At 32.5% G+C, this 227,417-nt stretch overlaps 27 protein-coding genes and 2 long non-coding RNA genes across 47 annotated transcripts; 10 read left to right on the top strand and 19 right to left on the bottom strand.

Moving 5' to 3' along the window:
* Positions 1-15,651: 15,651 nt before the first annotated feature.
* On the bottom strand, positions 15,652-18,244 carry LOC108450148 (uncharacterized). The gene is made up of 3 exons (XM_017747645.2): positions 17,682-18,244; positions 16,264-16,496; positions 15,652-16,052 (listed from the first exon to the last, which is right to left on the bottom strand). Exons 1-3 carry the CDS (start codon positions 18,150-18,152, stop codon positions 15,803-15,805), a joined length of 954 nt encoding a protein of 317 aa, XP_017603134.1. The 5' UTR covers positions 18,153-18,244; the 3' UTR covers positions 15,652-15,802.
* Positions 18,245-20,814: 2,570 nt separating this feature from the next.
* LOC108452435 (uncharacterized) lies at positions 20,815-23,800 on the bottom strand. The gene is made up of 3 exons (XM_017750226.2): positions 23,213-23,800; positions 21,741-21,982; positions 20,815-21,196 (listed from the first exon to the last, which is right to left on the bottom strand). Exons 1-3 carry the CDS (start codon positions 23,696-23,698, stop codon positions 20,947-20,949), a joined length of 978 nt encoding a protein of 325 aa, XP_017605715.1. The 5' UTR covers positions 23,699-23,800; the 3' UTR covers positions 20,815-20,946.
* Positions 23,801-25,241: 1,441 nt separating this feature from the next.
* Positions 25,242-27,871, bottom strand: LOC108450280 (uncharacterized). The gene is made up of 3 exons (XM_017747832.2): positions 27,257-27,871; positions 25,914-26,155; positions 25,242-25,767 (listed from the first exon to the last, which is right to left on the bottom strand). Exons 1-3 carry the CDS (start codon positions 27,731-27,733, stop codon positions 25,518-25,520), a joined length of 969 nt encoding a protein of 322 aa, XP_017603321.1. The 5' UTR covers positions 27,734-27,871; the 3' UTR covers positions 25,242-25,517.
* A 2,636-nt stretch (positions 27,872-30,507) lies between these two features.
* On the bottom strand, positions 30,508-35,983 carry LOC108450126 (cysteine desulfurase 1, chloroplastic). Its single transcript, XM_017747612.2, has 10 exons — positions 35,708-35,983; positions 35,482-35,615; positions 34,546-34,705; positions 34,244-34,430; positions 33,604-33,749; positions 33,455-33,527; positions 33,260-33,323; positions 32,187-32,286; positions 31,256-31,414; positions 30,508-30,995 (listed from the first exon to the last, which is right to left on the bottom strand). The coding sequence occupies exons 1-10, from the start codon at positions 35,891-35,893 to the stop codon at positions 30,825-30,827; spliced, it is 1,380 nt and encodes a 459-aa protein (XP_017603101.1). The 5' UTR covers positions 35,894-35,983; the 3' UTR covers positions 30,508-30,824.
* A 1,806-nt stretch (positions 35,984-37,789) lies between these two features.
* On the top strand, positions 37,790-41,273 carry LOC108453622 (uncharacterized). Its single transcript, XM_017751839.2, has 2 exons — positions 37,790-38,003; positions 39,219-41,273. Exon 2 carries the CDS (start codon positions 39,239-39,241, stop codon positions 41,195-41,197), a length of 1,959 nt encoding a protein of 652 aa, XP_017607328.1. The 5' UTR covers positions 37,790-38,003; positions 39,219-39,238; the 3' UTR covers positions 41,198-41,273.
* Positions 41,274-42,571: 1,298 nt separating this feature from the next.
* Positions 42,572-50,252, bottom strand: LOC108453778 (uncharacterized). Of its 3 annotated transcripts, XM_017752072.2 has the most exons (9): positions 49,778-50,248; positions 48,320-48,430; positions 47,640-48,242; positions 46,563-46,639; positions 44,969-45,385; positions 44,786-44,866; positions 44,598-44,692; positions 42,841-42,931; positions 42,572-42,745 (listed from the first exon to the last, which is right to left on the bottom strand). In XM_017752072.2, exons 1-8 carry the CDS (start codon positions 49,782-49,784, stop codon positions 42,862-42,864), a joined length of 1,461 nt encoding a protein of 486 aa, XP_017607561.1. In that variant the 5' UTR covers positions 49,785-50,248; the 3' UTR covers positions 42,572-42,745; positions 42,841-42,861. The 3 variants fall into 3 exon arrangements, with proteins under 3 accessions (XP_017607561.1, XP_017607560.1, XP_052880380.1); XM_017752071.2 differs by having other exon boundaries at positions 42,572-42,931; positions 49,778-50,245; XM_053024420.1 differs by lacking the exons at positions 42,572-42,745; positions 42,841-42,931 and adding an exon at positions 43,619-43,822 and having other exon boundaries at positions 49,778-50,252.
* A 2,426-nt stretch (positions 50,253-52,678) lies between these two features.
* On the bottom strand, positions 52,679-59,267 carry LOC108489902 (signal peptide peptidase-like). 5 transcript variants are annotated; one of them, XM_053024723.1, is made up of 12 exons: positions 59,034-59,254; positions 58,874-58,944; positions 57,845-57,960; positions 57,595-57,746; positions 57,401-57,486; positions 56,346-56,473; positions 55,729-55,779; positions 55,229-55,315; positions 55,024-55,093; positions 54,252-54,388; positions 54,034-54,086; positions 52,679-52,931 (listed from the first exon to the last, which is right to left on the bottom strand). In XM_053024723.1, exons 2-12 carry the CDS (start codon positions 58,911-58,913, stop codon positions 52,820-52,822), a joined length of 1,032 nt encoding a protein of 343 aa, XP_052880683.1. In that variant the 5' UTR covers positions 58,914-58,944; positions 59,034-59,254; the 3' UTR covers positions 52,679-52,819. The 5 variants fall into 5 exon arrangements, with proteins under 5 accessions (XP_052880683.1, XP_017650117.1, XP_052880684.1 ...); XM_017794628.2 differs by having other exon boundaries at positions 54,034-54,111; positions 59,034-59,250; XM_053024725.1 differs by having other exon boundaries at positions 52,858-53,407; positions 59,034-59,267.
* A 4,043-nt stretch (positions 59,268-63,310) lies between these two features.
* Positions 63,311-66,141, top strand: LOC108450084 (uncharacterized). Its single transcript, XM_017747534.2, has 4 exons — positions 63,311-63,644; positions 63,949-64,079; positions 65,133-65,237; positions 65,427-66,141. Exons 1-4 carry the CDS (start codon positions 63,573-63,575, stop codon positions 65,857-65,859), a joined length of 741 nt encoding a protein of 246 aa, XP_017603023.1. The 5' UTR covers positions 63,311-63,572; the 3' UTR covers positions 65,860-66,141.
* A 1,471-nt stretch (positions 66,142-67,612) lies between these two features.
* Positions 67,613-68,608, bottom strand: LOC108451220 (AT-hook motif nuclear-localized protein 17-like). The gene has a single exon (XM_017748937.1). The coding sequence runs from the start codon at positions 68,606-68,608 to the stop codon at positions 67,613-67,615; it is 996 nt and encodes a 331-aa protein (XP_017604426.1).
* Positions 68,609-76,055: 7,447 nt separating this feature from the next.
* On the top strand, positions 76,056-77,791 carry LOC108451221 (uncharacterized). The gene is made up of 3 exons (XM_017748938.2): positions 76,056-76,630; positions 77,053-77,285; positions 77,361-77,791. Exons 1-3 carry the CDS (start codon positions 76,160-76,162, stop codon positions 77,608-77,610), a joined length of 954 nt encoding a protein of 317 aa, XP_017604427.2. The 5' UTR covers positions 76,056-76,159; the 3' UTR covers positions 77,611-77,791.
* A 334-nt stretch (positions 77,792-78,125) lies between these two features.
* LOC108453047 (nonsense-mediated mRNA decay factor SMG7-like) lies at positions 78,126-84,669 on the bottom strand. 2 transcript variants are annotated; one of them, XM_017750933.2, is made up of 8 exons: positions 84,364-84,669; positions 83,224-83,328; positions 82,541-83,146; positions 82,286-82,408; positions 81,457-81,689; positions 79,433-81,375; positions 79,180-79,319; positions 78,126-78,863 (listed from the first exon to the last, which is right to left on the bottom strand). In XM_017750933.2, exons 2-6 carry the CDS (start codon positions 83,293-83,295, stop codon positions 79,443-79,445), a joined length of 2,967 nt encoding a protein of 988 aa, XP_017606422.1. In that variant the 5' UTR covers positions 83,296-83,328; positions 84,364-84,669; the 3' UTR covers positions 78,126-78,863; positions 79,180-79,319; positions 79,433-79,442. The 2 variants fall into 2 exon arrangements, with proteins under 2 accessions (XP_017606422.1, XP_017606423.1); XM_017750934.2 differs by having other exon boundaries at positions 83,224-83,280; positions 84,364-84,659.
* A 4,663-nt stretch (positions 84,670-89,332) lies between these two features.
* On the bottom strand, positions 89,333-102,811 carry LOC108453144 (rho GTPase-activating protein 7-like). Of its 7 annotated transcripts, none has more exons than XR_008277478.1 (22): positions 102,397-102,783; positions 101,009-101,045; positions 100,590-100,675; positions 98,713-98,783; positions 98,560-98,638; positions 98,253-98,397; positions 98,020-98,139; positions 97,023-97,100; positions 96,841-96,896; positions 96,693-96,762; positions 96,258-96,345; positions 95,861-96,104; positions 95,182-95,403; positions 93,729-94,076; positions 92,930-92,979; positions 92,582-92,642; positions 92,411-92,494; positions 91,907-92,190; positions 91,071-91,140; positions 90,341-90,547; positions 89,650-89,930; positions 89,333-89,527 (listed from the first exon to the last, which is right to left on the bottom strand). XR_008277478.1 is itself a non-coding variant. In XM_053024451.1 (22 exons), the coding sequence occupies exons 2-22, from the start codon at positions 102,448-102,450 to the stop codon at positions 89,742-89,744; spliced, it is 2,643 nt and encodes an 880-aa protein (XP_052880411.1). In that variant the 5' UTR covers positions 102,451-102,570; positions 102,650-102,785; the 3' UTR covers positions 89,333-89,741. The 7 variants fall into 7 exon arrangements, 5 of the variants coding, with proteins under 5 accessions (XP_052880411.1, XP_052880412.1, XP_017606573.1 ...); XR_001866510.2 differs by having other exon boundaries at positions 100,590-100,666; XM_053024451.1 differs by having other exon boundaries at positions 89,333-89,930; positions 102,397-102,570; positions 102,650-102,785.
* Positions 102,812-106,546: 3,735 nt separating this feature from the next.
* LOC108450762 (pentatricopeptide repeat-containing protein At1g62350) lies at positions 106,547-108,611 on the top strand. Of its 2 annotated transcripts, none has more exons than XM_053024736.1 (2): positions 106,547-107,082; positions 107,992-108,611. In XM_053024736.1, the coding sequence occupies exons 1-2, from the start codon at positions 106,753-106,755 to the stop codon at positions 108,406-108,408; spliced, it is 747 nt and encodes a 248-aa protein (XP_052880696.1). In that variant the 5' UTR covers positions 106,547-106,752; the 3' UTR covers positions 108,409-108,611. The 2 variants fall into 2 exon arrangements, with proteins under 2 accessions (XP_052880696.1, XP_017604012.2); XM_017748523.2 differs by having other exon boundaries at positions 106,547-107,100.
* Positions 108,612-110,295: 1,684 nt separating this feature from the next.
* On the top strand, positions 110,296-117,690 carry LOC108450817 (protein CLT1, chloroplastic-like). Its single transcript, XM_017748592.2, has 10 exons — positions 110,296-110,949; positions 113,570-113,715; positions 114,185-114,222; positions 114,713-114,828; positions 115,624-115,723; positions 115,801-115,836; positions 115,922-115,972; positions 116,368-116,494; positions 116,777-116,902; positions 117,102-117,690. The coding sequence occupies exons 1-10, from the start codon at positions 110,519-110,521 to the stop codon at positions 117,266-117,268; spliced, it is 1,338 nt and encodes a 445-aa protein (XP_017604081.1). The 5' UTR covers positions 110,296-110,518; the 3' UTR covers positions 117,269-117,690.
* A 703-nt stretch (positions 117,691-118,393) lies between these two features.
* On the bottom strand, positions 118,394-119,082 carry LOC108451834 (splicing factor 3B subunit 6-like protein). Its single transcript, XM_017749524.2, has one exon. The coding sequence runs from the start codon at positions 118,957-118,959 to the stop codon at positions 118,585-118,587; it is 375 nt and encodes a 124-aa protein (XP_017605013.1). The 5' UTR covers positions 118,960-119,082; the 3' UTR covers positions 118,394-118,584.
* A 985-nt stretch (positions 119,083-120,067) lies between these two features.
* LOC108451911 (calcium-dependent protein kinase 17-like) lies at positions 120,068-125,430 on the bottom strand. The gene is made up of 8 exons (XM_017749615.2): positions 124,600-125,430; positions 123,681-123,824; positions 122,488-122,640; positions 122,286-122,401; positions 121,822-121,989; positions 121,590-121,717; positions 121,160-121,259; positions 120,068-120,726 (listed from the first exon to the last, which is right to left on the bottom strand). The coding sequence occupies exons 1-8, from the start codon at positions 125,279-125,281 to the stop codon at positions 120,634-120,636; spliced, it is 1,584 nt and encodes a 527-aa protein (XP_017605104.2). The 5' UTR covers positions 125,282-125,430; the 3' UTR covers positions 120,068-120,633.
* A 2,069-nt stretch (positions 125,431-127,499) lies between these two features.
* Positions 127,500-132,495, bottom strand: LOC128286742 (uncharacterized). 2 transcript variants are annotated; one of them, XR_008277412.1, is made up of 3 exons: positions 132,327-132,495; positions 128,323-128,385; positions 127,500-127,928 (listed from the first exon to the last, which is right to left on the bottom strand). It is a non-coding gene; the product is annotated as an uncharacterized LOC128286742 (long non-coding RNA). The 2 variants fall into 2 exon arrangements; XR_008277413.1 differs by lacking the exon at positions 132,327-132,495 and adding an exon at positions 130,325-130,428.
* Positions 132,496-134,846: 2,351 nt separating this feature from the next.
* Positions 134,847-138,328, top strand: LOC108450326 (RNA-binding protein Y14-like). The gene is made up of 4 exons (XM_017747889.2): positions 134,847-135,186; positions 136,739-136,875; positions 137,257-137,408; positions 138,125-138,328. Exons 1-4 carry the CDS (start codon positions 134,919-134,921, stop codon positions 138,168-138,170), a joined length of 603 nt encoding a protein of 200 aa, XP_017603378.1. The 5' UTR covers positions 134,847-134,918; the 3' UTR covers positions 138,171-138,328.
* Positions 138,329-139,493: 1,165 nt separating this feature from the next.
* Positions 139,494-146,645, top strand: LOC108451223 (disease resistance protein At4g27190-like). The gene is made up of 5 exons (XM_017748941.2): positions 139,494-142,208; positions 142,608-143,048; positions 143,119-143,835; positions 143,947-144,777; positions 146,434-146,645. Exons 1-5 carry the CDS (start codon positions 139,494-139,496, stop codon positions 146,488-146,490), a joined length of 4,761 nt encoding a protein of 1,586 aa, XP_017604430.2. The 3' UTR covers positions 146,491-146,645.
* A 268-nt stretch (positions 146,646-146,913) lies between these two features.
* On the bottom strand, positions 146,914-150,329 carry LOC108450472 (mitochondrial fission 1 protein A-like). 2 transcript variants are annotated; one of them, XM_017748113.2, is made up of 5 exons: positions 150,132-150,319; positions 148,774-148,909; positions 148,516-148,637; positions 147,918-147,981; positions 146,914-147,244 (listed from the first exon to the last, which is right to left on the bottom strand). In XM_017748113.2, exons 1-5 carry the CDS (start codon positions 150,222-150,224, stop codon positions 147,159-147,161), a joined length of 501 nt encoding a protein of 166 aa, XP_017603602.1. In that variant the 5' UTR covers positions 150,225-150,319; the 3' UTR covers positions 146,914-147,158. The 2 variants fall into 2 exon arrangements, with proteins under 2 accessions (XP_017603602.1, XP_052879657.1); XM_053023697.1 differs by lacking the exon at positions 146,914-147,244 and adding an exon at positions 148,090-148,147 and having other exon boundaries at positions 147,938-147,981; positions 150,132-150,329.
* Positions 150,330-152,493: 2,164 nt separating this feature from the next.
* LOC108451224 (BURP domain protein RD22-like) lies at positions 152,494-154,293 on the bottom strand. The gene is made up of 2 exons (XM_017748942.2): positions 154,176-154,293; positions 152,494-153,426 (listed from the first exon to the last, which is right to left on the bottom strand). Exons 1-2 carry the CDS (start codon positions 154,291-154,293, stop codon positions 152,729-152,731), a joined length of 816 nt encoding a protein of 271 aa, XP_017604431.1. The 3' UTR covers positions 152,494-152,728.
* A 5,352-nt stretch (positions 154,294-159,645) lies between these two features.
* Positions 159,646-161,997, bottom strand: LOC108452136 (scarecrow-like protein 3). Its single transcript, XM_017749890.2, has one exon. It carries the CDS (start codon positions 161,266-161,268, stop codon positions 159,832-159,834), a length of 1,437 nt encoding a protein of 478 aa, XP_017605379.1. The 5' UTR covers positions 161,269-161,997; the 3' UTR covers positions 159,646-159,831.
* A 2,509-nt stretch (positions 161,998-164,506) lies between these two features.
* Positions 164,507-166,942, bottom strand: LOC108451225 (anaphase-promoting complex subunit 11). The gene is made up of 3 exons (XM_053024628.1): positions 166,851-166,942; positions 165,743-165,861; positions 164,507-164,733 (listed from the first exon to the last, which is right to left on the bottom strand). The coding sequence occupies exons 1-3, from the start codon at positions 166,940-166,942 to the stop codon at positions 164,618-164,620; spliced, it is 327 nt and encodes a 108-aa protein (XP_052880588.1). The 3' UTR covers positions 164,507-164,617.
* Positions 166,943-168,768: 1,826 nt separating this feature from the next.
* Positions 168,769-175,236, bottom strand: LOC108450615 (phytochromobilin:ferredoxin oxidoreductase, chloroplastic). 2 transcript variants are annotated; one of them, XM_017748318.2, is made up of 8 exons: positions 174,405-175,236; positions 172,934-173,050; positions 171,795-171,889; positions 170,793-170,886; positions 170,540-170,671; positions 170,307-170,411; positions 169,220-169,270; positions 168,769-169,131 (listed from the first exon to the last, which is right to left on the bottom strand). In XM_017748318.2, exons 1-8 carry the CDS (start codon positions 174,630-174,632, stop codon positions 168,943-168,945), a joined length of 1,011 nt encoding a protein of 336 aa, XP_017603807.1. In that variant the 5' UTR covers positions 174,633-175,236; the 3' UTR covers positions 168,769-168,942. The 2 variants fall into 2 exon arrangements, with proteins under 2 accessions (XP_017603807.1, XP_052879804.1); XM_053023844.1 differs by lacking the exon at positions 174,405-175,236 and adding an exon at positions 174,242-174,257.
* Positions 175,237-177,287: 2,051 nt separating this feature from the next.
* LOC128286602 (uncharacterized) lies at positions 177,288-179,873 on the bottom strand. Its single transcript, XR_008277215.1, has 2 exons — positions 179,792-179,873; positions 177,288-177,568 (listed from the first exon to the last, which is right to left on the bottom strand). It is a non-coding gene; the product is annotated as an uncharacterized LOC128286602 (long non-coding RNA).
* Positions 179,874-184,830: 4,957 nt separating this feature from the next.
* On the top strand, positions 184,831-199,121 carry LOC108453049 (protein CHROMATIN REMODELING 5). 2 transcript variants are annotated; one of them, XR_008277532.1, is made up of 32 exons: positions 184,831-185,205; positions 186,085-186,931; positions 187,126-187,193; positions 187,488-187,913; positions 188,306-188,530; positions 188,675-188,758; positions 189,585-189,644; positions 189,744-189,847; positions 190,015-190,066; positions 190,797-190,860; positions 191,038-191,131; positions 191,253-191,340; positions 191,422-191,556; positions 191,835-192,026; positions 192,122-192,189; positions 192,491-192,584; positions 192,690-192,814; positions 192,894-192,957; positions 193,189-193,401; positions 193,557-193,799; positions 193,897-194,007; positions 194,157-194,243; positions 194,430-194,609; positions 194,714-194,794; positions 194,937-195,182; positions 195,479-195,634; positions 195,745-195,922; positions 196,019-196,200; positions 196,456-196,809; positions 196,922-197,015; positions 197,151-197,963; positions 198,816-199,121. XR_008277532.1 is itself a non-coding variant. In XM_017750936.2 (31 exons), the coding sequence occupies exons 2-31, from the start codon at positions 186,184-186,186 to the stop codon at positions 197,657-197,659; spliced, it is 5,325 nt and encodes a 1,774-aa protein (XP_017606425.1). In that variant the 5' UTR covers positions 184,831-185,205; positions 186,085-186,183; the 3' UTR covers positions 197,660-198,211. The 2 variants fall into 2 exon arrangements, 1 of the variants encoding a protein (XP_017606425.1); XM_017750936.2 differs by lacking the exon at positions 198,816-199,121 and having other exon boundaries at positions 197,151-198,211.
* A 1,663-nt stretch (positions 199,122-200,784) lies between these two features.
* Positions 200,785-205,164, top strand: LOC108450676 (serine--glyoxylate aminotransferase). Its single transcript, XM_017748401.2, has 6 exons — positions 200,785-200,974; positions 201,109-201,367; positions 201,464-201,748; positions 202,434-202,800; positions 203,211-203,421; positions 204,891-205,164. The coding sequence occupies exons 2-6, from the start codon at positions 201,163-201,165 to the stop codon at positions 205,026-205,028; spliced, it is 1,206 nt and encodes a 401-aa protein (XP_017603890.1). The 5' UTR covers positions 200,785-200,974; positions 201,109-201,162; the 3' UTR covers positions 205,029-205,164.
* Positions 205,165-207,559: 2,395 nt separating this feature from the next.
* On the top strand, positions 207,560-217,517 carry LOC108453488 (nuclear cap-binding protein subunit 1). The gene is made up of 19 exons (XM_017751615.2): positions 207,560-207,922; positions 208,043-208,102; positions 208,968-209,024; positions 209,418-209,489; positions 209,612-209,674; positions 210,289-210,465; positions 210,947-211,072; positions 211,306-211,372; positions 211,646-211,845; positions 212,037-212,107; positions 212,731-212,815; positions 213,383-213,451; positions 213,548-213,666; positions 213,895-214,033; positions 214,260-214,763; positions 215,024-215,323; positions 215,845-216,023; positions 216,140-216,251; positions 217,034-217,517. The coding sequence occupies exons 1-19, from the start codon at positions 207,839-207,841 to the stop codon at positions 217,142-217,144; spliced, it is 2,595 nt and encodes an 864-aa protein (XP_017607104.1). The 5' UTR covers positions 207,560-207,838; the 3' UTR covers positions 217,145-217,517.
* A 2,230-nt stretch (positions 217,518-219,747) lies between these two features.
* On the bottom strand, positions 219,748-224,104 carry LOC108489843 (hexokinase-3-like). The gene is made up of 9 exons (XM_017794521.2): positions 223,371-224,104; positions 222,012-222,159; positions 221,743-221,916; positions 221,403-221,477; positions 220,888-221,043; positions 220,679-220,777; positions 220,472-220,599; positions 220,310-220,391; positions 219,748-220,235 (listed from the first exon to the last, which is right to left on the bottom strand). Exons 1-9 carry the CDS (start codon positions 223,640-223,642, stop codon positions 219,855-219,857), a joined length of 1,515 nt encoding a protein of 504 aa, XP_017650010.1. The 5' UTR covers positions 223,643-224,104; the 3' UTR covers positions 219,748-219,854.
* Positions 224,105-227,417: the final 3,313 nt, after the last annotated feature.

Genomic DNA, 227,417 nt, shown 5'->3' with positions numbered 1-227,417 from the left:
TACTCTACTGTAATTATGATGATATTCTTTATCTCCTCGATGTTAAGGTAGATAGGTATTTGTTCCGCGCCATGGCTCAATTTTGGAATTCCGCCTACAGTTGTTTTACTTTCGGAATGGTGGATCTAGCACCTACTGTCGAGGAATATACAGCCTTGCTTCGTTGTCCGAGGTTTCAAGTTGATAAGATTTATTCTAGAGCTGTCAATACCCAACCTTTGTAAAGAGGTTGATGAACATCACTGGGATGAGTGAACAGTGGGTTGAGGCTCGGATCCAATGAGAAAAGGCAATGGAAAGTGCATCCCCAGGAAAATTTGAGAGATCGATCCGACTCACCCCGACATGAAGAAAAGAGTTGATGTCTTCGCCTTGAGCATTTATGGTTTGGTTATTTTCCCTAAAGCGTTAAGGCATGTAGATGAAGCAGTCGCCGATCTATTTGACCGATTAGGTAAAGGTGTCACTCCAGTTCCTGCAATCCTGGCGGAGACTTTCAGATCTTTGAGTGTATGTCGGAGGTCAGGGGAAGGCAGATTTATTGGGTGTGCACAACTCTTGTTAGTATGGTTTCATAGCCACTTTTGGAGGGTAGAAAAGGCCTCTTACCGACCTTTTTTCGGAGATTACTCACCTTTGAAGGAGATAGTGACCATATCGAGAAAAGATGACATAATAGAGGAAAAATGGATGGCGATACTTCAAAATCTCCAAGAGGAGGATATCGAATGGAAGGCCCCTTGGATGGTTTCTGATGAGATTCTCTACCAATGTGGGAGTTATGATTGGGTCCCTTTGTTAGGGATTTGGGGAGCCGTTGGATACGCCCCTCTACTGGTATTGAGGCAATACAGATCAAGATAATTTATACCGATGACGCAGGGGCTAGCTCAGAGTGGGTTCTCATATGGGGAGAAAGACTTCAAGAAAAAGAGCCGTGAGATTTATAATGCCTGGAACCAAACTTGCCGAATAAAGGGAGTTGTTGTAAATCCAATGATAACTCCTAAATATAACGAATAGTGGAGTAGAAGGGTTAACGATAATATCCCGAGGCCAAATTTAGAAGAAGCTCGACCGATAGAGGAATATCTGCAAGTGGTTACCTCTGAATTGGAAATCATAAAGCAAGACTTCGAAAGGAAAACCTCGGAGTTAGAAAGGAAAATAGAGCAGTTAGAGGAGGAAAAAGTGTACTTAAAGCTGGATGTTGATGTTCAAAAATCCGAGGCTGAGAATTTGAATAAGAGAAAGAGAGAGGTTGAGGTGGACCTGGATAGTTTGAAGACTGATTACAAGCAACTGTATAGGTCAATGAGAAATGCTGGCTTGGGTAAAACACCTGAACAGTGGAGGCAAGAAATCCAAGAGGAAAAGGCTAGGGCTGATTGGTGGGAGGAAAAGTTCCATGATGCTCAAGCTCGGGAAGTCACTTGTAAAAAGAGTTTGATGATAGCCAGAATGAAAAATAGATGTTAAGAGCTCGGGTGGAAGAGTTAGAAACGGTACTACAGCAATATCAGAGCCGTAACTCAGTAATTGAATTAAGAGCTAGTCTAAGTAAGATCGAGAATTTGAAGGGGAAAGTAGAAGAACTTGAAGCTACACTTCAGAACTGTGAGAATCAAATTGAATTATTGGAAGCAAATAATGAGCAACTAGGGGAGCAACTTCACCGATCTCAGGATCAGGTCCGAGATAGGGATTACTTAATGGGTGAAGCTATAGCTCAGATACGAGAGGTAGCTGATCATTGACAGACTTTGGCGGTCCAAGCAGATGTGCTAGGAGTTAAATATGAGTTAGAATCAGATCGAGGCGAGAGTTAGCTTCGCTTCTTAGGAAAGTAAAAGCTTTGGGTGTTAGGGCAAGATCAGATATGTAATTCATTTTATGTAAAAGATTTTATTTTTCAGCGAAGTTTTCTAAATGAAATTGAATTCGAATCGACGTCTCCTTTTTGCATTTATGCCATGCATTTGCATCACATTGCATCGCATAACATCAAAGAACCTTATTAATTAGTGGCCATTTATCTAGTTACCCTGGAACACCGATACTACACACGAAGGAAGACAAAGGATATGGATCAGAGGTTTGAACAAATGCAAAAGGAGATGCAAGAGCAACTGCAGGCCCAGATGCAAGAGCAGCTGGCTAAGATCCAGCAGGAAATGAGAGACCAAATGCTGGAGTCCCAGAGAAACATGCTAGAATCACAAAATAGCATGATAAGCAAGCTGACACAGTTGTTTAAAGAAGGGTCTGACAAAGGAAAATGCCCTATGGTTGACACGAGAAATGATAATGAGGATTCCGCTTGTCCTACAAGTTTTGCGCTAGCAAACATGCAAACACAACCACCAAAGGTGTCTATTAATGTCCAACCTCTTTATCAAACTGGTACCTCGACTCCAGTAAACTTCTCAGCGGGATCGAGCACCAACCCTAAGGATAATCTAGCAAACCCCCAGGTCCCTAACTTCGACGACGCAGCAGAGTTGGAAAAAGAAAAAACAGAACTGCCCAAACAAATGGAGGACCAATAAATGGTTGGTGGAGAAGTTCAGGGCGTTTGAAAGTGTTGATAATTACTGCGGAATGGATGCCAGAGAGTTGAGTCTAGTCCTAGATTTGGTATTACCTCCCAAGTTCAAAATACCAGAATTTGAAAGATACAACGGAACTAGTTGCCATGAGGCTCACATCACGATGTTTTGTCGGAGAATGACGGGTCATGTCAATAATGATCAGTTGTTGATTCACCGTTTCGTGACGCTTTAGTGGTCATGCGCCAAATGGTACAATCAGTTGAGTCGTACCCAAGTTAAGTCATGGAAGGACCTAGCTCAGGCCTTCATGAAGCAGTACGGCCATATAACAGATATAGCACCGGACCGGATCACACTCCAGAATATAGAGAAGAAGCCAAGCGAAAGCTTTCGGCAGTATGCTCAGAGATGGAGAGAGGTCGCTACACAGGTCCAACCACCGTTGCTAGAAAAATAAACAACCATGCTCTTCATCAATACATTGAAGGCGCCTTTCATTACTCATATGTTAGGTAACGCAACCAAGAGCTTTGCAGACATAGTAATGTCTGGTGAAATGATAGAAAATACCATAAGATCAGGTAAGATAGAAGTCGGGGAGAACACGAGAAGGTCAGCCCCGAAGAAAAGAGATAATGAAGTAGGTAATGTGAGCTCAAGCCACGCAAAAATCGAATCGTTAATCGGTCAAGGCGATAGTCACAGCCAAGAGGCCTCACCAAGGCGGAGCCTAACATGAGATGAATCTAGAGAAGTTTCAATTTACTCCCATACCAAAGACATATAGGGAGTTGTACAAAAGTCTGTTTGATGCACATGTAGTGGCTCCTTTCCACTTAGAGTCGCTAACCCCATACCCTAAGTGGTACGATCTGAATGCTCGGTCTGAATACCACGCAGGATTACGGGCACTCGATAGAAAAGCGTACCTCATTCAAAAGGTGCGTGGAAAGGCTTATCAAAGCGGTGTTCTAAAATTTGATGATACACAGTGCAGAAATCCGTTGCCACCATCATCGATAAAGGGGTAAACGCGATAATTGAGAATGTGGGGAGGAAAGTCAAGTTGAATATCGCGGAGGTGAGAACCTCATTGAAGCTAGTTTGGAATGAGATGCAGAAGAGAGGTTTAGTCTCGCAAGGGTTGGGAGATAAAATCCAAGATACACGGAACTACTGTGAGTTCCATCATGAGAAAGATCACGAAATCCAGAATTGTATTGAGTTCAGAGCCCTAGTACAGGGTCTAATGGATAATAAGGAATTGGAGTTCTTTGAGTCTGTCGGAAAGGAGGATGTATGCTCTCTAGGAGGAGAGTCGAGTGAAGAGGGTTGCAGATCCAGCCGTCTAGTGATAATTATTTCGAAGCCCAGGGTTAGTGAAGTAGAAGCAAGGATTACACCAAGAGTTATAATCCAGAGGCCAACAGTTTCCCCTTATAAAGACAGCCATAGGATGCCTTGGAATTATAACTGTAGTATAGCAGTTTCAGAGAAGGAGGGTTCGATTAACACGCCAAACATAGAAGCCAAACCAGCAAAAGGGAAACTCGTCATGTTTAGGTAAGAAGCAGAGAAATCAGAACCACTAGTTAATGAGCCAGTAATGGAAAATAAAGCCAAGGAGTTCTTGAAGTTCCTAAGACACAGCGAGTATAATGTTGTGGAACAACTACACCAACAACCAGATCGCATATCGGTATTGGCTCTGCTGTTAAATTCGAAGGTCCACCGCAACGCATTGATGAAAGTGTTGAACGAAACCTATGTTGCGGATGACATTTCAGTTAACAAATTGGATCGTCTCGTCAGCAACATAAGCGCTGACAATTTCATCTCCTTCAGTGATGATGAGATACCACCAGGGGTAGGGGGTCTACTAAGGCTCTACATGTCACTACACGTTGCAAGGGGTATACGCTATCCGGAGTACTAGTTGATAATGGGTCCGCATTGAACGTGTTACCGTGGGTTACATTAAACCGTCTACCTATAGACAGTTCCCATATGAAGACGTGTCAGAACATAGTAAGAGCATTTGATGGCACAGAAAGGAAAGTAATGGGAAGGATAGAAGTACCTCTTCAGATTGGCCCAAACACGTACGAGGTAGATTTCCTCGTGATGGATATTAAGCCTTCCTATAACTATCTATTAGGAAGACCTTGGATTCATTCAGCTGGGGCAGTGCCATCCTCGCTGCACCAGAAGTTAAAGATGGTTACTGAGGGTCGGCTAATAACAATAAATGCGGAGGAAGACATTATTACGTCAGTTACCAGTGATGCACCCTACATAGAGAATGACAACGAAGCAGTTGAATGTTCATTTCGATCATTAGAGTTTGTAAACGCAATGTTTATAGCTGAAGGAAACAGGATTCTGATACCTAGGATATCAGGAGCTACGAAAATGAGCCTGCAGTTGACAGTTGGGAAAGGGGCGTTACCCGGCAGAGGACTCGGGAAGCACCTCCGTGGAGAAGTTAGAGTACCAGTCTTGGTTGGCAAGTGGGATCGCTTCGGTTTGGGATTCAGGCCAGATGCAAGTTAAGTGAAGAAAGAGTTCGAAAGGAAACAGGAACAGCGGAGAGCGAGATTGAGTAGGACAGAAGTCAGGTGGGAACCGATGAGCTTCCCCCATATTTCCCAAACATTTGTATCTGGAGGGTTTATTCATTCTGCACAAGAGAGGATAAAAGAAGGAATGGTCAGAGATGTGATGGGAATTTGGAGCGTCAACGCCACATTTGAAGAGGAAGCAATAGAAAAGAATTTATCAGGCATTTGCCTGTATGAGCCTGGGAGTGTTTTGAATAACTGGACTGTAGAAGAAATTCCTGTAATCTTTAGAGATAACACAGAGTAATATTCAAAACCCACTTGTTGTCTTTTAGCCTAGGGACAATAAGAATCTTTTGTGAAATAGGCTCATGTTTAAACATTATTATTTTCAATAAAAATGCATTTTCATATATCGGTTCGACCAATTATTCTTTCTTCCTTTTCATGTCATACACAATCATACCATACAAAGGAATTATTCATTTTGTTTTCTTTTGGTATTCTCTTATATTTATAATAGGCCCCCGGATGTCAACGTCATGAGTAATGCTGATACGAGCCCGGAATCTCCTTTTGAGCAAGATATGCGCTTTGAGGGATTTCAAGATTTTGAAGAGGACAAAGATCGTAGTTTATCTCTCGATTTGTTAAGGATGGTGGAGCGAGAAGATGAACAGATCCTGCCACACAAAGAGACTACTGAGATTGTGGCCCTAGAAGAGGGGAAGGAAGTTAAAATTGGCACTTGCGTTAACGAGAAAACAAGACAGAACCTCATTGAGCTGTTGCAAGAATTCAAGGACGTCTTTGCATGGTCATACCAGAATATGCCTGGTTTAAGTACCGATATCGCAATGCACCGTGTCCCTACAAAAAAGTAGTACAAGCCAGTTCAGCAGAAGCTCCGAAGGATGAGGTCCGATGTAGCAATGAAAATAAAGGAAGAAGTTAAGAAGCAATTTAATGCTGGGTTCCTACATGTGGTCAATTATTCAGAATGGGTGGCTAACGTCGTCCCTGTCCCTAAGAAGGATGGAAAAGTACGGATGTGTGTGGATTACAGAGATTTAAACAAGGCCAGCCCAAAGGATAACTTTCCATTGCCTCACATAGACACTCTAGTAGATAATACGGCAGGCTATTCACTGTTCTTCTTCATGGATGGGTTCTCTGGATACAATCAGATCAAGATGCATCCTGAAGATATGGAAAAAACCACGTTTATAACTTTATGGGGAACGTTTTGCTACAAGGTGATGCCCTTCGGGTTGAAGAATGCAGGAGCCACATACCAAAGAGCCATGGTAGCCTTATTCCATGACATGATGCACAAGAAAATTGAGGTCTACGTTGACGACATGATTGCAAAATCCCGAACTGAAGAGGAGCATGTGCGAGTGTTGAGGAAATTGTTCCTGAGGTTGAGAAAATTCCAATTAAAGCTTAATTCGTCAAAATGCACCTTCGGAGCTAGGTCTGGAAAGTTACTCGGCTTCGTAGTCAGTGAGAAGGGAATAGAAGTCGACCCCGATAAAGTCAAGGCTATCTGAGGCGCCGCCACGAACTCGTAAAGAAGTCCGAGGTTTTCTAGGAGACTAAACTACATCGCACGGTTTATTTCAAGAATCGACAGAGAAGTGTGACCCCATATTCATCTTCTTAAAAAGCACAATCTTGGGGTATGGGATGATGAATGCCAAAAAACCTTTGAAAAGGTTAAACAATATTTGTCTAGTCCCCCAGTGCTAACACCACCAAGCCCTGGTAGACCATTGATACTATACTTAATAGTATTTGATAATTCGATGGGGTGTGTGCTCGGCCAACACGATGAGACTGGGAGAAAAGAAAGAGAAATATATTACCTTAGTAAAAAATTTACTGAGTGTGAAATGAGGTATCCGCCAATTGAGAAGCTATGTTGTGCTTTGGTTTGGACAACACGAAAGTTGAGGCAATACATGTTGTACCATACAACTTGGCTAATCTCAAAGCTAGACCCTCTCAAATACATGATGGAGTCAACCGCTTTAAATGGAAAGATGGCCAGGTGGCAGATTCTGCTCTCCGAATTTGACATAGTCTATGTAAACCAAAAAGCTTTGGAGGATTATGAACCTTTGAATTTCAATTTCCCCAATGAAGATCTAATGTATGTAGCAATCGCTGAGGGGGACATGCCTGAAAATCATTCCTGGAAATTAAATTTTGACGAAGCATCAAATGCCGTTGAAAATGGAGTTAGGCGACTAATATCCCCAAATGGAGGTCATTATCCGTTCACTTGCAAGTGGATTTTGACCGCACAAATAACATGGCGAATCTGAGGCATGTATCATGGGAATTGAGGCATATAGGCCGTAAAATCAAAGTATTAGAAGTGTACGGAGACTCTGCATTGGTAATTTATCGCCTTAAAGGCGAGTGGGAAGCGAGAGATCCCAAATTGATCGATTCGAAAGTTAATCCTGGAGTTAATTGAAAAGTTTGATAATATTACCTTTCATTACCTCCCGAGACGAGAATCGGATGGTGACGCCTTGGCTACACTAGCTTCCATGGTCAAAGTAAATGAACAGGAGGATATGAAGCCAATTCAGATGAGTATTTGTGAGGCCCACTCACCTTGTAATGTTGATGAAGAGGAAGAGAGATGATCATCCTTGGTATCATGATATCTTACAATATGTAAAGAGCCGTGCGTATCCGGATAAAGCAACCGAAAATGATAAAAGAATATTGAGGAGGTTAGCGGTGACTATGTCCTGAGCGGTGAGGTTCTATATAAGAAGAGAAAGGATCGGTGTTGTTAAGATGTGTTGGTATGTTGAGGCAAAGAAAATTCTAGAGGAAGTCCATGATGGTGTCTGTGGGACACATGCCAATGGTTTCACAATGGCTCGACAAATCATGAGATTCGGATATTACTGGTCTACAATGGAAGGAGATTGCATCAATTACGCTAAGAAATTCCATAAGTGTCAAATTTATGGAGACAAGATCCATGTGCCTCCTTCACCCCTCCATGTTATGACTTCCCCATGGCCATTCTCAATGTGGGGCATGGACGTCATTGGGCCAATTTCGCCAAAGACTTCCAACGGACATCGATTTATTTTTGTGGTCATTGATTACTTTACCAAATGGGTAGAGGCCGCTTCGTACGCTAATGTCACAAAGTCGGCGGTCAGCAAGTTCTTGAAGAAGGAGATCATATGTCGTTATGGTATGCCAGAAAGAATTGTATCCGACAACGCGTTGAATCTGAACAACAGCGCAATAGCAGAAGTCTGCAGTTGGTTCAATATTAAACATCACAACTCATCACCATACCGCCCGAAAATGAATGGGGCGGTTGAGGCAGCTAATAAGAATATCAAGAAGATTGTGGGGAAGATGGCAGAGACTTACAAAGATTGGCATGAAAAGCTCCCATTTGCCCTTTATGCTTATCGGACATCTGTCAGAACTTTTACCGAGGCAACACCTTTCTCATTGGTTTATGGGATAGAGGCAGTTTTACCTATTGAGGTTGAAATCCCTTCTCTTCGAGTTTTATCAGAGTTGAAGTTAGACGAAGCAGAATGGATCCAATCTCGTTACGATCAACTAAACTTGATTGAAGAGAAGAGGCTAAAGGCTATTCGTCATGGCCAAATGTACCAAAAGAGAATGATGCGAGCCTACAACAAAAAAGTTCGCCCTAGGGTGTTCCATGAGGGAGACTTAGTATTGAAAAAGATTCTCCCTATGCAAAAAGATTTCAGGGGGGAAATGGATGCCAAATTGGGAAGGACCCTATGTGGTAAAAAAAGCTTTCTCTGGAGGGGCATTGGTACTAGCAGAGATGGATGGCAAGAGCTTGCCTAACCCGATAAATTCAAATTCTGTCAAAAGATATTTTACTTGAAGCACTCGAGGTGAAAACCCGTAAAGGGCGCCAAAAAAAAAAGAAAAAGAAAAAGGAGAGGCCAAGGCGAAAACCCGTAAAAGGGCGTCTTGAGACCAAAGGGGTTTTGAGTTGAAAACCCGCAAAGGGCAATTCAAATTTCGATCCAAATTGGGGCAAGCGGCAGTCTCACTACACTTGAATCGACAAAGAGGGGATAAGCTACATCTTGGGGCATCAACAAAATGCTATAGATCCTCTGAGCGCATGCCAAGTTTAAAAAGGTCCTCGGGGAGTTCGTACAGAGAAGCTCAAACTACGAAATCTGGGGGACCTATTCTGTTCCTTTTCATCTGTTTTTGTATCTCAAACAATGATTGCTTTCTTTGTTGATACATCTTTCGCAAATTTTGACTCGAATAAATTTCAGTTCTACCTATTATTATAATCTTCTTCAAGTATTTTTATTGAAATAATAATTAATAAACTAATAATACTCTCAAAAGAAGGTTTTGTTTATTATTCTGAAAGGTTTCTAAACAATACGAGAACCTGAAACAGGATAATTATTTAGAACTCACCAAGCTTAAAAGGGTTAGAAATGTGTGAGAAATAAGGGATTAACTGCATCTTCAAGTCCTCTTCTACCGAGTTGAACAATAAGGCATATGACAGGGATGTTACCTTAGTAAACAACGAGCGATGACAACCCAAAAATTAAAAATGGATCATTCTCATGACATTTTGCATTTTGTGCATTTAACATCCATAATACATGTAGTTAGGAACATTTGGTTCACATTAATCGTGGCATAAGCATGTCACTTTGCTACAGATGGATTCCTCAGTGGACAATGTAGCAGGATTACAGATATCATCAGCCTTATCTTCACTGAGCAGGAGTGGAGCAGGCTATAGACTAGATCTTATCTTCACTGACAGGAGTGGAGCAGATCAAATTTTGATGAATCTTATCTCCACGTACCGGCGATGGAGCAGATTCCAATCATCAGCCTTATCTTCACTGAGCAGGAGTGGAGCAGGCTAAACACCAGATCTTATCTTCACTGACAGTAGTGGAGCAGATCGAATTTTGATGAATTTTATCTCCACGTACCGGCGATGGAGCAGATTCCAATCATCACCCTTATCTTCACTGAGCAGGAGTGGAGCAGGCTAAATACTAGATCTTATCTTCACTGAGCAGGAGTGAAGCAGATCGAATTTTGATGAATCTTATCTTCGCTGAGCAGGAGCGGAGCAGATTCAAATTTTGGTCTCCCTATATCGGCAATGGAGCAGATTCATATCATCAGCCTTATCTTCACTGAGCAGAAGTGAAGCAGGCTAAATATATCAGATCTTATTTCCACTGAACAAAAGTGGAGCAGGTCAGATACAGCGGATCTTATCTTTGCCAAGCAAGAGCGGAGCAGATCAAATTTCGGCAAATCTCATTTATATGAAACAGCAAAGGAGCATTTTTGAAGCAATGAAGTGCGGTAGGCTGTGGCAAAGAACACAAGGCTCAGCCAACCCAAGCAAATTTGGTCCTCCTAAAATCTTTGCTCTATTCTCGTTACATGACAATGAGCAAAGAGGGGCAGCTGTAGGACCAAATGTAAAACAAACCCAAAGCCCAACAGATTACCCAAAACCTAACCCACATCTCTCACCCAATACACAAAACATAGAGCCAACCCAACACCCTAGCAATAGAAGGAAATCGGCAGCATAAGCTTGAGTCCAAGCAGAGTACGACGCGCGCCAAGCTTCCGAATCGTGCTCTACTTCATGCCACGCCCCACGCCTCGAGATATCTGCAAGGGCAAACAACGATGAAGATTTTCATTTTATTTCTAGGCTATAAAAGCCATTGAAAACATCAGTAATGGGGGTTCTTTTTTGGGGATTTTTTTCCTTCGATTTTTTCACAGACTACAGCAGAGAATACACATAAGCAAGTGATAGCAATAGAAGAGATCAAAAACTCGAAGGTTGTTTTTGATTCTTTCTCGTTCGCATTTTTCCTTTTTGTTTTTTCTTTACTTTGCAATTTGTTTTTAAAATAAAATCGAAGTAAGCTTACTGGTTCGCCGTGGATCGGCACTAGAGGCGATGGCATGGAAGTGCCGATGACCCTCCATTCTTGGCGCTCGGGTTGAAATCCTAGTAGAGATTTAGGTGGGGGTGTTATTTTCTTTTTCTAAAATGGCAGAGCAAATGAAGGGTGGGGTTTTGCTGAAGAAATGCCATTCAATGGCTTTTGTCTTTTAATTGGCAAATGAAAAGCACCGTTTGGTGCTAGACCCACACACTTTGATTCAAGATGGGGAATTTATGCGTTGAGCCCCCCCTTTGTGCCAGTGGTCAATTGGGCCCTATTTATGCTTTCTTTGATTATTTAAATTTATTCCTAGAACTTGCGTGTTATTCCAGTTTAGTCCACGTCTAGGTGAAGCGCTTTGGGACTTGGGAATTTGCATTTTTGGTTCCTTCTTGTTTGTGCGTATCTAGTTCAAGTCCTTGATTTTGTTTTAATAATTCAATTTGTTTAAAACTATCCTCTAGATTTCGTTTTTGTTTCGATGGAGGTTTTTTTTTTTTAAATTTTGTATGATTTTACATTTAAATAGCTCTTATGTGTTATTATACATATATAATTTATGATAAAATTAGCTCTGTGTCAAATAGATTATTGCTTTCATATTATTCTATATAAATGTTCTCTTTATATTTATTATATATATATATATATTTTTTCCTCTTAAATTTATTATACGTATCCCCCTTTTTGATTCATGTATAATTGGTTTCTTTGGGGATCTTATTTTGATTGTATATTTTGTTTGTTTTAAATACCTCCACGTTTTTCATATTATTTATTTTAATCTTTTATGCATATGTATTATTTTTTCCTTATTTTTATTTTGATACAGTTCAAGCTTTCATTCAAATTATTTACTTTGTAATATTTATTTTAAAATTCATTTGTACATTACTATATGATATATTATTTCTTTTATTTTTCCCAATTTATTTTTTTAAAATTCTTATATTTATTACCTATTTAAAATTTTCTTATAGTTTATATAGTTATATTTCCAAATTTTATTTTTCCTATTATTTATTTTATTTTATTTTATTTTAAAAACTTGTTATATTTTATTTGGGTGATTTATTTGAAACTTCTTTTAAAATTGATTTCTTATGCATTTCCCTATTATTTTACATTATTCATGAGATGTTATTGCCACGCGTTTTATTCCTTATGTTATCAAGCTATTTTTTTTTATAAAAATACATTTAATTTACTTATTACATTTCATTTGAAATTTTCAAAATAAAGGCAATGTTCGGTATTTAAAGAATTCGAAGAATCGAGCCCTAACGTACTGGGTTTCGCTTTCTTTGTTTGTTTTGAATATGCGAGTATCCTCTTAAGGCTAAAACGCACGTTTTAAAGGCAAGCTCACAATTGAGGGTCAAAAATGTTGTGTCCTAACGTACTGAATGTAATGTTTTACCTTGAGGTGAGATGGTCTTTAATACACATTTGACTTACCTAAATGTTTTAAAAGCCAATAAAAGGAGGATCGCGTTTTGAACTCTGTCCAAATCTTTAATTTTCGACATTAAGACACTTGATAATCAATCAAGTACCAATTTTGGGCGTGTCGAGGGTGCCAATCCTTCCTCGTACGTAACCGACTCCCGAGCCCAATTTCTCAAACTTAGCAGACCAAAAAGAATTATTGTTTTAATAGGCCCAAATGTTTTATTAAAACGATCGATTTTAAGGTGGCCCAATCTCACCTTGGAAAAGATTGGTGGCGACTCCCAATTTTCGTTTTCAAAAGTCGATTCCCATTTTCAAAAAAACGGTTTCGACGATAGTAATACAAAACGAAAATAATATACCACAATAATATATATAACCTAATACAACACACTCAAATGCAAAAATGCAAAACAAAATGAAAGTTAAAGAAAAATATGTATATATGTATAAGACAAATTTAAAAGGATGAACACATAATATATATGATATGAATTGTTAAACTAGAAACTTTTCGCAGAAACAAAATAGAGGTATACATGTGACCATTAAAATATATGTTATAGAATGAATATTTAAATCGAATAATATACTGAAGTGTTAAAAGAATATCGGTTTAAAATTGACAACTTATATATAATAAAGGAAAATTAAAAAAATGCAAAGGTAATACAAATATAATAATTTTAAGAACATATTAAATTTACAAATTATAGATATATATATATATATATATATATATATATATATAGATAAATAAATTTAGAATAAAAGGAATACGCATACAAAATTAAATTAGTTTTATCATAAGTTATATAATAGACTTAGAAGCATACTTATATACATGTACAAAGAAAACCATAGGTATAAAATGCATGACTTTATAGATTCAATATATATATACCAATGTTTTCATGTACGGATAATAATTCAAATAATGTATAAAACACGTAATTTACTATTAATCAACAAGTATGTATATATAAAAGGGTTATATGTATGAATAATATAGTGCTAATAATATATATAGAATAAAGTTAATTTTATTTTAAGGTATATATATATATATATATATATAAATATATATATATAATAACGCATAAAATATAGAATAATATATAAAAGGTGAAATTACAATTAATCGACTACAACGAATAAATAAATAAAATGATGCAAATGATACGATCAATATCAATAAACACGAATAATAAAGAAAACTATAAAAATGAATCTGAATAAAACCTAATTGAAATCAAATTAAAATAAGGAGGATAATTTACAAATAAAATAAACTGCTGGGATTAAAATAGGGACCTAGGAGAATGCACGAGTAACTAAGGAGGACCAAATGGGAAATAAACCCCTCCATCCAAAACGCACCGTTCGATCAGGGACCAAGATGAAACAATAATGAAATTCTGGGGGTGAAATTAAAAAAATAAAAAAAGAATGGGACCACATTGAAACTGGCCTCAAAAGCGGAGGGACTGAGGGCGCAAATAGACCCTCAGTCCAAAAACACGAGGATCCTAGGCGGTTTTCGGGTCGAAGTTCGGGTCAAGTGATTAAACGACGACGTTTTGGGTATTGAATGTTTGCCCCAAAACGACGTCGTACCAGGGTGCTATAAAAGTAAATTTTTTTTGAAAAAATATATTTCCTCCGAGTTTTAGAAAAAAAAAAGGAAAGGGGAGTTTTTTTCTTTCTGGGGAAAACCCAGAACTGGCCAAGGTGTCCGGTCACCTCCACCGTGGCTCCGTCGTGCCGGCCACCGTACACGGTGGCCGAAAATCACCACAAGGTAAATTTTTATTTTTTTTATTTTTTTTATATCTAATATATACATATTGTTTTTAGCAGGATAGAGTTGAAATATATAAACAAATTCGGAAAAGAAAAAAAAAGAAAAGAAAAATGAAAAGGAAAAAATATAGACCTTGATTCTGTCTTTTATTTCTTACTGCGATTTGAGTGAATATTTTGAGGCGTTTTGATGATGTTTCTTTTTGTATTTCAACGAAGACAAAATCCCCCCCAAAAAAAAACAATCCCATCTCTTAGGCTTTTATAAAGCTATTACATACATTTTTTATCATTTTCACTGTTGTTTGCGTGTCCATCTTGCAGGAGCAGTTGGGGCGGTGCTGAGTAGGTGGTGGCAAACGTCGGTTGTGGATGGGACAAGGGCAGACCTAGGTGCGGGGCACCTAGGGTTTCCTTTTGATTTTTTTTAATTGAAAAATTGTGGGCTTGGTGGGCTAAGTTTAGTTTTAAATTGGGCTTTAGGTTTGAGTTTATCTGTAATTGGGTTTAAGGGTTATAGAAATGGGTTTTGGGCTGGGCAAATTGGGCTTGTAACAACCAGAACATAATAAATGGACACTCCCAACACTGAAACCAAATCCTATTTTCTCCTCGGAACCGAATCAATCTCTAATGGCCTTTAAACCTCAATTTCTACATCTGTTTTTAATCCTTCATATTCTCTTCACTATCCTCGACGATCTGAGCTTAGACAGACGCGAAGCTGCAACCGGCTTTTGATTTGTAAACACCTAGGGTTAATTCGATAGTGCTACCCCCCAACGATTCTTCTCCACCACCTTCACTACAAACTCCGACACTCCTTCAAGAAGATGGGTATTTCTCTCCCTCTTAAATTCTTCTGTTGTCAAGAGATAAGCCACTTGATTTCCATATGACAAGTCTTTAATTCTTAAAATAGCTAAAATGGCACTCAAATCATAAAACAAAAAAAATAAAAATAAATTATTTATTAACCAAATTGATAAAACAAAAAGAATATAAAACCTCTTACTTTCATCAAATACAAGACAAAAAAAATGGTCGAAACTCATCGAAAAAAGCATCTACTCCTCCACATTACAAGTCTATGTTTTCTTTCTAAATTTAAAATTTAATCATTTTATTTTTAAAATTTAAAATATAAATTTAATTATTAACATCGTCCAAATTTATTATAATGTTTTTTAGTAATTTTTTAATTTCAAAATATTGCACCCATAAATTTAAAAAAATTTATTATGTTAATAATTCAACCTAAATATAAAAAAATAAAATTCAAAATTACTTCAAACATATTCTAACATTAATAATTCAGTCTTAACCATAAATCCCCTTCAGCACTTGGATCTTAGCCAAAGTGTTATTATTATTATTATTATTATTATTATTACACAAAAGACTTGAAATACATGGATTTATTTATTTATTTATTTCAAACAAACTGGGTAAAGAAGTCAGAAATGTATTTGTTGATCTCGTCTGGTTTCACCATGTTGATGAAATGGCCAACACCTTCCATCACCACCACTTGCTGCAGAGATGGCACATCTTCTTGGAACCCACCATTGTGAATGTAATCCTTGATACCAGGCATATGGTAAACCAAATCCTTATCACCCACAATGAACTTGGTTGGTGCTTTGATCTTACTACCCACCCATGGTTTCAATAGTTCCCAGTTTCTGCCATCAAAACAGTAACACCCATAAACAAGAGCCCCTATAGTTCTTTTACTAGAAAAAAAAGAGTTATAAATGCATAAATTCCAACCCAAAATCATTTTTTATAACTGATTTGATATATAAATATATTATTTGGTACACTAGCATTCAAAAATTCTCAATCCTATCTATGAATTGTACCAAATAATATATATCACACATATACATATACCTGTTAAAGTTTCTGTAGAAGTTGAGTGCACCAGTGTAGCCAGTTTTCTGGAAAACAGTGACATAGTAATTAGCTTCTTCCTCGGACAACCAAGAAGGCAATGTAATTGGTTCATCTAATGGACGTTTGAACAGTTTCCCTTTTGGCAAGAAAACTGGAAAATCAGTCAAAAGTTCCTTCTCAACTCTCTCCACTCCAATCTCTGCAAATTCAGCTTCTATTTCTCCAGGTTTCTGTAATATATACAAATAAATACATATATATATATATATATATCAATGAAACCCGGGATTTAAATTCGAAACCACAAAATAAAAACTCTGTATGTAACTTGTATGCTTGATAGTTCCACCTAAAGCTGACATCAAAGCTTACCAAACTTGAGATTTAAATTAAGATTGCGGATGCATACATCACAATTAGTTAAGATAAACATTAATTCTATAGCTCAAATAGTTAAGATGAAAAAATTAAGACTCTGTATCTAATTTGTATGTTTGATTATTTAGCTGAAGTGTAGAGTATATATATATATTTATAAAATAAAACCTTTCCAAATCTAATGCAAAATCAAATTGAAATCCGAGATTTAAATTACGATAACAAATGTTTAAAATTAAAAAAAAAAATAATTGATATCATAAAATAAAGACTTCATATGTAACTCGTATGCTTGATAATTCTACTTAAAGCTAACATAAAAGCTTACCAAACTCGGGATTTAAATTGGGATTGCCGATGCATACATCACAACTAATTAAGATCAACATTAATTCTATAACTAAAATAGTTAAAATGACAAAATAAATACTATATCATGTTTGATAATTTAGCTGAAATTTAGAGTATATATATACATATATAAATAAAACCTTTCCAAAACTAATACAAAATCGAATTGAAATTCCGGATTTAAATTACAATGTCAAATGTCAACATCATAGTTAGAAAAGTTGAAATTGCCAAAAAAGACAATACACTTTCTAATTTGTATGTTCGATCATATATATATATATATATACATGGAGAGATGCTGTTGCACGTTTTAGTAATTTTTATATGATTAATATTTTAATAATTTAATATTTTATATATATAAAATTTTAATTATTAAATATATATATACAATAAACAATATTTTATATTAATATGATAAAAATATTAAATTAATTTAAAATTTTACATAATAATTATAAATATTTTAATAAATTTTACTACTGAATCGATAAAATATGGATCATTAAAAGTTATGGAATGGTGTAAAGGGATCCCTCCCGTGTATAATAGCTTCAGAATTTAAATTATGGTCACAGAATCAGAAATCAAGATTAATTAAGATAAACATAGATTCCATAGCGAAAAAAATTCAAAATCATAAAATAAGATTTATGCATCTAATATGTTTGATAATAATTTACCTGAAATCTATATATGTAATGATCAGCACCATAATAAGATCTCCAGAAATCAACAGGCTTGATTTCCCGATGAGTCCTTAAAAACGGCACACTCAAATTCACCAATGCTTTCACTTTATCAGGCCTAAACAGACACAATAACCAAGCCATGTAAGCTCCCCAGTCATGCCCAACAACAAACACCTTGCCTACATCCGGATCCAATACGTCTATCAGCTCCACTAAATCGCCGACTATGTGGAAACAAGTGTAACTCTCGACTGAGTCGGGAGCATCCGAGTCGCCGTAGCCTCTCAAATCGGGAGCAACGGCTCGGTAACCCATAGAAGAAAAAGCGACGATTTGGTGACGCCATGAATACCAAAGCTCAGGGAAGCCATGGAGGAAAAGGATGACTGGGCCTTCACCTTTTTCAGCTATGTGAATGTTTATGCCATTCACTTGAACCAGTCGGTGCTCTATCCCTTCCATTTTTTCTCTCGATTATCTCGGACTTTGTTGATTTCTAGTAGTCTGAGTCTATAGCTTTTGAAGTACTAAAATGTAAACTATTTTTTATTTTTAGAGTAAATTACGGTACAATAGGACGAAAATAATATGATTATGGTTAAAATTTGTTTTGAGTCTCTATACTTTTTCGTATATTTAAAATTTAGTCCTTTTTACTTTTAATTTTTCAAAGAATTTTATTTCTCTATTTTTCATATTTCAGAATTAACTATTAGAATTCTTTTGTTAAATTTGTTAATGGGTGGGTTACTCACCCAAACTTGAAGACCCGCACAAAATATGAGAGAATTTGAACAAAAGTACGAAGCTCGAAAACTAGACTTAGGCAAAAAATAGCCCTGTTTAAAATATGAGTCAGGCTTGGGTACATGTATTCAGTTCATGAACATCTCTACGTGTCAAAAGTCAACTTGACGCCACCTCAGTCAATAAAATTCCTGTAATTTCCTTCTAATAAAAGATTGAATATATTATTAATATGATGGTGTTTTCGTCATTTGCTATTGGGTAAACTATCAAAATAGTAAATTTTGTTTATCTCAGATTACATTTTAGTTACTTACGTTATCGCATTGTAACATTTTAGTCACTAAGCCGTTAATTGTCGTTAACGGTATAACGATAAGCTGAAGCATCATTTCAAATGAAAATTTTAGGTTAATTTATACAATCGGTCTCCATATTTCTTCATTTTGAGCAATTTAATTTTTTTTCATATTCTTTTAACTTTCCTTTATTTTTCATTCTCTTCTGCTTCACCTTCTATTTTCCTCTCTTCTCCATTTCTTTTAACATAGTTTTTCTATATTTTCTATTTGTTAAAATTAGTCTCCATGCTTTTGTTTTTTGAACAATTTAATTTTTTCGAGTGAGGCGAGCTTATGAGCTAATTTTAACAAATAGAAAACATAAAAAAACTACGTTAAAAGAAATAGAGGAAAATAGAGGGAAAAGCATAAGAGAATGGGAAATAAATAAAAGAAAGAAAAGTTAAAAGAATATAAAAAAAAATTGCTCAAAATGAAAAAACATAAGGACCAATTGTAAAATGTAACCTAAATTTTTATTTGAAATTATTATTTAACGTGTCATGTCAACTTGTCATTACACCATTGACGACAATTAAAGACTCAGTGACTAAAATGTTACAACGCGGTAACATAAGTGATTAAAACGTAACATTTAAAACATAAATATCTAAACTGTAACCTAAGACAAATAAAAGTGACTATTTTAAAATTTTACCATTTATTATTTTCATATGGAAATATTTAAATAAAATAACTAAAAATGTAATGGGTAAGATTTAAACGCAAGCCTAATAATAGTATTTATAAGAAATCAATCACTTTACCTAACCCAATTACTGATTCATTTTTTTATAAATATAATTTTATTTTCTTTAACCCAAATCAACTTAGCAATTATTAAAATATTCTTTTATAAAATAAAAACATTATTATACAAATATTTTTATATTTTCAATTATGTAAAATAATATATATATACGATTTGAAATATTCAGATTCAACTCTTACCAAATTTAAAATAGTTGAATTTTTAAATTTATTTCATTAAATATGAACATATATTTTTATTTTTAATATATCTATCGAATGAATCCAATAACTAATTCTCCATATTCGTAAGTTTATTAAAAGTTAAATGCTAACCATGAAATTTTATGTATAATCACATAATTATAAATTATTTTTATGCATATTTTAAAGGAAAGTTGCATGTATAATTAAAATCCCACTATTACCCCTCCAAAATACAAGTAAAATCCCACCACTATTCATTTGTTAATATATAATGGGTTAATTTCATCAAACATCCTCGAATTATGATTTATCTTTTGAATCTATTTTAAATTAAAAAATTATGATTAAATCCTTAACATTTTAATATTGTATTAATCAGATCCTTTTATTTATTCACGGTTTTTATACCTATCAATGTAATGTTCGAAAATGATTTTGCTAAACATGGAAGGAAATTTAAGGAGTGACGAGTAGTCAAAGTTTATTAAGCAACGATAACTATTGAAAAAAAAAAGATAAATATCAATATTATACGTAAATTTTAATTTCAGTATAATTTTATATATGAAATTTTGATTTGATTTGATTTGACTATATTTTATACTAGGTTCAAGTCACACTTTACGTTTGCTCAAACTCAGTTCAGCTCAAAATATTAACCACTTTAAGTCTGTCCATTTTAAATATATATTTATATTTCTTTTTAATTTGATTTTTAATAATTGTATACGATTTTTTCAATTACTAAAATTTTATATTTAGAGACCTTAATATTCTTTTAATATTTACATTACAATATTATACTTTATTATTGTAGATTTACTTTTTACGTGTTATAAATTATATAATATATACAAATAACATAGTGTAACATATATTACAATCTTAGAAAACGGGTCAGACCAAGTCAAACTCAAGTCTTGAATGTTTGAACCCAAACCCGACTCATATTTTAAACATGCCTAATTTTTTTGCTTAAGTACATTTTTTAAGGTCTAATATTTTCCTCAAACCCTCTCAAATTCCAAACGAATCTTTAAACTACTAGCCCATGAATATGCCTAATTTGAAATAACAAATTCTTTCAATAATTCTAATCATTGCTCGAAATAAGTCTTAACATAAATTATTTCTATTATTGTGAAAGATAAAACACAACAACAAAGGTAAGACGTTTTTATTTTGACTAAATTTGATAATGTTATTTAATTTTAATTGAACTTGGAGAAGAAATCGAACAGTAATTGATTGATTTGATCAGGTATTTCTTCATTGATCCAATGAGAAACTCCATTGATGACAAGAGCTTCTTCAAGAAAGGGCACATTCCTTTTAAGCCCACCGTTGAGAATATAATCTTTGACACCAGGCATTGTATATACAAGATCATGGTCCCCCATTGCAAACTTTACAGGGACCTGGATCTGGCTTTTCCACCATGGTGCTAATAGTTCCCAGTCTCTATAACAAAACCAACCAAAAATAACTTAATTTAGTTAATTATAAAAAAAATACACACTGTAATGAATATGTATTTAATTGAAAATTTTTAACAGGCAATTAAATTTGTATTCCTAAATCTGAAATAAAGGATTGAATTTCAAATCTAGAAAAAGTAAAGGGACTTAGAGCGTATTTTAACTAACATGAAAAGCCCATAATTAATAATTGGGTAATCTACGTTAGTAGTCACCCAACTATGTTTTTTTTTCTTTTTGACCACTCAACTATGAAAAGTTACAAAATTGTCACATAATTATTCAATTTTGTCTTTTTTAATCTCCAGCTGATTAACCGTAAAAATTGAAACACCTAGAAATCCAAGATGGTTGGTTGACAAAAAAAGAAGAAGATAAATTTGAATAGTTGAGTGACTATTTTGTAACTTTTCATAGTTAGGAGACTAAAAAAGAAATTTACAAATAATTAGATAATCATTTTGTAACTTTTCATAATAAGTAACAAAAAATTTGTTAGGTGACTGGTAAAGGAAAGAAAAACATACGTATCTATGTTACGGTAATAATTGAGGGCACCGGTAATGCCAGTTTCCTGGAACTGGTTAGCATAGTAATCGGCATCTTGGTCCGACAACCATGGCGGCAAGTTAACTGGGCAATCTAGTGGATGCCCGAATAGATTTCCCTTTCGTAAATAAAGTGGGTCGGGTATTCGGTATGATAACAGCTCCAAAACCGCTCGTCTTAGACTAATCTCTGCAAATTCCGCTTCCATTTCTCCAGGTTCCTACACCAAATTTACTGTTATACCCTCTCGATTATAACTTGAAATCAAGAACTCGATCCAATAAACTTAAATTCAAGCTAGACCAAATTCAATTTCACATAAACAATTAACCATTCAAATTAGTCCAATCATAAACTCGAAAATCCAACCTAATTTAAAATTTGATTTGTCTATAGGTTGGGCTAATTCGCCCAAGTCCAAAAGTTCATTCGAAATTTGAAAGGGTTTTGGTAAAAATATTAATCCTGAAAAATGAGATTTGACAAAAAAACCCGTTTAAAATATAGGTCAAACTCGGAGTTTAACATTCAAGGCTTGAACTTGGCCTAACCTAACCCATTTTCAAATTTTCTAATATATTATGTTATATTATTCTTTTATATATTATATAATTTATAATAAAAAAGAATCTATATAATATTATAATGAAAATATTAAAAAATATTAATATATATATATATATAAATTTAATAAATGAATTATATATAAAATTATTAAATATTAAACTTAAAATAATATTAATAATTTTAATAATTTTTTAAAAAATATGAGCAGTCTAAAATGAGTTCGAGTTAGCCATTTTACAAATATAGATAGATTTGAGTAAAATATTAAAAAAATTATATAATTTTTATACATTTTCTGAATTTGTTATATTTAAAATTTTATTTAATTGCTAACTTGGCATCCACATGTATGTTCTTTTAACATAATTAATGATATTAACTTTTTCATCCGTTTTGGGGTGATTTGACAAATATCACAAATTTAATAGCTAAACTAAATGAAAAATTAGATGAAAGGTTAAAATAATTTTTTTTATAAAATTAGGGTTAAATAAGTTATTATGCTTTTTTTAGATGTGTAGAGGAATCACAAGCAAAATTTCATGTGTACAGTGAAACTACAACCAAAGTTTTATATGTACATTTAAGTTTTCAAAATATCAATATTGTATTAATTAAAATATTTCAGTTTTTAATTGTAAAATGAATGAATTAAAAAACTTAAAAATGAGAATTAAAAAACTCAAATTGCTCTTTAATTTAGTCTGGAGGAACTAATTTACTTATTTTTTTTTATAGAAGGGGTTAAATACAATTTGACATTTAGTTCAATGGTCTCCATGGTATTTTTACCGAAATTGATTGATTTTTTTTTTTAATTTTTAACAGAGATTTGGTTAATAATAATTAAAAATAAAAGGAAAAAAAGACGAAATATTCAAACCTGAAACCGGACGATATAATAATCCTTCCCAAGGAGAACTTCCAAAGTCTCGACCGGTTTAAACCGAGGATCGCAAGTAATAAACGGCGCACTCAAAGTGAACAAAGCTTTAACCCTGTCCGGCCTAAACAAGCACAAGAACCAAGCAATGATGGCACCCCAATCGTGTCCTACGACGAACACCTTATCCTCCTTCTCCGGCGGCGCCTCCATGTCCAGAAGTGCGATGAGGTCTCCCACCGCGTGGAAGCAAGTGTAATCGGCGACGCAATCCGGCGCATCGGTTCCACCGTAACCACGGAGGTCGGGCGCCAAAGCACGGTAGCCGAGGGCAGCTAAACCGTTTATCTGGTGGCGCCATGTATACCAGAGCTCAGGGAAGCCATGGATGAAGAGAATCAAAGGACCTTCCCCTTTCTCGGCTATGTGCATGTTGATGCCATTGACGCTCACTGTTTTATGTTGAATTCCCTCCATACTTTTCATCTCTTCTTCAATGTCTATCACTTTCTTAAGCTTAAGCTTAAGCTTTTCGTTATATATAATAATAAACCTAATGTTGTTTTAAATTGCGATATCAATGTTTTTTAAACCGTTTTTTTTTTTAAACAATAACAGTATAGATGTTGGCTTATGAAGGTTAATCCGAAAAGTGTATAGTGGAGTAAAAATATAAGTTTAGACAAAAAAAAATATAATTTGTTTAGAAAATAGGTCGGGCTTCTAATAAGAAATCTTTTGCATCGGCTCGTCCTGGCTCGAATTTGCAAAAATAAAAAAGAATCTACTATTTTCTTGTTTTTTTGCTACTTTTTTTTGTTATTTTTTCACTGTTTTGTCGTTATTTCACTATTATATTACTACTATTTTATTATTATTGTTTGAATATTATATCTCTTATTTTATTGTTAATTTTACTACTATTTTAGAGACATTTACTTATTAAGTTGTACCTATCTTAGTGTTATTAAAGTACAAAGTTTTTAAATTTATTTTAATTTGTTGGGAAATATTTATTTTAATTTTTTTAGTAATGTTGATGTATTATATATTTTAAAAAAAAAATTATAAAAAAATTAATACGAGTCGGGCCGAATTGGGTCCGAATTTTAGTATTTTTATCCAAGTCAGATTTAGACAAAATTTAAATCCAATTTTTTGATCTGGTCAAACCAAACCTGGGTCTATCTAAAGGTCTAAAATTTTTTCAAGACTCGATCCAACCAATGGACAGGTCTAAGTAAAATTGGTCAAGCCATCGATTCATCAATTCAAATTCAAATTAAAAATTTTAAAAATTTCAATTGAACGAACAATTTTTAATTTAATCGATTTAAAGTCATTTTCTAAATTAATACTCTAACCTATTCTTGATCTAACCGATCTAATCAAGATAAAACAACATTCACATATCATGCAGGAAAGGAGATTATGGTTATAGTTATGGTTATGGAACGGCCTGCTCCCTTGTCGACCCAAATGACATTGTCAAGCTACGCAACTGCATCAAGACGGTTACTTTTCGTCTTCAAAATGACAATCATTTACAGCAAATCAACAACACACGGGCAGAAGTTGCTGCTAATTGGTGGGTCTCACATGTTTTAGACAGTCCCATCATTTTATCACGTTATCTGAAATACTTTTCCTACCATCAAAATAATAAATATGATACATCGTAATCTCGATTTTATTGGTTTACCTCTTTCGTTCTTAATTTGTGTTAGTCATCAAACTATCTAAAATAAATAAATATTTATTAATTTTACTAACATAAACGTGTATTACCATATGAATCTATCACGTCATTTAAGCGGTTTATTTACATTGTATGAAATAAATTCTATTAAAATACTTTTACTTTCAACAAAAAATTAATAATTTTTGTTTAAAATAATAATAATTAAAACAGAAGTGTTTATGTTTATGAGTTAGGCAAAATTTAATATAATATTATTATATTTTATGCTTGTTTAAGTTTAATCTAATTCAATATATAAACTTAAAATTTTATTCAAGTTCATCTATATTTATAAATAACCATATTATATCTTATATAGAAGTAACAATATATTACAACCTTAATAAAAATTCAAACCTCGAAAGATCAAGCCTAAACTTGATTTATATTTTAAACAAAATAATATTTTTACCCAAACTTATTTTTATATCTAATATTTTTATTTTAATCCTCTCAAATTTCAAACGTGTTGGACTTAAAAATAAAAACAACAAAGGTACAACATGGTTTTTTTTTTTCTATTTTTACTAAATTTGATATTATTATTATTATTATTATTTAAATTTAATGGAACTTGGAGAAGAAGTCGAACAATAATTGATTGATTTGATCAGGTATTTCTTGGTGGATCCAATGAGAAACTCCATTGATGACAAGAGCTTCTTCAAGAAAGGGCACATCCCTTTTGAACCCACCATTGTGAATATAATCCTTCATACCAGGCATTGTATACACAAGATCAAGGTCCCCCATTGCAAACTTTACAGGTACCTTGATCTGGCTTTTCCACCATGGTGCAGATAGTTCCCAGTTTCTATAACAAAACCAATCAAAATGTGAAATAGGTAACACTATCATGGAGATCCTAAAAGAGGAGTTAGATTCCATTTTGTTCCTCAAATTAATCCCTACAAGTTGATTAAAAAGTAAACTGAAAAAAATAAAGAAAGAAAAACACACCGATCAAAGTTGCGGTAATAATTGAGGGCACCGGTGATGCCGGTTATTTGGAATTGGGTGGCATAGTAATCCGCGTCTTTCTCTGACAGCCATGGCGGCAAGTTAACCGGAGAATCTAGTGGATGCCCGAATAGATTTCCCTTTGGTAAATAAAGTGGGTCGGGTACCCGATACGATAACAGCTCCAAAACTGCTCGTCCTACACCAATCTCTGCAAACTCTGCTTCCATTACTCCAGGTTCCTGCACCAATGTAACACAGATCTCAATTTTAACCCAAATCTGAAAATTGAATACGTACGAACTCTAATATGAACTCGACTCAATTTAATTTGTCAATAAAAGGTTAATAATCTAAAGCAATGTAGTCAGTCCAACTCGGCACCGGTTGAAATTCCAGTTTGTGCCGCTAATTCTGATCACATCAATCAAAACATCCAAGAGCAAAGCTAAAAAATTAGCATAAATTTTTGAAACATCAAAGTGCAATTTTATTACTGTAACTAACTCGAAATTTCCTAAAATTTTAAAGATCTATGTTTTATAGTTAGGCCTTCCTTCATGACACCCATTATATTTTATTATTAATAATCTTTTATTAATTTATAAAAAGTAAAAAAAAAACCCAAACTCTTATATTTATATAATTTACTTTTTAAAAATATTTTTTTGATAATTTTTCGATCATGGTACTAATTCAGTAAAATATTTTTTATAATTATATATTTATAAATTTATGTAATAAATATATTATAAAATAATATACAAAATAAATGATAAAAGTTAAAATTTTTACTATTATGATATTTTGAACCATGTTAATTTATTATAAATTTTAATTTTTCGTAATTCAACCCATCAAGTTAATTGATTTTAATATATATTTCAAATTTTAAATATATTTATTATATAATATATGTAACATATAATATTAACAAAAACAAAAACCGACTTACTATTTGTTAATATTTTTAATTATTAAACTCGTCAAACTATCCATTCTCAGTTCGATCATTGATCTAGTTTCAATTAAATACATTATTAAAATTCATTTTTTTAAAAATTAAAAATATAAAATTTGGTTTAATTGTTGGCGCAATCAAATTTTATCTTGATTTATCCCGATTCAAAGTTCAATTAATTTCTTTCTCTAAATTAATATATTAATCAATTTTGATCAAATCAATCTAATCAAATTTTAACAATCTACTATAAAAATCAAAATTGATTTAGCAGATCCAACGGATTAATATTAAATATTAAAATATGAATTTTATCCATTAAATCAAAATTTAAATTTCTTTTAATAGAGTTTTGGTTAATAATAAAAAAAAAAATTCGAACCTGAAACCGGACGATGTAGTGATCCTTCCCATAGAAAGCTTTCCAAGTCTCGACCGGTTTAAACCGAGGATCATAAGGAATAAATGGCACACTCAAATTGAACAAAGCTTTAACCCGGTCCGGTCTAAACAAGCACAAGTACCAAGCAATGATGGCACCCCAATCGTGCCCAACGACAAACACCTTATCCTCCTTCTCCTGCGGCGCCACCGTGTCCAGAAGCGCGATGAGGTCTCCCACCAAGTGGCAGCAAGTGTAATCGGCGACGGAATCTGGTGCATCTGTTCCGCCGTAACCGCGGAGGTCGGGCGCCAAAGCACGGTAGCCGAGGGCGGCTAAACCGTTGATCTGGTTGCGCCATGAGTACCAGAGCTCAGGGAAGCCATGAAGGAAGAGAATCAATGGACCTTCCCCTTTCTCGGCTATGTGCATGTTGATTCCATTGACACTCACTGTTTTGTGTTGAATTCCTTCCATACTTTCTCTTTTCTTCAGTGTCTTATCACTTTCTTAAGCTTGACCTTTTTAACAATTCTACAATTATTTTTATTAATATGATTGTATTCTTAGGTATAAATTGGTTACACCAAAAATCTAAAATATCTAGAGACTTAATATGTAAATTTTCCATTTTGATTGAAAAGCTTTAAGGTGTCAAAATTACAGATTAATATAAGTGAATAAAATGTGTTTTTTAATAATTTACCTTAAATATTTTTGTTATATTTTTTTCAATATTTAAACAAAATTTAAAAAAGAAAGAAAATTAAATTAATCGGCATTCGGCAGCAATATGTATCCATCGTCAGCATTAAAATTGGAAATCAAAGTCCAACTTTGGTTCTATGATGCAATGAATCATTATCTATTTTCAGAATAAATTAAAATATGTGTAATAATTTAGATTTTTGTGTAGGGTCGGCAGAAGTAACGTGAAGATGTAAGAGACCTTTTCTTTGAACTTTGGTATTTATATTTTTCCAACTTTACTACTTCAACTTTATAATTATACTCAATTTGGTCTCTAATTAAAAAAATATAAATTTAAATTACTGCATTATCATACTCTTACAGAAATAGGTGCTAAATTAAAAAATATAAATATTAAAATAAATTTAATTATCAAGTTTTAAAACTAAAAGTTATTTTAATTTTTATATAATTATAAAGAAAATGTTTAATTTTTTTATATAAAATCAATAAAATCTTGTTACCGTCATATTTATCCTTAAAACATAATGAAGTAAACTAAAGTTTTATTTTATTATATAAGCTTTAATAAATATAAATTTTATATTGTTTAAAATAAATATAATTTATTAAATAACTATATTTTTAAACATAAATTAAAATTTATTTTTAAGTGAATGGATATTTTATTGATAGTTATTTATTCACAAATATAGAAAAATAACCCTTGTTAGTAATTTTAAGAGTAAATGACACATTTAACCTTACTTGATGAACATATTATAATCAAGATTTAACTTTTGGTATTATTTTACTACTTAGTGTCACTGATATTAAACTAAATAATTAGAATTTTATAAAATAAATAATATTTTAAAATAAATAAATATATTAAAAGTAATTAATAAAAATTAAATTAAAAATTTAGGTAAATGGCTATTTTCGATGAATGAGTGAGTTTTTCTTTTATAATAATAAATTGATATGTTTAAAATAAAGGAAAAAGACAGATTACAAACAATTATTGTACACCGTAATCGAAATTTGGTGTTTTATAGAAACACTTTGTCTTTATTTATTGATAAATCATAAAATTTACTGTTTATGTTCTTAAATGACGTCACATGATCAATTTTGTATAGATAGATTCCTATTTTTGGTTTATGAAGCGTGAAATCTACAACCACCGCTCACGGCAAATAAAGGGGCAGTGCAAACCATCGAGATGAAGCTAGAAATTTCCTTTTGAAGATGAAAAGTTATCATTTTTTTAGGTGGGAGAATAGTTTTCGAGTTTGGTATGGAAAAAATGAGTGTAAATTATACTCAAAGTTATTATATTATTAATAAGTTTATACTTTGGTCTTTTAAGTTTAAAAGATTATAAAATAGTCACTGAATTATTCGAAAGTTTTCAATTATGTTACTGGGTTGTTAGGTTATTTTAAAATTTCGATTAGCGAGCTTCAAGCGACAAATCGACAATCGGTATGGTGGATCAGTATCAATTGCCAAGTAGAACATACATTGGATCCAAGTCAATCTAACAGTTAGTGTCTAAGATCGACGAAGAAAGTTGTTTGGATATTAATTCGCAAATTCGTGACATTAGAAGCTGTTTTATAAGAAAAACAGAATTGTAAAAGAGAAGAGGAAAGACAGCTTTCAATTGGTGCAGGCAAAGCAAACAACCATACAACAATAATTTTAACAATCCAATAATTCAAATGAAAACTTTTGAATAATATAGGATTATTTTATAACTTTTTTAAATTAAATGATCAAAACGTAAATTTACTAATAAATTTAATGGTCTTTGATGCAATTTACTCTCAAATTTTTTAAGTGGGTGGGGGGAATAATTTCCAAGTTTAGTATGTAAAAAGAAAATAAATTTTAATGTAATTTTCCTAGAATATGAGCTTGTTGACTGACAGTGGGAATAAATTTGAAAGTTAAATTTTATCTTTGAGACAAAATAATCCTTTTTCATTATTTATTTATTATTTTTATTTTTAAACAATATCTTTTCATCACAAAATCATTTTATTTTAATTTATTTTAAATACTATCAAATTAGATTTTAAATTGTATTATAATTTAAATACCTATTAAATACTAAAATTTTAATTATATATTAATTTTTAAAAATAGATTAAATTTCATATTTATTAATAATAAACATAATGTTAAGACTTCATCTTAAGATCTCATTGAATGGAAATTTTAATTTATGCATTTAAAAGTTAAAAATTAAATAATCTTACTTTTTAAGCGAAAAAGAGCCCCAATAAAATAATTGAGACTTCATCTATACACCATGCAATCATACTAACTTCAGAAACAACGGAGTTTAAAATCGAACATGACCTTGTTTTTTACTAGATAAACAAACTTGATTGAGCAAACTCGAATAAATTTAATTTTTATCTCAATTCGAGCTTAAACTTCAAAAAATAAAATTCAATTGGTTTCAAACTCAGGTTTTGAGTCTAAACCAAGCTTCTAACTATTTGAACTCAACTCGAAAACAGAACACATAAACCAAGTTGGTTAGACTCTTCTTTCTTCTTGAAGTATCCATGTCAGACACTTAGACCCAACACATTTCTGAATTCCGAAAACGGATACGAGCAATTACATGAAAATCATGTCTGAGTAAACACATGACAAGAAAATGAAGGTGAATGTATAGTATTTGATTGCGGATATGTGTTGTGACCAACTTGTTACACGATATTTTGTCAAACACCAAAGAGACCAATCACTTATACATATGTTTCGATGAAGAAAATGAAGAAGGTGCTTGTCATAAGCTTTAATGTAGTAGTATACATAAATGGTCGACACAATCTCCTGCGGGAAACAACAAATTTTGCTACTTGAAAGAGTTAAAGAAGCTGACCGTATCATTGAGCGATTGGATGAAATTGTCGACATCTTCTTCCGTATTGTAGAAATGAAGGCTCGCACGTGCGCTTGCATTGACTCCTAGATGGTGATGGAGAGGCTGAGCACAATGATGACCTGATCTGATAGCCACTCCATGCTGAGAGTAAACAAAATAAGTTGCCATTCAACATAAAAACATCCCTTTTTGAAATCTATTCTATATAAGCTACAACTGGTTATCAAATTTGCATCCCAAAGGTTGGTTTGAGCCATAAATTCCGATCAGAGTTTCACGAATAGTTATTTGTCAATGTCAGTTTTCGAAACTAACCACAATGCCAAACCAAGCTTTAACGAATGGATAAGTGCGAAAAAAATAAATGTTATTACAGTGCTACTCCTTATTTATTATGCTACCTGTTGGTCTAGAAAAGTTGCAATATCTGTAGGATGAATATTCTCGATATTGAAAGAACAGAGAGCAGCACGGTGAACGTCATCAGAAGGTTTTGGACCGTAGATCCGAATATTTGCAACAGAACATAGTTTTTCATATAAATAATTGGCCAGCTCCATCTACAAAATAAAAATTGCACAGTAAGAATAAAAACGAAAATTATAGCTTATCAGAAAGTGTCTGTTAAATCGGTCTAGCCACTTGCTCCCCAAAATAAATTAATAAATATACTGCCGATCATATAGTGTATTGCGGCAATAACAAAGCTGTAAAATAAAAAACTCCTAGAACTTTACCACTTAAGATAAAAAACCTTATACCTTTACTACAGTCAAATAAGGCCTTAAACTTTAATTTATATCCAAATAAGCTCTTGACCTTTAATTTGTACCTGAAGAAGCCCTTAACCTTTAACTTAGACCTACATAAACCCTAGAACATGAATCAACCTTTCATTTGAAATAAGGGCTTAGTTGGGTATAAATAAAACGATAAGGACTAATTTAGGTACAATAAAAGTATAAGAGCTTATTTAAGAAATGTATTCAAAAAATTTTAGTATTTTAGCCTCTTAAACTGCTTTGGAATAATTATGAAGCAACAAGAAAGATTATAAAGGGAAGAATGTTTTCATACATTCCAAAGTCCAAACCATTCAAGGATATATATCAACCGCCATAGCATAACCTAATAATGGCTTCCTTAAGTATTTGTAACCAAATAATTTGTGCCAAGTTAATCCTTTGTAATTTATAAAGCCAACAAAAATGGTTGGCGTTTTATCCGTCCATGATGATTAATAAAGGAATCTAATACTTTAAACATAAACAAGTGGTTTTTACTTTATGAAGAAGGAACAGAAAGAACAAGCAGCAAAAAATAGCAACTCACCTCATAGTCATGAATCTTCTGCATGCCAATCCCAGACAAGTAATCAATTGCTGCCCCTAATCCAATAGCCTCACCGATTGCAGGTGTTCCAGCCTCAAATCTAATCCGATTGAAGAGCGAGAACAGAATGAGACATTATAGGAAACAAAATATTGAATATTCAGACTGACAATTACTTGAATGACATATGGCTTTAAAACAAACAAGAGGCAGTTCTTTTCAGCGGACTAAATTCTAAATTTATGGTCAAATGAAGCAGTTTGTGCAAGTGTGTATATGAATCTACCATTAGCAAGGTTCTGAAAACTGATTTTGCAGCAGCAACAGCGACATACAAATGAAGCATTCAACAAGTAAAGGCTGATTACTTTGTACTTCCACAGAAAACTATAGCTAATATCTAGAAATACTGAGAACTCCATTTTACGGAACTTTCTTTGACAACTGGCACAAACATGTGGAGTATACTTCTAATTGAAGGTAGCCACTATAGAATCAGTTAATAAGAGCCAATTTGCAGTTGTTAGGCCTTACTTTTACCAACAAGCTTGTATATTTATTTTCCATTTGCTGTTTTTTAATTTTTTTTCTGTCGAGTGTCTTGTCATTACTTTGTTGTTTTCTTTCTTTCTTTCAGTTAAGAAAAAATATTTCAATTGCTGAAATTTAGGGGAAAAAATGTTCACAAGTGAGATAAATTGCCAATAATTTACCAGTTGAAGCAGTCTACAAAGGGCTTATTACAATGAGGAAAGTAAAGAAAAAATTTCATGCAGTTAAAAGGGAGATTAACTTGGACCTTGTACTTATAAGCATCCCCCCCCCCCCAAAAAAAAAAAAAAAGTGGTTTATCCATGACATTGATCTTATCATATCTTTGTCCATGCTCAATGACATTCAATAATGTAGCAGCTTAATGAGAAAATAGGGATCATAGGACTCAAATTCTGCTATTCAAAAAGTCAACTTAATAAGACAAGCATAACTCAAACAAATTAAAAACTGAAAACGCTCCTCTCATCCTTGAACTCTTTATAAAAGCATACTTTTAGGATGAAGATAAGATCACTAACCTCGACGGGGGTTCTGCATATGTTGAATGATCTAAGAACACGTCAGAGATCATTTCTCCACCACCTAAAAGGAGAAAAATCATTACTAGGATCAGCTTTAAACTACTTCCATGACTCTTTCCCCAAGGATTCAGATACAAAAAACTGTTACAGATAAGACTTAAAACTATAAATGGAAAGAAAGCAACGGCATACCTAAGAATGGAGGCATGGTTAACAAGAGATTGCTCTTGCCAAATAAGAATCCAATGCCTGTAGGCCCACACATCTGAAGCATGTTTATTCCTTAACTATGTATACTTGTCCATATATCACTTGGAGCATACATAAGGTGACAAACTAACCTTGTGAGAAGAAGCAACAAGAAAGTCAGCATCAAGACCTTGGACATCAACCACCATATGGGGAACACTTTGACAAGCATCTACAAGCACTTTTGCCCCAACTGCATGAGCCCAAATCACAATGTCTTCAATGGGAAGAACTGAGCCTGCAAGAAAAAGAAAGTTTGGTCCTATAAATATCACAATGCTAATTATAATATTGATGAAAATGAGCTCATCCATCAATAACTTTAGGAAAACATAATATGATCAGATGGTGATTTATTCCACTAACCAACTTTTTCTGTTAATTCCCTTTTTTTCAGTGGACGGGATAGCAGTAGAGGTTACAACTAAAAGCACATCTAATTTGCTACATCGCCAGAAACTTATATTCCAATAAACCAAAGACTACAACTCTCAACTAAAAATATATATTGACTTGAGCTGGTTTAGTGTACTCAAACAGGAATGTGTAATCAGGAAACTTCAAGTGCATAGGTTAGACTCAAATATAAAATTTAGCTAAGTTCAATTCACAAAAGAAAATATAAACTGAAGCCAATGGCTCAACACGGAGAAAAGATATAAAAAATTAATTTGTCTTCTCTAAAAGTATTCACAAGCAAAACAGGAACAATCAATGTAAACAAAAACCTACCGAGCACATTAGACACATGATGAACAACTACAAGTTTGGTACTTGTAGAAATCATCTCCCTCAGCTTCTCTACATCCGGAACCTCATTCTCATCTAAACTTACAAATTTCAAAATAGCACCCGTTTTTTGTGCCACAATTTGCCAAGGAACAATAGCACTGTGATGCTCAGCTATTGTAAGTATAATCTGCAAACATAAATCTTCAAACATCATGATTCAATAAAAACTAACAACTACCCTAGATGTAAAAAGATAAGAAAATCCTTTTTTCTTTCTTATAAAAGAGATCTATTAACACAACCTCATTCCTAGGCTTTAAATTGGACAAACCCCAAGAATAAGCCACTAAATTAATAGCCTCAGTAGCGTTTCTTGTGAAAACAATCTCAGCAGAATCTGATGCATTAATAAAAGCTGCCACTTTCTTCCGTGCCAACTCATATTCATCAGTTGCCTTGGCACTGTATTTATAATCAAAGTAAAACAAGGTTAGCTCTTTGCTTCCAATAAAGTTGCTTGAAAGCAATCAATTAGTCTTAGAAGAGGACATATAACTAAAATGCAACACAGGTTCTAACAAATGCTACCAAGCACCCTTATAACACCTTTAATTGTTAATAAATATACTACATAATATTAATTATGTATTAAATCCAGTAACTACTTCACTCATGATTCCATCATTGAGAAAAAGATATTAGCTTGTATAGTATCATTTTTCTAACATGTGCGATAAGGCTACTTTCTAAAATCACTATCTATGCCACTATCTTTATCCAATGCATTTGAAAACAATAAAATTAAACTGCAAACTACTGCATCTAGTACAATGTTAGTGCTATAAATAGAATACTAACTAATGCCGTACATTTGAAATTTAATCCACTTACTTTTATTTCAAGGAATTTAATCCCTCTACTTTTTGAATCTAAAAATGCAAGTCTAATTGTCAATAAGATTGAAATTCTTCTATTAAATTCAGTCTACTACAATGCCATTTTCTTCGTACCATGGCTACCAAGTGGCTAGCTTTTTATTTCAAAATGTCACGCCTGGTAAATTTAGCAAAAAGTTTAATGGCATTAACAATTGGACATAAGTTGCGAGTAAGTTCCTGGAAGTAGAGGGACTAAATTCCAAATATACAAAGAGTTAAGGGACTTGGACCATATTTTAACCCACCTTTTTTCCTTGATTAGCTTGCCAAATGAATTCATTAGAAGGGAAAATTGAGTACCTCAAGTAATGGATTCCTCTATGAACATTTGAATTGTAAGCTTCATAATAATTCTGCAGAGATTTTAACACTGCCGTTGGTTTCTGGGAGGTTGCCGCATTATCTAAATAAACAAGCTTCGACCCGTTTACTTCCTGCTAAATTTAAAAAACAACTTAATCAGCTAAGATATGAACAAACAAACAAACAAATAGAAAAACAAAAAAGAGGAAGAAAATTGAAGGACCTGGTGGAGTATGGGGAAGTCGGGTCGGGTTAATTGGCCTAATGAGACGGAACCTTCTTTAACGGCGGCTGAAATCGAAGCGGATAAGCGGCGGAAACCTAGCCGAAAAGTCGAAGAAGAAGATGATGATGAAATATTAGGGCTTAGAAATGGAAAAGAAGGGAGCTTTACGACTAAGCCTTCCATCTTGGTTCGTTTTGCTCATCAATACAACTGCAAAATTTCGTTAGTGGCTGCCCTTGCTTATCTGTCTTTACTATATATTTCAATCCTACCCCAGTGAAAAGAATTGGCGGCTTTAAATTATTGGGCTTATTTAACTAGCCTTATTGGGCCTGGTTTTGTATTTTTGGATAATTTACATATAAGGTTACTAAACTATTAGTAAGTTTACGTTTTGGTCACTCAACTTGAAAAAATTACAAAATAGCATTGAATTATGTGAAATCTTTCATGTAAGTCACTAGACTGTTAAAATCGTTGTTATATGGCTTTCTTTGTTCACACCGCCTACACCGATCAAAAGCTTTCCTTCCCCTTCTCTTTTATAGTTTAATTTTTTTTTTATGAAATAGCTTTGAACGTCACAAATTTGCAACAAATCCAAACAGTTTTCTTCTCCGATCCCCGACACGGGCCACCAGATCAACTTGGATCTAAGGTATGTTATTCTACTCGTTGATTGATATTGGTTCACCATATCAATTATCGAATTGTCACTTAGAACTCACTAGTTAGACTCATTTTTTTAAATAACAACCTTGTGACTTAAATAAAAACCCTCAATTACTTAAATGAAAACTTTGGAATAATTCAATGAACACTTTGTATTTTTTTTTTAATTTGAGAAACCAAATTGTAAACTTATAACATTTTAGTGACACTGGGTGTAGTTTACCCTTTAGTTTAAGAAATAGAGACAATTTTGGTTTGCTTATTAGAAAATAAAAGTGTAAATTACACTGAATGCCACTAAACTATTATTAAGTTTACATTATGACCACTTAACTTCAAAAAGTTACAAAATATTTATTGAACTATTTAAAAGTTTTTATTTAAGTCCAATTAGTGAGTTCAATTGTCAATTCAACGATTTGTACGGTGGATTGGTACCCATCGACAAGTAGAATAACATACCTTAGTTCCAAGTCGATTTGGCGATCAATGTCAAAGATCGATAACAAAAGTTGTTTAGATTTTGATTTGCAAATTTTAACGTTCAAAGTTATTTCATGAAAAAAATGAATTGTAGAAGAGAACAAAAAGGAGAGTTTTTGATTGGTGCAAGCGATGTGAACGAAGAAGACCATACATCAACGATTTTAATAGCCTGGTAACTTAAATGAAAACTTTCAAATAGTTCAATGGCCATTTTGTAACTTTTTAAATTTAAGTGACCAAAATGTAACCTATTTGAATAGTTTAGAGACTCAAATGAAAACTTTCAAGTAGTTTAGTGGCCATTTTGTAATTCATTCAATGTAAACTTGCTAATAGTTTAATAACATTCGACGCTATTTTCCCTAGAATAGCCTTTATTTTTAATATTTGGGTAAACTATACCAAAGTCATTAAACTATTAGTAAGCTTACGTTTTGGTCATTCAACTTTAAAAAATTACAAAATGATAACTAAATTATTCGAAAGTTTTCATTTAAGTTGTTGAACAATTTGAAAGTTTTTATTTAAGTCATTGGGTTGGTAGGTTATTTTTTCTTTAAAAAAGTTCAGCTAACGAGTTCCAAGCGATAATTCGATGATTAGTACAATAGATTAGTACCCATCGGCAAGCAGAAGAACACACTTTAGATCCAAATTAATCTAACAGTTAGTGTTAGAGATTGGAGAATAAAGTTGTTTGGATTTTTGGTTCTTAAATTGACGATATTCAAAGCTGTTTTAGGAAAAAAAATGAATTGTAGAAGAGAAGGGGAATGAAAACTTTCAAGTAATGCAGATAATGTCTTAAATGAAAACTTTTGAATAATTTAGTGACTATTTTATAATTTTTAAAGTTAAATGACTAAAACGTATAATTATTAATAGTTTAACAACTTTGGGTGCAGTTTGCTCTTAATATTTCTCTTTTTTCTTACAAAAAAAAACAAACATCAAAACCCTAATTATATCGACTCAGTTTGGGCCTCGAAAAACCTATCTATCTCTCATTTTTTTCCTCTCTCTCTGTCTCTCTCTCTCTCTGTCTCTTTTCTCAATTGGCAAAATCCGATTTCTCTCACCCATCAATCCTTCAATCTCAATCGTTCGATCCATCTTCTCTTTACATTCAACCCAGGTATCCCCCCATTTTTTTTCACATTTTTCCCTCTTTGATTTCCTCTGTTTTAATTTAATTTTCTTTTCCTTTTTCGATTTTTTTTGGATTTTTTATTTTTCCTATGTAGGAAGTTTTGTGTTGATTATTCATGTGGTTGAATCCTTCAATTTTTTGAACTTTTTTTAAAATTTCTATTGAATCTGCATTGTTTTGTTCAAAGAATCGTGTTTTTTCTCTATCGTATTGGCTCGTTAACCTAATTTTAAATATAATGTGTAGATTCATGGATTATTGATTCAGGGGAAATTGAAATTCTGGAGATTTCTTTTGCTGATCCAATATGTTTCTCTCTCCCTCTCTCTTTTTTTTTAAAGTAGGAAGCATTTGCTAAGAATTTTGTTGCGGTAAAATAGGTTTCTTTGTAATCAGAATACAGAAAAAGTGTGGTGTTAGTTTGCAGTTGATCTTATTATCTATGACTGCCTTTTGATTGCTTGAATATTTTTTTCATATTTATAGATTCGACCATCATTTTTAGGGTTTCACAATGCGGTGATTCGCATGGCTGCATTTTTATTATCTGCCAAATTAGATTTCAAGAATATAGAGAAGTGAATTTTATGTGTATTTAGATAGTATTTTCTAAAATAGTTAGGATCATGTTGAATATGATGGGGGACCAAATTTGTTTGCTTCGTTTTTGTAAATTATAAAGGGAATGGGGGTTGCAAAAGAGCTTCCCCAAGAAGCTTGAACTTGCATGCCATTTGTTCTATTATTTCTTATCTGTTAATTATAAGTAGTTTTCTCACATCAATAATGGAAGAATGGTATTGAGAACTGAAAGTTATTGGGATATGACGGTTTCCTCATCTATTAGGAACTGAAAGTTTAGTCTTGTATTTTATTTTGATCTTCTTTCTTTAACTGGATACCAGTTAATTTTTCAAGGTCCAGGCACATGATTTGCTTCTTTGGTCACAGCAGACTAGGATGCTAGAATCAATAAATTATTTGGAGTTTTTTAGATTATAATGCCTTTTTTACAAGTAAAAACGTTCTAGGTTTGTGTGCTTGAATAGCATGTTTTAAGAAGAAAACAATTATTTAAACTTCTTTATTTTCATTGCTGAGTATTGATTGCTTTAGTATTTTTCGTGTGTCATTGATGTAGTAAATTATTCTTTTTTTATGGGTCATTGATTCAGTAAATTATTGTCCTAACTGGTTCAGGAGTATATTTGGCTGCGACGATGTCTCCTGCATCCAAGTCAAAGTCCAAGGATAAGAAAACTAGCAAGGAACCTCAGAAGGCTTCTTCAAAGCCTTCAGGATCTGCTAATGCGGGTAGTGGTGTTCCGGCTAGTGCATATAATCCAGTTTTGGGAACATTTCATACCATTGAAACAGTGCCATCGTCCTCAGCTTCAGCTCTTCAAAACAATGGTCGCTTCCGAAACATAGATGAGACAGATGAGCATTTGGGGGGATCACCCAGAGCTGGGGTTGGGTATGATTCTGTATCTAATAATGGTAGCTGGTCTGGTGAGTCCGAAGATCATAAAGATAAAACAACTAATCCTCCTGTCCGGCAGGAAATAATACCTGGAGCTGATAATGATAAGCGAGAAAAAATTCGTCAAAAGAATGAGAGGAAACATCAACGACAAAAGGAGAGACGAGCTCAGGAATTGCATGAGCGGTGCAATGGCTATCTCATGTCAAGAAAGCTTGAAGCACTTGCTCAACAGCTTGTAGCAATGGGATTTTCTCATGATCGAGCTACAATGGCTCTTATATTGAACGATGGCAAAGTGGAGGAGTCTGTGGCATGGCTTTTTGATGGAGGTGAAGAAGCGGTTAAGCATAAGGAATCAACTGTGGGTGGTGGGATCCTAAAAATTGACATATCAGAAGAACTTGCACAAATCGCGGATATGGAAATCAGATACAAGTGTACAAAGCAAGAGGTTGAAAGAGCAGTTGTTGCTGCGGATGGTGATCTTGAGAAAGCAGCCGAATCCTTAAGAACCTTAAAGTTGGACCCACCTACTCCATCAAAGCCAGAAGAAACTTGCAATCCCCTGACTTCTAGTACTAGTAAGGTGGCGGTGACAAGTGGCCAAAACTTATCTGCAAGACCACAACCGAAACAAAATCCGTCTACTGTTAGACAGCTAATAAGGGATGAGAAGGATTTAAATTTTACGAAAGCAGCGGTCACAATGGGAGTTTCTTCGGAATCTGTGAGTAAAAGTTTCCAGCATATGAAGAGAATACAACCAAAGATGGAATGGGCAAAACCGCAACTAAGTGAGGTGCCGGCTGAGAAAAGGTGGCTAAGTTCCGGATCAAATCCTTCGGCTTCTTATTCTTTGGCATCACCTTTGCAGGCATCACCTCCACCATCAAAGGTAGAAAGTCGTCATGTGGCTGTTGCAAGTGATTTTAAGAACCTTGTGCCATCAATTAGGGAACCGGTTATAATGATGCAGCGATCCCAATCTGTAAATACAAAACAGGTTCCAACTACAAGTATAAGCACATCCCCACCCGGAACCTCCTTTATGTATCCAGCCACTCGTGTTGAAAATACAAAGTCTAATGGCTTCATACCCCATATTCCGAGTAGTAGAAGCTTTAATTCCAACCATTTGAGTTCAAGTCAGATGCATCACCAGATTTACCATCCGCAACAACAGCATTTCACATCCAGCAGTGGTCCTGGAGATTCCCCAGGAACAAGCCGTGGAAATGGTTTATGGAGTAGGTCAGGCGCATCACCAATGCTTGCAGCTGCATCTTCACTCGGACTATTCACCGGTTTGGGTTCTACCACTTCATCAGGAGCCTCTTCTCCAGTTGATTGGAGCAGTGGTAGCTCAATGGGGCAATTGGACTATACCAATATCGATTGGAGCTTGAATCGAGGGTTGTCTTCTTCGCCAAGTCCCGGTGGAATCTGGTTAGGATCATCTACATCTCCGATGAAGAGCATTCACATGTATTATCCTAACACAAACGGATTAAGTGCTAAACCAGCAATGAGATTGACACCAAATGGAAAAGGTGTACAGATTGTAGGGTTACCGGACGGTGGAGTGGCTCCGGCCGAAACTTCAACTGTGGGCTCACAAGAGTGGACTTCACCATTTGAAGGGAAAGATCTATTTAGCTTACCCAGGCAATATGTTTCTTCTCCATCAATCTAGGATTAAGGAGGAAAAAAATGGTTTTATGAAATAAAAATGAAAGAACAGACAAAATTTGCCTGTGGATTATGTGTTAGTTTTGGTTATTGTGGTGCTAATATATTAAATTGCTGGTGAAAATATCATTTTAGTGGGGGAAAAAATATATGCATCTGATTACTCTGTTCTCTTGATCTCTCTATTTGCATGGTTTCAATATTTAACTTCACATAATATTTTTAAAATATAGAAGTCGGTAAATTGTTAAAATTTAATATTTTAGTTAAAATTTAAGAAGTTATAAAATGATTATTAAATTATTTGAAGTTTTTATTTTAATTATGGGGTTGTTAAAATTTAGCTAGTGAATTTAAAGAGAGTATTTATCGACGAGTGAAAGAACATATTTTAAATTTAAGTTGACGACGGTCAATATCAGAAATTGAAAAATAAAATTAGATTTTAATTTATAAATTTGTGATATTCAAAATTATTTTATAAAAAATCAAAAGAAAAGAGGAAATAGAGTTTTTGGTTATTGCAAATGATACGAACAAAAGTCATATCACAATAATTTTAACAATCTAATGATTTAAATGAATATTTTAATAATTTAATAACCATGTTCTAACTTTTGAAATTGAATAATTAGACACTTAAGTGTAACCTTAACAAAAAAAAAAAAATCAAACATTTTAACTTCTTTGTGAAGTTTTGAAATAGCATAGATGAAAGTGAATTGCTTTTTTTCCTCACTTTTAAAAAAAATAATTGTAAAATTTAAATACTCAAACCCCATCTTATAATAAAACCAACAATGAAAAGAAGTAAATTATAAAACTAAGATTTCTATTTGAACTTAATCATAAACAAATTTATGACTTTTTGGATGGTGAAATAAATATTTGAACTAATTCGAGCTCAGCCAAAATAAGCTTAAGTAAAGAATGTCAACTCTAAGACCCATGGATGAACACCTCTAATCAACATGAAAGAATAAAGAATAACACAACTACAATCTGGAAATAAAAGTAATTGTAGATGGAGAAGATGGTACTAAACCTATCCAAAACCCGGCCTATAAGCCACCCGATATTTAAGAGAGTTTAAAAAAAAAATACTAAAACCAAAAGTAATCCAAGACCAAAAATCAGAATTTGATCAGTGGTCAAATCGACTAGGCCACTAGTTTGTCGGTTCGTCTAATTTAAATAAATAAATTATTAAAAATTTATAAAAATAGAATCGGTTCTCAAGTCAACTGTCCAATATCTTTTTCCGAACTAATACCTAGACTAATCTAATCCAATTCAAATAATCATGCCGAAGTTGAACAAATTGTTCTAAAAATAAAACATAAATCATGCCTAGGCCCGACCAAAAAAAATTCACAACTTTCCTTCACAAAGCATTTAATTTACTAAACACTGAAAGATTTTGTACACATATATATTAACAGTGGAACACCACCTTTTTTAAGGACAAAATACAATGAACAAAAATGCTCAATGTTTCCTAGCAGTATTTCTTTTTCCAGTTAGTACCATGGAAGCCATATCTTTTCTGAAGCTGTACACAAAAGCAATTATATAATTGTTAATATGGGTATCGACTTGTGGAATTGAAAGATAACTCATTAAGCCTCTCTCTAAAATCCATCAAACCATATGCATTGTCGATCGTCGTCAATCCGAGGATGAATCAGTTTCTGCAGTTTCATCCTCACTGAAGCTAGATGGTACATCCATGGAAGATCTAAGATGACATATAAATAAAAAATGGTTTCAAAGGTTGAAAACTATTATAAGATGAAATAAAAAATATGCATTGCTCAATGTTTTTTAAACAGGACAGGTGGTCTAACCGGTCAGGCCACCAGTTCATTGATTCGACCTGTTGTCCAATTAAAAATTATTAAAAATTCAAAAAGCCTGTTTCAACCGCCAGTTTAATCGGTTCAACTAGTCTGTACCAGTTCCCAATCTAATTGATTCAAAGCCACTCTCTGGACTAGTCCCCCGGCCAGTCTGGTCCAGTATTGGACTTGCTTTACCCCTACAGTCCATGCTTACTGATGGTTCCTTCGCCCTGGACTTCTCTGACATGCCCAAAATACGAACTGATCTATTGAAAGATTTGGAGGAACTCTAGCTACCTAAATTCTTGAAATATCAAATTTTGATTCAAATATTACGTATATATTCCCACATTCTACTTCACTACTTAAAGACTGTCATTCACAAGTGGTTTATTATCATATTGGTTTGGTTTTTGGGTAAAGCTACGGTTCCAAAGCCGGAACTTAATTGGGTATAGTCTAGAGATAGGGAAGGGTTGCAAATGCTTAGATTTGAACCTGAACCCGCTTGATGCCACCTTTAAAGGATGGATGTATGAATTGACTAAGCTAAGCTTTTCCGCTAATTACGAAGATGTTCAAGGGCCATTCTGTTTATGTTGGGTCTCAACCTACTCAAAATTGGTTTTAGCTTGGTCGGATTGCTTAACTACGACAATCAGTTACATTTTCCGAATCACTCAAAAGGTACACACACACAAATGTTGTTCCAATAGTTGCTACTAGTACTGACTAAAAATAATCTTGAAAACTGAAGAAAAGCACCACCACAATAGTTGCTATTCCCACTGAAAACAAGAATGAATGCACAGAAACAAAACCGCAATAAATGTGTGAGCACATAAAAGAATGCCTGTCCACATACATGCAAAATCAAAATAAAAACGGTGAAAGTACCTAAGATGTCCCTGTATCATAGGAACTGGATCAAACTAGTCCTTCTATTATAAAATGGAATAATTTAGTCCCTATACTATTAAAAAGAAACAAATAACTCCAAATTCTAACAAAGAACATTTACCGTATAAAAATTGTTTTGAAATTTGTTTTTTTCAATTGCAGTTCAATTCTAAACAAAATATTTCATTTACAGAACCATAAAAACTTTGAAAACATTAACAGCAAATGATATTTTTTAAACAGTAAATGTTAACTCTATTCCAATTTAGCCTTATTTGATTCTTTTTAATAGTATAGGAACTAAATTGATCAATTTAATAGTAAGAGACTAATTTGATAAGGTCCCTATAATAGAGGGACCTCTCAGATACATTCACTGAATAAATACACAAGAAGAAGTTCATTGGGGTATGCACATGGCAATAAATAAAAGCTATATTATTGCTTCAACTCTTAAGTTTTCCTAAAAGATTCTGTGTCAAACACATTTCTGAACATGGGGTATGGGGATATCACTTCTCTAAAGAACTAGGGACTGTGAAATGTGTGAGCGCATAATTGGCCGTTGTAACCGAGTCTAGCACATATCTATGTATAAAACTCACATCCAAGTCGAATAACATAGAATAAGAGGAAATGGGTAAGGAATACATAAATACTAACCCTTTAGTCTGATTTGTCAACAAAGGCAATCTAGCATGTGGTGCATATGCTGCAAAATCTTGTTGAGGATATTGAACATTGACTTGTTTGGAGACCTTAAAATATGAAACGGTGTCAAAAGCAAAACATCAGTACATGATATGCATACATCACCAAAACTCCATATAAGAAATAAAGCATGAACTTACTCTCAATTTGTTTTTCAGATCGTTTTTTACTGTAACAGGGCACTCCTTTTTTGTCTTCCACTCTCCACGAAGTTTCTCCACCTGCACATTATGTGAAGCAAATCAATTTCATGAGAAAACATTCATCACGGAAACTATTGATTGGAAAAAACAATGAGCAGAAATATAAGCCGATTATGACACCTTTCCCATCCTTGCAGATGATCCTCTCTCAGTACTCGAGGACTCATTGTACCCTCGAATCAAATTTGAAGTTCTAGATAAGTTTTCATTCTTAGGGGCCTTATAGGTATGGCTATCATCATCATGCAGCCAAGGCTTTTGTTGTTCATCGGAAATTTTCATACCATACGGACTAGGATGATTAGGAAAAGAATCCGATCCCATCTTTTCAACAGCAAACTTTGAGCTGGTTTTAATTCGTTTGGAATCAGTGAGAGTACTTTTTTTGGTAGAATCGTTGTAGATATCTAAAGAAGACCTGTGTTTTAGTTGATGATGAGATTTTCTGTCCAGTCTTTCAGACCCTTGCACTGTGTTAAATTTGGCACCCTCCATATCGGAATCCTGAGAACTAATCTTCGAATTATGTACATTTACCTACAAGGCCGTAAAAAAAAATAGATTTATGACCCAAAAACCTCACTTTGAATAACTTATTCTTAAAAAGAAAGATAATATCCAGCTTGTTAATACGAGTTCCTATTATAACTAATATCGATATAGCTTCTAATTGGATGGATTGGATTGGCTTCCGTGTATCCAAGACCAAGTATAAAGAACACTTAATGCTCTTACGAAGCATCACAGAAGGTAATGATTGAACCAAAGCTTTTAATCTGCAATGTCCAAAACTATTTAGCAGGAATTCATGTTTCAGTTCAACTAAAAGATCCTAAATATAGGACTAAGATATTTTCTAGGCAAGGATAGACTCTCTCTCCCCTTCCATAGAACTGTTCAGATAATTTCTCCTTTATCTCTTGAATGAATTGTGGGGCTAAACAAAATTGCTTAAAACTAAAGGTTAAATTCTGCTATTAATCCCTGTACTTTGTGAAAGTTATAGATTTAGTCCCTGTACTTTAATTTGATCAATTTTAGGCTCTGTACTTTTCAAATTGGTTTAGTCTTTGTACTTCTCAAAATTTGAAATTTTAGTCCTAACCCAACACGTAGCTTTTGAATTTTGATAATTCTAAGTCACTATACTTTTCAAATTCTAAAATTTCAGTCTTGACACAAATAAACTTTTATTGAGTAATACGTGTAAATAACAAATTGACATAGCATTACACATATGATAATATGCTTACCGCATCAAATTTTGGAAATAGCAAAACTTAATGAATTTAACAGTCATCGTTTAGCAAGGACTGAAATTTTAAAATTTGAAAAGTATAAAGACAAAAATTGACCAAATTAAAGTATAGGAACTAAATTCATAACTTTCACAAAGTAAAGAGACTAATAGCAGAATTTAACCAAAACTAAAACAGGTATAGAAGTTTTACTCGGTCTAAATCACTGTAAATACTAGCAGTGCTCGACACATATCGCCACTTGTGTAATACTCACAACAATCCGCAGTTTTCAATGAGAATACCCTGAATGAAGTTCTCTATCAAGAGGACAGCAATATGGCACCGTTAGATATGAACTCAATGTTCAGCAATGCTTAAAAGGGTCATATAACTATAGAATGTAATATAAGTATAGTTTGGGTGTCGACTATGTTGCTAAAATGTGAAAATAATGCATCAGAGAGTTCACTTACAATGTTGCTCGGCTGCTTTATAACTCCAGAGATATCTGGAGAATGGGTCTGTCGGGTATCTCCAACGTACATTGGCTCTGCCCAAAGCAATAAATAGAAGACAAATATGAAGTTTCAAATATTTCAAGATTGAAGATATGGATCAACATTAAGCAAAAAGACTACACACACACATGCAGAGAAATGGAATGTTGACCGAAGAAAGAAAAACTAGTAGCAGCTATTCTCTCATTACTGTAGTATCAAAATATGTCATGCTTCGCACAAGCGTGTTACCATTCATGTAGAAACCTTTGCTTTGGATTTATATGCATCTATCCTATTTCATTGCCATTTCCAGCTGTTAACTTAGGGCTTTTATCTAAATTGATCAGACTCTTCATTTTGCTTAGAGTACTCATGTCTGGCATACATCTAGACATATGTACAAGGATATGGGTTAAAGTACCATGGAGGCCCCTATACTAGGAGTTAGATTACATTTTACTCCCTCTATTAAAAAAAAGAAGGGCATATTAGTCCCTGTACATTAGATCAAAGAGCAAACTGGTCCTATTAAAAATTTTATCCATTCCTGCCGTTAAAAACTGGTCCTTGTACATTAGCATGAGGTACACAAGGTACATCACACGTCACTGTTTGGTTATTCTATCAATCACACCAATTTTTAAAAGTACAAATGGATGAAAAATTTAACAAAAACGACCAATTTGCTCTTTAATCTAATTTACAGAGATTAGTTTGCCTATTTTTTGAGTAGAGGAGGCAAAATGCATTCTGACTCTTAATACAGGGGCCTCCATGGTACTTTTACCCAAGGATATGACCCTGTGTTAAACATATCCGTGTTGGACACATACCTAAGTCCAAGCAACATAGGTAAGAAGAACCTTCAAAGCAAACAAACAATATTTCAAATATAATTATCAAAAACTTCGCACAGCCTAATCTCTAGATTCTAAGCTCACAAGTAAAAAAATCTTATTGCTTTCCAAAAACTTGATAATTCACCACAAGAATTTCATGATTCTATGAAAATAGTTGATAAAAACATATGTATCCGGATATTGGACTTACCATTGACCGGACTGCTACTTGGGAACTCAAATGCACCAGGAGGAAGTGAATCGAATTGAATACCAAGAAGAGGACCATCTTCTTTGAAATGCCTCCCTAGCTGCCTCTTAACAGCAGTAATAGCAGGATTTTCAATTTCACCCTTAACCTTCAAATATCCTGATGGCTTATAACCGATACTTTTACTACTCCTCGGGTTTATCTGTGTAATTGCTCCATTTTCAGGCTGATCATTTAAAGACAAATTACTTTCAGAAGATGTATCCTCCATACGATCATCATATGGATTTTGATGACTCCTACACTCGAATTTGAGGTCAGCAGCCGGAAATTCTTGGCCATAAATCCTTCGACTTTCAACTTCCCTCAGATCAATATTCCGATAATCACCCTGCTTAATACTACCACAAGAATCTTGCCTCAATCCACTACCACGATCCTGAATAACACCACTAGAATGATCTTGTCGCCCATTAGGGTAGGATTCATCTCTCCTTTTGTCTTTCAACCTTCTGTGACAAAACCAACTAGATATCTGCTTTTCCGTCAACCTTATCTGAACTGCTAGTCTTGCTTTCATTTCATCGGAAGGAAATTTTTGCTCTGTAAAAGAACCAAAACTCCTTTTGAAACCTATGAGCAGAAACATTTAAATAAGATGACAAGAGAAGAATTAATACCTTTGTAGACTTCCTCGAGAGCCAACAACTGGGCTGGTGTTTTGAACGTTCTTTTCTTGTTCGCAACATCAACAGAACCTTTATTCTCTTCGGTCTGTTGTTCACCCGAATCTGAAACAACCGTAGAGAAGTCATAATAAATGTATTAGATATGAAAGCATCGAGCATGATAAGGATAAAAACACTTCAAAATTCTTACAACTCTAAGCATCATAATACAAAACCGGAGTCATCACAGATAAGTATACTTGCTAGCCAAATACACGAAATAGTGAAACAATGAAGAGCGAAATCCACTTAACAGAAAGTAAAAGAAAAACAATAAACTCATCTAAATTACGAGGAGTTAGGTGGAAATTTTCATTATATTACTTTAAATAACTAAAAATTCTGTTGGTTCCCCGTAAACCAGAACTTAAGCAAACACAGGTTCCAACATCAGCTAGCTCGAAAAGCTATGTCTATATATATATATATATATATCATTGAAGACCACGAAAAATAATTGCACCGGAAAAGCAATAACTTTAAGGTCAGTATGAAAACAGAAAATGGATTTTATTGTGACAGTAACATAAGAAAATAACCACATACGATATGTAGAACGAAGTTATTATGGAATTTCAATCTCATTAACATAACATATGGAAAATAATACAACTCAACCTCCGATCAATTACGTGATCTTATGAATAATGTTGTCTTCCTAAGCCGTTAACTAGTGAAGTTTCTTAATTGGTTTTAGCTCGCTTTTCACTCCGTAATTCATCTATGTAACTCGGATTTGAAGCAAGTCTCAGATAGGGATGTGTGTCAAACAAGCGTATGTTCAACTTTTTCCAAGTTCTTCCACATATTTCGAGGATCCTACACACCTATGTCTGAATGTATGTCGGACATAGGTACTCACAACATTCTAAAGGGAGCACAAAATCATTAGAAACAAGCACTCAAAAATTCATGGCAACCAAAATTCTCACTAAGCAAAGCCATGAACCAACATTAAATGATTACAAATTAAGCTTAGCTTAGCAATTGTCATTGCCAAAACACAAAGATCAAGGTCTAAGGTTAGATCTCTACTTCCCCAAATTTGTACTTCCCTCTAATACACCATAAGCAACATTAAATTATTGAAAAATAAGTAAAAAAAAATAAAGCAAAGCAAAAGTAAATCATAGCCTTTTTGCTAGGAAAATAAATCATGGCAAGAATTTTACATTTCTTCCTCAATTTTCCCAACAATCAAACAACCCCTTTCCCCTCAAAAAAGAAAATTTACAAATGCTGCTAGGTTTTTATTTACCCAAACATTCCGCTATACATGCAAACTTTCTAAATCCACAATTAAGAAAAAAAAACACTTAAATACCCAAAACTCAGAAGTGGAAATTTAATCAATAGAAATTTAAAAAAAAAAATCTCTCAAAATTTTGATCTGAGATTGAGGAACTTTACCTTCCATAGTTTTAGTTTTTTTTTTCTACCCTTTGTTTTTTTTTTTATTTCTTCAAAGCTTTATCCTTCGATTTGAACTCAAAATATGAACACCCATTTTTGCAAAGCAAAATTTGGGTTTTCCATTGAAGAAGCTTTTACAAGTCATATATGGGTTGTTGTTTTTTTGTTTGTTTGCCTTTCTTCTTTCTACATTAACGTTTTAATAAATTTGCACAAAGAGAGAGATAGAGAGAGAAATTCATGAAAAGACAGAGGAAAAAGAACTGCTATTTTTCTTTTTGGTTTTTTTTTTCTCTTTTATTCTTCCTGTTCCTCTCAATTTCTTTTTGGTTATGTAATTCAGGTTGGGGGGTTTTGGTTTTCTCTTAATTAAAGTTTAAAACCCAGTTTTTTAATAAAAATTGGTAAATTTATAAGGATAATAATTTAATTTTGAGTGATTTTTTATATTTAATCGTTTAATTATTAAAAATGTATGTTTTGATGTCAGTAATGTTCTAAAACTTAACCTTTTCTGTTTAAAAGATATTAATATGCTGATAAAAAAATTCTAATAAAAAAAAGTACAGCTTGGTATTAGTGATGTGACTTTTAGAAAAGAAAAAAAAAAGGATTAGGTCTCAAAGAATTTGTTAAAATTGGTTAAAACCCAAAAACTCAAAGTGATTAAAGACGAAAAGGATTAGAAATTAAGGTCGGGTTTGAAGATTCTTTTTTTCTTTTTATTATTTTCTCGAGAAACAATCAGAAATTTTCTTAGCTCGTCGTTTAAATTTAGCTTATCTAATCCATATCCTCTTTACTACTCCTGACTTTAAGGCTTCAGTCTTCGATAATATAATAATTAATTATTTAATTAAATTATTTAAATGAATACATCAAAATAAAATATTATTTTACAAAACTATTTATTAATACTTTCCATTTTTATTCTTTCGCATGTTCTAATTTTTAGGTAAATTTACATAAAGTCATTAAACTATTAGTAAGTTCATATTTTGGTCACTTAATTTTAAAAATTATAAAACAATTATTGAATTATTTAAAATTTTTATTTTAGTCATTGAACTGTTAAAACAACTATTATATAGTCTTTTTGTTTGATCGCCTACACCAATTGAAAATTTTTTTTAATTATCTTCTATAGTTTAGTATTTTTTTCATGAAATAACTTTAAACATCACGAATTTACGAACCAAAATATAAATATTCTTCTCCAATCTCTGACACTAAACGTCAATCGACTTGAATCTAATATATGTTTTTCTACTCGATGATTGGTACTGATTCATCGTACCAATTGTCGAATCATTACTTGAAACTCGCTAGCTAAACTTTAATAAAAAAAATAATACTTAACAACTAATTCAGTGACTCAAATAAAAACTTTTAACTAATTCAATAATTATTTTATGACTTTTTGAAATTGAGTGAACAAAACATAAACTTACTAATAATTTAACGAACTTAAATATAATAGTTTACTTTTTTTTTTAATGGAAACATATAACCCGTTTTTAAATTACTTCAGTTTCTTCTCTTTAAAAGAAGATTATTGTTTTTGATTAAGGAAATTATTTTTTATAACCCGATTAATATTAAATCTTTTATTATTCAACTACAAAAGGTAAATTTTGAATTTTAGATTCCTCTAATTATTTTGGATTTTTTATGTTTTTATTTTTACATTAGCCAAATGATGATAAAATCTAAAATTAAATAATCAAATTACTGTTTTATAATTTTTCATAATTAAACGAATAATTACTAATATGATTTAACTTTAAAAATTTTAACTTGACCCTGACCCAACCAGATTTAACCAAAATATAGCGTAACACATATTTTACCAAAGCATATAAATATTCGTTACGCAACATCACGTGTTACAAACAAATGGTTGAATCTTAAATGAGAGAGGGTCCATGAATTTAAAGCATATAAGCAAAGAATTTGGCAGATTCAGTTACTTAAATCACATTTTCCACGAAAGTTGCTTCAGACAAATTTGTATGTGACTGTAAAAATATTCCAACCTTTTCATCAAAGTAAACACCAAACACATGAAGTCCATATATTTAATAAAATACATAAAAACAAGGTGATAAAACATGATTGCCACAAAACACGTTATTATTTCATATATACAATAACCATGTAATAAACACGAAGCGATAACACAAACAAATAATTATTTGATACTCAACTTGTGAAATTTTTTTGACTCTAAACACCGAATAATTTTCCTTTTAACACAAAATGTCTAATGAGTATAGGTTCAATGATGACAATAACTCAAAAACTCGACCCGACAAATCCGGACTTAAACTCAATCTAACTTGATTTGACAATAAAAAATTAGTAACTTGAACTGAAAGTCAAAATGACCATACCCGAAATGACTCAAAAGAAAAACTGATCTGACCCAACATGACTCAATTTTTAAATTCCAATTTAACCCAACTTCAATACAGAGTTGTTATCAGACTGGACCGGCTAGATAAAAGAGTCAAACCGGTTAGACTGTGAACCACTTTGAACTGATTTAAATTGAGATAAAAACTTATTGAGCAGAATAAACCGAATTTTGTATATTTTTTTATGATTTTTAATAATTTATTTAATTAAAATGGACCGACAGTCGACCAAATTAAAAACCAGTGACCTGACTGGTTGGAACACTGATATGGCTCCAAAAACCATGACCCAAACCGGTACACAATCCACTCAATTGACCAAGACTATCAATCTACACATAAAAAAAAAAATGTGCATAAACAAATTGTCAAATCTACCTGCTATTCAAACATTTAAGTTTAACCATACTTTTGGATAGCTGAGAAAAATGAAAAAAAAAAAAAAAAAGGTAAATAAATAATTTTTTCGAAAACAAAAATGTTATACTACGTAAACATCTATGCAAATTGGAATTTTTGTAAAATGAAAACAATATTGTTTAATTCCAAAATCTGGTTTTGCAGTAAGAAATAAAACACTATTTCCTTTTCAAGCTATATATATATGTGTATATATATAGTTTCAGAGTGGTTTGGCTTGCCTTTCTATAACTTCATTCAACCTTCTTGCTATATTCGTCAGTGCTGCCTTCCTGAGATTTAACTTCAGTATTTGATTCATCAAATTCCAATAACTGCATATCATGTTAGAGCATATCAACAACATCATAATCCGAATATAGAAGACAAATCACTTCAATTATTGTATTTTTCTAGTGTTTGTTTCATGAAAAATAATTCAGTCAACGGAAAATGAACTCATGGTCAAAGGAAAATTCGTTCTATTTTTGTTTTCGGAAAATATCTTCCGCTTGTGAAAAAGGAAGACAGTTTCTGAAAGGTTAAGTAAAGCAGAAAGGATCAAAATCCCATATTATAGGGATCAATCCCTATGAAGAAAGGAGAAAAAGGATCAATACCCTAAAGCTATGTTGTTTGGACTCTTCATTTTTCATGAAATACCTGTATCCGACACTTCCGACACACGGATATGGGGATATAACCTCCCACGGATCCTTCAAATACATGGAAAACCTAGAAAAGTTAACCATACTCATGTTGGCTACATACCCGTATCCTACACTCGCAATTGAGTCCAAGTAACATATCCCTAAAGATATAAGCCAAATCAAAGCAGATAATAGGTGTAGGAATAGATCGTTTTTGTATTAATGCAAAATTTTCCAACAAATAAAAAATCTGAAGTAAATATTTTACAAAGAATCATTCAAACAACAAAAAATATCATGTTAAAAACCTAGAGATTTTGGAGGAGCTAAAGGGGGGCAAGGCCCCAACCTGCTCTTAGAACGGCCCCTAGTCTAGTAAATAAGTTCACTTTTCATAAAACATTTCTAGAAAGCTACTTCACGGGAAATGAATGTATCCTTATGCTTATAACTAAATACCATTCCGTACGAAAGATACTTGGCATGATCCTCAAACTATTGCTTCCAAATTTTTAGGTAATCTGAAACCTAAAATGCTAATTTCCATGTCAACTTACACAACATTGTGCAGGTTATTATTTGCATCTTAATTATGCTTAACTCTACATCATAATATGATAGACATAGAGCATGAATTTAAGTTTCTTTGGATTTTTCTAGACTCGGGACATAACTTAATCATCAATACTACCCAACAGTCAATCATACTCTTATTCTTTTAGTTTAATTCATTAACATTACACCTGTACAAATGCTAGAGAAAATCAAATTAGGGTAGAGAACAAACCGGTTTGACTTCTCCATTCCATATACAGTGAAGAGCCAAGAATCCCATAACAGCTGGTACAATATACAAAAGTGCAGGCTGAGAGCACAAAAAGCATTGTAGATCATCAGGTTGTCATGATAGAGAGTGAGTGCATATCCTCAGGATAAAGTTTCACCAGATACAGTGATGCATGCATTAACAAGAAGAGAACATGAAAAGGGTTGTGAATAATTTACCTGTGCAGCTTGAAACCAATTCATGACGATAATTGTAAGGACCAATCCCACTGTGTATCCAGAAAATGCACTCTTAAAATACTGGCTCCCTTTCCCCCTAGATGCATCAAATCTTAAAGCTAGCGCTACAAAAATACCTGCAAGTGAGCAATAAACCAAATAAAAAAGCAGATATGTAACTCTTAAAAAAGTTTTTATTGTCAAACTACTGATGGTCAATAGAATGGAAATTAAAATGACAAGCAATTTTGTTGAACCAAGTAAATTTAAATTTATCGCCATAATTGTGTATATTAGTAACTAAAAATTGCCCCTAAAGCAAAAGGTCCATATTTCACTTGAGAATAACTGGCGTTAAGAAAGCACCAGCAGCTCATAGCATTATTCCCCAGGAATCCTTGCAGTGTATCTTAAAATCTATGGCGAGACAGCCATTGGTTAAATAGGAAAAGAAAAACTAAATAAAACACCTCCATGATCAAACAACTTAAGTCAAATGGGCTACAGAAGCAAATTGGATTGTACCCTAGAAACAGAATGCATGAGTGTTCACTCAAATGTACCAACGAATTTTTTGAAGCTATTTAACACGCTCTTTGTGAGCTTGAATTTTAAAACTAATAAATAAAGTAAAACAGTTATCAAGGCAAACTACATCAGACCTCTAGATACAAAATATAGAAAATGGTCATGTCTATTTCTCCTGTTTCTACATTCAAAACCTTAGTACTGGAATGCATTAGACATGCCAACTAGAAACAGATTTACCTACCAGGAATTACAATGTCACCGAGTCCAAGCATGGAAAACGGTCGTGCAGAGTCTGTTGTTGGGAACAAAAGCTGCAGGCAAGTATAAAGCAATTACATCACTAGAGGTAATGAATTTTGTAATGCTTTGAAAACAGTAAAGCATGCAGGTTGAAAGGAAAGGTAACTGGGAAAAAAGTGTTTCAAATGGAAAAAGAAAGAACTGACCTTTATAGGAGCATCAAAAGACTTTGCAACACTAACCATCACGGGAGTGAAAAAAACCCAGAATATATCATATACAAAAAGCCCAGTCTGCAAGTATAAAGATAGCAAAAATCAAGTGAAAGAAAACACAGTTGAACAGGAAGAAGGCAAGTAAATGAGGGGGATCAAACATAGTCTTGCAGTTTGGCTAATCAGCAAGAAAAAAACTCATAGCTTTGAAACTTGACAAACCAGAGAACACTAATAATAAACTCAAAGCTGCAAGGACCAATTCAATTCTCTCACAAAACAGATTGCTAACAAAGGAAACTGGTTTGTGGATCAAAATCTTAAGAATAACTAACTGTAGAAAGATTGTCTAATTCGTAGATGATGGTCAGCTAAAAACATGCTAAATATTGCCACATTAGAAAAGTCAAAATAGGAAGTTAACTTGATAACAGGAAATAGTACTTCCAATGAACAAACAAACTAATTAGAATCACTACTCCAATTCTTACCAAGAGAATGGCACCAATCTTAAAAGATCCAAGAGAAAGCATTTCAATTCCCTGAAAAAACCAACAAAAAACCTTCAAACCGCCAAGCCTGGTTGATATGTGTACTCTACTTGAGAGAAAAAACCTTAAATTTCAATAAACAGAAGGAAAAAGCAACCAAGGTGATTAACATAAGGGTCTTCATAGAAATTATTAAAACTATAAATAATACAATCATAATCACCGAACTGCTTAATTAAACACTAGCCACAAATTTGACAAGATCAACTATATGCTGACATAAATTATTAATAGTAAAACACTAAAGTGATGTTGGAAGACTTAAGCAAATGATGAACTAAAATCTGGTATACAACTCTAAACACTGGATTAAAAGAACAGATTTTTCTTTTTGTAAATTGCTATCCAAGACTACATTTAAGATAACATAAATGCAAACTCCCAAATTATGTGTTTGAATACAGATGGTAAATATGCCTAATAGGTATTGTTTTATCTGGGTCTTGTTGCGAAATTGTAGAAAAGGAGTAGATATTAAGCACTGAATAACTCATTAACCTGCCATACCCATTCATTAGAAAATAGCAATGTCAATAAAACAAATATTTCAGCCAAACCTGAATGCAGAAAGCGAGACCCAGAATATTATTAGCCAGCCAATGCTTCTGTGAAGCGTACCATGCACAGAAAAAGGATCCAGGAATTGCAGCTATGACCTGAGACCTTGTGAACTCAATCTCCAAAGCTGTTTAAGAAAGGTGTAACCAAAAACATCATTCTGCATAATACAAGCAAGGTAATGTCAACTTGACCAAATAAGATTTCCAAGGAGCAATGAGGTAAATGCCTGAATATAGATGTATTCAACTTTAAACATGAAAAAGCTACAGCACTCCAGAAAAAGTTTAACACCTAAAATCCAAATCGTATTCAACCTATTCCAGGGGCAGACCTGGCAACTATATTAACACAAACGAGAGTGCTCCTAAGCTGCCAAAGGAATGCAGTGTCCCAAGAAAGGTATCATGACAGCCAAAGATTTAGTTTCATTTTGGATTTATAGAAATTCCAAAAGCAAATCACGGGAACAAAGTTGAGCAGGAGCTTTGAAGCAACCACCAAACTATAGAAAAGCTAAAAAAATAATATGCAGAGTACCTTTAGAAAAAGAAAAAGGAAGTTCCTCCTATATCCATCTAACTTCCTTCCCCACACAAGGAACTCATTCAAAGAAATTTTTAGGAGGGGAAAAATATATAAACAAAAGGAGGTGGCTAACATAAGAGAATTGAATCAAAACACTCAAGAACTATGTTGCTAGGACTCTTTAAATGGATATGGGGATATAACTACCAAGGATCCTCCAAACACATGAAAAAACACTGAAAAATCTAACCATGCCCATATCACAAACATACCCATACCTAACACTCACACCCGATAAGTAACATAGCTCAAGAATACAAGTATAACCAGAGCCTTCCAATCAAATATCATTGATGCTTGCTTCAAAATAAGATGCAATAAAGCCAAAATAAAGCAGAATATGTCATTAAGATGTAAGGTTGAAACAACTTCATAAAACAGTATTAATTTGAGAAAGAATGTTATGTTCCTCACATAAATAAAACTCAAAGTATACTTCAAAAAGAATAATAAAAAAGGGACATACATCGGAAGTATGGAAAACGCCAAATGATAAGGTCCTCATTCCAAAGCTTTGGCAAGAAGCGTTTCATGGCAGGCAATATTGTTGCCCTAAGAATGATGGCAGGAATAAAAAATGGGAAATATGACATCAGGTGAACTAATCACATAAAATTTTAAAAATAAAAACAGTAGCAAATCAATGTAAAGAGAACATACGAAAGGGCAACAGTTCCTAGCACAAAGAAATAGCATGTCAATACTGCATTAACCAAGTCTTTTGATAAGAATTTGAACAGTAAGAAAAGTGATAACAGCATCGCACTCCCAATGAACGGAAAACGCATAGCATGCTCTTTAGACATTGTCTCCTGTATGATAGACATGGCATTGTTAGCCGATGTTGATTTGAACATCCTTAATAATGGAACAAGAAAGTGGAAAAATAATTAAATTCTACAATACTCACCGATGGTGGAGTTGGCTTGACAGAACGATAGCAGCCCACATATACTGCTAGGCATGCAGTCAAAATAACATTCAAGTTAGGGTCCACCTTCACAACAAGTGGTGCCAATGTCAACCCTGCATTTAGCAAATCGGATGTCATATTAAGAAGAGTCAAGCTTCTGAATCCCATGGAAATAGAATATGCACGTGCCTCCTATCTCAATTCTGACAGCGATTTACAATATGAACTGCTCTCAATTCCATATAGTCTCTAAAAGAATCAGCCACAATGCGAACATCTGTTTCTCACCAGTATATTGAGAAAAATTCAAGATGTATGGAATATTATAGAGATACAATAAAATGCATTTTGGATTGAGAAATGGGGGGAAATGCGATGCAAGATGCATCCATTTGATTTTTTGTTTTGCTCATTACATTTATGTTGGTAAAAAGTTGCCAAAAAGAAAAAAGAATATGTAGAAAGGAAAATAAAATATCATACATAGTTAAAAGAAGGTAAAGATTAAAACGTAATAAAACTCTAAACATAATTGTGTCACATAAAACTACACTTATGCATTCTGTTGCTCTTAATTCTTCAAATTTATTAGGCTTTATGTCCAAAACAACAACCAATCAAAGACTAAATTTACATTCCTTTTAAGTTCTTTTTTCCTCAAAATCGATAATGATTTAGAGACCAATTAAATGTAATTGCTCTAAATTTTACAAATACAATCCATCATTTCATAAAGAAAGCATTGATCATTTATACCCTCAAACAACAAAGCTATCACATTTCTACCCAAAATTACACATTCCAGATGCCAGAGTTAAAAGGAAGTCAAATTTCACCCCAAATCACTTCTATCCCTTCAGTTTTCTTCTTGCCAATAAAACCCAGACACTATAGCTAAGTAGCTAACCGAGTCCTCTATTCTCCTATTCAACTAAATTCAACAACTGAATAACGAAATTGAACACAAATTGCTCAAAAAAAATGTTCAAAACAAAACAACCAATAATCAGTCAAAAAAAAAAAAACCTGCTAAAGCTAAATTAGCGAGTCTTTCACAGTTCTTCATTGTCGTCCTTTATTGCTAATAATCGTTTTATCTAAGACAGAAATAGATCAAAATAATTAGTAGATAAGAAAACGAAACCGAGATTTAAATGATTTTTCAAATAAAATTAGGAATTAGAACCTTTGATTTAATTTTCCTCTCTTGCTCTTTCCAACAAACGATGGAATTTTATAGATCGGAGATGCAGGAAATGAGAGCAAAAGAGAGAAAAATTAAATAAATAAATCTAAAGATTTGATTTCATTCTCTTTCTTTCTTTTTTCTTTTTCTTTTTTCAGATTGAATGGAAATGACATTGAACTTGAATGTTTTCTTTATAGAGATATGGAGGTTTTACTTTAATTTTGTTGTTATATAAAATAGGGTTATTTTCACTAGATGTACTCCGTCTACTATCTAAATTTTAAATTAGTCCAGACTGCAAAACATTTTGAATGGTTAAAACTACCTAGGAGTACAATTGTTCATGCCAGGCCAGGCCCAAAGGCCGGCAAAAAATTATGATAGTTTGGGTAAAAATATTAAGCTACGGGTTTAGATAAAAAAATTAGACCAGCTTAAAATGTAAGCTCAGCTCGGGTTTAAACATTTAAGGCCTGAGCCCGACTCGACTCGACCTATTTTAAGTTTACAATAATTTATATTATTTTTTTTATATATGATGTAATTTAGAACACATTAAAAATAATTTTATACTAAATATATAATACTACTCTAATGTAAACATTAAAATAATGTTAAATGGCTATATAAAATTTCAATAAATAAAAAATATAAAAATTTATTAAATATTAAAATGAAATAAATATTTTTTAAAAATATATTAAAAATAATATTTGTGGGCTTAAAATGGGCTTGGATTAATCTTTTGCGAATATGGGTGAGTTTTGATAAAATTTTATGCCCAGGTTTCGTGTCTGGCTAAACTTTGATAAGCATAAAGTATATTAATATCATGTTTAGATCAGGCCCGACTTGACCTATGAACACCTCTACTAAGAGGTATTAAAGGAAATCATCTAGTCTATATACTATTAAAAAAATGGCTAAATGCTCAAATTAGGACGTAATTATTTAAGGGTTGCTCGTACAAAGGCCAAACCTTTTAAATTACTCGTATAAAGGCTTAACCTTTATAAAAATGTTAAAATAAAATACATGACAGTTAAATCAGATATTACTTGAAAATAAAAGAAAATAATAAAAACATAATTTGAGACCTGATATGCGACATTTGAGAAGCCCTTATTTGAGTACTTTTAAAAAGGTTTGACTCTTATTTGAGCACTTTCAAAAAGGTTTGGCTTTTATTTGATCACTTTGAAAAATTTAGCTTTCATTTGATCAACTTTGAAAATGTTAGGCCCTTATTTGATCATTTTCAAATGTTTGTTATTATCGAGTAACACCTAAAACGTTGGGCCTAATTTGAACATTTAGCCTAAAAAAGAATCAATAATATCAAATTGGAATATAGTTAACATTTACTGTTTAATAAATGCCTTACAATTTTTTTTCAATTGCAATGCAATTTCAAACAAAATATTTCATCTACAAAACCATAAAATGCTAAAAATATTTACTTTGTTAAATAGCAAATGATTTATTTTATACAATAAATGTTAACTCTGCTCTGATTGAACTTATTTGATTCTTTTTAATAGTATAGGGACTAAAATGATCTATTTAATAGTAAAATGATTAATTTGATCATGTCCTTATAATAAATGAACCTCTCAAATACATTTACCTATTTTAATTTCTAATTGAGTTTTCAAAGTATTAGTACCTTATTAATACAATCATTCAATCAATCTAACTATCAACTTGGTGGATCATGAAGGTTAAATTATAAATACATCAGGTTAAATCACGATTTGGGCTTAAACTTGTTAATTATTTTCATATTGGGGCTTGAATTTTATTCTTATTAAAGCTAGGCCTTAAACTTAATAATGATTCCCACGTAGGGGCTGAATTAGGCAATTGTTCGACACTGGGGCTTGGACTTGGCAATTGTCCTCACATTGATGCTTGAACTTTAGGATTTTCAAGAAAATGTCAAGGACTAACTTGGATAAAAAAAATTAAAACCCTAATGTAAGAACAATTGTCAAGTTCAGGGCCTAACTTGGACAAAAAAAAGTTCAAGCCCCAACGTAAAAATAGTTGCCAAGGCTCTAAATAGTTATTTAACCTTTTTAAATATTTTTCCATACACTCACAAATTGTATTCTGTACTTTAATTTTTAAATATAATAATAGATTTAACCCTTACGTTTATATTTTCTATCTATTTTCTATCAAATTGAACGTTATTCTTATTTTAGTTAAAATTGACTATTAACCTTTTAAAATAGTCAAATTGCTTTTCTTGAATAGAAATAACGACTAAAACATTGTTTTTAAGTATGTTGGCATGATAGTTTATGTAGTAATCCACGTGCATTTTAAATTAACATAATATTATTTATCTTATATATCACGTCAATAAATAATTATAAAATTATAAAAAATAAAATAACATAAAGTACATATGAATTGCTATTTGGGTTGTTCAGTTTACAAATTTAACATTTTAGTTAATATTTCCATTAAAAAAATCAATTCGACTCTTTTTCAAAAAGTTGGTGGTCAAATTTGACTCTTTTTAAGAGGTTGAAGGCCAAATTTAGCTATAAAAATAATAACAGTTAAATTGATACAAATGTAAATTTTAAGGGCTAAATTTATGATTATTCCTAGTTTTTATAAAAATTACGGACATCCTATTTAATATTTGAAAACTACGACCGTCAAAGGGCCAAAGGGACAATTTGCCCAACTAAATCCAATTCTCAGTCAATACCGATTTTTATTTTTGTTTTCTCGTGATTTCCGATAAATAGAAAAACGAACGCGGAATGCATTCGCGTTTATCTAATCCAATGTAATAAAGTAATGGAATAATACATTTAGTCCTTATACTTAGCAATTGCTTTTATTTTAGTCTTTGAATTTTTTATGGGTTTAAGTTAGTTTCGGAATTAGACAATTTTTTTCACTTTAGTCTTTAAATTTGAATTCAGTTAAAGTAGGGTGTTGCTTGTCATTGTAAAATTATGCACATCACCACTTGAAACTTTCAAAAATTTAAAAAGTTTTATAGTTTCTTTATAATTTCCTTAGTATTTTTAGATTTTATATATACTTAATTTTCAGATGATAACGTGAATTTTGAGCGAGTGACATGTAATCATACCTTAATGGAATCCAGATTTAGGAACCAAATTGAGAAAAGTTGTCAACTTTTAAGACAAATATCTATAAAAAAAAATAGAGACCAAACTGAAAAACTTTATCAAGTTCAGGGATTCAATGTTGTTTTATCCCTAAAATGGGACGAAATGAAAGATGGAACACGCAACCTCAAATGACCGAGTTGCCGAGTTGGTCTGACTCTGTGGGTTTAGTTGTTAGAATAAAAGTTTTAAAAGAAATAATAATAATAATACAACATTTCCTTAAAAAATAAAAATATTCTTATCGGTGAAATTTTGTTAGGATAAACTACACCAAGATCACTAAATTATTAGTAAGTTTTCATTTTGGTCACTCAACTTCAAAGAGTTACAAAATGGTCATTGAATAATCAAAAATTTTTATTTGAGTAATTAGATTGTTATGTTTTTCTTTTAAAGTTCAACTAGAGATCTCTAAACGACAATTCGATGATCGGTATGTGGGTTAGTATCCATCGATGAGTAAAAAAACATACACTAAATTCAAATTGATCAACGGTAAGTATTGAAGATTGGAAAAGAAAGTTGTTTGGATTTTTATTCACAAATTTGTGACATTCAAAGATATTTCATAAGAAAAAAAAAACTAAATTGTAAAAGAGAAGGAAAAAAAAAAGAGCTTACATAAATGAAGACTTTCAAATAGTTCAACGTAAGGGAGATCAATTTTTGGTCAATTAATTTAGTTGATTCCAATTTAGGTGGTTTGTGTGGTTATTCTGATAGTTTATCGATTTTAAAAATTTCAAATTGACTCGATCGAAAAATAGACTTAATTTAATATTTTGTAATTATTTGTAATATATTTATAATTTATAATTTATAAAATAAATATATTATTCAAGCGTAATAACTAAAGTCGGTTAATTGACCAAACCGACTAACCTAATGTTGGTTCTTGAGCTTTAATTTGGTTGGGTCGATTTTTGTAGATCATGGTCGGTTTAAGAAAAAAATGACTGAAAAACCCAAATGCTCTCCCTAGTTTAACGACTATTTTGTAACTTTTTAAAGTTGAGTGATCAAAACGAAAATTAATTAATAATTTAATTATCTTAGGTATAATTTACCCTAACAAAATTTGACCAAAAAATAAAATAATGAATAAAATAAAATATATACACATTTTTGCCATCCACAGTTCGACCCCTCTTTGATAGGGCAATAATTTTTCCAAAGAGGGTCCTCTCTCTCTCTCTCTCTCTTTCTGGAATCAGAAGAATAATTCTTCGGCATCTCAGAACACTTTTATTTTTAATTTTTCAAATTATTTTTTTACCTTTTTTTTCATATAAAACTAAAAAATTATTTTGTTAGTTTAGTTTACTGTAAATTTGAAAGCAAAATTTTTAGATTCAGTTAAAAAAAATTCAAAATCATGACTTCAGCTGTCGAGATCAACGGTGAACAACTAGTTAACGCTCTTCCCGATCTCTCGATTCAAGATCAGGTACTATTTTTTTTCTTTTTAATTTAATTTTTGAAAATATAGTTTTTAGAACCAGATCTGTTTTATATTCTGTAATTTACGCTAGTTAAGTGTTTTTTTTTAATTTTTTTTAATTATGTTGTTTGGTTGCTGAGAAAATTGGAAGAAAAGAAAGGAATAAAAGGAGAAATTGTTGATTAATGGTTATTCAGCGGTGTAGTTTTTTTTTACCGTGCTTTTTTTGGTAATTCAATAGAGGTTTCTTTGTGAGAACTCCATTTTATTTTATTGAATTTGTTGTTTGGATTATTCGGTTTTGATTTAGATTGAAGTGAAGAAGAAAGGGGCTGTTGTTGAAGAAGGTTGCGAAAACCACAGTGGAATATGCGCGATTTGTTTAGATAAGATAATGTTGCAGGAAACTGCACTCGTAAAAGGTTGCGAGCATGCTTACTGGTTTGTCTAACCCTATCTCTTATCAATATTTGACATTAATTGCTATCTGGTTTTACTTGGTTATGTTCTTGTTTCCATGCTTCTTACACTTTTGAGCCTTCTTGATTTCACTCTAAAATTTGAAGTTTAGGGTTAGATTAACTGCTAGATTGACGGAACGGAAGGACTTGGTTATGTTCTGTTTCCATGCTTCTAACACTTTTGAGCCTTATTTAATTTCGCCAGAAATTTCAAAGTTTAGGGTTAGATTAATGGCTAGATTGACGGATCGGAATGACTTGGTTATATTCTGTTCCCATGACTTTGATGATTCAATTAAAATGTTTTGAAGTTTAGGGATTAATTTAGAATTTGAGCCCTAATTTGGGAACTTTGTTACAGTGTAACCCTTTCTATAATCCCTCTGTAAATCCCATTTTTTTAGGATTTAGATTTACTAAACTATCTAGAATTCATTTTATTACAAAAAACCATTTTCCTTTATAATTTCAGCAATCCTAAATGTTGCCTTTGTTGTTTTATACGAAGGCATAAAAGTACTCTTCATCGACTCATCGAACCCGATGTTTGGTAATCATGCTACTCATCCAACTTTGTGAATGAGATCTGGGTTTTCATAGATAACAAGGCGTTTTCCTCAATAATTTGAGCAATCCCAGATGTTGCCTTCACTTTTTATGTAACAGCATAAAAGTACTCTTCCCTCACTCACCAAAGCCGGTCCTTCCTAATTGTGCTACTCGTCCTGCCTTGAGAGTGACGAGAATTTAGAGAAGAACTAGAAAACTGTTTGCTTATTTATGTCTATTTTTTCGGAACAACTTCTCGTCTATTAATTCATGCCTGGAGATTAGCTATCACAATTGTTATTATTATTCGTTTTTGGAACTCTGTTCTCCAACTTATCAGAGTATCAATGTTAGGAAAAATTGGGCTATCTCGTTTTTGTAAATCTTGTGTTTATGTGCTGCAATGTGCTTCATTTGACATATGTAACATATTTTAGTCATGGGATTTTATTTCTTATGTGTGCTTTGATGTGTGTTCTTGCAGTGTGACGTGCATCCTTCGATGGGCAACATACAGTCAGATGCCTACGTGCCCTCAGTGTAAACATCCATTTGAGTTCCTTGATGTTCATCGTTCGCTTGATGGCAGGTAATCTTCGAATCCTCCATCTCCCCTTCTTTTTTTAATGAGATATGCCTCTAGTTGGAGATAGTTGAAAGGGAGGGAGTTATTGTGCCAAACATAATTGTAGAATAATTGAATTTCTCACCGAAGTCCGGTTCGTTTATGGTTGCCATATCTCAGTAGTTGACTTTTTTTCACCTTTTGCTTTAACAGAATCCATGACTACATGTTCGAGGAAAGTGTTTGCTTACTTCTTAGAGCCACATGGTTTAAACCATTGATTGTGCTGGAGGAACGCGAAGAGGTGTATGATAATCTGGAAAGTTATTATGATTATTATCCTTACGAAGATGAGGACGATGAAGAAGATGAAGTTTATTACACCAATTCACCGAGTCTCCGCATCGGCAACCGGAGATGGGGTGATAGTGGATATGTAAGGTCAGGGCGCCAAGAAGCCAGGCCTGTTCAACGATCCAATTTCCAGGACTCCACTGGTGCCGGGTCCTCACGCGAGCCTAAGAATAAAGAAACCACAAAAAGTACAATGGGGAGACGAGCAAAGAGAACGCTCAAACGTGAGGCTGCCAATAAGGCTGCTGAAGAAAAACATCAAGAGCATTTGATGAGTTCGAGGCTGAAGTGATTTTCTTCGACGTTGAAGTGTTTAATAAAAACCTTATACTGAAGAATAAGATAAACCGGAATCCATGTATTTGGTTCTTGTATTGTACAGTATTTTCTTTCTCTGCAACAAAAATAACGACATTGTCGAATTCGTATCTATCGGTTTATGCAGTCATCTTTAAGAGGTGACATTCAGTTAACCGATCTCGGCGTTGTATCTTCTTCCTTGGTGACTTGGTAGGGAAGGATTTGTTTGTAACTTTGATAAATTAATTCCATTAACTAACAAATTACATTCCAAGTCTTGTATAGCATTTCAGCCCCCAAAAAGTTTGTATAACTAAATAAACAGATTATTTATCTTTTATTTATATTCTGGATATGTTTATTTTTTTGGATTTTTTTTGTCAATATGGCATTTCTTTTGTTATTATTTTTACACGAAAATTTTGAAAATGTTTAAATTTTTTATTAAAATTAATTTCAGTTTAGAAGTTAAAAGCTTAATTAATCATTCAAATTGAATTAAAATTTTAATTTATAATATAAAACCAAATGATTTGAAACTCAAATCAATTTGATTTTATTATAAAGTTGAGCATTTGAGTCCAATAAGGATGGGGTTATCGAGGGATTTCTAATATTTTCGGAAATTTTTAAACGAAATTTTAACGTGGTGATATTGTATTTGGTGGAAGTTCTCTCTCCTAACTTAGTTGAGAGCAATAAAAGGTTGGGGTAAATTTAATTTTTTTTAAAGAAGGATTTTAATTAAATTATAATTTTGTTAGAGATTAAAATATAATTTATTATGTATTAGTTTATGATATTATTATTTTTAAAAGGATTAAACATTCTTTTTTCCATTTTAGAGTATTAAAGTGTAATTTTAACATATATATAAATTTATAATTTAATAATTTTAAGGGTTTGAAAAGTAATTTTTCATTTGAATAGGGGTTGTCCTGAATAATTAGAGTAGCTAAATAGACGAATCATATATGCGTGAGCAATCACCATTGATCACCTAAAGAAATCTTAATATTTGCGTTTGGTAGACGCAGAGTTTTGGACAATTTATGACGCCCTTTAGTTAACATGGGATCCTAGTTGGGAAAATGTTATTGTTGAGGCTAACTGTGCTCTAGCTATCAAATATAGTCATGGTGGCATTAAAGGGCATTCGAATAGAGTTTTAGCATTATAAATTCAAAAACTGTGAGGAGAGTAAAAATCAAGTAGATGCCAAAGAAGGCGAATTGTGCTCCTCATATTTTGGCTGAACTAATGAAAACTTTTTCTATTGACACTTGAGTCTTTTATAAAGCTCCTTCAATGGTTGTTGACCAGATATGATACGGCTAGATAAACGTTTTTTATTATGTAAACTCGCTGTTGTTACTGTTATTTCGTAATTAATGATTTCTTTTTAGTTTGTTAAAGAAAAAATATTTGCTTTTGGTGATATTTGAAGCATATATGGCATTGTTAAGTAAAGAACACCAGCACTTGAGAACTAATTTCAGACAACACTTTAATTCATAATAAACTGAAAACAGACAACTATTCGAGCTAACTCGAATCACACTGGAAAGACTCCCCGAAACAATCGGGTAAACATCAACAAAAACACACACTTCAATGGAAGATAAACCTTCCAAGGTATATACCCTTTCAAAACCTCAATGAAACAAAGTTTCAATGAGATTAAGAGGGTATATTTATTCATAACACAAGGACTTAAAATCTGTAGGAAATTCCACATACGTCCTTCAATAAGGACGTGGGGAAGGACCCCATTGCATAACATCAGAAAACATCTGGCTCTGGCCATTCATTGGAGGGGGTACTGCTGCAACGCCATAAACAGGGCGGAATCCAGTTGCACCACCACCAACAGCACCGCGGAGGCCGAGGCCGCCACCTCCAAGGCCACCTAGGCCGGAGCCGACCCCAACACCGAGACTGCCACCTAAGCTGCTTAATCCGCCGAGTACGGCACCATTGTTACCACGAAGACTAGGCATGATCATGTCTTGACGATGACGATCTTCAACTTCAAATGGGAGTTGCCTATGAAGAGCAGGGTTGACGAAAGTGTTCAACACCACAGTCGCCTCCGTCGCCACCATCAGTCTCCCCCATACTAACCCACCAGAAAGTTGACCTTGGGTACCTGCAAGAGTTACACCAAAAGTTGATTGTGGTGTCCTGTTGGAAGATGAAGGAGCACCACTAAAGGCCATGAAAGAGCCAGACATAGCGAGTAATCCATAAGATCCATGAAGTGAGAACGACGGCGCGTTAAAAAGAGGATGACGGAGCGTGACGTTCATGACGGAACCAGTGGCGCTAACAATAGAAACGCCTACACGGTTCCTTCGAGCAAAGCTGATAATAGTTTCGATAATATCAGCACCAGCAGTGATCTCCAAGACCGCAGGCTGCACCACAGCTGAGCCACCGTCCCTGGCAGTAACAGCCGCTGGTTTGGGCCTGTTTCTGGATCCAACAGGCCTGCCTCTTGGCTTCCTAGCGGTGGCTCCCGATGACGGAGGAGCCCTTGGTTGAGGGTGGTGATCATCAATGACCATTGCAGTAGGAGTCTTAGACTTGGAAGACCCACTGCCATCACCACCGCTGCCATTGGCTCCAACGTAGCCGGAGATAGCTTCTCCGCTCAAAGGGGTGTTTTCCGACGAGGAATCGTCGTCGGAAGAGTAGTTAGGGGCTTGAGAAAGAGAGATAACTCCAATCATATCCGCCATATTTGTATAATGGTAAAGGCTATTACAATGTTTTGTGTAAGTTCTGTGTGCATCTGTGTCTCTTTATATAGCCACAGTGGAGTCAAATTAGACTTAAGTGGGACCCACACGAAAGGTGGGTCCACCTGGGATGTGGGCCTAAATATGAATGAGATTGGATTTTGAGGTCCACATTATTTAATTTATAAATTATAAACCAAACCGGTGATTAAGTAGGCTCAACCAGATGGTAGAACCGGTTTAACTCATTAAAATATAAATTAATAAAACATAAAAATGCCAAAAATCTAATTTTACTGATTTAAGATGATTTTTACTGGTTTTTATTTATTAAACTAATTTTCTAGTGGTTCATTGGTTTTTTTGTTTTGGAACGAACTGATTTAACCGGCTGATCCGATTTTTTTCTTTAACTGATTTTAATTTGTTTGCTACAATTGGCACAAGATGCAAAATTAAATATGTTGCCAAATATTACCTTAAACATTTATATGTTTCACATTGGTAAATGCAATTTCAAGTAAAGTTTCCTTTTATTTACTAAACAATTAATTGGAGAACCGACGGTTATATTGCCACTGGTCATGTAACGGCTGAAAGAGAGACTAGGCCGCAAACAACTGAGAGTAAAAAGACCATAATCGCCCTAGCTAAAAGGGCCACATTACATCCCTTTCTTAGACTGTCAACAATTGCAAATAAGTGGTGCTACATCGAGTGCCAAGAAGCATAATTGATTAATCAAATCACAATTACAAACCTCGATGGACTTTTCCAATGAATAACAATCTAATTATGCAAGTAAATATAATTCAATACTCCACGTCAAACATAAAACAACGTATCCCAAAATTTTAGGTATGTAGGCATAGGTACCTATAGGCTATGTATTAATACTCATGTAAGCAAAAAAAAAATACCATAGACGATTTAGTAAGAGAGATCCAAATAGCTAAGGACAAACAACACCTAATAGAAAAAGCGTCTTGGACACCATGAGGAGGGAAAGTTTTATTATGCCGACAATAGGGATGGAGTACAAAGAGAGATGAATAAATAAATTGTGGGCGATAATCAAAATAAAAGTTGAATATGTGCGAGCGACGACAAAGACCAAGAAAGACAAGAGTGTTGAATAAGTTTTAGTTTATAGAAAAAGGGAGAGAAGTTGTTGACACCAAGTGTCAACAAGGGATAGAGGTAGTCAGGTTGAGGTTGGTTTAAGTGGGGTGAAGAGATTGATCTGTCGTAATTTGATATGTCAAATTCGACTCTCTAAAACATTCATGGAGCTTATTCTTAGGCAATTTACGAGTCTTTTCCATATTTTTGTTGGTCTTTATTTTTTACCATGAATGATTAATTTTGCTTAGTTTTACTCATTTTGACACCCAAATTGGCAAAATTAAACCTAACGATAAGTTTGAGTTGGTCTAAGGGGATGAAAATGGCCCAACCTTGAGGAAAATAACATTTGACATAGATGTCGCAGCATTGATGCTAGGATGTTGCGACATCGAGCTCATTTGTCTCAAGGGAGCAAGACTTCAATAAGAAATCAACATAGAGCCGACTGTTGAGAAAGTCACGTCATTGAGGGTGTGAAATGATGAAATCGGGGTCACCACCAAGGATGTCACGACATCGGTCAGTGGATGTAGCGACATCGAGAATTTTCAGAGCTACAAGTGTAATGAACCGAAAGTTACGGTATCGGAAATTGAGTCTTGAGTACTGTTTCCGTGAAATTAATTCATGAATATTTATTAGAAATATTTATGAATTATAGTTGAATGGTTATTTAGTGTTTAATTAAGTGAAGTAGCTTGAATTTAGTTTAAAGGACTAAATTGCATATGGTATAAAAGTTTAATTATAGATTAAAGATTAATAAAGGGACTAATCTAGCAATTAGACCCTAAGTGACATGTGTGTGTTAATATTGAATAACATGTGTAATAGTTGGTAAAGATATTAAATGTGTTAAAGTAGTTTTTCTTATAGATTAAGTTATTTTATTAGAATAATATTATATTATTAATATTATTATATTGAATATAAATTTATGAGTAAGTTAAAAAAAAAAGAGAAAGAAAGAAAGATAGAAAAGTTACAGAGAGCAAACGTGAGAAGGAAAGAAGGAAAGAAGGAAAGAAAGAAAGAAATAGAAAAGGAAAATTTGAGGATTAAGGCCCTAAAGTTTAATTGGTAAGTTGTTTTAGCTCATTTTCTTATGATTTTTATGTTTATGGATGCCTAATTCAAAGTTCTACATGTATGAGGTTAAAATGAAGAAAAATAGAAAATTTTTAGATATTGATTTAGTTGAATAAATTGAGGTTTTATGGGTTAAATTGATAGAAATTGAAGTTAGAAGTGAAAATTAAGTGATTTATTAAAAGAATTCTAAGTTAAGTTTAAATAGGGATTAAGTTGAATAGAGCTCAAAATATATGTTTTATAATGAATTTTATGAGTTAGAAATTGTTAATGGGTTGATTAAAAGAGAATATGAAGCTTAAGTTAAAGAAAAAAGATTAGTAATGGAAAAAGGACGAAATTGGAATTTTGTAAAAGTTTGATAGAAAGTGAAAATGTGTTTTATGAATTAGTATATTGATGATTTTAATTGTATGATTGTTAGTAGCAAACGTAGCAATCGGATACGTCATCAAAGAAGGAAAAGAGAAAGTGAACGAAGATATCGATTAAATTCGATAAATAGTGGTTTGTATTTCTATAAACCGAGCTTAATCGTTATTGCTATATTTGATATTTATATTGTATGAAAATGTGAATGAGGTAAGTATTTTTACCATATTGAAATGAATGTGATTTTGAATACCCTATTAGCAGTGTCGGGCTAGTCGGATATAGTTGACATGTCATAGGAATTGGAAGTATTGGGATATTCCGACATTGAGTCGATGAGACACTATGTGTCGACTCATCGTTAAAGTTCGGATTTGTTCCGATGAAGTACTTTGTGTACTATAATGTTAAAGTTCGGATTTGTTCGATGAAGCACTATGTGCTTATCCCGAGTGTGGGTTGGATCCGTGTATCCGTCTGTCCGAAAGTTATGTTAATAAGGGTAAATAAAGTAAAGTTTATTAAAGTACTGATTGATATTGAATAATAGCAATAATGTGTTTGAATTACCATGTTTTAAAGTTGATTAAGCTATTGTTTATAGAAATACCACCGAGAGTATTCTCAACAGACGGTTTGTTTTCGTCATGCAGCTTGGTACGAAAGTATAAGGACTCAAAGATACAAGCCGATCCCGAACTCAAATTGGTGAAGTTTCTATCTTTTTGGAAAATGACATTGTACCTAGGATGTCTTTTGGTCATTTTGAAAGTATCTAAGTTGTTAAGTGATATTTTGGTATGTTTTGTAAATGTGACCAAAACCTTAAATATGGTATGTTTTGATATGTTAGTGAAGAGTAATAAGAGGAATTGTTGGTAAATGTTGTAGAGAGAAGAAATGAAGATGTTATAAACTTAGTTATCAACATTTTTTTACTAAAACAGATTTGGACAATAGCGGTAGTCCAACTTTGAAAATATACCAAAAATAGTATAAGATAATGAATAAAATTTTTAATTGAAGCTTAATGAATCTATTTTATATGGAAGAAACAAAATAGGTAAAAGAGTTGTATTTTATGAGATATTTACGTTTTGGTGAAACAGGGTTAGAACAATTTCTGGATTCTCTATTCTGAATTTAGAAATTCACCATAAATTGTGTATTAAGAATTAGGACTCAAAATTTATTTGTATGGATTCCTTATTGAGTCTATTTTTAATTGAAACAAATGGCATAGTCATTGGATTTCTGTACAGGAAGAAATTTGATTCGTAGTGCACAGGGGTCAGAGTAGCCGAACCCTGAAACAGGGGAGACTTCTTCTAATAAACTGTACTAATTGGCCTGACCAAAAATTCTAGAAAAAAATTAGTAAGTAGATATATGAGTCTAGTTTTAGGGAAAATTTACGGAATTGGATTTCGAGTTTCGTCACTCGAGATATGATTTTTTTAGCGACCGTGACGCAGATGGATAGTTTACTACGAAAACTGTTTAAGTGCTAAGATAAGTTTTGTAATGTCTCCTGCTTGACTCCGGCAACGGTCTCGGGTAGGGGGACGTTACAACAAGTGTGCCATTGTCGAGGGTGTTGTGACCACTGCCTAACGGGGTGAAAAATATTACAAGGGTAGTCTTTTGTCCAACACCAACCTAAGTCAACACACATTTTAAAGATAATTTTGTTATTGTTAATGTTGAATTCTTATCTGTGTAAAAAACCTTTTGGCTATAAACTTAAATAAGCCAACTTTTATTCCATCTTTTTAGTTAGTTGTTAGCTTATTCTTCATTTTTAGGTTTAGTTTATTTACTTTTTTTTGGCTTAGTTGGTTTAGTTGTTAGTTTTGTTAGTTTTTACAGTAACTTTTCTTTTCTTTGCAATTAAGTATTCAAGTTTTACTTTGTTTTTTGATTTCTCTTCAAATCGTTCAATATAAAAATCTTAACTTTAACTGTGTTTTTACCTCCATTGTTGCTAATATCATCCTCTTCAAAACATCTATTAAAAACTCTTAAGATTCCTCTAACCTTGCTTTTGTGTTTCCTTTAATGAACCATTTGAGCATGTGTTTGATGTTGTTTGCATGATGATGATGATGATGAGTGGTAATTAAATCTATGGTGGTTGGTTGATGGAAATGTTGCTTGTTAGTTTTTTTTTTTTTATGTAGGGACTAAATATTAAAAATTAGACTAAATCAAATAAACTTAAAAACTTAGAGTTGACGAATCTAGGTTAATATTTAGGTAGGTGAGACCGAGAGGAGAGCCTATCAAGAACCAATTTGGTTGTCTCGATTGAGTTGGGTGAGATAGAGATAAATCAGACTAAATAGTCTAATTTGGTAAAATAGTGACTGAAAGGTAAAATTAAACCAATTAAAATTTTGAGCCATTTAGATCCTTAATCCAAAAATTAATCAACATGGAAGTCAACCAACCTCTTTTGTTTATTAAATTGTTAGTTGTGTGATTTTAATTACTTTTCAATTTAGTCCTTTTTAGTGTTAGTTAAGTAGTGTAATTACCAATTCAATATGAATTGTTGTACTATAATATTTAGCAAGTAGCGAGCTAGACTTTTTGTTGCATACTTTCTCCTTATTAATCATGTTATCACCCAAATTCTCTTGGGTTTCATCATTGAAATACTGGATGTGTTCCATTGTAACACTTATAAAAACTACAACTAACCTGTCACACTTGAAATTGAATTTATATTTTTTGAATTAAATGAAGTTCGAAAATGGAAATAAATTATTTGATCATAATGAACCATTGAATGTAGAAATATTAAATATATTTTCTCATAGATTCTTTTACGAGAAAGTCGTCATGATTTTAACGGAATAATAATTGGGTTAAGAAGATTATTTAATTGAAAAAATATTAAGATGATTATTTTTGGAAATAGAAAAAAAAAAATCGGGTTGGACCAAATTATAAAGTATTGGGTTAAAAGCTTAAGAAATACTTGTAATTGGACCCGGTATGGGAGATGCTTAAAAGCCCTTAATGTTAATGAGGGGGACGACAAACCTTAGTATTATTAACTAAGGTTGTCGCCCCCTATACTCCTAGATAGGCTAGGAGTTCGTTTTTCTAACTGAAATAAACTTCTACAATTCAATAAGGGTTCTATTTCCTTTACCTATAAATAGATGGTACCAGTAGGGCTATTTACAGAACTTTAAGATATTGTAACTTTGCCCGAAAATAGAGAGAACTTATTATCAACTATTAAATATATATTTTCAGAATAACAACTTCTGTCGGTTTCTACATGAGAAGATATTTTTCATTTTCGAATTTAAACAAAGAAAACTATTTCTAATTTTATGCTTTGATTCGAATTGTTCGAGCCCACACTCGAAACAATTTGTGGTACAAGAGTAGCGGAAAAAGCCGTTTGGTTGAAAGTTGGGAGCAACAAGGATCCATCTATCCGAAAACACTGGTGTGAATTCGGTTTAGGTTTTATTGCTATAAATATCACAAACCGGGTCAATTTTCAAAATTATAATTTTCGTTGTGTAAGAAAATCGTTTTCAAACTGAATTTTTTTCCAATACGATTAAAACTCGAAATCGATTGTTTAACATGATTTGAATATGTTTGATATTAAATTGCATGTATAAATGATTATCTGTTATCTGATTGAATATATTTATTCCGACAACGAATGTGATATCCTATAACTCAGGTTATAAAATATTATAATGTAAATATTAAAAAAATGTTAAGATGCCTACATATAAGATTTTAATAACTAAAAACAAAATTATGAAATATTAACTTAGAAATAATATAAATATCTTTTAAATAACTTAAAAAGGAGCGGGTAAAATGGGTTTGAGTTAATCATTTAAAATCGGGTCAAGCTTAATTGAAGGAAAAACATATTTAACTGCGTTTGAACTTACGTTTTCTTAATTGTTGTAATAGCAACGATACTAGCTAAATTAAGGTTCTGTGATTTTATTTTAATATTTAAAAATATATATTAAATTAAAATAAAATATATTTATTAATAGAATAAAATTTTGAATTTTATAAAATTAGGCACACCTAAAAATCATACGACTTGAGCGATTAAAAAATTAAAACTGTTCTCAGGTTTTTTTTAAAAAAAAAAGAAGAAAAAACCAAAAAAGAAGTCATTTTCACTAGCAAATAATTTTGGGATTAATCCATATAAGTCCTTGTAGTATAGAGTTAAGATCAACTTGGTCCATTTTAAAATAAATAGATTATTTTAATCCCTATTTTATTAAAAATTAAAAAATACAATCGACGAAAGTGTTTAACTATTTCCATTAATGAATTATTATGCCACATGTGATTTTGATTTTAAAAATTAGACGAGTTCTATATTATTAAAAATAATAAATAAATAAAATTGAAAGTCAACTTTTCGTTTAATCCATTTACTAAAAAACCAGAAAAACAAATTGTGCATAATGATAATTTATTTTATTGTTTAGGTCTTTATTTAACAGAGTTTCAATTTGAAAATTTTGATAAAAAATTTAAATTTTAAATTTTAAATTAAATAGTTCGAGTTATTTCAACTCAAATAAAAAAATTAAATTTTTTCGATTTAACTCAAATATAAATTATACAATTTAAATTATCTAAAAATTCTAATAAAAAAGGTAAAACTTGTTTTGGTAAATGTTTATCCGTTAATTTTATTTATGTAGTTGAATAAATCGAAATTTTTAATACGATTCAACTTAACCCTATTCATGAGGGTATTTTTAAATTAATTGGTGCAATAATAGTAATAATATTTTATTTTATTTTGTTAATCGTTGATTCCTTTCATCTTCATTATTATTGATTATAATATTTTCTTCTCATCCATCAGCACTATAAAAAGGCACATGAAAAAGAAGATGCAGAAAACCAGAAAAATCAAGGTATTTACGAGAATTAAGCAAAAAAATAATGGAAGGGGTACAGCACCGAATGGTTGAGGTGAATGGCATAAACATTCACATAGCTGAAAAAGGTGAAGGTCCAGTCATCCTTTTCCTCCATGGCTTCCCTGAGCTCTGGTACTCATGGCGTCACCAAATCCTCGCTTTATCTAACATGGGTTTCCGAACCGTTGCTCCCGATTTGAGAGGCTACGGCGACTCGGATATTCCCGAGTCAGTCGACAGTTACACTTGTTTCCACATGGTCGGCGATCTAGTGGAGTTGATAGACGTGCTGGATCCGCGAGAAGGGAAGGTGTTCGTGGTAGGGCATGACTGGGGAGCCATACTAGCATGGTTTTTGTGTCTGTTTAGGCCTGATAAAGTGAAAGCATTGGTGAATTTGAGTGTGCCGTTTTTGAGGTTTGATCGGAATATCAAGCCTATTGAACTTTGGAGAGCTTATTATGGCAGTGATCATTACATGTCTAGATTTCAGGTAAATCATAAACTCAGATTCAATTGATCTCATCGGTTTAATTAAATAAATTATGTAAATTTTTTACTCTTATATAATACTCGTAAAAAGATTACGATTTATTATTTTAATCACATTTAAATTTTAAAATTCAAAAAGTACAAGAATAATAGAATAATTTGACCTTATAAATCATACTGAAAAACTTTAAGTCAACGTTTAAATTTTAAAATTTAAAAAATACAAAACCTCAAATTGATAAAATTGACCTGCAAGCATTAAATCACCACAAAAACTAATAGCATAGACTTTTTTTTTCCCTATGAAATCGATATTTATCTTGTCCAACCATGATGCCCACATCCCCGACCATGATTTAAATCCTGAGTTTAGGACGGTTTTCGTATTACAACTGAGAACTAATTGACGTGTGTGAATTACAGGAATATGGAGAAATAGAAGGTGAATTTGCATGGGTTGGTATGGATAGAGTTGAGAAGGAATTTCTTACTGATTTTCCAGTGCTGTTACCAAAAGGGAAACTATTTAAACGTCCATTGGATGAACCAATTACATTGCCTAGTTGGTTATCTGAGGAAGAAGCCAATTACTATGTCACCAAATTCCAGAAAACTGGCTTCACTGGTCCACTCAACTTCTACAGAAATTTTGACAGGTATGTGTGTGTGTATATGTGTATATTGGCTCGTAGGCAGTGTTGATGTTTTTGGATGTCGGATTTTGATGACAGAAACTGGGAACTATTGAAACCATGGGTGGGTTGTAAGATCACAACACCAGCCAAGTTCATGATGGGGGATAAGGATCTGGTTTACCATATGCCTGGTATGAAGGATTACATTCACAACGGTGGGTTCCAGGAAGATGTGCCATCTTTGAAGGAAGTGGTGGTGCTGGAAGGTGTTGACCATTTCATCAGCATGGAGAAACCAGACGAGGTCAACCAATACATTTTTGACTTTTTTAGCCGGTTTCATTGAACCCCCCAAAAAAAAAAAAACAAAAAAAGAAGGCCCTTCGCAGTGTTTCAAGCCTTTTTGTGTAATAAAAGAAAACTTGGCTATGATCCAAGTGATTCGCGGAGTGCCTCTTGTGTAATAAAAAAGTGCCTCGTGTGTAATAAAAAACCCTTGGCTATGATCCAAGTGAACAAGTATACAATTGATCTCTCTCTATTACAATAAAATGAGATAAATAAAAATATCTCATGAACCAATCAAATATCAATTCAATTCAATTAAAATGTCATAAATCCTTATATTCTTCACAAAATTAAATTTAGAAGTTCAATTGTAAACATACTTCCTTAAAACAAAATTTATTGATATGACAATTTAAAATAATAAAAAATACTCCATAAATGTTATAATGAACTTTATTTAATAGTGTAAACAATTTGACTTAAATTTTGAGATATGAAAAGCAAAAAGAGTTGGGGATTATACTAGTACAGGAACATATGGCACATTTTAACCATTATATTATTACAAGGATGTTTTTATCAAATAAACACAAAAAATAATATTTTCATTGTTGGGCCCTTAAGCCTGAATGTCAATAGAAGCATGGCTAAATGTGTATGTATATATAAAAGAAAATCTGCATATGCAATGACCTGCACAAATTCTCCATAGATTTATTTCGTTACACTGAAAGTTTTGAGTGAAACCCTAACTTCAAACCAAAAAAAAAAAAAAGACAAACTAGTGTTTATGTGTTCCACCGTAAGTCATATCAAACTAGTAACAAATGCTTAATAACAAGCATTATGAATATGATGAACCTAAAAACAAGTCTTTCAACCATAAATATATTATGTATGTATATATAGCAAACATACATAAACCACACATTCTGCTACTCAAAAGCACCACCAATAATCCCAAATCCCAACAATATCCAACGACTGTATGCACAACATACCTGTATAAACATGTCAACGACACCTCTGAAGCTCATCCACAGAGTAACTGGGTCGAGCACACATCATATACTTTAGTCTCAGCTGCCGGCTGCTGACTTTTAACAGCAACTTAGGCAAATGAGCATTGGATAGATAATTAGGATAGTAAACCAAGTTTTTTTTCCAACCAACACTTCAAGACATAGCCCCAAACCCGATAGATGATCTTATTAACACGTTTTTATCTCCATCCCAAGTAACCAATTAAGGCATTTTACTCCTTACAAGTTTCGCGTCTTAAATATGGTTTTCCCCAATTTTCCTCGAAATCTGCAAAAATCAAACAGTAAGAACCACTTCTATTGAGATGAACAGGAAAACATGTATGCGTGCACCAAATTCAAGCCAACTCAATCAGACATTCTACACAGACACGATTATTTTTCGGCACTAAATATAGAATGGCTACAAGCATTACTCTAACCAAGTGCATACGGACAAACAAGTTTCATTATTGTTGCAAACAGAGGAGGGAGTAAATGGGAAACTATCAAAGAAAAATTGCTAAGAGCATACGAAGAAACACAAAAAAGAGAGGAGAGTGATCAGTAAATGATCAGAGAAAAATAATCAGGTGCATACTCACTTGTTTAGCGGCAAGTGCCCACTAGAAGCCAAGGCCACCCATGCTCCAACAAAAACTCAATACTGACAACGCTTCAAAGATGGAGTTGAATTTGGCAGCAAACGGATGCAGTGCAACACGAATCATTCTCAACTCAAGAACTTCAAGGAAAAAACAAGTTTAGATGGAACAAGATTTACGCAAAGAAATTTAGCAACAAACAAGATCAACTATAAAATCAAGAGGCAGAAAATGAGTAGAAAAGTGAAGTTACCAGATTGATCTCACACAAAATAACGACCTGTCCAGACTGATTGTCCTTGATGCTGCTCAGGCTGTGCAGTGAACTGCTGGTTTCCATTCATCAATTGCTGTTGCTGCAACTTCAGTTCATGTCGATTTTTCAGATGCTCAAGAGTATGGTAATCCTGCCAGCCTTTCTGCTTTTCCATTTGAAACTGCGCTGTTGGACCCAGTTTCCCAGGGAAAGGGAAACTTACCATTCCATTCAAACCATTGCTGCTGTTATTGACATAACTGGGATCTACATGAGATGCATGATTGAGGGAACTATCAAGCCCAGAGCTTTTCAATGATGGTGTCAACTGATACCCATCCAACCAACTATAATCATCCATCAGGGGGTTTTCCAAGTGTGAAGCAGAAACGGATTCACTCTGTGGCTTTGAAGGAACATGGCTAAAACCAGGTGGAGGACCAAGATGCCTAACCGGGCGGCTAACTGGATTCTTCCGCATCCCAACTTGCAAAGCGGAGGAAGTTTTAGCAGCCAAAGCATCAGGAGTAACTCCAGATGATACAATAGCATCAATTCTGGATGGCAACACAGTATCTGGCACTTTCATCTGACTGTAGTACATATCACCAGCACTGGCACTAATGGGTAGTTTTTGGAAACCAACTGAACGAGCTGTAGGATGAGACAGGCTTGCATTATCTTGCAACCCGAGTTTTGTTAAATGCCCATTCTCCAGCATCGTCAAACCTTTTAAGCTATTAGCCAGAGAAGTAGCTTCTTCCACTGACCAACCAGACGATTGCATACGAACAGGTTGCTGAAGCTTAGGGGCAATGCTACCAACAGATACAGGCAGTGGAGAACTAACATCAAATGTATTATGCTGATGAAGACTAGCAGGAGGACCAGACATGGTACTGCCATAAAATTTGACATCACCTGGAGCGCTACTTCGATCATGCTTCAAAGCCTCAGAGGGGGGCCAGTTTGGACCAACCACTTCAGTTCTCTTCTCGCTCATAGCTGGCTGGAAAACAATCACTTCATCATCATCATCCTCTTCCTCAACCATTCTAGGTTGCAGGATTGGCTGCACATTTCCAATATTAACTGACTTCTCAGAAGGGGTTTCATGCCCCACACCATTTGTTGCCAGTGAGGTAGAAGAGCTGAATGTGACATCTTCAGAGGGCTCAGCACCAATAAGAAATTTCTTTGCTTTTGAATCAAAACAAACATTTTTCTGATCAACCCTAATGACATTAGCTAGAGCCTTCCCAGCTGCTAAGATCCTCTTGACACGGGCTTTCTTTTCCTTATCACCTTCACTTATAAAGGAGCGCTTTCTTGAGAAGTCCAAAATAGTGTGTGCTGGAACAAGTGGCAAGAACCCTCTCAACTCAAAGTCCTCCGACAATGCAAGACAGTTTTCAGTTTCTCCTTCGTACCTACTCATATTGAAAAAGCAGGTCTCATCTTCATCATCACCAATGCCCATTGTCCTAATTGACAAGATCTTATTCAGAAATGATATGCAATGTTTCCAGAAAAGTGATCTAATCATTGACTGTTTCTCATCCACATCACTGCCAGCTACTGCAACATCTGGGCAGCACGCTAGCCACTCTAAAAAAACAAGAATAGCAGGTAATGTGTAGCTTGAAGAAACATCCCGGAGCTGTGAACATCTCTCTACTACATGTCGCATCAACTCAAAAACTGCAACGAATGCATTTTGAAGTAGCGCAGTGCGCTGCACTATTTCAGCATATGTTTGACCATCACTCTCCCTCTTCAGATTGTAAACTGTAAACACAAGAATGGAAACCATCCTAACAAGGAGAAGTGCATTCTCAGCAGCATCTGTGCCAAAATTAAGTTCCTCTTCTGGCCCAGAAGAGAGAAGTTCACATAAATCATGACTAACAAGAGAAAGAACATCAGCAAACGTCTCAAGACTGCACAAAGGAAGCTTCAATCAGAACACAAAACCCAGAAAACTTGGTCAATGATAGAGAATAAATTCTGAAAAAGTATACCTTGTGCGTGTAAAAAGAATGCCATTAAGCCGCACAAATCGAATGCAGAAGGATTTAAAAGCACCCTGGACACCAGATACTTTCTCTCTAGCAGCGTTTGATTCCATGTTGATCTCTTTAGATGCAAGTTTTGCTTCTGCTTTCCCCCTATCTTTTCCAGATAACCGTACAGCAGGTTCCTTGACCAAAGGAGCTTTAACATCTCCAGGAAGTTGAGAATAATTATGACGATTCTGCAAACAAAAACAGACATATTTATACAATTTCTATAGTTGTATACATATCCAAGTACTAGCATATAAATAATAAATCCGCTCACAACTCAATTTTCAAATCAGTCACATATAAATACAATTAGTTATTGCACTCTTAACAACAATTGAAGAAATCTTATGAGATTAAAAGTAAACAAATCTCAAACTTGGATTACCACGTCAGAAAAAGAAATGTCTTTGACACAGTTAAATATCATCCCAAAACTCCATAGATGAAAACGTTAGGTAACAGTTGATATAATCTCACATTGTAACTTAAACTAATCCATGCATATAGCACGGATGAGTACCTTTGCAGAAAATCACCTTAGACAAGGTTAATGGTTTGCAGCTATCTAAAATTTTCAAAGACATCTAAGTAATGCTTAAGAAGGTAAACAAACATCAAAATGTTCAAATACGCCAGCAACTTAATGTCATAATCAGATGCAAAAACGTACATTAACCAATCATCTATAATACACATCCACTAGTCCATAGTAAAGACAAATGCTGTCTGAAAGTAAATGTATAAACCCAAATGCCAAAATATAAACTACAATTTGCATTTATACCTTCTCAAATGCCACAATCAAGTTATCTCTTGCAGTTGAAAAGGGATTATCCACTGCCAAACTTCGGAAATATCGATAAACAGCTCCCACCTCATCTCCAGAATAGGATGCCAAGATAGCTAGCTGAATAAGGAGATCAATGCCCACATTAAGAATCAAAATATAGATGAACATAAAAACTTCAAGGCAGGTGCAGAAAGCTCGCTGGGACATAAAAGTTAAGCGTAATTTATTAACAGGAAAATAAAGAAAAACCTGATGATGTGGATTCCCACTTGATGACAAAATCGATGCAGCTTGCAAGTAGTAACTTGAAGCTGCTGCATACTCGCGTGATTTAGAGTCTCCATCTCCATATAATCCTTTGTACCGTGCTAGGTCTCCCAAGTATATCAAACAACGGTGACAAGACACCAAACCTTTTTTTATGTCAGTAGATTTCTTCCCATCTTTGTCCATAACAATTTGGCTTTCTGAATCATCAGAAAAGTACCCAAATGGAAGTCCATACTTTGCTCTGATTTTCAAAATTAGATCATGATAAAATCCTGTTGCCTCTGAAAGGAAAGTCTTAAACTGCAGTCTTATTTTTGTAAGTCGATCAGGCCGTGGAGGAACTTTCACACCCTGAGACGTGTTTGATCCTGCAGAGGATACTGCAGCACTATAATGAGCTCTTAGTTCCTCAATCCGCTTATAATGTAACTGCCACAAAGCATATTCAATATTGTGCTGCTCGGAAAAAGCATGGTCCTCAAGAATTATAGCCTCGTAATTCTCACGCATCTGCTGCCAGGCATTGGGATCTGAAGGCACTCGTGCCTGAGCAGATCTCCTTCGATTTTTTTCCAATTCGATATTCTGCAGAGGATGCCATACGTAAACATCATGACCAGGATCTAAAATGGAACCTCATTTCTAGAGAATGTAAGATATACCTTCTCATAAAGACGCTGTGCGCGCTCCGTAGATGAAGGAGCAGACATTTTATCTATCTGCACTATCATCATCCATCCAAAGTAATTCGTCAAAATGCATTAAATCTGCACAATGCACACGTAACCAGCAATGCAGACTAAGCCACGTATTATTGGCTAAAACAAATCGAATCAAATCAAATACAACATAGTTATAATGATAGGTGGGAAAGAATCAAATCTTCCAAACTACTGAAAGCATTTATTAAACCATTTGGCTTATTGCAAAACCTATGACCAAGATCTAGAAAATCACCAAAGAATCTGGAGGGAACTCTCACAAAACATAGCGATGCTATAAAAAGTACAATTTAAAATCTCTAAACCAGAATGACTTCCTTGAATTTACTTCAAAGTGCTTCAGTCCTCAAATGGCAGCTTCATTCAGTCCAAATACACACAAAAGTTTAAATACTTACGAATGTGTCTCACTTATCCTTTCATGATCAGTCAAAATTGTTCAAAATTTATTGCAAAACCTAGCATAATACCGGAGCTACTTCCAAATGGCAATAACATCCTAAAACTAGTACTATTAGCCTCAACCTAATATACTAAAAAATTGATAGTAAACCCAGACATTGTTTCGTTTCCTTAAAATAATTAACAGCCGGCCCAAACATTCTACAAATCAACAAAGGACAATAATATTTCCCAAAATTTAAAAACATTAAATAATTAAAAACCCTCAAAAGCATAGTCTTTCAAATAATAAAATTCCCATGGATACTGATAAACATAAAGAAAATCAACTCCCTATTGTCTCAAATCAATTTCAAATGTATAATTACCCCTTTTTTTCTCTAAAAATTTATTTAAGAAAAAAAAAAGTTCTTTTAGATTGTATTACATTTACAGTTTCAGATTAATTTTCCCCTTCCCATCGTATTTCATTTTTTTCTCAAAATACAGACAAAATTACATTAATGACACACAAAAAAATAAAATTCCATAACAAAAAAAGAAAAAAAGAGATGAAAATAAACAGCACCTGATCCTCAAACAAGAAGATGATTACATCAATTAATCCCGAAAAATCACCAGGCAAAATCCGAAAAAAAATCAGAAAATAAAATAAAATAAAATAAAAAAGGAACTCACCTGAGGCGGATCGGATCTGAAGAAAAACCTCGAACTAAACCATCGCGAAAACGAATTAACAGAGGGATTAATTTAGGGTTTGGTCGTTGGAAAATTAAAAGAGAGAGAGAGAGAGAGAGAGAGAGGACGTAGAAGAAGAAGAAAAGAGAGATAATCTCTTTGATTTTGGTCTAAATTGGGGATGAGGTTAGAATTTCAACAATTTCAATGTTTTTTTTATTTGTTTGTTTTTTCCTTGCTCAATACTTGACGGCTCGGAGCGGTGACCTTCAAACGGCACCGTTTTAATTGGCTTTTTTCTTTCTTAATTATTATTTTTATTAACCGCTTCGTTTATGATTCTAGAGAGGAAGCACGTTTGACGCGCTATGAGGTCGAGTGAGAGAGTGCTCGGTATGGAAATACATAGAGAATCATATCGAATCGTATATTCCTTTTTTTGGATAAAATAACGTTTAGTCCTTGAACTTGATAAAATTTCTCATATTGGTCCATGTAGTTCTTTTTGTGTCTGTGTTAGTCTCAAATTTTGGTAGGTTTTTTCTCAATTTGGATCTTTGAACTTGGATTTCCTTAAAGTAAGATGCTGCGACACTATGAGATTATATCACGTCATTACAAAATCCATGTTTAAGGATCAAATTAAAAAAAAATCAAGTTTTGAGTCAAATATGAACAAAATTTTTGCTATCAAACTAAAAAATTTGCTAAATTTAGAAATTAAATGTTAATTTATCACTTTTTATATATTTTCGTAAGATAAGAAAATAGATCAAATACATGCTTTTATGTAGTATCAAATGCAAAAATTTTGTTAAAAGAGGTTGAAATTAAATTTTAATTTTATGATAGTAAAAATATAATTTTATCATTCGAATAGTTATATCTTTATAATTTTTAAATAATTAAATCAAATTTTATTATTTTAAGGGCTTATGCGTTCTTATAAAAATTATTTCTAATTATCAAATGTGATATTTACATCCCAAATTATAAGCTCTTTTAGATAAAATAAATGAAAAAAGAGGTCGAAATTTTCCAAAATTCCAATAAATCATAAATCTCTACAAAAGCATTAGAGATTTCACTCAATAATAATCCTAAAGATTTTGTGTCCCTAGCTATTTTATTCATATCTATAGACTTTATTTGATGGAGGTCCATGTCACGTTGATGCCATCCTTCCATCATTTTCCACGAAATAATAATTTATTTATACATTGTTCGTGATTGCTGTCATACGATCAAGGGTGAAGTAAAAAAATTTAAACTAATTATAAATCTTTTAAAGAGTTAAAATTGTAATTTCGACATTATATTGATATAAAATTTTATAAATTTTAAGGGATTAAATTGTAAATTTTTATTTATGGAGAGAACATAATTAAATTTAAAATTTTAGGAGGAGACCGAAATACAAATTTACATTAAATTAGCTTTAAACTTTGCAAATACTCAATGAATTGAAGGAACAATTTTTCAGTTTTTGAGGCCAGGTCCCTGCCTATCCCCTCTAGCTTTGCCATGGTTATCACTCATAAACTTTGTGACTTTCTCGCAACTTGAATTCTCCAAGTCCTTACGAATTTTTTCCTTTGAGTTTGTGAGAATTTATTTTGCTCGTTGTGTTAAGGTTTAGTTTCTTTGATAGTCTAATGTGTTGTATGATTGAGAAAATCACGAAAACATGATAAGATCTCTCCTTGCTCCCACGTAACGATGAAGAGATTTTTTTTTTTTTGGTATTAAGAAATTGGAGAGAATCAATTATAAACTCACAGTGGCACAATTAGAATTAGATAGCAATAATCGACTATCTAATTAAATCTGGTCGGTAACTTTAACAGGAGCAACATAGAAAATTTGGGATCAATCGAAACTCTTTCATTAATTCCATCAGAATGTGTGGCGCAAAATTTGCTTCTCTCGAAATCTATTTAATTACCACTCGTCATTCACGTCTACTCAATTCTTGTATCCGTAAAACCAATATGAGGAGACATTTTTTAAGCAATGAAAGCTCGTCTTCTCTTTTATAAAGTTTAAGATTTTATTTATCTATAGAAGCTTTGTTTTCTACCATACTAAGAATGAATTTAATAATAATAATAATAATTATATTATTATTATTATTATTATTATCATCAATTTTTTACTTTGGTTTTAATTCATGATTTAGTCTTTAAAATATATCTTTCTTTTTTTTACTTTGGTATTTAAATTTTTGTCTCAATTTAGCATTTAAAGTATCAATTTTTCTATTTTTATCCATTTTGTAACTACCCTTAAAAAAAATTTGTTAGGCCACTTTGGCCAATGGAAAAGTGTCATGTAGCTTGTTTTTCGCTAATAAAAATGCCACATGGCAATTAGATTTAATTAAAATAAAATATTAAATTTAAATAAAAAGACTATAATATTTAATATTTAATAGTTAAATGTTAAATAACATTGTTGACTCTGTTGCCTGTGTTGCCAATTGTTGATTAGCGTTGATGTGTCAAGTGGCGTTATTAGAATAGGCTACGTGTCTTTTTATTTTTTTAATGTTATATGTATTATATAGATTAAAAATATAAAATATCATATATAATATATAAAAAGTTTTAAAAGTTTAAGTTTTAATAAAATTCTAAAATATATAATTTTAAAAATTAAAAAGTCAAAATTATATATAAAATTAAAATTGTTATAAAACTAAAAAGGTATTTAAATTTCAAGTAATAACAAAAAAATTGAAATTTAATACCTTTTTATAATTTTATAAAAAATTTTATTTTAAAATTTTTTAAAACTATTTTTTGCAAGTTTTATAATCTTTTACATTTTTAATAATATTATTGATTTCAATAAATTTCTTTTCAATTATCGTATTTTTTGTAAATTTTATTTTTATAAAACTTTATACTTAATATATTTTTTCTAGATTTTTCATATATATATTTTGAATTTTTATATATTTATTTTCATTTTTCATATTTTTAATGTATATATATATTTGATATAAGAAAATATTTTACTTTTTATATAAAGCAGCCACGTGGTGCTTTGTGATCGGTTATCAAAAAGCAGCCACGTGGTACTTTGTGATTGGTTATCAAACTTTTTTAACATGTGTCAAAAAATGGACTAAAAAATATAACGGAGGCATACTCTAAATATCAAAATAGAAGTGATAGATACTTTAAATACCAAATTCGGACAAAAAAGGTTTAGGTACCAGAGTGAAAAAATAGGTATACTTCAAGAGCCAATTCATGAATTAAGCCTAACAATAACAACAACAATAACAAGGAACGAATCAACTTACACTAATGCAAAATTTAAGTGATTTTATACATTTTCGTAACATTTTATAGGTTAATATTTTAACAATCCAACATTGAATTTATCAATATGTTTATTCTCGTCATGCATGTAAAATTTTAAATAGATTCAATATTTATATCTTATTAATTTAAAATATTATCTATATTAATATATTTAATGGTTAAATTTTTTATATAAAATAAATTATTAAAATTTTAATTTACGCAAAACTTAACGTATATGATATATATAAATGTAATATAAAATATGATAATTAAATTATTAAAATATTAACTAATCAAAAATTACGAAAGTTTTGTATAGGTAATGTCTCTCGTAAAAATAATAAGCTTTATTCAATGGCCAAAAGGAGTATGATCTACACGCGCTGAAGAATCGAGTGGAGCAACGAGCACCCATTATGAGTCTTTGTCCACGCGCGTTGGCATCGATAACGACACGCATCGGTAATACCGTAATACACACTCCAATCCTCAAACTATACTAACCAGTGGGTTCCATTAGTTTACACGCTAATGAAAGATAATCATAGCCGTCTACTTTGTTTTCCGTTTTATTCCAACGGTCAATGATTTCCATTTTTAATTTAAGAAGAAAAAGAGAATTTTGTCGTCATCATCAACCTCACTTTAGTGATATACTACCATATTAGCAAAATTTAAGGTAAGCATATTACTGGTTGATTTATGGTTCTCATAATTTAATGGGATAATATATTTTTATCCTGAAATTGATAACTTGACCCACTTTAATATTTGTAGTTTTTTTTCATAATTAATTTTAAATTTAGATTCCGTCAAAATTTATTAATATAATCAACGTTCTAGAAATATAATTGAATTGACCTATTAGACTAAGAATGAAATAATAGTCCAAATAAAAGGTTTAGACGAAATTGCTCGAAATTAATAAAATTTGAAAACTAAAACAAAATTAATAATTGAATAGGTTGAACTATTTTAATAAATTTTTTATTTTTAATTTTCTAAATTTTAATTATTTGTTTAATTATTGTTGATTTATTAATTAAACTGATTGAATTGAAAATCAAGAGTCAAACCGATTCAACCTCCAATCCAATAATTAAAACACTGCATGTAATACTCCAAGACTATATCACGAGACATCACCGGAAAATTTATATAATTTTTTAATTTTAAATAATAATATAACAATTTTAAAGTGTTACATCATTAGACTTCCATACATTTTTCAAGTTTGAAGGACTAAAATAAATTTGATTGTCAAATTCAAGTACCAAAATGAACCTAATTAACAAATTTAGAAACTAATTATATATATATTATCCCAAACCCAACATATATTTGTACATGTAATTAGTATGTATTTGCACTTACAATCTCTAAAATTGCCATTTCTATTAAATAACAAGTATTCCTTTAAATAAAAAATTTACTCAGTTTATTATTTGGAAAAAATATTATTTTATATAATATTTCCTAAGAAGCAAATTGGGGGCACTCAAATTTACTGTTTTACAGGTGTGTCAAAATACAGTAAAAATTTATTAATCAATGAAAATACTAACCAGTACTAAAGAAGATATATATATAATTAATAAAATATGTATTAAATGCAAATACTTTCTTGATAAATATATATAATCTTTAACATGTAATTTTTAATTTAATAAAAAGAAATAAATTTATATATAGATTTTTAGCAGTGCAGAGACGATCATAGTCATAGAACGACAATTCGTTCAAATAATACACGTACCTCAGACTCCAATTTCCAATTTCCAATTTCCAATTTCCAAGCTCCACCAACCATTGACAGTCTCACTGCTTTTTTTTTTTCTTTACAATGTGTTCTGACCAACAAAAAAGAAAATATAAAATATTTTCGTTAAATCCAATTACTTTCTCAAAAAACCCAACCAAAAAAATAATTAAAAAACGAAATAAAATTTGAAAAAAGAGCTAAAAGAAATACATTTATATATGCAACAAACATAGGATGTACAACAAGACACAAAAGACAGCAATGGTGTCCCTTCAGATTTTTCAACTGTACTCCCATGGTGATTAGTTCCATGGAGGGGATGACGGTGGTTTGTATACAAAATCCTGAGCCGATGTGCTGCTATAGTTGAGATCAAGGTTGTGGAGCTGTTCCATTAGTTGGGATCGTCGTTCTTTGAAGAAATCGAGACGGGTTGTTAATTCCACTAAAGCAGAAGAAGCTGCTGATGAATGTCTCGTATAATCAATCACCTGTGAATGGAGAACGCCATGGATTTCAGTATCGAGTCTAAGTTACTTTGGACGGTAAGAGTACCATGAAAGTCCTTGTACTAGGAGCCAGATTGCATTTTATCCCTCTACTCAAAAAATAGGCAAATTAATCCCTCTACGATAGATCAAAGAGCAAAGTAGTCCTTTTGTAAAAACTTCCGTCCATTTTTACGATTAAAATCTAATCCGTATATGTAAGCATGAGCTACACGTGGCATGTCATTTTTAACAGTAGAAATGAATGAAAATTTTAACAGAATATGATCAATTTGCTTTTTGATATAATGTACCAAAACTAATTTGCTCATTTTTTAAGTAAAGAGGGCAAAATGCAAACCGACTCCTGGTGGCGAATAAGATCATTCAATGGCTAAAATAATCGGTCTTACCTCTGCTGCTCTTGAAGTGGAAGGGATAGAGGCAGAACCGACTGCACAAAGCTCATTGATAGACATATTTGGCGATGCCTCAATAATTTTTGAGTCACTCAAGTTCGGTGAATCCACAAATTGCTTTCGAGTAGGCTGCCTGGTGCTGTTGCCGATTGCCAATCCCTGTCCTTTAACATTTCTCCAGTCTGGCCCTAACAAACTCTCCTGCATAATAGTTTTAACAAGAATAATGAGGATTGAACAAAAATATCTGAAGAACTAAAACAAGTACATAGTTTGCCGGACTTTAAATGTAAGAGACTCGGCTCGACCAGAATGGATGCAGAAAAACAAAAGCATTAACGATTTTTTTAAATTAAAAACCAACCCCCACCCTTTTATTTTCCTCAATTTTCTGCTCCTTATAGAGTTTTTCCATTCAACATTCTCATTTCAATAAAAAAGCCTAAATTCCAACAAAGCCACTCTCTTTTCCATTTTTGGACTCAAAGACCAAAAAAATCAAGGCCAGTAAGCCATAAGGATTAAATGAATTCGGGCTTAGGGTTTTCCGTCCTGGATAACCTTTAATGTCCCAACTATAAACTGGGTCAAACAGCCGGGCCAAGCTGGCTCTAAAACTCTAGAACAGACCAAAGTAATAAAATAATGAAAGCCAATAAATTTTAAAGTTCGATTCAATCAACCGATCTGTGCATAGATTATCTAAAAGAAACCGAAGACATACCTCTGTTCTTTGTTTCCTCTCATGATTACAATAAGCAAGGGTTGTGTCAAAATCTTGCTGGAGAAACCTCCTGCAGACATTAAAAGGAATATACATTTTACATACAGGAAAGGGAAGGTTACTAAAAGAATTGCATCTAAACACTTTAGCAGACAAATTTCATAGACATTTAAATTTTACCATTTCGGGTAAGTGCATCAAAAATGATATAACAGTGTAAAGTATCAATAATTAGAAATCCTTCAAAATCACCCTTAAATGTAATAACTACCATTACAAGACGGTGAAAACAGTTCATAAACATGTTGCAAAAGTTTTCTCTCTAGGATTCAATTATTGGGTTATTGAAAATTTGGTAGTGACCACATCCCATCCAAACCAAAAACCCGACTTATTGCAGAAGATTTCGGCTTTAGTGATTTAGAAGCTACAAAAAGATGGCTCTCCTCCCACACTCCACTCAAGAGCCAGCAATACGGATCCATGTCTTCAAGCATATTGTAAGAACTGCATCTTCTTAAGGGCTTGAATGCTATGTTATTCCGAAACTTTATTTTTCCTTAAGCACCCGTGTCCAACACATACTCAAATAGGTTATGAGGATATGATCCTCCAAGGACCCTCCAAATACATGGAAAACTTGGAAAAAATTGAACATGCCCACGTTCGACACTTACACCTGTGTCCAAGCAATATAAGCTTGAATTCACCTTAATAGCCAAAAGGCTTCAAAAGACATAAGTCTAAAAGAATTTATTAAGACCTCATTGAGTCCGTCAGTTTTACTAGTTTAGACATGTTGGTAACCTGTATTGAAAAGAATTCAATGAACTCACTGTTGAGAGTTATGATTTTGGACATGCTGATAACGGTCACATGCATCAGAGAGAGAACCGTAATGATGTTGCCGTTGCTGATTCAGTTGATGATGGAGTTCAGCAACTTTCTGCTTCAATCTAGCCACATCAGCTTCGGCAAGAGCAATTTCCTCAAGCTCGGCCCTTGTCTTGGAATCCATTCCATGGGAACTAGAAAATTGTCCAGATGACATGCTTAATCCAACTTCTAGAGCCGCTCTAAGATCCCTTTCAGCTTGTAGCTGCTCTTGTAATCTAGAGACCTACAGTCATTTACAGGTATGTAGGAACACTACTTAAGCAATCTGATTCTTGAACAAAAGGTTAGATAATTGCATAAGAGAGAATAGTTTTCTTAAAAGTAATGTTGATGTCCTGAAGACTCAACTCCTTGCAGAAAATTAGTGTTAAAATCAGCAAGCAATTTCTTTTTTTTTTTTTTTTTTTAAAGGAATAAGTGTGCAAATGGTAAGAAAGAAATACATCTTGTTCAAGTGCCAAACGACGTTCATGTAGAGCTTGTTTTCTCCTTTCCAAGCTAGCTTGCAAAATTGCATTTCCTCTAGCCTACAATAGGTAATGAGCAATCTGTCAGTGGAAACAGAAAATAATTCTCCATTTGGGCATAGGATGATTTCAGGAAAGTAGTGCTACCTCTTTTGCGATACGATGTTGTAGATCATTCTTTGTGATCTCAAGCCTCTGTATAGCAAGCCTAGGAAAAAAAAATAACAAATTGCTTATGCCATTATAATGTGGCAGACATGAGACGAAAAAATATTTTTCAGTTATATAAGAACTCAAAAGCACACCACTTTACCGTATGGACATCTTATGAAACTATCAAGTCAAAATAAGTAGATATATTTTCAAGATGGATACTAATAGGTCATGCTTGGGAAAGCAGGAGATGCAAAAGCACAAAGCCAGAGTAATGGTTTTGAAATGCAGACATACTAGTTAAAAAGAATGCAAAATATAAAGATTCAGTAAGCATCTTACTCTTCTTCACCCGAAGAATCAACAGATTCCATTGATGGTGTCTTTCTAGCCTGTAACGAAGTCAACGAAGATTAAAGTGAGCATGGTTTTACTATGTGAATCAAAACTGTAGAAAGTGAGGGTAACGCCAAAGCACGTGCATGTCCATCAACAAAGCAGGGAATAACATAGGTTGCAAAGATGCGAGAAGAGAAGTTCAGTAATAGTTTGTTTGGCTATGTATGTTCCTTTATAAACTCTAACCATGAACAGAGCAAAAGATTGCACATTATCAAGTCAGTCAGATATGTAAATTAGGCAATTCTTATGAAAAACAGGATTTTCATTAAGATTAACATTTCTTAGCCACTGATGCAGTTTTATTTGAGTGTATAAAAAAAGAGTACCCTCCAAATGATCTCAGCACCAAAAGTATTTGTCAAGATTTACTACATGTAGAAAAGATAATTACTAGGTAAAATGAAACTGGTAATTGAGGACAGTTCGATAAAAGATGAAGCTACGCCAACCAGAATCATTAAATTGAGAATAATAAATGCAATCTTTGGATGGTGTAGAGCATTTATCTATCTAATAATGAAAGAATTTGGGGGGCTTGCAGTTCCAGGCACTATGTGATGGAAATCCTAGAAAATAGAAGTGAAATATAAAGAGAAGATGCAATAAATAAAGCCTTTAACTTAATTTTCAAGACTCCTTTCAAAGATCAATTTTCTAATCCCCCTAGTCTGATGTATCTAATGCATCTGATTTGAGAGTTCCTCGTAATTAAATAATGCATCAAAAAATGGTAACTCACGTTACTTCTTCCCCAAAATGTTGATCTCTTAGCATTAAGACTTGAGCCTTTAGCTTTACCAACTGGCTTCTCAGTGGAAGATTCAAGCCCAGGTGAAGATATAGGATGGCCAGGATCCATTGACGACAGAATCTCACCCATTGATCGGTAAGATTCACCAGTAGGTAGCACACTTGAGACATCTGTCTCATTAATTTGATTTTCATTTCCTTTATTCTGCTTAGCCTGTTCCTCCAGCTGAGCATCAGGGTCTCTCATCCTTGGAGGATCTACAACTAAGCTTGTATTCTCAGCCTGAGCATGATTGTCTCTGGTGGATTCAACATCTGAGCCATCATCCTCAAATGCCTGCACACACACACACAAAAAAGAAAGAAAAAAAAACAAAACAAAAGAAAGTCCAATTAGTTAAAGGGATTATCAATCAAGTTCTGCAACTGTTTGAGTGAAGGAAAGTACCAATCAGCAACCTACAACACAAACTAGAAAGTTTCATTCGTTCAGCCTGTCTTTTATCAAGCTAAATGCCTAATGTGCAGCAGTAAACTTAAACTAGATGGGTAAGTCACACGTGTAAAAGCATGCTCTTCATAGGATACTTAATATGGAATTTTGCTTTATTACATATGACTTTAAGCTTGACTCTTTGCTTCTTTTTCTTTCTTGTGGCTGCAAATCATTCATTAAAATTGAGCACAAAATGAAACTATCTACACCGGTTCCCCTAACTACTCAATGCTTTTTCATAACATACAGATGACTTCTTTTACTGTTTATATAACCATCAAATGACAAATACATCTCAAAGTACGCGTTGAAACTGAAACCATTCAAATTCTATGAATAGTATGCTCTAACATATAATACCCTTCACAGATAATTACGAGCCCAGATACTTCTTGTCCATAGGACATGATTATTATAGTTGTACAATCACAAATTCTCTGAAAGAATCAAAATATATGATTCCTGAGAGCAGAGCATGCACTAAAGAGCAAGGAAATGGATTGTTAAAACATATGAAACCCATCAACTTCTCAAGTTCAACACAAGAGTACTACAGCAACAACCAAAGGACCTTTAAGTAACTTCCACATCCAAGATATCCTGACATCATCTCCAAAACGTTAATCACAACAGCAGACATCATAACAATGTCCCGTGTCAAGTCAGTGAACACGCATGTGCATGTGCATGTGCAAAGGTTTCCAGAAGTGGGGACCGGTTGACATATTGAAACCTAGGCATGAGCTTGACCTAACCTGGCTGTCCCTATTGTGTTTATTATTAATATCATAAAGGAATTTTACATTTTTAATGATATTTTAAAACAATGAAATTACATTATAAATACAATAATAGCATCACGTCAGGCCAGGCCCCAGCCTGGCCCAGTGTTCACTCATGGATGTATAAACTTTATTTGTATTAGAGAAAAGAGGTTATAAAGAACCTTGTAGTCATATAGATCACTGCCTGCATAGCTACTGCTTTCACTTAGTTTTCCACTAAGCACACGTTCAGGATCATTGTCTGTGTCTGGATCAGCTTCATTTTCTGCATCATGGTAGCCATTGTCTTTCATATCTGGATTTTCCTCATCAGTGGAATCTTCACTAGCACTATTTTCAATCCGAAAATCAGCTGAAATAGAACATCTTTGTAGACTTTCATCCTGAAACAACACAAATCATCACCACAAATAGTACTAGGTTAAAGGTGACAACATGCATTGGGCTCTGATTATGCAAAGGTTAACATTTTTTTTTTTGAAACTATATGATAAAAAAGCTTCACCGTCATTATAGATATTACAAGGAGGGACAAGCTTTCACTACTTAGTGACAGCATAAAATGACATTCTCCTCACTCTCACAGCAGCTCTACTAGCTACTAACTTCATTCAAATCAAAAGCATTCTAAATGAGATTATGCTTAATTAAAATTTATAGGTAAATGCTATAGAACTTATAATAACATAATTTCAAGAATCCGAAGTTTGTACAACTTATTTTTCATGACATGTCATTTGAATACAAACTATTTTTATGAAAGATGTACTCAGATTTTACCACAAATCATGTAGAGCATTTAAACCATATCAAGCAACAAAGAAGATGAGAGCATCTTACGTCAAAAATATTCTCATATTCCTCCAAAAGAGTTGTAATGATGGCTTGAGCATTATTAGCAGCATTTGCAGCAGCAAGAAGCTGGGCAGAATTATCACCAGTAACATCAAAGTCATCCTCCAATTCACATTCACCAGCTAATAAGGGGCGTAAAAGCAAGGGTGCCATGCAAGCAGCCACAGCAGACGGAGTCATTCGATTCACGTGTGAATGAGATGAGATTGTATGCATCATCTTAAGAATCCTATAAAACATGATGCATATCAAGTCATATAAATCAAAAAATGTTTATAAGACCTTCCATGTATCTTCCAGAGCACAACCAAGTGATACAACTAGATAGCTAATGGCATTCTTAGCAATGAATCACGACTTAGCGCAACCAAGAAAGTTTTACCTTTGCAACAGGCGCCGGTTTGGTTCAGGAAATGTCTCTAATATTGCAGAGCGCATTGCATTTATCCGGGCTTCCTTCCGATCAATTTCTTATCAAATACAACGTAACTCAGTATTAGCTCATATAGACACATGAAACAATTATTTCACTAAAATGCAAAAAATCATTGAAAAAAGGAAACATAAAAAGGACTTGCAAACAAAGAACTGCTGAGACAGAAGCAAGCATGTGAAGCATCATAACTTCATAAGAAAAGTTTTTTTATTTTTTTTTATTTTAAAATAAACGTCTAATGCACAAAATTCAGACACAAAAATGCATGTTGAGGATTTATAACAGTATATATCATCTAAAATCTTAAATATGTATTGTCAAAACTCAACATAAAAACTTGAGAAAACATGGAAAATATAAAATAAAAGTAGTTACACATACTGTAAGCCTCGAGCAATGCAGTACAGCAGGATGCAGGAACTGGTGATGAGGGCAGCTCCCTTAGTACGTGCTGTAAATCAAACACCTTGGCTGATTAGGGGACACTAATCGGAAAACTATAAATGACATAATGTATTAATAAAACTACCTTAACACAATCTCCCACAACATGAGCATCTTCATCAGAATCAAATTCAGTCTTGCCTACATTACAAAAAGGATGAAAAGTAGCATAGCTTAATTTGGATGGCATGTTAACAAAATAACCACCAATTGAGGAATCCAGATATGCAAATATGTTGATAATCTAAAATAATCATCAATTAGTACCTTGGTCATATTCTTGAACTCTACGGTCAACCTCCTCAACATCGGCAGACTGACGTAGAATTCCCTCCACTTTAGTTCCTGCAGAAGAAACATCATACAAAAGTGAAAGACAAAGTAGTAACAAAAAAGCACGGAACATTCTTCAGCATATCTACTTCAGGTCTCTTCATGTAACCACTAAAATTTCCCAGTTTGTTATTCCAAAACTAAGCTTGCTACTAGTTAGTCTGACAAACTCAAGCAGATCATAAAGTTTAACTACACATCCTAAATATCCCAAATTCATTGAATGCCAGAAAAGCATGGCTGCAGGTGGGGTTGAGCAATCTAGCATAGATGATATAGCTCAGAAAGCCAGACCAAATATGAGGAAAAATAATATTATTTATCAAAAGGATCTCTGTGGACAAAATTTTCACCAAAGCTCGTCCGTATTCTAGATTACAAGTACAACGGAGAAGGCAAACTATTTCCCTAGAAGAGGATCTTAATTTGCAGTACACAGAAAGGCATAGGACCTAATGAAAAGCAAAAAATCAGCGGCTACATGGGCAGAAGAAAAGGAGTAAGAAAATCATATTGCTAGTTTCATATTAATCCTTAATGATTTTACTTGAAGCAACACCAACCCTACAGTTGGCTACCATTGCAATCTGATTATTTCTGCATGTGGTGTGCATGTGTAAGGCCAATACAAAACCTCCCCAAACTGATTCTTTCAGATATAATGTACAAGAAGAAATTTAAATATCCCAGAGTTCATTGCAGCAGAACAATGTTTGAAGACATAAGCTATGGATTTCTATGCTGTAACCAAATGGATGGTCACGCATCTTCCCTACTGTTTTCATTACAAGCATAAACAAATTCCACAGATTAAGACAACATTCTAGACAAGACAACTGTATGTGAGAAGGACTCCACCTTCCATCAGACCTAATGAAGAGCTTAAGTAACAAGTAATAGTCACGACTCACGATTCAAAATCAACACTTACCAAACTTCTCAAGAAACTGCAGAGCTTTCTCTAGGAATGATGGGCTCCCATCAATATCTTCAAGTGCGAGCAAAATAGGTCTCCCAACAACCAATGACTTAGCAGTGCGTTTGTCTCTCCCTAAGAAGAACCCAAAAACCTAATAACATAAGTGGAAAGTTTGCAAAACAAAATTGGCAGACAATGAATGGTGATCATCAAAGAAATTTAAGAAGGAACTATGGGGAACAAACATTGATGGAATGACCCTTCTATTGCATCAGCTGTGTCATTTCGGAAAATCCCATTGTGTCCCATGACAAGTGCAGCACTTGGGGCTTGTGCGAGGGCATGTTCTAGAGCTGTCTTCCACTCGTACAAATCTTCCGATGTCTCCGCCTGAATTTATAAAGCAACATGGTGTTAGCTTGTTTAACATATTCTTCAGGAAAATCATGTACTACAAGTAGTTCAAATAATTTTCTTCATAAAAAAAAGGAGGAAGAAGAAAACAAGTACATAAAATATTAGCTGAAACAATATTCAACTAGAGTGATGCACCTTAAGGGTAAAGGCCCGTCCATCACGCCCATCAGGAAACAATACAGTCAACAACTTTTTATCTTCTCTAACAACAACACTGCAAACAAGAGGAACTATAAGCAAGACCGTTGTGACCAACTATCCCAGAAAACACACAATGACTATCCATACCTTCCAGAATTATTCAAATCAATGCCCCCCAAAGTCAAATTTACTTCACCACCTCGTTGTGGTAGGGCACTCTGCATAAAAATTAAAGCAAATTGTTTCAATTAAATCCTGAAAATAAACTTTAAAATAACATTTAATACAGAAAATGCAAGATATTGGTTGGATTATCTGTGCAGGGAAATAAAGCAATAAGCATCTGTCTTGATTAAGTCCTGGAAATAAGATCTCTAAAAAGAACGCGTTAAAAAGTGAAACATGAAAATTATCAATCTCTTCCCCTTTCCCTCTCTTAAAATAAATAGATGGAAGGGAAGGAACACGTAGAAAGATCAAATCACAGAACCAATTGCAGGCTCAAACATTTCACCTTCTCTAAACCCGAATGCAAAAGATGTGGATTATTACATCATTTCCATTCAAACCACTATGTTGGACTTGCATCAAGATGGAAACTCCTATCATAGTAACTGTTCCAAAAGATCTCCACGACTTCTGTAAGCGATTTTGACCTTTTACCTTTAGGATAAAGGGGAGAATGCTAGACAAGATTATACTTCTGTTACCATGCACTTAATGTTCACTTTCTCTTAGACCATTCGCCATAAAGAGTGGCATGCTAAGTATTTCCATCCAATCACAAAGTCCAGTTTTACAACCAATACAGGAAATTTATTTGCTCATAACTTTTGTAGAGGCATGGGCCAAAACCTTAACAGGATTTGTCATACTTGTTTGTACCTAGATCATCTATAGCAAATTTGAAAAAACCTTAACAACCAATGGACCCTAAACGTTGCAAAGCAAACATGTCACATTATGAAAAGGTGACAAGTCATGAAGCACCCCATCCTCTCAAATTGGGGAAAGGAAGCACATGTGGTTGCAAGATCATAAAGGCACAATCTCTTCTGAGCCAGAGTTCCATCCCTAACAACCTAGTGAGGACAGTCAACCCATTGTCAACAATAATAATATCTCCCTAGGTCAAATTCCAACCTTAAAGTTCTGCCAAGTCTCCAAAACAATGAATCTTCTCTGTTTAGACATCCATCTGTTAGCTTTTAGAACAGAAATCTGTATTTTCCTCATTATTATCTAGGGAATATAGCTCAGCAGGAATCCTACAGCCTCTAAAATCCCCTCTAACAAAATGGATTCTTTAAATCCTTGCCAACAAGTACCACATGCAAATGTTATGACTAACGGTAAAGATAATGTTTATGCTATGTCACAATTGCCAAATGGAGAATGCCTTCCACTTGTCTCTTTCCTTCAAGACAACGATGATACCAAGGCTTCACTCTTAAATATTTTTCCAAAAACATAATCAAATATGTTTAATAGGACTGTAATGATCATATGCCATCATTTAAGCATCAAGAATCCCCAACATGCACATTCTTTACTACCAAATAGCATATTGATGATAGAATGGTCCACAACCACTCTCCCAAATTCCTGTGATGACTTGTAGTATTGTCTTGCATACAGTTAATCATCCTAATCTATGTGCAACCACTCTGAATGATTTAAAGTATACTATTAAACCATTCCAACAACTAAAGCATTGAAATGACATGAAATATGCATAAAGTATAAGAAGGTGAGCAAAAAAAACAAATAAATTGAATATGATGCAAGAGAATATTTTAGTTTTTAATATGCAAACACGACAGTCATTGTCCAAAATTCCTGTTTTATAAAGTCAATAAAAATCACACTATGAAGTTAACAATCAAACAACAGATTACTAATAGTAGCATGTCTTTGGCCACACATAAATGTTAAAAATCAGTAAAACAGAATATTTATATATCGAAAAAATAAATAAGCCATGCTATAATTACTCATACAATGAAAGGATGATAGGTACTAACAGGATCATTTTTAAAGAACACCAATGAAGTGCGTGTGAGGATAAACCACCTCTTCTTCCAAGACTTCCATCCGATCCCTGCAGAAGCTTGACACGAACTTGTAAATAAGCTATATATTAATAATTGAATCAATGGACTATCTAAGAAATTTACAGATATGGTTGTACATAAGAGGAAATGTGCAGCAAGTTGAGGCAATTACTCTCTTACCAAGTAAAATGCATAGACATAAGCATTATTTATACACGTAAAACCCATGGACGAATAGTACAATTGTTGAGGGAATTTATATCTAAGAAAATAACTTAAAAGCAGGGATGAAAGCAAACAGCGGATAAAAAAACTGACCAGAATTAAACGGGGATATATAGCTCGTAGACGTCGAAAAAAAATTAGTTTATTTGCATCAAGCTCTTTACCTTTTGATGATATGAAAAGGGGACCACTTTTAAAAACCTGCAAAACAGGCGCATGTTAGAAGCCATGAAAGTGCACCAAGCACCTCGTGTAGAATTAATTATACTCTGGCAAAAGTGTTTTTAATCAATTCCATGGTGCATATATAGCATGTGCATCATTGGAGGTACCACTAAAGCCCAAATTTTTTAAAGCTGTGCGGTCAGTTAACGCTGTGAAAAGTTAAATGATTGAAACAATGTTTATTCACAAAATGACTAGGCTGTTTTCTTGCTACCACATCACAGTCTACTTTGTTTTTCTCACAAATTATGAACTACCCAAAGTTGTGGTAATGCATGGATTCAACTGTTGACATTATTAAAATGTGTCTATAGGCAGTGAATCAAATTCCAAGTAGCTCAGATATTATGTAGACCATGAATTGAGGCATCTAAGATCCATAGGGCACTAAGATATCTAGGATAGAGTGGAAGAACAGCTTACAGCTTTTAGATTTAAAAAATTGTACCGGTGAGAATGGAAAGTGTAAAGTCAAAGATTAAGGGTTTTGGTCGAATTTCTGAGCTCCTCTATATATCTTTTTCCTTTTTTATGTGATCTACCCATCTGGATTTCATTAAACTTTCTGTTCCAACGTGATGCAATGCTTCTTAAGTCACCAAATTATATACCAAACAGCATGACAACTTTCTCGTTATAAAACAGTTAGAAGTTTATTTTGCACATTTACACAAACCCTAGAACAAAAGAGGGGGGGCAAATGAAATGTGCAGGCCATTTTATTGATGCTGATCATTCGAGCTCGTTTTAGATAAAATTCAGTTCGATTCCATCCATGCTTTATTGCAACGGTGCAATTTTCTTTTTCCTACAAGGGGAAGGAAAGGAGGATGGCTTCTCGAGGTTCGAACTTGGAACTAGATATCAACTAAAGACTTGATATCAACGAAAATCATAAATCTCATTTTAATTATTTACATATTTGACATTTCAGTATTAAATTAGCTGGAATCAAAATCCCAACACTTCGAATTTGATCTAAACAACATTATTAATCTCTATTTCGTTTTCAAGTTTTCAATATTTTCCCTATTACAGTCGTCTTAAAAGCCCTTCTTTCTTTGGAATTAGATGATGATAATACCACTAAAGAAAAAATGAACTTCAATTTAAGAATATCAAATTCTTTCAACTTCTAGCATCAGTAGCTAATGTAAATGCCTTAATCAAAACTACATTATCCGGAACATCAAATAATAAATCCAAACAATTCACAACAAAAAGATCCAAAATTTTAGTTTTTCCATTCACATTCAATTTTCTCATAAACCAAACAATTTTTTTAAATCTAAAAAATCAAAAACAAAATTGAACAAATAGATGTTACCGTGTTTGAGGCTCCTCCTCTAGGCCGCTCGAATGCCGCTAACGAAGCCGACATTTTCGCTGAATAACATTGAAATATTCAAAATATATATATCAAAAACTCCTCAGCATTTCAACTTCTCACCAAACGCTCAGTATTTCGACATTGAGTCAACACAGTAGATCGGCGAGTTAACTGGAATCGAAGCAAAGATCTAAAGCTTAGAACAAATAATAAGTGAATCTTCAAGATTAGGGTTTTTCTACAAATATACCAATCTGCATTTTCCCCTAAGTAATAATGCTTTATCTCTGTTTTTCATTTCTTTTCCTTTTTCCTCACATTTCATTTCATTGTTTATTTTATATATATGTATATATATTATTTTGTTAAATTTTAGAGTAGGTTGGAAGACTGTATATGCTTTTCACCTACTCACATCAGCCTTTGGAAATATCATTTTCCTTGGTAAAAGTACCACCAAGGTCCTTGTAAGATGTATTTTATTTTTTTTATTAAAAATAAGTAAATTAATTTTTATACGCTAAATAAAAAAGTAATATATTATTTGGTTAAAATTTTATTTATTTTACTGTTAAAAATTATCTTTATACATTATAATGAGCTATACACCACATGTCACTACTTGATTATTCTCACACCTTAACTAATTTTTAACAGTACAATCTTTTGAAATTTTAATAGAAATAATCCATTTATTTTTAGATCTAATGTATAAATAATTAATTTATTCATTTTTTCAATAAAATAACTAATTATAATTTAAATCTTAATACAAAATCCTCCATAATATTTTTACTTCCAATTTTGAATAATTTCACATCAATGACATTTTCTTTTGATTTTTTTAATGTTTGTAAACAATATAATTTACATTTCTAGATGTTTATTTTTGTCATTTTAGTTTGATATTTATAAATTTTTATTAAGTGTATTAATATTATTTTATTTATCACATCAATTTAATAAAATGTTTTTTTATCAAAATCTAAATGAGGATTTGTAAAGCAATAAGTTTTAATTTATTTTAAGCTTAATATATGCTTTGATATCGAGTTTGATATTTTTTAGTGTGGTAATTATATTATTTTTTGTCCAATTTGATATATTTATTTGACAAAAGTTATATATTTTGATACTCAAATATAATAATGTTAATTTTAGTGTTTAATTTAAATTTTAAAGTTGATTTGTTGAAAGCTAATTGTTAATATTATTATATTTAAATTTTTATAATTTTGTTAATAAAATAATTTTAGTATTAATTATAAATTTATTTAATTTTCGTTTAATTTGAAATTTAGTATTAATTTGATGAAATTTAATTTCTAATATTATTCGAACATTAAAATTTTTCATCAAATATAATTGGACAAAAACAAAAGATACTACAATAAGAAATGTGTCTTTATGATGGATAAAAGAAAACAAATAAAAATATTATTATTGTTATTTAATAAGATTGAAATTATTTTCTAGAATAATTTACAATTATAATTATAATAATAAAGTTGAGTTGTATAATCAATGTTGAATTAATAAATAAAATATATTTAAAAACTATGCATATAATAATATTTAGATTTAAATTTTTAGTTGAGTAACTTTTCATAAAAGGTTAAATTATTTTTGGGTTTCAAATTTTTATTCAAATTAAATTTTGAATGTGATAATTATTTTCATATTAAATTTAGATTTTTTATCTAAATTAATCCTTGAAAATGAAAAGTCTAACCTTCAAACCCTAAATAATAATTTAACCTTTTAATTAATGTTGGCTCTTTTATTGTATCCTATAATGGAAGGCTCTTTTAACAAACTTAATGTTATGTACAAAAAGGAAAAGAAATGTTTTTTTTTTTTCTAAATGAAAAAGACATAGAAATAACACTATTTAGAAATTTAATTAAGTTATCATTCCAACCTTAGTGCTTAGAAGCAGTTTTCACGCTCTATGCTTGCTATTTGGAACCCTCACAATTTTATTAAGCTTGGTATCAATTTAGGAATTTATTTAAGTTACTATTGAGTTCGTTGAATCTGAAAGAGAGACCTTAGTGTTTTTAACAGTCTTAAAACACTCTTCACGATCCTTAATTCTGACCTTTCCTAATTATAGTGTCTTTCCCAATTGTCCCACACAGTTTTGAGATTGAAACACTAGATTCAGAATTCGTAAGGTCACAAACCTCCGAATAATCATTATCATTAATCCCAATATGATCCCTAAAAATCACAATCGAATGATTCATAGAATCAAGCACATTTAAATTTAGAGTTAACTCCATTTCAATTGGACCTTCGAAAGTTGGATTATAAAAAAAAAAAAACTACATTTAGTCAAATTTTATAACATACCTAATATATTTATGTTAATTTATGGACCCAATAATTAAAAAGAAAGGAACTAAATGTAAAAATGTAAAAGAAAAATTATTTTTTGAATAATCACGTTATAGGTAATGATTATAGTCCCCCAACTCATAAATAGGAGGATAATACGCTACGCTTCAGTGTACTCAAATTCACATCTCCTATATTGATAATAATGCCATGTTAATCAAGTTAAGACTCAATTGACAAAAGAAAAAAATAAATTGAACCTTGAGTTAAATTTCGAGGATTGAATCTAAATTAAATAAATTATCTATCAACTATTTTAATTCATTAATTATTTGATTTTATTAAATCAAATTAAATAGATTATCCATTAAATATCTGGATTTATTAAATAAAAATTTAAAAATATATATATAAAGTAAAGTGAATTTATATTTTAGGTATCTAAATCCAAATAAATTATTTTACAAAAATAGGTGATTTCGTGTAATAGACATCTAGATTTAAATTTATTACAAATAAAAATAAATCAAATTTAAATAATAAATGTTCAAATATTAATATTCACTATGGTTTCTAAATATGTTGCACATTAATTATCCGAATACAGTAATCAAATACGTTAAGAAAATAAATTAAAATATAAGAGGGTAAATTCATCAAAGGTCATTAAACTATTAGTAAGTTTATATTTTAGTCACTCAACTTCAAAAATTACAAAATGATTATTAAATTATTCAAACGTTTTTATTAAAGTTATTGGGCTGTTAAGTTTTTTTTTTAAAATTTGACTAGTGAGCTAAAAGTGATGGTTTGACGATTGTTCTAGTGGACTAGTACTCATTAACGAGTAGAAGAACACAAATTGGATCCAATCAATTTAACAATCAGTGCCGGAGATAAAAGAAGAAAAATTTTTGAATTTAGGTTTGCAAATTTGTAACATTTAAAGTTATTTTATAAAAAAACTGAACTATAAAAAAGAATAAAAAAGTTAACTTTCAATCGGTGCAGGTGGTGCAATAGAGAATGCTATACAACAATGATTTTTAATAGCATGATGACTTAAATGAAAACTTTTAAATAGTTTAATGATCGTTTTATAACTTTTTAAAATTAAATGATTAAAACATAAATTTACTAATAATTTAATGACTTTGATTGTAATTTAGCCGGTATATAAACATGAATTATGGGTTCACCGCATAAAAGAAAATTTATTACAGTACTTTTTCAGTTAATTACGGAAAGCACGCGCTAAAATCACGCGCCAAAAATCACGAGCGAGGAAACGAACGGCTAGTGGGGACCACAGTTGGAGCACTTATTCGCTCATTTGACAGTTGTTTTTAGCTCACGTACAACATTTTTGGGTTGATAAACCGGGCCGCCCGGGTCAAGATCCGATTTTGAAAAAATATCAAGTTGAATTTATTTTTAAACTGTTACAAATATAATTATAAATACACGATCGATAAATTTTAAGTATGAAATTATTATAACATAAATTGTTTAAAGAATTACAAAATATAATTAAACAATTACAACACAATCGAAATAAAAATAAGTACGAGTTTAATCTAAACTAAAACTAATAAATTAAAAATTATGTGACAACTACACATAGTGATATTTAGAGACTCATTCTTATAATTATATATGACAAATCTCAAATTTAAATACTCAATATCTAAGATCTCTTTTTATTAACTAATAAAATAAAATAAATTATATTAATAATCACTCAATTATTAATATTTTATATCATTTAATAATAAAAAATTAAAAAAAAACTCAACTATTTAATTTAATTTAATTTTATTTTAATAACTGAAGACTTAAATAAAAATAGGAGTTAGGAAACGACCGCCGGGGAAACAATTTCTAACCGTGAAATATATTTTCCCGGAAATTAAAATCCGGTGGGAAACCAAAAGCTTTTAACTCGCACTTGCTTCAATCAGATGCTAAGCCTTCGATTAAAAGGCTAATTCCTCGTCGAGCTTACTTCAATCTATGCAGCGTTTAACTCGCAGCGTTATAGCCAAAGCTCGTGCCTCGTCGATTCGGTTGCTTTTACACGATACTTCGATTGAAACCCAAAGGCTCGCCTTGGTTCGCTTCTACGTTTCGGGTTCAGCAGCAGCAGTCTCCTCTTCGAGCCCGAGCTTATCGATATGGAGGCGAAAGAAAGAAATGACCAAAGAGGGGTTGATTGCGGCCAAGGAGCTTAAGCGCCTACAATCCAACCCGGTCCGACTGCACCGCTTTATCCTTTCCCATGTCTCTCGCTTGTTAAAGTCTGATATTGTATCTGTTCTCGCTGAGTTCCAAAGACAAAATCAGGTTTTTCTCTCCATGAAGGTACTCTTTCTGTTTGTATAAATGTCCCAAAGAGAAGCACAATAAAATAATAAAGAACTTCTAGTTTTAATTTCTGGGAAAATGGATAAATCTGGTTTAAGAGGAATTAATTGTAAACGTGATAATCTTTTCCATATAGAGGCTACTAAGCAAGTACTAAAAGAAGGAAGCATAATGATGGGTGGAGCAGTTTTTCTATCCATGAATGTATTCTTTCTGTTTGTTGAAATGTCCCAAAGAGAAGGAAGCATAATAATAATAAACTCTGGTTAGGAGGAAGTGACTGTAAACATGATGATCTTTTTTTCACAATTTTAGAGGCTACTAAGCAAGCACTATATGCATACGTATCTTACTAGTTTTAATCTTGGGCTTCTAATTTAAGAGAAGGAAGCATAATAATGGGATAAATCTGGTTTTTCTAACCATGAAGGTATTCTTTCTGTTTGTTGAAATGTCCCAAAGAAAAGGAAGCATAAATAATAACAACAAATTTCTATGTTTAATTTGCATTGTTTATTGATTTGTTCTACTTGGTGTATGTTAAAGGGTATTTGATTATGAATGAAGGTATTCTTTCTGTTTATTGTTGTTTTGTTAATTTGCAAGCACCTAGCATGCTTCCACCCAAATTCTAGCTTGCATTATACCGAAATCGCCAATCTATGTTACTTGGACTTTTCCTTTTTTTCTAAAGTAAATATTCGTTTCTAATATATATTCGAACATGGTATGAGGTATAGAAGATTGAGTGTTGAGCATTTTCTTCACGTACACCTAACTGGTTACAACACTCACTCCCGAGTCTGAATAGCATAGATGCTCATTACTCATTAACTAGGCTCAAATTAGATGCTTGTTAAGTTATTCTATCTCATTTATTTTTCTCAGTTATATGATGTGGTGCGCAAAGAGATATGGTACCGGCCGGATATGTTCTTTTACAGGGATATGCTTATGATGCTAGCTAGAAACCGAAAGGTAGATGAATCAAGGCGGGTTTGGGAAGATTTGAAAAAAGAGCAAGTTTTGTTTGATCAGCATACATTCGGAGACCTGGTTCGAGTATACTTAGATAGTGGATTACCGTCAGAGGCCATGAACATATACGATGAAATGAGACGATCCCCTGACCCTCCTTTGTCGTTGCCATTTCGAGTAATCCTGAAAGGGCTCATTCCTTATCCGGAACTGAGAGAGAAGGTCAAAGATGATTTCTTGGAGCTTTTCCCGGACATGATTGTGTATGACCCACCAGAGGACTTGTTTGAAGATCGAGAGTCAAGAAGCGAGAATGAAGTCGAGTAGAGTTTGCCGGTCATTTGCTTAAGAATGGATAATAGGGTTTTGGGTTAGAAGCCGGTGCAAGGTAAGAGAGGAACACAACAGTATGCATATTTGGATGTTATAGTTGATATTCAAATTCATTGCAAGATATCGTCTCCCTTTATGTGTCATGTGTAAACTTAATATTTTTCATAAATTTGGGTTAAGCAGTTCAAATTAGAAAATTCTTGTCCAAAGCTAGGTCGAGAAGATCATTAATCAAGTTAGTCAGCATCGTACCAGTAGACGTTTTAGTTCTGATATGTACCAGTGTCAGCGTGTTTCGTTGTACTGTCTCAGGTTTATCGCTATGGGTCAATACATATCAATACAGGTACTGGCTGTAACGATTCGAAATGCTTAAACTACTTAATACCAATTTAAAACCAAAACGGGACGAAAGACCGTACCATTGAACAAGGCAAGAATACATTATAGCATTGAGTCACGACAAAAATGTGCATGTAAAATGAGGGCAGGTAGGGCCGTTCGATTATCGCAATATGGCAGAAAACTGCATGGCAACCAATCAAAAAGGAAAATTAAAGAAAAACCAATAATAGAAGGAAAAAAAAAAGACTAAGGAAAAAAGGATTGAGATATTTATTTTTATTTATTAATTTTACTAAAGAAACCTTTATTAAATTAAATTTCCATTTTATTTGTTTTACTCCGTTGGACGCATGGCAGCATTTGACACGGTCTAAGAGATGTCCATAGATGGTTGCTCAGCTGGTCACCCAATGACTAGTCACCCATATATTTCATACCACCCAAAAGAGGGTCATTCACCTTTGATCGCCTATTGACTTCCCTATCAAGTCATCGACTAACAACGAGTCTTCCAGTAGGTCACCCGTTATCAACGGCATGCTCTTATCCCTAAGAAGAGATCACCAAGAGACTTTTGAGGCCTAACAATCTTGTTTTACTTCAACAAAAAGAATGTTATAGCAAACTCATAAGGTACTATGCTTCATGACAATTGACATATAACAGACTTGCCGCCTAACTAACCACATAGGTAGACCACCATTCGTATTGTCAATGACGTAGCTCTACCAAGCAAGGGGAACTTCTTCCTATATATATTGCAACACACAATGTTCAAGGGATCTTTCTCCCTCCAACTCTTAGCTCACTTGAGCCTTTTACCCTAAGTGCACTACAACCTCCTCTCTCATTCTCTTCTCTCCTTTATCCTTTTCTTATTTCAACTCTCCATCTATCTCAAGTATACCGATTCACTTATCACGGCCACCACCTTCTCCACCTTTGCTCCTCTTTGTTGATTAATCAATATCAACTCTATCATCATTATAATGTTATTATTCATTTACTAGCCTTATTATTGTTATAATTTTATTGAATAAATTATTTTATAAAAAAACTATTACCGTTTAAAAAAAACCTCTTTAATAATATAAATGGAAATTTCGTTAGTTTTGCAAAAATTCTATTTTACCATTTTAACAAGAGGAGTTACTTGGTTGGATTGGTTGGGTTAAATATCAATTTATTTGATGAACTCTATATTTTAATAGAGTAATTAATCCGTGTTTGTTAAATTTGATATAAATTTTAATTTTTTAACCATTTTTATGTAAAAATTTTTCATCGTTAAATAAATATTAATATATAGAATATTTTTATCGATATGCTAGGGATGTCAGACTGGATTGAAAAATTACATGCATTATAATTGATAAGTACAATTATATTCATAAATTCAACTATTTGGTCGTTTAAGTGACTTAAATGAAAATTTTTGAATAGTTTAATGACTAATTTGTAATTTTTTAAAGTTAAATTGCCAAAATATAAATTTACTAAGAATTTGGTTACATTAGTTGGAATTTACCCAAAACAGAATATAACGATAATTAGAAATGAGTTACAGTTCCCAGAGAAAGCTTTTCACTTGAGTACGTCTACTATAAATGTCAATTGTCAAATCATGTATTTTGTATCAATAGAAATCTCTCTCAGCTACAAATTTCTCAAAATTATTTGATCCTTCAACAAAAAATCCTTGATTTTCTCTTTAATTTTCTGCATTTAATTTCTTTGTTTTACATATAAATCAGTCGACATGACTTCATATTACCGCCGTTTAACAGTCGGACCTACGGTACTGAACATTCCGGTTCAACCGCCGACGAAGTCAAAACTTCCGGTCTTCCCTCCGCGCCGTCCCTACAACAACATCATCCAATCGTCATTTGGAATCGCTTTGCGATCAAGGAAGTGTTGGAGAGTGGAGGCCACTGTGAGGTCGGCGGGAAGATCAGAAGGCGGAGATGGCACGAAGAAGGCGGGACCTGGACAAGGACCAGGGCCGTGTTCGTACTCGGTTGAAGATCGAACGGTGGAGGTTGATAGTAAGAGGGATCGGACGGTGGCGGTAGCGGTAGCAGTGGCGGTTACAGTGGTGTTGGGAGTAGGGAATCGGGTGTTGTATAAGCTGGCTTTGGTTCCTCTCAAGCATTACCCTTTCTTCTTGGCTCAACTCGCCACATTCGGGTAACCATCAAAATGTCGTTATTGAAAATTCTTTATTTTTTATTTTTTTATTTCTGAAAGAAACAAAAAAGAAATAAAAAATTTCTTTCTTGTTCAATGTGACTGTGTTATTGGAATTTTTTTTACTATTGACAGAGCATTGTTCGTTGTTTCCACGTCAATATTTGTGTTTTATTAGGTGTGCTAATAGTGGTAACCGAAAACTGCCCTTCATGTTCGGTGCGCGCGCGTTCTTCCTATTTTTAGGTCAAAATATGTTTTAACTCCTTATACTATTTGTACATTTATAATTTAGTTTTATATTTTTATTTTAAGAAATTTAATCTTTAATTTTCAAAATTTAAAAATTAAGGTTCAATTTTTAATCCTTTAAAATTGTTTTATTAAATTTTCTAACGTGACATTTTATTTTGAATTTATTAAAAGAATTAAAATGGAATTTGACATGCAATTTTAAATTCAAAATGTAAGAAAATTTAATTTTAAATGTAGAGAAAATATAGGAGACTTAAGCATATTTTAATTTTTTTTTTTACTACTGACAGCTCCAAAAGTAGGTGAGCTAATAGTGTTCAAAATTTTAGTACCCACATATTTTTTCTTTTTGTGACCGGACGGTAGCCCAATTCAGCTTTGGATAAAATAAGATTGATTAAATCGTAACCAGGGTCCCCTCCCATTGTCTTTAAATTTTTAATTTTGTTGTACTTTTGCTTTTAAAAAATTATAGTGATCACTTCAAATTTTATAATTTGATTATTTTTTCATATAGGTCATCCAATATATATATATTTTCACCCCAGGTTTTCTTTGTACAAGAGAAAAATGTTTGATGTCAATTTTATGTTATGATATTTTTTAATCTTTTTATGTTCTGCACAATCTAGAATGTTGATTAGTGACCATCAATGGTGACTTAAAAAGGCTTCTTAGATGAATTATTACAAGGCAGTTTTTTATACCCACTTAAATTGATTAGAGAATATTCTTTTTTTAAGAGCAATGGTGAATTTAGCTTTAGAATATAAAAGAATATGTAGAAAGCTATAAAAGCAGCATTGGGTTGCTTGATTGACCCTGCTTAGGCCTAGGGAAAAAAAATTAAAAGTAATTTTACTTATTTTAGCTGGTCTTCTATACTTGAAAATCTATAATCATGTGAAACTACTATGATTTATATTCATATATGTGAATTTCAACTTTGAATACGAATGTTATGCTCTTTGTTGAAGTTTCTTAATCTTCTTATTGCCTTTTATTGAGTGGTTATAGAGAAATATAGAAAATAAATTGTAAATGGTCATTTTGATCTTTACAACTAGTGAGTTCAAATGGAAGAAAATCAATTTGACAAGCGGAAGATGTACATTAAAAAAAAAAAAGGAATTTTCCACTGTAGAAGAGAAAAAGAGAGGAGGAAATTAAAAGATGGTTTTTTCCATTATAGAAGAAAAAGAGGTTCTGATATGTTACCGTTATTATCTGGACTTATTTCACTTGTGGTGGCCTAGTGGGGTCAAGGTGGTACCTTTGCCTTTACGTTTGACACTGCCCCATCTACGAGTAGCTTTCGTATTTGATTTTGGTTTCTGTGGCCTTGGAGTAACCTTTTCCTTTTTGGCTTTTTATATAGCAAGCAGCGTCTACTTTGGTTTTGAACAAAACTAGTGGTGTTTATACTTTATACCCAAATACAAAGAACCTTAAATCTTTTTACTGAAACTAGTCAAAATATTCTTTATTTATGAACCTAATGGTTTAGGTTAGTTGATTCGTGTAATTATAGTTAACGAATAACATCTAATAAGTTCAGAATTTAAATTTCAATATTTTTGTTTTTCTCTTATTTCTTATAAAAAACTGTTTGAATTGTAATTCTAAATAATTGTTGGGAGGAAAATGTATTCCTACATCAAAAACCTTTTCTAATTATTCTCAAAACAAATATACTGACATATGTATATTTGTATGTAGGGCAACAACAATTACTGTTGTAGATGTACGTCTTGTATCAATGAGTAATGATATTAAATTCTTCAACAACTTTGAGTATGCTAGTGTTGTGCGAGTCTTTAGTATATTTTGAAATAAAAATAATAACATCACTATTCATACTAACTTTTTAGTATTAAAATATGAAAAATATCTTAGATATTGTTTTTATATCTGATATAAATATGTCTGTGTTAGTGAAACCTCAATATAAATACCAAATCAGATATTCAAGAATTATACACAGTCAAATACACACACATATTTATATATATTAATAGGATTTAAATATATGTTGTTAGGCTATTTTGAATGATATGTTTATAATAACATTTACAAAAGCATGCATACACCAGTGAACATATTGAGCCTGTGTAGGTTTGACAGTACCTCTGAAACTTCTGTTATTTTGAAGAAAAAAAATTGAAGTTCTCCCTTGAGTTTTTAACAGTTTCTTTAGAAGTTTAAAAGGAAAGTAAATCTAAATGTACATTTTAAATGAATGTAAAAGCTGCTGATTTTTTTATAATCAGTGGATTCCATTAACTCAAGAGAGCAACAAATTTGTTAAGTGGAAATTTATTCCCTCGTAATACCTCTCTTACTCTTTGATCTGTTGTTTTTACAGGTATGTACTTGTATACTTTTCTGTAATGTATCTCCGGTATCATGCTGGTATAGTCACAGACGAGATGCTTTCCATGCCAAAAGCTCCTTATCTTGTTATTGGTCTTTTGGAGGCTCTTGCTGCCGCGACTGGAATGGCTGCTGGAGGTTAGCTTACACTCAGATATTTTTCTTTATTGTCTACTTCACACGCCGTAAAAGTACCATGGAGGCCTTTGTACTAGGAGTCAGATTGCATTTTGCCCCCGTTACTCAAAAAAATGAGCAACAGTTAAATCAAAGAGCAAACTAGCCATTTCAATTAAAATTTTCATTCATTTCTATTGTTAAAAACTGGTGTGACTGATGAAATAACCAGACAGTTACACATGACGTGCCACGTGTGCCTCATGTTGACGTACGTTAACAATAGAAATGGATTAAATTTTTAATAGAATGACTAGTTTTTTCTTTAATCTAACGTAAAGGGACTAATTTGCTCATTTTTTCTTTGGAAGGGCAGAATGCAATCCAACTACTAGTACAAGGTTCTTCATAGTACTTTTACTCTTCAAACGCTAATATTTAACTAAGTTTTTGGTTATTGTCTTATAGCATACATTTTTTTTTTGTTCAGCAATTCTATCTGGGGCATCTATTCCAATTCTGTCTCAGGTAAGGAACATTTACTGCTTATATTCAGATGTTGGGGTGCTTAGAATGTGAGACTGTCCTTTGGGTACCCTAAAAGGTCATTTAACTACTAAAGCAAAAAGTTCTTTGATTTGAAGGTTGATTGTCGCTCTACCTCTATGCCTTAATGACAGAAGGAATATGGTAAACCAAAAGCTATTTGAGAGAATAATAACTAAAATAATCTCAAACCAACCAAGTAGATTTATTACATGTAAAAAAGCAGAACAATTCTGAGCGATTGTAAACCAAATGATTTTTGGGAGAAATAATAGTAAAAAAAATCTTTAAAACATCTATGTGGACTTGTACATGTAAAGAAGCTAAAAGATTCTGCCGGTAGCTTTTCCTAACTTGAAATTCTTCATTTTATATTCATCTGATAAGTTTCATTTTGCATTTAGAGTTTGTGAAACTAAAAATTCTTATGCAAAGAACTGAATAGTTTACTTTGGTCTATGACTTTCTGCAGACATTTCTTGTGTGGCAAATTCTCCTGTCTACTATTTTTCTTGGGAGGAGATATAGAGTAAATCAATTACTTGGATGCTTTCTTGTAACTGTTGGTGTTGTCATAACTGTAGCAAGGTAGCTTACAACTTTTTCCAATTGTAATCTTGGTTTCACACATCCATGAATTTTGCTGGTGTAGTTTCTACATGTTTCCTCTGAATTCTCAATACTTGATGATTTGCAAGTTTTAGTGAAGTTAGGTAAAAGTACCATGGAGAATCTTGTGTTAGAAGTCAGAGTGTATTTTGTCCCTTTTACTCAAAAAAACGGACAAATTGGTCCTTATACGTTGGATCAAAGAGCCAATTAATCATTTTTGTTAAAAATTTCATCTATTTTTACTGTTAAAAGCTAGTGTGATTGACAGAATAACAAGATAATGACACATCGTGTGCCACTTGTACCTCATGTTGACGTACATGGATAAGTTTTTAACAGTAGAAATGGATGAAAATTTTAATAAAAGGACCGGTTTGCTCTTTAAACTAACCTACAGGGACTAATTTGTCCATTTTTTGAATAGAGAAGAAAAATGCAATCGATTTCTAGTATAAGCGCCTCCATGGTACTTTTACTGTGAAGTTAATTGCAGTCGTATGAGAAGTAGCATAGTCTTATGAAAAGCAGTGAAAGTATACACATTTGAGCAAATATGCATTATAGTTGCTGACATTAATTAGATTTTTTTCAAATATCAATCTCCATTTCGATGGGGCAACCTGTCTGGTAGGAACTGCCCTGGCTGCCCATTCTTAGGAGCCTCAATAATGGTGATTTGAAACACAGTTGCTTCTTTTTTATAATGTCTTGTAAAGATCGCTCTTATGCATTACACTGAGACATTTTTACTGCTCACATTTACTTCTTCAGTGGATCCAGCTCAGGTCATTCATTGAAGGAAGCTGGCATATTTTGGAGTCTAATGATGATAGTTTCTTTTTTGTTGCAAGCAGCTGATACTGTGCTGAAGGTTGTTGAATTTCTCAGTGAAATCTTAGCTAATCATGTGCAAGTTAATGTAACTCATTATATTTTAATCATTTGCAGGAAGTAATCTTTTTGGATGCCGAAAAGCGATTAAAAGTACGATGTTTAACCTTTCAAAAGCTGCCTGTACCCTCTTGATAAAACCGAACATAAAAGGCTCATTTTCTTGCATTTTTTGCAGGGTGGTTCAGTGGATCTATTTGTTGTAAATTCCTATGGATCTGCATTTCAAGTAAGTATTAAGTACTGAGTTACAACAATGTTAAGTATTTATTTAGGGTTTAACAATTAGATACATTTTGGTCCTTGAACTTGAAAAATATAACAATTTCAAGCAGTTTTCAAGTCAATTGGTTCAACCCCTTTATTCGGATTGTTATATCAATCAGTTCTCAATCCGTCTGATCTCATTTTGTTCCATTAACGCTGTTCACATCATCAAATCTTTGACAAAATCCAAGTTTAGGGACCAAAATGAATTGAGTTGCCAAGTTCTAAGATCAAAATGGACCTAGCTCAAGGGTAAAAAATTTTATTATCCCATTTATTTACAATCTTTTTCAAGCGGTCTTTTTATTATGGATCTTTGGTGGATGTTAAAGCGTGATTGTACCATGTTTAGTGCAGGCCTTATTCATTTGCCTACTCCTACCCTTTTTATCAAAACTTTGGGGTATTCCATTTAGTCAGCTTCCAAACTATCTTAAAGATGGTGCAGCTTGTTTCTTGAACATGGGTGGTACTCTTTCAACTGGTAAGCCACAAATATTTCATTATCTAATATCCTATTTGGACTCGAGTATGAGTATCAGACATGATGTATGTGCTCAACACAAATATGTTCAACTTTTTCTAAAGTTCCATATATTTAGAGAGACTTTTGAGGGTCATATTTTTACGGGATTCTTGCACCAGTAGAGGGCTTGAATCCATAGATATTACCATTCTGTTTCAACACAAGCCTTGTGCTGTGACTGGTTTTATGTCTTCAATGGAGGAAGTGATTGATTTTACTTTAAAATTCCGCTCACCGCAGGATGTGATGGTGCCCCACTACTACCTTTGCTGTTCATTATCGTGAACATGGGTTTCAACATAGCATTGCTACATCTTCTCAAGATATCTTCTGCTGTTGTTTCCTCACTTGCATCCACTTTTTCAGGTAAATTTTCATTTTCCTCCGTCATCCTTTTTTCGAGATATCAGTTCCCTTAGTTGCAGGCAACTATCTATGTCCAAACTGTCCACGTCTTCAATATAATCACAGGATTCGAACCTGAAGCTTTGCATTGTCTTCAATATATAACACATCTACTGTTGGTTTGTATGATTGATATCTATTGCACAACCCTACATTGCAGTGCCGATTTCAGTTTACATCTTCACATTACCGTTGCCGTATCTCGGTGTTGCTTCGTCGCTTCCAGCTGGTTTCGTTGCAGGAGCAATCATCCTAGTTATGGGGTTGCTTATCTATGCTTGGTCACCATCTGATTCCTCCAGTGCCATACCATCACCATCCAGCTAGAATGTGAGGGAAGCCATTGTTAGATCATCACTTGTCATTTTCCTCCTTTGGGAATCCGATCGTCGAGCAAGGAGGTGACAAGGTAAGATGAAATAAAATTTTGTTGTTGTATCATTTTTCTACTAGTGAAAGTAACAAAGGAACAGGGTAAAGAAAAAACGAGCGATGTTTTGGTGAGAGAGAGTCAAATTTAGTGGTTTGAGAAATATAAGATCTAACAAAATACCGTCTCTATTATCCGTTTCGGAGGTTAAATTGTTTTACCCTTCCAAAAAGGTGGGCTTAATAAGAGAAGCAACCTTCGTTTTACAACTCACAGATTATTAGACGATATGAAGCCCTAAATGTGGGTTTACTTGTATTTCTTTGTACCTATCAAGTTGTGCCAATTGCATTAATTTTTAAGTTCAGTTAATTTAAAAGATGTAAATATAGATGTAAATATCAAAATTGTATATGAATTATAATTATACCTATAAAACTTGAATTATAGTTAATGTATTTATAAAACTTTAATTTTAATTTGATTGTACATATTTAAAAAATAAATACATATACTTAGAGTGTGTTTAATATTATTTTAAAAAATACTTTTGAGATAAAAAATACTTTTAAAATAAAACGATCTTAAACAAGTTACTTTTTAAGAGAAAAAATGCTTTTCCCAATTCAAAATTGACCCAACAGTACCCTTTTGAGAGGTTAAAAATTTTAGCTTCTTCTAAAATCACTTTTGAGAAGCATTATTAAATTAAATTATGTCTTAAGATGTGTTTAGTATTACTTCTAAGAAGTGATATTGAAGAGCGCTCCTAAACAAGCTACTTTTTAAAAAAATACATCTTCAAGCAAAAAATTAACCTAAAAACACTTTTTTCATATTAGGTTAATATTATTGTTTATATTAACATTCAAAATTTTATGTTTAAAACAATACATAGATAAATGTTGATGTATAATTTTGATATTTATCGCAATTTAAAATTCAATTAAACTCATTTTAGATAAGTTGGAATCAGGTTAAGTTGAAATCAATCAATTCAGGTATTTCAAGAAATACAAATGATATTGTAACTATTACTTTGTTCAATCGAGTGTTGTTCCCCATCTAATTTGGCATGCTACTTATAACACACAATTGAAATCCATTACCTAATAAGAACAAAGCCAATCTAAAGCTAGTTCATTACCACACAGAATAGCAAACATATGCGATTATCATATTAGGTCGTTAATTCCAATAGTTCATACAAAACCCTAAATTCCCCAATCAAAAGGGGAAAAAACAACAACGAAGCCCAAGATATATTTAGATTTCACTTATCTTTAGTAGAAACGCCGTATTTCTCTTGCATCTTAGCGATTTCCTCTTCCTTTTTCTTCTGATCGAACTTCTTGCTCATCTTAGCTTGCTGGTAATACAACACGATCAAGTACCGATTCGCTACATTGAAACCCGATAGATGATCCACCGCCGTTTTGGCATCGTAGATATCCTCGTAGACCACGAAAGCGGTGCCGCGGGTTTCTTTGCTCGTTCCGATACGTATTTGGCGGATGGCTCCGTATTTGCCGAAGATATCGTACATCTCCTCGCTTGATATGTTGAATGGAAGGTTACGAACGTAGAGCACACGATTGACTTCCGGCGGCAGCCGAGTGTTGGCCTTGCGGAGACTGATTGTTGCCATTTTCGACGGAGTAGAAAATGGGTAGAGAGGTGAAGGAAATTGAAGAAACTAATTGGGGATTTGAAGGGTGGATTTATAGGCGGAGCGCCGTGGTGGGATTTTTATGAATGGAAGGATTTGGGTGTTAAATAGTCCATTAAATTATATGGGCTCGAAAGAGGCCTAATCGGTTTTTTTTTTGACTAATCCGAAATTCATTCATTTACTTTAAAAAATATGAAATTAGTACCTTTATTTTAATTTAATAGAATTTAATCCTTTTACTATACTAAAATTAAAAGATTAATTTAGTTGCTGGTACAGGTGTAATCGAACCAAGCCGAAGTTGAATAGTGGCAAGCTTAAGCTCAACTTAAACATCAATTCCTAAGCTTGAGTTTGGCTCGAGATATTATCAATCAAACTTGATTAAACTTGTTTATTAATTTCCGTAAACTCAAAACTTGATTAAGCTAGTTCATATTCAAGCTCGAGCTGAGTTTGAGACATAATCAAACTATTTGAGCTCAAGCTTGATTAAGCTCATTTATTAATGTTCATAAGCACGAGCTTAATTAAGGTAGTTCGTATTCAATCTCAAGTTTATTTGTAACATTTTATACATAATAAGGATAAAAATATAATTTCAAAATATAAAAAATAAAAATATATTAAAGTGAAAAGCTCAATTAGGCTTGCGATGTTCGAATCAGCTCAATTAATAGCTCGAGCTACTTGAACAGTTCGTGAGTACCGGTGTTCAATTTACACTCCTAATTGTTGTTAAGCACATAAATTTGAAGTGTTGATTTTTGTTGATTTGTTGCATAATAAATTGTTAAATTGCTGACATTTTCTAGTTGTTGATCTTGGATAACAAAATCTTTTTGAATTAACTATTAGGCTTATTGGTAAAATAAGCCCTCAAAATTTTTCAAAAAAACTAATTAAACCCCTCTGAACTTTTTACACCCAAATTGACTTCAACAAACAACTGGGTGCAAAAAGTTCAGAGAGACTTAGTTGATTTTTTTAAAGTTCGAGTTTATAATATCATTAAACCTAAATATAATACAATTTTGATATTAATCAAACTTTATATATGCTAATACAAATTTCTTAACTTGAATTTATTTTGTAAAATATACAATTATATTTATAAAATTCATAAAAAAACAATATAAATTTTCAAGTGGTAATAATAAAATGGAAATAAAATAAATAAATACTCAAATCTCCTATCCATTAAGCAACATAGTTTTTTTTTTTTTCATTTACAAATTTCCACCCATCAAATTTCACTATTCCCCATTGTACCACCTAATTAATTTATATAAACTCAAGAAATCAAATTATATCACCTAATTATTTCACTTTCTAAATATAACATTATTTTTAATAAGATGGTATAATTTGATCCACTACTGATTAATAAAATTTATATACGGTGGTTGCCAACTGCCAATACATCGAATATAAAATCGATGTATAAAAAAATTAAGTGCCCTTTACGAGAATTTTTTTTTTTTATGATTTACATGCATGCACGCATGCATGCATGCATGCATGCTATCTTGTTTCTTTTTTACGTAAGCTTTTCCATTCTCGCACGAGCCTGTGATTCAACAACAAAAAGTTCACATCGAATTTTCCTTCTTTTGTTTCTCCTCCATTTTAACCCCACGGTGAAAACGCTCAAACGACTACATCGCGTCTCTTCTTCGGGTTCGGTTCGGGATTTCCCTTTTTCATCATTGCCACAAATTCGTCATAGTTTATCCTTCCATCCTGCAAATATGTCGAAAACATTTTGTAATTAATTTATGTCATTCAACATCAAACCCGGAAATTAATTAGTAAATAGTTTTTATCACATAGGAAATCAATTGGATTATCGATAAAAATGACAAAATTTATGTTCATATCTTTAGTTTACATCAATCTCGACTTCAATCATTGAACTACCTCTACTCTTACCCTCTTACTAAAACTCACCCCTATCACATGTAAACAAAGACAAATGAGATTAAGATGTAATAGATAGAAGTGCTCATAAACTAGATTAAATCGTGATTCGAAATTTTTGAAAGTCATCTTTTCAAGCTCATTTGGGTTGAGCTCGAAGTGGTCCAGATAGGGTAAAAACTGCTGTGAAGTGTATATTAAACTTGTTAATGGTTTGTGTTTATATATATATATATATATAGAAAGAACAGCTTACATTGTCAGCATCAACTTCAGAAAGGATTTGCTTGATGTCTGTACTATCATTTATGCCATATTCACGTAGAGCTTGCTCTAGTTCTTCTGTCGTAATATACCTAAACAAAAGTAGCCATATAAAATTATATATGCAGTTTTTTAAAAATAAAATTGAGAAGAAATAAATATATACAAATAAAAAAGAAATTGTTAAATTAAAGGGTAAACTACATTCAAGATCACTAATTTATTAACTAATTTATGTTTTAATAACTCAACTTTAAAAATTTATAAAATAATTACTAAATAAAGTTTCATTTAATTTAGTAAACATATATTAAATGAAAACTTTAGAATAGTTCCATGGTGATGACGAAATTTAATAATAGTTTAAGTACATTAGGTATAGGTATAGTGTACCCTAAAGTTAGAAAAAAATAAATAAATACCCGCTGTTGTCTTTATCAAAGTGCTGGAAAGCATGGTAGAGATGTTCTTCTCTATCCATTCTGTTCATATGCATTGTTGCTGTTATGAACTCATCATAGTCTATTGTTCCATTTCCATCTGCATCAGCCTATATACATACACACATACAAAGAAGAAGTCGGTTAAATCGGTTAAACCCGAACAAACAAGAAAATGATTTAGGGATAATTATATTAAAGAGAGTATACTTACAGCTTCCATGAGTTGTTTAACTTCATATTCAGATAATTTAGTGCCTTGTTTAGCTAGACCTTGCCTGAGTTCTTCAAGTGTTATGGTTCCACTGTTATCTGTATCCATTGCCTTAAACATTTCTTTCAATCCCCTTATTTCTTCCTCAGATAAACACCCTGCAATCACCTATTAATTTCATAGAAAAAAAATATATCAGAAAAAATTAAATGTTTAATTAAAATTATTAAAATTTTGAAATAATTAATAATTTTTATTAAAAATTTGAGGTGTAATTAAAATTTTCAATTTTTTCAAAAAAAATTCTACAGACATGTATACATAAATATATTTAATTCTTTTCTTTTCTATATAAAGTTCTTGAAGTATCATATTGTCGTACTTTATTCATAAATATGTCAGAAAATAATATTAAATACGGGAATTTCATAAAAAAAGAAAAATTCTAAGCTTTGAAATAGTACCTTCAAAGCAACTTTCTTGAATTGGTTCATTGCTTTGAACTGTTTGAGCCTGCTTAGCACTGCATTATCAAGTGGTGTATCAGGTGCTTCACCATCTTCTTTAATCCATGGATGACCTGTTGTTAATTTTCACATACATGGATCAATGTATGTTAGGACATGCATGCATACGTACGTACGTACGTACATAAAATACACTTACTTAGAACCTGGGCAGCTGTTAACCTCCTTTTGGGATCTGGATTTAGCATCCTCTTCACAAGATCTTTTGCTTGATGTGAAATCGACGGCCATGGTTTGCCCGAGAAATCCACGTGGCTTTTTATTATTGCATTGAATATCCCATTTTCCGATTCTAAAATTCAAAACAAAAACAATATTAGTAGTAAATATAATTAATTATATGAGTTAGAGTAGTTCTGTTAAAGATTTAGGGACGGAAATCAGAAAATTGTTTTAAGAGAAAAATAAATAAATAATTTCAAGGAGTTAAAAGTGTAATTTTATCATTATATTGATTTATGATTTTATTTTTAAAAATTTTGAAAGGTTATATAATGAATTTTGCATTTTGGGCCCCTGTTCATTGCTTGCCCTATTTTCTCCGCTCCTATCATCGAAGTAGTGGCGGAGTTAGAAATTTTTTGAAGGGGACAAAATTAAATTCTATATTTTTACGATAGTGAAAATATAATTTTATCATATTAATAGTATATATTTTTATAATTTTTAAAGGATTAAAACAATTTTATTTTTTGGGACCAATGTGCAATTTTACTGTTACTAATTTAAAATTTTATAAATTATAAAATGTCTAAATAGAAAATTCTCCATTTTAGGGGGTCGAGGCCCTGCCAGCCCCCCTTCAGCTCCGCCACTGCATCTAAGTGCAAAAATATTATACTCGAAGATAGGCTTAGTTAAGATAATTAGATCTGATTAAAATATGAGCTGATCTCGGTTTCAATATTCAAAACTTGAACCCAACCCATTTTCAAGTTTATAGCATGTTAATTTTATTTTATTTTATATATTATGTAATTTATATATATCATATTGAAAAATTAAATATACTATAATATAAATATTTAAAAAATATGCTGTGCATTTTAGATTTAATAAAAGGAAAAAATGATATAGTGATAGTAAAATTGTAAAAGATATATACAATTATTAAATATTAAATAAAATATTAAAGTTTAGGGTTAGTATATCGATTCTATAAGTTAAATTGAAAAATGACACGGATTGATTGAACTGAATTTTCATTAATTTTTTAATATACATTTTTTTAATTTTTTATAATTTTTTAATTGAACTTATCAAATCGACCAAACAATAATCTTATTAATTTAACCACCTATTCGATTCTAAAAACATCATAACTAAGCTTACCGGCCCAAAAAGGAGGAACGCCAGAAAGAAGAATGTACAACATGACACCAACACTCCAAATATCGGCTTCAGGTCCATATTTCCTCTTTAAAACTTCAGGTGCTATATAATATGCACTCCCAACTATGTCTTTAAATATTTCATCTGTTTTAAACCAAGCCAAAGCACTATAGGTTATTTTCATTTCATAAAGTGTATATAATTATCATTATATATGAAAATATAAAAATTTTAAAAGATTAAATCAAAATTTTATCATTTTAACAGAAATTAAAGTGTAATTTTATCATTTTTAAAAATAAAAATTATAAAATTTAATAAGTCAAAAGCATATTTTTTCATTTTAAGGGCCGAAACCCTTGTCACTTCTCTAAGACCAACCTTAATTAAACTCAATCCATTTTTTTTAATAATTTCATTATAAGTTCTGATCGTATCTATTCTTTTTGATATAATGTCTAGAACTACTCATAGCCCTTCTCAACCCATTAATAGAAGGATAATACGTATCAGCGCACCCGAACTCACGTTCTTCTATATTAACAACAATACTCATATCAATTAAGCTAAGACTCAATCGGCAACCAAACCTAATTCAACTTAACTCTACTCAACTCGTATTAATACCATGCATAAAATTAACCTAATTAAGTCCAACTAAAGGAAGAAAAAGATAAAAAAATGAATAAATATACATACAATATTCGCATTAAGCCTAATCAACTCAAATCAATCTAACTCATATAAATGCCATGCATAAATTAATCCGAACTCAACCCAACTCATCGCTACCTGACCCGTATTAACCTAACCAATTCATCCCATATAAACACCATGCATAAATTAATATAAACTCAACCCAACTCATCTTTATCCGACCCATATTAATACCATATATAAAACCGACAAAAAAAGATACCTGGCTTAAAAAACACTGATAGACCAAAATCAGTTACTTTAAGGGGAGAATTCTCTTCTTTGCCCAACAACAAGAAATTTTCAGGCTTAAGATCCCTATGTATAACCCCCATTGAATGAAACGTATGAACGATCTGCATAATCGTCCGGAGCAAAGACGCCGCTGCCCGTTCGGTATAATGCCCTTTAGCAATAATCCGATCGAACAATTCCCCGCCGCCGCACAATTCCATCACCAAATGAACGGCGTGTTTATCCTCATACGCCCCTTTCAATTCCACGATATTAGGTTGTCCCGTCAAGTGATGCATTATTTGAACCTCCCGCCGTACATCCTCCACGTCCTCTTTGCTCGATAGCTTCCGTTTCGCTATCGTCTTACAAGCGAACTGCTCGCCTGTCGTTTTATGGGTACATAAATGGGTAATCCCAAATTGACCACGACCTAGTTCTTTTCCGATGGTGTAAGTGGCTTTAACGTCCTCCATTGGTCGACCTAAAACCGATCCCATCGGTGCAGGTTTTGATTGTTTATTGACGGTGGAAGCTCCTTGAGATGACGGTGCCGTTCTATAAGAAGTTTGTTGTGAAGTAACGGTGGGATCCGCGTCGCCATTGCCGTATCCTGCAGCGGCTTTTTCTAGCTTATCGCTGCCGTCTCCGCGAGTGCAACAGTTTCCCATTTCGGAAAAATGAGGTGAACGGAGACGGCGGCGATACTTAAATTTGGCGAGGTATTGTTATTCTCTTTTTTTTTTTTGGTAATTCCCGATATGGTTGAAGAAAAAAAATGGGGTTTATTACGAAGAAATATGGAGTTGAAACGAAAAGTAAAAACAGCTTGGAATTTGGTGTATAGATACTATATGGGATTGATGGTGAGAGATTTTAGGATTTAAATTTAAAAAATTACAGTTATTAGTTATTTTTTTGGTAAAATATGTTATAGGTCCTTATTTTCTATACAATTTTAGAATTTAATTTCTATACTTTCAATTTTAGAAGATTAGTCTCTTTATTTTTTGGATTTTAAAATTCAAGCTTCGTAATTAACACGGTTAAATTTTTTGTTAAATTTATTAGTGTGACATTTTGAATGAAAAAATAATTCACTCGATAATAATGTAACCAAAATAATGATATTGTAATAAATTTGAATTTAACAAATTTTAGCCGTGTTAATAATTAGACCTAAATTTTAAATTTTAAAATATAAAATTAAATTCTAAATTTATGAAGAGTATAGAAACTTATAAAATATTTTAACCTTTTTTCATTTAGTATCGCTTGGAAATGCAACGAAATTTATTAATGGTCTTCTTTCTAGTGGACCGTAAATGTAATAGTCTTGGCTAAACTATTAAAATAGTCACTTTTATTTATCTCAAATTATATTTTAGTCACTTTTATTTGAAATATTACATTTTAGTCACTTGTGTTATCGCTTTGTTACGAAATAATCCCTCTATCATTAAGATCTGTTACCTCCCAATCGGCAATCCGATGTAACAGTTAAAATAAGTTTTAAATGCCAATGAGAAGTAAAACCCATTTTAACTGCCATGTTGAACTACCGTTTGAAAGGTAACGAATCTTAACGGCAGAATGACCATTTCGTGACCGAACAATAACGTAAGTGAATAAAATATAAAATTTTAAATATAAGTGACTAAAATGTAACCTGAAGCAAACATAAGTGACTATTTTAATAGTTTACTCTTAAATAATTTATTCGAAACTAATAAAAAATTAACTATTAAATTAATTTTTATAAAATTTCAATTATTTAATTATTATTAACTATGGAATCAAATTAATTAAATCGAAAATCAATAATACCACTTAATTGATTATTATCCTATTATTACTATATTTCTAGTTTTCAACAGTATTTTTTTAACAAATTAATTAAATCTATTTAAAGCTAATCTATTTTCAAAAGAGATCAACTGAGTGGTGGTTAATTTTAGCATCTTTCTATGATTAATATTTTAACAATTTAATTATCATATTTTATATTTTTATTCATACAAATTATGTATGTGAATTTTTGAATCGATTCGATATTTCTATCATGTTTATTTAAAATCTTGTTTATATTAATATATATCTAATGATTGAAAGATTTTTTATTTAAAACAAATAGTTATAAAAAATAATTGGCATAAAGATAAATTTAGCCACTAATGTTTGCTCATTTTATCATTTTGGTCCTTATTCTTTTTAGGGGTCATTTTAGCCCTCAACTTTCAAATTGTAGTCAAATTGCTTGCTTTTTTATAGGAAAATTGATTGAACTATTAAAATTTTAATGGCATTAATGTGACCACTAGCATGGTAGTCCGCGTATAATTCATAAAAAATAAAAAATTAATAAAAGTGATTAAAAAAATCAACAAAGTCCAAAAAAGTTCAAAAAAAATTTAGAAAACTTGTCCACGCTGGACAACAAAGTAAACACAAAATGCCATTGAAATTTTAACAGTCCTGTAACACCCCTCGCCCGCATCCGACGCCGGGACGGGGTTCGAGGTGCTACCTGACTTTTACTAACACTTTCATACTAAACAGGGCCATGAAATCTCAAATAGTTAAAAAATTTTCTTTTCACATACAATCTGTCCCATATACGGGCTTACGAGGCCCAAAACATACATCTGGAGTGGTTCGGGACCCAATCGAGAACTCATGAAAAAACTTAAAAAAAATCTCTTGCGTTAAGGCTTCACAAGCCCATGTGCTCAGTAGTGTGGCGTAAATAGGCTAATTATTAAGCCTTTTATCACTCTCACACCATATGCATAGATACATACTTATCCAATAACATACAACGTGACATAAATGAGCTTTTAAACATCTACAAACATGTTATGCTCAAGTTATTTTCTTATGCAATAAATATTATAGAATTTGCCCATATCATTACCACATACTAGACATAACTATCATTACATCACAAACCATTCATGAAGCATTATTAACTATTTACCAATCACTTAATCCTGCATTAGTTACTAGCTCATCAATGAATCTCAATTCAATCTCTAGGCATACATGTTGTAAGCCACATCACAAGAAATAATAACATAATTGAATAAGAATAATCATATGGGCCCGTAACGATATTAGCCGACATAGGCCAATTTACATAACTAATACTACCTTAATAACAAGCCAATGCCTTTGGCTAAATCATAATATTACATACTCACATTAAAACCCTATACATGCCATAGACTCGAATCACTTGAGTTTACTTACTCCGATAACGTTAACTCGATAGGGTGATAATATCTCTGACGGCCTCCAACCCGAGCTAACCTGGAAACTCTAAAAAACATGGGAAAGAAGGGGGGTAAGCTTTCGCTTAGTAAGTTCATATGAAAACAATAAATGTAATACCCCTACCCGTATTCATTGCCGGAATAGGGTACGAGGCATTACCGGAGTTTACGAATTATTTTTTTTTTTATATTCAATATAGCCCTTTTATAAATATCTAACCTTCCCTGTAATATTAAATCGAGACCAATCCACATCAACCAAATCAATTCAACATATTTTTATGATAGATTCATGCATTTATATAAAATAACATCATCACATATCTATAACCAGGTTTGTTAACCATACTAATGGGTAACTTTACATTCATTTCACGTTAACATTTACTTTGTTAGCTTATACATGCCATTGATTTCCAAAATAAAGTTTCTTTATATACCGAAATCCTGAGGTTGACAGTGTGATGTGTCTCCGACCAAATCCGACCTCCGAGCTCTTAACACTACAAAACAGGGAAAAAGAAACGGGGTAAGCACTTTGTGCTTAATAAGCTCATGTAACAAGAATTATACTTACCTAATATTTTCAATACAATATAATAAACATTCATATATCCATTCAATGCATTATTACCCTAACATGCACAAACTCAACATTCAAGTTAGTACAATAATTTCCATGTATCAATAATATATATATATACCATGATTGATGTACTCATCAATACCATGATTTTCATTCCTTATTATTTTTCATATTTATCCCGTTGAATTTATCGAATTTCAATGGATTTTCAGAGGTACACTTTTAGTGTACAATTCCGGTCCGTCAATTCATATTCATGTGCGACATTTCCATTTCAGAGAGCACACTCATGAACCTCAACCTTGCAATGGGATTACCACCCGAGCTAAATCCTCAATATAAACTCATAGAGTATTGTCGGGATTACCACCCGAGCTAAATCCTGCAACGACAATTACTCTAATGAGCTTGGATCTGAATTACCACCAAAGCTAAATTCAGACCCTAATTCGGATTACCGTCCGGCTAAATCCATTTTACACATGTTCTTCGGAGGGCTATATCAGATAGGATCACCCGTCCGGCTAGATCCTTTTACCGTCAATTCCTTTTCGAAATCCATCGAATTTTCCTTTCATTCAAACGGGATTTCTTCCCATTTTATCAAATATATCAATGTTTCATAAATTTTCATACAATGAACATTCAAATCATATTCATATCAAAAACATACAATCTCAAGTAATTTAAGAATATAATTCAAGTTACACGAACTTACCTTGATACTTGATTGTAAACAGTAAAATCTATTAATCCCGAACTTTTTCCTTTCCTCGATCTAGCTTCGTATTTGAATCTTCTGGATCTAAATAAATAAATTTAATTATCAATTTAATACATTTCATGTTCATATGCAACATTCTCTATAATTCAACTATTATTTATAGTTCATTCAAAGCTGTCTACTTGAGTCATAGTCACTAAATTATTTATAACTTGAGCTACGGAACTCGAAATTAAGATCCGTTAATTTTCCTGAAACTAGACTCATATATATTTTTACCATAAAATTTTCAGAATTTTGGTTTAGCCAATCAGTACAGTTTATTCTTCAAAGTCACCCCTGTTCTGTTGTCTAACAGTTCTGACCCTTCTTCACTAAAAATAAATTATCTCTTTATACAGAATTCAAATGATGTTCTTGTTTGTTTCTATTAAAACAGACTCATTCAGAATTCTAGACATATAAATTTAAGTCCCTAATTATTTTTATTCAATTTTTATAATTTCTCAAAGTCAGAACAGGGGAACCTGAATTCATTCTGACCTTGTCTCACAAAATTCATTATATCTCAAAATTTACAAATCCATTGCTTACAATATTTCTTCTATGAGAAACTAGACTCAATAAGCTTTAATTACATATTTTTTCATCTTCTAATTCGATTCCTACAATTTTGGTGATTTTTCAAAGTTAGTCTACTGCTGCTGTCCAAACTGTTTTAGTGCAAGCTGTTTATTACCATTTTTCCCCTAAGCTTTTAATAAATGATAATTTCGTCCCTACTCAATTAGCCTCTCAATTGAGATGATTTTTCTCAATTAAAATTTTATTATATCACCTTAAACTAGTTTACAACCTTTAGGAATCAGAATTTCAGCAATAGACTTTAATTCCAAACATTTTCACAATTAGGTCCCAAAAATCAATTTCCATTGAAATTGCCTAATAAAATCATCTCATAAACAAATTAAAGCTTTAATTTCATTCTATTTCATCATAAACTTACAGAACTCAACCATGGTGACTTTAAATTTCATCCATGAAATCAAAACTAATGAATTTAATAGTAGGATCTAGTTGTAAAAGTCTTAGAAACACAAAAATTACAAGAAAAAGGCAAGGATTAACTCACTTGGTGCAAAAATTATGAAATACCAGCTTAGAGAACCCTCCTATGGCGTTTTTAGCTGCTGGAATTGAAGAGAAATGAAGAGAAATCTAGATATTTCCTATTTAGTCCTAGTTTTATTTAGTTAATTTTGTAATATTCCAATTTTACCCTTAATTTATCAATTTTTCTGCTGATTGCATACCCTTGCCGGCCAGCCCAAATAACTTTTGGGTCTAATTACCTTTTAAATCCTTTCTCATTAGACTAATAAGCTATTTAATCACTCTAGCAACTTTTACACCTATTACAATTCAGTCCTTTTCATTTAATTGACTACCCAAACATTAAAATTTCCTAACGAAATTTTAATACCACATTAATAACATTTCATAAATATTTATAAAATTATTTTTGACTCGGTTTCTGAGATAGAGGTCCCGATACCTTATTTTACCCAATTTCTTCAATAATTTCTTTTTCGAACTAATCACTAAATCGATAAAATTTTCCTATCAATATTTTCATACGATTTTCCTATCATATAAATTTTCAAGCAAAAATATTAAAATAAATTTTTCTTTAAATCGGATCTATGGTTACGAAACTATTGTTCCGATAACCTTGAATTTAGGCCATTACAATAAGCAACTCATTAACTTGTTTTATCAATGTTTACAACATATTCTCAAGTTCACTACAAGCTGTCTTCCTGAGCAACAGTCACTAAATTATTTATATCTAGAGCTATGAAACTCCGAATTAAGTTCCATTAATTTTCCCTGAAACTAGACTTATTTTCCTTTCTTTGATAAAATTTCCAGAATTTTTGGTTAAGCCAAATAGTACAGGTTATTAGTTAAAGTATCCCCTATTTCAGGGTATGACCACTCTGACCCCTGTGCACTACAAACCGAATTTCTCCCTGTAAAAAATTCCAACGACCATGCCGTTTATTTCCCATAAAAATAGACTCAATAAGGAATATATGTATGTAAGGTATAACTCTTAATAATTTTTGTACAATTTTTGGTGAATTTCTAAAGTTAGAACAGGGGATCTCGAATTCATTCAGACCCTGTTTCACAAGAATTCAAATATCACACAATATGGAATTCTTTTTCTTCCCCTATTTCTTTCATGTGAAAATAGACTCATTGAGATTTAATCCCATATATTATTCTGCCTCAAACTCATTTTCCACTATTTTTAGTGTATTTTCAAAGTTACACTACTGCAGTAACTCAAATCTGTCAAGGCTAAATTACTCATTTATGATCATTGTTCACAAAATTAATACAACATCGTTTGTATAATCATCACCGAGACATTCATATCACATTTTCATTTACCATCTTGTCATATTGTTGTTATGTCGAGTTTTCAACCCAAGGGTTAAGTACATACCTGTTCAAAGTATCCATTTCACAACATTTACCAATACGTCCCTTTCATCTCGAGTATTCCTCCATTTGAGTAGAATTTTACCCGTTGAACACATCGGAATATAGCTCGGATACATGAAAAGTTTGCACATAAGTGCCACATAAGTAGCCAAGCTACCATGTAACCCGCCCATAAGTGAACTCAGACTCAACTCAACGAGCTCGGACGTTCGCATCCATAAGTGAACTCGGACTCAACTCAACGAGCTCGGATGCCTAGTTACATCTCACGAACTCAGACTCAACTCAACGAGTTCGAACATTCGCATCCATAAGTGAACTCGGACTCAACTCAACGAGTTCGGATGCTCAACCATCCTAGTGACATGTCACTTGTATCCTAATCTATTCCTAAGGTTCAAACGGGATTTTCCTCGAACACATATCCTTGCCATCTTCCGTAAAATACCGAAACCAATACTCGGTAGTACTTTATATTTAACAGATAATACACATAACTTGCATTTTATTCGAAAATAAACACAAAGCATATATTTCATGATAAAAATCAGCATATCATATATTTAACATCAATAACTTAAAAATAACAATTATGCTACATTATTTACACATGAACTTACCTCGATACCACAAAGGTGAAAAGACATACTCGTCCATAAATCGATTTCTTTCCGTTCTAGGTCCAAATCTCAATTTTCATCATCTATAACATCACATTTAGCCTACCAATCAGTCACAATATTCATATGGGTCTAAAAATCATATTTTTACAAATTTTCATTTTGACCCCTAAACTTTTGTATATTTGCACTTTTTCCCCAATGCTCGTAAATTAAATTTTATCACATTCCTTTACTCCTTGAGTCTAGATGAACCATTTTCATAACTATAGCAACTCATAATTTCAACTATTTTACACATTTACAACTCATTTTACAACTTAGCAATTTACCCCTTTTTAAGGTATTTTCATGCAATTTCTTTCACAAAAGTTGTTTATTAGACAACTAGGACTCATAATCTTCCATAAAAACACAGCAAACAATACATTTACTCTCATGGTAAAACCTTAGACTCTTCATCATTTTGCAAAATAATCCCTCTTATGAAAGCTTATGCTTTAGGGGTTCCAAAATACAAAAATCATCAAGCAAAGACATTAAAATCACTTACAAGCAAGGAAATATGTTGCTGAAATTTTCCAGCTTCAAAACCCTTTCTTTGCTGCATATTTCGGTGAAGGGAAGAGAAAAATGATAGCTTTTTCTTTTTCTTTTTTTTATTTGTTAATAATAAAACTATTTTGTCTAATTTTGACTTTTCAACTATTTTGTCTCCCATGGCCGGCCATCACACTTTCAATGGCCTAATTTCACTTTAAAGACCCCCAATTTAAGATACAAGGTAATTTAACACCTTTAGGTATTAAAACACAACTTTTACTTTTTACGTGATTTAGTCCTTTTTCGAAATTGGATTAGAAATCGCTAAAATTAATATACCAAAATTAACATGCACTTATAAAATCATATTATAACACATAAAATAATACTAAAATAATTTTCTCTGGCCTCGGAATAGTGGACTCGGAATAGTGGTCTCGAAACCACTGTTCCGACTAGGCCCAAAATCAGGCTGTTACAAGTCCATTCAATTTCAATTTGATTAAAATTTAAAGGTTGAGGGTCAAAATGACCCCAAAAATAGAATAAGGGACAAAATGATAAAATGAGTAAACGTTAAGGGCTAAATTTATCTTTATGCTTTTTTATTTTATATTAAACTTGACATGCTTGATTTATATGAACAGAACATTAAATATGATTGTTGAATCATTAAAATATTAATTGTATAAAAAGTTACGTAAAAGTATAAAACCCTTTAAGTTTTACACCAATGTACGTGGATCCCTCATTCGTGTATATATAATTGAAAGAGTAAACCCAATACAAGTTTGACAGACTAAAAATTGACATATTTTCAATCATATACCACAATAAATTTAGACAGAATTCACATATGGTGAAATTTAAACCAAAAATAATCTAGGAGAAAATTCACAAGAGACATCTATATATGATGGTCTTAAGGCCTCATCTTTTGCCAACATTGCCAACATTGTGATGGCAATGTGAATATGATTAGATAGGTTTAACTTTGATGTGTATGATTTTAAAAAGTCATTTCATATTAGGTATAAGAATAATACAATACTAAAAATTCTATTACACATGGATATGTGTGAAAACAATTTAGAACACAAATTTATATTTAAAAATAACATATAAAAATAATGAAATATATTATTTGAAACAAATAATTAATAACTAGAAGTATTTATGGGCCGGGCCTAAACATGATATTAACATATTTTATGTTTGTCTAAGCCTAACCCGAAATATGGACTTAAAATTTTATCCAAACCTGTCCATATTTACAAAAAACTAACAAAACCCATTTTGGGTCCTACATATTATTTTTTAATTGTTTTTAAAATATTTATATTATATTATTTTAATATTTAATAATATATTTTTATTTATTGAATTTTTTATATAGTCATGTTAACTTTATTTTGATGTTTATATTAGAGTAGTATTATATATTTAGTATAGATTTATTTTTTAATGTGTTGCAAATTACATAATATAAAGTATTATAAACTTAAAAACGGGTTGGGCCGAGCTCGGGAATATTCAAGTTTGACCCATATTTTAAAGGAACTTAATTTTTTGGCCTAAGCCTATTTTTCAAGCTTAATATTTTTATCCAAATTCTCCAAAATTTCGGACAGACTTTCGAGTTTGGACAAATAGCCCAACCCATGAACAGGTATAATAATAACACATTAAATATATGCAATAATAAACTAAGTGTGGCCTATCCTAAAAGCCCATTTTACAGTTTAAAAAACAAAAAATTAATTTAAATTTTATTATAAAATATATTAATATAAATATAAATATTTATAATTTTTATTATTTATAAAAGTAAAAATATAGGTTGATTAAAAAATAACCCAAATCCGACCCAAATCGGCCGGGCTTAGACACAAACACAGTAATAAATTCATAATAGTGGAAAGGTAAAGAGTAAATTCAGTTAAAAGAGTTAAATTCTTAGAAAACTATCTACTATAAATAAAAAACCTCAAAAGAAAATTTTCATTTCGTGATAGCAAATAAGGGAAGAATCGCACGTTAAATCACGTGATGGCGAGTGCTGACGTGGAGGCCGTGGATTTCGAGCCGGAGGACGACGACCTCATGGACGAGGACGCCGCCGCTGGTGACGCATCACCTCAAGTCTCCATGCCTAAGCTCAAGTCTGCCATCACTGGCGGCGCTTCCGTTTCTCTTTCTGGCCCTAAGAAGACTAAAGGCCGTGGCTTCCGCCAGGACGACGCCGACCGTCAGTCCCATCTCGCTTCCCGCGACTTTGACTCTCTCGGCTCTGACGGCGGCCCCGGTCCCCAGAGATGTTAGTACCTCGGCTAAACCCTAAATTTTCTTTCTCTGTTTATCTATGCTGTCTCCATTTTTTAGATTTTTTTTTGTAGCCTATAGGATAAAATAATTACTAAATTGATCTAATTTTTTTTTCAATAATTTTAGAATAAATTTGGTTGAAATTAGTTCGGAAATTTGGCAGTTAAAGCATGAATAGGGTTTTGGTTTCATTTCTTTTGTGCAATGGTGAGTGTGTTTACTCTAAGAATTAAGTGTTAGTTTTTCTGAAGTTCTTTAAAAGGTTTCAAGTAAAAGCTATTGATTACTAAATGGTTTAAAAGGCTAAACTTAGTGAAAAGAAATATCTCATTATAAAATAAATACCTTAGTTAGCCTTTGGGAACTTAGATTTCAAAAAGGGTGTAAGTATTTTTTGTTAAAACATATATAAATGTATTGCTCATAATTATTCCCAAATTCATAGATTTGTTTGGATGCCTGTTTGATAGTGAATTTGAAATTAGTGTTTTTGTGACTTTCAAATATATAATCATATTGAATCTCAATTAACTTTTACATAATGAATGGATATCTTTCATTCTTTCTCACAATTTATGTAGAAAATGAAATACCGATCTTCAAATTCATGTTCCCAACATAGCCTTGATCTTTGGTTCGAGGTTTAACATGTTATTTCAAAATTTGACTTCAAATTGAGTTGTCTTGTGGACTGTTGGAACTTGGGACTTCCTATTCTTCTAAACACCGGGTTCCTAAATTCAATTCCTTAAGTTGGATAATTTGGATGATTTCTAAATATGTTATACTTCATAGAAACCCATTATTAAGAGAGCATGCTTTATTGGGATATTGACTGAAGAAGAAAAATATTCAGTTCATTTATGAGACTTGAACAAGTTTGATGGCAGATGCTTCACGAGTTTTTGGTTCACATTATGCACATCCAATGAATTATAAAGTGCAATATCATTAAGTTCAAATGAGTTGTCTTTTGGGCTGTTGGAACTTCTTAACCTTTTAAGTCTCAGATTCGTAAGGTGCAGTATCATTAAATTTGTTAGCTAAATGTGAACACTGATATATATTGTAGGATGACCTGTATAGCAAATATAAGAAAATACATATTGAAGTCTCTCTCTTCCTCTCTAATTCATCTTTCTATTTTCTCTTCCCCTTTTATATCTGCTTCTCCTCTATTATTCTTCTTGGTTTCCCCTCTTTTTATTGTTGTTTCTAGATAGGTTGTGTCAAGTGATTCTCCATTGTTGTGGTTTAAAGCCCTATACTGTTGCTTGAGCACTGAATTACCTGGTGCTCCATGTTTCAACCACCAAATTGAGTGCCTTAGACATTTTATATTGTAATCTTTGAACCTAATTTTCAGCCTATCCAGCTATTTTAGAGGCTTGCAACCTTTCCGTGGACAACCCTTGTTTTGCTACATGTTGTCAAATCAAGACAAGCAATTGCGTCCAGGAATGAAATGAGATTTTCCTTTATGTTTGTAAACTAGTTTCCTCATGTAGTAATCTTTTCTTTATTTATCATTCATCAATGTGCAGCTATTGAAGGATGGATAATTTTGGTCACTGGTGTACATGAGGAAGCACAAGAGGATGATTTGCACAATACATTTGGTGAATTTGGTGAGATCAAGAATTTGCATTTAAATCTTGATCGTCGCACTGGATTTGTCAAGGTAGGCAATATAGTAAAGTGATGTAGCTCTCTTAGTGACCATTGGTTCAGGCAACTATGTGTTTTCTTGCACGTGCATGTGTGTGTGTGTCGGCCATGTATCTGCATGTTTAGCATTTTTCTTTTTGTGTTATCTATGTGCAGTAGAGAATATGGATTGTGTTTAATCATTAGATATTGTGCAGTTTAGCAGTGCTTCTAACCACTATAGATTGTTACCTAATGCTAGTTTGTCGTGTTTCAATACTGTTATATTATAGCATTGATTGAAGATAAGAATCCAAAGGGCAATTCTTTGACTAACTTTTGCCTTCTTTTGCAGTATTTTCTTATTATATTATATTTTTGTTCAAGCAAAACTAACGTGCATGTTTCCACTTAGGGATATGCACTGATTGAATATGAAAAGTTTGAAGAAGCAAAGAATGCCATATCTGCAATGGATGGAGCAGAACTTCTTACGCAGACTATGAATGTTGATTGGGCCTTTAGCAATGGACCCAGTGTTGGAGCCTCTAAGAGAAAAAATATGAGGTTTGCCTCTATTAATATGCTTTTGACTTTTGCTTGATCTGTTAAATATATCATTTATAATTGGTGAAAAGATGATTTATTTATCCAACCAAAGTTAAATCCAGAACATGTTAAGCCTTGAACTGAAGCAATCCAAATTTCAAATGACCTTAGTACAACCTAGACTAGCTCAACGTAGATGCTACGTGCCTGCCAACCTTGCCCAAATCTCGAAACTTAGCCTAAGCATTTTCTTTTCCTTTAAAACTAAATTGATTCGAAAGATAACATGGACAGGGGCGAGGGGAGGGGTGCAGGCAGGGGCCCTGACCCCTAAAATGGGAAAGCTTTGTTTTAGAGCTCCAAAATTTATAAAATTATAATTTAATACATGGTAAAGTTGTAGTCTCCCCAAATTATAAAATTATAAGGCAATACAATGGTGAAATTGCATTTTAGCTCTCTAAAAATATATAACTTAATCCTGGCCTCCCAAAGAAATTCTTGGCTTTGCCCCTGATCATGGATATCAACTTTGTGCAAAAGGTATGTTTGATGGTACTTTTCTTTGCACTGCATTCCGCATTACACAACTTGAACTGATTGAACTCAAGTTAGAGTGAGATGTTATTACTGTTTTGGTGCAAATGCCATAGTTCTTCTGTTTGAAGATAGATACTTTTAGCTGCTGGATGAAACCTGTCGTGCTTAATCTAACAATACTCTTTACCTTGCAGAGCTGGACGGACACATCGCTCTCGGAGTCCTAGGAGAAGATACTAACTTGGAATTCTATTACGAGAATCAATTTGTAACAAGAGATTTTAAGATTTGGTGCTTGAAATTTACTGGAATTATGGAATTTTTCAATTTTTGCTCTGGGGCAACCTCATCCTGTTCTTTTTTTGTTAAATGGTATCCCAAGTGGTGATTATGCTTTAGCCTTCATTTGCAGCTTTTTGCCTAATATTTGTACTCATTTGCTTAACTAACGCTTAGAATATGCTTTGAGCAATGAATATAGGTAAGACATGCTAAACACAAAATATAATATTCGTTAGTTACATGTAGCAAATAAGATTGCTAAAAGCGCAAGAAACGAAGAATTCACATCAAATTAACTTTTTTTTCTTTTAAATTTGTTTTAAGGTTAAATCACTTGGGCTTGAATTAGGTAATTATTTTTACATTAGGGCCTGAACTAAGTAGTTGTTTTTATATTGGAGTTTGATTTTTTTTTGTCTAAATTAGTCCTTTTGCTTGATAATTGTTTTTATGTGGGGTTTAAATTTGGTAATTGTTCTCACATTAGAGATTAATTTAGACAAAAGAAAGTTCAAGCTATAATGTGAAAACAATTGTCAATTTTATAGATTAACTTAGGATAAAAAAAAGTTTAAACTTTTATGTGAAAATAGTTGTCAGGTTTAGGCTTTAGAAATGATTTACCTTATTTCAAATTATTTTTACATTGACATCTCCTATTCTATCTTCTAAAAGTAATTTCTTAATATGGAATGATGGAATATCGATCTTAACTAAATTCACTTTATTTGAGAGACAAGTTCTTGCTAACTAGTCGGCAATCATGTTCCCTTCCCTATGCACAAATTAGAATTTGACAGCCACAAAATGTCTACTTCTCTATCCCCCCTTAATCATCTCCACTTCCATCATACAATCAGCTTCAATAATTATTTTATCACAACCTCTACTATGTGCCATTCCAAGACAATGAAGGATTGCCCATAACTTTGAATTTACAGCCGATCCCCTCCCAATAAACTTTTATTTATTATTATGAAAAACTAACAAAATTTGACAGGCACTAAAAGGAAGATTTATGAAAAAAAGCAAGGGATTTCTTTCCCCAAAGCAAAGATGATCGGACTGTAAGAAAAAGAACAATGGTAACTTGAATTTTACTACAAGTAAAGAACAATGGTAGCTTGAATTTTACTACAATTTTGCCATATATATTTGTTGCTAATAACAGGCAACTCAACATTCTCTACTGCCATTTCTTAGCCCCATTTGCTTTCTCACTTTGCCGTTCATTTTTCTCTATTCTTTTGCTTTTCCACATTGTTTATGCAATAAAAAAAAATGGACGAAGCTAATATAGCTTGGACCCTTGTTAGAGGTCTCATTAAACCCATCAAACGTGAAACTAGTTTCATCATTCTGTACAAGAGAAAGGCTGCGAACCGTGACAGTAAAGTTAGGCAACTGAAATCCAGATGGGCGCAAGTGCAATCTGATGTTACTCTTGCCACAAGAAACGGTCAAGAAATCATACAGGTGGTGAAGGACTGGCAGGACGAAGCTAGACCCATAGCTGAGGAGCCTGAGAAAGCCTTGGGTGAGGAACCTAAGTGTTTCTTTGGTTGGTGTCCGAATTTGAAGTACCGGTACGACGTCAGCAAGAAAGCAGAGGAGGATGGATTGTTCATTGACAAGCTTCTAGATGAAGCAAGTGGATTCAAAGACAAAGTTTCTCACCCTTTTGATCCACAGGTGAGATGGGCGACACCCTCCGAGTGTTACATGGCGTTTGAATCGAGAGAGGCGGTTGTGAACCAGGTTCTGGTGGCACTAAAAGACGCTACTTTGAAGGTCATTGGTGTGTATGGTGTATCTGGCATTGGGAAGACTACACTCATCACACAAGTGGCTAAAATGGTTAAGGCAAACAAGGTGTTTGATTGGGTAGCTCTTTCAAGTGTAACTCAGACACCAAATGTTGAGACCATTCAAGCAGAGATTGCAGACTGTCTTGGTCTCAAATTTGAACAGGAGTCAGTTCCGGGAAGAGCCACCAAGCTAAGTCATAGATTGAGTAAGGAGAAAAATGTTTTGGTAATTTTGGATGACATTCGGACAAGTTTAAAGTTGAATGATGTTGGAATTGTATTTGGAGATCATCAGCATAGAGGGTGTAAGATACTGCTATCATCAAGAGATCCCAATGTCTTTTCTGAAATGAATGTTGACAAATCGTTCAAAGTCGATGTTTTAAAAGGAGAAGAAGCCTGGAATCTGTTCGATACAATGGTCGGTGATAGAGTTAAAGATCCCAGTGAACGGTCCAAAGCTCATGATGTATGTAGGGGATGCCGGGGCTCACCACTTTCCATTGTAACAACTGCAAATGCCTTGAAGAAGAAGGATTTCTCTGAATGGGAATCCGCTTCGAAACAGCTAACGACTCATCCTTCCTCGGCTGTAGAGTTGAGTTTCAATCATTTAGCTAATGATGAACTTAAATCTGCTTTCCAGCTTTGTAGTCTTATGCCATACAAGCCTACCATTTTCGACATGTTGAAATATGGTACGGCTTTCGGTTTGTTTCAAGGAATTACAACAGTGGAAGGAGCGATTCAGAGACTACACAGATTGGTACAAAACCTCAAATCCTCATGTTTACTATTTGATGGTCGAATGGCTGAGGAATTTGCAATGCATGAAGTGATTCGAGAAGTTGCTGCATCAATAGCATCCAGGGACGGAAAAAGGTTCTTGATGAGAAATGAAATTGGACAAAGAGAGTTGCCGAATGCTGGTAGGCTAAGAAACTGCACTGCAATCTCGCTGTTTTACAACGATTTTGTTAGACTTCCTGATCTACTCGAATGTCCACAACTTAAAGTTTTTCAACTTTACGACAACAATCCCGAATTGAGAATCTCCGATCAGTTCTTCTCGAAGATGGAAGCATTGGAAGTCTTAGACGTGAAAGGAATGAAGCATTTGTCATCGTTGCCTTCATCACTCAGTTCATTGGGAGACCTTCAAACATTATGTTTGGAGTCATGCGTTTTGCAGCACATGGCAATGGTTGAAAAGATGAAGAAACTCGAAATCCTTAGCTTCAACAATTCCAACATAGAAGAGTTGCCTAAAGAAATAGGGGAATTGACTCAGCTAAAGGTGTTAAACTTGGATAATTGCTCCAAACTGAGAGCGATTCCCCCTAATGTAATATCAAACCTGTCTCGACTGGAAGAACTACATATCGGTAACAGTTTTGCTCAATGGGAGGATGAACAAACAACACAGCGCCATGCTAGCCTCAGCGAGTTGAATCACTTACCTGATCTAACCAGTTTAAACTTGCATATTCCTGATTATCGTAATATGCCGAAGAGATTCTTCTTCAAGAAGTTGCAAAGATTCAAGATATTGATAGGAAACACATGGGATTGGTCAGACAAGCATGAAGCCTCAAGAATATTGAAGCTCAAGCTCAATGAAAGCATTCATATGAATGATGGGGTTCAAATACTGGTAAAGAGAACTGAAGTTTTGTATCTAGATGAACTGAAGTATGTTGAGGATTTGTTATATGATTTGGATGAGAGTACAACAGGCTTTCCACAGCTGAAGTATCTCCATATCCAAAATGGTCTGGGACTAAAGCATATCGTTAACTTGACTGACAAGGTTACTCTTGATGTTTTTCCTGTCTTGGAGTCATTGTATCTTCATAATTTGATCAACTTGGAGAAGATATGTAATGCTCAGCTTGAAATGCAACCCTTTGCCAAGTTGAGAGTGATAAATGTGGGAAGTTGCGGTCAATTGAAGAATTTGTTTTCATTCTCCATTGCCAGAGGCCTTAAACAACTTCAAGAAGTTCAAGTGGTAGATTGCAAAAACATGGTAGAGATCATTACAGGTGGAAGAGGAAGGGATGTTGGTGACAATGAAACAACAACCACGATTGAGTTTGAGCAGTTGCAATCCTTGACGCTACAACAATTACCGAAGCTTATCAGTTTCAATGCAAGCAGTACTACTGCAACACTCTTCAATAACAAGGTATTTCTCTTGTTTTTTCTACATTTTACAAAATGGTTTGAGAGTAGAATCAAAGATCCTTGCTTGTATCATGCATCATGCTTTCATATCATAGCCTCAGATTCACTGCTTAAATATTTTAGGGGATCTTATCTCTAAATTATCCTTCTTTGTATTTGTCATTTACATTGCATGTTAAATCCAAGATACCTTAGAGGCATGACATTTTTCTTATATGTGTTTTCATCAATATTCAAGGAGCAGTGAATGAAGAAACTCATACACACACATGCATATATAGATATATAGATAGAGATATGGATATGGATATGGATAGTTTTTGTTTTCTTATATACAAAAAGCATAGATATTCTACTCAAGGAAACTATAGAAGGGTTCTTTGTTTTTTCCTTTTTTCAGGTCACATTTCCCAAGTTAAAGAACTTGAAATTGTCCTCAATTAGCACATTACAGATATGGCAAGAGCAGCTTTTATCAGTCCCTAATTGCATTCAAAGTTTAACCAGCATCACTGTGGAGGATTGTGGTAATCTGAAATTTCTACTATCATCCTCTATGGTAGCCAGTTTAGAGCAATTGATCCATCTAGAAATAAGTGAATGCAAGCTAGTCGAGGCAATCATTGAAGAAACAAAAATGGAGGGAAGGATGGAGAAAATATTGTTTCCAAATCTTCATTCCTTAAAGATAAAAGGCCTTCCACAGTTGACTAGATTCTGCTCAGGAAAAGCTGTTCAGTTTCCTTCCTTGAAACAATTGCAGATAGAGCATTGTCCTAAACTAGGGACATTAATCTCCAACTTTGTGAAGAACGAAACTCGACCTCTCTTCGATGAAAATGTGAGTTATTTTATTTGCTTTCCACTACTACTGTTTTCACAAATTCTTATCATTACAATTTATTATGCAGGCAGCATTTCCTAGCTTGGAGAAGATGTTAATCTCCCACTTGAGAAGCTTGAAAATGTTATGGAATGATCAATTACCCAAAAATTCCTTTAGTGAACTGAAAACAATGGAAGTTGAGTACTGTTTACAGCTACAAACCATATTTCCATTTAATATGGTAGAAAAATTTCAAAGGTTGCAGACTCTGGTAATAAATGATTGTGTTTCATTGGAAGAAGTCTTCGATTTCCAAAGGCTCAATATCAAAGAAAACAAGACTGAGGTAGCAATTCCATTGAAGAAACTGTACCTGTTTAACTTACCACAGTTGAAACATGTGTGGAGTAAGGATCCCCAAGAAAGGATCAGTTTCAAGAATCTGACCTCTGTATATGTTTTCGGATCTGAGAGTCTGAAAAGCCTATTTCCGGCCTCGGTTGCAAGAGGCCTCCAGGAACTCGAAAGTCTTGAAATAGACACTTGTGGGGTGGAACAGATTGTTGCAATGGATGTAACTCCTCAACCAGAAACTAGATTCGTGTTCCCTAAACTAGCCTTTCTACAACTTTGGAGACTCGAAAAACTCAGAAGTTTCTATCCGGGAGTTCATTCAACTGAATGGCCGATGTTAAAAAGAATATTGAGCTACCATTATGGTGATATGAAGATGTTCACTTCAGAACTTCTTGGAACTAGGCAGACACGAACTGTTTCTCAGCCGCTCTTCTTGGTTGAAAAGGTAACATATATGCATACATAGCAGAACTTATAGAAGCCTTACATTATTTATATTAATCTTACCTCCCTGTTAGAGTTTATTGATTTGCTTCTTTTCACTGCTTTGCTACAGGTAGTTCAAAACTTGGATGAACTTACATTAGACAGTAGAGACATCTCAATGTTAAGCGACGAAAATGTCTTTCGACCTGACCTATTCAGTAGTATAAAAGTTCTGCAAGTGCATTGTTATCATCAAGAATCAGCTATTTTACCATTTGGATTCATCCAAAACTTCACCAATTTAGACAACCTTTATGTTGGTTGTTGTAAATTCAGAGAGCTCTTCCCATCCGAGAGACTGGTCGGCGATCCGAGAAAACCTCTCGGGACACTATCAGGAATTCGTACCTTGAAGTTGGTACTCCTTTCGAATCTGCGTCATATATGGAACCCAAACTCGAGACCGGACCTAATTCCTTCCTATCTTGAATCTCTGGTAGTTTGGAATTGTAACAGGTTGATCAGTTTGGCACCACCATCTTCATCATTCTCAAATCTCACCACTTTGGATATATGGAAATGTCATGGTGTGAAGCATATAATTTCGTCATCTACTGCCAAAACACTTACAAAACTCACCAAAATGAGTGTAAGAGAATGTGATGAAGTGACTGAAATTGTTGCAAATGATGAAGATGAAACATTGACAGACATTGTTTTCAGTAAACTTGTCTGTTTGGAGCTAAATAAACTGCCCAATGTCCTATATTTTGACTCTGGGAGTTATGCCTTGAAATTCCCATCATTGGAAGTTGTAACACTGAGTCAATGTCCGAGTTTGATTGAATTTCATACGGGAAACGAGTTAAGCACTCCAAAGCTAAACAAGGTTTGGCAGACAGAAGAAATGGATCAAAGTTGTTGGAAAGGTGACCTTAATGCCACTGTCTCCAAGAAAATGGTATGCTTTTTTTTCACCAAATTTTTTTTATCTCCTTCACATGTATGAGATAGTATTTTCTTTATTCTTGCAGTAAAAATATAATTATTGTTACAAATTTAGACCAAAATATAACTAAGATACATGTGTTCATAAGCTACTTAGGTTCTGCTCTAAAAGAAACTCAAATAATATAGTATATTTGATTTGAGTTCGAGCCATAAAACTAATAGAATTCGACTATGCTAATGCTTAATTGGAGTAGATCACGAGCCTAATTATTAGTAAAAAAGTCAAATTCAACATTTAACACTTGTACTATACGAAACATGTGGAATTAGTATCTTTACTCAAATTTAGTATCTGTACTTTTTAAAATTTGAAATTTTAGTCTTGACATTATTTTTGTCGTTTCTTTCCATTTGAAAAGTTTGATGTGACTTTTATATATATATAAATATTGAGGTGAAATTATAAATAATAAAAAAATAATTTGACTTTTAAAAAAAATTGTTAGCACGTGTGCGGCACATGCCAGAAAAACCCAAAAACCCGAACTTTACTAATTTTTGACATGTGGTGCACATGTGCTGGCAATTTTTTTAGAAATTAAAATGTATTTTTATTATGTAATTCCACAAATCACATCAGACTTTTCAAATAGAGAAAAATAGTGCCATGATCAAAATTTTAAATTTCGAAAAGTATAAGTACTAAATTTGAGCAAATTCGAGTAGAGGTACTTATTTCACAAATTTTGCACAGTACAAGTATTAAGTGCAGATTTTGACATTGTTTAATTAGTATTGAAAAATCTCAATTCAAACTTCGATTAGAGATTGGTTAATATATAATCAAGTTTGAAGTTGAGTATCTACATAGGACTTTGATTTTACGAGGTAAACATGTTCAAAAAATAAGTATAATTAAGATATGTGTGCTCACAAGCTATTTAAGTTCGACTAAAAAGAACTTAAATATGATATGTTTAAGTTGAGGTCGAACTATCGAACTAATAGAATTTGACTATGCTTATGCTTGATTAGAGTAAATCACGAACCTAGTCAAGCTTTTTTATTTTTAATCAGTTCTTAAAGGAAATCAAATTTGGTATAGTTGAGTTTATCTCCAGCTATCGAGTTAATGGAATTCAAGTATCTTAATGTTTGACTCAAGTAGTTCATGATCTTAATCAAGCTTTTTTGTTTTTATTTAGTATTAAAAAATTCCATTTCAAACTCAGTTTAGAGCATGGTTATATATAATCAAGTTTGAAGTCGAGTATTTGAATGCAGCTTTATTTTTACTAGGTAGACAAGCTCAATTGAACAAGTTGATTTTGTACCTTGATTCAAGCTTGAACATTAAAAATGAAAATTAATTGATGTCAAATTGAGCTCCGAACTTTGAGTTTCAAGTGGAGCTCGAGCTTCTTTGACCTCTCTTTGTTTACATCCCTATTTTTTTTTATCTATTATAATATTAATATAATTTTGATTTACATTCCCATCTCTTTTTTTTTTATCTTATTTGTAAAGTTTAAAAACTTTATAAAAGCTTTTACTGAAATGATGAAAAATGAGATAATTTCTATAATAACTATAAAAGTGCTTGAATATATCTAATTAAAAATGTAGATTAAGAATTTTAATTTAAAATTGCATTTATGAATGGCAGGTTTTAGGTCCAAGAAGAAGAGACCATGACTATAGGAGGAAGATCGACTTAATGTGAGATTAATATTTGATTTTAATTTATTTCAGGGTGAATTTCTTATTCGAAAAAATATATGTAATTATGTGTAATTCGAATGATTTCAATTATTTTATAAACTTGCCATTCATATATTACTATTATTATTTATTTTATTATTATAATTTTGAATATAATTTCAATTATTGGCTATACTTGATTTTATTAAGTTTTTATGTCCACTTTTTAGTTAATAATAATATGGACATGGCATAGGAAACACAATTAAAATTTAAATAAAAATTAATATCAACATAATATAAAAACATGAACGTGTAAAAAGTGAAATATCATTTTGTAAGAAATTATTAACATTTATTCTATTTATTTGAACTAATTACTTTAAATTTACAATAAAAATAAATAATTTCATTCAATAAAATATATTTTTAAAGATAAAAATCGTTTTGTATCAAACAAATAATAAAAGAATTATAATTTATTAAAAACTATAATACATATCCTACATAAATAAAACTTAAAATATCACAAGGTAAGACAACAAATATGATCGAAACAAGCCTTTTAGGTACATGAGAAAATAAAAAGATGTATCATTGAAAATATTTTTCAAGATTTGTTCCTAACAGATATTATATATGATACGACATGAGATGGTCGGGATCAGGGATGGGCTTGGGTCAGGGGCGTTACTTCTTTCGTGAAAGAGCAGCAGCAATGCCACCAGCAATCAGCCCAGCAGCAGAAACAGCAATGCCAATACCAATCACACCATCTGCATCAAAAACATTCGTATCATTTGTGTTTGATCCGAGATAAAAACAGAACTTGAGCTTAACTTCATTTTCAGATACGATTATTTGAGTTTGAACTTTGAGTTCAAATCAAGATTTCTTTCAATACCTCATTAAAGAAAGAAAATAACTCGATTAGGCTTGTAAGACACTTGAATCAGGTGTTAAGATACTAAATTGGTAAAAGTACCGTGGAAAGACCCCTGTACTAGGAGATACATCTTACCTCCTTTACTACTAAAAAATAGTTAATCATTATACGTTAGATCAAAAAGCAAACTCGTCCTTTCTGTTAAAAATTTCAATCATTTTTACTATTAAAAACTAGCATGACTGATAAAATAACCAAACTGTTATGCACAGGAACCAGTTTTTAACAGTAGAAATAGATGAAAATTTTAACAAAAGTACCAATTAAAGCTTTTAGAATAGGGACTAATTTGTTATTTTTTTAATAGAGGGGGCAAAATGCAATTCAACTCCTAGTACAAGGGTTTTCATGGTACTTCTACTACTCAAACTTGGTTGCCTCAAAACCGAGCTCAAGCTCAGCTCAACAATGACCAAACCGAATTAAAGTTCTTCTGGAACAAATTCAAGTAGCTCAAGAGAATATATGTCTTGTTTTCACCACAAACATAAATGCTGAATTACCTTTTGTAATTCGATCTTCGATTGCCTTCTTCAGAGATTGTGCCTGCCTCCATTCAGGTTCTATCTGCCAAATTCAATGGAAAAACATGTTAATATATGTGGACAAATTGATAACAACTTTCACTTCAAAATCCAAAAAATGTAACTTTGAAGTTCGAACTCTTCATTTTACATTTTAGTTGACCTGCCATGTTCCAGATTTGAAAGGATCTTCCAACTATATAAACAAACTTGAATAAAATCGAACAAAACGGTGTCAAACACATACAGATATCTGACACTTATACTCAAATGCGAGTAACATAGATAATTTGAAAATTTTTCTCTTCAAATACATAATCTTACAAGAAAAACCCAATGATGCAGGGGATGAAGAAAATAAGTTGAAGTAGACCCTGAAATTTTGCACATAATACAAACTACGCATGTTTAATAAATACAAAAATAACACAACGAACACAACATGGCATGTTTAATTCACACGTTCAATGATTTCTCTTACGTATATGCAGGTGAAACATGAAAGAAAAATGCAAAATATGACATGCATATATAGAGGGTAACAATATAAGAAAAGGTAAGGGTAGTAAATATCAACCATTAAACACTGCTCCACAAGCTCTCTGCTCCTCGAATAGTCACCTCTTCGGAAATGCCCAACAGCCAGAAGATAAAGCTTCTCTCGCATTTTCAGTGGATCAGTAGTGCTGGCTATTGAAGCTGCAAACAACAAATCTTTTAATTTAACATATCAGGGAAGGTAAACATTTTCAGCAATAGACCTCAACAACAGCTTGCAACCAAAAAAAGTCTAAAAGGAAGATGAGATGAAAAGAAGATGGAAACTTTATTTGACCTTCGAGCATAGCTATCCCACGTTCTACATCTTCTGTTCGTCGTGAGTGAACAAGAGCCCATGAAAAACGTGTGAGACATTCGTTTTTTGACTCATCAGAACCATTATCAGCCCCAGCAGCCTCCTTTTCACATCCCTGAGAATGATTTTCGAGACAAAAAATTAAAAAGATCAAATCGATATATATAGTCTTTACCAGTGTATACAAAGCCAGGGCATTTACTGTCGGGTCACCAAACTACAAAATGGGGTTTTAAACATAACTCCAAATTGACGAACTTACCACCTAATCATCCATCATGCAGTAGAAAAGATAAAAGCAACTTGATGTGGTGAATATGAATAAACATGCATCAAATCGAGAACGAAATCCCCAACCATGAGTTAGTTCAAGTACCTTAAAACCAACCATTACAAACCTTTTTCATCAGTTCAACCCTTATCGGTACATTTCTCTTTGCTAATAAATATAACAAGTTTTTAAAGCAGACAAAGCAACAACCAAACATTCCGAATTCCAATTCCACATAACACAAAAGTTAAGGCCAAAATGGGGTTCCAATTCCACATAATACAAAGGTTTCAAGACAAAACCAGTAAGATTACAACCAAAAGTTAAGGCCAAAAAGAGGTTCCAATTTCACAATACTACAGCCCACGATAGGAATGGCAGTGGGTAGGATACCCAAATCCGCATCCTTATCTGAATAAGCAATGCAAAGTCAGATAATGGATATTGGCGGTATCTATCCATATCACTCAAATCCACAGCAGATAATAATTTTAAAACCCGAAACCGAATATTATTCGAATCTGCAAAAAATGGATTGGATATCCGAATCTACAATCCAAATTGCCCTAGAGTATTTTCAGTCTCTCCCTCTTTTTCACAATACATACTTGTCTCCAAAAATCTACAAGGATCGGATAACGCAAATGAACGAGATCGGATCGGATAAAGGCGAGCACAATGCATTCACTTTATACAACATAATCAATCAGTGAACCATAAAAGAAACCAGTACATGAAATTGCCTTATGATGCAGAAATTTCAGTAAACCACTAATTAAAAAGAAAAACAAGATAACTCATACTAAGATTGATCTAAAAATTAAACAACAAAGACTACTTACAGGGTTTATTTCCACTAAAATTGCTTCTGTTTATATGAATTTACTCTAAAATTTAACAAAGCTCTTTGAGAAGAAAGACCAAAAATAAATACAAAACCCACAAAACATATCGAAAAGTAAAACAAAAACCATTAGAAATATAGAAAATTAATACAAACCACAAAAAATAAAGAAAAATCCAACAAAAATGAAATAAAGAAAAGGGCAAAAATCAAAGAACTTACTGCAATGATATCAGCATCGCACCAAGGGAGCTGATCTGAACCGGAGAAGAAGTTAGTCACTGAATCGAAGAATTTCCCTACCTTTGCTTCCATTGTTCAGGTAAAAGCTTGGTCTGCTTGTTTTCTTTTCTTAGGGGTCGGCGGTGACTCGTATATAAATACAGCATTCGGTAATGGATTAGTATACTATTTGGTATCTGAGTTTGTTTTTAATGTTCAATTTGATAGTTAAGTTTAACTTAGATTAGATTTGGTATTTGGATTTTTTTCAATTTGATACTTGAGGATTTCATTATCCCATTTAAGTACCTGTATTTGGCTTCGATATTCATTTTAATACCTAAACTTTTTTTTCCAATTAAATAGTTATGGTTTTTTTTTTACTTGAGCATAGTATTAAATGCTTATTAGGTCACATGATGTTTGGTTCAAGTATCAAATTAAATAATAAAGGCAAAATTATGTATCAAAATGGGAAAAAAACATTTAGGTACCAAAATTAAATATTGAAAGTACCAAATGATTTATTAACCATTTGATAAATGTTAGTGGCTTAGCTATAAATTTGGTCCTCGAACTATAACTCTTTTCTCAATTAGGTATTTAAAGTTCCTTTTAAATGATACTGAAAACTATTAGAGGAAATTTAAATATTCTTTTTAATTGGATCGAATTAAATTTTAAAATTTTGAGAAGTTATATAATTTTATTATTTATTTATTAATAATTTCATCAATTTTAAAAGGATTAAACAAGAAAAAATCATTTTTGAAGAATAAAAATATAATTTTATTATATTAATTTAAAATTTCATTATTTGAGAAGGAATTAAATTTAATGTTTTTATTTGGACGTATTAAATTTGCCTATAATTTTTTAAGAAAATGAAACAAAATTAATAGTTTAAATATATTTTTACCAAAAAAAAATTTAAATACTTAATCGAAAAAGTGGTATAGTTTGAAAATTAATTTTGCATTAGACACTACAATGAAAGTCTTTAGATCTCACTACGTAAATTGATTATGTACTTATTTATTCAACAAGCATTACTTATTTTCTAAATTCATTTACGAGTCAAGTTTGTATAAAAATTCATTTAAATTTGAATTCAATTAATCCTATTTGAAATTACATATATATAAAATTAAATACTATATAGAAATTAAAAATGCTATAATAGTTGTTATAACAACAAGGTTACATAAGGTCTAAGGCATTATAACGAAGGTGGTTCACACTCCTTGAGGTGCAAAGAGCTATTTGGTTTTGTGGTTGGAGACATTTGAGGCAATATTAGAGCAAAGTTTTTGTATTTTGTGTTTGTCTTTCTGTCTTTTTGGATGGGCAAGGGTGGTGCTAGGGGGCTGGCAAGGCCACGACACCCCTAAAATGGGAAATCTTATTTTTAGCCTTTTAACATTTATGATCTTAAGTTAGTATCTAGTAAAATTGTACTTTAACCCTCCAAAATAATAAAAATTTAATTTAATTCTTAAAAAATATATAATTTAAATTTAGCCCCTAAAAAATTTGCTTATTTCATCACTGAGAATGGGTACTTATAGATGGATCAGATATAACTTTCTTGGAATTAATGAGCTTGAAAAGTAGGTCATATATAACTTTTCCGAGAGTTTTGCCAACACAAAAAAAATTAAATTTATTTTTCAAGGTCAAATTTTAATGACGTTTTAAGCAAATTTCATTGACCCAATATCAATTCTCAAAGTCTTGTATATAAATTCTCAAGTAATTTCAAGCAATGGATGAATTCCAAAATTATAAATGTACTTTGATTTCATGTAATGATATACATAAAACGGCATAATATCCAATTTAGCTATTAACGTTTTCATCTTCTCGTAAATTTAATTCTTATTCTTTTTTAATTAAATTTGACCCTCAACATTTTAAAAAGAGTTATATTTGACCATCAATCTATCAAAAAGAGTCAAAATTTTGTTTTTTAAATGAAAATGCTAACTAAAACGTTAAATTTTTAAACATGGCTACTCGAATGGAAATCTACATGTACTTTATTTTTTAAAAAATTTATATACTTTTTAAATTTTGAATTTTTAAATATTTTATAACTTTTAAATTATCTATAAGCGTTGCATATATGATAAATATTATCATACCATCATGAAGTACATATGAATTGTTATGTGGGTTGTAATGCTCATATCATTGATATATTAATGTTTTAGTCAACATTTCCAATCATAGAAAATAATTTGATTCTTTTAAAAGATTAATAGTCAAATTTAGCTTAAAAAAAAGTCAAATTGACAAAAAATGTACACTTTGAGAGCTAAATTAGACATTTCAATAATATAAAACTACCAACATTAGTATCGAAACCGTTTTAGTTTTATTCATATCAAGACTCAATTATTATAGGTTTAACTTTTTTTTTTTATGAATTACAAGAAGAAAATAAAATTTTAATAATAACTCGACTAGCGCGACTTAATACACGTGAGTTGGCTAACGCTCTGACATAAGGTAACACACAGGGTTCAGAGGTTTACCTTTATTTCATTACAATCCTGTTAAAAGACCATCTTACTACTGCTATTATTTCCAAAAACTCAGTTGGAAACCCAGACGAGGGTATCTCGGCCAAGGAAATGGCAAATCGGGACAGTTCCAGGCTTAACTTTGAGAATCTTAAAGGCTATATGGTTAGGGCTCCAAGCCGATGTATCTTTATGACAAACCGCCATAGCTTTAGCCTTCGTTCCATCGTCGCTCACCAGTGGAACCTTATACACCTCGGTTCCCACAATCGAATGACACAAATACACCGCGTGCGGGTACGTCATCTTGTGGCAAACGACCTCGTTTCCTCCCACGGTTCGAACTCCATTACCGATCTTAAACGACGGGTTCTTCGTCTCATCCCCGATCTCGTTCGATAACAACTTGATGTTTTTCCCGAGGATCGAGACTCCCGAATCGACGAAGGTCTCTAACGATGCGGCGCAGTACTTGGTTTCACCTCTCATCTCGGGTCTCTCGCAGTTCTTTACCGTGTTCTTCACGTAAGTCGCGCCCTTCGATTCGGGTTTCAACGAGAATTTTTTCAAGATTTCTGATAATTCATCGTTCCTCAACGGGGTCGATTCTGCTATTTGCCGAGGCAGGAATTTCGTCGTGTCGCTTTCTTGTAAGAGTCTCTGTAAGTACACCTTCGTACCGGGAAGAAGAGCGTCTTCAAAGAAATAAATGGTTTCCTTTGTAGCTGTATAATCATTGATACTCTTTCCACCCAAAGCTTTCCTATTTACTGCATTAAGTTTACAAAAATTATTACTTTGCATGAAAATCAAAGGTCAATTTAGGGTTTTGGTTCCTGAACTGTGCTCAAATTTTCAGTTTAGTATCTATATTTTAATTTCGCATATTTCGGTCTTTTTATCACCGATAATTATTTCTATTAAAATACTAACATGGATTTTTTACTAAAAACACGGTGGCAATAAGGGGAAATTTGCTATATGACCCCTTTGAATTCTGTAATATTATAAGTTAGTACAAAGGTAAATTCACATTTCCCCTCAAAAAAAATTATTCTTTATTTTTGGTCCCACAAGAAAGTTTTCTGACTTCACCCCTATAACTCATCATGCTGATATAATTTTGCACCATTGTGTGCATGGGTGAAGCCAAAAGTTCAATCAGGGGTCGAAATAAAATATTAAAATTTTGTGGGGGCCAAAGATAAAAATTTTGCTTAAAAGACTTAAATTGAATATTTTGTAATTGGAAGGGACTGAAATTGTTATTATTCCATTTAATTATGACCCTTGCTTGCCCCTAGCTACGCCCACGTGTGTGTTGGAAAGAGTACTTTTAATTAAGCAAAAAAATTCATGCTAGTGTTTTGATAAGATAGATTAATGATATTAACTATTTAAATTAACTAATTATATTATAAAAATAAGATTAAATTATATTAAATTAGAGTATATGGACTAAATTTTAAATTTAAATATAATAGAGGGACTAAATTTTAGAATGTTTGCAGATACACACCTGGAATGTTTTCTGAATCATCTCCATAGGAATAAGCACCAAACTCGGGATCATTTACCCCTTTATTATCAGGATCAGCATCACCTTTGAATGATATGCTTTCACCTATAGTATTCATTTATAAATTGTTAAATAATCAATTCCTTTATATGGGGAAATTAAAAAATTCGAATGTTGCCGATTGAGTCTTAGTTCGATTGGTGTTAATATTGTTATCAGTGCACTAGGACGTAAATTTGAGTATGCTAGAGTACATTATCTCCTATTTAAATGTTGGGAGGAGATATGAGTAGTTATAAACATTATATAAAAAAGATAGATATAATAAGAATTTATAATAAAATTAATATTAAAAAAGCCCTGAATTTTAGTTTAATTAGTTCATGCAATTTTTCCCTTAAAATCGATTTTTAATAAGTTTAAGATTCAAATCTGCAACCTTTCACTATATTAGTGTATCTATACATGTATGTGACTTATGGGATGAAAAAAATACAATGTGTCTTATTTGTTTATTTTTAAAAAAATTAACTTAATAGCATTCGACAATGTTTAACACATTTTACGAGGACTACATGCTCAAATGATCATAGAAAGGTTTAATATTTACAAAAGTACTCAAATAAATATTTTTCACGCACTTCAACTCTGTAGTAAAAATTAGACCAATAAAATACATGTAGTTGAATCAAGTATTATAGAAGAGAAAATAATAAAAATATAATTTGAATATGATATTCGGCAGTTGAAAAGCCTTTATTTGAACACTTTTGAAAAGATCAAACTTTTATATGACCAGCTTGAAGGGTTTAGCCCTTGTAAAAACAATCCTGAAAGTTGAGTCAAATTTAGACATTTAATTTTTTTACTAGATTATAAACCTTGTAAATAAAAAAAAAATCGGATATTTAATAAATTACTCTTTTATACTGTGCTTGTCTATGATTGAAGCAAAGAAGAAAAAAAATAAAAAATTTGAGGGGTAAAAATGAAATAAAAAAAAAGGTTAATAATGAAAATAAATAAACCAGGAATTGGAAGAACAGCTTGCAAAGATTTGGGCATTTTAGTGTGTGGAAACACTGATATCCAATGAAGCTCCTCTTTGGTCAATGTTGCTTTGCTTCCTCCAAATGCAAACTATGCCAAAATTGCAAAAATAGATATAAAATTAAATTAAGAGACAAAAATAGATATAAGAATAGAATATTTGTAATCTCTACTTTTTATTTCCAAAAAAAAAAGTAAAAGAGTGTTGAATTGATTCGTTTAGTCACTCTTAAAAGATGATGTTTATAAGTCTGAGATTCGAGTCTCAATATTTGCTACACTTTTTACTTATCTTCAGAAGATGTTAAGGTAAAACCCGAGGTGAATACAAAGGGGAGGGTGGGGCAAGCCCCTCCCTAACAATGGAAAATTGTATTTCAACATTCTTAAAATTAATTAAATTATATGTTTATATGTGAGAAAATTACACTTTGGCTTCCCCTAAATGGAAAAATTTTGTTTAGTCATTTTTAAAAATGATCAAATTATAAACTGATATATGATAAAATTATATTTTGACATCTCAAAAATTTATAATTTAATTCTAAATCCTCTTAATTTTTTTTTCCTAAAATCACCCTTGGGTAAACCAAGCATGTTTAGTCGAGTAGTAAGGAGCTCAATGCTCCTAAAAATAAAGTTTCAGGTAGGAGCGAAACCAAAAAATATTTTTAGAGGAGGCGAAATTAAATTGTAACTTTTACAATAGTAAAAATAGTAAAAATTTAATTTTTTAAAGGATTAAATCAAAATTTTATCATTTTAGAGGGTAAAGAACAGTTTTACCTTTACTAATTTAAAATTATAAAAATTTTAAAGGGCCAAGGCTCTTGCCAGCTCCTCTAGATTCACTCGTGGTTTTGAGTTTCTAGTTTAATATTTAAAAGTTCGAGATTTAAATCTCAAATTTTGCAATAATTTTTTTCCCTATCTTCAAAAGATACCATAAGACAAACCAATGCATGATCGAATAAGAAGCTCAATGTACATTAAGTAATGTTTCGAGTTAGATTCTTGTGAATGAAAAAGAAATGGCATTGGAAGAGTTTTACTCATTGTTTAAGGGTTTAACTCGACTCAATGGATACAGGGGCAGAGGGAAAAGTGGAAATTTTTTTATATAATCCCTTTAGTTTGTAAGGAATCACAAGTTAATATAATAATAAAATTGCAGTTTAACCCTCAAAAAAAATATTTTCCTTTGTTCTCCTAAAACAATCTCCGGACGTCACCCCTAAATGGTTACCAAAAGATCTAATACGAAAAAAATGATAAAGAATATAAAGCAAAAGATGTTAAAAGGCATACATTGAGTAAAGCTAAGATGACAATGAAACGAAACGCCATTGAAGGTCTTGACCAAGCTCTGCAACTCTTAGATGTGAGGTAGGCGATCTGCTATTTTGAAATGTGCTATGATAATTATATATATATACAATAAATATAAAAATATATTTGGAAATTAACAAGGAAAATCAAAGTTGGAAAAATCTTAAGGATATACCCCAAAAAATTCCATAGTGATAAAATAATAATGCTTGGAATTATCGCATGGACTGCGTAATATACATAACAAAACATAATGGAGCCGAAACTTAAGTTTGTAATTTCAAAGACAACAAAGATTTTAATCTCGATTATAAGAAAAAAAATATGGGATGAAATTAAATTGTATATTTTTACGATAGTAAAATGTAATTTCATCATTTTAATAGTCTATATCTTTATACTTTTCAAATGATTAAATCAAATTTTTATTATTTTGAGAAGCCAAAGTGCAATTTTACTATTATTAATTTAAACTTTTATAAATTATAAAGGGTTTAAATGAAAATTTTTCTATTTTAGGGGAGCTGAGACCCTGCTAGCCCCCTGTTTCCGGCACTAGATTAAGGTAATTTGGAAGTCCCTATATTATAGGAATTGATTTAAATTAGCCTATTTATTATTAAATAGATTAGTCTTTATATTATTAAAAAGAATTAAATAAGCCCAAATTATAATAAAGGTAACATTTGGTGTACAAAAATTGTCTTGAAATTTATTTATTTTTCAATTGCAATTCAAATCTAAATAAAAATTTAATTTACAGAACCATAAAAGCTTTAAAAATATTAACTCTATTAAATAGTAAATAATAACTCTATTTCAATTTAATCTTTTTAATTTTTTTAAAAATAATATTAGGATTAAATTAATCTATTTAATAATAAAAGAACTAATTTAATTAGATTTCTATAATAGAGGGACTTCTTAAGCACAAAATTTTATGAGCCGACCAGAAATATGCTATACCAATCAAATTTAATTATGAAATTTGATGCAATATACTTTGAATTTTATTGTTAACAGCTTCCAATGAAAAGAATACTTGCCGAATATGTTGGTTTAATTATAGATGCTTTGGTTACAATGTAAAATTCTAAAATTTTAATAAAATAAAATAAAAATAAAAATATTAAATTAAAGTAATATATATTATAATAATATGAGTGAATTTGAAAAAATTATGTTGATATTTTAGGTTGGGTCAGACTGGACTAACATAAAGTGAATTGATATTATATATAAGCTCGGTTCAGCCCGTGAAAAATTCTAATGAACACTGATGGCGATAAAAGTATCATGAAGACTTTTGTACTAAAAGTCTGATTGTATTTTGTCTCATTTACTCGAAAAACGTGCAAATTAGTCTATGATGTTATATTAAAGAGCAAATTAATATTTCTGTTAAATATTTTATCCATTTTTACTATTAAAAATTGGTCTTTATAGATCAGCATGAGGTACACGTGTAGGCTAGTTGTAACTATTTGGTTATTCCATCAAGTACGCCAGTTTTTACCAATAGAAATAGATGGAATTTTTAATAAAAATGATCATTTTGCTCTTTGATCCGATATATAGAAACTAATTTCCTCAATTTTAATAAAAAGAAACAAATAACATCAAATTTTAACAAAGTTAACATTTACTATTTAAAAATATCATTTATTGTTTAATGTAATTAATATTTTCAATAATTTTATGGTACAGTAAATAAAATTTTTGTTTAGAATTAAACTAAAATAAATAAAATAATTGTCATGTCATTTCTTAAACGATGAATGCTAACTATCGATTAAAATTTGACATGATTCTTTTTAGTAGTTAAAGAACTAATCGATACATTTAATAGTAAAAAAATAATTTAATCCGTAGAGGACCTACCATGCAATTTTACCTTGTCTGATTAAAACATATTTTATTAGTTTATTAATATTTAAAGCAGTCCAAAATGGACCTAGGTTTTAATTTTTTTTGAAGCTTCTCGACGAGGCACAAATTTAGTTTAAATAATAAATATTTAAATTCAATTATAAATATAAATATATATATATATATATATATATATATATACATCTTATTTATATCAATTTTAAGGTTTTTCACCTAAATGATATAAAAAATAATTAATCACAAAAATGGTATGGGAAACAGATTAATTACGAAAATAGGTATTTGTTACATTGTTTAAATCGGTCTTTTGATATTAGCAATACTAGACTGAAATATGATGACCTAAAATATTCAGAGATCTGATATGTAACTTTCTCATTTTGGTTGGTTGGCTTGAAGGGTGTTGCGGTTGCTTTGTAAACCCTTGTTGTTTATTATTATTTTTTATTCCCCTATTACCAATTAGTCCAAAAGTATTTTATATAAAAAATGATTTCAACTGAAAATAAATATTATTTATTTTAGAAAAATAATTTTTTGTTTAAATTTTGTCTAACATAACAGTTAATGATATTTATAGTAGTTTTGTTTTGCTCATATTATATCTAGAAACTATAAATTTAACTAATAATTATAATTTATACATAATAAAAATTTTCTAAAGCTTTTATAATTATAATTTTATACTTGTGTCTGTAAATGAATTTGATAATAAAATTGGCCTCTCTATTTTTTATGTTGAAGGGGAATAAAATAAAATAATAAATAGGGAGGGTTTATGAAGCAATTCACCTCGCCGTACTATTACACAACACCCTTAATCTAAATGAAAATTTTACATATTCAGTCCCTAAATATTTTAAGTCTATCACATTTCAATTTGGTGCTGCCAATATATCAAGCGGCACAGGCGGAACACCGTAATTAATCTATTTCTCATACATTCTTCGTAATTAATTATTTTTATATTATTTACGTAAAAAAAAACTCAATTTTACTCATTTCCACTAATTTCGAGTGTACAAAAATTAAACTGTTCCATTGAAAAAAAAATTAACTGTACATTGCACTCAACAGTTAAAATTTTTAACCAATACAGGGTAAATATCAATATTGAGATGAAAAAGTAAAATAAAAAGTTACCAAGGGTAAATTTTTCACCTAACACAATGATCATTGACCATGTATAACTCTGTCAAAATTAAAATCAATGTGATTTCATTTCATAAACTGAAAGTTAAAAGGAAAACTGTACATTGCACTCAACAGCAAAAAAATTTAACCAATGAGATGAAAAAGTAAAAAAAAAGTTACCAAGGGTAAATTTTTCACCTAACACGATGAATATGAGTATATATAACTTCATAAAATCATTGTGATTTTCATTTCATAAACTGTTCCGACACCTCCAAGCCGATACTGAAAACATCGGTCGATCTTGCCAACAAACCATGACACAGCCGTTCTCGTCTTTCATCTTGTACCCGTCGCAGTTATAACCTTGCAACAATGTCTTCGCTTGCAACATCCCGTAGTAACTCAATGGGACGTTACAGAACCCGGCTGAATCGAGCCTTTGTATCCACTTCTCTAGCTTTTCATGTCTCTCTTTCCTCTCGGCTCCTTCGCAAGATATTATGTTCTTGATTTCGTTCCCAAAGAGCATCTTTTCGAGTTTAAGTCTCTCGGGGGATGCCCTTGAGACCGTGGATTCCAAGCAATCGAACAATGCCGCGTACGAATGGAGGGACTCTAATAGCCTTTCCATTAGTGTGGATCCGTTGTGATTAGAGTCTTGCTCGGTTATGACCACGAGTTTAGGCAACAAACCACGTAGTGCGGTAAGAAAGGTATCGACCTTCGGTGAAACGGGTGAAGATAAGGGCGACGAAGAAGCCGAGTCCGGGCTAGGGCTGCATCCGTTAACCTTATCTTTCTCGAGTAACTCTCCTAAGGTGTTTTGACTCATTTGTAAGGCTCTTTGTAAGTGGATTCCATTTGAGTTCTTCAATGCTAACGGAAGTTTCTTCCGAAGGGGTTCGTCATCATAAGCCAAAAGCGAATGCAACCGGAGAACCGAGCTAATAGCTACCGCTTCCCCAGTTTTAACATGCAGTCTTTCAACATCGAGATCCTCTAAGTCGCCAACAACCGGATTAAATTGAAACGGTATATCTAACTTCTCGGCTTCTTCCGACAATCTATGCCCCATTTGATCCAGCACTTCTTTTCGCACATGTATCCCCGTAATCCTCAAATGCGGCGGACCTTCTGGTCTTGCACTCAAACCTCGAATGAGTGCAATCCATTGCATAGGCTCCGCCGCATTGAGATCAATCACATGTACCACCTTTTCCCCTTCCATCGCTTCGATTATAGCTTGGTTAACAAGCAAGAATGCCGCTTTCAAAAACGGAAACACCTCGAAAAACAACCTCCGAACCAACGCTTGTTCCGATACCAAATCAACAACCCTAGTCGAATTGATAGCCTTATGCAGACCGGGCCACGTTTTGAGGATCCGGTCCGCGAGTGCTTCGGAGAAATAAGCGGCAATACGCTGCATCGTATCGCCGTCCGGTGAAGCGAGTTCCGATATTTGCTCGAGCGCAATGTTCGCGTTTTCGAGACTACCGGTGGCTACATGATTAGCACAAGTGAGTAACAAATGGATCAAATATAAACCCCTTTCTTCTGATTTAAGCTCTTTAAGCCATGGATATGATGATCCTAAGCTAGGTGACAATGACATCATAGAAAAAACTTGCAGTGATGATGATGATGATTTTAACGATGAGGATTCGTTTTGGGACATTGACACCATTAAAATACACAGCTCCAAGCTTATATATATTCAAAATTTCATGAAATTAATGTCCCAAAAAGGGCGGAAATTAAAAAAACTGAGAATTTGAATAGAACAAAAAATCCAACCAGAAAAAAAAAATGAGATGAAAAACAGTGGTTTGTCTAAAAAAAAGGTTCACAAAAAGTAACAAAAACCTCACAAATTAAAAAAAAAATTCCCCAAAAAAATGGAAGAAGAGTTGAGCGGAATCATTTCTGGGTTTTGTAGATTATCAAAAACCCAAATCAAATCACATAAAAAACTTAGCCAGTACTTGAAAAAAAAGGCTTAATTTTCTGGGTTTTTTTTAGATAAAGAGTTGAAAAAAAAAGTAACAAAAACCTCATAAATTCAAAAAATATATATAGAAGAAGAGTTGAGCTAAATCCTTACTGCGTTTTGTAGATGATCAAAAACCCAAATCAAATCACGTAAAAAACTTGGCCAATACTCGAAAAAGATGTCTTAATTTCTGGGTTTTTTTAGGCAAAAAAATGGGTTTTTTTTTTCCAGAGGATGAATTAAAAGGTGTTCATTGTTATTGAGAAGAAAGAATAAAAGGGAAAGGGGAGGGTTTGGGTTTGGTCATTGTAACGTTTTGTCGACAAGCAATGCGTGAAGGAAGATTTTGTCGTGTGATGATTTGTCGTTGCTCATTACACTTTGAGTTGAATATGGAATTTTTATAAAAAATTGAGCCTCCCTTTTTAGCTTTCTCTTCTGTGCTTTTTGTCTTTATATTCCTAATTTTTTTAGCTTTATGATTTTTAGTTTAATTCTGTTTTTAGTCCCTATACTTTTTTATATTAGAAATGCAACTCTCTACTTTTAATATGGCGAATTTAGTCCTTTAATTATTTTGATTGAACAATTGAAGTCTTATTAATGATACTATCTCAGGCATCATGTTAAATTGGATCACTAGCCAACTAGAGGCGAAGCTAGAAAAACTTTTTAGGGGAGTCGAAATTAAATTGTAATTTTTACAATAATAATAATGTAATTTCACTAATTTAATAGTCTATATCTTTATAATTTTAAAGTATTAAATAAATTTTTTATCATTTCTAGGGGGGCCAAAGTAGAATTTTATCTTTATTAATTTAAAATTTTAAAGAACCTAAATGAAAATTTTTCATTTTAAGGAGGATCAAACCCATGCCAACCGCCCTAGGCACGCCCCTGTAGCAAACATTAAGCCAAGTTAGCAAATGAAAGTGTTAAGGATGGGATTGTAAAGTTTGTTGTAAGTCAGACAAGCAATAAGAAATTCAATATATATATATATATTTTGCTTACATAGTTTCCACTTGCCTTTAAATTGACTACATGACCATATTTTTTATTTTAAAATACTACGTAATTTAATTTAATGAATTTTTTTTGTGAATTTATCAATCCAATTTATTTTTAAATAATAAAATAGAAACCCTAAACTATTTAGTAGATAGACTAAATTTTAAATTCACAAATAATACAAGGACCAAGAATACAATTAAATATTTTCCTTTCTCTACAAACTTCTCGGCTTATTCTTTATTTTAGATCTTTTACAATATAATATAAAAATTAATAGAAATATATATCAATTTTTTATATAAATATAAAATATTTTAACTCTTATAGGTAAAATTAACACCAAATTTATACTTAATTTTGTCCTTGCATTGGGTGGATAAGAATCAAAGGCAGGCCTTTTTTTTTTAACCATTTACATATTCCCAAAGGTTAGAAGAAGCCAAACATGTCCTAACAAAGACACAACAGTTGGCCTCAATGTGTTTTGTTTCTTAGTGGGGTGTGGGAGATTGCAAGAAAAGTCTCCAAAGTGATTCCAAGAACATGGTTTTGGTTCCTAACCCAAAGAATTAAAAGAAAAAAGACTTTAAATTTGGTATTTTATTTTATTATTGTAAGACAAAGAGACAAAGAAATCTAAGGAAATAGAAGATCCAAAAGTAGATAAGAGAGATACCATAAATGATACATTTATCTCTACTTGTGGAGTTAGGTGGAGTAGTTGGGAATTTGTTCATACTTAAAAACTACATTTGTTTGGAGAGTTACGATAATGTGTTAACTCAGTTTGATAACTTTGAGACGTTAAGGACATTTAGGAGAGTTTTTTGAAGGGTTTCAACTCTATTCTCATTAGGAGAATTCATCAGTTGTTATCATGATTTGGCCGTTGGAGTATTTTGCACATATCTATAGAAGATAATCTGGAGGCTGATAGCTTGGTAAAGACGATACATGAGAGAAGGCACAAGTTGCGGCTGTTCGAGGTTCTACCGTTTAGGGAAGGGTTTAAGTTCATGTAGCTAGGTTTTTTATTATCTTTGTCAAAAAAAAAAAACTACATTCTGTTTAAGAGTAGGGTGCAAGGTTTTTTTTAATTTAATAATTAAAATATACTTTTACTTAAATTTAATTATAAAATATAGGATAAATTATAATTAATGTCAATTATTAATAAACTTACACATTGACTACTCAATTTTAGAAAATTACGAGTGTAAATTTATTAATAGTTAAATAACTTTGGATATAGTTTACTCTATGATAAATGGTAACTTAACCACTTAAACAATAATTTTAAATATTTCAATGACCAACTTAGAACCTTTTAAATTTAGGGACTAAAGTGCAAACGCACTAATTGTTGAACTACCTCAAGGTAATTTACTTAAAAATACATAAAATTAATATTAATATAATTTTTCATTTTAATGAATTTTAAACTATTTAGGTTCAAATCTCGTTAAATATAAATAAATACTGTTAAATAAAATCATTTATTGATACAACCCAAAACCCAAAATTTCATTTCTTGGGTCTTGACTAACACCCATTTCTCCAAAGGACAATGATGTTTGGATCAAGTTCTTGCTTAAGTACCGGCCCAAAAAAAAACCATTAAACAGATTGACTCAAGAAACTAACCGAAATACAAGATCAAAGAGTCATTAAACCGATTGAACAACAACTGATATGGAGTACTTGAACCACGTGATTGAACCAAAAATATTTTATTTACTTGAACCGGTCAGACCAGCAAATCGATAGTTTGATCGGTTCCACCACCACTCCGGCTGTGAAATCCCTTTTAACCTTGCTAAAAGGGAGGGTGTTTGACGAATTAAAGGTTGATGGCCATAACTGTTGGCCCATTTTACATGAACCATGTAAGCACAAAACAGAAACAAAACTCATATTTGGTGAATCTATGAATATAGGTAGATCAAAATGAGAAGAGATAAAAAGTGTGTTTTTTTAACAGATAAGCAACATAAGGCATCAATGGTTAAAATATTTATTGGATGAATCATCCCTTGAACTTCCATTCACGACGGCACATCGGACAATGTGCTTGAGAAGTCTGTGAATTAACCCATTTCAGGATGCAATGAAGATGGAAAGCATGGTTGCATGCACCCCAAACTGCAACACAACAACCGATAAACATCATTAAGTACTAAGAAGATGATGAACTCCAAACATTTACATGTATAATAAGTAAGAAAGCAATGAGACAAAAATGAAAACAATCGAGGTTATTTGGACTCAGGTGTGAGGGTCATATCCCCGTACCTCTGTCCAAGTATATGAATGCTTCAAAAATAAGAAGTAAAGAGTCAAAGCAAAATAGGAGATGAATATGCATTGTATTTGTGAATATACTCGTTCTGTCATATGATTATATAAGCAAACCATGCCTACTATTAGTTCATTTCAAAATACCAAATTTGTATCTTTCTTTGAATCTAAGTTACTCGGACTCGGATGTGAATCTCATGATAGATCTGTGTCCAACAGCAATCTGTTTGATTTTTTCTAAGTTTTCCATATATTTGTTGGATTATATCCTTATACCTATATCTGAATATGTGTCAAATATATCGGACACAAGTACATCAAGCAAGAAGAAGAATGGAACAACATAACTCTTGCATGAACAAAGTGCTACAATCTCATAAAAGTAGAAGTAATTCCTAAAAAGTATATATCAATGAAATCATCATAGAAAAGCAATTCCAAATAGAATCTTAGACCATATATTAATGGGATTTCAAAAAGATTTTTCTTTGCACATGAATGCCATTTAGCAAATTTTAGTAGCATTGTCCTGACAATTGTCCTAGTAGAAAAATGAAAATATTTTAAAAAAGGAGACACATTCACGCTATGGAGCTCCAGCTCTTTATTTTTCTTGAAGTAACAGTGTCTAACACATGGATATAGGGACACAACCTCCGAGAGCCTTCCAAATACATAGAAAAATGTAGAAAAATCGGCCTTACCTGTGTCGACACATACCTGAATTTGAATAACATAATGTTCATGAAACCAAAAGGTAAGAACTATTTAAGGGCACAAAATTTCATAGAAACTCTTTTTAATAACGACTCAACAATAAAAGACAATACGATCAGTCAAAGTAAAGACTTACTCAATGGGCAATCATCCCCAGGGAGTTTACAGTCAGAACAACAACCATCAAAGGCCATCCTACAAATTCCACATGTTTCATCTTGGGCATCCCATGTCCATGAAGCAACAGCATGCCATCTGTCATCAAAAAGAAAATATAATTAGAGTTTCCTCATCATTAAAAAAACAAGGGTAATTCAACAAAAAAGCATAATTTTTTTTTAGTAGCTACATTGGGACGCAAGTGGTAAAGAGTGCTTACTCTGTTTATAGCCAAAAGATATAGGGAGAGAAATAGGTCAAGAGAAAACTGCTTCTTCTAGTAAAAAAAACTGTCATTTTGACCAAAAACAAGTCCAACACTTCATTTTGCTTGAAATAGTCATGTTGGACACATATATGGACATGGTGAGAGGACATGGCTTTCCAAATACATGGAAAAACATAGAAAACAAAGAGCGCATAGCCATGTCAGAAACATACAAGTATCCGAAACTTATACCCGTGTCCAAGTAACATAGCTTAGTAACATTTAACATACATATGATATACTCAAGAATTTAAAAGGTTGAGGAAAAACAAGAAAAATGCTTTTTGCCATAAATCAAAGATATATACTCAAGAATAACAGAAACCACAAAAGGTGCTATTCTTGTGAAATAAATCTTCTTCCGACTCTTCATTTTTCTTTAAGTTCTCATGTCCGATATTTCTAAACATAAGTATGGAAATATGACTTTTCAAATACCCGCCAAATACATGAAATACTTGCAAAAAGGACTGAATAAGCACATGTTGGACACATACACAAAATCCAAGACATGGAATAAACCATTTACTCATAAAAGATTAACAAAAACAATTTTGCTTGAAACACTTTGCATTGAAGACAAGGATACGTAGCAACTTGACTTTCATCTTCTCCTGCAAAACCAAGACCTATGTGAGAGAACTTTCCCCATAAATTATAAATTCATATCAGAATTCAGAACTACTCAAATTTTCACCATTATTGGAACTAAAACAAAATCAGCAATATCCCATGCCCCCTTTCATTCGATATTCATTTCCATTTCTTAAATTTTCTCAGCAACCAAACAGACACCAAACAGTCAAAATTTAACTACATCAGTTCCATGCTACCGACCTCACTAGCGGTGTGAATAAATTTCACATCAATAGCAGCAGATCGTGGCCGCAAATAACGGAAAATAATCATTATAGAGGCTACAACAGCCCGCCATTTCCGCAAAACCTATACCCTTAAATTAAATTGATGAGACAAATAGTAACGAGCAGTAGGATCGAAAACAGGAAATCAAAATATAGCATAGTGATGAAGATAGACAGATAGCAAATAACTTAAAATCTCTCTATCATGACTGTAAGTGGACATCGAACCTTTTTAGGGTTTAGGGTTTTGAAAATTACCTTATTCAAATTTCCTGCTCCGTCGGAAACTAGAAGACAGAGTGAGCTGCGACAGAGCCGTGGTGAGAGTAGGTCCGGAGTGTTTTTTTTTTTTTAAACAAAATTAAAATGTTTTGCCCGCTTTGCATTTTTTATATAAATTTAATTATATTAAATAATATTTAGGAAAAGTAAATTTACGTTTTAGTCGTTCAACTTCAAAGAAGTTACAAAATAGTCACTAAACTCTGAAAGTTTTTATTTAAGTCACTGAACTATTCAAAAAATTTTATTTATTTTTTATTAAATCTAATTAGCAAGTTTCAAGAGAGAATTTGACGATCAATAAATGATCAGTACCCATCTATAAGTAGAAAAATATACTTTAGATTTCGAATCAATCTGGGGTCAGTGCCGAAGATTAGAGAAAAAAGTTATTTAAATTTTGATTCATGAGTTCGTGATGTTTAAAATTGTTTCACTGAAAAAAATAGAATTGAACTATAAAAAGTAAGAGGAGTGAGAGATTTCGATTGATATAAGGAATGTGAATAGAGAAAGTCATACAACAAATAATTTAAATAATTTAATAACTTAAATGAAAATTTTGTATAATTTAAAGATTATTTTGTAACTTTTACTAATAATTTTGCAACAGATATAATTTATCTTATTTTTTATTACTGAGTAATTTTGATTTTGCTTTCCTTGTATTAGTCGGGAAGAAATTAAAATATAATTAATTTGTATATATTTATTAAAATAAGTAAAATTAAAAAATTTAAGACTTTGAGTTGGCAATAGAAAATAAATATAATTGGCAAAATAATATATATTAAATAACCTAAATATGATAAATCGATCGTTTATTTGTATGTAAAAGATTCTTAATCAGTAACATCAAACTAAATTCAATCAATTAATCAAATATAAAATTGATAATTTATTCAATTAAATCAAAAATTGATAATTTATTTACCTAAAATCGAATAAACTAATCAAACATAATTTATTCAATTAAAATCAAAAATCGATAATTTATTCACATAAAATCGTATAAAATAATCAAATATAATTTATTCAATTAAATAAAATTCAATAATTTATTCTATTTAACCAATGACATAAAATCGAATATAAAATAAATTGCAATCAACGGGTAAACTAAAATCCAAGACAAAATATTTTATTATTTAAAAGAATTACATTAATACTAAGTCATCCAATTATAAAAATTATAAACTAATCACTCAATTATTAATATTTTTTATCACCTAACTATAAAAAGTTACAAAATAATCACTAACTATTCAATTTTATCTTTCCAGCTAGCTAAGGTAAAAATAAAAACACCTAATTGACAAAAAAGACAATTAAATAATTAAATGATATTTTTAACTTTTCAAAATTAGATAACCAAAAGAAAAATCTACTAATAATTGGATGATCATTTTGTAATTTTAATAAAAAATTACTAATAATTGAATAACTACTAGTGGAATTTACCCATTATGTAATTATTGTTCAAGCAAAATCGAAAGCCAACCATGTACACATTCGAAAGCCAATTTCTACGGGAGAAACTTCCTTCAATTTTTCAGGCTAATTTTTTTTTTTTTTTTTTAAGAATTAATGTTGGAACTTTAAAAGCAAGAAAATCACTAAGAAGAACAATTAAATGTACACAAAATCTAGCTATAACATACAACAATTCCTTCCATTTGGGAGGTGTATATATGGATTATTATTCGGTACACAGACAGTGAAAAATCAGGGTTAAGAAGCAGGATTACAAGAATCCACAAAAAGTTAGTTTCTCAAGTCATTACCAATAAACTCTCCGTTTTTATCCCAAGGCCGGTTTTCGAAACCCTTACCGATGATGCTTCGTTTCTCGTTTATAGTCCCATCTTCGATGCTGTACTCGGGGAAGTAGTCCACGAACGTTTTGCTTCCTAGTTCATCAATCCCACTAAAAAGGAAATTTCTCAACAGATCCTACGGATTTTGCATTGATTCATTAGTTAGGTAAAGAACTGGTCACGTTGACCAAAAATCATTAAAGCTAAGTGATTCATGAATAGACCTTGGCGAGCTTCTCCCCAATCAACCGTTTTAAAACTCCGTGGCCAGGATCCTGCTTTCATATGAACCAAAAAAGTTGAGAAAATAAGAAACGTTAATGCCTGCAAACTTTTATGATTTCCTGTAAAGGAATGCAGAAGACTCTAATATTATATTTTTTGGGGTTGATTCCGAGCCCGGTTTGGACTTTACCAATAGACACGATTCAACAGTAGCTATATTTGAAAGGCTAAGCCTGAAATTTGGACCTAGGATTGCTCGGCCAAACAAACTTGCCGTTATGGATATGATTCTAAGATAAATATGTTAAGATCGGAGAAGTTAAATGTAACAAAGAGTGTTGAGTCAATCCAAGAAGCGCAAGTGACAAGTATTTAGTTATGTATTAACATATTATAATGGGAATGAGTAACGTTGTGAATGAGACACCGGCATACGCAAACTACACAAGTTTGACTTGAAAAAAAAACTAAAACATAATTCGGTAATTATCAATCCAAGCTCAAGCTTGACCAAGCCAAGCTATTGATCAAGCCGAATTCAAGCATAATAATACTCGGCTCAAACAGCTAGCAAGCCTTATCGTGTTTTCATTTTTTATATTTTTTTAAAATATTTTTATATCATTAAAATACACTATTACCCTTAATCTTAACAGTATTAACCTTAAGCTTAATTATCCAGCTCAAGCTTGAAAACGTATGAGCTTAATTGACTTCTAACTTAAATACAAAAATTAGTAAACAGGATCGAGAAGTTCGATTATATCTCGAGTTTGAATGTTTGATCAAGCTCGAGCAGAGTATCAAATTCTGAATTTTGAGTCCAGCTCGAGCTTGCCAATATTCGGGCTCAGCTCGGGTCAATTACACACCCCTTGGAAAGAGTCAGACAATTTTATCTGCTCTCTTTCAGTTCTCAGACATAAAAAACTCGATTGCAACAACAATCAATAATTTTATCTTAATTAATGTAATATTTTCTATGTCGTGCAAAAATCAACTGTGAAGATCCTATCCAAAGCTAACAGAGATGATAGGTTCATAAAGATGAGACTGTAAGAGAAAGCAAAAATCTGGAATAATAACCTTTTCAGCTCTCCATGTTAGATATCTATGCTGGGCTTCGAGATTGCACGTAATTTGAGATGGATCAGTATCCTCCACCGCTTGCTCCATTAGCTCCAGCCATGCCTAATAGAGCATCAAGAAGTAAGAAAACTAAGCACAGTTTCCAAAAGATAATGTATCGATAATGCCAATTATCATTTGTAATTTATATCATCAGGCAATGACTGCATTTCTCAGAAGAATAACCGTACCTTGTAGTATTCCATGAATGCGGAATATAGAACTTCGTGTTTAGAATTGCTCGAACTAAACTTGGTCCATATCACTATCGGTGAGAAGAACTTTATAGATTCACTCGTAAGCTTTCCTCCCCAAGGTAAAAGCTGCATAAAATCTGTGTTCAGTCATCACTGATACATATTTTAGAGAATCGATAAAACTGATATAAACAATTATCAATATCTGGGTTTACCATAACATGCCAGTTCCAAGCATCTCATTTACCTCGGTATACTTCAGACCTAGAGGCAATAAGCGGTCATAGTACTTTTCCTTGTAGTCTCTTCGACTAGTGACATCGTGCAAAGGATTTAGGTCCCTATAAGTGATTAACATAGGGTAAGTTCCAAAGTCATGATTCATAAGAGCCACACACAATCCAAGAATGAAAATTCTAAGGTCTTTGTGAATTATTTGTCAAACATTTCAAGTATAATTAATACTAATGCACAAACAAACAGGAAACCTACACTCATGTGATCAACATGAATGTTAGATCATAAAGATGGTCTAGCAATCTGGCTTGTTATCTCGATTCTTGCCCTTCCTTTCTCATTTCAGACAAAGGAAACGGAGAAGTATCGGAAATTCTAAACAAGTAATCAAAGCCAGACACTGGTGGTTTTACTTGCAGCCGCAACATCTTGCAATGCCTATCAAATGGTTCTACTTCCATCATGTCCCTTCAATGCGCCAAATTAGGACCGACATAGTATAACTGATAAATCCAAATTTTAACAAATTGAAGAATTTAAGTTCATGCTCTATTCAAATTGACTTTGCACTTTTTGATGTGCTATGTGTACCATTAGAATGTCAAGTGATGTGGAGAACCTAATAGAAACTGAAACTGGATTTCTTGTTTCTTTTTGTTATCCACCTTGGGCAACATAACAAAAAAACATGTTCCACTATGCTAGGGCTGGGTGGATATATCTGCTACACGAGAATTACTAAAGTACTGAGCATTTGAAAAATATAGACTCACTGGGGGCGAAGCCAGAATATCGCTTTAGGGGGCTAGAGATGAACCATAAATTTGGGGAGGGGGGCAAAGAACAATTTTAGCATTATACTAATCTGTAATTTCATATATTTTGGAGGGTCTAAATGACCAATTTACCATTTGTAGGAGGGGCCCAAGGCCACTGCCTACCCCCCTTGTCTATGCCCCTGATCTTGCCACTCATGTTCTACAAATAATGAAAGAAAATAAACAAAACTTACAACACGACTATGTTCATGTTAGCAGTAGTGAAGAAGTTGCCACAAAATATGGGTAGATCAAATTCTGGTTTCGGAAAGGCAGCAAAATCTAATACCTGCCAAGATAAAGATGGAACAAAGTTAGCATTAACAAAAACATAAACCATACTAGATTATGACAAACCCGCGATGTGGGTGAAAAAAATTATGTAAGAAATATATTTATAAAAAATTTATTTAAAAACAAATGAGACTTTAGATGAAATAGTAAAGTTGAGATATTGAGAGCTATGATGTCTCAGGCACAAATCCTGTCATATGTATAATTTTTTTAGCTTTCATATAAAAATATAAAAAGACAAAAAAAAAATAACCCTCATAGTAATTTCTTACTTTGTAAAAGGAATGGGTTTTTGGTAATTTCCTAACTGAGTTAAGGCCTGATTGATAAGTAACATCAGCTTAGTCAAACACTTAAAGAATAGTATAGATTATGTACAAAAAAATCTACAGAAAAAAAAAAAAGGAACCAAGGATTCTACTAGAGAAATAATCTCTAGAACTATCTTGGTCATACAAAAGATCTCAACAGCCATAGAGAGAGCATCTATGGTCAAACAAAAGATCTCAACCCTGCATTACTTGTCATAGAACTGGTTTCTTATTCTTCGTTTCTACATAAGACCTCGATCAGCTTTTGGGACAAATTCCATACACTAATATGGTCTCTGAAATAATGTATTACATCGTATCTTCAGAGCATAAATCTTGTTTTTAGTTGCTCTTTGTTAAAAAATTGAACTTTCACATTTCTAAAGACTCCACAGATCAAGAATGCAATAAAATACAGCACGACAAGACCAATGTTTGGAAAACTAAAGACTAAGGCTTTTACAAAACTCGAGAGATTAAGAAATATATAAACAATGAGAGTCAAATTGCTGCTTGTGTACTTCTAATGAGTTATATGAAGAACTTACTACAGTGATCATGAGAAATATGTCAAGAATATGTCCGAGATAATAACAAGTTGTAACAAGTACAAAAAGTATAAGAAGAAAACCTTCTTTTTTTTGCTTTTCAAGTTGTAAAACCCAGCAGTGTCTTAATGCTGATTTAATGACTCGAAACATTAAAGGTAATGAATTAGAAGATAATACCTGCATAGCTTCACCTTCAATGCTCATACTTCTAAGTAGTCTGATTTTGGGAGTTTCGAATGATAACATTTCAAGCCTTGTTTGTTCATCCATTGCGATCATAGAACCATATTTTTCCTGAAGTGACATAAAATATTTAGATTGCAATAAAAGCAGAAAAAATCAACATTAAATCAAGAATTCACATAAACGAGAATATATATGTATCAGTATGTCAATTGTAGCAATGCTCATCACAACATTAAAAAACAACAAAGTTAGTGGAAGCAAGAAATACTGGACTAGCTCAAAATCTTTATGTGTCTAGTTTGAAGCTAACACTTTGGTTCCGTGAGAAACCCCTAAAAATTGAACTCGGCAAGCTTAATTTTCGGATTTTGGGCTAATCCAATGATAACAGCCAAAAACTTCATGCTTTGAAATAAAAACCCTAAAGAACTATTGCCATCAAGTGCTCCTTGTAAACTAAATTCTCGCTCATTCTTATCAATAAAAAGGCATGAAAAGGCATGATGAATTGCAAGTATCGAGCAGCAAGAACCTTGTGCTCCAGTAGGACCAGTACAGGATCCTGAAATGTTTCTGCTATTTTTCTTTTCAAGCAAAATTAGCTCAAATACCAGATAGTATAAACACATGGTCCATTCTTAAAGGCATTATTTTGATCCAATGTATGTGACAATAAATGGCCATTCTTGCGTGGAGTGATTTCTGACTTTTTCAAGAGAAGTCTTCAAAGTGACGTCTGCCTAGAGCCGGAGGACCCCTCAACACGTCTGGTATTGTCCCAGGCCGGAGTTTTGTCTCCCAACTCCGTTGAAAGCCTGAGCTGAAGACAGGGATCATGGAGCAGGAGCGTCTAGTTGGATCGGGCCATGCGCCACCAAGGAAATGGTGCCCATTTTCATCAATTCGGGCTCTCGACAGAGTCGGGAAACAAAAACCCGACCTGGGACAACACCGAACGTGTTGAGGGATCCTCCACCTCCGGACAGACAACACTTCGAAGACTCCTCCCATAGGAATCGAAAATCCCTCAAGAATTCTAAACCAGAATAAACGAGATGAAAGAAATTTTCCCTATGGAAAAATCAAAAAATCAATCCTACTTCATGAATTAAGTGGAGTAATAATTTGTGAAGATATTGCCAAAAGTATACTCTATAATACATATCAGTAATGTTCCTCAACGAAACATCGACTAGACACAAAATGTATAGCAAAACACATTTCAACATGGAAATTAGATAAAAGTAACACAAATTATTCATCCATATAGTACTGTATGTCTGCGTCAGTAACTCTAACCTAAAAATCCCATAGATTTAAACCCAAAAAAAACCTCCAAACTGAAAAGGCTAAGAACATATATAGTAAACACAACACTAAACCCAAAAAAAAATAACCCATAAATTCTCATTAAAAGGTTCAAAAAAAAAGAAAGAAAGAAAAAAGCACAGAACCCATTTACCTGTAGAGGAGAAGGAAGCAAAAGGGTATGTCGTTTAGTTTCATTAAGAGCAAAATGAATGAAGTTCTGGTAAGAAATTGCAGAGACTTGAAGCAAACAATGCATTTTCTTCTTCCTTTTACTCCACTGAGAGTTACCATTATAGTTAATGGTCATTAATGGCGGACGAGGTTTCAACATTAAGCTTAAACTTAAGCTTAATGACGATGAAAAAGAACAACAATCCATTTTTCTTTTGAAAAAGAGTAAAAAAGAAATGAAAAAAACTAAGGATTCATTACATTTTGGGTTGAGTTCATGAATTTTTTTTTAAATGTGATTTTCTAGAACTGGAAAGTTTTTTTTCATTCTTTTCTATGGCTATTTAAAATGAGGATCTTTGGGTTTTCGCCACGTGTACTGAAAAAAAGCACCATCATCTCACAAAGCACGTGGAGGTAGCCCCACCATTAAGTCTCCGTGGTATCACCGACGGCGAGTTCATGAACTTCCTCCGCCGGCGCTATGCTGAAATATCGATACCGTCAATCTTCTCCGACCTCATGAGAAAAGGGATGGCGCCGTTTCTCGCCATCTCGACAGTAACAACAACGAAAAAACAAAACTGGAGCTAAATTAAAAGAAGGCGAAAATTTTTATATGGTGCTAATGTAGAGGGTCTGAGTGTTGATGGTTATGATGGCGGATGGAACCGCCGATTCGGCGATCGGGGCAGTTAACCTTACCGGAATTCTAGTCGGATCGCACATGAACTTAACTCGGGTAAGGAATTTCACAAGTTTTCGTAATTTTAACTTGAGTGAGAGTTTGAATAAAGATATAAGTCTTAAAAAATGAGTTATAAAAAATAAATTCAGTAATTTATTCGAGTGTTATCTCATTTAGCCTAAATTTGTTTTTTAAATATTTTGGATTAATTATTATATTAAATTGATATAATATATAAATATTTGAGAGTTAAAATTATTATTACGTCAATTTTAAAAATAGTTATATCATCTCCTCGATAATTATTTAACAATTAATAATAAAAAATCTAAAATCAAATAATTGAATTATCATTTAGTTGTGAATTATTATTGTTAAACCTTATTTGTTTTACATTGACTTTTAAAATTTTATTTTAACTTAAAAGTTATTAATCTTTTAATATCATGGACCAAAACAAAATTTATTAATAATTAGGTGATCAAAATAGAAATTTATTAATAATTGGGTGACTATAAATGTAGTTTACCCTTTAAAATGTTTGATTGTGTCATGTATCTAGATCTAATCATAGGTTAGGCTTCCGATCGAAGCCCAAATACGTCCTAAATTTAAAAAGATTTAAACAAAAATATTAAGTTCGAAAAATAAACTCAAGAAAAAAATGAGACTCGTTTAAAATCTGGGCTGACCCGTTTTCTTTGTTTCTAATATAATGTATTCAGTTTTATATATATTATATAATTTATAACATATAAAAGCTAAATCTTTAGTAATATATAATACTAAAATATAAATATTTTTTTAAATGTTAAGATAATTATTTATAAAATTTTAAAAATAATAATATATAATTATGGAAACTACACTAAATGTCATTAAATTATTAGTAAATTTACGTTTTGGTCATTAAACTATTCAAACTTTTCATTTAAGTCTCTAAACTATTTTAAAATTTTATTTTAGTCACTGAACTATTTTTTTAAGTCTAGCTAATGAGCACCAAGCGACTATACGATCAGTGTCAAAAATTATTAAGTCCAAGTTGATTTGACGATCAGTGTCAAAAATTAGACAAGAAAAGTGTTTGGAATTTGGTTCACAAATTTATGATGTTCAACGTTGTTTCTTGGATCCCATCCAACAACTCATCGCAAGTTAACTGATCTTCTAGACTTAAAAAATAGCAACTTCGATGAATTTAAGTTAATAAATTTTACCACATTTGTATATGTATCATTGTTAACAAATTACTAGTGTCACGGGCTGTATATCAAAGCTTGTGACCATTGCGCACAAAACGTCCCATAGAAGTCAACAAATGGGGCTCATTTGACCCACAGGAACTAACCCGATTCGCAAGACCCATATAGAAATTCATCTACTTGAAACATTGGTGGCTTAGTGAAACACTCTAATAAAACTAGAGTTACTAGGATAAATAGTGTAAATCCTAAAAGGATAAGATTGTATATATTTTAAATCCCTTAAAACTCTCAATTGTAGATAGGCTCTAATCTCGACCGTTGATGTAAATCAATCTGTACGATTGGTTTTGGGGAGCTCAACTATAAATAGAGATATCCCTTCATTTATATTCACTCTGTAATGCCCCTCACCCGTATCCAACGCCGGGACAGGGTTCGAGGCGTTACCAGACTTAAACATTCACAACAAGTAAAACCGGGCCACAAAATTATCACCAAAAATTAAAACATCTCGAACACATGAATATCGTCCTTTATATAGGTATTCGAAACCTATAACATACATTGGAATGGTTCGGTACTAAACCAAAAACTTTGAAAATATTTGGGCAACTTAACTAAATTTTCTTGCTTCAGAGAGTTACACGCCTATGTGGAATTGGACCATGTGGTCACACACGTCCGTGTAGCTTGGGACACGCCTGTGTCCTGTGCCCATGGAGCTCTCTATCCATTTGGTCATGAATAAGTTAGGGTCACACGGCTTAAGTCACACGACCAAGGCACGCACCCGTGTGTCTCACACGTCCTAGACACACGCCCGTGTATCTATCTGTGTGGACAATTTCAAGGCTATTTTCCAAGCCAATTGTCACCCTTGATTACCTACATACACTTATACATTTTCATAGCAGTTGACGTGGCATATTTGAGTAATTATATATCCACAATCAAGACACAAGCATGGTATTCTCACAACAACACATAGCATATTACCAACAATGCATGGCAAACAAACATATACACATCACCAATATCAAACATAACATGAATAGCTAGATTTATAAGTCAGAATCATTAGCTCATTAAAGACCAATATATTTGGCCAAATTATAATAACACATGTTATAAAACTAGGTCCCCATACATGCCATTCACTTGATAATTCTAGCATATTTGTTTATACTCTCAAGGTGTTGGCTTGATAATGTGATGCTGCCTCCGACGATTCTCCAACCCCGAGTTAACCTAACAGCATTAAAAGAAATGGAAAGGAGGGGGTAAGCTTTACGCTTAGTAAGCTCGCATGAAAATAATAAGCAATTTACTAATATGCTTTCCATAGTAAAACTATCCCGATTGTACATTTTTACACATGTTCTGGTTAAGCTATTTCTTGAGTCACAGTCACTAAATCATTTATATCTGGAGCTACGAAAATTCAAATTAAGATCCGTAAGTTTTCTCAGAAATTAGACTCATATATATTTCCACCATAAAATTTTCAGAATTTTTGGTCTAGCCAATAAATACAGTTTATTATTTAAAGTCTCTCGTGTTTTGCTATTTGACAGATTCGACCTTTCTTTACTAAAATTTAATTATCTTATAGTACAATAGTCGGATAATGTTCCCATATCTTTCTCCTGAAATTAGACTCATTAAGGATTTCGGTCATATGAATTTTAACTCATAATTATTTTTGTACAATTTCTAGTGATTTTCCAAAGTTGAGACAGGGGAGTCTGGAATCACTCCAACTCTGTCTCACAAGAATTCAAATATCTCATGATACAGAATTCTTTTGCTTTCACCGTTTTCCTTTATGTGAAACTGGACTCATTAAGATTTAATTTCATATTTTATTAAACTTCTAACTCAATTTCCACTTTTTTTAGTGGATTTTCAAAGTCGAACCAATGCTGCTGTTCAAATCTGTTTTGGTACAATATAATGATCATTATCACAAGTTTGTCATAGAAATTATTCTCATAAATATCACTCATTCATTTGCACTCTCTTCACAAGTCCATTTCATTTCACATGTCAAACATGTACTCATGAGTTTCATGCGTGCACTGCTATCTCTTAGCACAACCACTCATGCCAACAGGACAATCATATGCATCATATTAGTATCAACTAAGTATAGATGAGTTTATCATACCATTTTTCTTTATATCACTATGTATGTCATTACCGCTGAATTATTGAATTTCTGATGGACATTTTCTTTTCCAATTGTACACTCAAGGTGTACGTTTCTTTCTAAGTGGTGCACACAAAGTATACATTTCCTTTTCATATGGTATACACAAAGTATACCCTTCATTTTCATATGGTATACACAAAGTATACATTTCTTTTTCATATAGTATACACAAAGTATACCTTTCCTTTTCAAGTGTACACACAAAGTGTACATAACCTTTTCATGTGGTATACACAAAGTATACCTAACCTTTTCACATTCGATGGCCAAAGCTATCCCTTTTTACATTCGATAGCCGAAGCTATCCCTTTTCACATTCGATAGTCGAAGCTACTACTATTCACTGATCAGGTAGCTGAAGCTACCACTTTTCACTGATTAGGTAGCCGAAGCTACTACTTTTCACTGATCAAGTAACCGAAGCTACCACTTTTCACTGATCAGGTAGCCGAAGCTACCACTTTTCACATTGTACACACAAGGCGTACATTTCCTTTTCATAATGAGATCAAAAGATTATCCTTTAGGGAGAACCTTATTGCAACATATGCAAGATCTTATATTATCGGTAATCACTAATTTTTTTTAAATATTATATCCCATCAAATTTCTATTAACATCAAATTCAATACAATTATTACAAATTATATTTCATGTATATCAATAATATCATGAATAATAGGCTTATTAAATCACGCGAACTTACCTCGGATCTAGAAATGGCAATTTACCATTCTAGTCCATAACATTGTATTTTCCCTATTTAAGCCCAAATCTTGATTTCCTTGATCTATAATATCATATTTAGCCTAATAATTAGTCACACTATTCATATGGGTCTAAAAATCATATTTTTACAAATTTTTATTTTGACCCCTAAACTTTTGCATATTTGCACTTTTGCCTCAAAGTTCGAAAATTAAACTTCTTCCTATTTTATTATGTTTTATGACATGCTGATCATTTTCCCCTTCTATGGAAACATCAAATTCTCACTCTAACATGTACGTATGAACATTAGGTATTTTTACCGATTATGTCATTTTACTCGTTTTCACGTAAAATCGATTAGCAAAAGTTGTTTAACATAATTTCAAGCTTCATATTCTACCATTAAACATAAAAATACATGCATATAATTCATGGGTAAATTTTTAGACATAAATCCTAGCTCAAAATAATGGTAGAAATAAGCAGATCATGTTACCGAGATTTCAAAAATACATAGAACATTAAAAACGGAGCTCAAAATCACTTACTATTAAGCTTGGAAGCTTGGCCAAACCCTAACCATGGCTGCTCTTGGTACATTCTGTTGTATCAAGAAGAAAGGGACACATTTGGGGTTTAAAATTTGTCTTTTAATTAATTTTACCCCTAAATGACCAAAATGCCCTTTTTACTATTCTTTCAAAATTTACCCAACCAAGACCATTTTTATCCAAAAATTTATATGATGGTTTAATTATCATTTAAGGACCTCCCATTTAAAATTTCATGACAATTAGACACCTCTAACGTATAAAACTCAACTTTTGCATTTTTTACAATTTAGTCATTTTTTCTAAATTGAGTGCCCAAACATAAAAATTTTCGAACGAAATTTTTAAAAATCATTCTGTGAAATCGTAAACCATAAAAATATAATAAAAATGAAAATTTCCTCATCGGATTTGTGGTCTCGAAACCACTGTTCCGACTAAGCCCAAAATCAGGATGTTACACACTCAGTTGTAAACCTTCAAAGTAATAGAATCCTTTTGAGAATATTTACTGAAACACTTGACGTGTTATTTTCCTTTGATTTTTCTATTCTTTGTTGCTCTTTCGATTCAAGTTTAATTCTGCTTTGCTTCGGTGCTTTAGAGAGTTTTCGCAATAATTCTCTTATTTAGTGAGTAGGCTAACTTAGGCAATATTTAAATCTGAGAAATTGCCTAAGGGCTCACGATTTGCTAGATGAAAGGTTTAGCCCCATAACACTAGTCGTTGCTTAGTTGTATTCTGACTATAATAAATAAGTCACTTTATTACTCTCTCAATATTAACCAACAAAAATTTTGAGAAAAAATAATCATTAATATTAATAGCAAATTTTCTATTTGAAGTAAAGACTTTAATTAATGAAAAATAGCTAGCGGTTGCAATACCATAGTGACATAGCTCTAAAGTGAATCTCCAAGACGTCGACCAGCAACACATAACAACAAAAATCCAAAGCAAAGAGCAACAAATCCTTTTTATTTTTGACTTCTTTCTCGTGTTTTAGTAGGTGCAAGACAGACTAAGCAGTGAATACACCAATATTGTTTTTCTTTTCATTTAATTATTTTGAGTTGAGTCAGGTTGCATTTTCTCCAATCTATTAAAGAAAAGGCAATTTAGTCATTGTACTATTAAAAATTCTATTCATTTTACTATTAAAACCTGGTCCTATCCATTTTACTATTAAAAACTGGTCTCCGTACGCCTACGTGATGTACACATGGCACGCGCTGTGTAATTATCTAGTTATTTCGTCTGCCATGTCAGTTTTTAGCAACATAAATGCATAATTTTTTAACAGAAATGAGTAGTTTTCTTTTTGATCTGTCGTACAATGGATTTAGGTTGGAAAATATATATATATATATATATATATATATATATATATATTGTTTAACCTAAGAAATTTGTAAAAAAGAAAAAAAATCAATTGAATCAATTTTTTATTTGTTCTTTCAATTCACGATTTGGGATCTAATCATAGTTTATAGTGGTTTGCAAGTTGACCGATTCACATCCTTACTTTAGACCGGCATACCAGTCAATCTGGTTTCAATAATATTGATGGGAATGGTCAATAATCAATTATTGGAAAACTACATGGGTCTGTCAATGCCATACATCAACTAAAGCAATAGGAGAGAGTGGTGTAAGATTTGCAAAAGTTCCATTTCAAAAATTGAAGGGAAATGACCAAACATGTTGCACATCACGCTAACAAAGCATCACAGGGGCAAGAAGACGTGAATGCTTCATTTTAGAAGAGAACGAGTGGGACTTACACCTGTCATACATTGGTTGTTACAATGTGAAAGGTGAAATAGCTAAATTTTGGAAAATGCGAGATAGATCTAGTCGTGTTATGTAGTTTTTTTACTAGTTATTGCAGGTCACTATTTGCGATCCAACAGTGTTCATAGCTTAATCAATTCTCACCCTTACTTCAGTTCGATTAACCCGCATGTTTCAAGTTTGACCAGTTGATTCGGTTTTGACAAAATTGGCGAGAAGGTCCAAGAGCCAATTCTTGGAAAACTATATGGGTCCATTAACGCTACACATCGATTAATGCAATATGAGAGAAGGGTGCAAATTTTGTGAAAGTTTCTTTTCAAAAATTGAAGGGAAACAACCAAGTATATTATACGTCATGTAAATGAAGCATCGTAGGGGCAAGAAGACACGAATGTTCATTTTAAAAGAGATGTGAGATTTATGCATGCCATACATCGACAGTTATAAGGTAAAAGGGTGAAAGATTTAAATTTTGGAAAATGCAAGATAAATCTTCTTGTGCTATGTAAAAAATAAAATTCCAGTTCTTGCAGTTCACAATTTTTAGTCCAACCATAGATTGTGGCTCAATCGATTCTTACATTACTTCGAATCGATATACTATCCAGTTCTCGATCTAGTTTATCGGACCGATTTCAACAACACAAGCAATAAAGGTTTAAAGCCAATTTTTGGAAAACTATATGGGTTTATCAACACCACATGTTGACTAATGTAATGGGAGAGAGGGGTGCAACATTTGCAAAAGTTTCATTTCAAAAATCGAAGGGAAGTGACCGAGTATGCTACACGTCATGTCAACTTACATGTGCCATACATTGATAGTTATAAGGTAAAAAGGTAAAAGCTAAATTTTTTGGATTGGTATACCACCCAGTTCATGATCTAGCTGATTAGTTCGATTTCAACAGCATTAGTAAAAAGGGTCGAAAACCAATTCTTAGAAAACTAAACAGGTTTATAAATGCCACATCTCGACTAATGTAATAGATGAGAGTGGTACAAAATTTGTGAAAGTTCCCTTTCAAAAATCAAAGGGAAACAACCAAGTATACTACACGTCATGCTAGCAAAGCACAATAGGGGCAAGAAGACATGAATGCTTCATTTTAAAATATAATGAATGAGACTCATGTGCCATACATTGACAGTTATAAGGTAAGGGGTGAAAGAGCTAAATTTTGGAAAATGCGAGATAGATCTAGTCGTGCTATGTATTTTTTTTACTTGTTCTTGCAGTTCATAATTTGTGGTCCAAATGTAGTTTGCGACTCAATTGCTTCTTACCTTTACTCTAGACTAATATACCAACTAGTTTTTAGTCTGATTCATCGATCAGTTTCAACAACATTCGTGAGAAAGGTCGAGAGCCAATTATTGGATAACTATATGGGTTCGTCAACGCCGCACGTCAACTAATGCAGTGGGAGAGAAGGGTGCAAATTTTGTGAAAGTTCCATTTTAAAATTTGAAAGGAAATTGTTAAGCATGCTACAAGTTATTTCCACGAAGCATTGGAAGGGTGAGAAGACGGAAATGCTTTATTCTATAAGAGAACGAGGGGGACTTACACATGCTATACATTGACTGTTATAAGGTAAAGGATGAAGTAACTAATTTTTGGAAAATGCGAGATAGATCTAGTTGTGCTATATAAATTTTTATCGGTTCTTGCAATTCATGATTTACGATCCAACTGCGGTGTGCGGCTCAACCAGTTCTCGCCCTTACTCCGAACTGGTATACTAGCTGGTTCCCAATTTGACTGGCCAGTTCAATTTCAAAAATATTGGCAAGATATACCAATAGCCAATTTTTGGAAAACTGTATAGGTCTGTCAAAGTCACACAACAAATAACGCGATGGGAGTGGGGTGCAAAATTTGCAAAAGTTACATTTTAAAAGTCGAAGGGGAACAACTAAGTATGTTACATGTTATGTTGACAAAGCATCATAAGGGCGAGAATACGCAAATGCTTTGTTTTAAAAGGAATGAGTGTGTGGGACTCACGCATGCCGTATATTGATTGTTATAGATAATGGGGTGATGAGCTAAATTTTGGAAAATGTGAGATAGATCTAGTCGTGCTATGTAAATCTTTTTACCGGTTTTTGTAGTTTACAATTTGTGGTCCAACCCGATTTACGACTCAACACGTTCTCATCCTTACTCTAGACTAATATACTAACTAGTTCCTAGTTCGACTAGCCAGTTCAATTTCAATAACATTGGTGAGAATGGCTGGGAGCCAATTATTGGAAAATTGCATAAGGTCCATCAATGCCACACATCAACTAATGCAATGGGAAATGATGACAAAATTTGCGAAAGTTCCATTTCAAAAACTGAAGGGAAACGACCAAGCATGCTATGTGTCATGCTGACGAAGAATTATAGGAGTGAGAATACATGAATGCTTCATTTATGAGAGAACGAGTGGGGTTCGCACATGCCATATGTCCATACATTAATGGTTACAAGGTATGGTGTGAAAGAGCTAAATTTTGAAAAATGTGTGATAGATCAAGTCGTGTTATGTAAAAGAGTGTAATTTGGATAGGAAACACGAGAGGTCGTTGAGATTGTTATGCAGACATGTTGGATGTCGAGAGGGTAATGTAGCCATGCCACATGTCCCTTAAAGGGTTTGAGAACCCTACTCTTGCCAAACAAGTAAATATCTAAAGCAAAACATAAAAAATCCCTGAGAACATTATGAGAATAAGTTAGCTATCGAGAGGTTACACCATCAAGTTGAGCATTCCTCAAAGTCTGATAAGCTCTAATTTTATAAAATATATATACCTTGAAAAACACACGACAGAATCAAAGTCGTGCCACGTGGATAGGTTGATGGTTAGATTAAGAATTCTCAAAATTCCTTAAAGCTCGGATGGAGTCATAATCGCGCCACATAGATGATTTAAAGAAGTCAATCATCCAAAATAAATTTACAAAATCTATATTTTCTTATACACAAATATTTCATTTTTTATAACAAAAATTATAAAGAAAAAGTATAATAAATATACCCCTATGTATGTATATCAAACCCACCACCGTTGCCGCGTACGCCGGACGATTAATCGTCCAAAAAGCCCTCCCCGACACATTCCAACACCACGTGGCTTCATTCCATTGGCCACAGTAAAAAAAAAATATATTACAAAATCAACAAAAAAAAAAAAGAGAAGAAATTAGGGGTTTTATTTACTTAAATTTTAATTTTAGGTTTTTTCTTATAATACAGAGATAGATTTTTGTTTTATTTTTAATATATTTTTTCTATAAAACACGTTTCCCCTAAGGAGAAAAAAAAAATTAACCTACCCCTTTTATATTGCATCTCAAATAAAAAACTTCACTATTATTTTCTTCTCTAATTTTTTTTCCCAATCGGACGATTAACCAAAAAAGCGCATCGTCTTCTTCCTTTGGAATCGGCACTTTTTTTCACCTTCAACTCGGCTTATCTTAGCCACCGGCGCCGATTCAAAAGGCCCGAACCACCTTGAAACCCGTAAAACCGGGAGAGACCCGAGTGAAAACGGTCTCTTCGTTTTCAAAAAAATTGGCGGCCGGTTTTCTTTAATTTTACCGGCGATTTAAAAGGTGCTTACGATTGTTAACCTTCGCACCTTTTTTTGTTTTCCAGTTACACCCAAATGAATTATTTTTTCCTTATTAGCCAAATAATTTAACTCTCATTTTTGTTTTGTGAAGGCCAGCTTCTTTGTTCTTGATCAATAATCGGCTTTCTTTGGCGGGCGATTTTGTTTTTAATTTTTTACTTTTTGAGGGCATGGATTTAGGATTGTGAATTGTTGCTTATGTTTTTGGTTTTAGGGTTTGTTAATCGATGTTTATAGTATTCGATTTTTATTTTCGTGTTTGGAGTGACCGATCTATTGGTCGTTTTGTTTAGTTCATGGTTTTCTTCCGTTTTTTGGGTTAGGGTTTCATGATTTTGTGGATTGGTTTGGTTGGAAATTTGATGCTTGAATTCATTCTATAAGTGTTTGTGAATTTGAATTTAAGTTTGACTTTACACTGTCTTGGTCCTATGTATGTGTTTCTTAGTTTAGAATTGTATTTGCTCGAATGAAGTTATTGCTATGTCAAGTTTCCAGTCTTTTGTATTGAGTTTTGAAGTTTTTGTCTGGTTTTTGGCTCCTTGCAACGTCAATAATGACTTTAAATTTGCATTTAACTATGTTCTTCTCCTTGAATTCTTTGCTTGTTCCGCAAATGTAGCAAACTGAAAAGAGTTTTAATGTTGGACATTGAATTGTTTGATTATTCAGCTAGGTGATTTTTTTTTTAACCAAATTGTATTCTTTAGTGAAGATTATGTTCATTTGTCTCGAGGTTCTTTGTGAGCAATACCTATTTTTGTTTTTTGTTTCCCTTTATATTTCTCCCTGTCAATTGTGTGCTTGGTTTTATCTCAAAAGGACTAAAATTTTTGCATTTGGCTGGTTGAGTACCCAGGTTCTTAGCAAAGATTGTGAAGCTTCTTTTTATTCCGTCAATCTTTTTGCATAATTTGTAAAGAGGGGAGTTCTATGCCTAGGATTTTCAAGTGAGAGGATGGCATGTTTTAGAAACTACTCAAATGACACAATCTCACATGATGCCTTGGAAGGCAAAAGCCAGGGACGGAACAGTGGTAGGATTCTGAGCTCAGCAGAGAACGAGGACATAGATGGTACTTATAGTGAAAGAGAATTTGATATTAACATGGATGCACAGTATCAAAGTGATGGGGTTGGCATTTCAAATTCAGAGCAGAGTAGGCTGCATCATGAGGTGGCTACTGATAATGGTGCTGGCATTTCAAATTCCAATTTTCAGCCAGCAGGAAGGAGAATAGCACCTGGGAGATGGGGTTCAACTTTTTGGAAGGACTGCCAGCCTATGGATCGCCAGGGTGGATCTGATTCTGGGCAGGAGTCAAAATCTGACCATAAGAATTTGGAAGGTTCAGTATATAATTCATCAGATGACAGGGATGATAGGTTAGAATCAGAAGTTGACGAGGCACAAAAAGAAGTTGGCAAGTCTCAAAGGGGTCATTCTGATGTCCCTGCAGATGAGATGTTATCTGATGAATACTATGAACAAGATGGGGAAGAGCAGAGTGATACAATGCATTACAGTGGCTTTGGCAATTCTGTCGGGTTAAATACTAGGCCACAGTCAAAGCATGTCTCTGTCAGTACCAATGTGTCCAGGAGTTCAAGAGCATTGAATAAGCGTAACTATGACAATGAAGATGATAATGACGACAACAATGATGATGTAGATGCAGATTATGAAGAGGAGGAAGAAGAAGATGGTAATATACCTTTCCTGCTTGTCATCATTTGCTGCCTTATTTGTTATTACTGCATTTATCATTGAGTCACTAAGGCTGAATAAGCTAGTACTTTGTGATTGATTAATTATAAATAATCCTATTCTTTTAACTATACAACAGTTAATTACTACTCTTGATTTTGAGATGCCAAGTTTTTGCTTTCTTATTTGCAGAAGATGACCCTGATGATGTCGATTTTGAGCCTGACTATGGTCTTGCCAATTCTCATGCAGGGAATAAGGTTATTAAATTAGTTTTACTTACCTTTTTTTTTTTTTTGGCTTCAACGTTATGACTTTTATATTATTACCTCCACATTTGTAGTTTTTATAAGGCATATCTGTCATGTTAACCAATTGTCTAGTCTGGTTTTTGGCATTATACTACAACACTCAATTATTGGGCCGTGATTAAAATTATCCGTAATAAATTGTATTCTTGGTTGGTCATGAAGTTTGATGACCCATGATGGTTGTGTTTCTCATGCCCTTTCATTTGCCTGATACTTCTCCCCACTAATTTAGTTCTTAAACAGGATAAAGACTGGGATGGTGAAGATTCTGAGGAAGAAGACAATAGTCATGGTGATTTAGATGTTTCAGATGAAGATGATTCTTATTATAAAAAGAAACCTAAAGGTAGGCAACAGATTAAAGTTGGACCTAATGTAAAACCCACTAGAGAACATAAGTCCTCCAATCGACAAAGAAGAGGGAGATCATCTTTTGAGGAGGATGAGTACTCAGCCGAGGATTCTGATAGTGAAAGCGATGGGGATTTCAAGAGTATGGCAAGGAGAAGTGGAAATAATCATAAAATTAATGCTCGTTCTAATACATTGACAAGCATGGGAAGAAACAATGAGGTTCGTACTTCTGGTAGGTCTGTTCGGAAAGTATCATATGTTGAGAGTGAAGAAAGTGAAGAAATTGATGAAGGCAAGAAAAAAAAGACACGAAAGGTGAAGCCTGTATATCTTGTTATGGTTGATAAATCCTACTTTATGTTTTTTGTAGGCTTTTTTGATATTTTGTATTTGATGTAATTGCTTGTAAATCAGAATTTTGCGATGCAGATTATGCAAGTATTTATGTACCTTGCAGATACAATGTAATACTGACTTCAGCATTTTAGTTGCATATTTTCTATATCCATCTTATTTGAGCCTGTCTGATTTGTTCTTGATTAGTTGTGCTAGGACCATAACACTTTTGTTACCTTTAAATTCTTGGTCATTATTTGTTACTTTATATATAAAGATTAGTTGGATCTCTCATATTGATGCAATTATTTGATTCCAAATGCTCTTTAGTGATATTATTCCTTTCTAAGAATTTTATATCGTATGATTAGGATGAAGCTGAAGAGGAAGATGGTGACACAATTGAAAAAGTGTTATGGCATCAACCAAAGGGCATGGCTGAAGATGCTATTAGAAACAATAGATCTACAGAGCCTGTTTTATTAAGCCACTTGTTTGTCTCTGAACCAGATTGGAGCGAAATGGAATTCCTGATAAAATGGAAAGGCCAGTCACATCTTCATTGTCAGTGGAAATCTATTTCTGAGCTGCAAAATGTATGGTTTTATTTTTTATATTAGTTATATTAGTGCATGTGTTTTTTTAATAGGTATAATTTTGTGGACGTTTATTTCCACTGTACTGTCTTCTCTCTCTTATTCTGATGACTCCCTCTTTGTGTTTCCTACATGATTTTGCAGCTTAGTGGTTTTAAGAAGGTTCTAAATTACACTAAAAAGGTGATGGAGGATGTGAGATACAGGAAGTCACTTTCACGTGAGGAGGTATGCTTATGTCTGTAAGCTTTTGTTTCTGAAATTCTCATTTCAACTTGCTGATATCAATTGAAGCGCTTTGGAAAATGTTCTCTTTCTGTCTTACTGAATTCATTATTTATCTAAATTCTTATGAACAAAAATTAATGCGCTGTATATTCTTCTACCGTTTGGAAATTTCATGGGTCATTGACCCGGTATATGAACAGTCAATAGGTGTAGCTCCTGTATTTAGTTCCTTGGGGACTAACTATTTGAAAGAACAAGCTTGTTGGGATATGGAAAATTTTGGTGGGGAATATTGGGACTCAGTTCATCGTATCTCTTCTTGAGGGCATACTGTCATTCTACCAAGTTGTTTAATCTAGTTCTTAAAAAACTGGTTTATATCTTTTTGTAAATTGATAATTTGTTGATTCTGCAGAACAAGGTAACCTATTAAGTTTTTGTTGGTTTTGGTCCTTATCTATATAGTCTAAGGCCTTTCTTCCTGTTGGGAAACTGGATTTGTTGCATTTTCTTATGGTGTTTATTTTGCCAATACATATTCCATCTAGCATATATTGGGGAGTAGCTCTTTATGTTATTATCAAAACTGTTTTTCCTCCCTTTTGTGATCTTTTCAAAATTATTCTTCTCATCTTGAGGTATATCGTAAATCTCATTGATCTCGCTGTAAGTTGTGACTTTATAGGGGAGCATGGAATATGTGAAACAAGGTCTTCCTGCCATGGCAGGGAGACTATAGTTATATAAGCTATTATATAGGTTCTAAGTAAGCCTTTTTCTGGAAGTAGCTCATTTCTGTTTTTTTTTTTCCTCTATTATCTGTTAGATTGAAGTCAATGATGTGAGTAAGGAAATGGACTTGGATCTAATCAAGCAAAATAGTCAGGTTGGTTTTCGTCTATTTTCTATTTCTTACATTGTTATGGTTGGTTTTCGGGGTTGAGCTACAAAACTTAATTGTAATTGGTTGATGTGTTTGTTTCAGGTGGAGAGAGTAATTGTTGATCGAATCAGTAAAGATGCCTTTGGGAATGTGATGTCAGAGTATTTAGTCAAGTGGCAGGGATTGTCTTATGCAGAAGCAACCTGGTAATGGTCTGGATTGATAGTTCAATTAATTTAAAGTTAGTCTTTACGCCACCTACTCACAAGTGTATATTCTTGTGTGGTGCTATTGTGCTCTGTGTTCTTTTTCTTTTCTGTGTTGCTGCCTGTCCTGTTTTAGACAGCTCACTGTTATGTATTTGTTGTTTCAGGGAAAAGGATATTGATATTCCATTTGCTCAAGATGCTATTGATGAGTATAAGGTAACACGTCCTGCAGATTGTCTCTTTGTTTTACTTATTGTTACTTTTTTTCTGTAGTTGGTGTTCATAATATTGTCGATCTGGGTTTGTCTGCATTTGTGGACAGTTTGCCCCTAGGCTAGTTAAGTAAATTATTCAGAGTGGCAATGTTAGAAGTATCCTTGCCTTTCAACATAAAATGTCATTGCAGGCATTGCTGCATTGCCCGATGCTGCGATGGTAGATAACTTTCACTGATGTATTCGATTTTATCATTAAGTAGGTTAAAGGAAATGAATACAAGTTGGTTGTATGGTACTGAAGGTGTGTATGTTGTGCAGATATTTTGATCTCTATTTTTCTTTACATGTTAAAATTGGTCATGGTAGCCAACTTTGCTATTTGAAATTCTACAATTTGTTAAAGATTCTAGGAGATTAGTTTGGGGTGTATCAATCCAGTCAGTTGGTAAATTGAGGGTGGTATATCTTATCACATTTCAAGCTGGTGGTTCTGCTGGTTTTGGCTATCAAACAAATACAAACCATAGTAGGCATCTGTTCGAAAGTGAAATTAGACTTGAGAAGTTGGAATTTATGATGTCCATTATACTCCAACATATATTATTACATTGTGCAACCTAATCATTTGAGTTTGTGTTTCTTATTTTCTTGAATATGCTCCGATAAAAGTTAACTATTATCTCGTACAGTTATACCTATTAAAGACTTGTTTCTCATTCTGTAAACAGGCTCGTGAAGCTGCAATGGCTGTGCAGGGGAAAATGGTAGATCACCAGCGTAAGAAGGGAAAAGGTAAGCACTACTAATGTTTTTCTCCGTACATGTGTATGATTAAAGTTTGCATCATATAGCCACTGACCTCTAGTCCCTCTTGAACTCGGTCTTTGTGTCTGCTAGATTTACTTTGATTAGTATCACAATTAATCATGTAAATGGATTTTGAACTGGCTTGCATTTTTTCATCTTTAGCAAGTTTGCGGAAACTTGATGAACAGCCAGAATGGTTAAGGGGAGGAAAGCTTCGTGATTATCAGCTGGAGGGTTTGAATTTTCTTGTCAACAGGTATATGCTTGTCTCTTTTGCTTTAGGTTAGCATTTTATTTTTACTTAAAATGGCCATCTTACTCTTGAGAAGTCCAGTATATTTATCTATTAATGCATGCATTTCATATTCACATTTCAGTTGGAGAAATGATACTAATGTCATCTTAGCTGATGAGATGGGTCTTGGTAAAACTGTGCAGTCTGTATCTATGCTTGGTTTTCTACAGGTACTCACATTGGCTTTTAAGAATTGCTATCTTTTACGATATTTAAGTTTATGAGTTTTTATTGATATATAAAATTTTCAGAATGCTCAACAAATACCCGGCCCGTTTCTTGTGGTCGTACCATTATCCACACTGTCAAACTGGGCTAAAGAATTTAGAAAGTGGCTTCCTGATATGAACATTATTGTATATGTTGGTACTCGTGCCAGCCGAGAGGTGAGTCTTGTTTTTCTTGTATGTATGCTCCTTTTATTCAAATAGATTTAAAATTTGCATCATGGAGTTGAGACATAATATGTCTTTACATAATACCATTTTGTCTCCATCTAAATATTTGCTGTGGTGTGTAGCTCTTTTTAGTCTTTATGTGTTTACTTTAGTTAGTTTTGTTTTAGAAATTGCGTATTTACATAAGGTGGATGGTAGTTTCGAATAATTTTAACCCTTCCCATGAACCCCACCCCACTTTTTACATTTTCTTCTTTTGTTGGCAGGTTTGTCAGCAATATGAATTTTACAATGACAAGAAAATTGGCAGACCTATAAAATTTAATGCCCTGCTGACTACTTATGAAGTAGTTCTGAAGGATAAAGCAGTACTGTCTAAGATAAAATGGAACTATTTGATGGTTGATGAAGCTCATAGGTTGAAGAATAGTGAGGCGCAGTTGTACACAACTCTTTCGGTATGCCCTATTCAGTTCTTCAACTTTCTGCCTGCATAATTGTGTTGGCTTTGTTAATTTGATTAATTTTGGATGATGCCTTTCTGTTTGCTCAGGAATTTAGCACTAAGAACAAGTTGCTAATTACTGGAACTCCATTACAAAACAGTGTGGAGGAGCTATGGTATTATTTTCTTTTCCATGTATTAGTATGATTATTGGAAGTTTTGGGTTTTCTATTTTCTACATTTTTTTAGATAGATGCTAAAATAGATTTATATCAAAGCTGATTTTTTTATCCCGATATCAACATTATTTTGCATTACACGACCAAGTTTCTTTGCCTTCTTTTCATTGTATTTTATAACAGAATTAATTCCTTGAGGATAAAATTGTTTACCCAAAATTTGATCTTATTAAAATTCTTCTGTGCCTTGATATTGAGGTATATTCCATTATTTACATCCAAGAAAAATATTCCACAGGGCTCTGCTTCATTTCCTTGATCCCGACAAGTTCAAAAATAAGGATGATTTTGTTCAAAATTACAAGAATCTTAGTTCGTTTAATGAAATTGAGGTATGACATTAAAAATTTAAAAGTGATCTCATATTTTTATCATGTTTCGTAGGTTGTTAAGATATTTATTTGACTTGATCTAAATGAAAGCCTGTGTTTACATAGCTTGCTAATCTTCACATGGAATTGAGGCCTCACATTCTTCGAAGGGTTATCAAAGATGTAGAGAAGTCTTTGCCTCCAAAAATTGAGCGTATCCTTAGGGTTGAGATGTCCCCACTTCAGAAACAGTAAGTCATAAATATCTTTTGAATAAGTTGTACTTTTTTCTATTGCATAAACATGGGGTACTATTTGTATTTTATGAAGGTATTATAAGTGGATTTTGGAACGCAACTTCCATGACTTAAATAAAGGTGTTCGTGGCAATCAGGTTAGCATCTCTTATTATTTTTTTGGCTTGATGATTTTATCTCTGCTGAAGCTTGTTTGTGGTGTTTGTCTTCTTTTGTTTTGGTTTTACTTGTATTTTGTTACTGATAAAAGTATGCAGTATATAGATAAATTTTATATTCCTGTAGAAACAGTGTGCAGAGTTTTGTTTCCTTTCTTGTCAAGCAGTATTACCGGTTAGTGAAATGAGGTATTTTCTTTTAAATTGCAGGTGTCGCTTTTAAATATAGTAGTCGAGCTGAAGAAATGCTGCAATCATCCCTTCCTGTTTGAAAGTGCTGATCATGGTTATGGTGGGGACACTGGCATGAATGATATTAGTAAACTGGAGAGAATTATATTAAGCAGTGGGAAGCTTGTTATACTTGACAAGTTGCTTATGAGGTTGCATGAAACGAAGCATCGTGTTTTAATCTTTTCCCAGGTCTGTACTGGATTTTGTAAATATACTTCTGAACCGCTTGTTTCCTTCAATATTGTTATTCTCATCAGTGATTGGCTGGTCTTTATGTTTTTAATGGATGATATGTCTGGGTAAGTTACGCAATCTGGTGTTTTACTTGTTCATGTTATTTCCAGATGGTTAGAATGCTGGATATATTAGCCGAGTACATGTCACTCAGAGGGTTCCAATTCCAGAGGCTTGATGGTAGTACAAAGGCGGAGTTGCGGCAGCAGGCTATGGATCATTTCAATGCACCTGGAAGTGATGATTTTTGCTTCCTTCTTTCTACTCGGGCTGGTGGGCTCGGTATCAACCTGGCAACTGCAGACACTGTCATAATATTTGATTCTGACTGGAACCCCCAGAATGACTTACAGGTGTCAAGCTTGACAGTGCTTTTCCCAGCATCATTTTCTATGTTTCCAATGAAAAATTTAGTATTTTATTCATGCATACTGTTTTATTGTGCTTCAGGCAATGAGTAGAGCTCACAGAATTGGGCAACAAGAAGTTGTCAACATTTACAGATTTGTGACTAGCAAAAGTGTTGAGGAAGACATCCTGGAGCGAGCTAAGAAGAAGATGGTCATTTTCTTTAACTTGCATGAATGTGTTCCTATATATTTTTAAATGCATTTATTAATGTAAATTATATGGAAGGGGGCCTAATTTAACTCTTTTATTCTCCATTTAAAGAGTAATTTTATGCGTTTTCTTCTGGGTGCTTTCTATAGGTGCTTGACCATTTGGTGATCCAAAAGTTAAATGCAGAGGGTAGACTGGAAAGAAAGGAAACAAAGAAAGGGGCTTATTTTGACAAGGTAAGGATATGTCTTGAAGCAATTGCTCAAGTCTGTAGTTGTTAATATGTTGTTTGTTTGGCTTTTGGTTGTTGGAACTGACTACATTATTGACCACTTCTTTCTTGGAAATATCTTGTGGTTTTGATGCGTATAAATTTTTAACAATTTCTTTAACATAATTCTACATTTCTTTTACCATTCCAGAATGAATTATCAGCAATTTTGAGATTTGGAGCTGAAGAATTGTTCAAAGAGGATAAAAATGATGAAGAAAGCAAAAAAAGGCTGTTAAGTATGGATATTGATGAAATTCTTGAAAGAGCAGAAAAGGTTGAGGAGAAAGTCAGTGAAGAGGAAGGGAATGAATTGTTGAGTGCTTTTAAGGCAAGCAACTAATACTTTGTTATTGTGGTGGAGTTTTTTGTAATAGTTTTACAGATTATTTCAAGTCTTATGAAATTGGTTTCTGTTACTTTCATTGTGCTCAGGTTGCAAATTTCTGTAGTGCTGAAGATGATGGGTCTTTCTGGAGTCGTTGGATAAAACCAGATGCCATTGCCCAAGCAGAAGTATAATCCTGATATTTTCTATTAGTCTTATTTTTACCAAAAGTTTTTGACTATTGCTTGTACATTTTCAAGTTTAATGTTCTTTGTTTTTTATTAGACAATTTGTTGGATCCATCTGCCTAAGTTATTCTTTTTGCATTAGGATGCTCTAGCTCCTCGTGCTGCAAGAAATACCAAGAGTTATGCTGAGACAAGTCAACCTGAGAGAAGTAACAAAAGAAAGAAGAAGGGATCTGATCTTCAAGAGCAGCAGGAGAGAGTTCCAAAGCGCCGTAAAGCAGAATACTCTGCCCCCTCGGCACCAATGATTGAGGGAGCAACTGCTCAAGTGAGAGGATGGTCTTATGGGAATTTGCCTAAGAGAGATGCATTGCGTTTTTCTCGAGCGGTACAGTTTCTAGTCTTCTGCAGTTTGTTGTGCACATGCACCATATCCCTCCTTTTTAAAAAAAATAATTTGCAGCTTGTTATAGATATTGCTACTTAAAATAGCATCCCGCATATTTTCTTTAGAGCAACCTGTGCACCATGAAAGTTCTCTGAAGTTAATCTAATACATATGATTATCGTCTACCTCTTTCTTTTTAAGCAATAGGTGGCAACTTAATGTTTTAGTTAATCAGAGTTCAGAGTCAATTTTTTTAGTTTTTCTAGTTACAGGCTATTTTTTTTATGGCTCATCAGGTTATGAAATTCGGGAATGAGAGCCAAGTCACTTTGATAGCAGAGGAAGTTGGTGGTGCTGTTGCAGCAGCTCCACTTGATGCGCAGATTGAGCTCTTCAATGCGCTAGTTGAAGGATGCAGGGAAGCTGTTGAATTAGGAAATATAGAACCTAAGGTTCGTTGAAATAGTTATTAATTATATTTGGTTCCAATTCCTACACTGTCATCCTTAGATTTAATTCTAGAGCATTTTGTGACTAGCATTTATTTGGTAATTACCTGCAGGGACCATTATTAGATTTCTTTGGTGTTCCTGTTAAGGCAAATGATCTGATTAATCGTGTCCAAGAACTTCAGCTCTTAGCAAAACGAATAAGTCGATACGAGGATCCCATAAAACAGTTCCGTGTGTTGATGTACCTTAAACCCTCTAATTGGTCTAAAGGGTGTGGGTGGAATCAGAGTATGTCTATACCATTTTTATTCTCTGTTATAGGCAACATAATTAAATGAAAATTGCCATGGACTTAACTTATTTTATCCCGTTAATTGTCACTAGTTGATGATGCAAGATTGCTTCTGGGAATATACTACCATGGATTTGGTAATTGGGAAAAGATAAGATTAGATGAAAGGCTTGGCCTCACAAAGAAGATTGCTCCTGCTGAACTTCAGCACCATGAAACCTTTCTGCCACGTGCACCTAATTTGAAGGAGCGTGCTAATGCACTCTTGGAAATGGTATTTCTCCTATGCAGTATTGTTCTTAATGTTTAATAAAAAATAAATTCATCTCTTTTTTTTTTCTTTTTAAATAGAATAGTAAATCTAGTTGATTGGTTTAATTTTGGTTCTGTTGGGAAATTCTTGCTTTATTTACTTGTATGGAAACATTTTGCTTATATCATTTGTAGAAAATCTAGTGCCTGGTTGCATGCTTTGTATGCTGTGCTTTTAGGCTTCATATTATTCTCAAACTGGGACCTATCTCCACAGGAACTTGCAGCTGTTGGTGGTAAGAATGCTGGTGTCAAAGCTGGTCGTAAACCTTCAAAGAAGGAAAAGCAGAATCCTCTAAACGTATCTATATCTCGTGTCAGAGACAAGAAAGGTAAACCGGGTTCTACTAAGGTCAGTTTTAAAATGGGTAGGGACAAAACCGAGAGACCACAGAAAGTTGAACCTTTAGTTAAAGAAGAAGGTGAAATGTCTGACAACGAGGAAGTATATGAGCAGTTTAAGGAAGTGAAGTGGATGGAATGGTGTGAAGATGTTATGATTGATGAAATAAAAACCCTTCGTCGGCTCCAAAGATTGCAGACTACTAGTGCAGATCTTCCCAAGGATAAGGTTTACTATTCTATTCTGAATCCCTCTTTTTATGTCTCTTTGATTTTATTTTATTTTATTTTTATTTTTGCGAGCCGGATTTGTGCTCATTCCATGTTCTATTTTCTTCCAGGTACTTTCGAAAATTCGGAACTATTTGCAGCTTCTTGGAAGGAGGATAGATCAAATTGTCTTAGAACATGAAGACGAGCTCTATAGACAAGATCGTATGTGGTTCTTCATACTGTTTAATTAAGTTTTAGTTTGTTAATCACGCATTTGGTCTATCTTGTGTGCACATTCACATTTTAGAACTTTGTCGTTAGATAATTTCTTTTATTTAAGTTCAATTATCGTTGCAGGGATGACCATGCGTTTATGGAACTATGTCTCTACATTTTCAAATCTTTCTGGTGAGAGGCTTCATCAGATTTATTCGAAGCTTAAGCAGGAACAGGACGATGATGGAGGTGTTGGACCTTCCCATATGAACGGTTCCACACCTGGCCATGTTGATAGAGACGGTGATCCTAATTTCTTCCCTCCTTTTTCACGTTCTACCGATAAGCAACGAGGGTATAAGAAGAATGCAACGGCACATCAAACATCACAACCGATTCATAAAGGCATCGATACCGCAAAGTTTGAAGCTTGGAAACGATGGAGAGCAGAAACGGTTAACCATCCTCAACTTCAACCCCCAACTCAAAGACCTCTGAACAATGGTAGTACTCGTGTAGTAGACCCAAACTCATTGGGGATTCTTGGGGCAGGACCATCTGATAAACGTCTTGTTAATACCGAACGGCCATTTCGGATGCGTCAAACTGGATTTCCACAAAGGCAAGGTTTTCCCTCAGGCATCAAGTAAAAGCTTTTAAGCACTGTGCTGGATGATAGTCGATAGAAAATGAAATACGCCGATTTGCTTCGACCATGTGGCATTGACTGCTTCAGCCATTGAATACTTTCAGCGATTCTTTTTTCACCATGGGAATAAAAATCTGCTATCCGAATCTTTATGGCTGGATCGGACAAGTTATCCACCAGATGGGAGTTGCATCGATGTAAAAAGACGGCTCATGAAGAACACAAAAGATCGACTAACATGAGCAGACAGGGAATTGCAGTGACCTCGCAACCATTTTTTTCTCCGACCTTTTTTGTTTTCCGAAGTAAGTCAAGTATTTTGTTTACGTATATAGCACAGGAATAGCAGGGAAAAGAAAAACAGAAAATGTCGATTCAATTTCGAAAAATACATGCATGAGATGTGTTTTACCATGGCAGAAGTGTACATTATTAGGGTATGTATTTTTGCTTCAAAAAAGATGCAAATTTTGTTAGCAATAATATTGGCATAAATTTGCTTCTGGTATACTATTTGAGACCTTGTGTTTATAAAAAAAAAAAAGTTTGAACATGACTGGACTAGCGGAACGGATTGGTTAGATTAGGTATTAGTTTGGAGAGGGGTTTTGAATCGGTTGATCTTAGAATCGGTACGAATTGATTGAATTTGGTAGTTGAAATGAAATTTTAATATTTTTTTATGAATCATTTAATGATTTAATTAATCGAATTGGATAGATCGATTGGATCAGTAAATAGGTGGTTTGATCAGTTCGATTACTGATTTAGTTTTGAAAATTTTGCATGAAACCAAGTTTTATTAATAGGGGCCTCCAAGTTTACAATTGAGTTCGTATTAGATACACTAATGGAGGAATTGTTTTTCGGGTTAAGAATCTATTAGGGTTATCAGTTTCTCTTTTGGTGACGGTTATCAGTTTCTCTTTTGGTGACGGCCTTTTAAAAGCTGTGTGGAACTTTGTGTTTGGTTTTGGCGCACATATGTTTGATTGCAGATTCAGTCTTGAGTAAAAGTCTATTTGAATCGATTCAATTGATTTTATCTATAATTTTAGTTAAATTAACTTCGTAGGAGGATAATATAAGTTAGTTTATAATATGCTTTAAATGATTAAACCGATCGAAGTTTGATTAGGTGTTCTCTTATTCCCCAGCCTTCGGTAGCATAATTGATACAGCAAGGGGGTTCTTTGTCCCTGTGGAGATCTGAGTGACAGTTTTTGAGAATTTCAGAGGTCATGGAAAAATAGATTTTGTATCATTACAACATATGTCAAGTGGAAGTGCGTTGATGTATGCAGCCAAGGCTTCTTATTAAATCAATTGATTTGAACCTTATTTTTACATGACCCGATCAATTCGACCAAGTGTTCATTATTTATTTCCATTGTTAAACTCTTTGATTACATAAACTTTGAGTTTATCAGTTATTAAAGAAAGTATGGAATTGATCGGTTAAAGTTAGTCTTTTATTATTATTTTTAACCGAATCATTCTGTTTAGGTTTATTAGATATCATTTCTTGATTTTTTTTTTTTTATTTCCCTTTTGTTTTGCAATATTTTTATAACCGGATTGATGGTCAAATCAATTAGGTCACTGATTCGATTAAAAAATAAAAATTCAATTTAATTTATCTATATTGGTTCACAATCTAACCGATTCAGTACAATTATCTAAATAAATACGCCAATCAATTTCAATCCGATCGGTCGGCTCAGTTTAAACATGATTGTTGTTTTGGGATTGATCATAAGATCTTTTGTGGATAGAAATTCAAGACAAATTTGAAGAAGCTGGCGAGTTCGACAGGCAGCCTCAAACTTAGGGGGATAAAAGAACAACGTTTAACAATATTGACACACGCTCATATATAAACAAAATTGAATAAAAAACACACACAAAAAAAGGTAAATTACAATAGAGGTCCAACCATGGTTTTTTCTTTCTTTTTTAGTCACCTAACTATGGAAAGTTACAAAATAGTCATCTAACTAATAGTTGCTAGTTAAGTAATCATTTTGTAATTTTTCATAGTTGGGTGACTAAAAAAGAAAAAAATATATAATTGAGTGACTACTAATGAAATTTACCCTAAAAACACAAAATTGAAAAAAAAAAAAAAAGGGTTAAGGTGGTGTGTGGTGTTAGTTGCAAAGAGAGAGTGTGGCTGATAACTGATAAGGATTTTATCACTTTATCTTTTCACTTTGCTTTCTCATCCTCATATTCTTACATGCTTCTTTTTAATCTTTTTTATTACTCGAATTTGGATATGAATGAATAATTAACGTAATATGTTTATTTTTTTAAAAAATAATTGAGTTTCGGATTAATTTTATCTTGTCACTTTGTTTTCTCTTTCTCCTATTCTTACATGGTTCTTTTTATTTTTTATTTATTACTCGAATTGAGATATGAATGAATAATCGACATAGTATGTTTAATTTTTTAAAAAAATTGGGTTTCCGATAAATTCAACCTTATTTATAGACAATTTTAATCAAAATTTGTTCACATTGTTAAGGGATATTCGATTCTTTCATAAGAATATTTGTGTAGTCTATCAGAAACCTACTAACTCGGGTGTAGGGGATTGTTTCCTATCTCTATGGAAAACCCGAATACCTGAACAAGGCATTGAGTTCACTTTGTTTGACAATGTTTTTGGAATGAAATTAATCAAGCCATCGATTCTCAGTTTGTCTAGTTCAAATAAAATAAATTATTAAAAAGTAATAAAATTATAAAATTTGATTAACCGTTGGTTTCAATCAGTTTTTTAACTCGGTTCGTGGGTCAATTATTTTTTTTTTACTATGTTCCGAAGCAATGTACCAGCTAGTTTAGTTCTAAAAACACTGTTCTCAGGAACTTGAGAATGTGAAATAATAGGGTACAGTTCGGGCTTATGCTTCCAACGAGATACTTTCATTTTGTAGAACCCGACACCTTTCAAAATACCTCTCTAGATATTTAAATTTTATATAGAGTAAAAAGATAAAACCCCTATCGAAGATAATATCGAATAAGTTGAGAAACCCATCAATTCCGAACAAATAACATTTCGTAAATTTGTCTCGAAAAATTTTAAAAATCCATCCACACATATCCATATGTGTCATTCACAGCCGCAGACTTTCAGTTTGGTTTATAGCTCTTATCTGCTAACTTTTTGAGCCACTCTTTTTTTGTTATTATTACATTTAAGTCCCTAACACTTTGGACTGTTTATAAAGGCCGCTATTGTTCTCTTTTCTCTGCCCAAAAAAAAAAAAATCCAATTTTCATTTCAAAGATTCTCTCAAAACAGGTATTACCCATTTTTTTTCATTTTTTTTAGTGTTTTTATTATTATTCTTTCATATATATAATTATTTTTAATTATTTCTGATATTTTCATATAATTATTTATTGGTACTTATATTTTTTTTTTAATCGTAATAGTGAGGAAGTAGTAGTTCGAGTTATCGACGACGTTTTTTTTAAACACGAAAAAAAATGGATAACTTTTACGCACCAGGGAAGAACCATCTCTTCGTTCCGGGTCCGGTTAACATACCGGAACCCGTTATTCGAGCCATGAACCGGAACAACGAGGATTACCGTTCCCCGGCTATTCCGGCGATGACAAAAACCCTTCTCGAAGATGTCAAGAAGATATTCAAGACTACGACCGGGACTCCTTTTATGATCCCAACAACAGGTATTCGCGGTTTTATCAAACCAAATGAGTAAAGTTTCCGGGAGGTTCTCGGAAAATGGTAATTATCAATGTAATTTTCGTTGTTCTGTATTTTAGGAACCGGTGCATGGGAGAGTGCACTTACTAATACGTTATCCCCCGGTGACCGAATCGTATCGTTCCTCATTGGACAATTCAGTCTTCTTTGGATCGATCAACAACAACGTCTCAAATTCAACGTCGACGTTGTCGAAAGTGAGTGGGGACAAGGTGCTAACCTCGACGTTTTGGCCGAAAAACTCGCGGCCGATCGTACGCACACCATTAAGGCTATTTGTATTGTTCACAACGAAACCGCGACTGGAGTTACCAACAACTTGGCCACAGTGAGAAAACTACTAGGTTAGTGTATATTTTATATGTGCTTTCAAGAGTAGAGTTACTGTTCCATTAGAACTTCATAGTTATGTCCGGTCAAGTCTGTTCAGTTGGATTTTTTTTAATTATTGGTAATAATTTGGTTTGATTTTCGATTTTTCTATACTATATTTGGGTTACGGTCTTTTAGATTTTATTTTATGACTTTCGGATATTATATGGTGAAGTTTTAGTTTTAAAATATTTCTAAAAATATATTTTGTAAGTAAATAAAAATAAGTTATATATTATTTTAGAAATTTAATTTATTTTCACTATTTTAAATATTTACATTATAAAAAAATTTTAAAATATTTTTGAACCGATAATTCAATTTAATTCTCTGTTTTTTCATATTAAATTTGGATTATTGGGCAAAGTTTTAAAGTTTTTAATAAATATTTCTAAAAAAATAATTTTCAAGCAAAAATAATATTTTAAAAAATAATTTCTATAATTTTCACTATTTTTAATATTTATATAATAAAAATTATTTATTAAATAAAAATAGAATTTAATTCGGTTCTAATAATTACGATTTTTTAACTTATGAACCGAAATCTTTCAAACAATAACGATTCATATCGGTTTTTAATTTCTCTTTTTTTTTTTTTTTTTGCTCAACCCTACTTGGTAGTATAAACATCTCATGCATTACATTTATTTTCAGATCATTACGGGCACCCAGCACTGCTTCTCGTCGATGGAGTTTCCTCGATTTGTGCTCTCGATTTCCGTATGGATGAATGGGGAGTTGACGTAGCCTTAACCGGCTCGCAAAAGGCGCTTTCTCTTCCAACCGGGATCGGTATTGTTTGCGCTAGCCCGAAAGCTCTCGAGGCGACCAAAACCGCGAAATCAGTTCGGGTTTTCTTCGATTGGAACGATTACCTTAAGTTTTACAAATTAGGAACATTTTGGCCATACACTCCTTCAATTCAACTCTTGTATGGACTAAGAGCAGCTTTGGACCTTATTTTTGAGGAAGGACTTGACAATGTCATTGAAAGGCATAGTCGCTTAGGCAAAGCAACAAGGTAAAAAAAGGTTAAATTATGTGGTTAGTCCCTTTATTTTTATGAAATTGAGATTTAGTCCTTATACTTAAAAAGTTAAAAAATTAATTCCTACTTTTTTTTTATTTGAAAATTCTAGTCCAATTTTTTAAATTAGAAGTATTTTCCATCAAAATTTATTATTTTGACATTTTGATTAGGATGCCTGCATTTGACGGAAGCTACAAATGACAATAATTATGGGACAAAAGTTTTTAAATTAAAAAAGTAAGAGGGTTAAATTTTTACCTTTACCGTATAAAGATTAAATTTCAATTTCTATCAAAGTACAGGGACTAACAACATATTTTAACCGAAAAAAAAAAACACTTGCTCACAACATTACGGTTTGAATCGGTTTTCGATTTCTTAAATAATGTTTTTGAAAACAGGCTTGCAGTGGAAGCATGGGGCTTGAAGAATTGCACACAAAAGGAGGAATGGTTCAGTGACACGGTGACGGCGGTGCTTGTTCCACCATATATTGATAGTTCGGAAATCGTTAAACGGGCATGGAAGAGATACAATTTGAGCTTAGGTCTTGGCCTTAACAAAGTGGCAGGAAAAGTTTTCAGAATAGGACATCTTGGAAACCTAAACGAGGTAATCCACCTTTTGTTTCGACTTTTTATCTCGCTTGAAATATTTGAGTATGGTGTTCGTGTCTCACGTATAATTGAACATTGGTATAAGAAGATAGCACCCCAATAACTCTCTTAGTAAAAAAATCAAACATATCCATATCTAATACACTCGACCTTGAGTAATATGGACTTGTTTAAGGGCCGAGTTATTTACCTAAGTCAGAGAGCTTACTCGATATTTTGGAGGTTTTAGACAAAAATATTAGGGCCGAAATTAAGCTTAGACGAAAAAGATTAAATTTACTTAAAATATGAGTGAGACTTGAGTTTCAGTATTTAAGATTTAAATATGACCTCACTTATTCTCCAATTCTTTAATATGTAATTAATTATTTATTTAAATAGTATGTAATTTATATTATATGAAAACTTAATATATAATACTATAGTATAAATATTAAAAAAGTATGTTAAGTTATTTGGGTTTTAAATTTAATAAAAGGAAGAATATATATTATATAAAATACTAAAATTAAATAAAATCAATGAGTTTTTATTAGAAAATTTAAATAATATTATGAATGAGCATGGGTTTAGTTCAATTATTTATAAATACGAGTGAGTATGAAAAAACTTGAGGTCCATATTTCGAATTAGATTAAATTTGACAACTATATACAATGTTGTTACTATACATGAGCCCATGTTGGCCCGTGACACCTTTAAGAGTAACATAGATTTAGAATATTGTTCCTTTTCCGAAGTTGTCTTCATTAAGCACTCATTACTCAATAATTCCGAAGCTAGTATAAATATAAATAGTTTCCACATTGTACATAAGGCTAGCCGGTATTATGTCCCATAGAAGGGCAATACCAAGGGGGTTGCAAGGGCTCTAACCACTTAAAATGAAAATTTTAATTTTTCTCTTTAAAATTTATAAATGATTAAATTTACACTTTAACCTTTCGAAACGATTAAATTTTAATTTAGTATTTTAAAAATGATAAAAATATAAATTATTAAAATGATGAAATCAAATTTTAGCTCTTATAAAAATATACAACTAAAATTCGTCTCCTCCTAAAAAAATTTTTCCACCTTTGACTCTAGTCCTAAAGGTGAAGGGAGAGGAGGGTCGATAGAGGCTCTAGTCCCCTTAAAATGGGAAAATGCTTCTTTAGACCTCAAAAAATTTAAAAAAAATTTAAGTTAATATATGATAAAATTATAATTTAATCTCTCAAAATACTAGAATTTCAATTTAATCCTTTAAAAAACAATAAAGATATAAACTAATACAGTGACGAAATTACATTTTAGTTCTCATAAAAATATATAACTTAATTTTAACCCCTAAATAAAAAGATAAAAACATGGTATATAAGGCTAGAAGAAAAAGATAAAAACACTCATGTTAGATGCAAAACGTGTATCTGAAACTCACACCCGAGCTCGAATAAGGTCGTTTTTTCGTATAATTTTCAGTTGCAACTGCTGGGTTGTTTAGCTGGTGTGGAGATGATACTGAAAGATGTTGGATACCCAGTTAAGCTTGGAAGTGGAGTTGCTGCTGCATCTGCTTATCTGCAAAATAACATCCCAATGATCCCTTCAAGGATTTGATGAAGAATATTGCAATTAATTAATCCATGTAAACTTTTTTTAATTTATTTATTTGCTCCATCATAAATTTGTAAAAATATACTTTGATATGTTACTCTATTATACTCTCTCTATCTAAGTCTTTTATTTTCTATCATATATTTAGTGGTGTATCCGTATTAAGTTTTGGGGGTTTTAATTAAAGTTTTAAAATTTTTGGGTTTAATTGAAAATTTTCAAAAAATTTGAGAGGCTTTATTGAGAATTTTTAAAATTTTTGAGATGCCCGATTAATATTTTTGAAATTTTTAAAAGGGTTGATGAGAAATTTTAAAAACTTTGGGAGGGTGATGATTCAAATTTTCAAAATTTTAGTTGATATTTTATATATTTTTTATAATTAAATATAAATATTAAAAATATTTTTTATTATTTAAATTGAATTCAGATTGAGTCGGGTCAGCCCTTGGTGCAAAAATAATTGTCCAAGCCTGAGTCAAATCGAGTTGAGCCTATCAAGTTTGACGGGCTACCTAACCCATGGACAAGTCTAGACTAAAGTAAGATTGACATTTCCAATTGCGGAATTGAATATTGCGAATTTTTATAATATTTGAAAGTATTTGAACAAAAATATTAGGTCCAAAAATAGGTTTGAGTAAGAAAATTAGATTTTTTAAAATATGTCTCAAGTTTGGAGTTGAATATTCAAGACTTGAGATTGACCTGTTTTAATATTATAATATGTTATTTTATTTTTATATATTATGCAACTTCTAATAATATGTGGTTAGTATTTGATACATTCAATGAAATATTTGTGCTCGTACTTTAAATATCGAACTTTGATTTTTAAATATTTTTAATACGCTCTAAATGGGACACGTGTCATCTTTTGAATATTGCTAGTAGAATCCATAAGTAAGATTTTAGTAAATATACATTTTGGTACCTAAACTTATCTTCAATGTTTAAATTAGTACATAAGATTTTTCTGTTTAATTAGATACCTAAACTTGGCTTTTTGGTTCAAATTAATACTTGAACATGACTTCATAGTTCAAATTGGTTCAAATAAGTCATTTACCATAAGGACTAATTTGGACCAAAAAAGCAAGTTCAGATACCATTTTGGATCAAAAAGCTAAATTCAGGTACCTAATTGGACTAATTAAATTTTAGGTATCAAATTAAACCTTGAATCTAAGTTCAGGTACCAAAATTCATATTTACACTTAAATTTTTAATGAAATAAAAAAATGTAATATTATTAATTAGTAACCTAAAAATAGCATAATTTATCTTTTTCAAATACGGGTGAGTCATTTAAGTCGGTAAAAATTGAGACCCATATTTTGTATAAAGTTTAACTTAAACAAATGTAAATTATGTTAATATCTTATGATTATCTATTCAAAATCTAATCTGATCCATCACACGAACACCTCTATCTTGAGAAAATATTATTTTTCCAACTTTTTTTCCCCTTAATTCCATCAAATATTTTGATAAGGCTTATTTTTCTAGACATGTAGAGATGTGGTTTATGTATATTGCCATTTTTTTACTATTAACAAATATTATTATATTTTTAATTTTTTTAAATGTGCAAAAGAAATACAATTTTTTGGGATAATATAAAATTTGGCCCATGAACTTGGCAATTAGGTCCTTGTACTTGATATTTATAAAAGTTTGACATCACCACATTTAGTGTTTTAATACACGAATCGGTGGTTGAATAGGTTAGACCATCAGTTCCCCGATTCAACTAGTTTGACCGTTGGACCAATAATAATTAAATAATAATAATCTAAAAATTTAAAATATAGTTTTTGTTATTAAATTAATTTAACCTATTAAACTGTCGATTTTTGTCTTGATTTTTTATTTTACCAATTTCAAGCAATTTTCAAATCAACCAGTTCAACCTTTTGTTCAGATCATTATATCAATTAGTTCTTGATACATTCGATCCTTTCTTATTCCAATAACATTGGTCACATAATCAAGTCCTGACAGAATCCAAGTTTAAGGACGAAGTGAGACCTAGTTTCCAAGTTCAGGGGCCAGAAATTATTATTATCCCGATTATTTTTAATGGTATCAACAAAGACATTATCTCGAGATTGAAAAAATATATTAAAAAAATAAAGACTAAAAAATGATAAAAAATTTCTATTTTAAAATATTTGATTGAGTTAACATCACGACTTAATCGGATACAAGTTCAAATATGAATTATCCCAAGTACTTTAACCCTAGTTATAATAAAGGACTAATTTAAAAGAAAACTATAATACAAAAGCCTTTTTATACAAAATTGACTTGACTTTTCAATTTGATAAAAAGTGGAGGTGTTCATGGACTGGAAGGTTTGTTCGGCCCGATCCACTTGGGGTCGGCTTGGTTTAGATTTTTCAACTTGGACCAATCCGTTTTATTGTTTGAAATAATAAAATATATAAAATAGTTTTATATTAATATTTATATATCTTTAAAATTAAATTAAGTTTTTTTTAAATAGTAAAAATAGTCATTTGGACAAACCTGAGTAGGCCGAACTCGAGCTTGAAAATTTTTTAGAATCGAGCCTTAGAACTATCCGGCCCTACCCATGAATAGGGTTAATTTAGGTTCAACATTTGACAATTTTAAAATAGTTTAGGGGCTTATTACAAGATATTATCCCAAAAAGTAAAAAACCCTGCAGAAGCAGAATCCCTCAGTTACAGTGTCTTGTTCTCCCCACACTTTGGTTTTTTTCTCCAATCACAAACTTGTTTGTTTCCCTAGAAAAAAAAGAAGAGAGGAAAATCAGGAAAGAAAATATGAGCAGCTGGAGAAATCTTCTTCTGCGAATTGGCGATAAAAGCTCAGAGTACAGTTCCTCTTCCGATTTTAAAGACCACATTGTTCGTACCTTTCTCTCTCTAATTTGTTTTTCCCGTTAATAAACCCTAATCCATTGTGTTTTTTTTTTTCTTCTTCATAAAGTGAATTATTTGATCACTTTTTTGTTGTTGAAATTACAGGAAACTTGCTTTGGAGCTTTACGGAGAGAGTTGGGGCATTCTTCTGCTGAAATTTTATCTGTAATCTTTCTTTCTCTCTCTCTTTTTTATTTTTTTAAGTTTTCATTTATATGTATATATTTTTAATATTGGCATGGTTGAAAATCGTAAGATATTTTAGTAATTAGTGGAGGAAGTAATTGTATTAGGCTTTGGAGTGGAGCTCTTTTGGATTTGCTTTGGGAGTTGCTTTTTTTTTTTCACCGGCAACCTAGAAGGTTACTAGAGAAAAATAAATTAGAAGTTGGAAATTGTTTATAATTAGATATAACTTACTATTAAACTATTTTGTAACATTAAAGTTTTTCTTTAACTTTTGTTTGTTGCTCTGAAATATTCAAATGAAGTTCTTAAATATCTTAATTGTTGAGTTGAGAGAAAAATGGTTCCTTTTTGTTATATTGATAAGTTGAAGACATTGCAAGAACACATAAAGACAGCAAGTTATAAATACAGACAGTAACCATGATATATCAAGAAAATTTGGATAGAATGTATTAAAAAAGCATAAAGGAAAAACAAAGACTTGAGTATCCAAGATTGCTTTTAATAAAAAAACTTCACTCCAATGAAAGAGGAGATCTGTGAGTTGAAGAGTTGGAGCATCCTTTTTCTAATAATTAGATATTTTCCTGCTAGAGGTATATACCGATTATTGAATGTTTCATCTGATTATTGTCCCCACTTACGTTTTGAAACACTTCAAAAAGAAAAGAGGTTTTTCCCTTTTAATGGAATTTAAGTTCAAGCCAAAAATTGGAGATTTCTTTGTATGCAGATTGACTTATTTGCTCATTAACATATTGTAATTGGTACTTTGTCCCGTTTGATCCAGCTGCTGATAATTTCCAAAGCATTTATTTATTTATTTTCTTTATCCTGACAGTTCCTTCTCCAATGTGCGGAACAATTGCCTCACAAGATTCCATTGTATGGAACATTGGTATGGCTTTTCTTCTAAGCCTTTTGAAGGCTCTTTTCTGTTGTCCTTTGTCGCTTTTCTATTAATTGACAGTGTCAGCTGTGTAAATAAAAGTAGTCAATTATACTGACACACCTCTCATGATGTGATTGTTGCAATAAAGTTTTTTCTCAATGGACTTATTTTCAGCATAGATAATATAAATGTTGCCACTAATCCCGTGGAAGAGATGCTAATTTTGCAAGCTAAAAAGATTAAAACATTGATACTTTTGGGTAGAACTTCCCATTTTTCTTTTAATGTAGAAACCTCTTATTGTCAATACTTATATTCATGGATGCTCCTTTAACCTCTTGCATGTTTAGTGACACTGCCTACAGGCTTTAATACCTCACTCTCTATCTTTCCTCTCAGATTGGTTTGTTAAATTTGGAAGATGAAGACTTCGTTAAACAAATAGTTGAGAATACACAAAATAGTTTTCAGGTGAGCAAGTTTCTAATACAAATGCTTTTCAAGAGTTTATTCATGTGTGGTTTTAGCATTAAAGGGTTTTTTCCCCTCACCAGTTTACATTTTTCTAACACTCTCCATGTTGGATTTTTCAGGATGCTCTGGATTCTGGAAATTGTGACGGGATTCGTATTTTAATGCGGTTTCTGACTGCTTTGGTATGTATGGTGTTATATATTTGTCTATAATAGTGCTGTAGTGATTGTTTTGGGCATGTTTCTGAATGTCTGGAAGCATTAACTTCCTCATACATATGATTGAAGTGAAAATACTAGGAAAGCTAGTTCAGGAGTGAGCATTCTATGCTATTTATTTCGTCATTAAAGAAAGTACATTTTGGAAGACCATGCAACTCTTACTATTTATTTTATTTTTTTATTTTTTTAACGAATGAAATTCTACTAACAAAATCTTGTTGGTAATGCATGTGCAACCAAATACACAGTACAAATTTGAGACGAAAGACAAACACATACTAGATTTGCTTAACTATTTATGAATTCTTTCTGGTGCATATTTTGTGAGACCTTATAGCATCTTCAGCTTTGGTTATGTGGTTTTCACAACAGATACATATTTTGAAGCTTCCTTACCAAGTTTCTTATAGACATAGATGTTTATAACAGGATTAGTTTCTAATTTTAAGCTGATTGCTGATTTGTATTGTGTCACTAATTTGCTAGTTCAGATCCCTTGTAATGGAAGATATATTTATACTTATTTTGAAGTTGATACAGTAAGCTTTATTTTTCAATTTCCTTGCATTCTACAGATGTGCAGCAAAGTTCTCCAACCCACTTCACTTGTAGTTGTTTTTGAAACTCTATTATCGTCAGCTGCCATAACAGTTGATGAAGAGAAAGGAAATCCTTCGTGGCAAGCACGTGCTGACTTTTATGTGATTTGCATTTTATCTTGTCTTCCATGGGGAGGAGCAGAACTCGCAGAGGTGAGGCCATTCGTTGCACTTAATAAGCATTAGGTCTTGTTGGGTTGGGTGGTTGGATCATTGTCTGCTATGGTTGTTAATAGCTGGTATGCTGATATTCATATGATTAGCTATGTTTTCAGTCCGTTAGAAATATTTATATCTTGGTCTGGCACGGCAACATGAAAATTTTAAATAATTTCTGCCTCCTAGGTTTCATAACATTTTAGATTGTACTAAGGAAGCAATGTAAATTTCAAATGACGAGAACCTTTTTGGAAAATTAGTATACTTCACTTGGCACCTGGTTTCTGCTTCCTAGGTTTCATAACATTTTAGATTGTACTATTTTATGACTGTTGACATGTGAATCTTGGTGAATATATTTCATAATTCTTATAGGTTTTTTTTATTTATGCTTATCACGGTTATGGATCAATTCACTCAGTTAACTGTGATTCATACTGTGTATTCTGAAAGAAACAAATGTTTATGTATTCAGCAAGTACCTGAGGAGATAGAAAGAGTGTTGGTTGGTATACAAGCCTATTTGAGCATTCGAAGGCATACTTCTGACTCTGGATTATCTTTTTTTGAGGAAGACGAGTCTGGAGGTGACGTTGAAAAGGTAAATCGCCTGATGCAATCCATCTATCCTTACCTTTCCTTAATTGACAACTTTTGGCTTTAGAGATACTTGTGCTATGGCAATTAATTGACTTCCAAAGTCTCTAGGCTTTAGCAGTTTGATCCAGTAATTATGAAGATGGTCTACAGAACTAGATTATGTGATTCCATTATTGTTAGTTTGTCATTATCTCCATGCTTTCTTCATAAGTAATGTCCTTAATTTTCTTTCAGGATTTCCTTGAAGATTTATGGGAACGGATACAAGTTCTATCTAGCAATGGGTGGAAAGTTGAAAGTGGTAACATGTCCATTCTTTGTTTAGTTTATAACTTTGAACCCTTCACTCTTGTTATAAATGTAAATATGTCTTAATTTGACAATAGAAGCAAGTTATTTAGTATATTTTATGATGTAATTTTATATGCAAATTTATTTTCCATGGTCTCTTCCATCTCTCTCATTTCATAATTGCATTGGAGTAGCTTTTGACTTCTCTACTTTACTTCTCATCCCCTACCATCCTTGCCTCATCTGCATGACTAATTTTAATTGCTATGTTTCTGTTTGCTAGTTCCAAGGCCTCACTTATCATTTGAAGCGCAGCTGGTTGCTGGAAAGTCTCATGAGTTTGGACCCATTAGCTGTCCTGAGCAACCTGAGCTTCCTTCAACAATTTCTGCCGTAGCTTATGGAAAGCAAAAGCATGACGCAGAGTTGAAGTATCCTCAAAGGATGCGCAGGCTTAATATTTTTCCTGCTAGCAAAACAGAGGTAAAATTATTTAAGATGTCATTGTTGAATTTTTCATGGGCTGCTACCAGTTACCTACTTCAACAAAGATGGTCATGGAGTTCATGGCTTAAAGCTTAGTTGCCCATAACAGCTTGTGTTTATTCATCCTGCTTCCTTATTGGATTTTCCTTTATAGCTCTTTATGTCTCATTTCTTCTTTTATTTGACAGGACCTGCAGCCAATTGATCGCTTTGTTGTTGAAGAGTATTTGCTGGATGTGCTTTTGTTCTTCAATGGATGGTATGTACACAATACTGACCTGTCACTTTCTTCTTTTATGTTCTTGAATGACTTTATTTTTCGCAATAATTATATGTCTTTTTTTCATTACAAACTATACATGCTTGAAAATTATTGGAGGACTAGATGCAAGTCAGGAGGTCATGGATTTCTCAAATAGTAGTTTGTTTGTATCTGAATGAGAAATAGTTTACAAGTTAATATTTTATTTCAAATTTGAATATTATTCATTTACCCACCTTTCTGTTGAACTCTTGTGAAAATGCTAGAATTTAATGCTGTATTATTTGCAAAAACAATAGTGAAAAAGTCAATCTGCTTGATAGCCACCGACAATTAGAAGCAGTTGAAGATAGGTTTTTTCATTTTTTATTTAACTATTTAGTTGCATTTGAAAAAGTTAAAAACTGGACTGTCAATAATTGTCAGCTTTGGTCTGGTAAAGCAGCTGCTGTCCTGTTTTGCATGTTTGCTGGAGTTCTTCATTATTTTCTTTAATTGGATCATCAGCCAGATCTTGTTTCTTTCGATTTTAAAATGAAATAATGCCTTATAATTTGGTTTGTAAAAATTATGTCAAGGCCGTTGGTCTTAGTTTTAATTATTTCTCTTCCTTGCTTTAGTCGAAAGGAATGTGCTGCTTTCATGGTAGGCTTGCCTGTGCCCTTCCGATATGAGTATCTAATGGCAGAGACAATATTCTCCCAGGTAAAAGATCTTTTCTATGTTCTATTGCTGTTTTCCCATAGAAAGAATCTGATTTATGCCTTCTCTTCAGGTGTTGTTACATAAAATATAAACAGGGATATAATTCTTTTTGCACCTGTAATATGCGGACAACAACACTTAATAGTTTCACATTTCCTGTAATGAATTGGCTTGAAGTTGCATTTGATCTGCCATTTTGTTATTTAAAAATAGAGTTAGAAACCTCAATGTATAAGTGTTGTATTTTAAGCATACATTATCTGCCTCTTATAGGAATCCACACCAAAGGAGGCCACTGGTTAGTACAATCAATTAAAACAAACTAACACCTTCCTCTAAATTTATTTTAAATCATCAAACTTAAATGATGATTCTCGGATATTTAGGAGATAGGAGGAAAATAAATTGTTACATGTTTAAGTAGATATGGAAGTGGTACCTCTGCAATATTTTTGCTTGTGTAAAAAAAATTAAAGAAAAGTTAAACAACAGAATGTTATATATTCCTGCTTGTATGTTTTGCGTACTAGAGCCTCATATGGAAATGATTCCTCTGTGTTGTTGCAGCTGCTTTTGTTACCACAACCCCCATTCAAGCCAATATATTACACACTGGTTATTATGGATCTCTGTAAGGTAGTATAGAAGCAATTATCACTTAATTATAACTTTGTCTTTTTATAAGAAATTGTTTGCCCCTTAAACTTTCTGATGTTGTAGTTTAATGGTTAGGCTCTCCCTGGGGCCTTTCCTGCAGTTGTAGCTGGTGCAGTTCGTGCTCTTTTTGATAAAATTGCTGATTTAGACATGGAATGTCGGACACGCCTTATCCTTTGGTTTTCACACCATCTGTAAGTCTGCATTAAATTCTGCTATTTTATTAACAATATATATGCCTTTTTTCTCCTTTTATGCTTGATGATATGATTCTTGGCACATTGGATATTGCATCCAATTAATGACTGATGATTTGGCTAGATGTCCAGTACACCAACTGGGCCCTTTGCACCTTTCAGGATGTTGCTTTAAGGTTTTTCAGCTGATTTCTTTGCATTTAATGGTAATTCTTGGCTCCACAGATCAAATTTCCAATTTATTTGGCCTTGGGAAGAATGGGCTTATGTCCTAGACCTCCCAAAGTGGGCTCCACAGCGTGTATTTGTTCAAGAGGTCTTGGAAAGAGAAGTTCGTTTGTCATATTGGGACAAAATAAAGCAGGTATGAAAACATGCTAGAGTGCTTTTCTGTTCTGGAAGTACTATAAAGATAGAAAAAAAACCCGTAGGTTTTGGTTGGGGCAATTAGTAATGGTTAAATATATTCTTAACCTCCCGTAGTTGGGAAGGTGTTATATTAATTTGTACCAAACATGATATTATACTAACCTCGGCATGTTGCTGTATCTTTGTAACATTTCTCGTTTTGTAACACTTGTTAATCTCAGAGCATTGAGAATGCACCTGCTCTAGAAGAGTTGTTACCACCCAAGGGTGGTCCAAATTTCAAGTATAGTGGAGCGGATGATCAAGAAAAGACTGAACAAGAGCAGGCACTCTCTGCAGAGCTTAGCAACAAGGTGAAAGGAAGGCAGTCAGCACGTGAGATAATTTTATGGATTGAGGAAAATGTATATCCTATTCACGGCCAGGAAATTACCCTCAGTGTGGTTATACAAACTCTTCTTGACATTGGATCTAAAAGTTTCACTCATTTGATCACTGTCTTGGAGAGGTATGGACAGGTCATGGCAAAACTTTGCTCTGATCAAGATAAGCAGGTCATGCTCATATCTGAAGTTGGTTCATATTGGAAGAACAATGCACAGATGACAGCCATAGCAATTGATAGGATGATGGGTTATCGTCTTATATCTAATTTGGCCATTGTGAGATGGGTCTTCTCTCCTGAAAACATTGAGCAATTTCATATATCTGATCGTCCATGGGAGGTATATCAACAAATTCAGCTTATTTTTGCCCGTTACCAACTCCTCACTTCCCCCGCCTTCCTACAAACAAAAGCATGACTTCAAATGTTTGTTCCATAGTTTCTTGCTACGTACTTGTTCTAACACTGTAACTGCTTGTGTATTCATCTATCCTGTATTCTCTTTGGAGAATTAATCATCTCTCTGTGTGTGGTTATGCAATTCATGTTAATTGTCTTTCAAAAGTTATTTCCATTTCAAAGGCTTTTTTAATTCCACAGGTTCTGAGGAATGCAGTTAGTAAGACATACAATCGTATCACTGATCTAAGGAAAGAGATTTCATCTCTGAAGAAGAGTGTTGTATCTGCAGAAGAAGCTGCATCTAAGGCAAAAGCAGATTTGGAGGCTGCTGAGTCAAAGCTTACCCTAGTGGAAGGTGAACCTGTTCTTGGTGAAAACCCTACAAAGTTAAAGCATTTAAAATCTGTGGCTGAAAAGACCAAGGAAGAGACAGTATCCATGCATGACTCTTTAGAGGCCAAGGAGGCTCTTCTTGCTCGAGCACTAGATGAAAATGAGGTACTATATTCAACTAACATAACTTCGATTTTTTGTCTACTAGCTTTGCAAATTTGTGGGATAGCTTTGTACTTTGTGGTTGAAATCTTCACTACTTATTCTAAAGTGTGTACTTGAACAATTTTATATGGTTCATGTGTAGATCAGTAGTTCTTTATATCCCTTTTAACTAGCATGTCCTGGTCCGCCTTGAATGTCACAATTGCTCTTAAACACCATTGTATTAATGATTATGGAAGCCCTCAAAATGCCATGAACTGATGATTAAATGCATGTTTAGCATGTTTAGTTACTCTTGATTATGCACCCAAGTAATCTCTTTGGGGCAATGAAGTGGGATATATATTTACTTGTTTGAATGTGTTTTCTCGTTCTTAATTTTACTGAACTCTTTCTTATGTTTACTGTCCCAGTCTTTCTTGGTCTGTAACTAAGCCAAAATTATCTGATTAACATCTCTTATCAGAATTTATCTTCTAATTACCTTATTCTACTTTTCTATGAAATTTTGAAATGTATAGGTTTTGTTCCTCTCTCTATACAAAAACTTCTCCAACGTGTTGATGGAGCGTTTGCCTGATGCATCTAGAGATGGAACATTGCAATCATTAAAATCTGTCAATGGAGATTCAATGGCTGTTGACATCGAAGAGCCATCAACCATGGAGGTGGATGATGAGAATGAAAGACCAAAGAAAAGGTCCCAACTCCGCAACCTTCCCTGGCCCATTGACTTTATTTATCTTTTTGTACATTGTCATTTAATGATACATCAAAATAACTGTGAATTAATTATTTTTTATTTCTGTGTTGCAGTCAATCAAATGGCAGTAAGACGACAAATGGTTACAATGTAAGGGAAAAAGAACAGTGGTGTTTATCAACTCTCGGCTATGTCAAGGCTTTCTCAAGGCAATATGCATCTGAGGTAAGTACTGTTTGTTGAGCTCTTCGGGAATTGCATTGTCTTGATGACCTTGTGGTTGTTTTTCTGACTTTATGGTCACCAAATTTTGTTCTTCTATAGCTGCATCAGTACTTTTCTGAAAAAGTAACTGATATTAAAAATCTCTTTTAATCAACAAAAATCTTTTTCTTTTTCCTTGTTTTTCCCAAGGTGAAACTTTCTGACTAGGAAGTAGTTATGCTAATATTCAATGAACATTGCGTAACAGTGCCCCGATTTAAGAGGAGACCAACAATAAGTTTGACATTCTGTTGCAGTCTAACTCTACACGGCCTTCTTTTTGGCTGCTTATGGTCTTGTAACTTCTCACTCCTTGTCAGAAAAGTTGATAAATCTCATCTCAAAGTGTTCCAAAAATGATCGCTTGTGGTTTTAGGTGCTTTGTAAGCTAGTGGAAAGCTAGGCCTGATATGGGTAGAACATTGTAAACAAGTATAAATGGATTGGATCTCACCTATAATTCCAAAATATTGAAATGAAAAAAGAAGTGTTCCATACCCTTGATAAGCTTTGAGGGGTTCTTGGAGGGGATAATCCCGTACCAGGTCCAAAAATGTGTCAGAGACGAGTACTTCAAGAAAAATGAAGAGTCTGAACTACATAGTGTAGTAGCTTAGTCCTTGTTTCCTCGTATGCATGCTTGCTTTGCATTTCCTTGAACAAAAGCTCTTGTGATCATTGAATGTGCAGCAAACAGGATTTTAATATTTCTAATATTTTCTACTGATCCGCAATTTTGGCAGATATGGCCTCACATCGAGAAACTGGATGCAGAGGTATTCACTGAAGATGCCCATCCTCTTTTCCGGAAAGCTGTTTATTCTGGCCTTCGCCGGCTGAGCAATGAGTTGTAACTGCATGACTTGCTGTGTAACTTAATCCATTCTCAACATCAATCGGTACTACCCTTCTTTCACCCTTCAATTTTTTTCATGTACATGAAGAAAAGTGAAAGATTCTATCTAGCTACATGATCGATTGCCGTAGTTTAGTTTATCTCGCCAGAAGTAGACATGACCGTTTTGATATCTTGGCGAATGAAAAGTACCGATTCGATGTCAAGATGTTATCGTATATGTACTCTTTTTTCAAGTAGTTGAGTTGCCTGATAAGCCTAGTTTGAACTACAATTCTAATGGAATTGTTTTGTCCCTAAACCCTTGTATCCATACTCAAGCTGCTAACTCTTTCAATATTTTGATAATCCTAAACGTTGAATTATAAAAACTATTAATTTTATAATATTATTTAGTGTTAGTTTTGTGGTCAAAATATGCTTTAGGTCCCTGTGTTCTTTATGCATTTAAAATTTAGTCCTCTTGCTTTTATTTCAAAGAATTTGGTCCCTCTACTTTTCGTATTTAAAATTATAAGTTTAATTATTAATACCATTAAAACTCCTGTTAATTTTAAGCTCATTATAGTATCATTTTCTTGTTGGATTTGGATTTTGAAATTTGAAAATTGGAGGATTAAATTTTTAGAAATAAAAGTAGATGAATTAAATTCCAAATGTAATGAAAAGAACAAGGACTTAGACTATATTTTAACCTAATTAAGATAACTATCTACATTGTTTTGTATTTTTGTGGATAAAAATAAAAAGCTAATTGAAATATTTTAATTTTTTATAAACTAAAGAGAATTAATTTTAATATAAACTTTTAAAAATAAAATTGATTAACATATATTAAGTGATAAATAGAGAAATCTTTATGTACTTGTTTGAAAGTTTTTACATAACAATCACACAGCAAAAATAACCTGTAAAATTTATATACAATGTTTTAAATATGATACAAACATAATTTTAATATGATAATAAAAATACAGACATTTTCTTCAATTCCTCATTTTGTTTATGAAAAATTACAAAATAATGATTCAATTATGATGTTTTTTTTTATCACTCAACTATAAAAGTTATAAAATAATCCTTCAATTATTTAGTTGTCTTTCTTGGTCATTAGCTAACTAATGCAAAAATAGGAACACTTAAAATTTAAAATAATTGAGTGACAAAAAAATAATTGAAAAAAATATATATATCTAGGTGACTACTAATGTAGTCTACCCAAAAACACGGTAAGAGCCAAAAGTAGATTTTATATCAAAAGTTATGTAAAAATAAATAAATTCAATTATATTTAATGCACTAATGATATATAAATATATAAATTCATATATAATGATTTTATCTAGTTATTAAAATAAACACATACAACATTAAAATAAAAATAATATCATTTGATTCATTGATAATATATTAATATTATATATATATCAAATATAAATCTGTTAAAATTGCAAACAAAAATAAAAAATAAAGTACTCTGAATCCCGTGTATTGATCTGATAGTTAGAGTGTTTACCGTTTCAAGTGTAGCTTAAATTCAAATCGTATTAATCACGTTATTATTAAAATTTTATTTTCTTATGATTCATAAAAAAATAATAATAATAAAGAACTCTTGATAAAGGTGAAATAAACAACAATGACGTTACCAACAAAAAAAGAAATCACAAATGGTTGCAAAAAAATGACATGTCTGTTGATGGTGTTTGTTTGATGAAATCATTAAAACCAAATGTCTGATGTGTTGCTTATTGCACTAAATTAAAAAATCCAACTGGACTTGGGGGGCACCAATCATATTGACTGGAGGTGCCCAAATTCAATGCTTTTTTTAACTCCAAAAATTACACGTCATTAATAAATTTGAGGTATGATTTGAAATGTTTACTAATTCTATATTATAGTGGTTTATTGTTTAAAATTTAGGGTAAATTGTATTTAAAATCATTAATTATTAATAAATTTTATGTTTTGATCATTTAATTTTGAAAAGTTTTAAAATTTTTATTGATATTATTCGAAAGTTTTTATTTAAGTTATAAAAATATCATGGAAGCCCTTGTATTAGTAGTCGATTGTATCTTTTCCCTTTACTAAAAGTCTATGCAAATTAATCCCTATACGATAGATCAAAGAGTAAACTAATCATTTTTGCTAAAAACTTCATTGTTAAAAACCTACATCACTAGACAGTTACATGTGATGTACCACATGCGTCTCATGCTGACGTACAAAGATTAATTTTTAACAATAAAAATAAATAAAATTTTAACAAAATGATTGATATATAAAAATTAATTTATCCATTTTTAAGTAGAAGATGTAAAATACAATCATTCTCGTAATAGAAAACCTCCACAAATTTCTCATGTACTAATTATGAGAAAATAATGGGAAAAAAAACTTGAATAAACATGGATTAAACCCATGATTCACCAAACTTTACATCATGATATTTAAGTTGATCATTTTTTAATTGCCGAATAAAATTATATTAATTTTCCCAATTAACATATAAGCATAATTTTTTCAAATATCCAAATCATCAAAATATACAATTAACCTTGAAAAAAATAATAATAATAATAATTTGGGATACAATTGAACAAAGTGGTGAACAACCTTTTCTTTTTTAATATGCTGAAAAGATATGATATTGATTTCTACATTTACAGGGACTATATCTATATATGTATATGAACATATATTTATATCAATTGTATGTTATTGACATTTTCCGATGAATGTGAAGCCGCGAGTAGAGCCGCTCCAGTCCCCGACCCGTCTTCCGTTACAATAATAACAACGTGCCGTGCAATATCTTCTCCCAATATTTCGTTCAACGCTTCGTGCAAGTAATCTCGAAACATTGTGTATTGTGTGTATAAACTTCCCTCGACCGCCACTGCCGTTCTTCTCATCTTGATATCGCTTCTACTTCTTCCACCCGTGATGCCACCGCTTCCGTCCCGGCCGATCTTTTTCAAGATCCCAACGATGCCAGCTGCTGCCAAACGAGCAGCTCTCCGGGTTACCACGTCGCATATCTTCACAACGAGCTTCCTGGCCTTCAAGGGAATGTCCGGGATCTGAAAAGAGAAAGACGTTTGAGTGTAAAAAAAAAGGAAAAAAAACAAACACAAAGGGTGTTGAGTCAGATTACATCAAGAAAGTCTTTTAAGATTCTTGCAACTTGTGTTAATTCGGGGGAGTCGTCTTCGTGCATTGCAGCCATTAAAGGCGTCCTGAAATCAGATATGGGACTCGATAAATTCGATAAACAGGAAAAGAAAACAACATGACAAAATATTACATGGAAGCATACCTTAAGGTGAAAGGCACATATAACCTGGAAGAAACCGGTCCAAAAACATCCGACTCTTCTGACATCCTTAAAATCACTCTCCTAACAATGTCACCCAGATACATGCCTGATATCATTTTCTCAAAGCCCTGCAAAAAGTTTAAAGAAATTCAAATCCGGTCCACCATTATTATCGATTTAAAAACATATATATAGAAATAACCCTACCTGATCGTTTGGATTAGGACTCTCAGCATCCAATTTGACATCATACGAAGTTCTTGGTAAATGAGATGACCAAAAATTCCCCCATTCCATATTGACAACCTTATCACGAGATAAAAACAAAACAACATGAATTCACGATATATGAAATCGACTACATATGAATATAAAGTAAAATATAAATAAATAAAAAAACCCAAAAGAACGGATACCATGCCACCGGAAGTTGTAAGGAGTCCTTGGCACTTAATGATAGCATCAGTCCTTTCCCAGTAGCAGGCGTTCGTACCTGTCCCAATTATCACTGCAGCAACAGTGTCCGCATCATGATAATGTCCGAGAGCTAATGTTCCAACAGTATCATTCACCTGCTTAAGAAATCCATGAAATTTATCCAAACATGTAACTAAGTAAGAAGATATATATATATCCACACACACACGTGTATATATTTCAAAAGCCGACTCGGTTTATTACTTTTCTCAAACAAAATCCATAGATATTGAACAAAATGTACTATGAGTCGGAACAAAATCCTGATTTTTGAATGACTAAGCTGTAAATCATGCCTACAACCATGCCCACTAAAATATAGACAAGCATGCATACGCTAAGGAACAAGGTATTAGAAATATCATCATGCATCATGCCGTTCTTTATTTCTCGGTAGTTACCTTAAGATCGAGAAACGTACAAATTAAACCTACATTGAAGATTTAGAGCTCACCAGCACAGAAACTCGCATATTTAAACCTTTCCGGGTCAGTGCTTGTTGTAAAGCTCCAGCAACCTCTTTTTCGACCTACAAAAACATAAGTTCCAACTTTGTTACTCAAGTTCGGGTACGAGTATTATATAAAGATGTGTCTAACACGGGAAATTCAATTCTTTTCTAAGTTTCCCGTGTAGTTGGAAGGGTTATTTCTCGAGAACCGTATCATCGTACCCATATCCGGATATGGGCCGGGTACAAATACTTCAAGAAAAATGAAAATACGGACTAACATAGCTTTGAACATAGTTTCGTAAAAGCACTAATACAAAAAAAAAAAATACGAAACACTAACCATGTCTCTAATTGCGAATCCTTTCGTCCATTTTATTAAAACCCCCGATGAGACAGATGTTTGTTTAACCGGAAAAGAGAATGTAAACCCGAGTAGTTTCGTGATCGGAGATTGCACAGAATCATTTTTTTCGACAAATTGATACAATGATGATGCTATAAAATCAAAAAGGTCCTGCACAAGAAACACATTACTAACTTCATTCCGGTAGACAATAATACCATTTCATATGTTTCTTGAGTATTGGCAACTCGGGAACTTTTAGTTACCTCACTTCTGCCAGTCATCAACTGCTCGGGAATGGGTTGTTGCTCCACATCTGGATCCAAATCGGATCTTTGACCTCCTAGTTCAACCCGTAAGACCCTAAAATTAGTACCTCCAAGATCTAGAGCATAAAAAATTCCTTTCTCACTCCTGACGAAAAAAATAAGTACTTCTTTTACTAACACGACTTAAGAAAGAAAAAAAAAAGATAAATATATATAAAAAAGAACCCACGACCGGACTACCACATAAAGCCCGATAAAGGCAAATCATCATCAAACCAACACATCTAAAATCCCATTATGAAACAGAAATTTCTAATTTTAATCAGAAAAAGGAATGCTAGTTCCATTCCCTTCATTCTTTTTTATCATTCATTAAGCTCGGAACGGATTTGATCTACTATTGTAATTTAAGTACGATAATACCTCGAATAGTTCTTTATACCGTTAGATGCCAACAATGTGGAATAGAAGCCAACAGTCTCAAATATATATATATATATGAGCAATGCCTCAATAACAAAACCTATAAAAACACAATCTTTAATCTCACCAAAAATCTACAAATTATAATAATAATAAAAGGAGCAATGCACCAATGACTAAAATCAATAAACCCTATTTTTCAAAAGGAAATAAGCATATATATGAGCACTGCATCAATAGCCAAACCTATAAAAACCCAATCTTTAATCTCACCATAAGTCTACAAAAATATAATAAAAAAATGTAGCAATGAACCAAATCCAAAGCAACAAAAACTTGTAAAAATGGGTGATTTTTATTAGTACAGTCCAACAAGCATCCACAATCTCAAATATATACATGAACAATGCATCAATAGCAAAACCTATAAAAACCCAATCTTTAATCTCACCAAAAATCTACAAATTATAATATATAAAAAAAAAAAGGAGCAATGCACCAATGAGTAAAATCAATAAACCCCATTTTTAATCTCAAGCAAGAAAAAGAAAATAAATTTTCAAAATTAGTACTGTCCAACAAGCATATACAATCTCAAATGTATATATGAACAATGCATCAATAACCAAACCTATAAAAACCCAACCTTTAATCTCACCAGCAATGCACCAATGAGTAAAATCAATAAACCCCATTTTTAATCTTAAGCTAGAAAGAAGAGAAATTTATAAAAGAATCAAAATTAGTACAGTCCAGCAAAGCACATACAATCTCAAATATATGTATAAATGAACAATGCATCAATAGCCAGACCTATAAAAAACCAATCTTTAATCCCACCAAAATTCTACAAAAATATAATAAAAAATAGAGCAATGAACCAAATCCAAAGCAACAAAAAACCTTGTAAAAAATGGGTGCTTTTTTGATTACCCAGAAGGTAGACTATCAACAAAAGTGAGCAACATTTTGAGTTTGGATCCTCCTTCAGAAGCTAAACCAGCATGCATCTCAACAGCCATGGCATCCACCACTTGTTTTAATCTCCCAACTGTTGTTTCACAGCTTTCTTCCAATTCTTTTAAAACCCCAACCACTCTTTTCCACTTCCTTCTACTCCTTACTCTCCTCCCTACTACCAACGCCGCAACCGTACACGCCGCCACCGCCACCCCTACTGCCACCCCTAATACCACTTTTCCCATCAATGAAAAATTGAAAACAAACACTTAACTACCTATTATTAACCTTGCTCCATCGGGAAAAAAATATATAAAAAAAAAAGCAATCTTTTTTTTTTAGTTTCTTTTTAAGCTTTCGATCAATCCCAACTGTTAAAACGCCGCCGTTTTGACATCTGGGTCTTCTTCAACCTCTCTTCCTTATCGATTTTCTTCACTAAAAAAACCCAGAAATTTTCAAAATGAAATATTTTGCCTTTGGATGGTTAAATTCACAATTTTCCAATTAATTTTTTCACAAAAATTAAAAAAAAAAAAGAATTTCTTTTTGTTTTCAACAAGATGACTTGCTTGAAAATAAAAATAAAAATCTTTAAAAGAGAAAGCTTTTTAAACAGAGATTGAAATGAAAATAAAAATATCGAGATGTAATTTTTTTTTTTTTTTGAAGGGTCTGCTATTAGAGTAAAATTTGGAAAGCGAAGGGTACTTATATAGGAATTAAAATGACGGATTTGGGCTTGAGGATTTTCTAAAATGACGGATTTGTCAAATAGATGGTAATTATTTTACCGTTGATGAAAAGAATTTGATTTTAATTTCGGTGGTTTTTCTAGGTCAAATTGTATAAAAGGTTTTTGTATTGTTTTTTTTATCAATTTAGTCCTTTTTGCTATAATTTGATTTTTTTAGTGTTTTACCTTTGAAATAGGTTTAATTATCAACTTTGTCATTTTATTTTATAAATATTGAGAAGTTAGTCTATTTATTTTGTTTTTTAATTTAGTTCTCGTATTTTACAAAAAAAGATAAATTAATCCAATTAGATAATATTATTAAACATTATCGTTAAACCGTTAACTTAAAATAATTAATTCAAATTATTATATTCATGTAATTAAAAACTCAATAATTTAATAATTTATATGCAACAAATTAACAAAACCAATAGTTTAAATGAATTTGTTTACAAACAATTGGACTAACTTTTCGATTTTCATAAACTAATCAAAATCTGAAAATTTAAAAGTAGAAAACAAAGTAGAGAGATGAAAATCATAATTATACCTTTGAAATATTTATTTTCAATCTTGAATCCGTCGTCTTTTTTCGTTAATTTTATCAAATGATTTGATATATTTTTATAGCTCGACAAATGATGTTTTTTTCCTTTTTTTTATAAATTTACAATCAATTTGTCCGACCGTAAATAAAATGTCAAGTTATGTACATCATATCATCACATCTTTACGAATAATAAACAATCAAATTATTTGATGAAAATTAACGAAAAATTTAGTCTTGAGATTGAAAATGCGTATTTTAAAAAAATAAAGGATTAAAAATATCGAATTATAGTAGATAGATTAAATGCAGTAAAAATGTATAATACATAGACTTTATTTATAAATCTGGACCTTTTTTGGGTAAAAGTAACATAAAACTTTTGTACTAAGAGCTAAATTGTATTTTACATCTTTTAGTAAAAAAATGGGTAAATTAATCATTTTTATTAAAAAAATTATCCACTCCTAATATTAAAAACTAGCGCGAGTGACGAACGTTGACGTACAAGGACCATTTTCTAATAGTAGAAATAGAAGATATTTTTAATAAACTGATCAGTTTACTCTTTGATCTAACATACAAAGACTAATGTTTACAGTTTTTATCAAAATAAAGAGAGTAAAATGCAATATAATTCTTAATAGAAAGGCCTTCATAGTATTTTTACCATTTTTTCTAATGTTAATAGAATTTTGACTTTTTGTCTGGGTTTTTTGGCTAAAAGAAGATTGCCCATTAAAGTTGATGATAATTACGGTTTGGGGGGAATGATGACGTGGACGTTGTAAAAATAACAATAAAAAATGGTCGGTCGGCTTAAGTTTTGAAAGGCGGAATTTGATTGGCTTTGACTGATTTGATTAAGACATTTTCAGCATGTTTTTGGTTTAGCTCTCTTTTATTAGTGGAGACGTGAATCACTCGTATTTATTAAAGTAAATTTAATCATAATTAATATTTGGTCAAAATTTGTCATAAGTCCTTCTACTTTTCCTAAATTTAAAATTTAATCTTTATACTTTTATTTTAAAGATTTAGTTTCTTTACTTTTTCATATTTTAAAAATCAGTGCAATTATTAACGCTAAATTTGGTGATATGATATTTCGAAATAAAAAAAATCTTACTTTATAGTAATGTAACTAAAAAAATATGACGTTGTAATAAACTGAATTTAACAAAATAAATTTAAAAATAAAATGTACAATGGCTAAATTATAAATTATGAAGAGTACAAAACTTATGACATATTTTAACCTTTGTGTTTTATAGTTTTTAAAGTATTTTCTTTATTTTTCTTAAATATGTGATTTAAATATAAATATAATATTATTAATATGATTCTTACCTTTCATTAATCGTATAACCAAGTTTAATTGTGCCGACACAGGAGTTGGTAGGAGTTCGACCCTCTGAAATGAAAAATTTTAGTTTTGATCTTTTAAAAATTATAAAATATTAAATTAGTACATGATAAATTTACATTTTTTTCAAAAGATAAAATTATAAAGGTATAAACTATTAAAATGGTGAAATTGCATTTTAGCTTTCATAAAAATATATAACTAAAATTCGACCCTCCAAGAAATTTTTTTTGCTTCACCCCTATGAGTGTAATATCAATGTCGCTTGTTTACTTGATGCATTAGTTGATAATGTGAGATTTGCGATAATTTTACGTTCATAAAAAATTGAATTGAAATTTAAAAATATGATAAGGGCTCAAATTGTAATTTTCTTAATTATAAGAACTAAATCTCAATTTCATTGTTGTATTTATTTTAGTGGAAATTGCATTAGAGAATGTTCAACTACGCACTAATTATGAAAGTAATTAGTGGTTTTTTAAAATTTATTTCATTCCTATTATTTAATTTCTCTCTATTTATTAAAATGAAACTAAAAGAAATATATATATATATATATTTCAACAAAAATTACAAAATTATTTTTTAATTTCATGTCCACACCTTCATTCAATAAACCCTAAAAATCTATTTTACTATTTTATTTATATTTATGTTAAATTATGGTTTTGACTCTTCTATTATCTTTGAGATTCGAGATTTGGTCCTTACAGTTTAATTTGATATAATTTTATAATACTGTTAATTATCTCGATTAAAATTATTATGTGAATTAAAAAAAAAAACTCATTCAACTCGTCGTATTGATGTTACTTTTTTTTTTAATCTTGGGACAATTATTCTTTAAAACCAAATTAATATTTTGTTTGGATAATTTTGTTATAGATTCTGATCATATCTGTTCTTTTTGGCATAATATTTAAAACTACTCATAGCCCTTCCCAACCCATAAATAGTAGGATAATATCTTTAAACGCATTCGAATCCACATCCTCCTACATTGACAACAATGCTCATATCAATCGAGTTAAGATTCAATCAGCTATAATATTAATAAATTGAATTAACAGATGAATTATAAAAATATATATGTGAATTAAAATCCCTTACCAACAATAAAGAAATTAAAATACTAATTGAATGGATTTTGTAGAAATGATAAAAATTAAACATTTAAGTACTTAATTGGTACTAAAATGTGAACCAATCAAACAAGTGAGTGCTCTCATAAATTCAAATTTCTAATCCAATATTTTAATCATAAGACTGAGACTTGTGAGTGTCAATTTGATTGAATTGACTATAATTTCGTGGCGTAAAGAAAAGGGATTGCTTTCAATTTGACTTAGTCAATCTATATCTCTC

Source organism: Gossypium arboreum, chromosome 13 (genome assembly GCF_025698485.1).
Source record: "Gossypium arboreum isolate Shixiya-1 chromosome 13, ASM2569848v2, whole genome shotgun sequence".
In the NCBI taxonomy this organism is placed as follows: domain Eukaryota; kingdom Viridiplantae; phylum Streptophyta; class Magnoliopsida; order Malvales; family Malvaceae; genus Gossypium; species Gossypium arboreum.
Note: the sequence above shows the minus strand (reverse complement) of the source record. Positions and strands in the feature narration are given on the sequence as shown.

Bases quoted from the DNA above. Each gene is read 5' to 3' on its own strand.
- LOC108450148 (XM_017747645.2), bottom strand. From the start codon at position 18,152: ATGGAAGGGATAGAGCACCGACTGGTTCAAGTGAATGGCATAAACATT. The intron at 16,497-17,681 runs GTAAATTATTAT...TATATATTACAG, and splicing joins ATTACATATATAGATTTCAG to AAACCTGGAGAAATAGAAGC. The intron at 16,053-16,263 runs GTATATGTATAT...TTTTGATGGCAG, and splicing joins TTCTACAGAAACTTTAACAG to AAACTGGGAACTATTGAAAC.
- LOC108452435 (XM_017750226.2), bottom strand. From the start codon at position 23,698: ATGAAAAGTATGGAGGGAATTCAACATAAAACAGTGAGCGTCAATGGC. The intron at 21,983-23,212 runs GTTTGAATATTT...AATTTGGTGTAG, and splicing joins ATTATATCGTCCGGTTTCAG to GAACCTGGAGAAATGGAAGC. The intron at 21,197-21,740 runs GTATGTTTTTCT...GTTTTGTTATAG, and splicing joins TATTACCGTAACATAGATAC to AGACTGGGAACTATTAGCAC.
- LOC108450280 (XM_017747832.2), bottom strand. From the start codon at position 27,733: ATGGAAGGAATTCAACACAAAACAGTGAGTGTCAATGGAATCAACATG. The intron at 26,156-27,256 runs GTTCGAATTTTT...ACATTGGTGCAG, and splicing joins ACTACATCGTCCGGTTTCAG to GAACCTGGAGTAATGGAAGC. The intron at 25,768-25,913 runs GTGTGTTTTTCT...GTTTTGTTATAG, and splicing joins TATTACCGCAACTTTGATCG to AAACTGGGAACTATCTGCAC.
- LOC108450126 (XM_017747612.2), bottom strand. From the start codon at position 35,893: ATGGAAGGCTTAGTCGTAAAGCTCCCTTCTTTTCCATTTCTAAGCCCT. The intron at 33,528-33,603 runs GTTAGTTTGTCA...AACATGCTTCAG, and splicing joins TTGTTGCTTCTTCTCACAAG to ATGTGTGGGCCTACAGGCAT. The intron at 32,287-33,259 runs GTTAGTGATCTT...CAATCGGATTAG, and splicing joins TATGCAGAACCCCCGTCGAG to ATTTGAGGCTGGAACACCTG.
- LOC108453622 (XM_017751839.2), top strand. From the start codon at position 39,239: ATGTCTCCTGCATCCAAGTCAAAGTCCAAGGATAAGAAAACTAGCAAG.
- LOC108453778 (XM_053024420.1), bottom strand. The intron at 45,386-46,562 runs GTAAGTGAACTC...ACGGCCTTGTAG, and splicing joins TAAAGCAGCCGAGCAACATT to GTAAATGTACATAATTCGAA. The intron at 44,867-44,968 runs GTGTCATAATCG...CATAATGTGCAG, and splicing joins CATCTGCAAGGATGGGAAAG to GTGGAGAAACTTCGTGGAGA.
- LOC108489902 (XM_053024724.1), bottom strand. From the start codon at position 58,913: ATGAAGAACTGTGAAAGACTCGCTAATTTAGCTTTAGCAG. The intron at 55,780-56,345 runs GTTTGGCTGAAA...TGGTTTTTTCAG, and splicing joins GTCTCGCTTTCTGCATTCAG to GGAATTGAAATGCTTTCTCT. The intron at 54,389-55,023 runs GTAGGTAAATCT...GCTCACTTGCAG, and splicing joins CGGTGACATTGTAATTCCTG to GTATTTTTGTAGCGCTAGCT.
- LOC108450084 (XM_017747534.2), top strand. From the start codon at position 63,573: ATGACTTCAGCTGTCGAGATCAACGGTGAACAACTAGTTAACGCTCTT. The intron at 64,080-65,132 runs GTTTGTCTAACC...GTGTTCTTGCAG, and splicing joins GGTTGCGAGCATGCTTACTG to TGTGACGTGCATCCTTCGAT. The intron at 65,238-65,426 runs GTAATCTTCGAA...TTGCTTTAACAG, and splicing joins CATCGTTCGCTTGATGGCAG to AATCCATGACTACATGTTCG.
- LOC108451220 (XM_017748937.1), bottom strand. From the start codon at position 68,608: ATGGCGGATATGATTGGAGTTATCTCTCTTTCTCAAGCCCCTAACTAC.
- LOC108451221 (XM_017748938.2), top strand. From the start codon at position 76,160: ATGGAAGGGGTACAGCACCGAATGGTTGAGGTGAATGGCATAAACATT. The intron at 76,631-77,052 runs GTAAATCATAAA...TGTGAATTACAG, and splicing joins ATTACATGTCTAGATTTCAG to GAATATGGAGAAATAGAAGG. The intron at 77,286-77,360 runs GTATGTGTGTGT...TTTTGATGACAG, and splicing joins TTCTACAGAAATTTTGACAG to AAACTGGGAACTATTGAAAC.
- LOC108453047 (XM_017750933.2), bottom strand. From the start codon at position 83,295: ATGATGATAGTGCAGATAGATAAAATGTCTGCTCCTTCATCTACGGAG. The intron at 83,147-83,223 runs GTATATCTTACA...CATCCTCTGCAG, and splicing joins CACAGCGTCTTTATGAGAAG to AATATCGAATTGGAAAAAAA. The intron at 82,409-82,540 runs GTTTTTCTTTAT...CTCCTTATTCAG, and splicing joins GTGGGAATCCACATCATCAG to CTAGCTATCTTGGCATCCTA.
- LOC108453144 (XM_053024451.1), bottom strand. From the start codon at position 102,450: ATGTCGGCTTCGTTAGCGGCATTCGAGCGGCCTAGAGGAGGAGCCTCA. The intron at 98,784-100,589 runs GTTAGTACCTAT...ATTTTTATGCAG, and splicing joins TGTTCTTTAAAAATGATCCT to AGTGCCCTACCACAACGAGG. The intron at 90,548-91,070 runs GTATGTCTTCGG...ACTATTATGCAG, and splicing joins AGAGGAAACAAAGAACAGAG to GAGAGTTTGTTAGGGCCAGA.
- LOC108450762 (XM_017748523.2), top strand. From the start codon at position 106,753: ATGCAGCGTTTAACTCGCAGCGTTATAGCCAAAGCTCGTGCCTCGTCG. The intron at 107,101-107,991 runs GTACTCTTTCTG...TATTTTTCTCAG, and splicing joins AGGTTTTTCTCTCCATGAAG to TTATATGATGTGGTGCGCAA.
- LOC108450817 (XM_017748592.2), top strand. From the start codon at position 110,519: ATGACTTCATATTACCGCCGTTTAACAGTCGGACCTACGGTACTGAAC. The intron at 110,950-113,569 runs GTAACCATCAAA...TTGTTTTTACAG, and splicing joins GCTCAACTCGCCACATTCGG to GTATGTACTTGTATACTTTT. The intron at 115,724-115,800 runs GTTGTTGAATTT...AATCATTTGCAG, and splicing joins CAGCTGATACTGTGCTGAAG to GAAGTAATCTTTTTGGATGC.
- LOC108451834 (XM_017749524.2), bottom strand. From the start codon at position 118,959: ATGGCAACAATCAGTCTCCGCAAGGCCAACACTCGGCTGCCGCCGGAA.
- LOC108451911 (XM_017749615.2), bottom strand. From the start codon at position 125,281: ATGGGAAACTGTTGCACTCGCGGAGACGGCAGCGATAAGCTAGAAAAA. The intron at 122,641-123,680 runs GTAAGCTTAGTT...TTTGAATTTTAG, and splicing joins CGTTCCTCCTTTTTGGGCCG to AATCGGAAAATGGGATATTC. The intron at 120,727-121,159 runs GTAAGCTGTTCT...ACATATTTGCAG, and splicing joins CTGAAGTTGATGCTGACAAT to GATGGAAGGATAAACTATGA.
- LOC108450326 (XM_017747889.2), top strand. From the start codon at position 134,919: ATGGCGAGTGCTGACGTGGAGGCCGTGGATTTCGAGCCGGAGGACGAC. The intron at 135,187-136,738 runs GTTAGTACCTCG...ATCAATGTGCAG, and splicing joins CGGCCCCGGTCCCCAGAGAT to CTATTGAAGGATGGATAATT. The intron at 137,409-138,124 runs GTTTGCCTCTAT...TTTACCTTGCAG, and splicing joins TCTAAGAGAAAAAATATGAG to AGCTGGACGGACACATCGCT.
- LOC108451223 (XM_017748941.2), top strand. From the start codon at position 139,494: ATGGACGAAGCTAATATAGCTTGGACCCTTGTTAGAGGTCTCATTAAA. The intron at 143,049-143,118 runs GTGAGTTATTTT...TTTATTATGCAG, and splicing joins GACCTCTCTTCGATGAAAAT to GCAGCATTTCCTAGCTTGGA. The intron at 143,836-143,946 runs GTAACATATATG...GCTTTGCTACAG, and splicing joins CGCTCTTCTTGGTTGAAAAG to GTAGTTCAAAACTTGGATGA.
- LOC108450472 (XM_017748113.2), bottom strand. From the start codon at position 150,224: ATGGAAGCAAAGGTAGGGAAATTCTTCGATTCAGTGACTAACTTCTTC. The intron at 148,910-150,131 runs GTAAGTTCTTTG...AATCATTCTCAG, and splicing joins GCGATGCTGATATCATTGCA to GGATGTGAAAAGGAGGCTGC. The intron at 147,982-148,515 runs GTTGATATTTAC...TGAATTTGGCAG, and splicing joins TTGTGGAGCAGTGTTTAATG to ATAGAACCTGAATGGAGGCA.
- LOC108451224 (XM_017748942.2), bottom strand. From the start codon at position 154,293: ATGAATACTATAGGTGAAAGCATATCATTCAAAGGTGATGCTGATCCT. The intron at 153,427-154,175 runs GTGTGTATCTGC...AACTTAATGCAG, and splicing joins TGATTCAGAAAACATTCCAG to TAAATAGGAAAGCTTTGGGT.
- LOC108452136 (XM_017749890.2), bottom strand. From the start codon at position 161,268: ATGGTGTCAATGTCCCAAAACGAATCCTCATCGTTAAAATCATCATCA.
- LOC108451225 (XM_053024628.1), bottom strand. From the start codon at position 166,942: ATGATTATTTTCCGTTATTTGCGGCCACGATCTGCTGCTATTGATGTG. The intron at 165,862-166,850 runs GTAGTTAAATTT...TTTTGATGACAG, and splicing joins GTCGGTAGCATGGAACTGAT to ATGGCATGCTGTTGCTTCAT. The intron at 164,734-165,742 runs GTAAGTCTTTAC...GTTGTGTTGCAG, and splicing joins TGGGGATGATTGCCCATTGA to TTTGGGGTGCATGCAACCAT.
- LOC108450615 (XM_017748318.2), bottom strand. From the start codon at position 174,632: ATGGATTGTTGTTCTTTTTCATCGTCATTAAGCTTAAGTTTAAGCTTA. The intron at 171,890-172,933 runs GTATTATCTTCT...TTATCTTGGCAG, and splicing joins TTGAAGGTGAAGCTATGCAG to GTATTAGATTTTGCTGCCTT. The intron at 169,271-170,306 runs GTTATTATTCCA...ATATGAAAGCAG, and splicing joins TAACATGGAGAGCTGAAAAG to GATCCTGGCCACGGAGTTTT.
- LOC108453049 (XM_017750936.2), top strand. From the start codon at position 186,184: ATGGCATGTTTTAGAAACTACTCAAATGACACAATCTCACATGATGCC. The intron at 189,848-190,014 runs GTAATGGTCTGG...TTGTTGTTTCAG, and splicing joins TCTTATGCAGAAGCAACCTG to GGAAAAGGATATTGATATTC. The intron at 192,585-192,689 runs GTATGACATTAA...GTGTTTACATAG, and splicing joins GTTCGTTTAATGAAATTGAG to CTTGCTAATCTTCACATGGA.
- LOC108450676 (XM_017748401.2), top strand. From the start codon at position 201,163: ATGGATAACTTTTACGCACCAGGGAAGAACCATCTCTTCGTTCCGGGT. The intron at 201,368-201,463 runs GTATTCGCGGTT...TCTGTATTTTAG, and splicing joins TTTTATGATCCCAACAACAG to GAACCGGTGCATGGGAGAGT. The intron at 202,801-203,210 runs GTAAAAAAAGGT...TTTTGAAAACAG, and splicing joins CGCTTAGGCAAAGCAACAAG to GCTTGCAGTGGAAGCATGGG.
- LOC108453488 (XM_017751615.2), top strand. From the start codon at position 207,839: ATGAGCAGCTGGAGAAATCTTCTTCTGCGAATTGGCGATAAAAGCTCA. The intron at 213,452-213,547 runs GTAGTATAGAAG...TTTAATGGTTAG, and splicing joins TTATTATGGATCTCTGTAAG to GCTCTCCCTGGGGCCTTTCC. The intron at 215,324-215,844 runs GTACTATATTCA...TGAAATGTATAG, and splicing joins GAGCACTAGATGAAAATGAG to GTTTTGTTCCTCTCTCTATA.
- LOC108489843 (XM_017794521.2), bottom strand. From the start codon at position 223,642: ATGGGAAAAGTGGTATTAGGGGTGGCAGTAGGGGTGGCGGTGGCGGCG. The intron at 221,044-221,402 runs GTGAGCTCTAAA...TTTCTTAAGCAG, and splicing joins ATATGCGAGTTTCTGTGCTG to GTGAATGATACTGTTGGAAC. The intron at 220,778-220,887 runs GTATCCGTTCTT...TCTCGTGATAAG, and splicing joins TTACAACTTCCGGTGGCATG to GTTGTCAATATGGAATGGGG.